This window comes from Cavia porcellus, unplaced genomic scaffold (assembly GCF_034190915.1).
Source record: "Cavia porcellus strain 051 isolate PalLab524CR breed Dunkin Hartley unplaced genomic scaffold, mCavPor4.1 scaffold_26, whole genome shotgun sequence".
Classification (NCBI taxonomy): domain Eukaryota; kingdom Metazoa; phylum Chordata; class Mammalia; order Rodentia; family Caviidae; genus Cavia; species Cavia porcellus.
This window is the reverse complement of record NW_026947509.1, coordinates 12021987-12265875: the sequence shown is the minus strand read 5'-3', so window position 1 is coordinate 12265875 and position 243889 is coordinate 12021987. Positions and strand designations below refer to the sequence as shown.

General features: G+C 41.9%; 1 protein-coding gene and 1 pseudogene across 5 annotated transcripts; both read left to right on the top strand.

Moving 5' to 3' along the window:
* Positions 1-19337: 19337 nt before the first annotated feature.
* On the top strand, positions 19338-179863 carry Rps6kc1 (ribosomal protein S6 kinase C1). Of its 5 annotated transcripts, XM_003474604.5 has the most exons (15): positions 19340-19602; positions 34947-34982; positions 41077-41197; positions 63738-63853; positions 70563-70656; positions 82318-82677; positions 109164-109279; positions 114235-114327; positions 140273-140320; positions 141479-141611; positions 150651-152249; positions 152521-152610; positions 169277-169359; positions 170345-170440; positions 178969-179863. In XM_003474604.5, the coding sequence occupies exons 1-15, from the start codon at positions 19498-19500 to the stop codon at positions 179077-179079; spliced, it is 3201 nt and encodes a 1066-aa protein (XP_003474652.1). In that variant the 5' UTR covers positions 19340-19497; the 3' UTR covers positions 179080-179863. The 5 variants fall into 5 exon arrangements, with proteins under 5 accessions (XP_013012958.1, XP_003474652.1, XP_023422813.1 ...); XM_013157504.3 differs by lacking the exon at positions 152521-152610 and having other exon boundaries at positions 19338-19602; XM_023567045.2 differs by lacking the exon at positions 82318-82677.
* On the top strand, positions 28975-29082 carry LOC111758202 (small nucleolar RNA SNORA70; annotated as a pseudogene).
* Positions 179864-243889: the final 64026 nt, after the last annotated feature.

Here is a 243889-nt window from a genome sequence, read left to right as displayed (position 1 = left end):
TTCTAGGGACTTTTATAGAGCAAAATCATTGAGTGAGATGGACTCAAGGTGGACGTAAGGTGGGACAGAACTGTGGTCAACCAATAAGATTAATTGCTCAGGTAAAATTGATTAAATTAGGAACAAATAGGAGAGCAAGTCACGTAGTAAAAGGGCAAACTTAACAGCAGAGACCCTTCCTGTAGTACGGGGGGATGCTGGCACCTGACTTCCTCACAGTGACAGAGACCTATTTGAACTGTTAATCCTTCGGATGTGGTTGTATTTGCTTTGCCTTTTGTCTTGAGATCTTGCTCGAATAGGAGGTGATTGTCTCTTCCAAGGCTGCAAGGTATCTGAACTTCTACACTGGCTCCTTTGAGGCAGCCCTGTCTGACTGCCTAGAATATTTCTAACTAGCTCAGCTTCCTGTAACAATTATTGAAGGGAAGAGTGAGAGAGAACACTGAAAGAGAATAAAGTGGAGAGGGGAGACAGGATTACTGATTTTCTGGGGTATTTGGTAGAAGACCGAAAGAGTTTTCTTGGAAACTTGTGAGTTTCCTTGTTTTGAGTTTGAAAATTACTTTTCCCTCATTGTATAGTTGTTCTCATTCTTCATAGTGTTTAGGCTCTATAAAGTTGCTGGGAACACTGAATTAATGACTACTTAGTCATAAAGGAAATACAGGGTTGCGTTCCTATGGGCCTCTAATCAGGTGATGATCCAATCAGTACATAATTTGTTTTTATGGGTATTGCTATTTAAAGTATTTAAAGATTTCTTATTTTATTGCTAATTAACACTGAACTGAGGGCTGACGCTGAGGGCACTACAATCCATAACTAAATAAATTTTATTTGGGGCTGGGATTTAGCTCAGTGATATAAGCACCTGCCTGGTTAGCAAGATATCGAGAGTTCGATCCCTGGTGGTGGGGAGGAATCTTATCTGGCAATTTAAGTTTCTGTCTAAATTACATCATTTGAATTAGGAACACTTACTTGTGAAATCAGCAGGGATGGGGGGCTCCAGGTGCCAGAGAGAAATTCCTTTATTTGTCTCTGAGGGTAAGCCCTAGGCATTTTATAGCAGCTTCTAAGGAGCTGGAACTGGCTTTTCAAGAACAAATTTGAACAGAAAAGCCAGCTTGTCATCACGGTCAACAACATCACCTCTACAGGACATAACTACTCCCTGTCACATAGACATAGATGCCTTCTTGTCATCCATCCAACAGCTTCTCCCCTTACCTTCCTGTGAATTCCTCCACTACCAAGACTGGTCAGGTAGGTAGATTTTGAATTTTTAGCTTCTGGCCTCCTTGCTGGCCCAGCTGCACAATAAAACTATTTTGTTTTGCAGACTGTCACAGCATTGACTTCTATGCTTATCAAGCAGCAGCAGGTCCTTCCTAGAGTTGTGCTAGAGACCATTCCAATTTTTAAACAATCAGTAAAAATGTGGAAAAGCTGGGCATTATGAGCCACACCTGTAATCTCTCATCATGCTGGAAGACTGAGGCAGAGGAATCAAAAGTTGGAGCCCAAACTGGGTGATTTGGTGGTTTAGGAAGACAGTTTCAAAATCCAAAGGGGCTGGATGAAGCTCAGTGTGAAGGCCCTGGCTGGATTCAATTCCCTGTATTCCTCTCCTCACAAAAGTGGGCAAGTGGCACTAATGAAGTCGTTTACAGCATGAGAGATGAAAGTGTGGTAGACAGCTAAGTTAGCTGGAAATTTTGCAGTCAGTCACATAGGGCTAGCCCCTCAGGGAAGTCAGTGCAGAAGATGAGAACACTTTCAACTGTGGGGGAGGCCCATTTGCTGGAGACCAGGCCTTAAGATAAAGATGAAACAATCAGGCCTTTATACTTTCCCAAAGAACAAGAACACTTGATCCAATAAAGTCTACTTAAACATCAGTTGCCCTGGTGAGTGACCAACACCTCCAGATCTATCCCTTCTTAAAAAAATCTTTATTCTTTCCACGAGCACTTACCATGTGACCTACTACCTAGTAGTTCAGTATAACTGCACTAGGGTTTTACTGGAGAAACAGATATAACACAAGATATACAAATTATAAGAAATTACAAGATGGGCTTATGATGGTCAGCCAGAGTAGGAGGAGGAAATGTGCTGAGGGTGTCTGCATGCTGGAGGCTGACATCACCAGGGAATGGTACCTTGGCACCCCTGGCTACAAATGGTTAATTGGTAAAGCCTTCAGAATAGAAAACAGACAACAGGAGGAAGTTATAACCTTGAAAGAGTCGTGTATGTCAACCCTATTAAAAACAGAGCTGCAAGATTAGGAAAAACCTCTGCAGAAAGCACTTCTAGCATGTGTAGCCGTTAGCTAGCTCCTGTTTTTAGCTTTTGTACTTGATTTCACAATTTTTACTGATATTCTTTTAAGTTCAAGCATCCGGCTTCCCTTTGCTTATGCTCCAGCTACCTTTCGTGGAACAGATGATGCACCAACCCAACACGAGCCAGCTAGCCAGCAGATGCGGTTCCTTAAGGCCCTCAAGACTGTGGGCTGGACTTGGGTGCAGTGTGAACTGTGGCCAGTGTGCCAAAATGAAACTTGAAGAGCTGGATTTTTTTTAGAAAAAAGTGGCTTTTCCAGGCTTCCTGAGGTGTGGGGCATGGATGGCCACCCCATCCTCAGCCCAGATAAAACAGAGACATGCATGTGCTCTCACCAGGAGGCCAGAGTCCGGCTTCATTTCCAAAGGCTAGGAAGGACCAGGTGAGAACCAGGAAGGGAAGAGACAAACTTGCTGTAATAAACCCTTTCACACCTGTACAGGGTAGGATGGTGATCTGAAATGAATGGACCCTTACATCTCCTTGGAGCTAGCTTTTTTTTTTTTTTTTGTCTTTTTCATTTTTGTCGGTACTGGGGATCGAACTCATGACCGCCTGCTTGCAAGGCAGGTGCTTATGCCTCTGAGCTAAATCCCCAGCCCCTGGAGCTAGCTTTGAATAAATTCTTTTTCCTTTTTACCAAAATAAATGGCCTCCTTTGTTTTCACCCGCAGCAAACACACCAATCTAAATATAGGAACCCGAATGGCCAGTAAGGGTCTTAAGTCACTAAACCTCTTCCTCTGTTCATCCTGGTGTGGGTGTACCCATCAAAGTCCCTTTCTGCTCATTACCCTTGCTCATCTCCTTAATTGCTCTGTTGGAGGGTGACAGAGCCTAGTGTGTTGGGACCTCTAGAGCAGGGGGTTTTGCCCTAAGATGGGTAACATTCTAGAACAGGGGGTTGCAAACATTGGCAGTTGATAATCTGCTGCATTTGATGTTCCAGCAAATGTTGAACTCCTAGCTTGGTGACTTTGGACACAAAGAGAGAGGTTGATCAGTTTTAGAGGAACACTTTTTTTTTTTTTTTTTAAAGGACTGGACAGTGCCCGCGGGTCTCGAACCACCGGACCAATGGGCCCGGGCGGTTGGGAAGCCAGACTCGAAGGAACTGCTGGGCTAAAGCCAGCCCTAGAGGAACACTCTTTAAATGACTAACACATCTGTGTGCAGAGTGGTGTAGGGATCTGACCCAAAGTTTAAAAGAGCAAAAAAGACGGATGCAAAATACAGGCAGAGATGCCAAACTTTAATCCTACTTTCCATTACTCCTCAGACATCTACAGGTCTAAGTGAAGAGTCAGTACTTTTAGTAAAAGCAGCCTGTCAGCCCCCAAACTGGTTAAGTTAATGTGCTACACAGCTCAAGGACAAACCTTTCTCACATTTATCATTCATGATGAGGGATACTGCTATGGAGCCAGGGCTTAGTGCCTGACATGCAGAGAAACTAACACTATGGAACCTTTTTTTTGGTCCAGGAAAGGAACTTTAGTCAGTAAAGAGGACAAGAGCAGAAAAAATGTCCAAATTTGCCTTCCCGATCAGTTGATATTGAGGGAATTTATATATCAGAAGAGAGACAGAAGAAGCTGCTTGTTGACAGGATGACAAGAAAGGCAAATTTTAAGGGTCTTCCATGCCATTATGGCTCTTCAAAGGTTGCATGTCTCTTTGAGGGGGCATCACCATGAATTTGAGCTTGTGACGTCAACAGGTAACTGGTCGGATGAGCTGGCCTCTTCTGTGTGTGTCCGTTCCTGAAAAGCTGGTTCACAACCACCCTTGAGTAGATTCTGGAGGCACAACCTGAAGGACAATTTACGAACGTGGTTATCTGTGGGATATACTTCCAAGCGGGTCCAGTTTCTCTATTACAAAAGATCAGCGAATCAGCCAGATGAAAGAGATGCACAGGGCAAAGTATGTAGGAAGGGGCGTGCCTTCCTCTCCTGCCTTCCACCCTTCGGAACCTTCCCTGTGATCAGTAACCTGAAAGCTCTCTGAGCTCTGTCTTTTAGGTTTTTTAAATAAAGGCTCTGTTATATTGGTATGATATTTGCATCACTGGTTACTGATACAATCAACTGAAGGTTGAGTTCCGCTCAGCCTTCAAAGCTTCTCCTGCCACCGAGATTTGGGAATGGGACTGAAAGTTCTCATCATCTAATCGTATATTCCTCTAGCAACTGGACCCCACCCCGATGCTCTGCAGAGGTCCCCAGCTGCAAGTCACCTCATTAGTATCACTAAAGACATTCTAAGGGTTTTAGCAGTGTCAGGAAACAGCTACCAAGACCAAATCCATATTTCTCATGATAGATCACAATGTATACCAGCAAGTAGGGACAAAGATCAAATATATAAATAGATGTGGGCATTAACACAGACTGTGTACTTCTCAGCGATGATAGTGGCATATACATCAACTCTTTGGTCACAGTGATCTATAAAATGGGTATAATAATAGTTAAGTGATGAAACATTGAGAATAAAATGATAGATGTAGGGGCTGGGGATTTAGCTCAGTGGCATAAGCACTTGCCTTGCAAGCAGGCAGTCGTGAGTTCGATCCCTGGTACCAGTAAAAAGGAAAAAGACACACACACACACACACACACAATGATAGATGTAAAAAGGCTAAGATTTTCATCAATGTAGTATGAAAAATTTTGAACATATAAAAGTAAGTGGGCATATATTGAATAGATAATACACGGGTAACAAAGCTTTGTGTAAACTTTTTGGCAAAGAGTAGAGTAAAATTTAAAGACAAAAATTGCATAAAATGGTACTAGAGCTAATATAGCATAATTTCAGTACAGAAAGGAAGCTCAGTGGTGCTTTGGTTTATGAACTTAATTTGTTCTATGATTTGGTTTTGTTTTATTTTTTGTCTTTTTTGAGATAGGGTCTTGCTACACAGTTCAGGCTGGACTTGAACTCACTTTGTAGTCCAGGGTGGTCTCGAACTTGCAACAAGCCTCTTGCCTCAGCCTCTCAAGTGCTGAGACTGCAGTTGTGCGCCACCATGCCCAGCATTGTTCTATGATTTTGAAAAAGATGACCATGGTTGTGTCTGTCATCCGATGCAGAGTTTGCAAACAACAACAAAATTTTGCCAAACCCCTCTGTTTCCAAACCAAATTGTTTGCAAGCAAAAGTGTTTGTGAGCTGAGTCACTATATATTCACCTGATATTTTCAGGTTTTCTAGCCAAGGAAGTATGCACTACTATGCAATAATCTATTTTGAACTAGTGATATAAACTTCTGCTGTTCAACAAACCAAATATCCTTTGTGAAAATCTCCCAAATTTGCAAAGTTACACAGGTGTACATATATATTTATTTACAACATCCATGTGTAATTGTAGGGTCTAAAACTATTTTGACCTTTTGCTCTTATAAAACAGGATTTAGAGGTATGTAGGTTGCAAGGAAAAGCTAAAAAATAAGGATGAAAATAAAATTTGAAGTGTCTCAACTCCCACACATGTTCTTTATTTTCTGGAAATTCTGGAAAATGCTTTACCAACTCTCAATAAAAATATCTCAGGTTGTCATGGTGACATAGGTCTTTCCCCTGTAGGACCATGTAGTAGTTTCCCACTTCTTAACGGTGGAGAATCCTTCTTTTCTTTCTTTTTTCCCATTACTTCTGGGTATGGTGGCATATGCCTGCAACCCCAGCACTCTGGGAGCATTGCAGCCCGGGAAGTTCAGTAATTTAGTACAATCTTGTCTCAGAATAAAAATAAAAAGAGTTCAGTGCACAAGCCTTGGGTTTAATCTCCAGTTTACAGAAAAACAAACAAACAAACAAAACAAAAACACTTTATCTGATTGCCTGATTATCCACTTGAGGGTACTGTGTTGGTTAAAAAAAATGACTAAATGACCAATGATGCCTTCTCCATGTATTGACTCTGCTTATGCTAAAACTAGAACATGAAAATCAGTCATGACAGCTAACATCAAGGTGTAAGTGATTATGTTAGTCAGCTGTCCATTACTATAACAAAATACCTATGATAATTGTCTTAAAAAGACATAAGGTGTACTTTGGCTCACAGTTTAGGGGCTTCATTGCTTTGGGGTGTGTGGTGAGTACACTGAGGTGGAGAGTACATAACGCAGCGAGCTGTCACCTCATGACAGTGGGGAAGAGGAGAGAGGGGTAGAGACAAGCATGAGACAGTCCTCAAGTGCACACCCCAATGGCCTAGACCTTCTTCCCAGTCTCCATCTTCTCGACTTGAAGGCTGCCTTCTCCTCCCAGCATTCCTGTAGGAATAAGCCTTGGAGAGACATTCAAAAAATTAGCACATGTGCATCTATTTATTCTGCTTAATGACTCTTTTGTTCTTTGATATCTAACCTGGGCTGTCAGGGATATTGGGGATTAAAAAAGATGTAAGGGAATCTTTGAGTTATTGTAATATTTTAAAGGTATGCTAAAACCTTTGAAGTCCACCAGAAAGCAAAAGCTCACCAAAAATTTGAGCACCTTTGTTTTTGATTGGGATTGTATGAATTTTTTAATAGGCTTATATTTGTTACTTGATTCTGGTCAGACTCTCAGATCAGGAGTTATGTGCTGATGAATTTAATTATCAAAAAAGGAAGCAAATTGCTTCAAATATTTAATTGACTTAGGAGGGAAAAAATCTTTAAAGTCTCATTTTTTCTATTTAACTTGATCATATCCTTTGCAAACAAAGACAAACTTATTTCTTCCTTTCCAATAAGCTAATTTTTCTTTACTGTTCAGATCCTCCAGTTCAGTTTTGAACAGAATTGATAGGAGTAGACAATTTTCATCTCTCTCTTTTTTTGGTACCAGGAATCTAACTTACAACCGTGCACTTGCCAGGCAGACACTGTGCCGCTGAGCTGTATCCCCAGCCCTCATTTTTAATCTTAGCAGGAAAGTGTTTAGTCTCTTACCACTAAGTGATGTTAATGTGAGACAATATACCATATGGGTTAAATGTATTTTGTACCGGGGATCAAATTCATGACCTTGTACTTGCCAAGCAAGCACTGTGCTACTGAGCTATATACCCCTGGCCCTTGATTGATTTTTAATGTTGATCCGATCTTGAATTCCTGTGGTAAAACCTCCTACTTGCTAATAAGGTGTTATGCTTTTATATATCATATGGAATATTACATTGATTTGTTTTCTTATGTTGAAGCAACTGCAATTTTTGGTTACTGATAGAGTTATTTCCAAAAGATGAAAAATATTAACAAAAGATGAGAAATATAAAATAAAAAGCGGCCTTTATTCTGAGAACACGGAGAGAGATGACCGGCAACCCCACCGCTGGCGTCCAGCAATCTCTCCGGCGGACACGCGGCGTGGGGGCCTGTAAATAGCCTCGGTTTGGGGTGGAACCTAAGGCGGGCATTAGGGATACACAGGTAGCCCATTGGTCCTAGGTTTGGCGCCATATGTAAATTCCCAGGGGCGGGAAGATGGCATCACAGGTAACTTCCTAGGGGCAGGGCAAGATGGGGCTTCCTGCTTCCGGTTGTGGCTTTCCTGGCTACAGTGTCCTGTCTGGGCCAAAACCTTTCATATCCCGTCTTATGATTATTATTATGAAAAGGGGCGAAGATTTCTCTCTTTAACTACTTCCTGCTGGCAAAGGGCGCTGTACTGGAGCCTAGGGGAGTCGACAGGATGAAGGTTGATGCCCAGGTAGACGCTGGTACCAGGTGTTTTGGCCAGGACAGCTTCACTGGTGAATATACGTATGTCAGACTGGAAAAACAAAGAGACAAGATGTTATGAGGAGACATGGCACTGTCATATTTAAGGACCCAGGTGAGGTAGAAGGAAAGGTGCCTTTGATTTAGACATATCATTCTATCAGGACCATGTTGAGGTAGAAACATTTCCACGGTGAGGCAGAATTCTGAAAATTAAACGTGGGGTTAGGAGGAGTGGAGTTATGAGAGGTGATTACTCCCCCATCTGAAAGCATAGAAGTTAAGACGGTAGGTTGGTGAGGCTTGTCTCTGGTATGCATGATGTTGGAGTCTGTAGGCAATACTGTTAAAGAGTCCTGCTGTAAAAATGATCATTAATAGAATGTAAGAAATTAGGAACCAAAGTGGATAACAAAACATGACTTAGCCTGTTAACTGTGGCTGCGCGGCCTTTGTGAGACGGAGACGGTTAGGCGACAGAAGATGAGATGACCACTCAGAATGATCAGATTTAGGGCTGGGAGGGCATCTCTTAGCCTGAGTGATGTGAAACCAGGATGGCAGTCTAGCAACTTTGATTTAGGCATGGGTCACTGTAACCTGGTTGTAGTCCTTGGAATGATTTGCTGTAACAGAACTTTAGCAAGTATGAGAAAGGCTTTTATGTATCCTGAAAAAGTATAAACCAAGTGAGAAGACTGGGACCTGCATAAAATAGGCCCTGTTTGTAAATGGCATAGGTTGACCATCAATACCCCCAGAGATTGAGGACTTAATATAGCAGCCTGAATACTCAGGAAGACCTCTGTATATATGGCCTCTATGTCCACAAATATAGAGAATGTCTTACCTGAGACTTTAGTGCGACTTGGAATCTGAGACGGACACCTTAAAGGGGGCTGTTGTTGCCCTGAACCCCCTCAGCCTCCAGCAGCGATTTTATGTCGGTGACGAATCTGGCAGTGTCGACATTTTTTGTAAGGGCTATTACTTAGGATGACTTACCCACTCTCTGGTGGCTAGGACAGTCCAGTAGCCCTGGAGTAAGGTCTCAAAGAATGCCAGGAAGGGGCATTTTGGTGCCCAATGTCTTCTGCTGCATTTGAGCGTGGTCCATGGGGAGGCCAGGCAGCTCCACCTTGTGTAGGTTTACCTGTCTCAGAACTCCAAGTGTCACAAGTGTTAAAAATATGAAAAACCATATTAAGATCTCTCTAAGGTTTGAAGGTCAAGGTTTGCCTTTTTGTTTGGGATTTGGACTATAGTAGAATTAAGTAAGTATGCAGGAATTTAATATTGGCATTTTGGATTAGAGAGCAGGCTTTATCTGGATGGCATACCGCTTTTTTTATAGGGTGACACGTAGAATTAACAAAAAAGCTTTAGTCTGCCAAACAAGGCTTTAATGGAAACATTTTGCAGTAAAGGTTTAGCAATCTTATGAATAAGTCAATCAAAACTGATCTAATACTGTCAAATTCTGAACACATTTACTTTTAAAGTTGTTATTTGCAGTAGTATGAACCAAGACAAATAAAATAAAACTTTGAAGAAAACCCTTGTCTTGAAATAGAGCTAGTGGTTCCCAGCAAAAAGGAATTTATAACCTTAGTTGTTAAACAGAAGATTGATGAAGGCTTTGATTGATAAACAAAGCTGGTAAAATTATCAGGTGGCCAATAACCTTGATTAAATGGTTTGAGAATTGTAATAAAAAAGCATCTTTTGAGCGGAGCCACATTGTAAAAAAAAGCATGCCTGAGCAGAGCCGCTGAGCTGCTGTTTCGTGGCGCTCCGGCAGAGCACGCCCAGTGGGTGGGGCAAGCCTTGGGATGTAGCGCGCAGGGGCGGGCTCAGACTGCCCCCGGAAACGTGTAAGGTGGCAGCGGCGGCGATGACGGCGCACAGGGGAGGGAGGGGCTGGGACAGCGCATGGGGGAGGGGCTGGGAGGCGGCCCGACACAGTGCGCGAAGCTGGAACTGCTTGCAGGGCGCGAGGATTAGAAAGCCAATTTAGGAACACAGCTGGGTTTTGATTAGCTTCCTGGACCTGTTTTAAAAGTTTGTTATAGTTAGTATGCTTGTCCTGCTCTGGCACAGCTATAGGCCTAGAGTCATTATAAACGTCCTTAAAATGTAAATCATAACAATTAGTAATAAATTTAAATTGCCTGATATAATTCTGTGGGTCAACAGAGAGGCTACCTAATTTAAGGGTAATCTGAGATAGATCAGAAAGGGAAAAAGGCACATGGATGTTAACAAGCTCCTTGGGGCCAGCTTGCTCCCGAAGTGGAAGCAGAGCCTGAGGAGATTCCAGAGCAGAGGGCCACTGAGCAGCCATCCTTCCGGTAGGCGCATGTGAGCAATCATCTGTAGAGCGGCTACAGAGCTGCTGCCGGTCACCCTGGGAAACACGAGCAGATGGCGTCTCACTGTGTGCCTTGCAGTGAGAGGACTGCTGTCGGCAGCACAATGAAGCATCATGTGCACTGCAACAGGGCGGCTGTTGTGGTTCACAAGAGGAGCCACAAGGAGACGCCTGTTGACAGTGAAGGCCCTGGAAACATGGCGGCGCCCTGTCACATGACCCAAAACATGGCGGCGCCTGGGAACATGGCGGCGCCTGGGAACATGGCGGCGCCTTGTCACGTGGCAGAGGGTTGCAACATGGCGACTGTTCCCCGTGCAAGCTGAAACAATCACGCGACCTGCTGGAAGGACATAGCGAGCGAGACCTAGTATGGTGGGCGGGCAGTGAGAATGCTGTAGGGGATACAGAATTCTCAGGAGAGGAAGTCGGAGACTGCGAGGAAGCGCTAACAGAGGGATTAAAGCTGCTGGGAGAGTTATGGGTCCCGGAAGGCAGAGAGGGAGACGATCGCACAGCGGGAGGTATCTGCGACGGAGAGGGATTAGAGCTGCTGGGAGAATCAGGCATAGAGGGAGGGGAGAGTGGCCCGGTGGGAGGTAACGAGTTTGGTGGTAGGCAGGCGGCGGCCGGGAAAACACCGGAGGAACGTCCTCAAGCTAATCCTGAGGGCAGGGTGGAAAAGTTTGTGGCGCGGTAGAGTTAGCTAAAAGTATCTCAGCGGGAGCACAAGACTTAATGAGAGATGGGCATGTTCTCAGAATAAGAAAGGCTTGGACATAAGGGAGTTCTAATAACTTGTTGCCAGCTTGACAAAAATCATACAAGTTCCTGAGAATGCAGGGGTCAAATGTTCCTTGCTGAGGCCAAGGCTTGCCGATAAGCGGGTAGGTTGGCCAGACCTCCTGGCAGTAAAAAGTTAGTTGTTTAGTTTTTATGGTACCTTTAATTTTTAGAGTACGTAAATTGGAAATTAGGCATTGTAAAGGCGTCTTTTGGGAGTTAGAAAATACGTTCCCCAGGCAAGAAAAAAAACCGGAGGTCCAGAAAAAGTCGTCACTTATTTGTGGTACCACGCGGCGGCTACGGTTCCAAACCGTAAACTCCAGTCGTCACTGAGAGATTTACGAATGGAGTCTACGTGGGGTCAGTAACAGTTTTGCCCGTGAAAGCGCAAGGCTTTAAGGGAAGTGAGGCATTCTTTCAGTGTGGGCGGTCCCAAAAATCTCTGCTTTGGGCTATCCGAACCCAAAGAATGTGAGAGATTTTGTGGGCGCAGGTTTGCCCAGAAAGAACCCTGCCCTGGGCGGTCCTAAGGACGTGAAAATGCACAGACCCACGCAGACGGGGAGAACATTCCACTGGGGCTGCCCAGTGCGAAAAGTTCCCCGGGGAGTGCTCACCTGAAATCAGTCTGGCCGATGCGGAGTGCAGGCGGCTGGCGACAGGAACGTCTCGGGAGAGGAAAAAGCTCGGGATTAATCCAGGATGTTATCTGGTTATCGGCTAGGAAACTCTGGGTATGTGGCCCAAGAGTCAGTTGCCTGCCGATCCGAGTCACGGCACCAAATGATAGAGTTATTTCCAAAAGATGAAAAATATTAACAAAAGATGAGAAATATAAAATAAAAAGCGGCCTTTATTCTGAGAACACGGAGAGAGATGACCGGCAACCCCACCGCTGGCGTCCAGCAATCTCTCCAGCGGACACACGGTGTGGGGGCCTGTAATAGCCTCGGTTTGGGGTGGAACCTAAGGCAGGCATTAGGGATACACAGGTAGCCCATTGGTCCTAGGTTTGGCGCCATATGTAAATTCCCAGGGGCGGGAAGATGGCATCACAGGTAACTTCCTAGGGGCAGGGCAAGATGGGGCTTCCTGCTTCCGGTTGTGGCTTTCCTGGCTACAGTGTCCTGTCTGGGCCAAAACCTTTCAGTTACATTCCATAGGATCATGGTATCTATTTTAATGTGTTTCTAGATTCTGTTGAGTAGTATATTTTTAAATTGTTGATCTATTTGTGTAATATATAAAAATTGTATTCATCTTCAGGAATTGGTAGATATGCATGTTGCCTTGATTATTTTTGCTTCCCCTCTGTCTTAGTTACTTTTTACTCATTGCTAAGACAAAATATCTGATACCAGGGAAAGGTAAGGTTTATTTCTTACAGTTTGTGGAGGTTTCAGTCCATACTCAGTTGGCTCCAAGGCAGGCTGACATGGAGGGGCCTCAGTTCAAGGTGGCTGCAAACAGCAAGGCAGAAACCGGCAAATTAGTGAGACACACCTTCTTCCTGCCATTACGTCACATCCTGGCTCCACCCCGATGTGGGTGTAGCACTGACACCATCAATCCAAGCACTTAGACAATGAACCAATCACAAATGCACAATGCAAATGTCTGAGGCCCGGGGGGCCACAGACATAAACTGTGGCACTCTCCCCCTTCCCTCTCTTCTACTTTTCCTTCAGATCCTTTCATAGCTGCATAATCCATTTGTTAGTTTTTAGTTGAAGATTTCTGTATATCTTTTTTTATAATGACTTTTTTTGGTATTTGGTGTCTAGATAATACTGGCGTTACAAAATCAATTAGAGTTTCTTCATCTTTTATTTTTTTTAAAAGGATTTTGACAAAGATTGGTATTAATTTTGTAAATATTTGGTAGAATTTACCAGGGAAACCATCAGAACCCGGCTTTTTAGTGTTGACATTTTTTGATTACTAAATATTACTCCTGGTAATAAAAGGAAGTTCTCAGGATAATTTAAGTTTAAAAGCAAGGACCACCAAATGGAGGTTGGACGAGATTAGGGAAGTTAATCAGTTAACCACTATGGACAGAACTAACAAAAAGACTGTTTCACATCTTTGAATATATACTGACACCTTGACATAAATCCTTTCATGGCTGAGCATCAGGGCCACGTGTCCCATTTACATATAAACTTTCTGGACTGTTAACCCCAATCTATTTAAATGTAATGGTTACCAATTCTCTTTAGGAGCTGCCCTTCCATCTCAAAGCTTTCTGCCCTTTGTGTAATACAACAGCTAATGTTTTCCTTTCTCAAAATTTCTGTTATTAAAGGTTGGAAAATATTTTTAGCACTGATAGTTGTAGAATCCTGTCCCAGAAAGTGATCTTTTTTCTGACTGATATCTGCAACAGTTCGATAAATCTTTATATTTCAGAATCTCAATAATTTTGATTTAACACATTGTAGGTTGTTGGGAGCCTGCCATGTTATTCATGAGAGCATATTCATAAGATGGCACCTGCCCGCCGCCTCCGCTGCTCCCCCGCCCATCGTGTGCCCAAGATGGCACACACATGCTGCTTCCTGGTTCTTGCTCGGCTTACTGTCCCCACCATATATGGTAATGATTGATTGCTTCCTTGTTGCCGCCCAATCGCCTGTCCCCACGTGTAATCCCATGATTGGATAACATTAGCTATATAAGCCCAAGTATAGGAAGTGCCCTACGCACAACACGGAAGAAGCCGTCGAGGATGGACATGTATTGAGGTTGTTGCCCAGTCAATAAAGGTGCTTGCAGAGGCTGAGTGTTCGTGTGCTCCATTCCGCGGGACGGAAGCGGCTCCGGACAGTAGGTCTATTTAGGTTTTGTTTCTTGAGTGAGTTTTGGTTTTGGTTAGTTTACACATGGTTTTCTTTAGCTACAGTATGGCTCTTTCTTTTTTTCTTTTTTCTTTTTTTTTTTTTTTTGTCTTTTTGAGACAAGGTCTCTCTATGCAGTTCAGGCTGGACTTGGGCTCTCTTGGTAGCCCAGACTGGTCTCAAACTCACAACGATCCTCCTGCCTCAGCCTCCCTAGTGCTGGGATTACAGATGTGAGCCACCACACCCAGCTTATAGTATGGCTCTTATGTAGAGGTCCTCCTAAAGCCTCATGGGCTCATATATGGGTGGAGCTTTTAGAAGGCAGGTGGGTCTGGGGTATGTGATAAATAAATTGGGTGTGGATAATGGATGCCCCAACCTGGAAGTGGGTGTTACCTATAGAGCTATAGCCTGGATGGAATATAATGGGAGAGAGAAGACAGGCTTGCTTTTTGCTTCACAGCCTCCTGCCTGCTATGCCATGGAATGTTTTTTCTTTGTGGTGCCACTCTGCCATGCCACCCTGCCTTGGAGCCAGCCAACTATGGACTGAAAGTTCTACAAACTGTAAGCTGAAATTAACCTTTTTTCCTTTAACTTGTGGGTGTTGGGTATTTTGTCCCAGCAATGTGAAAAGTAAGCCAAGCTATTTGAACGTATTTGAAATAGCTGATTGAAAATCTTTGTCTTTGTCAAGTATAAAATCTTTGCCTCTTGTGCTTTTCTTTTCTTTCTTTTTTTTTAAAATTATTTTGAAGGTAGTAAAATACAATGGAACAAGACAGAACAAAGCCAATCAAGGCAATGCAGTGAAATTGTTACAGAACTTCACAGCAGGTTACCGGGATAACAGTAATAGGTACCATAGTATATCTTGTTATCTTCACACCAGTTGTCCTTTCAATCAGGTATAGCAAAATCAAACCAAATATAGAACATCATAAAATCTATCAAAACAGAGTACTGAATAGAGCAATACAATTAATCAAAATTAATCAAAACAAAGCAAAACAGTGATAATAATATTTGCCTTCAAAGAGATGATAGAAGGAAATCCCCCATATTTGCTATATTGCATACAATCACCCTCCAAAGAGATGCTCGGACCTCTGGCCCCCATTTGCTAATGAGGGGTAGGGGTGGGGGGCAGTGATATTTGATTCTCAGCCCGCATGCTGGTAGGCTCACAACTGCCTACCAGGGAGGTGAGTAGGTTGCTTTGTTGTCCAGCATCCTAAGTTCCAACGTAGAGTGGATTTCAGGAGACGCTGGCTCCTGGTTCTCTCCCTAGGTCGCTCACCGCTTGCTTGAGCCACAGCTGCTTACCAGCTTCTCATGAGTATGGTTTTTGATCATTTCTTTCTTTCTTGTATATGGAAATTTACTTTCCCCCTTCCTTCCTGCCTTATATGTTGTTGTTGGAAAATGGACATTCTGAGTTTTATAATGTGAAAAATCTGAAAATTAGATTTCCTCTCTTCCTCAGGGCTCACTGTACAAACTAGTGTAGTGATTAGAGAGTTTTGAGAAAAATAAAAGGAAAATTGCAATGAAAGTCACAGTGAAACATTCTCAAAATTGAGTCATAGGGTATGATGGAGCCAGAATTTATGCATATCCAACTGCTGCCTGGAATATGAACTTTGATCATCTCTATCACAGGCACCTAGAATGATCTAAGTGAACAGTTACTTTGTGCCCAGAAGCTCAAGATGTATATCAAGAGGTAATTGAACTCTTGTTTTATGGCCAGGTCCATTTTGCTTGTATACAGAGCTTTCTTCGTCTTCTCAGCTCACAGTCCTTGTTTCTTTCCAACATACAATAGCCCATCCATGCATAAACTCCTACTTTTCCTGTCTTCCTCAGAAAATGATTTAGAGACATCTATGTGTCTCATTGCTTAGGCAAAATACCTAATACCCAAGTTACAGGTGAAAAGGCTTATTTAGCTCATGGTTTCATTTTTTTTTTTCATTACCAGGGATCAAACTCATGACCTCATACTTGCCAGGCAGGCATTTACATCATTGAGCTAGACCCTCAGCCTCTTAGCTCACAGTTTGTAGAGATTTGGTCCATACTGGCTGACTCCAAGGCAGGGTGGCACATGGAAGAGAGCAACAGTTCATGGGAGCAGCAGACAGCAAAAGCAACAAGTGAGCACAAGGCAAGCCTTTTTCTGTCCCTTATATTGTATGCAGGTTACTTCCCCAGGAGGATTAGCATTCACACTTTTAATCTCATTGGATCATGAATCAATCACAATCTCTAGATTCAGCCACCTCTGAAAAGCCCACTCCCCAGCCAATGACTGCAAGAGGTTTTGGGGGGGCATCTAGACATAAATCTCAACATCGTGTTCATGTTTCTCAAGTTGCTATTCCTAAGCACCCCCCCCCCCAATTATTCTAGCCAGGTACGGTTGCATAGATCTGTAATCTCAGCTACTGGGGATGTGGAAGCAGAAGGATTGTAAGTATAAGGCCAGTTTTGGTAGGCTAGTGAGATCCTGTCCCAAAATATAGTATATAAACAAAGAAAAGTCTAAAATGAAGGGTACCTCTGGTGCAGTTGCTACCACTGAGAGAAAAGTCCTTTTACTTTTGTAGTTTCTGAGTTTGAAATGATTGACAGTTTCTTCTGTTTTTTTTTTTTTTCTTTTCTTTTTTGAGATGGTCTCACTACGTAGTCGAGGCTGTCCTTGGAGTTACTATGTAACTTTGACTAACTTCAAACTTGCATGGATCCTCTTGCCTCAGTGTCTCAAGTGCTGGGATTATAGATGTGTTATTACCATGTCCAGTATATGATTGGGAATTTCCAAATAAATTTTCTAATCTGTTTTGTGTAGACAAAGACAGAGATTTTCTTAGATGCTTGGAACAAGAACAATAAAAACTCTCTTGGTCTTTGTAGAAGGGTTCTATTTGCATGTTGGGGATTGCCTTTTATACTCGGTGAGATAATTTACAACTTTGCCTTGTGTCCTCTTTTTGCTTATGCCTCAAGGTTAGCTAGGTAAGACCATTTAAAGGCCTTCTCAGGGCTTGCTGGAGCATGTGCACAGCCCTGTTCATGCGCATAGTCTTCTAGATTCTCAGGAATATGGTGGATCTTTGCTTCTAATTCTCCAGTCTTTCCTATTAGGCTTCTTGGGCAGCCTACCCTTTGCTGAATTATCTACTCCCCCAGGCAGCAGTAAGTAAAATACTTACCTGTACATACAGTATTTTTGAAAAATGCCTTCTGGTTAGAAGCTTTAATACTGGGGTTAGGTTACACAAAATCTGAACTTTGGAGATACTAGAGGGGTAAAAACAATTGATACTCTGTGAGGTCTCTTATGCAACCTCTGGTCCTGGTACCAGGAATGTAGGATATTTTCAAGCATTATACTCAAGCTGAGGAGTATGGAATGAGACTACAGTGACTTAGAAACACCACAAAGCTTGCTGTTCTTAAACATCTAGCACATTTTCTTGAGTAAGTGCTTCTGAGCTGCTACCAGCCTTTGGTTAATTTCCAGAGAGCTGAGAGAGTAGAATCTGAGTTCTGGCCAGTTTTTAAAATTGCATATAGCGAATAGTGGAACTCTGGAGCTCCTTCATCATTTTCCCTTATTGTAATTTTAATACTTACTTAAGGATCAAAGTTACAGGAAATGAGTACCCATCGTCATTTTGGCCTGCCTGGACTGCACTGAGTGAAGAACAACCGCCATGGGCCACGTAAAATATATAACTCGTTAATGCATATAAGAACTAAATTTTCCTTTTTTATATTTTAACTTAATTATTTTATGAAACTACAACACAAACCCCAATTTGTTTTCAAATCTATTTTATTTCAAGGAGAAAAACAAAAAAAAAAGCAAAAAAACTAAGACAAAATTTCAAACCATGTCAATCAGGGGGCAATGGTATATAAATTGTGCATTGTCATTCCCAAATCATTCACCCAGAGCACAAGACACCTGCTTACAATTGTCCAAACAATACCAGCACAAATCCTTCTCTGCACTGAACTGAGAAATCAGTAGTATAACTATCTTCTTTTTAAATATACATATACATACACATATACGTATGTTTTTTCAGCTTCTCACACTAATGAGGCAATATGATGTTTACACGTGTCTTAGTCTAATGAGTATGGTCTCAAGTTGCATCCATTTATCTATAAAAATCTCCAATTTACTCTTCTTTATGGCTGAGTAGTACAAAAATACCAGATTGTTTTGATTCATTCTTCAGTCAATGGGCATTTAGGTTGTTTCCAAGATCTGGCTATTACAAATTGTGCTGCTATAAACATGGGTGCACATATATCACTGTAGTATGATGGTTTTGTTTTGGGAAGATACCCAGAAAAACAGCTGAGTCAAATGGGACTTCTAGACCTGGCCTTTTGAGGAATCTCCACACTGATTTCCACAGTGGTTACACCAGTCTGCATTCCCACCAACAGTAGAGAAGTGTTCCTTTTTCCCCACAGCTCCTCTAGCATTTGTTATTGCTTGATTTCTTGATACTAGCTATACTTTCTTGGGTGAGGTGTTGTTTTAATTAACAAGCCCCAACTCAAAAAGTAAGAAAACTTACACGTCTGATTAATAATCCCTGCCTTGAATGTGGGCAAGTTCAAACAGTATCATCAGTAATCTCCGTTTACTCTCCCAAGCAGGCAAGAGCATGTCAAAAAGGAATTGTCAAGCCGTGGACAGAGACCTGCTGAGACTGCAAACTGTTGTGAATTTGGAGTGGCATCCTTCCCACACCCCCACCGATGCAGGTTCCAGATCTCAGACTCTGGGATATGTGTGTGTGTGTGTGTGTGTGCGTGTGCGTGTGCGTGTGCGTGTGTGTGTGTGTGTGTGTGTGTGTAAGTTAGGGATGGAAGATTCGTCTTATGAAGAAGGAAGGGACGTGTCCACCGGGGCCGAGGCTGCGCTGGATACCTGAAATGACAGATCCTGGGGAGGCAAAGAAAGAGGGTGCCAGGCCGGGTAACCTCCATCCTTGGGCCCTGCGGGTGCAGGGATGGAGGGGTACCAGGCGCGACCACAGCAGCTCCCAGCAAATCTAGAAGGTGACGGAGCGAGCGAACAAGGAGACATGTGGGGACGTCTCAGACCTCAGCGACCACGGAGGTGCAGACGCGACTCCCTCCTCGCCACAATCCCAGGCCGAGCCCCGCCGGAAGCTGGCGCGGGGTCTGCTCCGCCTCGACGCGGGACCCGGAACCGCTCCTCCCGACCCGGAAGCAGAACAGCGCGGCCGAGGCGCCGCCGTGGAGCCACCGCCCCCTTGTCGCTCGGCGGCCCAGTGGGTGCCCGGACCGCGGTGGCACTGGGTCGCCCCGATGATTCCAGGCTGGCGGCGGCGGCGGCAGCGGCAGCGGCAGAGACGGAGGGACGATGACAGCTCCCCGGGAGCGCAGTGCCGACCTGGCTCGTTTCTACACTGTCACCGAGCCCCGGCGACATCCTAGGGGCTACACTGTGTATAAGGTCACCGCCCGGGTGAGTGGTGGTGTCGGGGTCGGGCTGGGGACGAAGCCGGGGTCGGGGCTAGAGGCGCGGGGCTTAGGACGCTGAGGTTCGGGGACTCTGCTCCGAGCCGGGAGTGGGGATTGAGTGCGCCTCGCGGCGGGACGCGCGTGGGGAACGGGCAGGGCGGTGGCAGTAGCCGCGCGCGGGGTGCCTAACTCTGCTGGAGCAGGTCGCGGTGCAGCTCCGCATTCTGGTTTTCAATTGATGACTCAGTTCGCTCTCCCAATTGGACTTTCTCTTGCTAGGAAATTTGCAGAAGTAGTTTTGCTTGCACTGCAGGAATGCAGGAATAAGGCACACTTTAAAAAACTGACTTATTTATTTCAGCGTCCGGTTTGCTTGGAGGCTCATTACATTCTTGGGAAAAATATCTGTGCTAGGCCATAGACCTGTGTATGTGGGCGGTGTGTCTGCCTAGGGCTTTTCCCAGGGCTTTGCAGTAGGAGAGCCATAAGATGTTCTGAGCGGACAGTATGTGAGGGGACATTTAAAAGTTGTGAGGCTGCTTTGCGTGAACGGATCCAAATTTTAGTACTACTTTTTGGTTTATCTTTGCTCATCTTGAGTTGTAAAGTCTGTATTTTTCTAACAGAAGAGGAAAAATAGTAACATCAAATAAGTGCTTATGTATGTAATGAATAATACTGAGCTTTTTATACACATCGTCCAATTTAATTCTCATTTTATTGATGAGGAAGTTGAGTTTCAAGGACATTTAGTAATTTGCCAACTTTGCATCACACACAATAGCGGGTGTGAGGTTTAGAACCATCTCCACCTAACTGCAGGATACAGAATATGTCACAAATTAATTTTAATATTACTCATTTTTAAGGGAGAGAGATACAATTAAGTAATAACACTCCCACGTGTCTTTTTGAAAAATGTCGCTATTCCTGCTTAATAGAGAGCTCAGGAAATAGACTTTGAGAAAAACCTTAAAGCTTAAGCAGATATGGGTAAGGAAGGTCTGGACCCTGGGGATGGTACGTGGTATATGGAAATGATGCACAGACAGATGAGATGGTATGATGAGCGAACTTGTTTAAAGATAAGGCGACCTGGCAGGTCGCTTCACTGAGAATACAGAGAATTTTGCTGCTTCCTGTTTGCAAGTAAGGTGACCACATAGGTGGCGTGTTAGTTGCAAGTTGTGTATGAAATTGTATGATATTATGGGATGCTTATTAAACCGTCTTGAAACCTTTTTGAGTCAATGAGACCTTCATAAATAAGCGTCATAGCAGATTTATGGGATCAGAAGAAAGTTCAGCAGACATGATGTTCCTCTTAGCATCATTCTGTTCCTTAGTGTAACACTTAGCAGAATCCTGTTCGTCTACTTGCATGTTGGTGTCTCTTAGTAGATTTCAAGTAGATCTCTATCACTGGGGCAGTTTTTCTTATTCACTGAGGCAAGCCCATGGGGGTGCCTAAGAGCATGGTTGAATGTTAGCCCTTCCATTGTAGACAGGGTACCCACTGAGTATTTAGTTTAACCAGGCACTAAGCACTCTGAAGGATACAAGCTGACAGAGATGGAACTGCCTTTCCGGGTTACTCAGGGCAGAACGGAATTTCCAGCACTTGAAGAAGTATAATAGTACAGGAAAGTGTTAAGTGTTACCACACAATGCAGAGGAGAGCTGTGGAAATTCAGCAGGCAGATTGCTTCTGGCTCCGGGAGTCAGGGAATATGTACCAGATAAGAGAAGTAGTGAAAGATGGAAAGACTCCAGAGAGAGAGACACACAGAAGGTAGAAGCCCTGAAGTTAGATTCATACTCTGTAGGGAGCACTGAGTATGATAATTGTTTGTATTTTGCTTTACAAAAGTAAAAGCTAACCAAATTCAGCTCTTAAATATCTTAAGCTGTGAACTATTTTTTGAATTGATTTTTATGACAAGATAAATTAGAATATGGAAACAGTGCATTGCCCTAGAAGTAACCAAATGCATATGAAATGGATGCTACATATTGTGTGGCTATTTGAACTTGAAAATGGCTCACACTGCCTTTTTCTCCCCTGTAAATGTTTATGTCGTCATTTATTGCTTAAGTTACAGATTTAAAAAAAAATTAAGTAAAGCTTGAGGGTCAACATGGAGATCTACTTCAAAAATAACTGTGCTTATTTTTATAAAACAAGTAAAATACTTATTATGTTTTAAGATTTAAGGAGAAAAACATGTTTGCTCAGGAGAATTAATCTGGTAAGCATTACTCCCCTGAGAACTTCAAGAGATAAAAATGAGGAGGGTTTTCTGTATGTTTCCTACTACTGATTTAATTCTAGCTTTAAGGAACAATTTTTGTGCTGTTACTCATGACCTTTGCAGTGTTATCTCTATAGGACTAGAATTAGAATCATTGGACGTACCAATGTGAAATATTAGGTAGCGTAAAAACTTATCTTTTTAAATCACTTTTGTACTTTTTTTGGTAATTTTCTGGAACTGGAGGCTTAGATAACTTTGTGGCTAGTTACAAGCATGTTAATAGTTTCTTGGTTGCTTCTTAATTTTTACCTAGAATAAGTAATCTTACTCAGAACTGGAAACTTCTTACATAAATATTCTTTGATATTAGTTAAAGGAGACACAGATGTAAAATAGCCGTGTTTGTGGTTGTTTCGTCATGGTAAGTTTGCAAAATTCACAGATTGTAATGAACCTTTCTCAAGAATGTTACGTGAATGGTTAATTCTTGCATGTGTCCTTTTCATGAGTGTGGAAAGCACAAGGTATGCTTTGGTTCTTAAAAGACAGTGCTTGCTGCCTTAGGGCTTATGTATATTGGAACATAATTTATACAGTGAAATTCACTGATTTTAAATACACGATTTGAGGAGTTTTAACAAGTATGTGCTGTTGTGTTTTAACAAGTACATGCCGCTACCATGGCATCACTGCTCCGGGAGTCAGGGAATAAGGCTTCTCGTGCTCCTTTGTCATCAGTCTCCGCTCCTCACCTGGTTTCTCTGTAACACTGGTTTGCTGTCACTGTAGAGTAGGTTGCATTTTCTAGAATTCTGTAGGAAAGGAATGATGCAGTATGCACTTTTTGGTTTGGTTCGTCCATTTGGCAGAATTATTTGAGAGTCATCCATCTTACGTGTTTTCAGCTAGTATTCATTGCATGGTTATCTTACGTGTTTCCCGTTGATGGACACCATGGTTGGTGATTATGGACACAGTTATTATGAACATTTATATTCAGGTCTTCATAGAGATATTTGATTTCCTTTTTCTTGCTACCTCTTTATCTTGTGTACTGTAGCTTCATAATAAATCTTGAAATCAGTACAAATAATCTTTTCAAAATTTGTATTTTGGCTATTGAGAATAAGCTAGTCGGATCCTAAAAAAAAGATTCTGCCCTGATTTTGATTGGGATGATCTAAGAAATGTGGATTAATTACAAAAGAATTGACATCTTAACAGTGTTAAATCTCTTGGTCTGTGAACGCATAAATCCCCATTTGTACAGCTCATCTTCAGTGTCAGCAGTGGTCTGAGTTTTTTAGCAGAAAGTCTTGCATATATTTAATGAAATTTTCAGACTGTGAGAATGTATATATCCTTATTTTGCATAGCTAACATTTATTAGGTAATAGCAAAAATTTGGATGGTGTGAAGAGTGGATGATGAATTAACACCTTTGTCCTAGCAGCCCACAGTGACTACCATTATTTTTCTCAGGTCACTAAGGTGGCAGTTGAGGTATAGGGAAGGTAAGTAACTTGCTTAAGGACACATAACAAGTAAGTGGGGTCCTCTACATATGAACCTGGATCGACTGGTCTCAGTCACAGAACTTCTCATCCTAGTGCTGTGCTGCTGTATACCTGTTTCATAAAACACATTTAGTTAGGTGCTTTGCATGTACATGAGGATCCCTGTGTGTCTCCATAAGGGCCTTCCTGTGGTTTTTCCTGAGTGGTGGCTGTATGGGTAATGTAATGACTATGATGATTTGCACAGAGGTGGGCAAGGAAATGCTTGGTAGAAGTATATTGAGTTTGACTTGAAAATCCTTGAAAACTGCCATCACTAAACTTCACGTGGAAACACTGTGTGTTGAGTCGATGGTACCTGCTTTCAACTCTTGACTGTATTCTTGAGCAGTCTGCTTGTGCTCGAGAAAGAATTGTTTGTAGTGCTTCCCCCATTTGTCATTGTAAGTCTTGCCCATTTCAAGCGTTAGCTCTGCTTTGTGTTCCCCCGGAAGCCTTCTGAAGCATAGCTGTGTGTCTTACGAGCTCCTCTGTCCAAGCCTTTATCCTAGTGTACTTGCTGTTGGGAGACTGTATTCTTGGTGCCTAGCAGGGGTCCTGCATACACTAGAGATTTGAGAGGAGCTAGGAAGAGACACACGTTTACTTTTAAATGTTATTTTAAAAAAATGATATACAGTAATTCCTAGCATCACAAAAAATTAACATATAGTAAAATTGAATTTTTGTATAATTCCATGAATCTTAACACCTGTATAGTCTCCATCACCATAATCTCCCAAATATCTTCTCTATGTATCCCATTTTCCACATGATTTTCCTTACCCCTTACCTTTTGAGTCTGTCTTTTGTCCTTTATTTATTTATTTTTTTCTGTTCAGGTTTTTTTTCTATCAAGTTTTGAGAGTTCTTTATGTTCTGGATATAACTTTTTATTTGATCCGTCCTTCAGAAATATTTTTTCTTACCTTTTTATTCTTGTAACTGTGTCCTTTTGCAAAGTAAAAATTTTTTAATTTTGGTAAAGACCAGTTAATCAGTTTTTTCCTTTATGGAGCATACTTTTTTTTTTTTTTTTTTGTCTTTTTCATTTTTATTGGTACCAGGGATCGAATTCACTACCGCCTGCTTTCAAGGCAGGTGCTTATGCCGCTGAGCTAAATCGCCAGCCCCTATGGAGCATACTTTTAGGATAATGCCTAAAGACCTTATGCTTAGCCCTAGGTTGCACGTACTTTCTCTAAAGTTTTCTTCCAGTAGTCTTATTGTTTTACATTTTATATTTAGCTCTATGATCTTTTGTGAATTTACTTTTGTTAAGGAAGTGAGGTTTATAAATTTCATTTTTTGCATGTGGATATCCAGTTGTAAGAAAACACCATTTGTTTCCTTTCTTTATTGAATTAGTTTTGTACCTTGTAAAAATCAGTTGTCCTTGTATATATATATATATATATATATATATATGTATGTGTGTATATGTATATATGTGTGTATATATATATATATATATATATGTATCTGTTTCTGGGAGTTTCTATTTTGTTCCATACCACACTGTCTTGATGAGTAGTTTTATACTGTTTTAAAATTATGTAGTATGATTTCTCCAACTTTATCCTTTTTTTAAAATTGGCTTGATGATTCTAGTTGTTTTTCCATATAAATTTTAGAATTAGTTCCAATGTTTAAACAAATTCTGATAGGATTTTGTGTAGGAGTGTGTTGTTTATAGATTAAATTTGGGGAAAAGTGACATGTTCACTGTGTTAAATCTTTAAATTGATGAATACAGTGTTTGTTGATACTTATTAGATGTTCTTTGATTTTCTTCCATCTGCATTTTGTAATTTTCAGCATATAGATCTTACACATGTTTTATCAAAATTATTCCTTAGTATTTAATCTTTTTGTAATTGTTGTAAATACTGGTTTTTCTTTGCTAGCATGTAGAAAATAACTCATTTTTGTGTTGACTGTGTATCTTCAGATGTTTCCAAACTGCCTTATTAATCCCAGCAGTTTTTGGTAGAGTTATTTTTTTCCACATAGATAATCTATGTTGTTTGCCAAATGGCATAGCTATGTTTCTTCCTTCAAGTATGTTTGTCTTTTTTCCTGGTCTTTTTGAGAAATGATTTCACTAAGTGGTTCAGGCTGGCCTTGACTGCACTTTGTAGCCCAGGCTGACCTCAAACTTGGCAGCATTCCTCCTGCCTCGGCCTTCCAAGTGCTGGGATTATGGGCATGTGCCACTATGCCAGTCCTTTTCTTGCTTGATTGCACTGGCTAGAACATCTAGCATGGTGTTTAACGGAGTGTTGAGCGTGGGTATATTCTTGTTTTGTTCCTGATCTTAGGAGTAAATGCATTCAGTCTTTTATAAGTTGTTCTGATGACCTCTGTAGAGTTCTTATGTGAGAGGACACATGTTTAAAATTTTAGCTTTCTTAGCTCTTAATTTTGAATGTAATACATATTCATATACATTTCAGTAATTGTTATTTTATTTTATTTATTTATTTATTTAGTTAATTTTTTGTCTTTTTCATTTTTATCGGTACCGGGGATCGAACTAACAACCACCTGCTTGCAAGGCAGGTGCTTATGCCGCTGAGCTAAATCCCCAGCCCCGTAATTGTTATTTTGAAGGAAATAGAAGAAAGTGCTAAATTTTAAATTATTAATCTCTTTCATTATTGCAAATGTACAGTGTCAAAGAACTGGAATAATTTTTTTTTTTTTTTGTCTTTTTCGTTTTTATCGGTACCAGGGATCGAACTCACGACTGCCTGCTTGCAAGGCAGGCGCTTATGCCGCTGAGCTAAATCCCCAGCCCCTGGAATAATTTTTAACTGTTAAGTCTTTGAAGATTTCTTGAAGAGATATTGGTTTTGGCTTAGTTTGGAGATAATAGAATAACTGTGAGGATAGGGAGGGTGATTAGTGTGGTATAAAGTGTATCTGTACTTAAAAAGTTTGAAAAATGGCTCTCACGTTTTTTCCCCTAGAATCTATCTAGTTTTATTTTGCTCTTCTTTCATTTTGGACTCTTAAAATTGCTTAGTATAAAAGTACAAAAGTTAAAAAATATAAAAGTATAAAAGTAAAAAGTATAAAAGTATATTGCTAAGTATAAAAGTCACATACCAAATAGTCACATACCACTTGTAAATGGATTTTATTTTATTTTTTAAAAATTCATTTATCTTTGTTTTTAAATTTTATTTTGAATGTAGTAAAAATACAACAGAATGAGACAGAACAAAGCCAATTGAGATGATGCAGTGAAATCGGTACAGAACTTCAGAGCAGGATACCAGGAAAACAATAATAGGTTCCAGAGTATACTTGTTGTCTTCACAATAGTTATCCATTCCATCAGGTATGGCAAAATCAAACCAAAAACAGAACACTGTAAAACCAATCAAAACAGAATATTGAATTGAGCAAGACAATTAATCATAACAAAACAAAACAAAACAGTGAAAACAATATTTGCCTTCAAAGAGAAGACAGAAGGAAATCTCCCATATTTGCTATATTGCATATAGTCAGCCTCCCAAGAGATGCTCAGACCTCTGTCCCCAGTTGCTAATGGGGGATGGGAGAAGGAGGATGGGATGTTTGATTCTCAGCCATGTGCTGGTAGGCTCACGGGAGTTGCTGACTGGTTTTCTTCCTGGCTCACGCCAGGGGTGCCTACCAAAAGGGCAAGGGAATTGCTTTCTTGTTCCGCCACCTGAGTTCCACCCTGTAAATGGATTTTATTTTATTTTATTTTACTTTGCTTTATTTTTTTGTACCAGGGATTGAACTCATGACCACATGCTTGCAAGCCAGGCGCTTATGCCATTGAGCTAAATCTCTGGCCCTGTAAATGGATTTTAAAATGTAAACAGTTCTTGGTTTTATCTTGTGTATTGATGTTTTGTATATGAAGATACTAAGATTTAATTTATTTTAAAGTGAAAAAATAAAATTTCAAAAGAGGATAATAGAGTAATAATAGTTAATACATTGCATTTTGTTATCTTTAAATTAGTTACTCAGAGTAAAGATATAGGCATTTAATTGTCCAAACCATATTAGCACAAATCTTTCTTTATGATGAACTACGAGAAATTAGTAGTACAACTATTGTAGTAATAGTACAACTATCTTGTGTGTATATGTGTGTATACACACACACACACACATATACCTATATATGTATCTTTTTGCTTTTCCCCCTCTTTATTTTAAACTGCCAACTTTCTTTACATTTAGGATTTTACTTTTTTGAAGCTTGATTGGAAAATAGTTTAGAATGATGCTGCAGTTGGTAAAATTTATTGTGGAAAGAATTATTACCTATAGGCAAGGTGCTTTTTTTAAAAATTCATTCTTAAGATTTTTCATGATGCAGAGAGTTGGAATCCTTTCTTGTCTTAATCAGTTTGGGTGGGTACAGTGTGGCACCATAAATGAGGTAGCGTTAACAACAACCATTTATTGATCATAGTTCGGGGATGGAAAGTCCAAGATGCGGTGGCAGCAGGTGGAGTTTCAGGTGAGGGTCCACTGCTTGATTTGTAGATGGCCGCCTTCTTGCTTTACCTTCTCATGACGGAGAAATCATTTGTCTTTTTCTTACAAGGATACTAATCTCTACTTTCAAAAGTCTCTAATTCCAGATACTGAGACACTAGGGAGTAGAGCTTCAACACAGTAGCTTTTGGGGGACACAAACATTCAATTGATAGTACTTACTTTCTACCTGTTGTTTTCATTAAAATGCATTAGAAAGTTGCATATATAAAATTTGTCCTATTAACCTTTTTATTGCACATAGGGCTTCTTATACTTTAGAGAACTAAAAGGTCTTTAAAAAGTGTAGATTTGGGGCTGGGAATTTAGCTCAGTTGGTACAGTGCCTGCTTGGCACAAGGTCCTGAGTTTGATTCCTGGTCCTGCCCCCCCCCCCAAAGTGTAGGTGTGGTCTGTATGGACTGGATGGCAGGTAAAAACCAGCCCAAATATTCCCACCAACTAGTGACACCTGCAGCTCTGAGTAGCCCAGGGGGAGAGAGGAGCAGGTGATGGGGTGAGAGCAAGGTTGAGGTTAGTAGGAAGACCATTGCCTTTGTGAGCTGGGTGCTTTGAGGGACCTGTTCTTCCTGCTGGAGTTGTGATTTTTTTGTTAATGTGTGTTTGTGTATGAGAAATGCAATTGAAGTAGTCAGTTTCAGTAGTCACTATGAAATTATGGGTTTTCCAAAAATGAAGGTCTGAATGTCAGGACTGCATGTATTCATGTTGATGAGTGTGCTACTCAGTGGACCTGGTCGCCCTGATGAGAAACGTTTAGTGTAGGGTTAAAGGTAGCCTTACATTTTTGTATATCCTGTTCTTCCTGCCCTACATGTGAAAAATGAAGAGTTGGTATGGCCCTCTTTTTTCATACTTGTTTGTACCTTGACATATTAAAATATTAATAATAAATGTATTGATATTTAAATATGTATTACTTCATGACTTTGTCTTTTTTGCTTTGTTAGAACCCTTACCTAGCAGCCATCAAAAAATTTGGAGCACCATAAATTATTTCCTGTGCACCTGTGAAGCCAGCTGGGCTGCTTTTGTCTGGGAAGGCGGACAGCAGTGTCATTGGTAGCAGACACAGCCTGTTTGTTGCTGCGTGGGTTGCCCTGAGGGACCTTGGGAACAGCAGCCAGCTGTTTCCAAGGGATGTTCGTGTCTCTGACCTTGAGTCTAGGCTCCACACAAATATATGGGGTGCCTTCAGAGAGTCCAGGGCCTGGCGGCCAAGGGTCACATTGGCCAATCACTGTGCATCCGTACCAGGCTATAGAACAGAGAGCTTGTGTTTCAGACCTTCTACAGGACCAAGTTCAAGTTCCCTGAAAGCCAGAAGATCTAGATGTCAAAGCCTGGATTATTACCAAGGGTTACATGGAAGAATTTGAGGACTTGGTAGCTCAAAAACAGCTTGTTCCTAATTGCTATGGGGTAATATACATCCCTAGTCTTGGTCCCCTACTTATATAGCAGGCCCAGGCACTACTGAGGGTTTACACTGTGCTGCCTCTTTAATCATAGCCACCGATAAATCCTGCTCCCCACCCCCTGCCAATAAAGCTCATAAACATAGCTCCTTCAAATGAATACCTGTGAGTCCATAACTGGTTTCTGAAAGGGGCTTATTTTGTAATCAGTATAATAATGAGGGTTGAATATTGGTAGTTTTGTTTTCAGAACTAGTGGCTGTTCTCTAGAGAGAAGCAGTTCTTGTATGTGTCTAAGAGGGTGATTTTAAGGCATTGTGAGAGTAATTAGGTAAAAGAGTTCTCTTCTTTTTCCCCAGCATTACTGATTGAATTTAAGGTCTCAGACCTGTCAGGCAAAGTGCTGTACCACTGAGCTACATCCCCAGCCCCCGAAAGGAGTGTAGTTTACTTGATTTTTAAAGAAAGTAATATTTATTAAGAAATAGACAAAGTAAGTTGGCATTAATATAGAGGACCTGATAACATTGTGATCTATTGATTATTATTGGCCTGAGTGAGGCTCAGCCACCACCGGAATAGGCAAGAGGATTGACTTGGACTCACTTCAAGGTTGCTGTGCGTTTGGGTTAGTACTGAACTGGCAAAAACAAAGCAAACGAAGCTTCCTCCAAATGGCTCACGGGTGGTGCCCTCGGGGAGCCGCTGTTCAAACCCGCTGCTGTGCACATTGTTCTTCCGGCCCAGCCAAGGTACTTCTCCAGGTTCTCCTGTTTGATTAGTGTATTTGTATGTAAAAGACAAAATAGATACACCTAGAGGCATTAGGAAGGTTACCTGGATACTAACATTTTAGTCTCTAGAAGGGCTGATGCGGCTGTGTCTTAAAAAGACCGCTCTGGATCACGGAATTGTGAGATCCAGTCCTGCCACGGTTACTGCCTGACTATGTTTATGGGCTTGGTCATCTCATTTTAGCACTCTGGAGAGCTGTGCAATATTGTTTAAATTTCCTTCGTACAGTAAGAGATAGGCACCCTCATTTTGAGTCTTCACTTGTTTTGTTAAATTCAGAACTTAATGATGTGAACAAAGACAGATGGGCTGCAAAAAAACTGTCGCATTTCCAACTGGGTTCTAAATTTTAATAGAAATTTCATTTAATAAGCAGTGATGATGGTATCGAATGGTTAGATGACTCTGAGAAATACCGCACAGACAGTATGTCTTCCTTGTAGAGATTTGCTAGGCGTATTTATGCGTTAAAGTCTTTGAGGAAGTGTGCTGTATAAATGTTTCTTTCTTAGATAAAGGTAAACCAAAATGGATTATCAAGCCCCTCACTTGAGAGCATGGATTTTAACAAATGCTGATAGTTTACGAGACATGGGTAGTGAAGCTGTACCTAGGAAGATGCTTTTCAAGGTGACTTTGTGGTGAAATTCTAGATACCATGAGGCTGTTTCAGAAAAGTACAGTGGTTTACTGAGCCAGGGGGGATTAATGCATGCAGTGGAAATGTATGAAGTTTAAAGGAAATACCGCTTTAAATTCCAGCTTTTATGGAATTTGTTGGGTGAACTTTATGATTATTGAAGCTTATCCAAAGATAAATTATGAAGTACTCACAAGCTAGTAAACGTACAACATTTTTGTTACAGAATTGTTACTTATTTTGGTAATTACTAATATTTTAAAAGTTACACAGATTTAATTTGAGGGTTCAAAATAATCATTTTCAGTAAGGTTGTATTCTTCCCTTGGATTTCTGATTGTTATTTTTCGTAAAGTTTTCAGTGACTCCGAGAGAATTACAGATAGAAAGAGTTGTTACTAATAGGCACTCATTACTAGTAGACACTTTCTGTTTTTGGTTTCCATTGTAGAGACTATATGCTGAGAGAGTTTCTGAGAGATTACATGTGGTGGCGTACTGAATCCCTTACAGTGAGGTTCCAGCTGGTAGAACGTGGTAGTGTGTTTGGGGGAGTCTTGTATTTTTGTATGTATGGCATAGGGAAAGTGATTATGTTTTTATACACATGGCAGAAATGAAAGAATAAGTGAAATCTAATGGTGGTAGTGTTTTGTGGAAGTAACCTTATTTATTATTGAAAATATCCAAGATAAATAGACTGTATTGTACAGAGGAGAGAACACTAGACCAGGAGTCAGAAAATTGAGGTTCAAATCCTAAATCCGAAGACAGATAACGTAAGACAGGTCTCTTTATTACCTTTTTTCCCTGGCTGTAAAAGGTCTTCTCACAGTAACTGTTCCTACCCAACTCAGGTTGTTGAGGAATAAAATGAGCCATTCACGCCAAAGCTTTGCGAATGTGAATGCACACAGTTACCCTTCCCGCATGGTGTTTTGCATAGAGTTAGGTAGCACAGGTACAGATTACGGTATGATAAAACAGGGGCTAAAAATGCAGTCGACAGCTGGGGTGCTCACAGAGCGGTGAGGGAAAGAAGGAGAAAGAAAAATGTGAAAGAGAGAAGCAGGAGCTCCCAGAGGGAAGAGGAGAATCCTTAAAGTGCAACTTTCCAGCCGTGACTTCCTCTGGGCGTTGTTTGTTTTGCTGGGAAAAGAGACCATTAATACCTAACACATAGCTTTTGATAAAATATTCTAAGTATATTTCCCTTTTCATCTGGGATATATTTGGAGAGCTAAGAGTAGTAATTCTACTGTACCTAAAATTAGAGTGCAGAGCTTCATCTAAGTAGTTTTAGAATGTTACAGCTTTGACTTTCTGTATTTTTTTGGAAATAATGATCAGTTACTTTTATTAGGAAAACTTGAAAAGTCCCACAGCACTCAACAGTGAAGAGTTGATGTCACGGTCAGAGTCTAGATAAAATGCTTTTTAAGCTACTGCTTAAGAGATTGGAAAATAACTTTGGGAAACTCACCCTACTCCCCGGGTCATTGTGTACAGTGGACCGTGAGTTCCATGAGCCAGGGGTCTCCATGTAACTGCGCAGATCAGAGGTATTCAGAAGGTGGCTGGGATGTCGCCAGCAGATTGGCTATTTTTGATAAGCCAGTTGAGGATATTGTGATAATTTGGTACCATTTGTGTATATTGGTAGGGGATGATGAATGAATTTTGCATGTGTAGAACATATATGGTTGATTTCCAAGTGTGGTGTATATGAAGAAAATTCACAATGTGATCCTTCTAGTATGGATACCAAAGAAATATTTTTCTGTCACAAAAAGATATGTGCATATGTTATCCTGCATATGTTAAGGAAGAGTATTTAAAATAGGAAGATACTTTAGTACATTTTTAAATGCAAGTTATCTAATATAAATTAGGAAATGTCAGATACATCTGCCTAAGCCTTACTGTGAATGATCTTGTGTTGATTACTTTTGGTTGATTGTTGGAGGATTGATTGTCCGTGACTTCTCTTCTGATTAGTACATTTTGAAAACGTATAAAAAATTTATATGAGGGAAAACTAAGTCATCTAATTGTGTGACATACTAATTAACTAAAATATTGTCCGTTTAGTTATGTGAAGAGGTGCACGTGTGCGAAGAGCGTGCTGGTATTTGTCTTTTTAAAAATTTTTTTTTAAATTTTATCGGTACCGGGGATCGAACTCACAACTGCCTGCTTGCAAGGCAGGTGCTTGTGCCGTTGAGCTACATCCTTAGTCCTGCACGCTGGTATTTGAAAGTCACAGTTAAAATGAAATACCTGAATAATGCACAGCTCTTACTCTATATCTATGTTGTCTAACGTGGTAGTCAATAGCCACATGGAGGTACTGAGCCAAAAGGTCTCCATTTACCATTCAGTCCCTTAGCTGGGTAGCTGTGTCACGGGCTCAGTAGCCACACACACGCGGCAATGGTTGCTGTGCTGAATGGTCCAGATTGGATCATTTCTTTGCATCATTCCAGAAAGTTCTGCTGGATTGCCCTGTTCTAAATTAATGAAAATTGCTAAGAGAGTGTACCAAATTTGTATACCCTGGAAATTGGAGAACAAGGGGACTGGGGATTTAGCTCAGTGGCATAAGCGTCTGCCTTGCAAGCAGGCAGTCGTGAGTTCGATCCCCGGTACTGGTAAAAAGGAAAAAGAGCAAAAAGAAAAAGAAAATTGGAGAACAAAATGACAGGAAATTGTTAGGTGAGTTAAACTCTCACACAGTTCTCTATGTTACTATATTGGTGTTCAGGACAGCCAGGTGAGGAAGGTGGTATAGTCCCATTTTATAGATGGGATCAAGCCTTAACTTCAGGAACATAATTTGAACCAAAGATTGCCTGAATTTAAATCGGTTATATTTTGTCATCATTTTGGACTTCAAGAATAACATAGACTTGCTCTTGCCCCAGTGGTAGTATTGTATATTGTTCTTGGCTGTCATAGACAACTTGGACATAGGGCATATACACATAGGCAGTCATGTTAATGGGTTTATCTGTTGGCCTAGGTTAGCAGGATACAGCATTGTAGCCTCAGGTTCATTAGTTTTACACTTATATAGATGATATTATATAATATAGATTTGTATCATATACTAATTTTTTTTTTTGTCTTTTTCATTTTTATCGGTACCCGGGATCGAACTCACGACCGCCTGCTTGCAAGGCAGGTGCTTATGCCACTGAGCTAAACCTCCAGTCCCCTCATATACTAATCTAATATGATGTTTTCCCACTTTATAATGTTATTTTTTTCTTTCCTGAAGTCTTTTAATCAGTCTTTCCATGTGATGTTGGACTTTTTGGCCTTTGTACTTTTGAAAGTTTGAAAGAATCATCTCTTCTAGATGGATGCACACACACACACACACACACACACACACATATTTTTGGTGCTGGGTGTTGAACTGGGAACTTGTGTGTGGTAAGCACATACTCGACTACTGAGCTATACCCCCAGCCTTTGCTCAAGAGTATTGCTAGAATTGTTTGTTTCTGAATGTTTGTATTTAATTTTTTTGTTATTTATTTTATTTCTGCATTATTAGATGGCCAGCAATCACCTGTCACGGATATTGGTGTGTTGAGCATTGTGGCTACCTTTTCTTAAATTGAGATTTTTATAGACCTAATTGCAGATTCACATACAGTTATCAGAAATAATATATTGAGATCTCTTGTATATTTTGCCTAAATGCAGCTGTTCTTTTTTTTTTTTTTTGTCTTTTTCCTTTTTATCAGTACCGGGGTTCGAACCCACGACTGCCTGCTTGCAAGGCAGGCGTTTATGCCGCTGAGCTAAATCCCCAGCCCCTCTTTGTGCTTCTGATTTATACTTAAGCCAGGAAGGAGGGTAGGTAGCCTGTTAGAATTACAATTAGAATGAAGGCGGGGAGATTCTCTTATGAATATAATGCATGTGTACTTAATTTTACCTGTTTTTTTTCTTTAAATTTAGTATTTCAGGTAGTGAAGCTATCGTATGACTGAATTTTTTAGTGATAAATATTTTTTAAGCAAATTAAAATTTTTATGTTGAATAACTATACAAATATGAAGTATTTATCAAATATTAAATTTTGATAATGATTAGATGTTTCTGTGTGTGTTTTGTTGTAGGTTGTTTCACGGAGAAACCCAGAGGATGTCCAGGAGGTAACATGTTTAACTATATGAAAATTTCACTTTCTGTTTTTGACAAAAATTTAAATACTTTATTGAGGAAACTGCCTAAATTATTTGTCAGTCTTTTTATAAAGATTGTCTTCAGCTTCCTAAAATAGTAGTTAAATCCCCTATTTCAGACCTACTAAGTAGGTATTAAATTATATAAATAAGAATTTGATGAATTATAGTGCTTTTTAATTCTGATAATTGTTCAGGTAAGTAATACTGTTAAGAGTTTCTATTAATTGAGGACCTTTATTTCAAGTTCATGATGCTTGTTTAATACAGTAGAAGTATTTGGTAACTACTATTAATTTTAAAGATTATAGTGGTAAATTATGGGTCTCTACCTACTTCCAGTTATATGTTGGAATTGATATATTGACATCTTGAGAATCTGTTTTAGATGTAGGTTTTTCTTTTTTAACTTTTTCAAGTAATTCTTTTTGCATACTCTTTGCAGTTTTTCCTTTCCATCTCTTTGAAGTGGTGGTGCCAGCCTGTTACGTTGTTGCTTAAAACTGTGGCATTCTCTATTTGTAATTACTTTGTGCTTGTCACACAGTTTTAGGAGTCCTGACTTCCTTTAATGTTTCTTGATTTACTTTCATTTGACCCCTGCTCATCCTCACTAAGACCAGAAGGACACACACACTGGGGATTTATTGCTTGCTGAGCAGTTACTTTCAGTGCTGATTCTGCAACCTGTTACCATTCTTCCCCAATTGATTTGAGTGTCCCTGAGGGTATGAGCTTTTCTCTGCTAAGCCAGACCCCACTCTCCTTTACATACCTGGCTCCATTCATGCATTTGAGTTGATTATTTGGTCCCAGTTGATTTGAGTGTGTGATCCTCTGGTTTAGAAAATATTTAAATGTTTTACCTTATAATTCCTTAAGGTATTGTGTCTGATCTGATATTTGTTTTTGTCTTGTGATTAAAAGATTTAGTAAGAGACACATTTAAAGAAGATTTCATATTACTTTCCTCATGAGTTTTAAGATCTCTTCCTTTCCCCCACAATAGGGAGAATATTGTTATTTTGGAAGAAAAGGTTCTATATGTCTGTGTTATTTGCATTGTTTAATGAAAGTAACTTTTGCTTAAGTATCAATTGATTATTTTGAACTATTCTTTAGATTTCTGTTAATTTTGTTGAATTAGTCAATACCAGGGTATTCTGCTTTTGAGAATTTCTGTTAGAATTGAAAATGGATTCTGTTGCCTTTGCATGCACTGTCTGATTGCTGTGCTGTGGTTTGTAGCTTGATGTTCCGCTTTTCCAGGGGGAATCCTGAAACAGCCCATCCATGAACATGCTCTCTACCATTTCCTTAATCCTTTCTTGGGGAAAGCTCTTTTATAATAACAACAGTTGGGAACCATTCATCACAAAACTCTTGTAAGTGTCCTTTAGGTAGATGATTGCATGGTCCTTTGTTAGAAATAGTGTAAAAGTTTTAAAAGGTCTCCTGTCCAGTTGGCTTCCTAAATTATGGAATAATTTTAAAATTACCTATATCTATACTTTTTAAATTTCTCACTTATCCCATTTAAACAGTGGAATTTTCACTTAGGAAGGGAATTGGCTACTTAGACTTTATTTCCATTTCCTTTCCTTTCCTTTTTGCTCTCCATTATCTAGTTTACTTACTGCTTTAGAATATAGTTAAGCTTTGTAAGAACCATTGAGCAGTAGTAGATGTACTGTCCTTCTAACTAAATATAGGACCAATAATTTGGTATTCTTTCTAAAACTGGAGAAATTGTGGTCTTTTTGTTTTATTACATCTTGGCACGAATCAGATACCAATGTTTTTTTTTTTTTAAGAATGCTAAAAAGTATCAATATGGAGTAAATAAATTAAAATTACCCAGGTTAGCCTTCTCCATAAAAAGATTTTAAAATCTCTAAATTTTTATTAAAAAAAACACGAGTAACTGTGCAGCGGTACAGCTGGCTTCATTCCCTTGATGGTCTGGAGCAGTGGTGGCAGAACTATGGCTCGTGTGTTACTTGTTTTTAAGACAAAAGATGTTAATGTATGAGTTGTTTTTTCCTAAACGAAAGCCTCAGTGTTCAGGTTTAATTGCAGTGTTTTCACTTTGTGGTGAGTACGTGAGTTTCGGGTTGCGTTCGGGCACTCATCTTTAGATTTGCCCTCGCTGGTCTGGAGCATGGGCCGCTTGTGGATGGCAGGAAGAGCTGTGTTCCATCCTCCCCCAGCTTCCTCATGGTGACCGCCGGACTTTGGGAGAGGTAGCATATCTCACTGGTGAAACTGGGGATGGAAAAGACCCAAGCTGAGCTTTCTATGTATGTATCATACCAGAAATCTCCAAATTTTGTCTTTTCATAAATAGGTTTCTGAAAATAAGTGCACACTTAGAGAAATGTATTAAAGGAGTGAAGGGGGTTTTGAAAAGAGGGGAAACAATAAAAAGCAAGTAGGATGGTAGTGGCATGTTTTAGAAAAGATGGTCCAGCAAGTTTTAAATGCTCTATGAGGATAGGATCTAAAAATTTTTGATGTCATTATTTATAATCTGAAAAGGAGGTAGTTATTGTATGTGAAAATATTTAAGAGAATATTTCTAATGAGAAATTAAAGTCTTATTGTTTGTAGTCTATCTATGGTTATCATTAAATTAACATTTCCTTGATAAATTTTCTTCAGAGTGACTTTACTTATTTTATGTGTTTTTGAGATAGGGTCTTACTGTGCGGTTCATGCTGGCCGTTAGCTCACTTTGTAGCCCAGGCTGGTCTTTTTTTGGCAGGGGTGGGGTGGGGTGGGTAACTGGGAATTGAACTCAGGACCTCAGGCTTGTCACTGCTGTGCTATTGAACTAAATCCACAGCCCTGGCCCGGCTGTTTCTGAATTTGCAATGAGCGATCCTCTTGCCTTAGCCTCCCGAGTGCTAGGATTATGGCCATGTGCCACCACGCCTGGCTCAGAGAGACTTTATTTGCATTTTTTTTTTTTTTTTGTCTTTTTCTTTTTTTTTTCAGTACATGGGATTGAACTGATGACTGCCTGCTTGCAAGGCAGGTGCTTATGCCACTGAGCTAAATCCCCAGCCCCCTCAGAGAGACTTTAATGAATAAGAAGTCTATGCAGGTTTGGTTCAATAAAGTAATAGATAGTACATGTTTTTTTTTTTTTTTTTTCCTAATAGGAAAATATCAGGCATTTTGCGAACAGTTTTTCCGTCTGTCTTTGGAACTTTGTGTAGTCCACATATAAGCATCAGTGCTTGCTGATGGACTGGCATTGTACTTTTCCTCAGCTTTCCGCCTGAAGGTTTCGGAGGAGTGCGGATTTGATAATGGGGGCAGAGCTCCAGGCGTGTCAGGGCTGCAGCCTGGGCTGGATGAAGGGTGTGTGGGGAGTAAGTAAAGGCCCGGCCAAGACACGCAGGCCCGTGTGTCTGCGGTTCGGTTCTTGCTCTGACTGATCGTACTCTGGCATTTTAATCATTGTCGTGGTTAAATTGCTAAATTTTGCCTCTCGAGTCATCCTCTATTTGAAAATGATCTTAACCAGAATATAAACTTTATCAGCAAACTTGTTTCCACGCTCTGAAAGTCTCAGGAATGCTCTCCTGTGCACGTCCTGATGGCCTTCACCTGTGTGACCCCAGTTCTGGGCTGTTCTCCTTGTGTAAGATCACTTTCATTTGTTGCCCGGTTCCTCCCTTCCCCGAACAGTGCAGTGCTACTGCAGTTCGATGTATTTTAAAGTATGTAAAATACTTCTTTTCTCATGGCAGGCTTATGTTCATGCATCAAAATTAGAAACTGCTGAGAAGCCAAACATGTGATGGCTGTCGTCCCTCTCCGGGCCTCCCGTCGGCTCCCCAGCGCTGGCCGGCCGGCCGGCATTCGGCTCTTCCCTTCTGCGGGGCACCAGGCTGCTGCTTCGCTGTCAGCCGTGTCTCGCCCCCTCATTCTCAAGGAGAGTGTCCTTTTCTCAGTGGTCGCCTGTAGCGTGGCCAGGCACTGTGCGCCTAGTAATCTCCTGCTCCTCCTGCCTGGTCTCTGGTGTCAGCATTTCTGTCTGGCCATTTCCACTCCTCCTCTCCTCGCCTGTGCCCTGCTGTCCACTCCTCAGCCCCGTGTCCAGTGAGGTGCCTGCCAAGTGCCTCCGAACCAGCTGAATTCTCTTCCCCGGCCGCGTTGGCCAGGAGCGAGAGCCGAGTGTCTAGTGACACCTCCGGCACCTTCCTTTGTCGACGCTTCATCCCGGGCTCCCTGTATTTTCTTTCTCTGCTGACTCCTTCCTTCCCTTCAGCGGCGTGTTCCGCAGAGGGGGTCTCGGGCGTCGCCGGCCTCAGCACTGTGCGCCCTGCTTGGTGTTGCTGACCTGTTGGGTGTGCAGGGAGGCCCCGTGCGTGTCATTCCTTCAGCCTCTGCGACAGGCTGGGGCCCTGCCCTGAGGAGGGCCGCGAGTGCTGGCTTTGTGTTGTTTAGTTAACATCAAGGGAAGCCTCAGGAGGAGGCAGCTGCTTTAAATCTGCTATTCTCCCAGGGTTATAACTCAATAAAAAGCAAGGAAGACCAAGGTAGACTTCTCAGTGGCATGACAAATGTGGGTACGGAGTTTCATGTAACACGGTGGGTTTTGGCAAGAATCTCTTAAATCACTTAGCTGCCCTGCCATATTTAATTGTTAGCATCATACTGTGTATGTGAAAACACTGCGAATTCTTTTTTCAAAATTTATTTTTATTTAATTTTAAAGGGAATAAACAACAATAAAACAAATCAGAACAGTGATACTACAACAGTCACTGTGCAGTACTTACTATATTACATGTCATTGTCCTCTAAATAGCTGCCGAGACTATGGGCTTTAGACCTCAGAGTCAGCCAGACCGTAGGCGCCTCCGAGTCAGCTGGTTGCCCCGGGGTGGGAGATGGAGTGGGGAGTGAGGGCAGGGGCTGCTGTGGTTCCTTTCCTAGCCCTGTGCTGGCTGGCTCACCGGCAGGGGCTTAGCTTCTTTCTTGGTTCTCCCGGTCCACAGTCCAGCTGGCTCACCACTGTGAATTCTTTAGAAGGGAAATGAGTAAGCTTTTCACAAGGAAAGTAGCAGTTTGTTTTTATTTTTTTTGGTTCCGGGGATCAGACTTACAACCTAGCACTTGCCAGACAGGCTGAGCTAAAAATCCCCAGCCTCTAAAGTAGCAGTTCAAAACTCAGTTTTATCCTACTTTTGTTTTTTGGGTTCCCCGAATTGAACTCATGGCCTCATGCTTGCAGGCAGGTGCTGCGCTGCTGAGCTATGTCCCGGCCTGAGTTTCATCCTGTTTTGTGGGGACTGAAGGGCTGGCTCAGTGATATTAAAGCTGTGTGTTAAATGCTTTCTCTTTGCAAAGTTTTCTTTTGTCCAATTGAATCTGAGTAAGATTAAATAATTCAGACTAATGAAGGCAAACTCACTTTCACATGTTACCTAAAGTATTGTTTTGGTTTTTGGCACTACACTAGTTTTAATGATATTGTGATCAGCATTCCTTATCCCCAGAGATCTTATTTCTTAGAGATTTAAGAAAAAACTGTGAAATAGGACGGTTCCTGTTAATGACTTGCTACACAGCCATTGCTTCTTCAGTATTACTCAATTTATCATTTTAGGCCAATGTTGAGTATGTCCTTTGTGTTTAAAAATTACTCAAATTAGTTATTTTGTTTTTATAAGCATGCTATTTTTGAGAAAGAATACATGTTGGAAATTGAATTAATTTCCTACGACAAGGGCAGTTGGCTTTTAGATTGACAGTTTATGTAGTATAGAAGTTCTTTGTACCAGGCTGAATATTTTCCCAGGAAGCATAAAACTGTACTTACTTAAAATAAAATTTAAAAGTCAAAACAGAATGGAATGAGGAAAAATTCATGCTTTCTGGTTTTAAAGCAAGTATTAGTGAATTTCAGATGGTTAACCCTATTGGTTGAACATAGGTTGGCACCGCTTGACATTTTGAACACTTTAATGAGAAGATAACTTCTTGTCATTTATCAGAACCTAAATGACTCTGCTCTGAAGCATACTGTTAATCTTTTGTCTCTTTTTAGATAATTGTATGGAAGAGATACAGTGATTTTAAGAAATTGCACAAAGAGCTATGGCAAATTCACAAACACTTATTCCGTCATTCCGAACTGTTTCCTCCCTTTGCTAAAGGAATAGTATTTGGTAAGTGATTATTTTGAAATTGTTACTGAAAAATGTGATGATTAGCTAATTATGCTTGTGAATGTGGGCTAAAACCTGACATACCACTCTGCGAAGCTCAAAGCCTCTTTACCTGTTATGATTAGATCATATTATTCAGTAAGCACTTGCAGTTGTGTTTCCTTACTCTTGGAATGATTTTGTTCATTCGGAAGACATTACCTTTCCTTCCATAAAACAGCAACTCCACCTGCAGCCAAACAAATGAGAGATCTTTAGGAACCTAATAAAAGATACTCACTTGGTTCTTAGGTGGGCTTGATACCACATGCCTGCAATCCCAGCCTTGGAAAGCAGAAGCAGGAGAGTTATGAGTTTGAGGACAACCTGAACTATATAATGAGACCCTGACTCATAAAAAAAGAAGAAAAATTGAGTTATTCTTGCATATTCTTAATTCTTTGGCATGGTACTCTGAATATGTTATTGGTTTGCAATTGTTAAGTTTCTGCTATGTTTTAAGGCCAGTTAAATGAGATAATATACTTGATGAGATTCAGTTATATATTTAATATAGAAAAAGTAGAAAATATGGGAAAAACATACAGAGAGTATGATAATAGCAACAATCAAAAAGCACCCAAGGACAAAAACGGTACTGTTTTGGATGATGTCTTAGCAGACTTTACTTAGTGTGGTTCATTTGTATGCATGTTAATTAAAAACTTGTATTTACTGTCTTTTTTAAACATTTCACTTTTGGGAAATATTTTCCTATGTGAATAAAATCTGCTTTTTAGTGGTAAATGTAGGGATTTATCATGATTTACTTACCCCTCAATCCTTTGGATGGGCCTTTGGCTTGGTTTTAATGGGTTAGGACTACAGATTTTGGAATCACTGGACCTAGAATCGAATTCTACTTTTGTTACTTACTGTGTGTTTAGTCTTCATCAAGGGAATGATCTTTTCTAGCCCATATTTTCTGTCTTTAAAGTGGGCCTACAATATACGGACTAAATAGGTAATGTGTATAAGTATTTAGCAGTGGTTGATACTTACTTAGGGTTCACAAACTGGTCATTGTTTGTCATTTTTACTGTTTTTTACTGATGAATGGATCTGTTGTGTCCTAGGTTAAACTTCTGCTGTGATCCCTCTTCTGTAATCCTGGTCTCTTCTGTGCAGTGGTTTTCTGTTAGTGTCTGGCAGGGTGACATGCAGGGGAGGCTGGGACACAGGATGATGAGACTTGCTTGTTTTGTGTTTACTTCTTGGCCCTGTCAGCACGGACCTAGCGCATGGCTTCTCCCTGACACTGCCCTTACTCAGGAGCAGCGGTGGTTTCCGGTACCTCCAAGAGTCTCACTGTGGGACAGCCTCCCCCATGTCGCCCTTGTGGCAGACCCCTCCGAGCCCTGGGTTCTGCCTATAAGCTGCTCAGGGTCCTTTGGTTAGTTTTGCAGTTCTGGGGATGAGCCTAGGGCCTTCCACATGGGAAACAAGTGTTCTACTGCTGAACTATACCTGAGCCTGTTTCTTACTTTTAAAAATTTATTTATTATTTTATTGGTACATTTTAGATATGCATAGTAGCATTCATCATAGGGAATTTGTACCTGTACGTGATACAATTTGCTTCTTCCGGTTATTCCCCTTTTTCCTCTCCTCCCTTTTTAATTCCTCTTCCTCTCATTTACAAGTTTTGTGTCCATTTATTTCCTTCTATTCATTTTTTTCTCTTGGTCCTCCCTTCTTTCTCTCTCCTCCCTCCTTTGTTCCTCTCTCCACTTGAACATTTTCTTCCCATTTCCCAGTAGCATACATTTTGGTCCTTATTTACACGTTCCATTTCTCACACTAGAAAAATAATGCAGTATTGCAACATGTGTGTCTGTTATATTTTACTTAAAAACAGGGTCTTACCTAGAAATGTCTCAAGCCTGTCCTTCTGTATGACAGAGTAGTACTCCACTGTAGGCACAGCCGACATCTTTTTCCATTCATTGGTTGATAGGCATTTAGGTTGTTTCCAAGATTTAGCTAATGCAAACTGTACTGCTATAAACATGGCTGTATATGTGTCACTGTAGTATTGTAATTCTTTTAGGAAGATATTAAGAAGGAGAATAGCTCAGTCAAATGAAACCTTTAGTCCTAGCTTTTTGAGGAGTCTCCACATTGATTTCCACCATGACTGCATTAGTCTGCACTCCCACCAACAGTGGAAAATGGTTCGTTTTTCTCCATAGACCCGCAAATATTTGTTACTGGTTGATTTCTTGGTAAAATTTTTTCTGGGATGAGATGGAATCTCAGCATTGTTTTAATTTGCGTCTCTCAAATGATCAGTAATGTTGGACATTTGTAATGTATTTACTTGCCATTTCTACTTCATCTTTTCATTTAAAAAATTTTTTTTTTGTATTGGGGATCGAACTCACGACCTCACACTTGCCAGGCAGGCACTTTTTATATATGCTAGAGTTTTTATATATGCTAAATAGTAATCCTTTATCTAAGGAAGAGCTGGCAAAAAAGTCTTTGCCTGCACCAATGTCTTCAAGAGTTGTACCATTTCTGTCTTCAGCAGGTTTCGTGCTTCTGTTTTAATATTTAGGTGTTTGACCCATTTCAGTTTTACTTTAGTGCAGGGTGAAATATGGGTCTAGTTTTAATTTTTGACATGTGGAAAGCCTGCTGTTCCAGAACATTTATTAAAGAGACTTATCTTTTTTTCCAGTGAAGGTGATTGGCTCTTTTGTCAAAGATAATGTGGCTGAGTATGTCTGGAGTTGTTTCTGTGTCTTCTAATCTGTTCCATAGATCCTTGGGTCTATTTTTTTTTTTTTTGCCAGTACCATGCTGCTTTTATGACAGTAGCTTTGTACTACAGTCTCAAAGTCAGAGATTGTGATGCCCTCTGCCTTGGCTTTTAGCCTCAGAATTGCCTTTGCCAGTCTAAGTCTCTTTTGGTTCCAAATGAATTGTAGGAATTTTAAAAATCTACTTCTGTGAGATATGATATTGGAATTTTAATCAGTACTGCATTAAATCTGTATAATGATTTTGGCAGTCTGACCATTTTCACTATATTAGTTCTTCGTACTCAGGAATAAGGGATATTTGTCTATTTTCTGATAATCTCTTCAATCTCTTTTATAGAGTTTTCAATGGAGAAGTCTCTTACTTTCTTTATTAGATTGAGTCCTAAGTATTTCATTTTTTGGATGCTATTTTGAAAGGTGTTATTTTCCTGATTTCTCTCTCAGTGAGTTTGTTGTTTGTGTACAAGATGGCAATTGATTTTTAAGTGTTGACTTTGTATTCAGGTGTGCTACTGAATTTCCTTAGTAAATCTACCAGTTTTTTGGTGGATTTTTTTTGGATCTTCTCCTATCATATCACCCGCACATAATAATAACTTAACTTCTTCCTTTCCTGTCTTTATTCCTTTTATTTCTTTCCCTTGTGTAATTGTCCTGGATAATGTTTCTAGAACTCTATTGATTATGAGTGAGGAGAGTGGACATCTTTGTCTTGTTCCTGGTTTTAGATGGAAACCTTTCAGTTTTTGTCCAGTTAGTGTGTGATGTTGGTTGTTAGTTTGTCATAGATGGGGTTTTTTTTTATCAGATTAAAATGAAGACCATCTATTCTAATTCTCTGCAGAGTGTTTATTTTTTATTTCTTATTTTTATGCCGCTGAGCTAAATCCCCAGAACCCCTCTGTTGAGTTTTTGTTATGAATAGGTGTTGGACTTTGTCAGATGCTTTTTGTACATCTATTGAGAAGTTCATATGTTTTTTTGTCATTGACTCTGTTAATATGGTATATTGCATTATTTTTTCTTAGTTTAATTTAATAGAGAATAAAACCAAACAATGAAACACGATAAAACCAATCAAAACAAAACAATGAAGGGGCTAGGATATGGCTCCGTGGTAGAGTGATTGCCTGGTATGTATGAGGCCCTGAGTTCAATCCCTAGCACTACCAAAAAACTAAAACCAAAACCAAAACAAAACAACAACAAACATGAAAGTGAAACAGGACTTCAAAACAAAATAATAGGAAGTCAACAATGGTTGTATTCCATTTACTGATTTGAATATGTTGAACCATCCCTGCATCCCTGGGATGAATCACTTTGTCCTGGTATATAATCTTCTTGATGATTTGTTGCATTCTGTATGCTAGTGTGTTATTGAGGATTTTTGCATCTATGTCCATTAGGAATTTTGGCCTGTAGTTCTCTTTCTTGGTTGGGCCTTCTCTGGTTTTGCTATCAGGATAATACTTGCTTCTAGGAATCAATTTGGGAGTATTGTTTCCTTTTCAGTTTCATTAGAGTCTGAGGGGTAGTGGCATTAGGTCTTTTCAATCTTTCTTTTTTCTTTCTTTTCTTTTCTTTTTTTCTGTTCTGTAAATTTCTTGTAGGATTCAGCAGTAAATCCACGTCACAGCCTGGGCTTTTCTTTGTTGGTTGGCATTTAATTACATCTTCAATTTCTTTGATATTGTTTTATTTAGAGTTTTTATATCTTCTTGATTCAGCTTTGGTAATTCATATGTATCTAGGAATCTGTCAGTTTCTTCTGTGTTGTCTATCTTATTAGAGTATTAGAGTTGTCTATCTTATTAGAGTTCTTGGGTGAGGTATTGATGATCTGCATTTCTGCAGCATTGGTGTGACTACATCCTTTTCATTTCTAATTGCATAAATTTGAGTCTTGTGTTTTTTTTGGTAAATTTGGCTACGGGTTTGTTAATTTTATTTCATGTTTCAAAGAACCAATTCTTTGGTCCATTGATTCTTTGAATTGTTTTCTTAGTCTTAGTTATGTTAGTTTCTGCTCTGATCTTTATAATTTCCTCCCTTGTATGAGGTTTGGCCTTGACTTGCTCTTCTTTTTATAGAAGCTTGAGACTCAGCATTAGGTTCAATGTTAGGCTCACTGTTTTTCTGAAACAGGAATTCACTGCTGTAAATTTCACAGGACAGCTTTCATTGTGTCCCATGTGTTCTGGTATTTAGTATTGTCATTATTGTTTAATGGTAGAAACTAATTTCATCTGTGACCCATTGCTTGTGGAGCATGGTGTATTTAATTTCCATTTGTATACGATGTTTTGTTATTGATTTCCAATTTCATTGTACTATGGTCTGATAGCATGTTCCGTGAATTCATATGTGGTTTATTTTGGAGAATGTCCCATTTGTAACTGAGAAGAATGTGTATTCTGATGTTGTGGAGTGAAACATTGTATAGACATCTACTAAGTCCATTTGTTCAGAAGTTTATTTCAATTCTAATGTTCCTTTGTTGATTTTTTTGTCTTCTTGATCTATCTGATTGTGACAGTGGTGTATTGAGGTTCCCCATTACAATTATGTTAGTACTTACTTGATTTTTCCTGTGTTAATATTTGTTTTCTATAGTTGGATGTGCTGGTATTTGGTGCATATAATTTGTGATTCTTATCTCTTCCTCTTGGATTGTTCCTTTATGAGGATGTACTGACCTTCTTTATCTCTCTTAATCAGTCTTGATTTGAAGTTCACTTTGTCTGCAAATAGAATTGCTATCCTTTCTTTTTTCTGGGTTCCTGTCATGTGGAGTATTGTTTTCCATCCTTTGACTTTCAGTCTGTGAATTTCTTTTTTTGAATTAAATGTATTTCTTGTATGTAGCTTATTGTTGGATCTTTTTTATCCATTCTGCTGTCTGTTTCTTTTGTTTGGTGAATTGAGATCATGTAAATTGATGGTTTTAACTGGCATATATTGACTTTTCCTTGTCATGTTATATTCGTGTTGTAGATTCCCCTTTTTTCCCCCTCATTATTTAATTACTTGCCTTGCCTCGTTGGTTTATTCAGTTGAGTTTCATGAAATTGTCGTCTTTGTTATCTCATTCTTGAATGTGCTTCAGAACATTTTGGAGTGGTGATTTGGTGGTCATGAATTTCTTCAGGTGTTCTTTCTCATGGAGAGATTTTATTTGTCCATCAGTTTTTTTTTTTTCTTTTGTACTGGGAATTGAACTCAGGACCTTGCACTTGCCAGGTAGGCTCTTGTACTACTGAGCTATATCCCCAGCTCTGTACATCAATTTAGAAAGATAGTCTTTTTTTTTTTTAAAAGACAATGTTTTGCTATGTAGTTTAGGTTGGCCTTGAACTCACTGTGTAGCCCAGACTGGCTTCAAACTCAGCAATCCTCGTGCTTCAGCTTTCAGCGTGCTGGGATTACAGGTATGCATCACCATGCATTGCCAAAAGATAGTTTTTCAGGGTACATCAGTCTGACTTGGAGGTTGTTTTCTTTTAGGAGTTGAGCTCCAAACGCTCTTAGACTTGAGGATTTGTGTTGAGAAGTCTGCCATGGTTCTGATAGATTTTTCTTTATAGGTAATTTGTTTCTTTTCTCTAAAAGGTTTTAATATTCTTTTCTTGTTCTTAATTTCTGGAATCTTGACTATTATATGCCTTGGTATAGATTTTTATTTATTTATTTTTTGATCATGGCTTATTAGAGTTCTGTATGCCTGACTTATATGTATAATCAAATTCTTTTTCCCTGCTTGGAAAGTTTTCTCCCATTATTTCTCTGAACAGGTTTATTTTATTTTTATTTCATTTCATTTTGTCTTTTGAGACAGGGTCTCATTATGCAGTTTAGGATGACCTTGTGCTCACTTTGTAGCCTAGGCTGGTCTCGAACTTGCAATGATACTTCTGTCTCAGCCCTCTGGTGCTGGCATTACAGGTGTGCATCACCATGCCTGGCTGACCAGGTTTTTAAAAAATGTCATTTGTGCTATCTCCTGCTTTTTTATTGACTCTGAGCAATCTTATATTATTCTTCTTTGTATCATCTAGCAGCTGCTGAGTTGATTTCTCATGGTTGTTTGCTATTTTTAAGGAATCTTTCTTTTAATGATCACTAACCACAATCTTGTTTTCTATATCTGAATTATGTCATCACATGGGCTCATTCTGGAGTTTTTAATCTCCTGCATACCTTTGAATTTGTTTCATGGATGCCAATTTCTTTCTGTGTTGGGCATTCATGATTTTCATCAGTTTCTTAAGCATCTCAATTTTTTTTATCTGTATTTACTCTCGTGTCACTAACCATGTCTGTCATTGTGGTTACCATCTCTGTAGTTATCTGAGAAAATATTTCTGAGTTGAATTTTCCTAGAGTCTCATCCATTTGCAGTGTACTACTTTAGAGAGTCCAGCTGGGTGGTTTTTGAATTGTTCTACCTTGTTTCCCTCTGGATTTGCCTTTGGTGATCTGGAAGTCTGGAGTTGCATCTTGCTTAAGTGTCTTATCTGTTTATTTATTTAAATTTCTGGGTTGATGATTATAAATTGCTTATGGAGAGTAGCTTTATTGCTATTATTTAGATCCCTTAGAAAATGACTACTTCTCAGAAGTGTCTCCCAGGTATAGCTGGCTTTTGGGTTTTGAGTTTGTTGTGAGATTCTACCTCTTCAACTTATTGGGGATGAGAAGTTGCTGCCTATTTGGCCCTGCCCCTTATTCTTTGGCATTGGCCTATAGTATTGTTTATGATCCTTGGGCAGTCTCAGTCTTAGTACACCAGCAAGAAAATTATGTACCTAAGGGAGGCATTATTCAACTTAGAGAGCTGGGAGTGGGTTTCTGTCCCAGCTGGACTTCAGACTATAAGGTATAAAGTATTATTTTTTTTCTTTCTCTATAACTCTACCATGAATATTCTTATGTGGACAGAAATTTCATCTTTTTTGAAATTTCTGCATGTGAAATTGCAAAGTATATACACATTTTTAAGGTAGATAATTGTTTTAGATTATAGAAGTGGCAAATGCAAATAAATGATACAGAAAAATACTTAAAAAGCAAATGAAAATTCAACCTTAATCCTGGGTAGTATACTATTTCAGTGTATTATTCTACACTGAGTGTGCATGGTACTTTTTTTCATGTGGGTATGTGTATATCTCCTTCCCCATATTTAAAGCCTCAAAAATGGATTGCTAGGTATGATTTTATAACCTCTTTATATAAAAGAATGTTATTATGGGTTTTTTTGTGTCAATAAAAGGATTTGCATTGTTAATTTTAAAAGATTGATAGGGTTCCAGTTTTTATACTACTGTTTTTATTTTATAGTCAATGCCACAGTTAATATCTTTTATATATTCTTATGTGATATAAAGCTCCTTAATTAGAATAAATTATTGGGAACAGAATTGTGTATTTAAAGGGTATGCATGTTTTTATAATACTTGTCTCATTGTTTTTAACTGTTCTAACACTAACATCCTTTTTATTAATTATTAATAATAGTTAATGTAATGCAGGAATATCACTAAGAAAAATAAAACCAAAACCCACAGCAAAGGTAGTATAAAATGTGCAATAAAAATGTTTCCCCACATTGCCTAGCCTCTCATTCAGTTTTGCTTGTTGAAATAACTGAATTTTAATTGTTTCTTTTTTTGTTTTTGACCTGCTTATTTCCATATTTGTAAAGTTAAGTTTATATTATTCTTTCTTCATGTAATGACTTTTTGTTTGTTTATTTGGTACTCTGATGTTTGTGGATTTCTTTCTTACCTTGTTCTGCAGTATTTATTGCATAATATTTTTAGTTTCTGTATTGACTACATTGCTATTTTTCATTCCATAGTTAAAGGTACTATTTTTTTTTTCTGTAGTTGAGGATAATATCATTGGGTTTTGTAAGAAGATTCTGATGGCCTTTTTGTCCTTCCTTCAAACTGTTCGGCCTTCTTTTTTTGTTTTTTAATCGGTACCAGGGATCGAACTCACAACTGCCTCCTTGCAAGGCAGGCGCTTATGCCGCTGAGCTAAATCCCCAGCCCTCGGCCTTCTTTTAACACATAGATTTTGAAATCTGTACTCATTTTAATATTTATCAATATGTTCAGTAATTATAATGAAACTTTATAGGGGTTCTAAAAGCTGGAATTTAATAAACATCATTTACATTATTATGGTTATGCAAATGAAGTGTTCATTACAAAGTTGGATGGTGTACCATAATTACATATTGTTCTCTAGGGCTTAATTATGACAACTACTGTGCCAAAATAAGAAAAATGTTTAAATGAAATATTCTTCCTTATATTACATCATTAAGTCAAATTAGTTTATTGAGTTGATTTAATGAATGTTAGTTCACTGACTTTTCAGGTTGTGGCTTCATGGTAGCAAGCCTCCAGGGTGGTTTTATTTGGGACTCTTGTCTTCTGGCATCTGCATCTTTTTGTCTTCCTGTCCCAGATGGTACCAGGGTGGACAGTGTGACCCACAGCAAAAGCCATGGTCTGTCATTTGGAAGATTTGCTCCCTAATGCCTGTGACTTCTCTGCTGAGGGTGTTTTTCTCTCTCTCACCTTGCCCCAAGGGATGCCAGCTTCCTGTTTGTAGGGGCACTGGCAGCCTGTGAACAGGTCCACAGGGGGACAACACAGATGCCTCCAGCTAGCAGCCACTGCATGTGCACCCTGCCTCATCCTGCGGCCACCGTCCAGGCTGGCAGATATTTGCAGCCACCTGAGGTGCCCTGAGCTAGAGCCACCAGTGAAGGCATCTGCGGCTTCCTGACCCTCGAGTAAAACCTGCTATCACAGGTGACTGTTCTGGCCAGTGGTTGAACAGCAATAACTACTCAATAGACTCCTCTTTTCACCTGGAATCGAGGTGCTTCCTTAGTGAAACCCACGGATGTAGGGTGTTTTGGAAAGAGCTATGGGCTTGGTGCCGTGTGTGTGAGCACCTGAAGTGTGAAGAGAGGGATCAAGACTCTAAGTGAGGATTTGCATCAAAGTTAGGTAGATGTTACTGGAAACCAGCAAAACGGAGTATCCTTGTATAGATGCAGAAAGCTTAGCAACACTGTTGCCTACAGTTCTGTGGGAAGCACAAAATGTACCAGATGAATTGGGTCACCTAGCCAAGAAAATTTCCAACCAGTGTTGTTAAAATGTGGTGTGATTCCTTCTTGTTGCTTGTGGTAAAATGTGAGAGGAGAGAGAAAAACTAGAGGTGGATTATTAAACAGAAAAGGTCTAAGACTTATTTTGAAAAGGCTGTTTTCCCAGGTAACAAGCAGCAGTAGAAAAAAAAAATGATTTCTGCACAAATAACAAATCCAGGACACCACCAGGCAAACATACTCTTAACAGTGAAGCCCACTGTGAACAAAAGTCTTTTTAGAGCTTGGAAAGATTTCTTTAGGCAAAATATGCTCTAAGGAGATGAAGGCTATGTCTTACAGAGCCTCCCAATAACAGGGATCGTGGATGTGTACAGCTGCTCAGCCGTGAACCCCGCCCCCTTTCTTTGGAAAGGAGTTGTGACTCTGAGGGCAGAATCCATTGCCCAGAAGACAGAGCCAGGGCCTTGTGGAGTTTTCCCACGCTTAATCTCAGAGCTTGTAACATGTGCCTTGCTGGGTCGTGAAATCCCGATAGACCATCTGGATCATCCTGTCTCCTGTTTCCCCTGCCTTTGCCTAGGAAGGTCTGTATCAGTTTTCCTTTGCCTGTCCCACTGTTGCATACTGAGTGTAGAAAGCGCAGTTTTTTGGGAGGAAGGCTTAGGAACTATCTTTAAAGAGTACAGCTGAGCAGCCTCCTTCAGTACTGGACCTGATGCAGATGGTGAGATTCTGGATTTCAGGCTGTTGGCTGTGATGGAACGAGACTTCAAGAACTCTAGGAGGAGGGTGAGTGTATCTTGCACCTGTGAATCCACAGAGAGGCCTTTGGTGTCCAGGTTCCAAGATGTCCCCAAATGTCCCTGCCTCCTGGTATCACATCCTTAGTGAATTTAACCTCACGGTGAGCCATGGCGAGATGTATGACTAGTTGCATGTGGCAGGAGGGATAGCATGTTGTGTTCAGGGTTGGGTTGTGAACACCTGAAACTTGTATCTAGCATGCTGGTCCCTCTCCCCTTAAAACGTGCCTCTTTTTCTCATCACATGTTTTGTGAGAAACCAGTTGTAATGTTATGATAACACCAAGATAGGCTGAGGATGTGAGCGTATTTCAGACTTACAGAAAGTTGCTAGAATAAGAGTAGTGTATGGCTGAGTGTTGTGGCACACATCTGTAATCTAGCTGCTCAAGAGACTGAGGCAGGAGTATCGTGAGTTTTAGGCCAGCCTAAGCTGTGTAGCAAGACCCTGTTTCAAATTAGAAACAAAGGGCTGGGGATGTAGCTCTGTGGTAGAGTAGATGCTTGGCACTCCTGGGGCCCTGGGTTAAATGCCACTATATAGGGAAGCAAACATACTGAAGAATAGTCCAAGGACACCAGTGTCTGCATAAACGAATTTACCTGTTACTGAGTTTTCATCCCTTTGGCTTTGTCACTTGCTGCTGTCTCTTTTCACACACACATACATAAAATGCATGCACATAATTTTCCCTGAGCCACAGGAAAGTGGCCTTTTCCTTCTAACCATTTCATGTGAATTTTCAATAATGGCAACAGAATTTAGTTGTTAATTTGAGTGAGTGTAACATTGGTACAATACCGTGATCCAGTCGGCCCTCTCTATTACAGTGTTGTTGCTTGCCCTGATAATGTGCTTTCCCCCTCTGTGCCATGCAGCATCTCCATTCTAGAGTTGGTATTTCATTTGGTTGTTGCATCTTTTTAATCCCCTTTAATCTGGAGCCTTTGTGTGTGTGTGTGTGTTTCATAATGTCATCATTTTGGAAGAATACATTCTCCTGTTTCCCTGTCCATCATTTGTGGAGGGAGTTAAGTTGCTCTTTGTGGGAAGTGAGGCTAGAGGTGATACCAGCTACTAATTTATTGTATTTTAGCACCAGATCTGCCCTCCATTTCTTGATTTTCACGTTAGGTTCTCTGATGCTCCCTCGAGGTCAGTTTCAGGTTGTGAATTCTTCCTAGAACTACTAGCGGGTCCTCAGGTTATCACAGCTGAAAAGCACATGACATCCTTCTGCCCTTCAGGGAGAGAGGAATTTGTGTCAGTGGTTTAAGACACTGTGTAGCTCTTCCCCTGTGCATTGGTTTGCTGTGGCTGTTGCGACAAATTATCACATACTTGGTAGCTTGAAACTAAAGATGATCAGAAACTCATTTTCTTACCTTTCTTGAGGCCAGAGATCAGAAATCTGCCTCATTGGGCTGATATCAGCTTGTTAGCAGAGCCGTGATCCTGTGGTCCTGTGGTCTAGTGGCAGCCCTCATTTCTTGGCTTGTAGTGGCATCACCCCAGCCTTCAAAGCCCTCCTTTTCAGGTACCCTTCTGCTCTGTCTGCATGTTCCCTCCCCTGTATTGTCTCCACCCTTCTTAGTGGGATGTGTGTGGTGGTATTCAATGCCTGCCATGGTAATCCAGGATCGTTGCCCATATTAAGCTCTTTAATCATATTTGTGAAGACTTTTTCCATATAAATAGGTTCTGGAGATTGGAATCTGAGAGCTTTGGTGAAGCATTTTTTAGACTGCCCCACACCTCTTAATGCAAGCATGTGTGTGCACCTGTGCACGTGTGTGTGTGTGTGTGTGTGTGTGTGTGTGTGTGTGTACCTTTGTAGTTTGCTGGGAAATAGCCCCTGAACAGCAACTTCCAAGATAGGAAAATGTCATGCTCTTTTACAAAATTGCCCCCGAAATTGGGCCTCCGTTGAGGATACTTGTGTGAGGTAGTGTTTATGTGAAGGTTATAAAGTAACGACTTTCCAGTGGTTACCCCGAACCCTTCCAAAGCTGCGGGGAGCCTCCCTTCTCCCGTGTCTGTGTATCTTTGTTGCTCTCATCTTTGTGCACCTGTTTGCTCGTCTCAGTGTCTGTGTGTATCAGTGCCTGTGTGCATCTGTGTCTATTTGTCAGCGTCCTTGAATTTGTCTATCTGTTCCTTAGTGATTGGGACTCATAAGTCCATTTATATCCCTGTTAGCGTAGAATTCATTCATTTTGGTGCTCAAATTGTTTCATTTGACCTACTTTTTAAAGCTGACTTTTGTGTCTGGTAACTTGATCCTGTATTCTTCTTTCTTTTTGCTTTGGTGTTATTTTGAGACATAACCAGATGTTCAGGGCTCATCTTGAATTCATTCTCCTTGATCCCTGCAATCTTCCATTTCTTTAAGGAGCCCAGTTGCCTCTTGTGGGGGGCGAAGTTAGAGGCTGTGCCAGTTACTGATTTATTTTAGTGCCAGGTCTTCCCTGCATTGCTTGGTGGCCTTCCTCTCGTGGTCAGTCGGCGTGGTGAGTTTAGTGAGGAGAGGGTGATGGAGGAGTCTGCAGGGAGTCGGATTTGGATGCGCTGCCTGGGGGTGTGGGTGGTGTTCACTTCTACCAGACTTTGTGGTTGATTCATGTCTGTGGCTTACTGTCTTCCAGCCTGGGCCTGCAGGCACCCAGCTGAGAGTTCCCCCTTGCCAGTCCCAGTCGGGGTTCCTTGTTCTCTGAGTTTTGCCTTGTGTAGACAGCTGTGGTTGGGGAACCCCAGTTAGCTTCTCTTGCCCTGTGGGCTGCAGCCACCCGGTCCTTGTTGAGAGCTCAGATCCACCTGGGAGAGGAGGCACTTGCTTCACGTACTTGCCTGCTCTGCCCTCTCCATCCCCAGCTCCTTAAGTTCTCTCCCTTGGAAGTCGATCCTGTGTGGTAGTTAGTAAGTCTCCTGAGTTGCTCCCTGTGCATTGCTGTGTGGACCCTTCTCCCTGGCTGACGCTGGCCTACTTATCTCTGTATCCTTCCTCTCCTAAGGAGTACAGGCGAGTCCATGACTTTGCATTGGTCTTTGTGCTGCGGGGCTGTGGCCCTTCGCCTGCCTGTTGTCTTCTGTTCACAGTGACTGTCCTTTGCGTCTTTCTCAGTGCCTTTCCTGTTTAACGTTGTAGCTACTCTTTCCAGTACAACTGCTGGCACTGCTGTGACGCTCTTCTGCCTAGCAAGTGTGGCTCCATGCCAGAAATCTCATTAAAGGTGTTGTCTTTGATGAGTTTAAGTCCAGCTGTTAAATGTGTAGAAATTTATATAGGATGTTTAATTCAAAAAGCATTTAAAAACCTGGCACTGGGGATTTGATGACTTAGCCCGTGTTCTTTAAGAAACTTTGAGTCTGTGGTTGAAGAAGTGAGGGCCAGGACCCAGCATTAATACAGGAACGCGCCCTGGGATGTGACTTCCTTCCTGTGGGGTCACAGTACAGTTGTTGCTTCGGTGCTAGGATTAAACCCAGAGCCTCATGCATGCTATGTGTGTGTTCCAGTGCACCCCAGTCCCACTGTCAGATTTTTTAAGGCTGTGGAGCATCTAATTATGAAGGGGTGGATAGTTCTGAGAAGTCACCAGTTTGAATCATGCCTCTAAATTTACAACAAAAAAATAAAAATAAGAATTCTCCCCCATGCTATATTTAACTCTTTTTTGCTGCCTTTCTTTCTGGTTCCTTGACAAACTGTGATTTAGAGACTGCTTCAGTATGCATATTTTTAGCGTGTAAGACCATGCCTGACATATATAGGCTTAATAAGTAAACTGAACAGGCCATATCGTGGTGGTGCACACTTGTAATCCCAGCACTCTGGGAGACTGAGGCCAGAGAGTTGCAAATTTGAGCCCAGCCTTGACAAGCAAGTGATTTAGCAAGGCTGTCTCAAAAAAATTTTAAGAAAGGGGGGCAGTGCTGGGCATGTAGCTCAGTACAGAGACCCTGGGTTCAATCTCTAGGCTCAGAAAAACAAAACAAAACTGAATAAAATGAATGAATGAATGAATGAATAAGATTTAAGAGATAGAGTAATTATAGACGATCATATCATCTGAAAGATAATTCTAAGGTCAATATTAAAATGATTACACCTAGTATAGGCAAGTAGTATGCAACAAAAAGGGTACAGATTTACACTTTTTGAAGAGTAACCTGAAATACTTGTTTTCTTAGCAGTTTTGTTTTCAGTAAATTTTTTATATAGTACATCTTATATCTACATAAGGGAAATATATCAATGATTATTAGATATTTTGGTCCTAGAAATCCTCTTTTTTTTCTTAAAAATTATTGAAGACTTCAGACAACTTTTCCTTATGTGAGTTATAGCTATCAATATTTACTATACCAGAAATTTTTAGAAAGTTACTATATTACATTGAAAATAAGTACAGTTATCATAAAATAACATTTTTATGAAAAACAATTCTAAATCAAAAGGAAGCCTGAGAAGAGTAGTGCTCCTTTATATATTAATGCCTGACTTGAAACAGGACAGGGGTGTGTGCTGTAGTCCCAGCAGCTCTGGAGGCCGGAGGAAGACAGCTCAAGCCTGGGGGTTTGGGGCCAGCTGTCTTGCACCGGATATCTGAAAAACGTGGGTTCCCTGAATTGTGCAGACTTTGACTCAGAAATGTTTGGTGGTTATAGATCTCTAAAGGAAAAAGTAAAGTATTGGAAACTGCTGTCAAGCTTGCAGGTGACTTGGCAGCTGAATTTTATTGCTAACTATGATACCCCTGGAGTTTTTCGTGAAGCATTAAACTCGTTCTCTCTCTCTCTTTCTCTCTCTCCCTCTCTTTTATGTTTTTGAGAAAATAGCTGCCAGATATTCAAGTCTGAATAAATTTGTTTTTTGGACTTTTAAGACATATTCCCAGGGGTTGATATTAGTACATCTAATGCTTTTTACTGCTTCATTAAGGGTGTTCTTTTTTGTTTGTTTGTTTTGAGACAGAGTCTCACTGTGTAGTTCAGGCTGACCTTGAACTTGTGGTGAGCCTACTGCCTCAGCGTCCTGCATGCTGGGATTAATGAATCTGGCATTGATTTTTTTTTTTTTTAATAGGAGTGACTGTCAGTAAGAGATTTAATGATTATTGGCAAGTGTAGTGGTGCTGCTGCTCTGATTCCTGCAAATAGGTCGGTGGTTTTCCTGACACTGTTTTTAGACTATCAGCGCAAATGTCATGGGGCTGAAAAACGCAATCACTATCTTAATATTATTGTGAGAATGAGTTTGACCTTTGTCTTAGTCACTTTTTTCAGATCTGGGGTAAAATACCCAACATGCACAACTTCCAAGGAAGAGAGATTTATTCTGGCTCGTGGTTGAGAAGTTTTGGCTCTTGTAGAGTTGGTGGCCTGGTGGAAAGACCTGGTGGAGAAAAGGTGTGCACGTCATGGAAGGCAGGAAGCAGAGAGCAAAGGGAGGGTCCTGGGAGCTCCCCAGATGATCCTCGGTGACCCATCGGTCTCTGTAGCCAAACCTACCTCTTAGCAGCAGCCCACAGTAACATCCCACAGTCCAGTCAGCTCCCCAAAGACCAGTGAGCTCATGGGTCTTTTGGGTGACATCTGTTTCTAAACTATAACAGTTTTGTTCACCTACTAATCTGAGAATGGATACACATATTTTGAGAATGGATACACATACCACGGACCCAAGTGTACACACGGATGTTTCATCGGTAGAAGAAACCTCTTGAGTGATCTGAATTTTTTGGTATGTAACCATACAGGTGTGCTATAGTTTAGCCATTAATAGAATTCTGCAGCTATTCGAGATAACATTGGAAGGATGCATAAGATACTGTTTAAATTAACGGAAACACCTGTTGTACAGCAATATGTTTGATCAGATCCCATTTATGTGTAAGGAGACAAGCATGTTTGTGTAAAGACACACCTGCATGTATTCGTGTAGTGTTTGTAACTTCTGGGATAGATAGGAGGAGAGATGGTTTTAACTTTTGTCTGGTACTTTCTTAAACAGTAGACTTGACACTGGGTAAAAGGGCGTGGTTTCTGGTTTGGTTTATGTTCTTAGCTTCTTTTGTCTGTTGCTAATCTTCAGTTTGTTTCTGCATGTTTCCATTTCATAAATTGGAAGTTTCTTGTTAATCTTAACCAAGTCATTCTCTCTCTCAATAGATGGTGCAGTTCATTTGTAATACTTCATAACTATAGCGAACCCTGCAGGCAGCAGTTGTGTGGAGGGAGACACCGGTTAATCATCCATCTTTGTAGCTCTGCTCGGTTTTAGTAAGCAGCCTCAGCAGTCAAGAAGTCTTGTAATTCCAGAATCATCAGAGATGTATTCCTGTTCTAGTGCTAGGACATGCAGTACTGTTTGTCCCCAGATAAATGAAAACCCAAATCTGAGTCTGTAATTACTAGCAATGTGATCTTGTGCAAATTAACGTCTGCGTCCTGTTTTCTTCTTAGTGAGAGTGTGTAGTGGTTGTATCTGTGGTGTGTCTGGCTCCTGCTTGGTACGTGCTGGCTGGCATTCATTACTGTGTGTCGCTCAGTTGGTTTACTGCCCCTTCACTGTTCACATTCTCTTTCATCTCTCTCTGGTTCTGTGCTGTTCCACTGTGAAGTTTTTGGTTAGCCTTTTAGACATCTAGAGGTTTCCTCTTCCCTCGAGTTCTCCACATTGGCTGAGTTACACTTTCCTGCTCAGTTGTGCAGCTCGTCAATGTGCCACTTACCTCGTTTTATTTTTCGTTGCTCTTTTTAATTTGCAAAATTCTCAAATTTACAGTAAAGAACCTAAAATGATATTGTAGTGAACACCTTCATAACCTTTTCTCCAAGTTCACTGTAGACATTTGCCACCTTTTGTCTTTTTCTGTGTATTTTCCTAAGTTTTTCTTCTGAATTACTTAAGAATAAAAAGGGACCGTGACATTTCCCCTCTCCGTTGTTTCCTGTATGACTACAATATCGTGTCACACCCATGAGATTTAACATCGATGCGATAATATTATCAAATAGGCAGTTCACATTCATGTGTTCCCGCTTGCCTGCAAATCTTTTTGTTCTGTTTCCTTGAGACTTACTTTTATCACAGGCTGGCCTTAAACTTGTGCTCCTCTGTCTTGACTTCCTGAGTGTTGAGTTTATGTTGTTTGACAGTTTCTCTTCTTTTCTTTTCTGTTCTATTCTCTTCTTTTCTTTCTTTCTTTCTGTGTTCTGGCAATTAAAGTCAGACTTTATGCAAGCTAGGCAAGTGTTTTTATACTAGCTAGGCCCCAAGTCCTTTAGACAATGACTTTTTTTTTCCTTTGAGACAGGATTTCCCTAGGCAGTTCAGGCTGGCCTTGAACTCACTTTGTAGTCCAGGCTGGCCTCAAACTCATAGTGATCCTCCTGCTTCAACCTCCCAACGTACTGACATTAAGGAGTACAGAGCAGTTGTTCTGTAAAACGTTCCACGATGAAGCCATCTGATTGTTTTCTCGGTTACCAGATGGTAATTTCATGTGAGAAAGAGACCAGTAGCTCCTGACAGCTCAGTGAGGACTTGGACGCCAGTGCGGCCTTGGTGTTTCTTAGAGCTGGCCCGCCCTGCACACCTGCGCTGTGATGTACTCTCCTATGGAGCATAGACTGCTTCCCAGAATGTGGTAAAATCACTCCAGGCGCTTGGATCAAGAAAAAGCAAGACCACCCTGCAGCCATACCTGAATGAGGAAAACATGAATAGTTAAAGTCTCCCAAATCATCAAACCTACGCAGGTCCTGCCTACCTTGAGGACCTTCTGCTTCTTTATAAATGACAGTCTTCGCCTCGGTTTATTCTTCTTGAGTCAAGACTCACAGAATTACATAGATTTCGAAGATTCCTAGATTTCCCTTCACTTCCTAAACAGCATCCGGCTGGGGTAAAACTTCGTTCCCTTGAAGCCTTGAAGTTGTCGTCAGAACACCTGATGTAAACCCCAGTCCTGTAAGGCCTTTCCGGGGCCTTCCTGGTGCAGCGCTTCCCGCTCCGCAGAGTGAGCATTTCCTCTGCTGCAGTGGGAAGTGGGTCCACCTCCTTAACCACAGCAGTGCCCTTGGTATTCTGGGCTGGAGAGAATGCACGCTGAGCACCTTGGCCCCTTGTTTTCTGTTCCCCCAGTGAATGAATTTTTGACGTAGTCAATCATCAGCGTCCGCTGTCTGGGGTGGCTTCGTGTTGGTCAAGGCTGAGTGGTTCCATGTAACTGAGAGGTTTTTTAATCATTGACATTTGAATATTTAAGAAGTTGTAAACTCTGCTATATAGGAGTTGTTCTAAATAGTTAAAAATAAAACTCAAAGAAAATAGCAAAGGCAACTGATCGATCAGATGCGGAGGCTTTATTTCCAGTGATTAACCAGTTTAGTTAGGATATTTGAATTTAATTTTTCTTTCACAGGTTTTAATAAACAAATCATTGTGGGGTGATTTGTAGTGAAGAAAGAAATGACTTCCATTTATTATGTGGACCTTAGGATACAGGATATATATCATCTTGCACAGGAAGAATTTGTTTTGTGTTACCTGGCTCTGCCTGTAATTTTTTACTCAGGTCACAGGAAAATAAGCACTGGCACTATTAGTGGAAATAGAAAGTATCAGTGAGAAAAACACCTGCCTGATTTCTCATGCTGTTGCTGCCTTTCAGGAGAGATTTTGAAACTGGCTACAGGTGTATTGTCTGCGATTAGGATGACAGGGGCTATTGCTTCCTTTTCACGACAATTAAAAGACTAAGCGGTATCATTCTATGTGTACATACAGGCCAGTAGTTATTACATTAAAATCATCTGTATCCCTTTGTTTATGATACTACTTTTCTTCTGTTATTCTGAAATCTTTAATAAGGTACAGGACAAAAAAGAACACATGTTCTTTTATCTGTTGTTCTGATGATAGGATTTGATATAATTGAAGCATTTTATGCGTAAGCTGCTATTTTTGGTTGTATTCCACTTTGAAAAAAATTCTAATTCATCTCTGCTTGTCCAAATTTACTGAAATAGAAGTGCATAGATCAATAGAATTATAACAAAGACGAGCTTTTGACTTATATATTCCATTGCTTAAGCATTTAGTCTAGGTGAATGAAGAGGTGAGATGAATCATACTGGGATTAAAGCCTCAAATTTTTTTATCTATTTGTTTCAAACAGAAATAAAATCTTTTTAGCCATCATTGATTATGAAGAAGTGTTCCATTAAAATGTCTCAGCAAGTAGTTAATGTGTTTAAAGATAATATGGGATAGTCTCGTGGGTTGAAGTGTAAAAAAAGTTTGCATTTTTCTGGGTTTCTGTTCCAAGATTATAGATGTTTACAGAATTACTGATAGTAATCCACCGGCACTGGAATTGACTGTTTTGTACAAGTCTAATTACACTGGACTGTAATCATAAACACGGATCCCTCTTTCTTTAGACAACAGGAGGAGTAGTGAGCACTTCACCTCTTTGACTGGCAGATTTTTCCCAAGAGTGAATAATTTAGATTGTTTTCAGGCCAGAGAATTCGCTCCAGTTCCTGGAATTCTTTGGAAGTTTGTTTCCAGATAATATTAGGTAGGTAACATTAGGAAGCTACGAGTGTCAATTTAAATTTGATATTGGGAGAGTGGAGTTTAGTTGGTGCATATGAATGGAGAACTAATAGGAAAGCTGAGTTAGCAGAATGGATTATGCTAGGCTCGGTTTCTTGGGCAGATCTCACCACAAGATGTTTTGGTTTCAAAGGTCTGGGTGGTGATCAGGAATCCCTGCTCCTGCTGTGTGGCTGTGCCCTTCTCAGCCATCTAGTTCCGGTCCTTCCTGGAAAGAGGAGGGGACAGTGGCAGGGGTGGGGTGGAGGGTCTGTATCAATTGTCTTTAAGCAGATTTCTGGGAAGCTGTCCTTGAATCTTTGTTTGTATGCTGTTGACATGAACTTGGCCCAGATCTGCATGAAACTCCAAGGCAGTCTGACCACTCTTTTTTTTTTTTTTAATGGAGTACAGTGTATCCGGTTAAAATTGAGGCAAATCTTGCTCAGGGTCAAAGCAAGAACAGGAATTTGAATAGCAGCTGGCAGCCTGTTCCATAGTTGAAGCAGAGCCCTGCGTGTTCGGGGTCCACTCTGGAACTGGCTGCCACTTTGCTGATGCCCCTAGGGGCCCTGGGCTCCTCGCAGATGTTGAGAAAAGCCATGGTGCCTCTCTAGACAGGTGACCCTGCGCTTGCCCATGTAGGATTCTGCAGTAGGATTCTGTCTCTGAAGTCTGGCTGAGTGTCCTTGCCTAGGGTTTGCATTTGTGTGTGTGTGTGTTTTGGGGGGGGGGGGTTCTTAAAGCTTTTTATTATAAGAATAAGTTGATAATAATTTTACAAATTAATGGGTTTCACTGTGATTTCACCAAACATGTATATATCATTCTGCACCCCACTTTGTTTCTTTTTTTCACACTTTATTTTTAAAAATGTATTAGTTCCTGTTAATTTTTTACAATGTTGGGTTCCAGTGTGGTATTTTCATACATGCATGGGACATATTTTGATCAGGTCCATTTGTCTCTTCTTCCTCCCAGACTTAACCCTTCCTCTTTCCTAGCAATAGCCGCCTTTTTACTTTCATGCCAAGCCTTGGGAATGTTTTTGTGGACCCACTTTTAAGATTTCCCTTTAGAAAGCTTCACCGTGATACAGATTTTTGGAAGTTTTCGTTATTTATTCTCACAGTCAGCAAATGTCTTCTAGCAAGCTCTGTCTGTTAGTTGCTATGTCAGCTCTTGGAGATTCAGGGTCCCCAGAATCATCAGTTAAGCACTGGCCCTGGGGCTGACGCGGACTAGGGATTGTTAAGTTGTTCATTTTCTCTGTTGTGCAGTGAGGAAGTCGTCTGCCTGAGGTTTCGTAGCCAGTGCACAGTGGAGCTCCTGTTTGAACCTGGGTCCAAGCCCAGGGCCTTTTTAACATCTGAGGAAATAAGCGTTCTGTAGCCCATGGGCACCTGCAACAGAGGGGTTTAGCTGTTCAGTTTCATTGCCTTGGTTTATGTAACAGGAAGCTGTCTGTGCCTTAGTTTTTTTTAATTCTTTGCAAGGCCAATTAAAATATTTGAGGATGTGATGATGCCGCCCTTTGCTTCTGTACTTTTAAAATTTACACTGCAGCCAGCGTGTGACAGACGCAGACCAGTGATCTCACCTGAGTTGCACAGGATGTTCATGTTTGACAGAATCTTACCAGCACTCAGACTCTCTGCCTTCCTGTCACCTCACAGCGTGGAACTTGTGGGCTCAGTGTCCCCTCTCTTCTCACAAGCAGCTGTCACCCTCAGAAGTTGGCAGAAAAGCTGTTTGGAGCTGAGGTCTTTGCTGATCTGAAATATAGATATTCTCATAATTTCCTCTCTTCAGTCACTTTATACATCATAAAGAAGAGAAAGAAAAAATATGCGTAATTGCAACATTAAATTACTAGAGCAAATCATTTGAATTCTTTAAAATTATCTTTCCAGCTTAGTTTTGAATCACCAGAGCCTCCGACAGTCAGTATCTTACACTGACTGAATGCACTGTTCTTTCATCAGTGGTAACTTCTGCCTCTTGTTTCTCAGAAACATTATTTTTCTTTCTTGCTGCTTCTAATTGTGATAGAGCAAACTTCAGAAGTTTGCACAAGCACAGCGCATACCCGGTGGTCGGCTGTGCTTTATGTCTCTGAGTGTAGATGTCGCGAAGTGGCATTTGATTCTTCTCTGCCTAAGTGTTGATTCGATTAAATTCCAGGACGATTCGATGACAGCGTCATAGAGGAGAGAAGACAGTGTGCTGAGGACCTGCTGCAGTTCTCTGCCAACATTCCTGCCCTTTACAACAGCAAACAGCTCGAAGATTTCTTCAAGGTTTGTTTCTCTTACTGGAATGTTTTGTATCTTATTAAATACTTTTGTTTTCTAATTTTTAGTAAATACAAGCAAAAACCCTCCCCGTTATCCACTAAGAAAATAGGAGTTAGTAGCTAACTGAGCAAGGTCGTAGCTGATAAGCATAAGTGGTATATGCTATATATGTTGGGGTAGAAATACGTATGATTTTTGATGCTTAGGCTTTAAAAAATTGATGATTGCAACAGCCTGGAAGGCCAAGAGAGGGGATGGCAAGGTTGAGCCCGCCCTGCACAACTTAGAGAGTTAGTGAGACTCTGTCTCAAAAAGAAAGAAGGGCTTGGGATTATCATAGCTCAGTGCAGAGGCCCTGAGTTCAATTCCCACTACTACTCCCCTCCCCGAAAAGGGCAGAGGCTGTAGGGATTATCTAATTCTCCCCTCATAATAGAAATATTAGGCATTATGAACCTTCTCTAGTTATTTTCACTTTTGAGTTTTCTTTCAGTGGAAGACTTTGGAATTTAAAGCACTACAAGTCCATACATATTACATTTGTTGTAATTATGTTGATTTGTGTAAAGATATAACAAAAATGGTCACTGAACAGTTTTACAGCAGTAAGTCAATGCAAATTATACTATCTGCCATCATTGCCTATTAGTGTTTTAAAATTCTTGGCATATAGTGCTTTAATTCTAAGTTCTTTATCATTTTATTTATTTATTTGGTATCAGAAATTGAACTCAGGACCTTGTGCTTGTCAGGCAGGTACTTGTGCCACTGATCTGTATCCCCAGCTCTTAATTTACTTTAAATTGGAGCCTGTACAAACTGTTAGTAGCCTTCAATTTTAAATCATCACATTTTCCCAGTTACATACAGTTAGCCTTCTAGGAAAAGGGAGGGTGATTGTGTCATAGTTGTCTCTTTTCTTCTTTACTTGAAAATATGCCCATTTATATAAATTTAGTTTCTTAGACTTTTTAAGCAGCAAGATATATGAGTAGCAAGAAATTTAATTTTCCTGATGTTAGTGGATTTACACAGAAAATTCATTTTCTATGACCTCATTTAGTTTACTAGAGAAAGCTGATCTTTGGAAAGACATTGTGACTTAGAGTAATGGAAATAGAAGTTGTGAAAATAAAGTTTGTAGTGACAGTGTTATCCATTATTGCCTTAGTTACTTTTCCCACCACTGAGACAAAATATGTAACACTCAGAGTTAAAAGAGGTAAGGTTTATTTAGTTGATAGTTTGTAGAGGCTTCACTCCATAATTGGCTGGCTGCAAGGCAGGGTGACATCACAGGAGAAACACTCGTAGCAGCAGAAGGTAGCAAAGCATGCAACAAGTCACAAGCAGTGAGCTGTGACTACAGCTCTGCCATCCCTTGTATCCTACCCAGGCCACCCACCCTCAGGGCAGGTAGCATTCACACCCCTGCTCTTAACTTTGCCCCACCCAGCAGCACGTATTTGATTCCAGAAGCACAAACCCTACATCCAGCCACTCTGGAAAAGCCCCAGCTATGACTACATGAGGTCCTGGGGCGACACCCAGACACAAGCAGTAACAATTATCATTGACCTTATTGCTTACTTTTCATTACTTTATAAGCTAGGCTGACATAAATGTGGCTGCTGCTTACGGCCCAGAGGGGATCTTCTGCATCAAGGCTGAGGTGACACGGTGTCCAGCTTGTCTTGTTCTTGGTCACAGTGTTTCTGTCTGACAGGAGGTCTAGGCTTGCAGGGGGAAGGCATTATTATTCAGCAAGAGAAATTTTGCTTTGTAGAAATTGTAAAAGGCAAATTAACTCACATTTTAGGGCTAAGGAAACCAATCTGAGGATTAAGGTAGATCATAGACTTCAAATAATGGAAATGAGAGTTACATGTTCGCTATAGTATTTGTTTTAGATGCCTGAGTTCCTCATTGGAATTGCTATTAGAAGACATCCACTTTTAGACTTTCAAAGGAGAATGAGACACTTGCTTGTAGAACTTGTGAAAGATTGGGTAGCTTTTTTTTTTTTTTTGGAGTCAAGGTTTTGCTATGTATTTCAGGCTGGCTTGAACTCACTGTGTAGCCCAGACTGGCCTCAAACTTGTGGCAATCCTCCTGCTTCAGCCTTCCCAGTGCTGGTGTTTGCCACCACACCTGGCGAGACTGGACAGTTTAGGAGTGAAGCTGATTGTAGAAATATCCTGTCACTGCTTCATGCAGTTTGCTGAGCAGGAGCCGGATATTGATTTGGGAATATTGCAACAGTGGTGTTTAGTCTTTTTAAATAGAGAAAAAAGACATAGTCTTGAGAGCTGTTTTTCTGCAAGCAAAACAAAACAGAACACCTCAAACCAAAACGTGCCATCTGAATGTCAGAAAGGGCTTTATTTGACCACCCCCTGCTTAGGCAAGGGAGATTGTCTGGAGCTGGTGCAGAGCTTAGTGGCCAACTGAGGATCTAGATGGCGGGGCTGGTATAAGAGGAAGGGGTCAGAGAAGTGAGCCAGTTTTGAAATGCTTCCCAGGCAGCCTGGGGAGGTGGTCCTCACATGTGACTCAGCAGAGTGGGGTCAGAGGGCCTTGCTGTGGGGTGCATGGCGAGGGGCTCCGAGCTTCCTAGTTCTCATCGTGGGTAGAGACGAGAGGGTGGGACTTTGAGTAGCCAGTTCATAGGGTATGCGCAGTGTCGTTTTCCCCTGCAGACATAGTGCTGATACCACAGTCAGTCGGTCAGCCTGACTTTCCCTTGAGCATTCCTGTCATCAGTCCTTCTCCTTCATGTGTGCAGTGCACTGCCGTCACATGTGGTACTTTCCCATCACAGATATATATATGGTTATATATTTATTAACGATAGCCTTATCGACACTTTAAAATTAGCAGTCATAGGAGCGATTTCACTGATCATCAGTGCACTGACAGAGTCAAGGAGCTATCCCCACTGAACATTTATACGTCACTCCCATGACCTCAGACAGGCCCCCTGTGCCCTCTGCCTGGTGATCACCTCCCCCATTCCCAGTCCTGGGCAGGCACCTGCTTCTGTCTGTGGCTTTTGTCAGCATTTCAGATGCACAGATTTAGATAGTAAGCAGTCTTTTGTTCTTGTCTCTTTAACTTCCTGTAATGTTTTTGAGTTCATCCATATTATATCACATACCATATGATACACCATATATCATATACTTTCATATTCCTGATTAACACTGCATTCAGGTGCCTCTCACCCTTAGTGGGGAGGTGTGTTTCAAAAATGGTATCCTAGATCTGAAATGATCTATAATAACCAAACCCTCTATATGCTGTTCTTTTTCTATTCACAGTTAAAATAAAGCTCAGTTTATAATTCAGGCAGTAAGAGGTTAGCAGCAATAAGTAAGAAAATAGAGCAGTGATCACAGTATACTGTGGTGAAAGTTATTTCAGCTGGGCATGGTGGTGTATGCCTGTAATTCAGCGTTATGGGAGGCTGAGGCAAAACGGATTAGACGTTTGAGCTCAGCCTGGGCAATTTAGTGAGACTCTGTCCCAGAATCAAAAGTAATAAAGGGGCCAGGTGTGTAACTGAGAAGGCCCTGGATCACTGAACACAATTACTGATTTCACTTTCATAGTGGCTAAAAATACTAAACATATTTTCCTGCACTTATTCATGTGTCTTGTTTGGTGAAAGGCCTCTTGAAATCTATTTTTTTAGCCAGATGTGGTTGTGTACGCCTGTAATCCCAGCACTCGGGATCCTGAGGCAGGAGGACTGCTGTGAATTGGAGGCCAGCTTGAACTGCATAGTGAGGTCAGGATCAGCCTGAACTACATAATGAGACCCTGTTTCAAAAAACCAACAAAACAAAACACCCCCCTAAAAAAAACCTCAAAGCAAGCAAGCAACAAAACAACCCCCAAACCCTGCTGCTTTGATTGGTTAATTTGAATTATTCAGTTGTAAGACTTTTCAATCTATTATGGATAAAAGTATTTTTTCAGACATGTGATTTGTAATATTTTCTTCCAGTCTGTAGCATGTCTTCGTTGTACTGGTGGTGTGATTTGAAGCACAAAAGCTTTTGTTTTGATGTCATATAAAAATTAGTTTTTTTCTTTTGTTGGATCATGTTATTGTTGTCATGTCTAGTTTTTGAGTAGTACAGTGCATGACGATTTTCTTGTATGTTTTTTTCTAGAAGTTTGTATTTAGGTGTGTGATCCACTATCAGTTAATTTTTGTGTGTGGGAAAAGAAATGATCTAAATCCACCTTTTGGCACATGAATAAGCACCATTTGTCAAAAAGACTGAATTGTGTTGGCTTTTTTGTTGAAAGTAAATTAACTGTAAATGTAATGGCTTATTTTTGGCCTGTTGTTGTTCTCTGTTAATTCATGTGCCTGTTCTTACACCAGTACTATACTGTCTTGATTACTGTAGTGTGATTAGTTTTGAAATCAGACAGTTTAAGTTTGTCCTGTTTATTTTTACTTTCCCAAAATTCTTAAGGTAATTTTGAGTCCTTTAAATTTATATAAAAACTTTTTTTATCAGTTTGTTTATAATGAAAGACAACTGGGTGTGGTGACACATGACTGCAATCCTAGTATTCCAGAGGCCGAGGCAGGAGGATTGTTGCAAGTTCAAGACTAGCCTGGTCTACAAAGTGAGCTCAAGGCCACCCTGAACTGCATAGTGACACCTTGTCTCAAAAAGACAAAAACAAAACAAAATAAAACAAAAAAGTCCCAAACCCCCCAAAACCAAAAAACAACCAAAACCCCCCACATTGTTAGCTAACTTTTTTTGTGTTTTGAGGTAGGGTCTCACTATGCGGTTTAGACTGACTTTGAATTCACTTTGTAGCCCAGGCTGACCTTGAACTCTCAGTGACCCTCCTGCATCAGCCTCCCTTGGGCTGGGGTTACAGGTGTGAGACAACACGCCTGGCTTTTCTCGTGGAACTTTTAATTCTACTTCATTTTGAAAATTAACATCTTGATAATACTATGTCCTAATCAGTGAACACGAAATGACTGCATTTATTTAGATATCCTTTCATTTCTCTTAGTAATGTTTTATAATCTTCGGGGTATAATTTTTGTGCTTCTTGTGTTAATTTTTTTGTTGAAAATTTTAATCTTGTGATGCTCATAGTGAACAGAATTAGGACCTTTTATTTATGACATGTTAAAGGCTCATCCGTGTTGTAGCCTGCTTTAGAACTCCAATCCTTTTTATGGCTGTATAATACGTTCTGTGGCTTTGACTGTGCTGTAGTTTGTTTTACCATTTATTGGTTGGTACACATTTGGGTTGTTCTCCTTCGGCTGTTATGACGATGCTGTTAAGAATATTGGCAGATAGTTCTTACAGGAACATGTGTTTTCATTTCTCTTTTGAGAGAATTGACATAGGAAGATTTTTAATTCTAATTCAACTTAGTGTAACAGGTCTGTTGTAATTTTCTGCTTTCTTTTTGGTAACTTAGGTCTTTTTAGGAATTTTCACCTAAATTATGTACTTTGTTGTTATAAAGCTGTTCACAGTACTCCTTTATGATACACTTAGCTTTTTTTTTTGAATTTGATCTTATTTGTTTATTACTCTTAAAAAGCCTTATTTTGGACTGGACTCAAGTTTAGAAATAGAAGCTGTCGGACAGAACCGTTGGTCTCCTGACAATCTGTTGGGACATATTTCCTTAGTATTCAGGGCATAGAACTGTTGGTAGAGGGCAGGATGAATGATAATAAAGAGTGGAAGCTTTATTATTCTAAATATTGATAATTGCTCCAGGGCTGCAAGCTCCTTTGAGCTAACTGTTGTATTCAGTCAGGGAAGCCATGGCACAGAGACGCCAGCTGCTTGTGTGACCACAGTGTTCTCTAGTTGCAGGTAGAGAGTAGCAGAAGATGCCATTGAGGCCCAGACTTGCAAACCTAGTATCATTCAAGCGATGGTCACCTGGAGGCATCAGTTTCACATTTATTTTTGTATCTTTAAAGAAGTTTCTTTACTGAAGACGTCTTAGATTGTATTAATTTCCCCAATGCTGTGTGATTCTGACTTCAGTGGCTGCTCAGATCGCTGGGCTGTTATTATGTGATTTTGCTGTTTATGACTTGTTGGAGCTCAGTGACTCCCTGTGGGCTCCATCAGGTACCACTGAACAGCCAGTCCCTGAGGACGCTGAATAAGACTCTAGCTGCTGGCTTTTTCCTTGTGGGGCTTCTGTATGAGTGCTTTTGACAGATTTAAAATAACACACTTTAGGGGATATAGCAAAGCAGCACAAGCGCCTGCCTGGCAATCACGAGGTCACAAGTTCGATCCCTGGTACCAACAACAACAAAAGCTCTACCTAAAATAACACACTTTCGTTAAAAGCCACATTCACATGATAACACTTTTTCTGAATTTTAAATATAGACTCTTTTTTAGCATAGCCTAGGTTTAATAAAAAAAAAAAAACAGAAAATAAGTGTTTCCCCTTGTCCCCCTCGCGACTCACACCCTACTTTTCTCTTACTAATGTCACACAGTGGTGTGGTGCATTTGTTACAATTGCTGAACCATTGCTGAGATTTTTTAAAGCAACTGTAATGTACTTTAATAGATTAGCAGTTTCTGTAATCTGTATACTGTACTCATGTGAGTTAACGAATAGTTATTTGATTCTTTTCATGCTCCCAATGACAAGGAAACGCAATGGCTCTGATCTTTTGTAGGGTGGAATAGTGAACGATGGTTCTGAATTAATTGGCCCTGCCGAAGCTTGCTCGGACTCCCTCGCTGATTCCATTCCAGAGTGTAACACCGAAGGTAAGAAGAGGCTTACGGTGTTGTGTTTCAAAGATTTGATTGCAGAAGACTCTCAATCATATCTGCACTGCAAAGAAAACAAAACCAAAAACCCCAAAAAACTGAAAACCAAAAACCAGCAACGACAAGAACCATGTCTATAGGAATTTGAAGATGTTTCACTGATTTTAGGCCCTCTCCTCCCCATTTTAACAGCATGGATTTGGGGGCACTGATACCGGGCTCATGTGTAATTGTCAGCTTCTTTTCTCTCTTAGAAGTGTATAAATTAGCAGTTTACCCTATAGTTAATGGTGTCTTAGATTTGGTGACATGGTATAGTGAGCAGATTAGAATTGAGTAAAGCATTCCCTTGTGCTAGGCAGTACAGTTTGGCTCTAAGCCTGCCGTGATAGTTTGTTTAGCAGAACTTGACTTTTACACTCAGTTTCAAGACTGGCTTTGAAAATTTTGTCATTTACCCAAGGAGAATAAGCTGAGGCTGGGGATTTAGCTCAGTGGCATGAAGGCCTGACTGGCAAGCCTGAGGTTGTGAGTCTGATCCCTGGTGCCAAAAAAAAAAAAAAAAAAAAAGAAAATAGCCAGGTGTGGTGGTGCATTCCTGTAATCCCAGCACTTGGAAGGTTGAGGCAAGAGGAGTGTTGCAAGTTTGAGACCAGCCTGGGCTACAAAGTGAGCCCAAGGCCAGCCTGAACTGTATAGTGAGACCCTGTCTCAGAAAGACCAAAACAAAAACAAAAACAAAAAAAAACCCTAAGGCAGTTTTAGTATTTTTGATATATCTTGTAATAACTAAAAAGCAATTTTTGTGCTTTTAATCAGCTTAATTCAAGAATACTTAATATTGTTTTATTCCTTGAATTCATGTACTTGAATTTACATGAAGATTTTAATATGTGCCTTTTAACCTTTGGAGTTTTGTAACTAATTTTCTTTTTGAGAAAATTACGGAATTTTAAAAGAGAGAGAGATTGGAGGATAAGGGTGGATCTTTAAAGAGAAAATAGATTTATTCAAAGAAGATTAGGTTTGATCTGTTAAAGGTAAGACAGCAGACTAGGTGATATTTGCTGATCTCTTTCATGACTGAGAGTTGCTGGTGGAGGACGATGCTTTATGACTGATGGAGGAGCTCGCCGGTCTCACTGCGGTGCCATCTCGGAGAGTGTGTGTGTGTGTGTGTGTGTGTGTGTGTGTGTGTGTGTGTGATAGCCACGCTGATACAGGTCTGCAGAACATTTATACCTGGATTTGGTAAAGGTAGCGAGTCCTACGTGCTGGATGATACACTTAGTCTTTTCCTCTCCTCTTTTCGGTGCTGCCATATTGAGAATTGTTAGTTTAGCTTTTTTCCCCTTGTGCCTCTCCTTGACTGACAAGCAAAGTCCATTTGGTTAAGTCTAGAGTTCTGTTTAATGTAAGGAGGTCATATGTCTCAGGGCCTCCTGTGAGCCCCCGGTACCATTTGCTCCGTCCCGATTCTGCAGGATCATAGAAAAACATTGTTGATAATAATTTTATAATCTGTCATGCTTTTTGGGAGATAACATCTATTCTCCATGATCTGTTTTATTCAGAGACCTCTGCTAGGGCTTTGCAAAATGTAGACGAGCTTTCTTTCTCTTTTGATCTTTATGATAGAAGAGGTGAAGATTGCGTGATGAGGGAGTGGCGATGTTCTGGTCTGCAGTGAGTCTTTATCATTAGGTGGGAGCTCACCGGATGAGCATCCAGAGCGGAGCCTGTTTTGAGTTAAGGAATCACCAATGGGAGCAGTGTGAATTCAGATCATTTGTCTGCTGTGGGAGTTCATGAAAGAAGGGGAGGAGCACAGTCACTAGGGATGGTTTTGTTAGCGTGGTTCCTGAAAGACTGAAGGCTGTGCAGGGGGAACAGGTGGTTGTTTCAGTGTTGAAAGAGGTCCAGTGAGGGTAGACCTGTCGTTTGTCATGTATTGATGTACTTTGGGAAAGCACAATTAATGCTGTGTTAATAATGTCTGCAAACCACAAGCATGATGTAGGGAAGCTGAGTGATCCCTGTAGAGCTTGTTGCTTTTTTTTTAATCTCTCAAATTTCTTTTATGAGCAAAATCAGCACAAACAGTTTGCTAAAAAGACAGAATAGGATTCATGACATTTAAAACTAACAATTACTTTTTTTTTTTTTTGTCTTTTTGAGACAGGGCTGCACTTTGCAGTTCAGGCTGGCTTTGAGCTCACATTGTTGTCCAGGCTGGCCTTGAACTTGAAGTGAGCCTCCTGCCTCAGCCTCTGGAGTGCTGGGATTACAGACCTGCACCATCATGATGACTTCTTACCTGTCAGTTTAATTTTTAAGCTCGAAGCTATCTAACCACACTGGGGATGTCCATAAGGAGTGAACAGCATGGAAATGGAAAAGCTGTTAATGCTGTGGCCCCTCCCAGACTTTATGCCTGGGTAATGAAGCCTACTGAATGACACCTCACTGACAAATATGGGTAGATGAACATGTCAGACAGCTTGCACATTGGTTGGTATTTGAGAGGAACAAACAGTAGCTTGAGTATTATGAGATTGTCTGGCATAGTGGGAAAGCGGAAGGTGTACTTAGTATCAGAAGGTATGGAAACCACAGCGGTGACCCAGGGAGAGAGAGCGGAAGGGTAGGAGCACCGGCAGTGACCCAAACCCCACAGGCATGCAGTGAAATGGAGGTTGTTGAGAGACTGTGCTGATAAATGCATGTGGTTTGAGTTTAAAGCTGAAATGTGAAGTAATTCATTCTGTAACGGTGCCTCCGAGGGCAGTATTGTGACTGATGTTGTGAAGGCAGATTCCATGTTTCGTACTTGTGAATTAGTAGAAAGAGCCAGAGGGACAAATCTTAATGCATACTCTCTTCTAGTTACAGCTAGAATGACATGATGTATTGGTCTGTTTTCTGTTACTGTAACAAAATACCCATGACCAAGGACTTCATAAAGGAAAGAGGTGTATTTAGTTCATGGTTTTGGAGGCTGTGAGAGTGGCTCATCTCTTTGGCCTCTGTTGAGGGGCCTCTTGGCTACATCACAGCATGATAGATAAGCAGAAAGCACGGGAAATAGCTGTGTGCAAAAGGGATCACGGGGTGAGACAGGAGGATGGCATTGGTTTTCAAGAGTGCTGTCCCCAGTGACCTAGTTTTATCTCAGTAGGTCGCATGTCTTGCTGCTCCTGTAGCCTTGTCACCGCCGCGCCTCCGCCACCTCTGTGGGGCCTGGCCACCTCCAGGCTGAAGTGCCACCTCCAGGCTGGAGTGGAGGCAGCTTTGCCACTGCTCTGAGAACAGATGCACAGGCTGGGCCATTGTCATTTTCATTAGTTCCTTAAAGACGCAGTCAGCACTTCCTACTTTACATTGAAATGAAGGCTCTGATGAAAATGTGACATCTGTGATTTTTATTTTTGTTTTGAAATGAAAATTACTTTATAGTTTAGTGGAATTGAGAAACCCCTTTGGGATTTCTTAAAGATGGTAATTTGGTGGTTAATTTTTTTTTTGTCTTTTGCTTTTTTTATCGGCACCAGGGATTGAACTCACGACCACACACTTGCAAGGCAGGTGCTTATGTCGCTGAGCTAAATCTCCAGCCCCTTGGTGGTTAATTTTTAAGGAACTAAATTTTTTTTTTTTAGTATGCAACTGGAAATTACAAATTTTAATCAGGGTACTTAGATAGAAGGTTACCATTGTTTTATGTTTTTAAAGTAAAATGCTTGTTACTCTTTATCTCCTTTGTCCAAAACATGAAGCTGTGTTTCTCTCTCTCTTTTTTTTTATCCGTATCGGGATCGAACTCATGATCGCCTGCTTGCAAGGCAGGTGCTTATGCCTCTGAGCTAAATTCCTGAAGCTATGTTTTTCTTAGAGATGAAAGGAGGTCTCTCATTGGTTGTTAATATCTTCCATATGAAGTTTCAGTCTTTATTTGGGTTTGAACTTAGCCCTGAAGTTATGGTGACATTTGCGGGAACCTTCCTGGAGTGGCATGTGGGGACAGGGCCTCTCACATGTTTCTTTCACCTGTGGGCCCGTTTGAAGGATGTGCCTTGCTCTACTGCCATCCAATGTTGGTGCCTTTGATGTTGGGCCTATCTCATCTGGCAACCTGTGTCATTTTCTCTTCCTAATACATTGCTGACTTCCACTGCAGCTTCAGGAGGAATGTTTTCCAGGCTCACACAGCAAATAAACTAATTTGGTAGTCATAACCACAGATATAGACAGAGAGATCACCTTCTAATATGTAGCCATTCATAAGGGTGAGTATTCATCCTGCTGGCTAAATTAGTAACACCGACTGGCTTTAGGGGGTGGGCATGTAGGATATAGATGAAGAGCTCCCCAAGCGCACACTGTAATAACTGTGGAGACCAGGAAGCTGTCTTGAATTACCACTTTAGGGGTAAATGAGGTATACATTTGAGAATAGCGTGCATTGATGGTTTTCTTAAGGGATTGCTTAAAACGACAGCCCAAATTCATATGTTTATTTAATGGCAAGGTAATAATACATATAGACAGGCACCGAGATGGTAGGTAGACTGCTGAATTGAATAGTGTTGATTATATTTAAAACATTGGGGGACTAATCAGGAAGGTATATGGGTATTTAAGTTTGATAAAAGCCTGTTACCAATATATGATTCATTTTCTATTATTTTTTTTCATTTAGTGGATTGCATATCTTGGAGGTAGTGTCATTTTGAACAGAAACTTTCTGTGGTTGTTTGATTTATTAATACCCTAAATCTATATTTAAGATTAACTTAAAGCCTATGTAACACAGGTTGTAATAACGTAGAAAATCTAAAAGTACTTTAAAGTAAAATTTTTACTCTATGAATGTCCGCTAGATGGCACCACGAGAGCTCTAAATCTCCAGACTGAGATGATTCTAAACCTTCCTGTGTTAGAGTTAAGAGTATCTATTACTTTCTCAGATTGAAGAAACTTTTTTTCCTGTTAAGCGCTTATTTACTCAACTTTATTAGCTGCCTCTTGTTAGTTAAATTTGCCTCAGTAAGGGAGCTTAACATAAATAGAAAATACGAACACAAATGAGAGTGCGAGTATTGTGTGTGTGTGCATGTGGATGTACATGAAACAGGTGATACACACTATACTCAGGGACTTGGAAACTCCAGGTCTTTTGAGGATAATCCTGGACAGTAGGAGTTTAAAGGTCAGGTGGGGCAAATAAAACATGTATGATATGTCGTAGGGATCAGGGCTGTAGGTATAAGGAACGGTAAAAATGATGTAAATGCCTTATTTGATAGGTAAAAACACCGGTGCTTCAGAGGGGCAGGCCTTGTATCTAGAACACTGCAGGTAACATTCACAGGAATACACAGGAGTATTCTGCAGTGGAGAGATTTACATTTTGGAGGGGGCAGGGGACTCATGTTTGGCATAGAAAGCTCAGTGTGAGCTCCTGGCACTCTGGTAGCAGGATTGAAGCCCCAGAGCATGGAGGTTACGGAGAGCTGCAGGGAGAATCGCAGGAATCCAGCTCAGTGGGGAGGAGAGAAGCCAAGCGATAGACCCTTATTGTTCACAGTCACAGTTTTGAGTGTAATTATGACCAACATGTTCTTTTTGGAACTTGCTGTATTTCTCACCAAATATACAGCGGACCTTCCGATCCTCTCTTCATAACTGTGCAAGTGTGAGGCACAAGTGTATCCCAAGGACATCACTATAAGACGAAGCATCGGAAGAGCAGCTTTTCATCGTGACAGTCGTGGGTCCTGAGTGATGACCAGGGCGTCAGGTAGAGGAGTCCTAAGTGGTGTTGGGCTTTACACTGGGCTTGCTTCTTAATGGAAACTGATTCGTGTTCGTTCTGCCTCGGAGTAGCCTTTGTTCTGCTGGATAGGTGTCTTGCTTTGTGCACGAAGTGTGAGTCCCTGCTACTAGGACAAGTAGACACTTCCTCGGTTGACTATGGCAATGTTTGAACCTCTGAGTTCACTGACGCCTATCCGCTAATAGTAATGAGGCAATGGATTTTATATATAGTCACCATGAGAGCCCGCCTGTTGTTCTAAAGGAAACTGATCTCTTTTTACAGATGGTCTTCAAATACAGATTTCTGATAGCTTTTGGTATAAAGATTTTTTTCTGTGGCAGCTCAACCTTTTCCTTTGGGGCCTTTCAGGCACGGTGTCCTAGACAGATTCTGCTATACTGCCCTACTCCAAGCAGTTCAAAGCGCAGAGGTGAGGGTAGGTAGGTGAACCGGGATGCTAAATAAACCCCTCGTGTCTGTGGCGGCTTTCTAACAAGTCACCTGGGGCCCTCTCATATCCCGAGACTAGAATCTCTGTGATATGAACCTGGAGGCAGAGTGCTTTCATAGAACCTCTGACTTCCCCCTTGTATCACTTCCAAAAAGCTGTAGGTGTTTGACTTGATGGTGCTGGTGGAGGCTGCACCTTTTACTCTGTGACAGCCTCGGGGCTTCTGGAAGGAGGCATTGACTTCAGGTTGGCTTAACTTTGGGCAGAGAGTCTCTGTCTTATGTCAGGTAGCAGAAGGGTCCTGCCTGCCCTGTCCACTTTACTCTGCCTGCTTCCCTGAACTGAGAACCTGCGGCTTCCTTGTCTCTCAGAACTTTTTTTCTGGGGTTGAGTGTCCACCTCATGTAATATTTATATGTAATTCTGTATAAAACAAGTCGAATTTCAGGATCATTATTTCTAGGACCACTGTATTAAGCAAGTGTATTCAGGATATAAGATAAATACATTAGGTCTGGGTATTTGGCTAATAAATGGGACTCATTGCTATAACGGTGAAAGCAGTTTTAAAATATGAGTTATCTTTGTGGCTCACGATTTCAGAGGTTAAAGTACATGGTCCAGTGACTTTGAGTTTTGGGCCTGCAGTGAGGCAGAATATCATGGTGGGAGCAGGTGGCAGAGGAAAGCACTTACCTCATGACAGCTAGGAGCACGGAAGGAGGGAAAGGGGCGAAGGCCTCATGTTTCCTTCAGAGTAGGCCCCCTTCGACTTAATCTCTTCCACCTCTTTCCAGAGGCACCACAGATGGGGACCAAGCGTCTAGCACATGGGCCTCTGGGGACATTTCATTCCCAGGCATAGCAGGATGTCGTCTTGAGGTTGTGGGTTAGCTGAGCCCAGTTGCAGAGTGCATGCCTAGCATGTGTGAGGCACTGTGTTTGATCCCCAGCACCAAAAGGAAAAAACAAAACAAACCAAAACCCTTCATGAGGACTCTGGGGAACACTCCAGTTAGGAATTGAGAAATTAAAAGATGGAAAAAATGGTATTAGCTTGTACTGGAAAACAGTTAGTTGTGGTGTATGGCTAAGGAGATGTTTTTAGTAATATTTTTAACTTTAGTCCCAAGCAAATTCTCAGTTTTAGTCATCGTATCATTTCCTTTGATATTTTTCAGATACAGAGCTTAAGGGCTTACTGCATACAAAGAATGTTGTGAAATTCTTGTTACAGAGTCACCTACAATCTTACCAAACAAGAGATTACTATTAACAGTGTATACTTTTAGTTTCTTTCCCCATGTGTGTTTGTGTTTTAAAATTACAGTGATGGTGTACATACTGTTTTGCATTGTGACATTTTTATATGATATATCATGAATACTGTAGTATTAAGTGTTCTTCCATAGTACGATTTTTAATGTCTGTATAACTTTTAATCATAGGGAGGTGCTGTAGTTATTTGCCTATTGTTAGAAATTGGTTATCTCAAAAATTTTATCTCCAAATTTTCTCATTTTTTGATAAGCATTCTTGTACATAGATCTTTTTGCATATTTATGATTGATTTTGGTGTAAATGCTGAATTTCCAGGTTAGAGATAAAAGTAGTATTCCTGCTTTTGATATATATTGCCAAGTTGTCCTCCAAAAAGATTAATCAGAAGTCTTTTTTCCTTTTGTTTCTCACTGTTTGGCAAAAATGTGTCTCTTCCTGACCTTCTTGCATTTTTTTGTTGTTTGCTTGCTTGTAAAGAGGTCTTCATTTAGAAATCAGGTAGAATTTGAAAAGGAAATATTTTGTATAGAACATTTATTTACTTAAATTCACATTCTTTCTCCCTAGATGATTTGGTGGTCATACTTTTCTCGTATAATTTCGTTTAACTAATGATTCTCTTTGTTAATAAAATAAGGCTACAAAGGTAAAAGAAAGTGTGATTCCTAGATGTTTGTGGTCAAAAGCCAAGAAACGGAGTCCACATAACTACCCTTTGCCCTTTGCTAGTATTGTTCTTGTTCAAAATGAAAATCAGGCACAGCGTGAAATAGAACAATGTGATAGATGATGTGCAGGTTACAGTGCAAGACACGGAGAACAGACAATAGGTCTGTAATGCGGCGTTTCCTTTGTGATTAGCTGTATAAACCAGAACTTCTTTCCAATTAAATGGTGTATTAATTTCAGTGTGTTACATTATATGATCGCACCATTGTCAAAACCAAATTTGCATTGAAACACCTACAACATTTTAAAAATCTCTTCAAGTTTTTCATAGTTCTCACAGTAGTGGATGAGTAACTTTTGATGTTGCTGTAACAGGTTCTGAGTATGAAGTTCTGCCTGCAGGCTGGAATACAGACAACAAAATGATTTCCCCTAGGTCTTGTGAATCCCATTCGAGGTGGTGGGCTAATGAAATCTGTTGGTTTTGGGGAAGAGAATCAGTTCTTTATGGGGATTCTAAGGATTTGAAAAAAGGTGAAAATAAGGGTATATTGACAGGGTGCCAAAGTGGTGTCTAAAACTGACTGGAAAATTGAGCTTAGCTGCTGGTTACAGGTTTTGGCCCTAAGTTACTCTGTTCATATGAAGTGAGCAGTTTGGGTCTGTAATAGAGGGAGGCAAACCAGGGCCCAGGGGCCACTCCGGCAGCTACCTGTTCCAGGTGACCTGTGCACTGAGTAGTTTTCACGTTCTTTCAGTGGTTAAACCTTCCCCCTGCAAGAATATTGTATTATGACGTGAAAATGACATGGAATTAAAATCTTAGCGTGCTAAATAAAGTCTTACTGAGACACACCCTGCGTTTCCGCCTGGTTCTGTCTCATGGCTGTGACAGACACCATGTGGTGATGGATTTGGGCACACTTATGCTCAGGCTCTTCATGGACAAGCGTTAGCTGATCCCTGATCTTAGAGCGGTGGAATCGTGTAGTCTAATCCACTGTCAGCTTTGAGTCAGTGTCTAGCCCCGAGGAAATCATTTTCTTTTCTGAGAAACCCTGCAGTTAATAGTCGGGGTGACGGGGTCTCATATCGGTAGTTGCTCCCCAGCTATTTTTGTACATAACTTGAATTGTAAATCTAAGCGTATGCGAGTGTGGTGCTCAGACCTCTGGGTGCTGCTGAGGTCTTTCTGGGGAGCAGAGGGCAGACACTGTTTGGATAATGATACCAGGGCATTCCATGCCTTCTCACCCTGTTGACCTTTGCACTTATCATCAGAAACCCTGGGAGTAAAACTGCTGTCCCTGGGGGTCAGGACAGTGACCCCAAATGGTAGCAGTTAGGCACTGCCGTGCTTTTAGCAAAACCAGTGCTAATTTCTCCTCAGAACGGTCGCAAGCAGTAAAGACTTTTATTTAAGCTTGTCCTTTGGATGCATGTCTGTTTAATATTCTGTGTGAAGAATTGGAAGTATACATAAAATGCTACTGTTTCGTGGGACACCGTTTTGCTGGGAACAGTTGACACTACTGTTACTGAAACTTGGGTATTTGGCGGTTCATTCTTCCTGAAAGTGACTGAAGGTAGTGGAGACTTTCAGGAAAACAGTTTAATAGTGTTTGCTGCTAATGAGTTTTCAGCCTCACAGGAGGAATTTTGTGTGACTTCTACAACTTTGAGTTCAAGAATTGCTTAGTATTTAAATAATTTTCTGATGAGATTGGTGGTATTTTCAATAAATGTGATTTTCGGGGATATTGTAGTAATGAAATGTTGTGTCAGCTTTTGGAAGATCTGTGTTGTAACTCAGGGAAGCGCTATTTCTAAAATGACCCCTGTGCTACAAACTCCAACTTGGGTGATAGATCCATCTTGTGTACAAGACGGACCAGTGGATTCCGCTGTAACAGAAATAGGAATTTCATTAATAGGATTTTGTATTCCATATTTCAATTAGCTTTAAGAAGTTATTTCTTGTGAATTTTAGTGTAGAATCAAACAAGAATATCCACAGTTATCTGCCAAGGCTATAGAAATGCTTGTTCTCATATCCATGTGATATTTTCTTCGTATCTTTTGACCAAAATAACATACGATGATGGATGTTGCCCAGTCAGATAATGCGAATCTAGTCATATTCTTTTTTTTTTTTTTTTTTTTTGTCTTTTTCATTTTTATCGGTACCGGGGATCAAACTCACGACCACCTGCTTGCAAGGCAGGTGCTTATGCCGCTGAGCTAAATCCCCAGACCTGTAGTCATATTGTTAAGCCTGACATTAGCATGATTTACAAAAATGTGAAAGAATGCTACTTCTCTCAGTATTTTTTTGTTTTAGCAAATAGTTATTTTTCATGAAATTTATGTTAATATGTAATGCTCCTTAATGTTTTAGTCCCACTTTCTTAAATCAGTATAATTTTGGCAAATATTTACAGGTATAATCCACATAGACAGAACCTGTTTGCGGTCCTAAATAATTTTTAAGAATGTAAAGAGAAGTCCTGAGACCACATGATTTGCCATCTGTTGTTACAAATTGTGTTTATCCACCATGAAGTCACATGAAATAGAAGTAATTTTCACTGCTAAATAGTTCTTTGATACCTACTATTCATTTTCTGTCTGAAAACTGAAGAGTAAGTCTAATCTGAAGTTCTCTCCAAAAGCCTGTGGAAGAGGCCGAAACAAAAATTCTAAAATTCAATCCTTAAAAAAAAAATTGTAAATAGCGTACATTTTCCAGATAAGGATGGTGAACTGAAGGCTCAATTCTGGGGATGCATTACATTTAATTATTAAATAACTGGCATAAACAGTTATAATTTCATGACAGTCTATTATGCTTTAAATGCATTAGCTTTATTCCTCATATTAAGAAATTACTACTGTGGGCCATACTGTAAGTTTTAAGAGCTGAGATTAAAATTGTTTCTTTAGTCTTACTCTGAAGCTTTTGTTCTTTTCCCTTTAATGGAGTGGTATTTACGCAGCTGTGTGTTCAGGAAGTTGTTTTTTGTAAACAGTCTTCAAGATTTTGTGCTAAGAGTTCTTTTTTGTTTTTTTGAGACAGTCTCTCTGTGTAGCTCACTGTGGCCTGGAACTCCTGGTAATCCTCCTGTCCCCAGCCCCTAAGTGCAGGAATTACGGGTGGGCATCACCACGCCTGACTGAAAGACTCTTTTTGACTGTGGGGCTGGGTGGAGACTTGTCTTCAGTTTTAGTTAGGTGCTTAAGGCGAGATTATTGCTCAGCTATAAAGAGACGATATGAAAGTTAGTGCACTAGATTAAAGCAAGTTGCTGGCCACAGACTCCCATCAGTAGGTTACAGTCTTCCTAATTGACTTGGACAGTGTGAGAAAATGAACAGTGTGATTTGTATTCTTTTGGCTGATGCGAATTTAATATGTTTGCTGTTGTGGTCCTATTTCTAGGCTTCTCCAGTGACAGTGATCTGTTATCTCTCACTGTTGATGTGGATTCTCTTGCCGAGTTAGATGATGGAATGGCTTCCAATCGCAATTCTCCCGTTAGAACTTTTGGCCTCAGTCTTTCTTCGGATTCTTCAGCACTAGGGGCCGTTGCTTCTGACAGTGAACAGAACAAAACAGAAGAACGGGAGAGTCGCAGCCTCTTTCCTGGCAGTTTAAAACCTAAACTTGGCAAGAAAGATTATTTGGAGAAAGCTGGAGAACTAATAAAACTGGCCTTGAAAAAGGAAGAGGAAGATGACTATGAAGCTGCTTCTGATTTTTACAGGAAGGGAGTCGACCTACTCCTGGAAGGTGTTCAAGGTACAGCTCACCCATGTCGCTATGCTGTGACATGCTCTTATGTCGGTGTCTGCAGAAAAGCATGAGTCTGTAACTATGTCTTCTTCCTAATCCTGTGTTGACACAACACTGAACATGAGAAATTAGTAAATCTAGGTGACGTTATCAGAGGTGTTGAACTTAATACTTTGATCAGTTGATCTACAAAAGTGAGGTTCGTTGAAAAACGAACACATCTCCAACTCCTTTGCATGGATGAATAACTGTCTTTCCTGATGTGACCATGTTGTTCGGCAGCAGGACGGACAGAGAATCTCTAGCGCTTTTGCTCTCAACAGCTGAAAGAAAGTGAAATGGGCTTTTAAAACTAAGAGTATAAAATGTCTTTGAGTTTATATACCACTGAGTTCTTTATTAGTTGCAGTAAATTCACATCTGATTAATTTAGATTATAATAATAATAATGAATTAAATGTAACTCAGTGTCAAAAAGTAGAACTTTTTTTTTAAAGCATGGTCTTTTGTTTTTGTTTTTTGACTGAAGCATGCTGCAGTTAGGTAAGTGACTTTTTGGACACAGGAATTAGAGGTTGATAGGACTTTCTTCCAGTGCTTTTCTTTCCAGAAAGAGCATCCTTTTCATTGTTCAGTGGTCTTTGATTTGTCATTGCTGTTCAGATAACCACAGTCTCCTGTTTTATTAACTCGTGTTACTGCAGGATGCCCTGCCTGTCAGCTTCTATTTAGCCTTCTGCTTTATTCTTCCTAAGCGTGAACTTCAGTTCCTTATGCCATCCATGGCATAAGGATGCACACCAGGCTGTGGAACAGGGTGTGCGCATGCGTGTGTGAATTGTGAACTGCTTCTTAAGCAGTCTATTGATCAAATCTCCTACTTCTAGCTCTCTCTGCTGCGTTCATAGCTACTACTGTGCCGTATAAGTCAGTCAGTGTCTTGGCTCTGCTGTTAGTTACCGCTTGTTCATGTATTTTCTAGCTTCTAGAATTTCCCTGCTGCTGTCTTCTCCCTCATTCTTTGTGCTCTTGTGGGGTTTGCCTTAAACACATTCTATGTTCCCATATTAGTAGGGTTTCAGGTGGGACACAGCTAGATGAATGTATTCAAGTTGCCATCGTTAGCTGGAAATTCAGATTCACAATTGCTGTCTACAGGTATTTCAGTGGGCCTGGGGACTAAAAAGCTTTGAATGCTTTGTAATAGATCTTGTTATTTGTTTCTTTGTTCGTGATTATTGTCTTACTGAAGGTACTGATATATAATCATTTATAATCTATTAACACATAATTTCAAATAATTGATTGTAATACTCATTTCCTGTTAAGTTTTATGTAATTGTAGCTATAAATGGTAAGGTTTCTAATTGGAAATCTAATACTGCAGCTAGTTGTTCTCCTGATTCTGTTTTAGAAATGGCTCATAGTCTGTTGTGTTTGTTTGCTAGTGGAGCGTTCTGGTCTCAAACTTCCACTTACTTTTATTCTTTGCCTTATCTCTGATCTTGGCTTGGGGTTTTAAATGAGGCGTAGTTGCAAAAAATCTGCTCTGATTCCCCCTTTCCAGATAATTATGTGCTAAATTTTCCCTGCTATTTAATTGACACAGGCAAAACACATTGGTCTGACATCTTTCTGTCTAACATTAATCTTAGAACATTTCATAATGTTACCACTTGATGGCACCAAAAAAATAAAAATCGTTTCACAATGAAGATTATACACGCATATCAGCAAATAACAAGCAATACCTCATTTAGTTCTTTTGCTGATTTGTATTTGGTGAATTATTTTTCCACTGGAACTTGATACTAAACCTACTAGACTTCTGTCTTAAGGAGTGTTAGTCATTTAAACATGTTCTCCTATTTATGTTCATCTGTCTTCCTAAAACTGCAGCCTTTTTTTCTTTTTGGGACTGGGGATTGAACTCAGGACTGAGAACTTGCAAGGCAGGCGCTTGGGCCGCCGAGCTAAATCCCCAGCACAGTACCCATTCTTGCTATGGATTAGGTTTTTTTGTTAATGTGCCATCAAATCCAGAAAGTTAATAATTGATTTATTGTTTTTAGTCTTTTATTGTTTGTTCATAATGTGGTCAGTTTTATTTAGACAGAGTATGTGAATCACAGTCACAAAATTCTAATTTTTTTCTTTCTGATTTTTAAAACACTTATCTCCTGTCTTCAGATTTAATTTTTTGTCAACATATAAAAGAATCTGTTTCAGTCCTGATGGTGATATGCTGTACTGTGTGAAAAGAGTGCAGTTGGAGCAGTGTTTGCAGTCTGGATTCTACTTGAGAGTACTCTATCACTGCCTAGTGGACATATGACATCGTCCTCTAATTTGTGGGAGAGTTGGGGATTCTGGCCTGTGAGCTTGATTTGACAGTTATGCTCAGCAAAGATGCTTCCTTGGGGAAAGTTCATTCTAGTGTGACATCATTAGAATTGATAATATGCATAAATGGTTTTAATTTAACTCTCTTAATGGTGGTTCTTGTGACGTTGGGTTGAGTTGGCACACTTTATAATAAATAGTTATTTCTGGATGTCTGATAATCTAGAAAAGAAATCTTTTGCAGTTAAGTAGGAACACTTTATATAGAGATTGCCGTGTTATTTTGTTGCTGGACTGTTCTTGAAAAAGGAGCTATGTGGCTGTTAGGAGGTCTGTAAGGGTGGCTTGGTGTTTTCCCGCTTCCCGTTGGTGCAGCTGAGCCTCGGTGCGAAGCACAAAGGCAGCAGTTCTCTGTGCCCGCCTGGTCAGAGAAGCACGCCTTGGTCGGGGTAACTTTGGATTCTTTTTGAACTTGGCAATTCATTTCTTCTCTTAGTCTAGAAATGCTTCTTGGAATGAAGGTGCTCTTCTAAATTCTCAGGTCTTTGTGGATTTAAGAGAGAAGACCCAGAGGTCAAGGTCGGAGAAATCTACATGAATCTTTAAGGGAATGTTACAGCACTTACCCTTTTATTCCTGTCATGTTTATATATTATTGGAAGCGGCCGATAGAATTAGCTTTATCGCAGGGTAGTCTTATTGGAATAGTTTTTTTATAGAGAGTGGCAAAGGGGTTAAATAGTAACGACTTGGTGTCTGTCATGTTCCTGTCACTGCACAAAATGTGATTCTTACCTTATTTTGAATAATGTATTCTTCAGAATAAACCTTAAGAACTCAACTATGACTGGTCGTACTGGGCTTTGTCTAAGAATACCAAAATTTAGAGGGTGCAAACACTTAATATAATGATTCTAAAAGTTGGCACCTACTTAGCAAGAATAATTATTTAAAACAGGAAGCTACCAGATGGTGAGCATTGTTAGTAACACCCATCTGCATGTGCCACATTATGAATTACAGAATTGATTTGAGAGCTGGTTTTGTATAGTTTGTTCCAGGTGCCAAAATCATTGGTTTGCTATATCTATAAGGTGGATATTGCAGTCCCCATTTCACAGATGGAGGAAACTAAGACTTACGTAGATTAAGTGATGTTTTTGAGGACAAAGCCACTAAGAGTAAAGCCAGGATTTTAATATTGAGTCTGTCCAAATCCAAGTCTTGTCTTTCACTCTGCCATGTTACTTTTCACACATTAACCCTCATTTTAAAATGGAGAAGCAGCAGGTCTGTAGTATCAGATACTGGAGATTTATTTTGAATATTCATTCTTTTTCCATTTCCCATTTATTTCCAGTAATCAACCACTTACTAACTGATCCTCAAGTGCTTGTTACTCATATATACCAAGCACTGTGACAGGGAGTATAAAATGTTCTTGGTGAAAATATAAAAAATATCTAGATCTTTTAAAATGAACTATTTTTGCCAACTCTAGCACAATGATATGTTCCTTCATTATGTAGTTTTATCTTGTTTAAAGTATTTGGTGGATTTGCTACATTAGCCAAACCCGCGGCTTTTCATTTAGCTTGTTGCTTATGCCACAATTTTCTAATCCTCCCGTCTTCTCTACCCTCCCCTAGTTGCCCCTTGTCCTCCTCTTCCCACTCGTCTTTTTTTTTAAAATTTTATGTAAAGAAAGACAAAACAAAACAGAAAATGGGTAGAAATAATGCATATGTTCCACTCCTCTTTTCTTACTTGATTGAAATCTCTAGCACATTATGAACTAAATGTATAATGAAAAGACCTCCAGTGTGTTGTTGATATCTAATTTTTCTTTGAAAGTTTTGTTGATATTTTTGAGTGGTGAGACTGTTTGTAATGTTAGTACTGTTTACAGATGCAAACTGTCTCCCACCATTTTCATTCTGGTAAATGGTATAATGAGCAGTTCCACGCTCCTTCTCTTAGTTTACCCTGACCCTGAGCACATGTGTCCCAGGCCTTTAGAGATGTCCGAGCATTTTTCAAAAACTGTAACCTTGAGTGTTCAGGTGCTGCCACACACATCAAACAGAGACTGTAGTTGGATTTTGACGTCTCCTCCAGTTGATATCACAAACCCATGTGTACTTCTTGGTTTCTGTTGTCACTTTGACTCCAGATGGGAGGGTTCCTTCAGATAGAGGGGCTATGACTTACATAAATTAAGGGATTTGCTCTGTGACACAGCCGGTGGGAGTTCAGCCATTCCTGTAGGGTTGACTTTAGAACGTCTAGGCTCTGTAAATATGACTTGTCTCCATGTACATTACATAAACTTGAGTGCTGTGAAAGCACCTGGGGTCATTGATTTATTGCTTTGATCGAGAGTTACATGAATATTTGGAAACCTAGAGGGTAATACTTTCGAATGGACAGATACCTGAGAAAGACAGCCAGATAGTGTCCTATTGTTGGATTTCAGGTGTGAAATTTTTCTTTACCATCACAGTGTTTGATTTGAGTTATTTACAGTCTTTGTTAACTAATAAGGTATTATGGAACATTTTCTATTTCACTTTAAAGTGTCATTCTGATTAGTGTAAAGTGCAGGTGGTTAGTGCAAGGCTACTGAAATCCCAAGCTGTGTTTTCAGTGCGCAGTGGAGATAAGACCTTTTTGATTTCTAATGCACTGACTCTCAGCTTTTTAAAATTTGTGGGCCCCTCTGACAATTTTTTTCTTTTTTGATGTTATTTTAATAATAATGTAGGGGCCCCTTGCAATTCTATCTAAATTTGAGAATTAGCCTTTCCATTTTTGAAAAAAAAAGAGGGCAGTTGGAAGTTCGATCAGAATTGTATTAAAGCAGTATAAGTTTTAAGTCTTCTCATCTGTGAAACAGGATTTCTTTTTATTTATATCCATCATCTTTGATTTCTTTTAGCAATGTTTTATAGTTTTCAGTGCATGAGTCTTCTTCTTGTGGGGTTAAATTTATTTCTAGGCATTCTATTCTGTTGAATGCTATTGTAAGGTAAGTTTAAATAAATATTTTCTTTTCACAGTGTTCATTCCCATTGTGTATAGATTCAACTGTTTTTTGTGTGTTGATCTTTACCCTACATCTTGTTGAATTTGCTTATTAGCTTTAGTTGTTTTTATGGTGGATTCTTTGGGATTTCTATATATAGAATAATGTTATCCATGAAGATAGTTTTATTTTTTCCTTTTCAATTCAAATACCTTTTATTTATTTTTCTGGCCTAATGCCCTGGCTTCAGTACAGTGGAGACTATTTCAAAGGCAGGTATCTTTGTCTCATTCCTGATGACAAGAGCAAAGCTTTTAATCTTTTACCATTGTGTATAATGTTAATTACTGACTCTCATAGATGCTCTTGATCATGTCAAAGATGTTCTCTTGTATTTCTGGGTTGTAGATGTTTTCATCATGAAAAGCTGTTGGATTTTATCAAGTGCATTTTTTTGTATCGACTGAAATGACCATCTTTTTCCTTTGCCTATTAATGTGAGTGCTGTATAGATTTTCTTACATTGGGCCATTCTTGTATGAGGCGTTTGACGTCTGAAGTTCCTATCTATCTTAACTTGGAGATGAGCTCTTTCTAAAGGAAAGTACTATTAAAAATTCAGAATATATTATGAACATTTTCTACAGTCTTTTCTGATTTAAAATAGAATCTGAATTCTTTACTGTGGTTCAGAAAATTGCCCTTGTTGAAAACATCTTCTTCCTTTTAGTAGAAAGCAGGTTAATGTCGTAGAATTGGGTTTTGAAAAGAGATTTGAAGGGATTTAAATATGTCGCTTACTCTTCCATGCTTCCTTCTCCACCAGCTTCGTGGTTTTCCCTTTCTTTAGTTTCTCCAACAGGAGAAAGCAATTACTAATGCAGTGAACTCGGAAGGAACTGTCTGGTGGGTTCAGAGAGAACACTTCAGCTTCTCTGTTCCCGATGATCACAAATGAAAAGGTTTGCCTTTTAAGTTACCCTGGACTCAGGTCAGCCCTTCTTTCAGGTTTTGTGTTAGACTAGACTCTTTCAGTTACAGGTAACAAAAACCTAAGCAACTCAAAGCAGCCCACACAGAAGAGGATGTTTTAGCTCTCACAAAACTGAGTGTGGTTCACGGTTACATATAGCTGAATTCAATGTTCAGGAAACATCACCTGGTCTTGGACTTCGAATTCCCCTGTCACCATACACTCTCAGAACTTGCTGTCTCCTTTCCCTGATTTGATTTGCCGGATCTGGAGGCAGAGGGTATTTTTCCCTGTTGCTGCAATGAATGTTTGAGATAGGATGGGCCCGGCGTGGGTCATGTGTTTTTGCCTTGGGCTCCCAACCTGGGTGTCATAGTTATTTGATACTCTGTGGGAAGGAGGGTGGATGAGCCAAGGTCCCTTATGAACCATGTGAACTGAACAGCATAACTGTAGTGTGTAAAAGGAGTAAACCATAACGAGGCACAAACAAAGCCAATCAAAATGTCACCCTTTCCTTCCTGACTCAATAATGTCATTTATTATACCCCTCTCCCCCATCTTTAAAAAACATAAGATTGCTTTGATTGTTTGTAAATTTTCTTTTATATGTTTTCCAGGCTATAATTCTCTAGACATCCTGCATTGTATCTATTTTGAAAGGCTTTCAAATTGAAGTATAGTTACTTATATAGAAAAGGCGATACCACAAGTGTATGGCTGAATATATTTTCACACTTGGAAAACTCCTCTGGGTCAAGAGGTAGAATTTGATCAGCACCTTGGATACTTCCTTATCTCCTTTTCCTGTTGCCTTCCTGTGGCCTGGGGGAGGCCGGCTTCTTGGTCTTTGTATTCTTTTCCTGCAGGGCGACCGGATTCCTTCCTGTTGGCTTGGCCCTCTTCTGTGCAATGTCTTTTAGGGATGTGACAGAGATGGGCAGGTGTCTTATTTCTCTTGCATTTCTGTAGATTCCCTATCTTTCTCTCATGGCCTTTGCCTTTTTCTGCCACATCTTCCAGAGGGATCACCCCTTTGCCCAATGTCTGACTCTTTCCCAGGAAGCAAGTTTTACTGAGCTTCTGATTTTTGATTCCATTCACTTGCAAGCCCTTCTTTATGACGAAGCTTTGAACTACCAACTCCCTGTCCGTTCTGAGTTTTAGCATTCAGTTGGGCTTTTTCTTAGGAACAGTTTCCCCCTGTGCTCTGGATTCTCCTGTGCCCCTCCTTCTAAATTTTACTTTTCAAGATTATTCACTTAAGCTTCTTTTTCCTGGTCTCCAAATCTACCAGGATGTGCTATGGGGGCTCAGGGAGCCATTTGATTTCTTCCCTATTTATAGGTAATTTGGACGTCATGGTTCTTTGTTTCCCGATAGCACTGAAAATATGGGTCACATGGATTTATTCACTGTCTTGAGTTTTGTGAAGTCACATGGGAGATTTGAATGTGAGTGGCCACCATTGTTCTCCAGGCCTAGCAGTCCACGGGTATTGTTTTCAAATTGCTTAAAAACTTTGTTCAGTTGTAACATATATTATTATTTTATGCATTATTAAATTTGATGACTAATCTGTGCATAATTTTATATATGTGTATTTTTCAAGTGTATTTATATTCTTTGAATTTAAAAGTAAATTATGGACATCATTACCTTTATCTCATAGTTTATTGTGCCAGAAAAATAGGATTATTTTTCTAAACAGTCACAGAGCGGCAATTATTACACTTGACAAATTTGAGAAGATTGTATGGGAAGCATTATAATTGTGGGTTCACTTTTTATTATTAGAAGACCAACTGGTAAAATTGGATATATGTTAAAAAGATATATTTCTTTTTGTCAGTGTTGCTACATTGTATCCTTTAAGGAATTTGGTTCACACAAATGGTTACATTTAATTGTAGCATGATTTTTAATATTCTATATCTTTGACTTCTGTAGGGTCTTTTTTTGAAATTGGTAATTTGTTGTATTTTTCTTTTATTTTTAATCATATGAGGGATTGGACAGCTTTATTAATCTTAAACGAATCAACTCTTGGCTTCTTTTTGACTATTGTATGTTTCCTATTTTATGATCTTTTCCTTTGTTTCTTTCTTTAAGGCTGGGCGTTTTATTTTTGAGCTAGAAGCTTACCCAGCTCAGCTTTGGCCTTTTTTTCTATATACGTTTAGGATTGTAGAGTTCTTACTAACTGCTTCTTTAGCTACATTCTATAGGCTTTGATATATTTTATGAGAAGTTCAAATATTTTCTCCTTTCTATTTTGAGTCTTTTTAAAAAAATCTCATTCTATTAGTTTTCTGCCACAGCTATAAAACTTATCATAAATTTGCAACACAAATTTATTACTTTATGGTTAGAGGTTAGAAATTTGACACATCTCACTAGGCTAAAAGTCAGGGTGTGAGCAGGAACATCTTTTCTGGAGACTCCCAAAGAGTCTGTTTCCTGGGCTTCTGCAGCTTCTGGAGGCCTTTCCTTGCTGTCTCGCCTCTGGCTTTGGCGAGTTTGCTTCTTCCTCTTCAGAGCTGGCAGGCTTTCATCCCTGTGACTGCTCTTTCATAGTTACGTCTCACTCTAACCTTCATCCAGGAAAGGTTGTCTGATTTTAAGGGTATGATTTGGTTGGGCCCATATGAGTAATCCAGAATTACTGCCCTAACCCAAGATCTTAATCTTGGTCACATTTGTAAAATTTCTTTAACCAAGTAATGCAGTATATTTTATAGACTGTAGGCATAGACGGTTGGCGTCTTTAAGGATCCATTCATTATCCTATGTGTTGCGCCTGTGAATTACTTACAAGACTTCATAAATGTATTGTTTAATTTTTTGGCAGTTGTAGCTTTTCTCATTATCTTTTTGTTACTGATTTTTAGGCTTAATGGCTTACTGTTTAAAGAATTTATTCTGAATTATTTTAGTTTTTGAAATTTGTTGAGGTTTTATAGCTAAACTACTCAGACTTTTTGATCATTTTGTTAAAGAACTTTGAAATAGGGTGCTTGATACTAATAGTGGTCTATAGCATCACTGCTTTTTTCATGTTAGGAAATTTTCTCACTTTGTAGTAGTTTCAACTTTAGTTTTGGTCATTTCTTGAAGCTGATTTTGCATTATATTTGGTGTGATTAAATTATTCTCTGGTTAATTCATTTATTTGATTTGTATGGGAAAAACCATCAAACCTAATAAAGCCCTGCCAAAAAATAGTTAATCTTTATTGAGTCTAGGCCAGTGATAACACTTTCCTCTACAAAAGTACCATGGAGAGCAATGGCCAACATGTGTTGAATACACAGGCGAAGCAAAAGGAAGAGGTTACAAACAAAGATTCCTCCACTGGAGTTTATTGTAGTTGCTTGGTTTGGTAGTTGGAGATGAGTAATGCCCTGATCTATTGCTGATTAAAGGCCTATCATTACTCAGGCAATAGGAAGTAAGATTAGAAGGAATAAGTAATCAGAAGGAATGAATAATCAGGAGGCAGATATGTGATATAGGTATTAACAATTCTTTCACATGAGATGATCGGGTGATATAGGAAATAGATAAGCTTTGTAATTGGGCAAGCCAGGTCAGTTGGGTTCCATACCCTGGCAGACATTTGAACTGGTGTGTTTCGAGAAGCCAGCTATGGTGACCATCATGGGTTCACTGGTACTAGGCCTTCAGTCTTTTTTTTTTTTTTTTTTTTTTTTTAATCAGTACTGGAGATCAAACTCATGTCTGTGCGCTTGTAAGGCAGGTGCTTATGCCGCTGAGCTAAATCCCCAGCCCCCAAGGCCTTCAGTCTTGACTCACAGGTCCACAAACCGTAAGGACTATTTTATACAGACTCTGCTTCCCATATCACTAGTTACTTTAGTGACTCCATACTTTCTTGGTCTTCTAATTCTTAGGTTGACATTTCTGAGTTTGCTTTGCCATCTTTCTCCCCTTGATCTTGAAGCACTGAAGCTCATTGAGACTTTTGTTTTCAGCCTTTTTAGTCTCTTTGGTTACTTCAGAGTTAGATGACTTCAGTAGCTAGCCAAAATAGCGCTGTACAGACACATACATCATGAGACAAGTATGGAATCTTAACTTTTCTAGTAGCTACTTTACAAATAGGGTTTCTCCCACTGGCCAGATGGGAAACAGACTGTCTTAACCATACTTCAGGAAGAAACTAAAATTACATGACCAGATCCTTTCAACAAGAGTTTTCAAGGCATGACACAGGGTAACAAAAGACAGTGGTTTCTGGGAGAAATCAGACAAACTGAGTGATGCTAATAATGGCTGTGGCCTGCTGTCTTGACTTTCTATGTGGTGGTGCAGGGAGACATAAGCCATATGGGTCCCCACAGAACCCCAAGTTAAAGAGATGAAGTTGAGAGGCTAGGAAGACCAGTGCTGGAGTTCGCAAGCAGAGCTTGCACAACAGAGACACAGAACCACTGTCTGATGTGAGGTGTCTTACTCGTGTCTGGAGAGGAGACCACGCACAGAGATGGCAGAGCAGCCCTGCAGTGTGCAGCAGCACAGTGATGGGGAAACTGGCCCCGGCCAGCAAATCCAGCACTGAAGGGACACGGCACACGGTTCTGGATTGTGATGCAGTGCTTGGAATAGTATCTACTTCTGAGAGGTACGCTGAAAAAATGCAGTCATGGGAATCAGGCTGAATACTGAGAAGAAATAATGGTTAGTTCTAGGCCCACTGTACCAAATCATATAAGCAGAACCCCAGAGGGTCAAACTGTTTTCAAGAAACCTAACTAGCCAGAGTTATAGCTCAGCAGCATAAGGGTCTGCCTGGCAAGTGCAAAGTCCTGAGTTCGATCCCTGGTACAACAACAACAAACAAACAAACAAAACCCCTAACTGTATCCTATAGTAAAGCTCAAGAATACCAATAGGAATTAGAAAAATGCCATCCTCGCCAACAATGTAAAATTTGGCTGTAATTCAATAAAAATTACTGTTTATGCAAAGAAATAGAAAAAAGTGTAACCGTAAATGAGAAGAAAAAGAAATCAATCAAACCCAATCAAGAGTGATATTGATGTTAGGATTATCAGACAGGGATGTTAAAAGTTATAACTTCATTTGTTATGTTGAAAAGGTTACCATAGGTAGAAATATGGGAGAATTACAAAAGACCCATATTAAACTTTTAGGGAGGAAAGCTATTGTATCAGAAATGAAAAATAAAGGGTAGGATTGGTGGCAGATTAACTGTTACAGAAGGAATCGTGAACTTCAGCACACAGCAACAGGAACTATCCAAAATGATACACAGAAAAAGAATAGAAGGAAAATTAGTTCGATATCAATGAATGATAGAACAATTTTTGGGTGTATAGTTGGAGCTCTTGAAAAGGGAGGGAGAAACAAAATATTTGAGGAAGTAATGCCTGAAAACTAAGTTTGAAAAAAACAACCCACAAGTCCGAGGAGCTCTTTGAACTCAAAGCACAAAACAAAAACTACACAAAGCACATTAAATCTTAAAGGTGGCAGAAGATAAAATGGTCATTACAGAACAAAGGTAAGAATGACATCAAGGTTTCATAGGTATGTTCTAGTGTACATGAAAATAAGAGGAATCATTTCAGGAGGAATATGAAGTCCATGTACTGCAAACAAGAAAAGACAAAGTTAAATTAAAAAAATAAGAATTTCTGAAAGAAGAATGATTAATGCAGGGGAAGGAGAAATGCCTTTTGAGGATTCTATACTAGTGAAAAAAAACCTTTCAAAAATGAAGGCAAAATAAACAATTGCTAATTGAAATTTGTACTCTCTCATTGCACTGACTGTGCTGTCTTCTGTTTCCCTGGGTCAGTCTAGTTAACGGCTTGTTGTTTTTGTTATATTTTCAAAGAACTTAGTTTTTATTTCATTTGTCTTTTGTGTATTTGTCTACTTTTTTGTTTCAATGGTTTCTTTTCTTTCCTATTTTCTTTCTGTATAGTTCATTCTTTATTGTTTAAACTTCACTTGAATAGACAGAAACTTAGTTTATTGATTGAGATCATTTTTCTTTTTTTTTTTTGTCTTTTTCCTTTTTATCGGTACCGGGGAGATCATTTTTCAATGTAGATGCTTAGAGCTATAATTAGTGTTCCTCCGAGCACTGCTTTTGCATCTCATATATTTTGATATGTTGCTTTCATTTTCATTCAGCTTGAAATAATTTTCACTTTCTTTTGTAGTTTATTCTGTGACCCATATATTAATGTGTTCTTTAATTTTCAAAAATTTGTGGATTTTTTCCAAAGTTTCTTTTGTTATTGATTTCTGGCTTAATTGTTAGATTATTGGATATAATTTGTGTAACTTTGATTCATTTATACTTATTAGAACTTGTTTTGGACTTACTTTGTGGCCTAGCACATATTACCTGTTATTGGGTAGAGTATTCTTGACATGTCAGCTCAGGTTGCTTGATTATAGTGTGCAATTCTTTGACACAATTGCCAATTTTCTCTAGTTCTAGCAATTATTGAGACATCTAATTAATATTGTTGACTTGTCTATTTCTTTATTTCTGTATTTTTTTGTCATTTGTTTTGGGACTCTGTTATTAGATGCATACACGTAGATGATTGTTATATCTTCTTGATTGACCTTTTTGCATTAAGATTTTTTTGTGCCCAATAACGTTTTTTCTTAAAAATATATTTGCTGCATAATAGCATAGTTACTCTACGTAGCTTATAATTACTTTCTGGTATATCTTTTTCTACTTTTTTTTACTTTCAACTTGCTTATTTCTTTGAATCATGGTGTGTCTTGTATAGACAGGGTATAGTTGTATCTTGTGGTTGTTCGTGTTTTATAATCCTGTCTTAGAAATAGTCTTTGCTTTTGATTTGAGTATTTAATCAGCATACATTTAATATACATTTTAATATGGTTAGAGTTATTTCTGCCATCTTGTTATTGTCTTTGTGTCTCATCTTTTATGTCTTTTATTTTCTTGTGGTAAATAGGTATGTACTAGTCTACTGTTTGGTCTGCTAGGTTTTTTTTTTTTTTTTTTTTAACAATTTGAGTAATAGTAAGCTCTTAACTTAAAATTTTTGGCTTCACAGCGGAATTATCCTAACTCCAGGGATACTCCAGTGGGGCACCTTTCCATTCCCTTACATAATCCATGTATCCTTGTATAACCCTTACGGTATAGTTTTATAACCCACTTTTTTTTTTTTCTAAATTTGGATAAGAATTAAGGGAAATTGTATTTGTCATGAATTTACATTTACATCTCGCCTCCATTTTCTGACTTTCTGAGACATCTCCCCTCCATTTTCTGACTTTCTGTACCATGCTGGTCTTGAAGTCAGGATCGTTTTGTTTTAGCCTCCTCAATGCTGGAATTACAGGTGTGTGCAGCATGTCTGGCTTCTCTGTTTTCTCCTTTTCAAAGTATCTTTTGATTGATGGATCTGCTAGTGACAGATTATTTTCATCTGGGAATGCATTTTTTGTTCTTATTGTTGAACGATAATTTTGCTGGATATTGGATTCTTGGTTGACCTGCACCCCTGTAGCATTTAAGTATGCTATTCCTTTGTGTTCTTGATTTTTCCATTTTCTTTTCTTTTTTTAAATTTTATTTTGAAGGTAGTAAAAATACAACAGAACAAGACAGAACAAAGCCAATCGAGACAATGCAGTGAAACTGGTATAGAACTTCACAGCAGGATACCGGGATGGTAGTAATAGGTGCTATGGTATATCTCATTATCTTCACAATAGTTGTCCAGTCAACTAGGTATAGCGAAATCAAACCAAAACCAGAACATTATAAAACCAATTGAAAGAGAATATTGAATAGAGCAAAACAATAACAAAATAAAACAGTGAAAACAACCTTTGCCTTCAAACAGAAGATAGAAGGAAATGCCCCATATTTGTTATATTGCATACTGTCATCCTCCCAAGAGATGCTCAGACCTCTGTCCCCAATTGCTAACGGGTTAAGGCATGTTTGATTTTCAGCCCGCGTCCTGTAGGTAGGCCCACGGGAGCGTCTGGCTGGTTCTCCTCCTGGCTCACGCCACGGCGCTTACCAACCAAGAGGACGGGCGAATTGCTTTCTTATGCAGCCGCCTAAGTTCCACTATGGCCGGATCTCAGAAGCCGCTCGACTTTTCCATTTTCTGACATTCATTTAATCTTTCTGACCCTTCTTAGTTTGTGACGGGTGATGTGTTCCTTTTGGTTCCTCTTAAGATTTTGTCCTTGTTTTTGCTTCAGTAGTTTGAATGCTTTGTTGGTAGCTGCAGGTCTCTTTGAGCGGTTCTTCTTGGCATTTGTTGTGTCCTCAGTGCGTGTTAACCTTCTTACATGTACAGATCAGTGTTCGTCACATTCAGGGAGTTTTTATCCATTATTTCTTCAAGTATTTGTTTATTTCCCACTCTCCTCTATTTGTTAGGCTGAATTCTGTCTAAGTGTACTTGATGGTTTCCCAGATGTTTGAGCCGCTGTTGTTTTTCTATTTCCTGTTCTTTTATTGTTTACTGTTGTCTGGAGTAGGTAACGTCTACTTACCTGTCTTCAAGTTTGCTGTTTTTTTTTTTTTTTTTGGCAGCTCAATGTGTGATAGTATAATTTTTAACTACAGAATTTGATTTGGCTCCTTTTTTTGGAATAAATAATTTCTGTATATTGTTGATCTGTGCTCATTGTCTTTGTACTTTCTTTTACCATGTCTTTTTTTTTAAACTTCTTTAAACATTTTTAATAGTTGTTTTGAGATTTGTATCTGTGTTCACTCAGAGGTAACTTTTATTGACTGTGTATTTATTTTTCTGGGAATGGTCCAGATGTTTTCTGTTTTTTGCATACTTCATTTTGTTTGTTCAAAATGTAACATTTTAGGTAATACAGCAACTCTAGATTCTGCCTCCCTGCTATTCCTGAGTGTCCTTTGATTCAGAGGATGTGCTTAAGCAGTTGAGCTCTTGAGCTACCTGTGTGTGTTCAGGGATCAGGCAGTTTCCAAGTCTTCTCTGACCTTATTCCCTGCTTGTAAAAGGCCTCCATTCACCAGGGACCTCTGTGTGTGTGTGTGTGTGTGTGTGTGTGTGTGTGTGCGCGCGCGTGCGCGCCCATACAACTTTTCAGGGCTCCAGGAGAAAGGCTGAGAGAGCTTAGCAGAACACACTTGGTCTATCTGGGTTCTCAGAAAGTGCTCTACTTGCATTGATTGCCCCCCCACTCCCCTCCAGCTTTCGGTGAGGGTCCAAATCTGATGAGCTGCTTCAGCAGCCTCGGCCTCCTACTGTGCTGGGGCGGGGGGGGGGGGGATATATGTGAGCACAGCAGATGGCCCAAGCCCTGGATTAAGACACCACTGACTCCTGTTTGGTTTTTGCATGTTTCTCAGTTTTTAAAGTCAATTTCCAGTTTATGTTATTGCTAATTTTGTTTGCTTTTATTGGGGAGACATTTAGACATCTGAAAGTCCCGTCCATTATGTCTTTCATAACAACTTCATAATTGGTTTTACTCTTCTAGTCTTACTTTTATCCATTTTTTTCTCTTCCTAATGCCTGGCTGATATTTTAAGAATGCAATCTAACCTGTCATTCCCTTGCATAAAGCCCCATTGGTTTTAGAAGAAAATCTGTAGTTACCAGTTACCGTGGCCTCCTCTGGCTCCCCTCTGCCCGCCCTCTTCTTTAGTCACACCCCTGCTTTACCTTGGGAAAGGACCTTGGCCTTTTCCCTGCGGCCACTGCCCTGTGAGCTGTGCTGTACTGTGCTTCTCCAGCCCATGAACCCCATCATCATCACATCTCAGTTTCCATGGCGTTTCTTCTAGAGCCTCTCCTCACCTCTCCTTGGGAGGAGAATGGTCCTCCTGACCTTTGTTCTGTCTTCAAGTTCGTGTATTCACAGCACATTGAGTATTTGTGCTGGTACTGAATGAACTCACTTTGTTTACTCGTGGTGTCCTTGGAGGCAAGGCCTTGGCTTGTTCCTCATGGCGTCTTCTACACAGTGCCTGGTACATGGGGCACTCTCTGTAGATGGTTTTAAGCAGGAATGCGAGTCTGTAGTACATACAGATGGGTGCCTGGTCCAGGGCAAGGAGAAGGCCTGGAGGGAAGCTTCGTGCATGAGCTGAACACAGCGGTTGCACAGCAGAGGGCCAGTAAGTCAGTAAGGTAATTTCCAAAAATCAAAATAGGTTTAAAATCTTCCTGTGTGGTTTATCCTAGTTCTCTACACAGACACTTGTATGTTTGTTAATAAAATTTGACAATATGTAGAATTCAGCTCTTGAACTAGCATTAATGATAGGCGTTATTACACTTCTATCCATAGCTGTGTAATTAGTAGAGCTCAGAATTTGAGATCTCTTGATAATCTGACCTTGATTTTGTCTTTTACTTTTTGATAGTACTGGGAATTTAACTGAGGATCTCATACATAAGTGCTCTACCACTTACGTGTGTCCATTTTAAACTTTATTTTTGGACAGGGACTTGCTAAGTTACCTGGGTTGGCCTGACACTTGACGCTCCCGCCTTAGCCTCCTGAGAAGCGGGGTTGCAGACCGGGGTCACCACACCCAGCTTGATTTTTTACTTTAATAAGCCCTGGCTTGTTCTCATTCGTCATCTTGGTCACCCGTTCCTCTGTTGTCTTTTGGTTTGATGCCATCTTTAAGTTCCCCTAAAACATTTGACCTGAAGTCCAGGGTTGGAGCTGGGAAACTGCCATTTGATTTCGTACTTTCTTAATATTTGTGGGAGCAGAGTGAAAACAGATCCCTGCGGAGTATCACAGTAGCTAATAGGGCAAATGTTATTAAAACACTTTTAATGTGGTTTCTTTAAGAACAGAGTAGCTCAGTTGAGGAAGACTTGTGTCAAAATAAAAGAGCTGAACTGGAGCCTGTAATGCTTGATTTTTCAGCAGCTCTAAACATTTGAGTGTAATAACAAGCACAGGGAAAATAGATCTTTTGCAGATGGGAACGGGACCAAGAGATGGAGCACAGAGGGAAAGGGGAAGAAGAAAAATTGAGATGTGTCATACACGTGCCCCTCGAGGAGTGTGATCATTATATATTGCAAACATGGAAAAATTGAAAAACAAAACCAAGTAAACCAGAAAATTTTGTTCTCTGAGAGGTTTTTATTACCTACATTTTTCTGTGTACTATATTTAGTCATCACATATATTTTTTTAAATGCCTTTTATACTTATATGTTTGTTTTAAATAGAAAATGAGCCTTTGAAAAATAGTATAGGACTCTGCTTCTTTCTTAACGTTAGCTGTTGTTAGCTCTGGAAATACTGTCTTAGAAATCACAGGCCTTGAGCCACCAGGAGTGCCCATCAGGATGATGAATGACATAAATAAAATACTAGTCAACTTAGAACGATAGCAGAAGTGGTTAGTAAGTGTGATGGTTGATCTCTCCTGTGATCGAGATTCAAGCAGTGTAGATTAACTGGAAAACAGTATGTTTGGGGAGGGGCTTGCCCTTCATTGGCTGTGCTACAGGTATTTGTATTTGGCACATCTAGATGGAATGGACGCTATCATTAAAACTTACACGAACCTTTGATTCTTGGCGATTTTTGAGGCCTACAGTGCCATGGTTTAATGTGCCTGTTTTTCTCAGTGTTACACCTGAAGAAAGTTTGGATGAGGAGTTGATAGGTTCTTGAATTGTTGGCTACTTTTTGATGTCAACATTTTTTGCTGAGACTCTCATGTTTTAATGACAAAAATGTTTACTTCAAATTATAGCTTGGGAAAGAGAACCACTTTCCTGCAGCAAAATGCTAGGTAAAGCATTGATGTGGGGTAAAGTAGCTGTGGAGTTTTATATTCAGATTATATGAACAGTAAACAGAGCGTCCAAAATAACCACTTGCACATTGCAACAAACACATCATCATTTGCTTAAAAAAGAGTTATAATTACAGTTGACGAAGCATGGGCACCATAAAAATGCATTAGTTTGGCTTGACACATTAATTACCTGTTTTTGCAGATGTTTTTATGTATTGTTGTGCGAACAGTTTACAAAATAATTACAGGAAAGTCATATGGAAAATAAACTAAGTGGGTGGTTTCTCGGCTAAATATTTTTATTCATGTGAATCTGTGTGAGGCACAGCTGCTCTGTGGCAAAAGCGGAGAGAGAGATGAGGATTCTCGAAGGGTTTTTATTAGACAATCTCTGTCATCTGTATCAGCACATTTTTATATCTTTAGCAACACAGCTTAAAAACACTAAATTGAGAGGCTGATTTTAGCCCTGTGATTATTGAAAATTCCTTGATTCTGATTAGAAATGTAGATGTCTTATGAGCAAAGTAAACCAAATGAAATTTTAAAAAAATCCGTAAGTGGGTTATTTTAGTGCTAACAGGTTATTAGGTACTTTGAGAAAGACTTACACATTATTTTGTAATTGCTTGAGTTACACAGTAATATGTAATTCATAGCTTGTTACATCTTTATAATTTATACCTTGTTATATCTATAATAATATTAATAATCTTTATAATAATAATAACCATGCCACGTATAAATTGCACAGTAGTTCACCTTATCTATTCTTCCTTCTGAAATACTGAAAATGGAAATCTGCTTTCTCTCAGAAGCTTACTGCATTGGCATTCTTTGTCATTTGAAAAATTACCAGGTCACTGTGTGGAGGTATTGTACTTACAAACTGTTAAGAAACATCTCTTCTAAAATTTTAACTGTCTGTCAAACAGGGAAAAGGATAGTTTGTAGACTTCATTCTGCTTACACAGTGGTTTATATTACTCAGAATATCTGTTCTGTCTTCCCCTCATTGATATTATGACAGTTTTTCGTAAATCTGCATCATAACTAGACTCTTTTAGCCCAATCATGGCAGTTTTGGATTGTGTTCCTTTCGTATGCATTTTGGCTACATAGATGACTAAGACAGTTTGTAGATCTTCTCTGGCATGCATCGTATGTCACTATTGTTAGAAAAAGGTGCTAGTTACAGATAGAGGTCATCGAAACATCCATAGGTGTGGAGGGATACTCGTCTCCCTTTTTTGATCTCACTTTCAATGGTTTCAGTTGCCTGTGGTCAAGCCTGGTCTGAAAATATTAAGTGGAAAATTCGGGGAATTAACAATTCAGAGGTTTTAAATTGCATACCATTCTGGTAGCATGATGAAATCTGGTGTCCCTTGCTGTCTCACCCATCCCACAGGGACGCAGTTGTTCCTTTGTCCAGCATGTTCATGGTACACCATTGGTCTCTTGGTAGCTATCTTGGTTATCCCATTGACTGTCACAGTATTGCAGTACTATTCGTGGGACTCATTGTATCCAAGGTCTCAGGCATCTGTGGACACCTTGGATCTGATACCCTTGTACACTGGGGGTGGGGTAGGACTACCGTAATGTTAGTCAGACCTTGCAGGTGTGGTGAGAAGTAATGAATTTACTTCTTACTCACTTGTTTAACAAAATGTTATGAAGACTCTTCTATACGTCCTGGTCTGTGGCAGTGCTGGGGTGACAGCGTGCCTGCAACATGCTAGCTACAGAGCTCACATTGGGCATCTCTTCTGGAGGGGCAGGAGGCGCAGAAATAAATGGTGTGGGAGAGCTTCTTCACTGAGTGAAGAAAGGTAACTACTCGGAAGGAAATTCCTGTTTTCCTAAGATTGGCTTCAAGTGTTAGTCGACACATTCTTTAAACTCTTTAAATGTGGAGGGGTCTACCTTCATGTTAAAGTAGACTGAAGAAAGATAGAATGGAGCCAATCAATTTAATTTTTAAGGTAGGAGATGCAATAAAAGAACTTAGAAGCCAGATTCTAGAACCTGTTAGTAGTTTGTTGATCACTGTGCATCATCTAAGAGGAAAATATATCTCAGTATAATGACATCAATAAAACAGGTATTGGATTCTGGCTTCTTTCATAGCTTTGCTGCTTCTCTTAAGATGCTATGTTCTTCAGATGTCTCATGTAGATGTGAAAGAGAGCAGGAGTCTTTCTGGAGGTGGGAAGAGGTTCCATGTTTACCAGAGTGGCAGATGAAATCTCTAAATTTGTATAGACTTTCATTCCCAGATTGTCCCTGGTTTTTAATTCATTTCATAAGGCAAAATTTTAGCTTTTTTGTTTTGATTCTTTATGCTTCTTAATTTCAGCGTTTCCTATTAGCTCTTTTGAATCCTTTTTCCCCCTTGAGGGCAGTTTATTTATTTAAATTTATTTTTATCAGTACACGTTTGTAGTACATAACTGATCATGGGAAGCTGGTACATGTGTTACCAGGTTTTGGGTACTACAGTCTTTTTCTAGAGGCAGTAGTGTGTGTGTGTGTCCCAAAGACTTGGTGGTAACAAGTATAAATGGTGGCAAAGTCTTAAATGTATTAAAGGTATGGGGAAAAAATAGGCTCTGCAGAGTGGGCCAAATAGAAGTTGGAAAAACAGGTTCACCAGAATGCAGCTGATTTACATCCCTTTCCCCTCCTTGCCTGATCTTTTTATCTTAATTTTTTAGAACTTTAGATCAATAGGGGAAACTTAGCAGACTGTAGTTACTGTTATTCGTTGGACAGGAGTTTATTATCAGTAAGAGACTGGCTTAGTGGTGTTTTGAGAGGAGTAGATGATAGTCTTTTGAGTACTTTCTTTGAAAATTGCAAAACAAAGAAAAATAGGTTACAGAGCAGAAAGAAATTGTGGAATCTAAAGGAGGCTCTCTGTAGGCGTTTAACCCTGTGAACTAATGGTGTAAATTTTCATTCAGCATTACCTAAAGTTGAAAAACTGCTAAATAACATTGCAAGCAATCAATTGAGGCCACGCCTGCACATGAATATTATCACGGCTCTTGCTTTTAGTCTTCTTTGTTGACTTTTTGAACACCTAGCAGTCATACAACAACTGGTTTTGAAAGAACATTAATAGGGGGTTGGCCGAATGCAAATAGAAAGCAGATTTCCTAACTGACTGGTTAATGTCACACACAGAAAAGCTGGGGGCTTCAGTGTTGTGCTAGACATGTAGAACCAGGGATCATTGTTCTCCTCAAGGTTGCCTTTTGTTGTTAGAACACTTAGCATAAGGCAGAGATGGAAGGCCATAGGTGAAAAGAACAAAGTACCATTAAATATACTAAATCAGCACTTAAAAAAACTATAACTACCAAGGCCATCTCAAACAGGAGAATCTTTTATGAGACTAAAGTTAAAAAAAAAAAAAAAGCAACAACAAACAAAACTTCATTCCAGCAAGTCCAGGTTGAGTTCGATGTTCTTTCTAAAGTGACAAATGCGTAAAAAAATCAAACTTGCTTGAACCAAGCACAGCAGCACAGATCCTATTGAAAAGCTACTTGTAGAGGAGAGAAATAGAAGAAAGAATACAAGATTTGACTAGTAAGCTTTATGTGTGGATTAAGTTGTGTGCATGTGGTGAAAATATTGTCAAAATAACCTTTAGAGTCACATACAGTTTCCCGTGAAATATGGATATAAACACGCTATTTTTCAAGAAGTCGCAATGAATTGGCCAGTTCTTTGTCCAGCATTCCTCTGTGCCTTTTTTCCCCCCAAATAAATAATGAGGGTATTTGCTATGTTGTTTTCAGTGACTCAGGGTAGAAGACCAGAATTAGAAGAACTGCTTTTTATTTTGGGTTGTGAAACCAGTTTTTATTAGTTCCATGAGTAAAAATGTGTCTTTGTTCTTTTATAGGTAAATGAGAGAGTATCTTTGTTTTTCAAATCCTTGAGTTACAAAGAAATGTGAAAGATTAGTTTTTGTGCAGAAAGCTCTATCTTTCCCTCACTGGTCTGGCTATGGGTTTTCTTTTCAGTCTCATAGTGACACGTTGGTACTGTGTTCCTCTGAATTGCTTTTGTATTTCTTGTTACATACTGAGCAGCACATCTCTCTGTAGCTCTGATTTTCCCGTGTGTTGGTATTGTGTGTGTGCACGCCTGCATACGCACACATGTGCACCTGTCATTTCGGGTGTCTCTCTGTGTTCAGATTCTCCTGTGTTGTCTCATGGTTCCCTGTCTTGGATTTTTTTTGTCTTTTGTCTTTTTATCGGTACCGGGGATCGAACTCACGACTGCCTGCTTGCAAGGCAGGCGCTTATGCCGCTGAGCTAAATCCCCAGCCCCTGCCTTGGATTTTTATGTTTATTTTCTCTTCATCTTTGTCATAGAACTGACCTTTATTTTCCTGTGTTCTGAATTTTTCTTGTTTCAGTCAAATAGGCTAATAATTGAATTCTGATACAGTTACTGTTATTTTTATTAGAGGCTGGTTTAGTACAATGGCAAATACCCCAGAGAGTGATGGAAGACCAGGTTTAGAATCAGGCCCATGTATTTATTGTATAACTGACAAAGACATCTCAATTCCTGAATTTTGCTTTTCTTGATTATAAAAGAGGAAAAATACATAAGATATAATGATATGCCAAATGGTGATGGCTGTTTGGACAAGGTAGAATTTTCATGTTTTTGTTACATGTAGACTGTGTCTTCTATAAAAGTTCTCTTAGTGACTGACATTTCAGGGACAGCTTGGTAATTCCTTCTCACCTTTATCAAGTGTGCCTGATTGTTTCACAGCCTGTGTCCTCCTTCCCAATCACCTCCTGATCAGGCATCTGGAAGGGGAAGCGAGGTTGTCACAGTCCACTTAGAACTTTTTGACAGAAAGGCATTGAATAATGGGAGTGGTTTTTGTCTTTTCAGTGCCCAGCCTTGTGGCAGTTCTTCCCCTATCTGAAGCGTGGAGAAATTCAGTGAGGGTATTGATTTGTGTTTAGATGGAATGTAAACTGTGCATCCATTTTGTGAAGCATTTAAGTGTCTGTCTGGCCACATTATTGAAGAAGTAGTAGTGAGATGACTTAATGTGCAGTTGATGGTGGAATTTTAGGTCCTTAGTTTTGTTGACTACTAGTCCTTATGGTTCCGTGTGTGTGTGTGTGTGTGTGTGTGTGTGTGTTGTGTGGCTGTGCACTTAAGCGCTTACCACTGAGCCACAGTCCCAGCCCATTTTATTTTTTATTTTGAGGCAGAGTTTGCTAAGGTTAGACTCCAACTTACAGTTCTTCTGAGTAGTTGGGATTATAGGTGCCTGTACATGTTTTTAAGTTATGAACAAAGAATAAGAAATCAAGGAGAACAGAGGGAATAAAGCATTTTAAAATTCATTAAAATCAGTTTGAAGTGACGTTGGTCAATCATTTGGTGAGTTACAACTCTCCTGGGTACCTGTAGATACCTTTCTGCTCTGGAACCTCCAAATCTCAGGAAGCATCCAGCAGCAGGTGTCTACAAGAGGTGGTTTCCCCCTTGGCTGCTGTTGTTTATCAATAGTGATTTCTCGCTCCTTTAAGGGACTGATAAAGAAGACTGTGGCAGGAGGGAGGGAGAGAGAAAGAGGGAGCGAGAGAAAGGGCACAAGAGAGGGAGAGCTATATATACATGTATGTATTTATGTGTGTGTGTTTGTATGTGAAGACATTTCCAAAGCCTTCCAGTGTTTCTGTGATATGATTGTAGTTTCCATGGAAGTGGACGCAGCATCCCTGCAGGAGTCCATTTCTGCTGCTGGCTTCTGGTTCTTGTTTGTTTGTTACCATGGAGACTGCCTAGAAAGTGGCAGGAAAGCCAAAAGTTTAAAAACCTGTAAGTTAATTATGAAGTATCGGTACAGTCATATTTAACCATAGCTAGGTGTTGCATAACTGGATTTTTGAACCTGAAGGTATTTTGTGAGGCAAGTTTATTTTTTTGATACAGCAGATTTTAAAGCTTTATTACATAGTTTAAATACTCAGAATTAAAACAAACAAACAAAAAAAGAAACCACAGTTTCTGAACCACTAGTTTTAAATGGGAATTTAAGTTGGGAGTTGAAAGTGTAGACTGAAACGGGGGTGGGGGGGGCTAACGACCAGGAGTAACAGAGCCCAGAAGAGCAAATAGGGATGGGAAGGACCTGGTGTGGAGGCTGGTGAGTGGCTTTCACTGATGCGGTGGTGTGGCTAGTGAGGTGATTTCACATGTTATTTATGCCTGTTTTCCAACTGGGTGGAAAATCTCCCACTCTCTCAATCATCCCAATCTCCCAATCATCCCTCTCTTGGATTAAGAAAATGAGGAATGAAGAAGAGGAGGAAGAGGAAGAAGAAAAAGAAGAAGAAAAAGTAGCAGCAGACTTACATTTTCATTGGGGCTTGAGGAGTTGGAGAATTAATAAATCTAGAGGGTGCCATAATTGAAAAGCAATAGAGCCCCTTCTTCCCCTTCTTCCTTCTTCTTCTATAGGCAAAACCAGTTGTCTGTATGGGCTACTCATGGAAGGACAGAAAAGATGGACCCGTAACGTGAAAGCTGGCTAAGTTATTTAGCAAAATTGCAGTCTCAGCTCTGCCGCAGTTTACCGTGAGGTCTGTATTCGGTCAGGATTGCTGGGTTTATATGCGTCGAAACCTAAATTTGAACTACTTTAGGTAAACAAGGGCAAGCGTGTAGATTGACCTGAAATCAGGAAACCCAGGAAGACCAGGGTTTCTGGTTTTTAGTTTCTCACGTCTGCTTATTCTAATTGGTCTGCTGTACCTGGCACCCCTCTGGGTCCAGTCTCTTCTCTTTGCATTGGCAGAAACCCGTGGCTGGCCCTTTCCGCTCCACCTTCCGGCTTCAGTAGCAGGCAGCATCACATCCAGTTTTGTCTTGCGTGGATTCCTTCCCTTTTGGGATTGGCCCGGTGTAGGCAGGGAAGCCCACCCCGGGCTCAGTGACCTTAGTGACAGGAGGCTGAGCCCTGCAGCTTTCCTTCCAGCAGGAGGGTCTGAAGGGGCGGAGAGCTGGTTCTGGGAGCCAGGGAGACGATGCTGTGCAGGCGGAAATGAATAAGACAGCTTTTCCACTGGTGGTCTTTTGAGAAAAAATGCCAAGTTAATTATCATTCAGTTCCCTTCAGTTCGGCAATCCAGGAGACATCATTTTGTAGGGTTTAGTTTTGGAGAAATGCAGAGATTTAAAAACTTCACAATTTAGAGCTTCCTTTATGTCTATAGAACCTTTTAAATATGTTGTCTCTTTTAGTTGCAGTATCATTAGAGGTGTGTATTTCCACCTGGGGAGGGAGGACGAGGTCTGGAGAGCTGAGATGATTATGTGACTAGTGAGAGGCAGACCCCAAATTCAGTTTACTAACCAGTTTCCCAGTGTGGTGCTGGGCACTTGCCCACCATATGATACTTGCTGTTTGGTAAGCGTCATTCAGAGGAGGCAAGAGTGAATTATAAGTGTAACATTTCTGTAAGTGCTTTGGTAAATGAGTCATGAATCACATGGAATATTATATACTAATAGTATTTATAGAGGGAAACAGATTATATGGTACTTGAGTTTTCAGGCTTTTTGAGTTTCTACCATGGAATCCTTTCTTCAGATGAAATGCTGTCTTAATCATATAAAATGTGTAAAATCACACCATTCTGGAAAGGGGAGAACCCATGAGCATAACTACTTGTTTCTTGAGTTCTTGAGAATTTCTTAGAGGCTATTTTGAATACCTTTGTCTATGAAAACCAAGACCCAAACAGGATAAATGACTTCTCTTTCACATCATTTTATAGTACTGGGATTTCTATCACATTCCCTTTTCACTTATAAGATGAGCAGTAGTTTGTTGCTAATGAAAAAACCATGACGCTTATGAATCAATTAGTATAAATTCAGAATTACCCAAATAGTCTTATTCTCCAGTGCTGTTGGTGCCTTCACATGAGCCGCCCTTGCCAGTTCCCCGTCCAGCTTTTCCGCATCTGTGGCATCTTGCTCTGTGTTTTGAGGCAGACGCTGTGTGCTGTCTGGACTAGGCTGGCCTTTGCCTGTAGCGCTTTCTGCTAAGTTCTGAACACCTGCTTAAACAGGACAGTAGCAGAATTGGGATAAATGAAGCTCTTGGGGTGGGATGATATTTAGATCTCATTGAAATGCATGGTTTTCGTGCCTCCCAATTGTAGGGATCTCTTTTTTACGGCTAGCAGTTTATAAAGGAGCAGGCCGCTGCATGAACGTGAACGGATGCTAACCTTGAGACTGCCTCTTTATCCTCCCAGGAGAATCCAGCCCCACCCGCCGCGAGGCCGTGAAGCGGAGGACGGCGGAGTACCTGCTGCGCGTGGAGAGCATCTCGGGCCTCTCCCGGAGCCTGCAGCCTGAGCGTGGATCTCAGGTGTGGCTTGTGCTTTGCTCTGCATTTCCTTTAGCGAGTTCTTGCTGGCTTGTCTCTCAGCTTTATTTCCAATGAAAGTGTTTAAGAATTTTAGTTTCTGGATTTTTATCAGTAAGTTTCTTAAGTTACTGTGGAAGGAAGAGCAATCTTAGCCAACCAGCTGATGCAGAATAACATGGGGTTTGCTTTCTCTTTTTCTTGGTTCTTTTCTAGACCCTTTCTGTACCCAACCTCCCCCAGCTATAAAATGACACTAATTCAGACCTTCAGTCAGCCTGTATTTGGGAGCCTAGGTATTGGGGCTCGTAGGCACAGAGTGAAAAACCTATGCAAGAAGCTAAGTTGAGCTGAGCAATTCTGGTGTATTGGGACGTCAGGGTCTGAGTTCAAGTTTTTTGGTACTTTATTATTGTGTTTTCCTTTTGGGCTTCATGACTTATTTTCCCTGCTCATGACGATTGTCCTGTGTGCCAAAGAGGAGTCTTGCCCAGATAGGGCTGTGAACCAGAAACAGCAAGATGGGGCATCTTTGGAAAATGCAGGATCCTGGGCCCCACCAGTCCTTGGGCCCAAAGCTCTGTCTTCCCAAGGCCCTCAAGTGACGCTGGTGCACAACAGCTTGGGATGCATGGCACAGGCAGATGGGTAAAAGAGAAATGGTGCTCAATGAGAACAGGACACTATGCGAAAGAGGCTGAGGCAGGCTACATGGCAGCTCCAAAAATGAAACCCAAACCCAAAAAACCAAAGAAAGCTCAATCCAGAAACAACAGGTAGGCTTCACCTAGCCTATTAAGTAGGCCCGCATTGGTGCGCTGAACTTCAGTGCTGCTACAGACAACAGAAAGCACTCTGGGTGGGGGGGGAAGGTGGGGTGACAGAGATGTCCTCTACCTGGAGAGTGGTGTGGGTCACCCCTCACCCTCCCTGCCCGCACCCCCCCAGCCCTGCTCCTGCCCCCCACTCCTGACTACTGTCAAGGTGGTTGGGTCCTGGGACTCACAACTTGTGCTTACCACTGTTTTTAGTTTGAGTGTAGCTAAATGCAACCCTCTTTCTTCTCTGCATCGTCTGGCACAAAGGCCAATAAATATAACTGGAAAGCCTTACTCTTTTCATTAAGGAACTCAGCCATGTTGGCCCCTCCTCTTCTGAAACATTGGGTTTGAGTTACCCTGAGGACTGTAGTTCATGAGTCAGATTTGTCAGATTTAATTCCCTTGTCACTGTCCTTTTTAGATTGCTTAATTTGCTGCTTCTCCGTTTTCTCATCTGGGAAAAAGAAATGAAAGAAAAAAAAAGTCCCCTCCTCCCCCATGTTTGGCTTGATCTCTAAATTCCCTTTCTGTTCTCAAAAGTCTGTGGATTTCACCATCGGAAGAGGAAGAATACATCTATAGGATTCTACGCAATTTAAATGCTACATATAATAAATACACGATTTTTTTTATTGATGACTTTATTTCATGATCTTTCTTTCTTTATTAGTCTGATCTTAAACTTACAGAAGTTTAAAGAAGTTTGATAATCACTTGGCCTTTGGTCTTTTCTTACAACATGCTGTTGTTTGTGCCAGTCCTGTCTTTGCTAGTGTAGTCTCCTGAGTCATCCTTGGGTTCTTTCTCAAACTTAATGGCTTTTCTTCTTGGCATTCAAGGCTTCTTTTAGCATTCAAGACCTATAGTGGTAGACCCTAAATATATTTTTTATTTCATGCAGTTCTCCAGTTTCAATATTTATTCTCCACAAGGCAATACCTTTTTCAATCTTATATGCAGTGCCTTTTCTTCACTTATTTTTCACATAGATTTTATTTTATTGGAAATAGGGCCTTGCTGTGTATTCGAGCTGACTTTGGCTCACTGTATAGCCCAGGCTCAAAGCAATCCACCTGTCTCAGCCTCCAAAGTGCTGGGATTATAGGCATGTGTCACCATGCTTGGCTCCACATAGCATTAATTAATTAATTAATTAATTTTATTTAGAGAAAAAAAACAAAGCAGAAAAAAGGATAGAAATAATACAGAATTTCAAAAAAAGGTAAGAAATCACTTTGCTTAAGTCACAAAATCAAAGCACAAAAAGTGGACAATCAGACAATGACAGTACAAACCATTCTGTTTGATGAACAAAAACTGAGTATGGTTAACTGTGTTAAACACTAAAATCCACATTGCATTTGAAAGTCATGTTTAGTGCCACTTAATTCTGACACCAGCTTCTTATATCCTAACTAATAACTTATCTCTGTAGTCTTGTATTTTAGGAGAATATTTTGTTTTTGTTTATCCTTTCATGTAGCTGGCTTGTCTCTTCAAATAAGTGTGAACTTCTAGAAGTTTGGGATCATTCATGCTGTTTGATGATTTATATCCTGTGCAGCTACAATTCACATAGTAGGTGTGGAGGAATTGTTTGTTAAAAAGAATGGTAGAGATTTTTGTAGTTTGCTTTTATTACCTCTAGAGTTGCTGAAGTACATACATTTCATTGGAAACTGAAAGATTGATGGTCTCAGGGAATATCAAGGTTTAAATAGGAGTGAGGTATGTTAGAGGCATTTGGCCATGATTCAAAGACAAGCCTCAAGGATGAAATATGAGGTGTTCTTTGTGCTTCGTAAGTTCCCCCAGACATTGCTTTTGCCAAAATCCCAAGCCATTTTCACTCCTTTTTAATGAGGCGTAGCAGCAGCAGTGGCAGCAGTAGCATCTTTAGCTCTCTGAATATGCTGTGTGATAGAAGACTGTGAGCACCGGGAGGAGGAGTTGGATTTTGCCCAGCACTGTTCTGAGCTTCCCTTTGTTTATCTATAAGATGGGAACTGTCTTAGTTTCTTTTCTCTAGTTGCTGAGACAAATACCTAACAGCCAGAGTTAAGGGAGGGAAGGTTTTATTTAGTTCATGGTTTGTGGAGGTTTCAGTTCATAATTGCTGGCTCCAGGGCAGGGAGGCACAAGGTGGACAGGCAGTACTTCGTGGCAGTGGAAGACAGCAAAAGCAACAAGAGAGGGGTGAGACAAGCCTCTCTTCCTTATATTGATTGTATCCAGTCTATTGGGATTAGGGCGGTACCAGTTCAGTCAGAGAACTGGTCCAGCCGTCACCCACCCTTAATCCCAGCACTCCAGATCAGTCACACATTCTAGATTCAGCCACCTCTGAAAAAATTCTATGACTGAGTGAGGAGGGGGCATCTAGACACAGACCGTAACAGGGACCATAACAGACATTTCCTGTATGCACCCCAGCAGGGTGGGCAAGGGGTAAAGGTGAAATAATACAGTGTAAATTAAGATAGAGAAAATATTTCTGCTCTATGTCTGTTTGCATGTACAGTATTAAAATACCTTGATAAATGCTTTTATATCCTCAAATATTCCTCTTAGATTTAAGCTTTTTAGTACCTTGTGAAAGGAGACATTAAATAAATAAGTTGTTGGAAATATCCAAAAAGTCTCAATTGAGTTAGTTTCAAAGATTGTTAGCACATGATTCAGTAGCTATTATTACCAGTGTTCTTAAGTGTCTTTAAAAACATGGAGTGCCTTTTTTTTGAATATCATCATTTTATGTACAGTGCAATTACAATTTGCTTGCTAAATCTAAAAACAAACAAAAACCCCAGAAAGCAATTAGGATTGCCACGTGTAGCAAATTTCACAGGTGGTAGTTTTCCCAGGTGTAAACGCTAATTTATGCCCCAGCCTTCCTCTTCCTCCTGCTCCTCCCTGTCCTCCCTCACTCCGTCCAGCTGACCAGACCCTCGTAGCATGCCAGGCACCATGCGTGAGTCTTCAGTGTGAAAGGGGAGAGTGCGCTTCCTGCCAGGAGGTGGGGTGGGGTGGGGTGGGGGGGGATCCCTCTGTGGCTCACTGGTCTGTACAGGGACTCGAAGTAATAATCTGAAATGGTGTCTTAGTAGTTCTGTCCTCATGGAATTGATCAATCAAGATATTTTGTCTTCCACTCATGGGGCCAAAATGTTTCCTTTGTATACTAATAGTTTTTTGATAATAAGTTCTGCTCTAAGGAGCTAATGATGTTTTATATCCCTTCTTTGTCCTTTGCAGTCTCGTAGTTTTAGTATAAGGGGTTATATAGCAGGACTGTCAGGTGGCAAATGCCAAATGGAGGTGTCCTTAGAGAAAGTTTTTCTTTTTTTAAATTTAATAGCTTACTTTGCCCAAAGGGAGAAACTAAAGCTGTAAATGGAAGTTAGGATTATTTGTAGCTGTGAGAGTCACTCAACTACCCCTGCCTGTATTTATGGATCTTATTTTGGTGTCTTTTGTAGTAACAGACTTTTCCTTATCATAGTTATTCAAAGAAAAATTTCTTTCCCCTGTAAAGCATCTCTTACATATCGTAATTTTAGTAATTGTTGGTTACATGATGGAGTTTCTTAATGGTGATTTTTCAGATTGAACTTGAATCTGCCAATTCGTCTGAAGACAATATGGCATGAATTTATAAAGTGACCTTAAACGACTCTAGTTTCATGAAGAGAGAGGATGGCTCGTGTTCTTCCTTTTTCAGATCTACCCATTCATTCTCTGTTAGTTTCCCCCTCCTGTTGCTGAGCCATCTGGGGTTAAATTGTAGTTTGTAATTGATTATTAGCCCAGTGTTCCATTACTGACAGAGTTTCCTGATCGCTGCATGGCCTTAAATGGAAGCATTGCAGTCAGCTCACTAGTGTTTCTTTTAAAGTTTTTGTTTTCCATGTTATGATTTATTTACTCGCAACTTTTTTCTTGCTTTTTCTTTTTGATTTTCTTTACTTTTGATTTTTTTATTTTGCATTACAGACAAATAGAAACTTCCTTCTTTTATCTTTCCATTCTCTGATTTATGATAAATTGAGTTTCCTTTGGCCTGGCATTTGCTTCAGCAGGCAGTCTTCCTTCAAGTACCTCCCTGATTGATGTGTAATCTTTGATATCTTCCATTAGCCTCCAGGATCACTAAGTTCAAGGCCCCCTTGGAACCTAAGGAGCCCTGCCGAGGAGCTGAAGGCCTTCAGAGTCCTTGGGGTGATTGACAAGGTAATTCTTCAGTGTCTCTTCAAGAGTCCAGTCATAAACCCGACTGCATGCTGACATTCTGTCTTTGAAGCTTTGGATCTTAAGGATATGAAACAAAAGGAGAAAATGACTCAGATGCATCTGCACTTTAAAATAACAAAAGCATAAGAGAAAAAGCTTTTATCTAAGCAATTCGTGTAAGGTCATGCAAAATATATTTGAGCAGAAGGAGAAGGTGCATATTTGTTGGCATTCAGTTGAATTAGGGGTTTTATTTTATAAAAATGGTACAGCAGGAAGACATTTTGTGTTAAACTTGTGAGTCAGTGTTGTTCAATATTAATTGGTATCATCATTCAAATGGTCAGAAAGCGAAAGTAGTGTTGGATATCTCTTATTGACTACCTTTGTGGACCAGATCTTATATTAGGCATTGCATATAAAACAGTTTACTTAATTCTTTTCAAAATCCAACTACAGTATTTGCATCTTTGTGAGAAAGTGTTAAACACACTAAGCAATTGTCCCAAAGTCACACAGCTCATTTAGGGAAATTCTGAGATTTAAACTGTAATATTTGTTGAAGCCCCAAACTGTGATTTTTTTCCAGGGTTCAAACAACCATGCAAGCATATACATACTCTTATACTTGCAATAAATGATACTAAGCAACTGAGGTCTGCCATTAAGTACATGCATGTTTGGGGACATCTCAGGTATGCCCAAAAGTAGCAATTCTATGCCTTTTGATAGTTGATGATTATAACTTAATATCCAGAAGTAGTAAGTATATTTTAAATGTATTTGATCATCTACCACTTTACCATCATGGTAAAAGAAATGCCTTATTTAATACTAAGTTGTAAATTAATTTATTTAGATGTTTTTCATCATTAAACATCTTTTCTGAAGCATCTTGTTGATTTGTAACACTTCTTGTGTTGTTAAACATACATATGATTCTTCTTTAAAATCAGAACTGTGTAGTACATTTCGAGTAATTTGGATGATAAATAATGGTTTGTGGTGTTCTAAAGGAACTGTTAGGTAGCATATTTCATGAAGCATTGTTTTATTCTCACAAGCATCACTTTTTTTTCTAATTTATATAGTGAACATTTGAATTTAAGAATTCTAAGCAGTGTAGTTGGACTTTTTGTTGGTGTTAAAGAGTCTGAAATGTTCCCTTAACCATTTTTTCTGCAGCCTTTTCATTGTGAAAACATCCTGCTTGACAGTGTACGGAGACAAAATAGTAAAGGAGTAGTTGCTAGTGCTTGGATATCTATGCAGATAGCTCTGCTTCCTTGCTACGCAGCTTCTGCCTTCTCTCTGAGGTTTGTCTTTAACATGATGTGACCTTTCATTGCTATGCTGTAAGCGTCAAATCACCTGAAGTCCGGCTAATGGGCATGAAGGTTTGTCTAAAGGCTTTTGGCGGTGGAGGCTTTCCTGAATTCCATACTGCTGCCTAATTCCTTACTCATTATTCTGTTAATCTAGGAAATGTGGTTGGTGGTTAGCAGATGACATTTTTTTAAGTAGAACTAAGGAAATATGTGTCTTGGAAATTAATAAGGTTTGCATATAATCTTTCAGAATTTATAATACAATGTCTATAAAAACAGGGGTGGGTAGATTTTTAAAAATTGGAATTGTTCAGAATGAATCCCTTTCTGTTATACTGAGGAATATCTGACATAATGTGTACCGATAAATACATCTTGAATAAATGAGTTGAAATAATTTAAAATATATCATATATAGAGTGACACCTACTGGTGTAACATGAGACTGCTACCTAGTACCGTACAAGCTGACTGACTACTCAGTAGGTTTCTTTACCCAGAGGGGCAGTAATTCCATAGCTGTGTGTTGGTTTAGTATTCAAAGAGAAATAAATAGCTTCCTACTCTTTAACTAGGATTATAAAATCCTTCATTAATGTAGTTATACAACAAGAGATTTAAGCATTAAGACTCTTGGAAAATAAGGAAACTTGTGTGCATTCAGTTATAAAAATGATCAGGCCAGTGAAGGTCCTCAAAATCATATCATAGGAGGAGTAGCTAAAAAACAAAATGTTCAACCTGATAATTCCAAGTGGGGCTTCAAATATTTGGAGGCTGTCTTGGATAGAGGGACTGCATCATGTTTTTAAACTGCAGGGTGAGAGGATTTATTAACTATGCTGGCTGGAGCAGTAAGTGGCCACTAGGATCATCTCAGACAAATTAGGATGCCAGATTTCATTGGGAGGAAGGCAGTAGTGGAAGTTGACTGTTAAAATCATCAGCAGGATGCAGCTAAGGAGTACAAGCTCAAGAACAGTGAATTCTGCTTACGATTAGAAAGACTTTTTGGGCTGGGCATGATAGCACGTGCCTGTACTTCCAGCACTGGGGAGGCTTAGGTAAGAGGATCACTGTGAGTTCGAGACCAGCCTGGGATACATTAAATGAGTTCAAGGCCTGAACTATATAAGGAGACCCTGTCTCAAAAAGAAAGGAAAAGAAAGTAAAACAAACAAACAAACAAACAAAAACTTCATCCCTGTCCCCCAAAAGAAAAGAAAGATACTGTTGAAGAATTACTGTCTTGAGTCTGAAAATACAGAACAGTGGTAGAATGCTTGCCTAGGATATATGAGGCCCTGTATTCCACCCCCCCCACCCCAACTAGTACTTTGGTCAAAAAGGCAGGCTGAATTTCTTTAGCTCTTATAAGCTTCTTGTCAGTAGAGATAATTCAAGTGAAGGTTGCAGGTCAGTGGTGGGAATTCAAACATTGGTGTATTTTTACATTAGATAACTTTTTTTTACAACTTTCTTTAAGCCCTCAGACTCATTTATACGTGGTTTTCATGTTCAAAAGCAGGGGAAAGAAGAAATTAGTGCTAGAACAATGTTGAAGTGAGGAGGATGCATTACTTTTTTAATACAGGTTTTTGTGTATCTAGTTGCAATCTTTTGTGTTGTGTATGTGATATGAATATTTGGATTGTGTTTATGGATTTATATATAAGGATTGTTTATGTTTAGGTTAATTTGTAATTGGACTGGAAGTCTAGATTGGTCATTTGACCAGTAGTAGGACACTCAAAAGCCAGTGAGAAAGTTCACTATTGTGTAAAATAACTTACCTGTGAAAGCATAAAGGAACCTATAGTGCAGTTAACAGTGATGCACCAATTATCAGTTGCCTGGTTTTTATATTGTGTCATAGCTATAGAAGATGTCTCTCTTGGGGGAAGCTGAACAAAGGGTAAATGGGACTCTTTGTACTATTGTTGCAACTTCCTGTCAGTTAAAAGGAGCTTTAAAGAAAAATTGAAGGGAACACTGTCTTGAACGCCACAGCAATTATGCCAAGATTTGTGCCTTCACTGCCAGTTAACGCTTTTGGTTTAAGTGTTACTGGAGTGTCGTCCTGTGTATGAGTGTTCATGTGGAAGAGTGGTGAAGATGTGGCTGCGTTGTGAGAAATAACTTAAGTAGGTTGCTTTGCAAATGAGGGACACAGGAAGCCCCTGCTGCTTACTGCGTCCAGGGCCTCTAACTATCTGAGGTCTTATCTGATGAGGCAGTTTTTAGGTTAGCATGTCATTGGGCATATACTGGTGCTTCCATTTTGTAACTAAAAAATGAGTGAGAAAATTTGTGGAGCTTTTTAAAATTGAGTAGCTCTTGAAAGATTGGCACTTGCTTTCCTTAAGGTACCCAAGCAGTATCCTCTATGGAAATAATGCATCAGTATTTGGCTATTTTCTCATTTAAGGGTCATTAGGTTAAACTAGTCAACTTGAAAGGATCCTTGCTTCATCTAAATAGTGTGGCCAGAAGGTTACCTAGTGACTTTAATGGTATCATGTGACAATAAAATGTGCTTTTCCTTCTGGGAAAATAGAGTAGAGGTCCTTTGCCCTATTTCTTCTGCTGAATAGGACAAACTCTGAATATTACATAGAAAACAAAGATAAGGCTACTGAGAAGTGGGGAGGAAAAGGAAGCCTGGCTGCTGAGCTAAAGCACTACAAGGTGCTTTCTATTTCTCAGATGGGATGTTGGAGAAATAGGCAACTTGGATAAGCCAAGAGGTACAGACCAAAACAGGACAAAACCCTCTAAACAAAAGCCTGTGCTTTGTAGCCAAAGCTTAGTAAGACAAAAAACCTTAACCAAAACAATGCACAGTCGCTGCTGTGTTCCAGGCCAGCACCACAGAGAGACTGAGCCTGTTTCCATTCCCTCTAACAGTGGCCAAGTGGGGCTTCTGTTCCTCTGTCCTTGTCAGGATGGAGCCAGGTGCCCCAGAGTCCCTGCTGCTGCAGGGTCAGAGGAAGCTCCGGGAGATTCAGGACCTTGACATGGTAGTGTTTTTACCCAGGGGTGAAGACAATTGAGGAGAAGCCCCTTGTTTGTGGCTGCGCTGTATCACTGAAGGGCTGAGCCTCTCCCTTTGTGGAGCAGTAACTGAGAGTTCCTGTTTCTTTCCTCAGACAGCAATGAAGACCGAATGGGAAACCCGAACTCCAGTAGCAGAGGCCCCGGTCGCTCCCCATACTGGGGCTCAAACCTACGACCTTGCGCTTGCCAGGCAGGCGCTTGTCCGCTAGCAGAGTGATTATCCCCTGCCCCATCAGCGTGATGGCAGAGGCAGCGGCCTCTGAGATAAACACTTAAATAAGATCTCCAGTCTAATCACATGATGCCAAGAAGTCCAGCTTTCTGTGGAAAGTCAGCTGTCATACAGGGACTAGGAAGATCTTACCTTGAACCAGAAAAGAAAACCCATAGTACAAACCCTGAAATGACACAGGTGTTGGCAGGGTCTGAGGACTCCAGCAGTAGCCATTGTGAAAGTGGTTCAGTGAGCAGGTACACACACGAAACAATGAAAAAATAGTCTTAGTAAGGAATAGGAAGTATATATGAGGATATATATAGCTCCAAATGTAAATTTATATATATGTGTAAATTCATGTATGTGTAAATATATATATCTCCAAATGTAAATCTTTATGTATCTCCAAATTTATAATATATATTAAATTTACAATATATAAAAATATATATGTCTCCAAATGTAAATTTTAGACCTGAAGAATAAAGTAAGAAAAAAAATACTCAATGAATTCTACAGCAAAGTGGCTAAGACGGGGAAGTTTTTAACCTTGAAAACAGGCCATGAGAACTTGGTCTGTTTAAGTAGAGTGGAAAGAGTGAGCAGAGCCGGAGGCGCATGGCGTGACTGTCATCAGGCTTAGAGAAGAAGGAAAGGACCGTGGGACTGAAAAGTGCTGGAGGGAGTGCTGCGTGCATGTGAACCTACAAGTTTAGGAAACTGAGTGAACCCCAAGCTGGAATACAAAGAAATTCATGGCAAGGCCCATCAGAATCTCACGTGAAAAAACTAAAGGTAAGGAAAATGTGTTTCAGAGCAATATGAGAGAAATACCGCTTTACCTATAAGCAAAGCAAACGAACAAATGAACAAAAGAACCCAGTTCCAATGACAGCGAGTTCCTTTTTTAGGGACCACAGAGGCTAGAAACACATGGTACAATATTTTCAAGTGCAGAAAGAAGAGAACTGTAACCCAGATTTTATAGCCTGCAAAAGTACAAAAGGTAACAGAAACTATGACAAATTTTAAAATTAAATTTGTTACAGTAGGACATGTTGCCATTAATCTCTTTCAAAATACTCATGCTTCCAGGATGTGTATCATTCTTGCCACTTTGTGCAGCAGTTGTGAAAGTCTTCTTTCCTGGGTAGTTTTTCGAGGTGTGTTAAAAACTACAGTGAATTCGCTGCTAAGTGCCACCTGACAGAAAAGCAGACTTGTGAAAACGTGACATTGTGTCTTCATCACCTTACTTAACGGATCCGCCACTATGTGTCTCTGGCTCAGAATGACCATGCAAGGTAGATGTGACTCCATGCGGGACATTGAGGAGCCACAGCAGTGCAGCTGAAGACACTCATTAGACAAGATTTGCGCAGCTGCTTCAGAAGTGGCGAGGAGGTTGGGATAAGTGAATTCAGAGCAAGGAACCACTTTTTGGAGCACGTTAGTGTCAGTGTGTCTTTTACTGTAATAAATTTTAAAAATTTGAACACATACTATATTTTTCTATCGCATCTCATATCTTTCAGGAATGAAGGGGAAATCAGAGTATCCTTAGATAAAGAAACAAAACAGAACTTGCTACTAACAAACTTTTAAAAAGAGTAAAGCCTGTCCTCTAAGTAGAAAAGAAAAGATGAAAGCAGGAATCTTGGAGCATTAGGAAGAAAAAAGGACAATGGACAGGGTACAATATTGGTAAATAAAATAGACTTTCTTTCTCTTCTCTAAATTATATTTTATTATAGTTCAAGCAAAAGTAGTAATATCTGATGTAGTTCTGCATGTAGAGAAAATGTAAATGAGAGTAAAGAGATATCTTCATAAGGGAGAAAAAGTTTCCATATTTAGCTTGAGTGATAAAATGATAACTGATAGATTGTGATTGTTTATATAATCACAATTTGTATTTATATACATTTTATAAATATTTATATATTAACCAGAGAAGCCACTAAATAAAGCTTTGTAAAGAGATACACTAAAAACACTACAGATAATTAATGTGGAATTCTAACATTCTAAAATGTTCAAATAATTCATAAGGCAAGAGTAGAAAACAAATGAAAACAACAAATGAAAAAGACACAAATTTCACACATAATTACATTACATATAAATGAGAAAAATATACCAATTAAAACAGATTAGTAGAGTATTCAAAAAATATGACTCTATGGTGCCTATAAGAATCTCATTCAAATATAATATAGAAAGATTGAAACTAGAAGGGTATAAAATAACACCATGCAAACATTATTTATTTTTGGTACCAGGATCAAACTCAGGACCTTCCACTTGCAAGGCAGGCGCTTATGCTGCAGCCCCCATGTAAACATTAATAAAGAAAATAGGAGTGACTAAATTAATATTAGATGGAGAAGGATACAGAGCAAGGAAAGTGGTCGGAAACTGAGGAACATTGTATGGTGAAAGGGTCTACCCACCAAGAAGACACAGGAGTTTACAAATACACCAAATGTTTGAGCTATAAAATAATATGAAGCAAACCTTACGGAATTGAAAGGAGAAACAGGTAAATCCGTACGAATAATTGGAGATGTTACATTCTCTCTCGACCACTCATAGGACAACCTGATACAAAACCAGCAAGGATCTAGAAGAACCTAATGGTAACAGCAAACAAGATGGCACAGTTGGCATTTATATAGCCCCCACCCTCCCCTCAGCAACAGAATACTGTTCTTTTTAAGTGCCTTTGGAAGGTGTACAAAGACAGTTCCTAGGACCCAAACCCAACCTGAACAAACCTGAAAGAATTGAAATTACAGAGTGTATGCTTTGACTGCACCTGAATTAGACTGTTATTACCAGAAAGATAATAGGAAACTCCAAGAACTTAGGAACTGAAGGCTACATTTCTAAATAATTCATGGATCAAAGAGGAATCCTCAAAGGGAATTTTTAAAATGCATATAATTGAGTGAAAATAAAAGCAGAACATACCAAAATTTATGGAACAAAGATAAAGCAGTGCTGGGAGAGATTTATAGTAGCAAATGCTCATGTCAATAAAGAAGAAAAGTCTGAAATCAGTAGTCTAAGATTTTAACTTAAGAAACTAGAAAAAGAAGAAAATAGACCTGAATTAAGCACAAGGAATAAAATAAAGGTCAGAACAGACATCAGTAAAAATTGTAAATAAAAACCATAGAGAAAAATCAGTGGAACACTAAGCTTGTTCTTTGTGAATATCAGTAAAATTGACAAACTTCTGGCAAAACTGACAAACAGTAAAAGACAAAAAGAGAAAAAGAAAGACCCAAGTTGACATCATTGTGAATGAGACAGGGAAAGATCATGCAGAGATCAAAAATCTAACAAGGGACTGTTAAAAACTAGCCTACACATGTAAATTTGATAATTTAGATGAAACAGTAATTCATAGAAAAATACAGACTGCCAGGCAGCATGAAATAGAAAATTTGAATAGCTCTAGAACTGTTAAGGGAATAGAACGTACAATTAAAACATTCCTAAAATGAAATTTTGAGGCTCAACTAGTTCACCAGAGAATTCTACCAAACCTTCAAAGACAAATTAAAAACAATTCTGCACGTTTTCTTCTTGAAAGTGGAAGATGTGGGAACAATTTCCAATTCATTTAACAGACCAGTTTTACTCTGATAACAAGATAAAAACTGCACAACAGAGAACTACAGACCAATACACTATTATTAATAGATGTAGATAAAACATTTCCATCAAAATATTAGAAAGCAGAAATCAGCAATATGTAAAAGGACTAAATACTATGATCAAGTGAAGTTGGTTCCTGCATACAAAGCTGTTTCAGTATCTGAAAACCTGTCTACTTAATCAAATTGTATTAACAGTATCAAGAAGGAAAGTCACATGATCACATCGATAAAGCAACTATTTGAAAATTCAAAGCCAGTTCATGAAAAAAAAATCCTCCCCCAAAACTGGAAATGGAGAAAAACTTCCCTAACCTGGTAAAGAGAGCTCCAAAATACTTAATGATGAATGTCTGAATGCTTTATCTCTAAGCTAATACTGTTATTCAACATAGGACCCAAAGTTCCAGACAGTGGTATAAAAGAGGAAAGCAAAAGACATTGAGATTGAAAAAGGATCACTGCTAGTTTAAGACCAGCTTGGGCTACATCGTGAATTCAAAGCCTGTCTGAACTACATAGTAAGACCTTGTATCAAAAAACAAAACAAGGGGCTGGGGATTTAGCTCAGTGGCTTAAGCACCTGCCTGGCAAGCACGAGGTCATGAGTTTGATCCCTGGCACCAAAACCAAACCAAACCAAACCAAAATAAAACAAAACAAAACAGCCAAAGATCTACAGAAAGTAAATTTAGCAAACTTTCAAAATACAAGATAGGCACTAAAAACCTGCTTATTTCTGCATACTGGCAGCCCATGAAAATTGGAATTAAGCATATTGAATTACTTGACATAAATCTAACAAGATATGTACACCTGTGTTGTGTAAATTTCATAATATGAATGAAAGAAATGAAAGCTCTAAATAATTGAGGAAACATGTTCATAATCAAAATAGTGCCTGGGTGAATTCTCCTCAAACTGATACATGGTTTTAACACAGTTCTTCAAGTTCACAAGGTGTTTTGTAGGAATAGATCATGTTATTCTAAGATTTACATGGGAAATTACAGAAACTAGACTAGCTATAAGCAGTCCTGAAGAAAAAAAGTGGCTGTAGTCACTGAACTTCATTTTACGTCTTACAGCTCAATAAGCAAGACTGTACATGGAGAGATAGCCAGGTCAGTGACACAGGACAGAGGATGCAGAAGCTGTCCCATGGGATGGCCAGCTGATTTTGACAAAGGTGCAGGGCAGTTTACCATAGCAGTGGGAGTCTTTTCAACAAGTTGCTATAGTGGTTGGGTATCCTCTGATTCCAAAATGAACCTTGATCTGATTCTTACTTCTTATACAGAAGTTAGCTCAAAATGAATGAAAGATTTAAATGTCAAGCTGTAAAATCTACAAGAAAAACAAACAAAAAACAAACAAACAAACATGCCAGGGCATAGACCTTGGTTTATAATAGTTGAGGTCTTCCTATTGGAAGCGTGATCCATAAAAAGAGAAATTGGTAGGTTGGACTTCATCGATACAGATTCAAAACTTGTGATTTGCTAAAGATTCATTATAAGGATAAAAGGACAAGCAACAGATTGTGAGATCTTTTTGCAAATCAGATAAATGACAAAAATTCATCTAGAATATTGTAAAGAACTCTGAAACCTAACAATAAAATCAATGCAAATTAGAAAATGGCCAGAAGATGTGACAAAGCATTTGACTAAATGAAGTAATAGCAAAGCAGCACATGGAAAGGTCCACAGCGTCATTAGTCATTTAAAAAATGCAAAAGAAGACCACAGCATCCCTACCCATCTTTTAGAAAACTTTATTGGTAATAGCTCCAAGCCAGAAACAACCAAAATATCGTATGGGAGGTAAATAGTTAAAATTATGGCTTACTAATAACAGTATTATTTAGCAATAAAAAGCAACTAACTATTGGTGCACTCATTAGCTGGAATGGAGCATACTGAATGAGAAACTAATGTTACATTGGCACAATTCCACTTATTTAGCTTCTGATAATAGCAAATTTGAGGAAAGAACAGAGTAAGGGGTGCCAGTGTTCGCGGATGGGGGAGGAGGGGGGTGGGTCTGACCATAAGTGTTGAGGTGATGGAATAGTTCTGTATCTTTATTTCCTGGTGGCTACAGGAAAGTGCACATGTGATTGAGGATGGCAGAGGACTGTGTATTGACGCTGCGCTGATGTGGTTTTGGGTATAGTAGTGTGCTGTAGGTACGTAAGATATTACTATTGGGGCGAACAGTGCGGAGTACATGGGATTTTACTGTACAACCTTTGCAGCTTCTTTTTAATTCAAAATTATTTTAAAGTAACTTTAAAAAAATGATGTTTGGTTTATGTTGTTTGTGCTGCCGTGTGTTCCTTGGTTTTAATTTCAACTATTTCTGTTTTTCTTCCATAGTTAGTGCTAGAAGAATTAAAGTAGTATGAAACAAAGACATAGAAATGAAACTAATGATAAGCTGGATGAAGATTAATAATTCTTTCTGTACCATATTGATAATATATTACAACAAAATAGAGTTAGTCTAATATTGCCCCATATTTTCTGGTAAATATAGCATTATTCTATTGTAATCTTTAAAAAAATCATCACCATGACTATTACAATAAATATGTAGAAACTTGTAATATACATACACTATCAGCAAACAAAGAGTAGAAGAGGACTTCCTCTACTTGATAAAAAACATCTATAAGAATGTTTTGTGCTAACATTGCTTAGGCAAGATATCATGCCTCTATTCTGTACTCTGAATAACTACCAGGAAGATGACAATACACATTGTTAACTGTCCTACTAACCTGTTTTATAACTTGGTTTCATTGTTTGTTTATTTTTTCTTCTCCTTAAAACAACAACAACAACAGCAACAACAAACTTAGAGCTAGCATCACACTTAATGTAGGGAAATTACAAACTTTCGTGCTAAGAGCAACACCAGGCAAGGATGTCCCCCCTTTCATCGTAGTCTGGAAGGCTGCTAATGCTGTTGGGCCAGAAAGGGGACTAGGTGGTGGACACCTTGGGGAGAGAGGTTCCTGTCTTATTCACAGGCGGTAAATAAGCCTCTCTGGGTTCTGCGTGAGTCCTGGCTGGCTTTTTGTTAGCTTTCCCGTCTACAGACACTAAAACGTTTTGTTTTCTGTCTTACAAAATAATCATCAACTTTTTTGTCTCTTCTGTTTTCTTCGTTTTCATTGTGACTCCATGTCTTGGGTTTCCAGAGGTCTAGGTAAAGGAATATTAAATTTAACATATTATATTGCCATCTCGGTTTCATGCTGTTCATAATTTTGGTCAACAGTGTCTTTGCTGACCTTTTGTAAATCCTTAATGAACTGACTTTTAAAAACGTGGCGTGGCTGAGTCCTGTTGGTGACTGCAGCTAATGTAACCACTTCAGACCCAGCCCCTGCCTTCGGGTTACTCGCGGTTATATTCAACCCATTTTGCTTTACCTGTGGTTTTTTTTTTTTTTTTTTTTTAAATTTTATTTTGAAAGTAGTAAAAATGCAACAGCACAAGACAAACAAAGCCAATCGAGACAATGCAGTGAAATTGGTACAGAACTTCACAGTAGGATATTGGAATGGTAGTAATAGGTACTATGGTATATCTCTTACTTTACAATAGTTGTCCAGCCAATTAGGTATAGCAAAATCAAACCAAAAATAGAACATTATAAAATCAATTGAGAGTACTGAATAGAGCAAAAGAAACAACAAAACAGTGAAAACAACCTTTGCCTTCAAACAGAAGATAGAAGGAAATCCCCCATATTTGCTATACTGCATATGGTCATCCTCCCAAGAGATGCTGAGACATCCATCCCCAGTAGCTATGTTGGGGGGGGGGATGCTTGATTTTCAGCCTGTGTGGCAGTAGGCTCACAGGTAATGGTTCTCTTCCTGGCCCCTGCCATGGATGCTTACCAAGAGGGCGGGTGAATAAGCTGCTTGAGTCCCATCATGGCCGGATCTCGGGAGCCATTTTTTTTATTTTTAAAAAATTGTAATTTACTCCACAGCTTTGGAAGGCTGAGGCAGGAGGCTTGTTGCAAGTTTGAGACCAGCCTGGGCTAATGCTTTACCTGTGTTTAAAGCTCAGGCATCTCGAATCTTTTGTAAGATTAACCTTTATACTCTTTTCCTATATTTCCTATTACTTTCCTCCAGTCTGACTTTTCTGTTTAACTGTGCTGCCACAACCATGTATGAAACTGATGGTTTATAAAATGAGACTGATGACTGTCTTGCTTAACATCTTACAGCACCTTCACGTGGGTTTTAGGACAGAGGTCAGCTTCCTAAGCAAGCCTGTGCAGCCCTTCCTGACGGCTCTGTTATTTCTGTTGATGCTCCGCTGGGCCCCTCCGCCCTAAGCCGCCCCCACCCCACACCATGCAGTGGAACGCAGCCTTGTTGAGCCGCGGTTTTGAAGGCCTGCACGCGCAGGTGTTTTACGCCTCTTCCCAGGTGCGTCTTCTCGCTGCTTCCTCCTCACTTAGCATCTTCTCTCTCCTCCTTCATCGTTGTCTTCTCTTAGAAGCCTCACTTGCTTTTCTTTGCTCTGTTCTAAATTACCTTTTGCTTCTGTCCTTTTAGTTACTCTGACTCACCTGTCATACCGTTTATCCAACTGGGCAGTAGTTTTCAGTGATACACCTGTGCCTCCTTCAGCAGCCTTCAGATTCCTTAAATGCCCAAACATACGAGGGGTGATCAAAAACCATGGTGTGTGCATAAGTAAAAGAAAAAATATTGATTACCTTAAAAGAGGGAGTGTCTTTAATCCTCCTCAAAATACCCTCCTCACGTCAAGCACACTCCATTCGTCTTGGCCCTTTTTAAGAAAGGTATTCATGCTGGTTTATTTAGGGGTGCTGTTTTCCCTCCTCGGTGCACTTTTTGCATTCCTCATACATTTCTTTGCCCATGAGTCCGTCTGTTTCTGAAGGGTCAGTGTCATCGTTACCAGCCAGCTTCTCCAGAAACAGAGTCACTGATGCACGCTGGATCTTCTGCCAGGGCTGCTTACTTTCAGTTACTCCTGATGAGGGAGAATAGGGCCTGCTGGCCGAGGTCACACCTCCCGAAGGGCCAGACTTGTCTTGCTGTTTTCAGATTTGTCCCAACTTCAGGCAGATGACAGCAAACATCTCCCAAAGCTTTCGGTGCAAGGTTGCGGGTTCCCACTGTCTCAATACATGACTTGTTGCTGTCCATTCACGTTTCTCTGAAGTTAGGCGCTAGATGCCAAGCGTGTCCTGTGCAAAGCCTGCCCTCAGCTGCTGGGCAGCACACTCCCGGCCACTCACAGTGCCGTGTTCCCAGGGGTACCGAGGGATGCTGTGCTGCGCTTCCACCACCAGGCCAGCAGGGTTGGGCCATTCTCGTCAATTTCTGAAGCGGTTCTGTGAGTCTGCTTTCCAAGTATCTTCATACAGTGTGAAATACCGTGAGTACTGTTGCTGAGTCCCATCCGGCTGAACAGGCCAGCGCCTGATACCATTATGATAAGTTCTCTTCTACCTTATTCACCGGATCTGGTGCTGTGTGACTTCTGGCTCTTATGCAAAGTCAAAATGACCATGAATGTTTTGAACTGATTCGGGATATTGAGGCAGCCACAGTGGTGCAAGTAAAGACACTTGCAAACCAGGACTTCCAGAACTGCTTCAGAAAGTAGCAAAAATGATAGGAAAAGTGTGTGTTCAAAGCCACTGTATTCTGAAGGAAATTAATGACAATGTGTCTTTCACAGTAATACATTTTTTAAAAGACTTAACATTCACTGTATTTTTTTTTTTAAAGTCACGTGTGTACTTACTTACTTTTATTTGGTGATACTGGAGATGAAACCCAGGACCTTGAACGCTCCAGTCAAGCCCTCTACCCTGAGCTACGTCCCTGGTCCCTAAGCAGACTGGCTGTGCGTCATGTAGAAGGGAACAGAAGGAGACAGAGTACAGGATGTGCCTTGAGACTGTGAGTCATCTGTGAATCAGTGCTGCACTTTCAGAGTCAGAGAACGGTGCACTGTGGCTCTAAAACTGGCAGAGCCTTCCACTCCCCTCGGTGGCACAGCTCTCCCAGGAGCACACCTGCTTATCATGAGCAGGTGCTTTGCAGCCAGCGAGATCATCAGATTGGGGTGTTATACCTTTGTGTTTCCTGTGTTCTTTGAAATATTTGAGAATTTTTCAAAAACATGAACACATTTCTTAGGTCGTATTAAAATACTGTTAAAATTTAATCAATACCAGACATTTAGCTCCATCTGCTATGAAATACAAACTCATTAAAAACATTTTAAAATAATAGTGTTGAAAACTTCCTTGCCCTGGAGGCATTTTCTTCTGTTTTGGAATCGCGCTACCTTTGACTTGGGCAGCTTTGGTGGCGGTTACTGTACTGATTGCCCTGTGATCCTTGCCTCTGTGTCCATGGTCATCAGAAGTGGGCATCTGTTAATTATCTATTTTCACAGTGCCCTTACAACACTATGTAAAAGAGAATCGTTTGGGTATATTTGCTGCTCTTTAAGGACTTATTTTCATTTTCAGTTCCTCTAACTGATACAAACATTTTTAGAGCACCTGTACCATGAGAATAAAAATATTAAACCAGGCTACAAATGGACAGTGAGATAGTTTTACAGCAGCAGTAGAGTATTAGTTTTTTCTAACAGATGCAAATAAGAACTTAAACCTAAGTGCAATGGATGATACTTTTAATTGAATTATTTTTCATCTAAATATGTGTCAAGTTTTCATCTCAAGTGGATTTAAGAATCTAAGCCAGAGAAATAGAATAAATGGATTCACTATGGAATTGAATGGCATGAGTTGAACTTGGGCCTACAAACCTAGAACTTTATAGAGTTTTAACCTCTAACATAATCTCTTTGTGGCCTTGGGCAAGTTCTTCACAAAAACAGAAAACAGACAATCAAAATGAAAATGACAAAGGTGTAGAGATCTAGCTTTTAAAGCATTTGGATCTGAGAAGAGCCTAAGTGGTTGTTTTTCCTAGCTCTTTAGCAATTCTGCTTTAAACCCAAGTTCTCTGTCTTTTATATTCTGTCTTTTGCTGCATTTATATCCAGTTTCTTTACAAAGATAACAACATGTCCTTTGGAAGCAGGTTTATGAAGCAGTAGATGTATAGGGCTAGGATTTGAAAAAATACACAAAGTAAAACTCCTTTTTCATATCTATAAAAGACATTTCCATGATAGATTTATTGTTCACTAAGTCATTAACCTCACTTCCTAGTAAGAGGCCTCAGGGAGGAACGGCTCCCGTTCATTGACACTTGACTCACATGAATGTAAGAGATTTCCATTCGTGTTTGTGGTTGAAATAATTACTCCAAAAAAAAAAAAAAAAAAAAGAAAAGAAAAAAAAAAAAAAGAAAAAAAGAAATAATTACTCCCTGGATTACTTACTAGAGAATAACCCATATTTTGCATAAGTTTAGGGGAGAAGTTGGGTTAATTATTTGCCCCGTAATCTAGGGGTTTGATTCACAGTTTTTAGATGGGAAGTAGATAGAAATTTTTTATTTAAAGCAGTTTTAGGTTTACAGAAAAATTGAGAGAAAGGTACAGAGATAGCCCCATCATTTCCGCTCCTGCACGTGCATAGCTCCCCCCATTCTCAAAGTTCCCCACCAGAGCGATGCCTTTGTTAAAACTGCACGCCCAGGTTGGTTTTGGTGTATCATTGTCACACAAAGTCTCATTAAGTTTGGCCTGAGGATGCCTCTGTTCCTGAGTCTTTATACAAGGAACTGCAGCCTGATAGAACAGAAAGAGACTGAAAGAGTAACTTATTAGTAAACTTTGTTAATGTTTTGTCACTGTGACAGAATACCTGAGGTAATCAATTTAAAAACAAGAAAGATTGATTTAGATTCACAGTTTCAGAGATTTCTGTCCTTGGTCAGTTGGCCCCAAAGCTTTGGGCCAGTATGTAGCCCAGTACATCATGGCAGATCAGTGGTGGAGGGGGTGTCTTCAACTCAAGGTAGTTGGGAAGCAGAAAGGAAAATAGAAAGAAGCAAGGTCCTGGCGACCCGAGCATGAGACGCTCCCATTATCTTAGCCCCCTCCACCTGTTGGGAATCTCACCCCACCCCACCCCCACAACCACACCTGGGCTGGGGATGAAGTTCTAACACTTAGGCTTTGCAGGAGGGATTCAAGAACTAAACTACATTCAACGTGCATCTTCTGTGATGCAAAGCTGAGTCCCAGCCAGTCGCAGCAGTTGGACTTCAGCCAGTTGCTGAAGGCCAGGTGAGGAGACTGTGCTGGGCTGGAACCACTCTGGTTGCCTCGGAACCTCACTTGCTTGTTCGCTGTGTGTGCTGCTTGGCACGAGCTGTGTGCAGTTCTGTTGACCTCTTCTGGTTCTGCAGGCTGCCTGCTTCTTGAATCATTCCTTGTATCATTCAGCTCTGTTGAATTTAATTTGCCTAAGGGTTCAAATTTGAGCAGTCTGTAGTTTACATTGGTTTCATTTTTGGTGATGTACACATTCTATATGTTTGTGCAAGTGTGTGATGATTCTGCACTCACCGTATAGTATCTGTCATTCAAAATATTTTCCCCGCCCTCACAAGTCTCTCTCTACTCATTACCCTCATTCTTCCTCAGCTTCTGATCTTTTTACCATCTCCACAGTTTTACTTTTTCCAGAATGTCATGGAGCTGGAATCACACAGTGTGTAACCTTTTCAGATTGACTTCCTTCGCTCAGTAATTGGCATGTAAAGTTTCTCTGTGTCTTTTTGTGGCTTGATAGCTCTTGATTTTTAGTGCTCTGTGGTCTTCTGTTACTTGAATGCACCACAGTTTATTTATTCATGTACCCACTGAAAGACATCTTGGCTGCTTCTGAGTTTTGGTGATATTGAATAAACCAGCCATGTGCAGATTTTCAAATAGATGTGCCAGTTCCTTAGGTAGACACCAGGGAACACACTTGCTGCATCATGTTTAGTTTTGTAAGAAACTGCCAAACTGTTTCCCCAGTGGCTGTACCGTGATGATCCCTCCAATGAATGGGAGCTTCTGTGGCTCTGTGTGCTCCTCAGCGTTCAGCGTTAGTCTCCCAGAGTCTGGTCATTCTGTGTAGAGGTTTAATCCACACTTCTCTGGTGATGTATAATGTCGAGCATCTTTTCTGATGCGTATTTGCCACCTTTATACTTTCTTTGGTGAGGCGTCTGTTAGTCTGTGCCACATTTTAAAAGTTACATTTAAAAATTATAATTAATGCATGACAATTATGTATTTATGGAGTACCACTCAGGGCCTCATGCATCTAAGACAAGTGCTCTACCACTGAGCTACACCCCCGGCTATTTGTCTGTTCTTTAGCAAGTACCACACCATCTTAATTGCTTAGGCTTTGTCCTGGTCATGGAGCTAGACAGTGTCAGTCCTCTTGTTTTTGCTGTTCCCTTGATACTGTGTTAGTTGTCCTAGGCCTCTCACATCTCCATGTGTCCTTAGAATCAGAAACATTAAACATTTCTCTTTATTTTTTTGACTCTAATATTAGAGACAAACTTTGTGAATATATTTTAGTGCCCTTTGGGGTAATGAAACAATGTGTGAATGACTAGCTTTTGAATTTTGAGTAAATTATATTTGCAAATCTGTTTCAACAGTATTAAAATATACTTATTTTCTTTTTCTAATATTATGACTCATAATATATTCATTCCATCCAGGAAGCTAAGTTATTCTGGTAGCATTTACACTATTTTTAGCCATTATCCCAGTGACACACTGTGATCTTTAAAAAACATTGTGATTATTATTCTGGTTACCAAGCATTCACAGGTACCAGCTGAGTTCACATGGGGCATTCACACACAATCCAGTATTGTGTTAGATTATGGAAAGCATGTATGGTTGCACTCGGCGGGTTACACTTACATTACTGAAGTTTAAAAAGCTGATAGGACAAATGGGCTTTATTATGATAGTTGTTATGGTACACGAATGTTTTAATAATGCCCTGGTTTTAAATTAATTTATAACTAATTCCCTTCGGAAGTTTTGAAGGGAAAAATCTGGATTAAGATTGGAATTAACTCAAGCTAAACACATCTGTTGTTTCAAGATCAAGAGTTAAAAGACATTTTTTATATAATTTAAAAAAATATTTTGTATATGGATATTCCTCTAGCTGCATTTAAAATACTTTTTTAAAAGGCAGAGGGCAAAGTTGAAATGTAAGAAAATTTAATATTAGTTAATTTCTTTTAAGATGACTATTTCAGTTATTCATTACTAATAATTAAATAGTTAGATTCATGAGAGTCTGTATTTATAAACCACAGTAGTATTTTGTTTTATAGAAGGTATCGTGGCAAATGTGATCATTACCTTAAGTAGAAAACATCCTGAGTATTTAGATACTAAGTTTTTAAAATTATATTTTGATAACCTAAGGAAACAAGTCTTTTGAGGAATGCACCCTATTTGTGATTGCATGGACAATATATACCTTTATTATTACCCATAGATTAAATAAATGCCTTATGTATATTTTAGACGTCTTATATTTCATTGTACCCAGCTTATGTTTGTTTTGAGTAAAACTGATTTGAAATCTGACTTGTCTTTATTTTTAAAAAGAAACATCATCACTGAGTGACCTCCCTGTGCTGCGTCCATACCGGTATTCCCCTTGCCCGTCTGTTCAGCTGTTGGAGTCCCTGTGACCTTGGGTGCCTTTTCTGGGGGCGACTGTGCTGGCTCCTGATGCGCTGCATTTTCTGGTCGCTTGCCTGTTGCCTGCCTCTGGGCTCATCGTCCCCCTTATGCTGACTTAGGCAGGATTTCTTCAGTCTCTTATCTCGGGGCTTTGATGCATATGTTCTGAAGGTGGCCACAGTGACTTTGGGTAGCAGCAGATGGTAAACCTTCAGGCCGCCACCGGCTATACTGGTGTTAAGTTGGAAAGTTGACGTTTGATGAAGAATCGGTAGTGCATATGAAAGCACTTTCACTGCTGAAATATCTTTTAATTAAAAAATTAGCATACCCAAACCTTTTGCAAATGTCTGGGCATTTAAGGAAAATTAAAATGAGTTGTTTTCTTATAAAGTAGTTATTTACCAACTTACATTTATGTTCCTTATTCTTCCTAAACTGGATTTTTCCTGTGGCCCTGCCCCACTTTGGCAGTAGTTAAGAAATTAAGGTAGCTAGATAAACTGAAATAGGGGATATTTTTAGAAGCTTGGATAAATATTTAAAGTATACCTTATGTTATTTGGGGGTTTTTAATTACTAAAAAGAATCATAGATTTGGGATGCTGTCTCCATACAGTCTTGATAGATTTGGTCTGTTATCTTCGACCTTTGAAGATATTTCTGAGTTAAATAGAAGCCTGAAAAACTCAACCTACCTGTGAGAAACATTTCACTTTGTTATGAGTTCCCTGGTGAGTCTTGGCTTTCCCATCCACTGTCAAGGCAATACCTGTTTAGAGTCTTTACTTCCTGATAATGTGCTATGTTGGGAGCTCCAGCACACATAAAGCGCTGGCAAGATTCCCAGGGTGCTTACTTTTGGTTTTTGTGGTTGTTCACCTTAAACCCTAGAGGTTCCCCTTATGCTTTTTGGTACTGAAAACAGATTGCTGAGGATGGCAGGTGACAGTAACCTTTAGGCTAGCATTATAAGTGCCCATGTCAGGTTTCACCCTCCAGACGTCACTTATCATCAGGGAAACAACTTCCGTGAAACCAAGAATACATTGGCTTCGTGGCGTAACGCAGGAGAAGCGTGGGCACAGTCTATCATGCTGGTGCTCTCGCCTCTGCGCCTCCTGATGGACCAGATCTGTGGGCACAGCGTCCTTTGCTTTCAGAGTCACTGTGCGGTGGTACGGTGGTATGAGGAACACATTGGTCTCCTGAAGCCCTGCAGTGAGCGAGACCCTGTGGGGAGGGTCGTTGGTACTGAAGGTCACATAACACTGATCTTTCCTGGTGGCCACATGTTTATAAGGGATGCCTTGTGAGAATAAGATGTGGAGTTAAAAACACATTTTGATTCTCATAAGAATGAAAAATGGATTTTTTAAAGAGCAGAAAACATGAATAACATTTGATATCACCACATGGTACCAGGGGTGGAAAGCATAGTGTTAGTAGTCTCATGTGTTGTTAACCATTTCTGCAGAAGGGTGACATTACCAGCTCTTACAATGCCAACATGAGGTTAGTTAGAGCTCATCAAACAATAGTTAAGTTGAGTATGGGCTGATTTTCAAAGAGAGTTCAGTAAGTGCCATCTTACTCCTCTGAAACTCTGTTAAGAAAACCTGTCTTCTGTGCAGAATTGAGCTTGTACATTCCTTGTGGCTTGTGTATCATGTTTACTCATCCTTTCCAGGATGCTGATTTAGATGTAAATTCCCAGCTGTGGAACTTACACAGCCGAAGTCCCATTCCGATTATATCCAGCAAACACGAACAGTGTCCTGACACCAAGAAGGGACAGACCTTGTTTGTCAAGTGCAGTCATCCTCCAGACTTTTCTTAAACATTCTTTCAAACTTTTATTAATTATACAGTGAACGGCCTTCAAAACAGAGACAGATGTTCCCTCATATTGACCAGGTCCAGGTTTATATTCTCTGATGTGCCTCTGTGCTGCGGAGGTTTATGGCAAGTGTAGCTCACAGGGCAGATAGAGAATAAGCCTGTCCTGTCCTCTCTTTTGCTCTCTCTCTCTTTCTCTCTCTCTCATTCTCTCTTTTGCTCTCGCTCTTGCACTTCAGAACTTTCAGGCTTCCAGTGTCAACATTTAAATGAACTATCTATAAAGCTTCAAGAATGAAGGGGTAGAAGTCCGTTCCCAGCTGCGGGAGACTCCTCCTACCTCCTCACCATATTCACTGTGTATCCATGTGGTAGCTATTGCTTTCCTTTTCTTGGATTTTTTTCTGTTTTACAGGCCTAAAAAAAAAAAAAAAATCATTTGATGCTTTTTGTGTACTTTCTGCACCCTGTCTTTGCAGGGTGGTATCTGGTTTCATATTAGGTCTTTTTTATTCTGGTTAACAAAAATGATTCAGCCCTCCCAATGTGTTGGAACTTTTCCTGCTACGTTAGGAAAGGCAGTTAGTTTCACTGTCAGGGCAGAACTGAGGATCAAATGAAGCTGGTCCTTAAGAGTAAGCTGTCTGCCCTTTTCCCCGTTGGGAGCAGTCCCTCTCTGTCTCGGCATGGGCAAAGATAGAGTAAGCTCTTCTGTTGGACCATATGCTAATACGGTGCTGATAAATAAGTGTGGAAAATGAGAGGAAGAAATGCATTAATTATACCCGTTCAATAAGGTATACTGTGCAAGGTAATTATTTCATGACAGTTTTAGTTGTAGTACTTGTTTTATTGTGAAATGAAAGATGGTTTTAGGAGCCTTTTATTGGAAAGACAATTGTATCAAATTAGTACAAATTAGATTTTTGTCTTTACAAAGGTGAGCAAACCCATGAGCAGTTTTTAAATTGATGTGTTCTAGTCTACAAATGAACAAATTCTGTTTGAGGGTTAAAGAAGCTATCATTTTGTCCTTTATGCTGACAGCTTCATTACAGATTGGCCTACTGTTGGCATTTAAAAAAATGTTTGGCTCCTTACGATCTTTGTGCATGCAAGTACAATATTATGCAGCGCCATCGCACTGTTCATTAAGAAATGACTTTAAATGAGGTTGAAGCGTGTAAATTTAGAAAGATACAGATGTTAAATGCAGTCGTTTCTCTTTGTGTACAGCTGCATGGCTAATAATTTCCAAGTGGCTAAAGCTCTTGTTAGCAGGAGTGCTGGTGTGTTAAGAATGGCTCTATAAATAACTTTAAGAACTGAAGTTGAAGGTGCTTCTTTTAAAGACTATTGTTAACTAAACATTATTGCCAAACAGATGGAAAGCATTCACCAGCCTGATGTTTTTAGGTCTAATTATATTATCGCCAGCCCTGTACGGCTCAGTTGAAGAGGTGTATCCAGAGGCCAATTTATAATCATTTAGCCAACACCTGTTTGGGAGAAATTGACAGTCAAAGGGCACATTTTAAAAAATCACATATGTTCTTGTGTTTATTGCCTCAATGTGAATGGCATCTCGTTGCAAACAAACTTGGTAGGAGAAGAAAGTAAATGTAAATAACCCAGCACTTTCCAGCCCCGTTTATCCATCTTAATTTGGCCTTTTTATCTAATCTGCTTCATGCTTCATGGCTAAGTGAGGCCAGCAAAGAGATATCACTCCTGATTTATGCTGGGATGTTCTGTTCAGTCAGCTGAGATGCTTCGATTCATCGTATGGCTCCAGTGCCTTGTGCCCAGTGAGATGCTTCCTATTTCATACAGCAGTGTCTTAGTCAGGTATCATTGGCTTTCTGGTGAGTGGCCTCACAGAGTTACAACTTGATGTCAAAATAAGTGAGATCGAAGGAGCACTAATATCGTCCCAGATTCAACAGGTGTTCTCGAGCCTGCCTCTGCAGAGAGCAGGCAAGGCGCCTCCGCTTGCACTCATGCTGTAGTAACTTCACGTTCAAGGTTTATATTCTCTGATGTGCCTCTGTGCTGCGGAGGTTTAAGCTTTATGGTGAGTGTAGCTCACAGGGGAGATAGAGAATAAGCCTGCCCTCTCTGACAATAATAAGAATCCAGACCTTTCTTTGGACAGACGATCTCACTAATACTTTAGTTATAGCATTTGTTCCTTCTTCTGTCTTGCCTTCACAATGCAAAGATTTTTATGTAGAACTGCATTCACTCCTTACTGACTCAGCAGTCCCCTGTGTAAAGCAGTGCCGACTGGGGCTTCCTCCCCACGTCAGTCCGGGGGTGTCTCTTGGGGCTTTAAAGGACAGGTGACGACTCAGTGAAGTGTTTTCTTTCCCTGAAGTCGGACTTGCTGTGTTTTCATGCTTTTCTTTGCATTTTTCTGACTACACTTTAGGGGGTTCTTGGATCCACCCACAATATTCCAACTATGTGTGATTTGCAGTCTTTAGAGGTAGTACTTTTTTCACGAATCGTAGCTTAGCAGCTAAAGAGGAAGGCGTCTGGGGCCGGACTGCCTTGTTTAAATTTTACCTTGTCCACTTCTTAGTGTTGAGAGCAGGGTAAGTCAACTTTTATATTTGTTTCCTCCTTTTTAAAATTGGAGTAAAAGATACTTGGTTATTGAGAGCATTGTGCGGTTTTGTTCTGTAAGGCCCAGCACAGTGTCTTGGAATAAAGGAATGGTGCCCGTGGGTCAATCTCATGCCTTCAACTTTTGTCCCGTGGAAAATGCCCAGATACAGAAATTTAGCTCTGCCTTATTCTCTAAGCTTCATACCTATAGTGCCATCTGACTTTTAAACTTTCAGAACTGTACTCCTAGCTACGTATTTTTGAATGTTAACTATGTCTGCACAAAGCATCATGTGATAGAAGAAATAGTCCTTTTGCTCCACTGCTCTCTTAACAAATCACTGCCAAGTTAGCTGCCTAAGACAGCGTAGTGTGTTATCTGAAAGTTCTGGACACCACAAATGTGAGATGGTTTCACTGGTCTGCAAATCAAAGTGTTGCATGGCTTACTGGAGTCTCTGGAGAGAACCTGCTTCCCAGCTCCTTTGAGGTCCTGGCTGAATTCTGTTTCTCTAGTTGTAGGTCTGAACTCAGCTTCCTTACTGGCTGTCAGCTGAGGGCTGACCTTTCCTCCTGGAAGTTCCCTGGGTTCCTTCTCACGCTTGTACTGGGTTCCCACATGCCTCCCTGTGGGTTCTTGCTCGTGGGTCTCTAGATTTCAGAGCGAGCAACCACGCACTCATCTCATACTCTGATCTCTCTGATTTACCTACCTGCCTTTCTTCTGGCAGGAGATACTTTTCTGCTTGTAGGGGTTTAGATAGTTCTATGGAATCCGTCAAGATAATCCAGGGTAATTTATTCTGAGTATATCTGCAGAGTCTTTGACCCATATCTGCATAGAGCTTGAAGTCTGGCTGGGTGATAGACATGTGAGCAAATAAAACCAATTTAAAGGACTAGAGATGCCACAAGGAAGTCAGTACTGTGTTAAGTAGGAGAATAAAGGAAGGAAGCTGCCAGTGTTATAGAGAGACAGAGGGATATTTGCACAGAATGTGGAGAGATGAGTACTTACCTGCTAAGTGGGTAGGAGGGCATTCCAGAGAGAGACAGCAGTAACAGGGATAATAATAATCACTGGCTGTGGTTTTATACGATCACCTTACTGAATCCTCACAAATGGTACATGATATTAGCTGCTATTATAGCTTCTACGCTTTATAAAGCTACAGTGTCACCAAGTGTAGAACAGGAGTGGTGAAATTATCAAATTGTGTTGTGGTGGGTGAAAGTGTAGAGAGTGGTGAAGAGAGGTGCTTGGGAGAATTGACTCAGTCACTGTCTGTGAGTGTAGGAGATGGGGACCTCAGGTGGCACCTCAGGTGGACCTCCTTAGTTTAGGACTTGTGTGGAGGGTGGCATTATTCAGTACCTTGGAGGAGGAGCAGGGTTTCATGGCTCCCTTTGTGCTACAAAGGGCAGATCTGAAAAGCAGCAGCTGGGACTGCATGGACCCATGAAACCTCCAGTGTTTCCCATCTGGCCCTTTGCTGAAAAGTTTGCCAGCCTTTGCCATGGCATGTAGAAATAATAATTAAAAAGATATGTGGTAGGGTAATTTCTAAGCTCTGTTCTGTCTTGGCCATCAGGCTGGGGGTGTGTGACAGTTTGGGGTGGGGGCAGAATGTGAGTTTGTGAAAGGTCTCGAAGCTGGTTTACAGTTTACGGAGTTAGAGTCTTCCGCTCAGTGAGAAGTGAGGAGCTGTGTGATCTAAGCTACGTGTGAAAAAGACCTCGGCTGCTATTTTGAGATGAGACTGTGAGGCGACAAAGACAGGAGCCGGGAGATCAGGTGGGAGGCCAGTGCTCCCAGCGAGGGGAGCCTTGGGCTGTACTTGTATCTGGGTGTTAGTGGAAGTGGGGCGCTGAGTGCACTCTGAGTGCGTTTTGGGGATAGAGCCGATGGGATTTGCCAATGGTGAGAAGAGGAGTTAGGGATGTTTAGGCAGAGCCGAGACCTTAGTTGCTGAGCCCACAGGACGGCAAGTGCCTACATAGGAGATTTCAAGATGAAAGTTGGGGCTTAAACAGTTTTTAAAAACTGCTTCCTTTTCATCTTTTCAGTTCCATGCAGAAAAAATTCTTTAACATGTTCCGACCTGCTTGAGCCACTGGAGGTACATCCACAATTGTCCCACCAGGCAGCCACTTGTACCACCGGATGGGCCTGTCCATGCTTCCCTGTGGGACCATCATGCTTGTGCCGCTGTGGCTCAGAGCCGCCTGGCAGTCAGGCATCTGAATTACGGCCGTGTCGTGAACAAGTTATATTCCCTTTACTTTCAAGAAATGCATTTTTAACACAGCAAAAGCATGGCACCTTTAGAGAAAGACATCATAATAAAGTATTTTGGGTGAGACTTTTGAGCCTGTGATTTTTGACTTTAAAAAAAATTATTCAGAAATGAATAATATGGGGGTATTCAATTCTATCCCCCGACTCTTCATTTCCAAAAGTTATTATTTTCTTATGTTATGATTAAATTATCACTCATATCATTTATATAGGTTTTACTTGTAATGGATACAAGGACAAACCAGACGTTCATCTTAAAAGTAAGTAGGATTTGTATGTTTAATGAATTTTAAAATTTATGTTCAAATTGTGCTTTGAAACAAAAGATATTGAATATTTTTTGCATGGATGGTTGACTGTTGTTTATGATGAGCTCTGTTTTTTAGTACTTTTATCGCAGTTGATATATGTGCTGTAGAATACATTTAAAAATAGTTTTATGCCACAGAATATGGAGGAAATAATTTGGATAAGTGGAAGATCACTTTTTGTAGTTTACATCTCAAATGCATTTCATATAGTTTGTGATGATCACATATACTCTTACTTTTGAGATGATCACATGACTGCATTTCTTAAGAACTGAAATTTTATTGGTGTTTAGGAAAACATTATCTATATCTCTGATCTAAATTCAATTTGATTCAGTATATAGAATAGTTTATAAATAAATGAGAAGATAAAAACTCAATTTTATAATTTTGAAATTGTTTTTGGAATCGATTGTGATAGTACATATTCTAAAATATCCTAACTTAAACATCTCCGTAGTATCCAGAAGGTGACTTGATTAATTTTGTGTTTCATTTTCTGAGGATTTTTTTTCTTTTTTTTGCTGAGAAGGCTTGACAGTGGGTCACATTGACATGTACCAAAACACTTTTCCTATTAAGAATATACTCTATCATTGACGTTTCCCAGTTTTTTAAAAACCAGAGTGACCCCACCAAATGTACACACCTGTTCTTTTGGAGGAGACTGTCATAATCTTGGTTCTGTTTTGAAATAGAACTTTATATTTGCTGGCTTAATCTAGGAATACCTTTTGTGTCTCTGGCATGTGAATTGATCTCACAACATCTCCTGCTTTGAAAGATGTACATAAGTAAAATAAAACTTAAAAGGTCATAGAGAAATAACTGCGTGTCATCCTGATGACTTAGTTTGAGAGCATCTCTAATAAAAACACTGACCCACGTAATTGATTTTAATGGCAGCTTTGTGGCATCTTTCGTTCTCTGGATTCATGCCAGATGCCATCAGCGGAGCCTCCAGGGACCGAGGGGCATAGAGCAGCAGATGAGTGGTTTCTCTGAAGCCCGGAGTAACTCGGATAGATTAGTTTGGTTGATAAACACAGAGCACAGCAGGCTCCAAAGGCAGCTGAGGGTACAACTGACCTTTTTGTTCTCTGTCAGGGTCTGAGGAAAAGCAGCGAGTCCAGCAGGAACAGAAAGACCATCATCCCCCGCTGTGTGCCCAACATGGTGTGTCTGCACAAGTACATCGTCTCGGAGGAGTCGGTGTTCCTGGTGCTGCAGCATGCTGAAGGTCGGTGGCCCGTCGTCTCTGCCCGGAGTGCGCACCTGCCGCCTTCCGGTTTCTGTAGACAAAATATGTGAACCCCCTAGGAGACCATTGATCACCCCTCTGCCTGCTCCCTTGTTTTGGGTTGTGAGGGAAATGACAAACGCAACGAAGGACAGATTCCACTTAGACCGCATCCACTCCCTTCCTTACCCGGGTCGTGGGATCTGTGTATGTGACGAGGACCTGTGGGTGACTGCATGCTAAGAAAGTGGGATTTTAAGGATTTTATTTTGTTCTCTCATCTCTACTAAAAAGATACATTTGTGTTAGGTGATGCAAAGAAAAACATCCCCCGAAGAGTTAATTAATTATCTGCTTTTTATAGAAGGCAAGATGTTTGCTTAACATCTGACATTACCTGGCTCTGCGGATCCGAGTCTTTGTGAACACAGCCACTGGCATCACAGATGGGTACAAAGCAGAGGCACAGGGCCCTCCTCTGCCTTCCGACCATGAAACTGCAGCTCTGGGTAGAGGGAACAGGTGGCAAAAAATTATTATGTTTTGATTTGGCTTTGCTTGTTAACACACGAATTTAGTCTTTTATTTAGAATGACTAAATATAGCTCATAAATAGAAATTCACAATATATATATATATAGCAATATATAGATACTGCTTTTTGGTCCTTGAAAATGGTATTCTTAAAATAGTATGAAAAATTATTTGGTGTGTTTCATGATTGTGTTATTATCACTGAGAATTATTACCACTGAGAATAAAGAAATCTGCTTTCCCAATAGACATAATATCTGAATTTAATGCATTTTCTTGGGAAAAGAAGTCATTGCTTTCTGGAATAAGGTCTCTTATGACAACTAATGCAAGATTTTTGATGGGGACAATAAACTATTAATATTGTTTATTATGAAGTACAGCACAAGATAACTACAGATGGAGGGAAAATCTCCATATGCAGTATTTAATAGGAAATTCAGAAGGGGCTCCGTGGTCTCACAGGTATTAAGAGAGTTAATTGCGTGTGTGAATTGGATAACTAATTCACCTTTGTTCAGACATTATAGACAGCTTTTATCTGAGGATACCAGTGCATTACAGACATTATTGAATTAGAGGTCATGTCATCTGATAGCGAAATACAGCCACCTCTGGTGTGGAACAAAATAACTTGCGTAGTAATAATCCATAATAATTTAGAACAAGGTCAGTAGGATGAATGTAATTATAGTCAATAGTCTATTACCCAAGGTGGATTATTCATGTTGGAGATTATCTGGCAATTTTCAATCCTAGCCTGTCTCTGTTATTTGTGGCTCTACCTTCCTCTTCTTCCTCTTCCTTCCAAACCACACTTCTGCTTCTCTTCTGCCATCTGCTCGCCTTGCCTGACACCTCCGAGGGCTGATTCTCCAGTTGGCTTTAATGCGGTTGAACTGTGTTATGTCTTCATGTCATAGACATAGCACATTCAAGTTTGTCACTGTTTTAGATCATCTTTACCAAGACTCTTTGCTGTTACCGTTTCTGACTTGGAGTGACCATAGTTTGAATTTGGGAGGGATACTTCTTTTGATTTTCTTCAGGTGAGGTGTCTATTATTTAATTTAAGAAGTTTTATAAAGATTGTAGCTTAGAGTGCAAATAGAAACTCCCAATACATTTATCATTCAACAAGTTTATTGAGCATGTACTCTTTTTTAGGTGAATAAGCCAGGAATCACCATGTTGAAATCGAAATTCTTTTTCCAGAGGTCAAACAGAAAAATAAAACAGATTCTAAAGGGATGGTCCTCGTCTGTAACCCGGGGCGATGTAACAGAGAACAGCGGAGGGGCCACCGTAGACCATGTCATCCAGGGTCTGTCTGAGGAGGAGATAGTTCATAGAAGTTCTGAGTGGCAGGAGAAACAGCCATTCAAGTCCAGTGCAGGAGAAGAGTGGAAACAAACTCGCAGTGTTTGCTGAGCGAGAAAGGAGACAATTTGGCTGAAGTGCGAGAGAGGAAGGCACCAGTGGTTGGGAGCGACTGGGAAGCCAGCAGAGCCCTGGACAGCAGGTTGAGCCCGGGGGCAGGGCTTTGTCCAGGGACATTGGGAAACCACCAGATAGGATCTGATGTAGTGTTTAAGGTTGTGCTAGTGTTATGCGGGGACTGAGCTGGAGGACTGTGAGTGGCCCGTGGATGGTGATACGTGGCCTTCTGGGGTCCTAGTGCAGAGGCCTTGGGGTAGCTCCAGTGAGCCCTGTGATGGTCAGGATCCGGGAGAGAAGAATCTGTGCTCATTTCCCTGACCTGGTGTGAACACTGGAAGGAACTGGATGATAAATAGGGTGTTATCTTTATTAGATCAGTGGCATTTGATTGGGAGGATCATGGGCTAGGACTGTCGTGTAGCTCATAAAAAGCCACTTTCATATGTGTAAATATTTATTACTGAAAGAGTAAACCTCGAACAATTGTTCCTCCATAATACAGATGGCTGAATATTTATGATTTGTAGCTTTGGTTCCTACTGCTTACAGAAATATTTTTGATTTACTGGAATCTCATAGACTCGTTTTCTTTCTATTTTTGACTCATTCATTTGGACATTTGTTGGGTGCTTACTGGGGGACAGGCATAGTTATAACAAGGTATGCATGAAGGAGGAGGACTCACTTGCACGGAACTTAAACTGAACGATCGAGAAGGAACAGCCAGTAGGCAGACAAGACTCCATGCAAGTGTGATGCAGAAGAATAAAGGAAGGGGGAAGGAAACGCCAGAGGGCAGTCTGTGTAGAGTGGTGGCCTTACTCACAGGTTCATGGCAGGGGTTTACAGGCCGCTGTCAGAACTGGCCTTCCACTCTGCGAGGTAGGAAGCACCTGGCAAGTGCCGAGCAGTGGAGTGACAGTATGGGGCTGTCACGTGGAAAACAGGAGCCAGGCAGCCGAAGGCAGCAGCAGGGAGGCCAGCGTGGAAGTGCAGTGAAGCAAGTGAAAGTGATGGCGTTTGGACATCCAGTTTGTTCATTTTCTAGTAGTATGACAAAGTACCAGAGGCTGGGTAAAGAAAAGAGATTTATTCAGCTTACAGTTGTGGAGGTTCCGGGCCCTAGTGTGAGAATCTGCTCAGTTCTGATGAGGGCCTCGTGCTGAGTGGTGTCCTGGCCGTGGGAGTGTGTAAGAGAGGAAGGGATCACACGGCTGGACAGGAGGTCAGAGCCACCTGGATCCCCCGAGAGCTACAGAATCCCTTCCGCTCTGAGAGCATGACCCATGACCTGATACCTCCTGCAGGCTCCATTTTGAAAGCCACACTGGGGACCAAGCTTCCAAAACATGAGCATTTGGGGGACACACTTAGACCGCAGTAGCGTTAGTAGTGGTGGTGGAGAGGAATGGTTGTTAGAGTTTGTGGTGAGCGCTTTTTGGGGGTCTAAAAAAATTTTGAAGGTAGAACTGATGTGATTCTGCCGTGCATGACTCCAGGGTACTTGCTCTCTCTAGCTCTGTCTTTCTCTATGTTTTGGTGATACTGAGTATTGAACCCATGGCCTTTGCTCTGAGCTACGTCCCAGCCCTGTGTGTGTGTGTGTGTGTGTGTGTGTGTGTGTGTGTGTGTGTGTGTGTCCGCATGGTCTTGGCACAGATTCTGAGTCACTAAATTGCAACTCTTTAGGCTCTTCTCAAACTTGCCACCCTCCTGCTTCAGCCATCCAGTGTGCTGGGATTACAGGGGATCACCACCATGTCTGGCTTGGCCCAAATATTGAAAGAACAGAGTTTCCATTTACTAAGCTGAGGAAACGTAGATTTAGAAGGAAAATCAGAATCTGCATTGGAGATGGAGTTGGAGATCCTTGTTAAAAAACCAAGTGGTGGAGCAGGAAGTGGGAGGTAACAGACAAGATTTCAGGAGAGAGGTTTATGGTTCCTTTTAAGGAGTCTCTTACTGTGAGTCTGTTTGAAGGAAAAGGGAGAGGGACCAACATATTCGGACAGACGTGAGCATTTGAGCATCTAGAATGAGGGCCTAGGTTGTAACCTTCAGCCAGCACTGCAGAAGGGGCCAGTGTGCAGGGGGCGGGTCTGGCTCCAGCTGGAGAGGGGCCAAAGGACCAGGGTGGGGAGACTGGGCTTGGGGAAGCCAGCATGTGGGCACCAGAAGGGAGCGGGGAAGGAGTTTCCTCCTAGACACACAGACTAAAGTGGCAAAATAATCCCCTTTTTATTAGCTACTTTATAAAATTATAGAGCTAATCTGTAAACAAATAAATTCAAACTCTGTAGAAGTATATAAAATTCTCCTCTCTGTTCGCCTTCATGCCCAGAAACAAACACTTTTTAAACACTTGTACTGGGTTTGTCTTTTAACAGTTTTTTGTGTGTAAACATGCACCCCTACCTGTTTCTGTGTTGTTTTTAATGATAAGTGGCTCTTCATGCGGCTTTTTGTAGTAGCTGGTCCAAGCAGGGGCGTCCCACGGCTTGGTGTTCAGGGAGGCAGCCTGGTGAGCCGGGTCGTGGGGTGCGAATGCTGGCTTGCTGATACTAGTAGGGAGACCTTGGGCAAGTTACTCACTCTTTCCTCCTTGTAAAGTAGGACGTAAAAATTAGCTACCCTGTCAGGTCAATGTGGGATTTCAACCGCCAATATGTATCCAGTATTTAGACTCATACGTGGAGTGTGGTGAATGCTATGCATTTGCAAATATTGCTATGATTTTCTTGAGTAGATACAAAGTGTTTTATCATAATTTACTCCTCTACTAATTGATATTTAAACTGTTTCCACTACTTATACATAAATATCTTTGTGCTTATTTATTTGTTTTGTACAGAGACATCTTTTATTTTGGTAACATGTCCCAAAACAACACCATTAGTGAAATAGATTCCAGAGAATGAGGCCTCTGCGTAGCTTTCCCTTCCCCAGAATAACAGGGCTGGGCATTTCCTTCCTGCTGGGTTCATCAGGTATGAAAGGGTTTGGTAGTTCTGGGCTTCCCATCAGGCATGAGGCGCTGTGGCTGTGTCCCTCCCTTTCCCAGGGTGTAGCAGCAGAGGGGGTTGCAGCTCTCCCCACCGACAGCCCAGCTGAAATTTTGCCCCAAGCACAATATAGAACCAGAACAAAGAACACATAGTTCCCCCCATTGAGGTGTAGATAGGGCCCTCTGCTTTTTAATTTTTTTGTGGAACAGATTGTTGAAATGGAATTTCTGGGTCAAAAGATGATTGTTCGCATTGCTATACCAGTATTTTATTATATGCATTGAATTTTTTTTTTTGCATTGAATTTTTTTAAGTCTTAATTCTGATCAAGCAAATTAACACAGTTACTGTGTAATCTTGTAGAAAATCAGTAAATTAAAATATGAGAGACAAAAGAGTTTTAATTAAACCTCACACATTACTGTTTTTTGAAGCTTAGGGTGATTCAATAATTGCGATTTTGAATGCTTCAAAGGGGCTTAGAAAAATTAAAACTACAAATATTTCAGGTGTTTCCTATTTGTATTTTGTGATTTGGCAATAGCAGAATTTGTAAGGCTAGCATTGGTATTGTTATAGTAATAATGCTGATATGTAAGTTTGTTAGCTGGATGTTAACTCTGTAGACAGTAAAAGCCTGTCTAGCTCTCATGGTTGAGAAATTTTAAAGTGAGTAATGCATCCCTGTAGATTTGGATTTTCATGATTTTACAACTGAGAAAAGATGGGGTGTGACCAAAATTTTGTTTCTTCAGTTCCGTATTGAGCATTAAGTTTCACTGGGCATCAACAGAGAATGAGAAAGAGCTAAAACAGTCTGTTTTTCCCTCTTGAAAACAGTTTTTATAATTTATGCTAGGGTACTTACATAGGTTGGGAGCAGATTCCATAAAGAAAATGCCAGTGATCAAATTTAAAATTTTTATCTAGTAATGAAAGCTTTGGAAATTAGATAGGTTGCCATTCTGATTAATCCAGTTACTAGACCACGTATGATGCGGGCAGCTTGCTGTAAAGATGGGACTGCTATGAATCACTTACAGGAGCCGATTTTGCTAAAGCATTTTAGCAACATATAGCAAACACATTAAAAATATTCATGCGTCTTGGTTTAGTACTTTCATTTCTGGGATTCTGTCCCAATGAAATAATCAGGGATGCCAAATATTTGTGTGTAAAAATATTTATTATTGTAATTCTAATAGTAGAAGACTGGAAGCAACTTAAATGTCCAACAGAGGAACATTTAAATACATTGTGGATATGCAGTGCAGCCACCGAAGCTCACTTTTTAATGAAAATTAGAAAATGTTTACGAGCGGATGTTAATTGTGAATGAGGAACTGAAAATAAATATAGTAAGGGTTTAATAATGTTTATCATTAGGTGGTGGGATTATGGATGATTTTTATTTTTGTCTTTTAGTTTTCTGTATTTTCTGAAAATGTTGCAATACGACTGTTAGTTTTAAAATTGAATGAAAATTTGACCTCTCCTAAAATGACATTATTAGTACTTACAGCTTTTCTTCATTGAAAGGTTTAAAATTTTTTTGTAAAGTTGGCATCCTTTTATATAAATATTCATTTAATATCTATTTTAGTGTAGTAGACAGAATCCCCTGCTTGCAGTTGTTAAGACCTTGCAGTCTGGTAAAGGAGATAAGAGAAACATGGAAGTCATATTCATGTGAAATAGAATGTTGTAAATGTCATAGGAGGGATGAAGCAATATAAAGGACTCGGAGAAGACAGAAATTGTCTGCAGCGAGAGGAAACAAAGAAGCTGGTCTAAGAGAACAAATTCTGAAGCACCTTCAAGAATGGGTAGGATTTTGACAAGTACGCGTTGGAGAAATTAGTAGGGAAAAAATTCTCTGCTCAGTGTAGTATAAGGAAAGCCCAGCCTGAGTCTGTGGGGAAACCCCGTTCAGAATGATGTAATAAGGGCAGGATCCAGGCGTGAGGTAATACTGTGTCCTGAAAGGTCTGAGAGCCAGTGTGGAGCTGGCGCATGGTTCAGTGGGTAGAGGGGATTGCGTTCCTGAGTGGAGAGATGGTATAGTCAAATCGATGCCAAAGCGGAAGATGAGGTGAGCAGCAGTGCATGTGATAGAAAGCAGGCACCTCAGGCAGGGTCTAGCTGGACCTCCAGGTTCTCCCAAGAAGCACAGCGTGTTCAGAGAATTTGGAGAACAGGAAGTCTGCAAGAGGCATTGAAAGTAGGTCCTACAGGACTTGGAGACTTGTCAAACAGGAAGAGCAGAGAAGAGAAGCGATCCAAGTCTGATCCAGTTTGAGGGACAGTAATAATTTAAGTGCACTGAACTTCAGATTTCAGCAGCTCCAGGTGGAGGTGGCCTAAGAGCAAATGAAACTCGCCTTTGAACTTTCTTAGGTAGTGTTTCTTGCCGACTACTGAAAGCAGGTGGTGTCTGCGTGGGATGGCGTGTCTCCTGAGGTGTCGTCATTTGATGTGACAGCTTTGGGCAGGCGCCTGCCATGCCCTGCACCCTGAATAGTAATTAGGCAAAGAACTTGGTCCTTTCCTTCATGTTGTCCTCATCTAAGAGAAACCACCAGTGCTGTTGTTTGGATTGCATAAGAATTTCAGTTTCAGGTTCAGGCATTTTTTTTTTTTTAATTAGAATGCCACAGTGTAGGCATTTGTGATGAGAAGAATGTGGTTTTGTTGTCAGAAGACAAAAAATTAGGGAGTAAATCCCTAGCTGTTTTTTGTGAGTGAGCCTGAAAATTTAATGTCAGTTGTTAATCATTAGCTTCAACACAGGGATTTGTAAAACGTTCTAAAGAGGACAGAATGCAATCCTCTAAGAAACAATGAGAGGGAAAAGTTGTATCTGTACCATTATTACCGAGGGGAAAGACTGCTAACTAGATCACTGGCCGAAAGAGATGTGGGAATGAAAATCCTGGGATTGGTATTGTGACAGTTACCTTTTATAGAGCATTTATTCTATGTTAAACATTGGCTGAGGTGCTTTATTATAGTTGCATCTGTTGTTTTGTTGTTGTTTTTGTTTCTTGAGACAGGGTCTCACTATGTATTTCAGGCTGGCCTTGAATTCTACATAGCCTAGACTGGCCTCCAACCCACAGTGGTCTTCCTCCCTCAGCCTCCTAAGTGCGAGGATCACAGATGTGTGCCATCACACTTGCCTTTTGCATTTATTGTTTTTGAGATTTCTGGATCAAATGTACTTTTTTCTTTTTATACTTTTTTGATATATTTAACTTGAAAATTTACAAAGGAGAACAGTTCTTTATTGCTGCCTTTTGGTAAATCAGTTGACTGATGTAAACAAATGCCTGTGTACACTTACTCTGGATCTTAGAGAGCACTGATTTCTTCTGTATCTGTTTTATGATGTTTTTAATGAGTACAGTTTTCAGTGTCCAGTTCTTATTAGTTTAGTTTAGTAGCTGCATATCGTGGTATAGGATCGTAACAGCTTATCCCATTCATGGCTGCCCCATTAGTCCTCCCTGGTTTATGGTACTTGACATGTCTCACGGGGCATGAGATAGGGAAATACGTCATTTATAAAAACACAGCATGTACACATTTCCCCTCTAATTCTCTAGTGGGCCTTTTCAAAGTGGAATAATATTGTTAGCTTTTTTAAAAGCTGTACTCCACAATTTTAAACCACCTTATATATTGCTGCTTGCTCAATTATTACATTAGCAGACCAGAACATAATTATCTGTTTCTAAGATGAAGTAATAGTGAAAGCAAGATTTTAGCTGTGACATTTCATATTAGTATTGGTTATAACTGATTTCCCTTCAGAAGAAATAGGTTGTTATTTTAAAAATAGTTGATATCAGAAGATATATTTGAAATCATACTTTACAGATATTAACAAAATTTTAAAATTATATCACATTTTACTAAACGTTCTGTCTTACAGCACGATTGATATTAATGAACATCACTGATGTGTTTGATTATTAGAAAATACCTGTTTTTTAGAATGGCTTAAATAAATGCCAGTTTGAAGGTCTTAATGTTTTTTGTTTGTTGTACTTGTTCACAGGTGGCAAGCTCTGGTCGTATATCAGTAGATTTCTGAACAGAAGTCCCGAGGAGAGCTTTGACACTAAGGAAGTGAAACAGTGCGGGCTCTCCAAAGCTCGCCTGCAGCAGCCCGCCGCCAGCCCTCAGGACAGCGGCAGCTTGGAGTCCAGAGAGAGCGATGGGGGAGGCTTGCTCCGAGTTCTGCCTCTGAAGACTAGTCTCACTCCCAGTTCTCAAGAGGACAGCAACCAGGAAGACGATGGCCAAGACAGCTCTCCAAAGTGGCCTGATTCTGGCTCAAGTTCCGAAGAAGAATGCACTACTAGTTACTTAACGTTATGCAATGAGTATGGTCAGGAAAAGATCGAACCAGGAACTTTGAACGAGGAGCCCTTCATGAAGACAGAAGGGAGGGATGTTGATGCCAAAGCCCTCCATAGCTTCCCGGCTCGCCCTGCCGCCGAAGGTGATGGCTCCAGCACCCGGCCAGGAACTCATGTGCTCAAGTTCTTCCCTGGAAATGAGGACCCAGAGACGGTTCCTTCTCCAGGAACATCCAGTTCCCTTAGCAGATCAAAGAACAGTCCCATGGAGTTTTTCAGGATAGATAGCAAGGACAGCACAAGTGAGTTTCTGGGACTTGATTTTGGTGAAAAACTGTACAGTCTGAAATCAGAACCCTTAAAGCCTTTCTTTGGTCTTCCTGATGGAGACTGCGCTTCTAAGAATTTTATTGCCGGTGAAAGCAGAGTCGAGTTTACAGCCCTGGACACCATTAGCAGGGGCTCAGATGACTCAGTCCCAGTTATTTCATTTAAAGATGCAGCGTCTGATGATATCGCTGGTACTGATGAAGGAAGGCCCGATCTGCTTGTAAATTTGCCTGGTGAATTGGAGCCACCGAACGAAGCTGCAGCCATGGGACCTACTAAGTTTACACAGACTTCCTTAGGCAGAGCAGAAAACAAGCTGCTGGAGGCCCCAGATGTACTAGGCCTCAGGCTCAGCACTGAGCAGTGCCACACCCCTGAAGAAGAAGGCTCGGGGAACCTGCGTGGTCCCTCTAGGCCCAGGTCCTGGAGCGTATCTGAGACACGCGATGCCCAGGAGGATCTGGGGGTGTTATTTGTAGCAGCTGTTAACCGCAGCCATTCTGAAGACCCGTCTTTATCACACAGCTCAGATCCTAAGTTTGGACTATTTGGAGTAGCTGAGTCAGCATTAACCGCAAACAGCGCGGAAGGAAGCTTCTCCCGTGTTTCTAACCCACTCCCAGGTGCTAACGAATACAGTGCCAACGCAGACACTTTCAGAACACAAGAAGTATTGCTGTTCACAGATCACATCGATGACTTGGCTAAAGAGGAACCTGCTTCTTTATTCCAAAGAAACTCAGAGTCTGAGGGCGAGCGTGGGCTAGCACTGGAAGAGGACAAGGAAATCCATCAGATTTTTGAGGACCTTGATAAAAAATTAGCACTAAACTCCAGGCTTTATATCCCAGAGGGCTGCATTCAAAGATGGGCAGCTGAAATGGTGGTAGCCCTTGATGCTTTACATAGAGAGGGAATTGTGTGCCGCGATTTGAACCCAAACAACATCTTATTGAATGATAGAGGTCAGGAACTTCTGCAAATGCATTTCTTTTTATTCGCTGTTGCTTCCAATTAACTGAGTAGGCGTTTTATCTTGTAATTAGTATCTTCATTTCCTGTCTAGAGCTTCATTATCAGTGCGGCAAATTCACCCCCAGTAATAGCTTCTAGTACTTAATGATGCCATTATTCTTAATGATACTGTTTTTAGCTACAAAAGGAGTAATTACAGTTCACTTCTGCAGAAAATGGAAGAGAAAAATGTTTTGATTTCTCCTGTCGTTTTGTTTTTAGGACACATTCAGCTAACGTATTTTAGCAGGTGGAGTGAGGTTGAAGATTCCTGTGACAGCGATGCCATAGAGAGAATGTACTGTGCCCCAGGTTAGAGCAATCTCCTAAAATGTTTCACTTGAAAAAGTGGCTCGGCAGCTCTCGTTTCTTTATAGGAGTTATATATTTCACTAGCCGTCCACATGTGTGTTGGATTTGGTTGTCTCTTTTCTTATCTTGCAAAAAAGAAAATTACGGGATAAACCATTACATAATCCACAGATACATATTTATATGTATATATGGGTATATATATATCTGCCGTTCTTGCTAAGAGTTCATACTTCCCTTGCGGTGGGCTGTTAAAAATGTCTTAACCTAGTGTTTCAAAGAACCGTTTAATATCTTGAACATTTTTACATGGATTTTTTTTTTTAACATGGATGGTTTTTATAAGAGGCAAGAAGTAGCAGACGAGCAAAATTCATAAGGTTAAAAATGAGTAAAAGTGAAGCATGTTGGAAATGCATGTGATTTCAGTGATGGGTCAGCCTGGCATTTCAGAACCTATTTTAAAGAGTTCTTTCCATATTCAGGTAACTAGGAAGTAGGTCCTTGTTTTAAAAAGTACCCTGTGTAGCCGCTATATGGCACAGCAGGTTTCTCCTGTCGTTACTATCGTGTGTGTATATATATATATATATATATATAAATTTTTTTTTAATCGGTACCAGGGATTGAACTCACAACCGCCTGCTTACAAGGCAGGTGCTTATGCTGCTGAGCTAAATCCCCAGCCCTGTGTTTATATTCTTAAAATTAGCGATTTTTTGCTGTGCACGTTTGATCCTACGTTGACAGTTTTAAGCAGCTTAAATATATAAACTGGGTTTGAGTTACTTTCCATTATGAGTGCAGATTGTGATCTGTTTGAATCGAAAGTTTGTTCACTTTTTGCCCAGCGCTTAGCCTCTTTGGACGACCAGAGTCATCACCCCAGACCTTTAAAGGAGTCTTAAGTTAATCATGTTCAGGCGATCTTGGCTTTTGATCTGTGTTGTTGGGCAGAGTGCTGGGGACTGAACTCAGAGTGCTGTAGTGCTTAGCAACAGCGCTGCTGCTTTCACCTTTGGAGCAAGGGTCTTGCTTAGTGGCCCAGGCTGACCTTGAACTTGCAGTGGCCAGCCGCTGAGACTGCAGACTTGCGTCACCACACCTGGCTTCAGTACAGTATCGAATGGCTGTGAGCCGGCCAGTAAGTGGTCACCAGCTAATCTTGTTCAGTTCTGGTATTAGGCAATTATTATAATTAGGATTCTTTTTAGCTATAATCGTCATTGTTAAGAATTACTTCTGTACTGAGGAATGGCAAAAATTTTCAACTTACAGAGCAAATATCCTAAAACTTTCCCCAAACGATCATTTGGGAACTGTCACTCCCTTGAGTTCTTTGCATGTTTTTTTCTTTATCCTTTTCTCAAAGTAGAACTCTTTGATTTTAATTTTTCCTAGAGAAAACAAAACACTCCTATAATTTTTTCTCAAATAAATAACATGATGCCATGTCTTGAAACCTTATTAGTAAGATGCAGTTAATGTGAGAACAAAAAACTTTGAAGTGAAATCACTTTATTATAGTTTTCTGACTCTTGTTTTACAACTCCCCCAACTTTCTAATTTGTTAAGAAATAATGTTTTAGGTATTGGTCAACATACATAAAAATACTTGTTAATTACAAAAATTTGGAGGTTTTAAGATCCAAATTAAATTTTAGGGTTCTTTTGTGAGGAGCCTATTGCATGCTGAAGTGAGTGTAAAATGTAGAACAAAACCAAGCATCTGTGGGATATTATATTTATAACTGACCCCTTATTTCCTGTTCTTGTTACTTTTATATTGAAAATCGTAATGTATTTTGACATCCTAGCAGATTATTTTTCTCTAGTATTAAGCAGAGTTTGGTTAATATTCAGAGTACTTTGGCGTCCTGAGAGCTGTAATATGTGTGGGGTGACACAGTACTGCATTCATCAGTGGATACACACTCAGTTTTGTCTACTGAAACAGAGTTTAAGTTCCAAATCATGCTTCTCATGGTGTACCAGCAGGTGGCAGTGTGCCATTAATGGATTTTTTTTTTTTTTCCTTTTCTGTCCTCTTCCAGGTTGTCCTTCAGTAGCAGTTAGGAATGAAAGAAAAACAAAAACCAAAAACCTGGAGTCTAAAGAGGGGCTTTGTTACACTTGTTTGCATAAAAGAATTGTCCTTTGTGCTTTGTGAGTTTCACAAGTGTTCTAGTATTATGGCATGCACTGAATCATATGGAAAGTTTTGTCTGTCTATGGGTCTCTTAACTTAGCAACAAAGTGAACTCAAACCGGTGATGGCCTTAACAGAAAAGTAATACCAGTATGCTAATTTAGGTGATCACAACTCTAGAGATTCAGTCCACTTTTCCGTTGCTTAAAATACTAGGAGATTTGGACCGGAAATTTATTTATTTAGTGCATTGTCATCCCCAAATCATTCACCCAGAGCACAAGACATCTGCCTTCAATTGTCTGAACAATATGAGTACAAATCTTTCTCTTCAGTGAACTAAGAGAAATCAGCAGTATAACTATCTTTAACTATCTTTTATACATATACATACATATATAAATGTTTTTTCTTTCAGCCTGTCACACTAATGAAACAATATGATGTTTATTTATTTCACTAATAAGTATATTCTCAAGGTGCATCCATTTACCTATAAAAGTTGGACTGAAAATTTGTAACTGACCAAATAGCAATTGACAAACACTGTAAGTAGGCCTTCTTCTCTTTTCTTAAGTGGTGGCAGTAATGACAGTATTTCAGTGTTTAAATGTCACCTCAGCCCTCTGGGAGGTCAAGGCAGAAGGGTCGAAGTTTGAGCCCAACCTGGGCAATTTAAGTGACTTCATGAGACCCTGTTTCAAAATAAAATTTTTTTAAAATGACTGGGGATGTTCCTCAGTGTGAAGGCCCTGTGTTCAATTCCCAGTACTACAAATGTAGATAAGTAAAAATTATAAAAATTAGTAAGTAGTGGGATACTTAACTCTCTTTTGATATATCCTTAGAAACAGCAGGGGGTGACCTAATTTCCTCTCCCAGGCCTCCCCCACCCACCCTAACGTTAGTATTTTGTGAAAGTAAGCGGCTCCTGTTTGGTAGGAAAGTAAAGTTGTCACAAGATTCTGATGAGAAGCCCGGCTTCTGTTTAAACAGCATGCAGCCTCTCCCCTCCAGCCCTCCCTCCTGGGAACCCTTATCACATATTTGCCCTAAAAACATTACCCACCTGCCTTGTGCTTTATAATGGCAGCTGCATATCTCTTTATCTTGTGGGTGATGTGCCTTTATATTTTGAGAAAAATTTCCAGTAACAGATTCGATTTACATGGACAGAAACTTGAGCAAATGCCAGACTAGCAGGGGGGCCATTATTCTGCTCTATAAATAAGTTTAAAACAGAAAAAACCACACACAGAAACCTGTGAATCAACATGTTTTGGTCTAATTGAGGGGAAAAGCAAGACAGATAAATTTTGAAATGCAAATGATCACCTTCTGTTGTTTAAGAACAGTTTCTGCCAACTTTGTGTTCTTAGCTGTTAAAACGTCCTGAGCAGTTCAGCACCGCGTATGGCCAACAAAGTCCAGTGTTCGCAAGTTTCTGCAACAAACCTGAGACCTTTTCACAAAGTTGCCTCTTTAAATATTAAAACAAATCCAAACAGAAAAAAGACAAAAGCCATGGCACTGTCTGCGTCTACATCTGTGGAAAAGCCAGGACCTAAACGCTGCAGCTGCAGACCTATCCAGTGGGCCTCGAGAATACGAATTCAATGATCAAACTCAGCCCTGATTTCAAAGGCGAACCCATTGCTTTTAGGTCCACTTTGTATGCTTAGATGATGCAGGATGGTTCTGTAGGAAGGCTTTATTTTAAATAAACATCACTAGTGGTAAATGGTTCCTCTTGTACTGCAGAATGGAGTTCAAGAAGAGAGGAAGCAAAGAAATGGTCCACAAAGCAGGGGCAAATTAGGTGGCGTGGCAGTGTAAACACATACGGGCTAGTTGCTGTGTTAGGAGGCTCTTAGATACTTTATTAGGAGACTTAAACAGGTTCTTTTTTATTGTGAGAGCACAGGAAAAAAAGCTGGGCCACATTATATATTATTTTCCTAAGAACTTGCTTATAATTATTCTAATTTTATTTCTGTTTGAGCACACACACACACACACACAGGCATGTCTTAACCAAAGGATCTTATATGCTTTATCATTTGATACTATAAATCTTTGCTACGATACTTAAGTATAAAGGAAAAATAAAAGAAGATGTCAAGGGAATACTTAATTTTTTTTTGGTTACCCCTATTTTTTTTCTGACCAGTATTAACTCTCATTTTTAAAAAAGCAGCCAGAAAAATAAGTTTCACACTATTAACCATATAAAGCACAAAAGACTATATTTGAAAGTTTAATATAAGCCCTAACACAAGTGAGTAAAATTATGTTATTTTGCTAATACTTTATAATCATTTGTTTCCCATTTTGGTCTTCAGCAAGTTGATATGGTGCCTATTAGCGTCTTCAATTTTATTTTCTACCCAATTATGAACCTTTTAATTTAAATGCTTGAAATTTACAATATTATTTTTCCCTGAATGCTTTTCAGACTGCAGAATTTCTGGGTGAATATGTGTGTAAATTGAAGACGTCCATAATGCTTTTCACTGCAGCCCAATCTCCACGCTCCCAGATGTCAAATGACAGCTTTGCTTCCTCTGTTAGGTGATTTCACACTTGAAAACAGCTCACAGCTGATGGGGAAAAGTGAAACATAGAAAAACCATGCGGAAGAGTATCTGCAAAATTCAGTTTCAGAGCATGACTTTGTTTACTACCGTCTTTTGCTCAAATACCCATGAATATATTTTTCGAGGCTAGTCTCTTCTGCCCTTCTCCATAAACATGCTTTCTGCTTGATTTCTTTCTTGTTAAGCATGGTATTCTGTGTGATGTTAGGTATTTTATAATTAAAAGTAGAACTCAGAGCATGGGTGGTTTAAAATGTCTTGAGACATTCAGAAGTTTAAGGGTTAGACTATTTAAATGGCATTCGGAGTTATCAAATTGGCTATTTGTCCCACAGCAAGCATTAACTTGTATGATGTTAAAGTTACTAAAGATTTTATGGGCCTTAGTTTAACAGTAGTAAAGTAAATTTTTGTTGAGTATAAATAAAATCACCAGTATGAAACCATCTGATAACCCTTTTTGTACAAAATGTAATCAAAATTCAACTTTGTCTTAGTAAAGCAAAATATTTTCCCCCAAGGATAAGTATTGATTTTTCAATGAACATTAGTAAGGTTAAAAGAATTATTTTGTTTGAAGAACCTTTTAAATGTATGTTTTTATTTATTTGTGGAGTTTGTACATAATTTATGGAAAATATTTTCACGTAGAAGAAGAATCTTAGCTTTTTGAATAAAGTGAAAATTGAATGCCAATATTCTCAACAGACAAAATTGTTTACAGAAGGAAGGATTATTTAGGTATAAGAATTTGTGAGTCCTGGATAGTTTAACAAAGCAACAATCTAATTTCAGGAAGGTGAAATTGATAGAGAAAGCAAATAAATAATACAGATTTATATTTTTAAATAATTTTGTAACTAAGAGATATGTCTTTATTCCTAGTTTGTTTTTTTTCTCTAAAGGAGAAAGAAAAAGGTGAGAAGGAGTTATATAATTGTAAAAGAATACAATAGTTGTGAGTAATAATGACATACTATGTTTCAAACTTTTTTTTTTTTTTTTTGGTCTTTTTCGTTTTTATCGGTACCAGGGATCGAACTCACGACTGCCTGCTTGCAAGGCAGGCGCTTATGCCACTGAGCTAAATCCCCAGCCCCTATGTTTCAAACTTTTATCTCTTTGATTTAAGCAGACTTTATTGATTGATTTATATATTTGATTTATTTGATTTAAGCAGTAGCTGTTGTATACATAGTAGACATTTTAGTGTTTTTTGTTGAATGATTAGCAAGTATATTTAATCATTTGCTTTTGGTTCTTATCATCATTAAAATTCTGTTTCATTTAGAGGAGAACCATTATGTTGTCAGGTTTGCTATAGAGTAGTGGAAATTTTATCCTGAGGAAATTCCCTGATGTATTTCCCCTCTTAGGCTGACAAAGCCTGTGATGAGTGTAGAGTATAAGCAAAAAAGGCTCCAAATCTACAGAAGTGTGACCTCAACCCGGCAAGGCCACTCTGACGCAAAGAAAATGAGAGTGTGTCTAGGAGAATTTGAGCATCTGCATCCCCAGGCCGTGCTCCATCCCTAGATAGGATGTATTCTAGACCCTCCCAGATCCTGGCTGTTGTCTGTTCACTTTGCGTCTGGGTTAGGATCGTTTTGTATTGAAATGGACCAATTCTGTATTCATACTTCTTGTGTCAGGTTAGCATGTGATTTGTCACCGGTGGTGAGAAAGACAGGATAATGGCACAGAGCTCACTCCCGGTTATTTATGCATTAGCCCACCCCAAGAAGAAATTCTTCAGCTGTTAGAACCAGAACATTCCCAAGGTTGGTGAATTGATAATGCTTTTATACAGACGGGTGAAATACAACGTCTTCGTCATTTCCTGATGATTCCTGATAGTATTGGTGGAGGAAGGCTGTGGTGGTCAGCTTTTCATAACAGAGGCCTGCGGCGTTTATTTGGACTCCATCTTGGAGCTGCTGATACACAATGATTCCTTGGCCCTGTTGCTTTGTGTAGTGGCAAGCAGCACATCCTGGTGGGGTGGGGTATAGTAGAGCAGATCCACTCTGCTCTGGACAGGGAAACAAGGGAAAGGAAGGGGCCCAAGGTCCCACAGACCCCTTTGAGGCCACGCCCCCACTGACCTAGAGACCTCCCACTGGGCTCCACCTCTTAAAGGTGCCATCACATCTCAATATTGCCATGCTGAGAACTGAGTCATTGGGGCACCTCTTAGATCCAAACTATAGCAGGGGATTATATCAACACTTAAATTATCAAAGGGAGGTTAATTTTAACCTTTTATTTCTCCAACCCTTTTTCTTTATGATCTGCAAATTCTATGTTCAGAAGAATATGAGAGTGAACTTATAGTTTAAAGCAATCGCTACAGAGTAAGGCTTCTTATTTTTGATATCTAAATTGATTTTTGGCAACTCATTTAATTTGCCTCACCACTGAGTTATTTTACAGAAGAAAGTGGACTCTTTTTGCCCCTTATATTTAGCAAAGGTGATGTAGTGCTGAGTCTTAAACATTATTTCCTGTTGCAGTAGGGTTGCCACTTTGATCAAATTATCTGCTCCTGTACCCCCTAAAATCTTGTCGGTTTTAGTCTCTGTGATGTAACCAGGATTACTCCTTCTGAGCAATTCTTCACAAGTATTTTCTTGCTATAAATGTTTGAAAATGCTAAGGTTTTAAAAACTGAATGATGATAAAGCAAATAGGGTTCTTGAAGCTCCTTTAATAACCGTGCGTGCTGCTGCCTGCCTGCCGAGCATAGCTGCAGAGCAGCAGAGAAAGCGGTGCCTGTCGCTCTCACAATTTTCAGTTAGCCTTTTTCTCATCAGTCAGCTTTAATGGCTTTGGTTGGGTAACACGGTGACACCCGATGGCTATTCAGAATGGAGTTGTTGTGATATGATCAATGGAAAATGGAGCCTGCTGTTGGTTTTTTTCTCCTGGAAATGCAGGCTGAGGGAGTAAGCAAGACTGTATGGAGCTCAGAATTATAATCAGTCAACCATAAGTCTTGTGGTAGTTATCTGTTTCTTATTTTATCTCACAAGAAAACAGTATTGTAATGGTACCTTGAGTAAATAGTTCTTGGCCCTGGAGTGCTGAATCAAGTGAAATCAAGGAGTTTTGACCCAAGTTGTACAGATTAATTACAGGAAAGCTAGGAACATGGTTGCCAGGTCACCACGACAACAAGAAATTTGGAGCCGGTGGTGGGTGGGGGAAAAGCAGAACAAGGTACTTTGCCAACCTCATCTGAACTAGCTCGTGGCGGCGTCGGAGCTCACATCCAGTTCCCCACAATACGGAGGCCCCAGGGGTGCAGGTAATTGAATTACCTGAAAACCAGCTGAATTAATAACGAGGAGGTGGCAGGCAGCGAGGTTGGATGAGCCGCAGAAGCAGAGCATAGAGGTGGAGCTGGAGGGGAGCGGAAGTGTGGAAAGCACCAGTCTCTGCCGCCCAGTTGGTCAGTTTCTCTGGACGTCCAATGACCAGTTAGAGAGATGGGATTCAGCGAACTTTCTAATGGTTCTCCCACTGCGCATGAATAAGCAGTTGCATAGGTGTTGGAGGGCTTTGTCAAGCAGAGAATGGGTTTGGACAGCTCACGTTTTCTGAAATAATGTAAGAAAAAAGGGGCCGACTTCTCATTGCAAAGGGCAGGCTGGGAAGTGGAGATTCTAGACTCCAGTTAGTCTTCATGCTAAGAATTAAGATGTGGCTTAGTGAAGTCCTGATACCTTAGGTGAGTAAGTTCTGTTCTGTTCATACTAACTCATTCCCAGTGTGGGCTCGCCGTGAATGGCTGTACATCATCAGACTTAGAAACTGCTAAGCATTGACTGTTTATTTCATAGGCATCAGAGGGGCAATGCAGACCTGAAGTTAAAGTAAAATTTCAGGAGCTGGGAGTGTGGCTCAGTGGTGGAGCACTTCTCTACAAAAACAAAGCCAAAACCAAAACAGCAAAAACCAAAAGAAATTTTATTCTCATAGATGATAGGGCTTTTAGTTTAGTACCATTTTTTGTTTATGGAAATTTGAAAAATAGATCTTTATAACAGTACCCTAGGGAAAGTGAGGTAGTGTAGCTGTCCCATAATGCAGGTATGTGAATTTATTTTGGATTACTTTAAAATATATTTCTAACTGATGCTAAAGATCTCACCAGAAAACCAGCCAGGTATTATAGCTGGTGTCGTAGCACATTTTGGGGAATTAGAGTCCTTATGCTGAACTGGGACATGGGAAACTTTGGGTTATCTCTGATCCTGTCGTCTTCTTGCCCTCAGCCTCCCATCTCTGTCCCTGGAGGTAGCAGCAAAGGCAGTCACTACGCAGAGGGGACACTGGTGTCCCCTCCTCTGCACTCCTGGAGCTCATGGCTTGCCTGGGATCCTGCAGTCAGCATCCAGCTGACCTCTGCTCTGGCTTTCCCCTATCTATGCTTAGATAACATTTTGAACGTGTGTAAAAGTGCAGAGGCCTTGATGTTGATCCATATGCTCAGTGAGACTTAAAGAAGACAAACAGGAGGCCTGTGTAGGTCCTTTGAACGCCTTGGAACAGTGCTATAAAATACAAGATTGGGGTGTTTATTCAACAAACATTTATTAAATGCCTCCTGTGTCCCAGGAGCCTAAAACAAAAGACATAATTGGTATAATATTGACAGTTACTTTTGAAGTTTTATATCAAAAAGAGACTACTCAAACAGAAGACATTTCCGTTAACTAGGGTATTAATACACTTTTATAAGTGAATAGTTACATTTATAGAATGATATTTTGCTGAGCTAATAAAAGACGTGCTTAACTGTCCACCCCACAGTTCAGTTCCATATATTGTTGGACACAAAACATGCTTTCTTCAGTGTTTCTTTCTCTTTGCTTTCTAGTCGTCAGCTGTGGTGGAAGACTAATGGTCAGCCCCTGCATAGACAATCTTTACACACAGCAAGAGCTGGTGCGAGAAATTGACTAGGATTTTGTAATTCTAGTCCCTTTCAATTAGCAGCAGATGCTGCGGGGAAAGATTGTCTGTGTAGGAGCGCAGCACTAATGTTTCCGAGCTCCGGCTGACGTGGGATGCTCGTGGCAGAAGAAAGATGTTCCTTTCCTTGGTCCAGGTGTGTGGCTAATGACCGATTAGGTTTTTTAAAAGCTTGCCTTTTTCTGCTCCTAAGTCCATTAGTGAAGTTTGGTTCCCTTGGCAGAAAGTTAACTTCTTGACCAATTGTAATGGCATCTTAAGTGCTCTTGAACACTTAAAGAATTTATGGAACATTCAGAGACCGCAGCTTCCTTTTGATGAAAGTATACACAGTGATTGGTTTTAAGGCTGTAAAAAATTCACTTTTATTTGCATATCTTTTTACTTACCATCCTAAAAGGTAATATTTTTCTTTACTTCTGTATCTTTTCCAAAACAGTTTTAAAATCCTTAAGATTTCCTTTGCGAGGTGATGGGAATCAAACTTGGGACCTCTCACTTACCAGGCAGGTGCTGCACTGCTGAGCTGCATCCCTAGCCAAATTCAGACATTTAAAGTCTAATTTTTTATTGTTACACAAGAAAAACTTCCATGACATCACAAAACTGTATTTTTCTTTCTGTCTTGGAAAGTATATTTACTGTTAATTATCACTTGAATGCATAGGTCTGTCACTTTACAGTTAATTATCATTTTGATGTCTGGATAAGATGTTTTATGCTATTTATGTGATAAATTGTTCCTGTGTGTAAACATTGGCCTAGTTGGAGTGTTACTTAAGCACATTATTTGTGGTAGTTGCTGCTTCTTCATTGAGTTTTATTGTAACTTGAAAGTGGAAAAAAATAAGACTTCTAAGACTCAGTTTGTTTAAAAAAGTATAGTTAAGCAAAACAGTTTAAGAGAAATATTTCATTCTTCTAAGTTAGAATTTTGTCCTTGTGGAATTCTCCGGAAAGAGTTCCGAGCCTTGCTGTGCTTCCCATCCTGGAAGGAGGATGGCAGCGCTGTGGGGGAGGGGATGGGTCATCTCGGAAAAGCATTTTAACAGCAGCATCTTCGAAAGGAAAAGGACATGCTGAATTTGGGGTGTCTCAAGACCATATTGCTTAAGGTCATCTTTATAAAACTTTATAAGAAGACTGGTTTGCATTTACAGCTTGGGTTTAACTTGCATTTTCCAGTTTTCTCCATGTTTGAATACAGTTACCAACAGATTTTTAGCTGTATTTTGGCTTTTATTTTTGAGCCACATCTTTGCTAAACCCATGCAGCTGACGCCACGTAGTCTTACAAGGCTGGGCTTGCCTCTGGGACTCAGGGTTCCATTCACACCTCTTCCTGTGCGCATTTAGCTGCTTCTGCTCCCGGGTGCAGAGATGAGCTCTGGTTCGAGTTCATGTCTCTGTGCATCCCTCCTTACTTTCTAGGTGCCGGCTTATTGTTATTGATCCCTTTGGGAGTCAGGTTAAATGCTGTCAGCCCTTACTCTCAGAGGGAAGCTGAGAAGACAAGATGCATGGCTGTCTTATGGCCTGAAAGATACTCTTGTGCTGTGTTTTAGGGAGCCCGTGGGCAGTGTGGGTGACCAAGCCTGAGTGATTTTCCTGAAACATACCCTGCCTGGCTTGGGAAAGAGCGTTCTGTGAGGTGTTGAATCTGAGTCAGTCCAAGTGAGGCAAGGCCCACCTCATGCTTGATATCTTTATTGTTACTTTTAAACGTATTTATTCACTTATGAGATGTGACAGTTTGAATCGTTTGTAGGAATCAGTAAGATTCTATAGCGTAGTTAGGGAGTATCAGAGTGGATTGCACTACAGTGAAACTCTGTTAATTTTACTAAACTATTTGCACATATTCGATGACCCCAGAATTTATTGGATGAGTTAAAATCTGTCCTGGAGCTGCTTCTGTGTCCCCGTTACATTAAAAGATGGAGACAGTGAGATTTGGTGACACTGCTGCATTTCATTTGCCAGCAGTGCTCATTCTGGGTTCTCAGGGAAGGGCTGGGCGGCAGACGGGAAGGAGAAAGAAGATTCACGCATGCTGGCTGCTCGGCTTAGCATAATTTCACTCTTCGGGCGCCTTAAATTAATGGACAGAGGAGAAGTTGTGAGAAAGACTCATGAGTGCTTTTGAAAGCACTTTTCAGGATGATAAAATGAAGGTTCCAAGCGGTGGAAAGACGGCTGGCTGCCCTCATTTCAGGAAGGCTAGGCGATGTCCCCAGCCGAGCGAGCTCTTATAGCAGTCACCCTGCCATTGTGCTCTGGGACATGGAGAGGGTGAAGATCAGGCACTGTTGGATATCACCAGCTCCTTCGGGTTTTGGCAGGGTAACCTGAGAAATTGTTTTCAGAGGCAGTAGTTAATTTTTCCCCAAATCACTTTGCTTAATGCTTACAAGACCACCGCCCCTGTGGGGAGTAAAGATACTACCCAATTCAACCTGGAAACTGCAAGTGTAGGATATTGGTGGGGGCTGTGTTGCACAGATATTAACACCTTCTGTTGTCTGGGAAAAATATTTTGAGCATTGATAAAGCAGTAGTGGAGCATATCCTTTAAACTAATAGCCTCACAGAGGTATTTGGTATTTCTGTACTTTGGATGTTAGGCTTGGATGTTATACTTGGGTGGTGTAGAACTTCATTGTAGCTTTATATATGAGTCAGTGCTCTTAGTGCGTGCTTGAGTTTTTAAATTGATTTTGGGAATGAAGCAGGCTTAGAGCAGAACCAGACTCTCTCAGGTTTCATTTCAGCAGTGTGACTGCAGTGCATGTCTTAACATTTTTAAAATTGGAATTATTGCTCCTTAAGGCTGTTAAAAGGACAGCTGAAGTCATTTGTTGTGAGAATCTAAAAAATTTTTTTTCTCTTTTAAAACCTAGAAGAAATTCTGTAAGGGCTTTACTTTTTTCTGATGTTCAGGCTGCCTGGCTGTTAGTAGGTTCTTCTTTATATCTTCCTTAAGTACAGAACCCTCAATTATAGCTTTGAGTCATCTATGAAAATCAGGGACCGCAGTTATGATGTCACATTAATTAGTGAGTCTCTGCTTAATATAAAGTCATTCTGAAGAGTTTCAGGCTATGTTGTTAAGGGGATACCTTGAAGATGCATTTAGTGTATTTTATGTCCCAGTGAAAAACAGTTACCTTCTTATAGCTGTGGTCCCGTGACTGGCTCCCAGCCTAGCTGTCTTCAGGCTTTGGGAAGCAGTTTTTCTTGGATGGGACCAACAAGCTCCTTAGGCCTGGGAGTCATTAGAAAGCTGAGCTCATTGCATCCAAGAGGAAGGAAGGAAGAGAAAATGAGGAGAGAGGAAAGAAGCCCAGCAGCTGGGGGAAGAAAAGGTGGGGACCGAGGGAGGGCGGCAGCTTGCAGCTGACCAAGCTGAAGGAGAACAGTGGGCCCTGGGTGGGCTCAGCCCGCACTGGAAGCTACTGTGAAGCAGCATGAGGGTCACTGCCTGCTTGGTGAGGAGCCCAGTTGAAAGTTACCAAGGACTTAAAAGCAGCAGAAGCCAGTGAAGCTAGATGAGCTGAGCAGGTCTGCAGAAAACAATAAAGAATCCACCTTGCTCTTCTCCTGAGGAACCTCTCACATTTTTCCACCCAGCTGCTTCTGACTGCAGAGGTGATATGAAATGGGCATCTCAGGGGACCAGTGAACAGGCTCCGAGGTTTCTTTGAAGTCCTTTTATCTTGCAAATCCATGCAAATTTTACATTGTGTTCCATAAATGGTCTGTGTTTCTTTTTAATAATAAAACAATATCTCACTTCCTCCCGTACATACGAATACCTCTGAAGCTCAGGAAGGCACACTGTGTTTGCAGAGTGGCTTCAGGACACCCCTCACACCCTGTACACTGATGCCCTGTGCTGGGGTACACAGCTTTGGGAGGGGTGTGGAGGAAGCACTGTGTAACATCACTCTCCATGATGGAAGCTACAGTGGTGATGACACTGGGGCTTTTGCTGAATTTGAAAGGCATGTTTACGAATTGTGTTAATTACACAGACCCATCTCAGCCACGCTTTGCTCACTTCTAACGAGGAGCTTCATTATGAATAGAGACTTGGGGTAAGGTTCCAGGACTCCTCGGGGGTGTGTTTGATCCCAAAAGCCACTTTCTATTTCCCATTGGTCTGGATCAGATAGCTCTCACCTCCCTGGATGCATAAATACAGTATTCTCTTTCCCAAAGTCACTCTGCTCACATGTGTTTTTTGTAAACTTGCTTGGACATTTTAAATAATTCATGAAAAGCATTTAACACGATTCCTTATGTCATTATAAAGCATTTGTGCTAAATGAAGCTTCTTGGTGGTACCAAAGTGCTGATCCATTCACTTTGGATCTTGAGTTGTTAACTATTAGACTAAGAAGTACACATGACTTGCTGGGTGATTAAAGAAAATGGAATACTGAAATTCTTGAGCAAAAAGATCAATCATTGACAATGCTAGTGGGAAAACTGACTGTAAAAAGCACAGAGTCCATGGAGGCACAGCGCCGGGACCTAGTTCATGCTGTTTGCTGTTTTGGGTTGGGTGAATCCCATAGCTTGAGACTTCACGATGGAGAATGGCTCTCTGTGCATGCCAGACATTTGAATGTTAGCTGATGGCCGTTAGAAGGCATGAAAGAATTTTATTTCAGTAAAATCTATTGCTTGGTTTCGACTGCGAGGAAATGTGCAAACCATCCTGTTTGTTGACAGGAATGTGGTACATTTCCTTTTTACTTTTCTAAAGTTTCTGAGAACATAAACCCTTTCTCAGCTTTCTGAGCACACATTTCTAGGTGCTCTGGGGGGGGTAGGGTGAGGAAGGGGGCTTTGAATCTGGATCTGGGAGGGGTGGCATGCACACCTCACAAGGGAGACCTCAGGAAGTTGCCCTTCTCAACTGCCATGGTAGGGAATCCTTAAATATCAAAAATCATAGGATGCAGAGCTCAGTGTAAGCTAGGATGTAACATATCTACAGTGTAACGGGATAGGAGCAAACGGGTGAGATCAGGTGATTTTGGTAAGACTCAACCCAGAATTCCTGGTTCCTACTTCCTTGTTCTTCTAATATGAAAGACTTTAAATTTGTGAAGAAAATTGTATAGCCGAACACTCTTAGGGCAGATGTTGCCTGCACATCTCTGGCTTCCCTGTGTCAAAGGAAACCCTTCACCTGTCGAAGTTACAAAGTCTTGCCACACTTTAATTGTACCACTTAGATGTTTATGTAGACTAATAAGTATAAATCATCCCAGAAGCAAATCACTACATATTTTCTTACCAGTCTTCTTTTAAACAATAGAAAGCTATTGTTTTATAGCTTTTCCTTTTTTTGTATGTGTGTGGTGCTGGGGATTGAACCTAGGACTTTGCACGTACTAGGCAAGCCCTCTACCACAGAACTGCATCCTCCACTCTGTTTATAGGTTTTTAAAAATAATGCATACAAAAATGCGCTGATATACTTTAGTTGTATATGAAGGTGTCGTTTAAAATGATACAGTAGCATTCCACCACATAGGTACCCTAGAGCATACAGGATTGAACTTTACATAGGTACCCTACAGCATATAGGACTGAACCCCTCTTACTGGATTGGTGGTTAGCAGTTATCTAAACAAGCGCCTGTTTAATTAGTGCAGATGGTTCTAGGAAGGTTGGAGTCTTTCAGTTAACCAAACTGAATAGTTTGAATCAGTTAACGTTGCTTATCTTTTTACTACCTAGCTGAGGGCAGCTAGTTAGAAAATGAAGGCTGTGATTATTTGGGTTGAAACTCTGGAGGAGGACGGCTGTGAGGCCAGAGGAAGGTGTGTGGAAAGGGCTGCCGAAATGAGTGATTTCAGTATTTTACATAAGAGGACCTTTATGTCTCTTTCCCTACCCCTTTGCTGTCTACAACCTTTGCTTCAAGCCTTAAGATGCTCAGGGCATCTGAAGAACTGCGGCTCTCAGTACGATGCAGTTACATTACATTAAGCACTGGTGGAAAGGGCTGGCACCTGGGCACCCTGGCCATGTACTGTTTTCCAAGTTAGGGTTCCCTGCAGTCAGGAAATAGGGTCTGTTTGCTTAGTTGAGGCGAAAGGGCCAAGATTGGCACACCTAGTGACTGATAGGATGCCTTTAGGAAAGGACAAGAAAGCAAACATGGCTTACGGGCCACAGGCCTCAAAAATGGGGCAATGAGTTGGTGGTGGTTTGTGGAAGAAGCTAAAAGATGGCACCTAAAAACTGATACTATGTTCAGGAACTTGTGCTGGAGATAGGGTAACAACAGGTAATTTCTAAACAGTATTCTGAAGATCCTTATTTTAGCCAGTAGGTTGAGTGGTGACTGAGCGCGGTGTCTCTGGCTGTTTCTCAATCACAACTTGTTTAGTTGAAAAGCGATCACTTCTATAGGGAAGGGCAGGTGAAATTGAAAACCAGGTCTTCGTGTGCCATGTGACACTGAGGGAATTTCACTCCTCTGGTTTCTAACCTGCAAGTAAAAGGATGATGAACATTGACTTAGATGTGTTTTGAAGCTTCTCTTGAACTTAAAAGAGTTTTTATTTCTAACATATGCCTTTAGCGTTTGGAAGATAGAATCAGCTGCAGTGCTTCGAATGTGAAAGTTGAAGCAAAGCGCTGACCTCGTAGTTCATGTAACTTTTAAGAGTAGCATCTTGAAGGTGTCCCTCTATCAACTAAAGAACAAATGTCTCCATTTAATATATGACTGCGTCAGAGAAAAAAATGCAGCCACAGTAGGTGACCAGAGGGATAAGTAACTTGCAGGAATTTTGAAAGCCCAGTAGTATTTAGTATCTGCTCGCTCAGCATTAACAAGGTCACCTTGCTAATACATGTTAATTTTGAAAGTTTAATTGACCTTTGGAATTTTAATATCAACCTTTTTTGGTATGTTTAGAGGTTGGAGCAATCACAGAGGAAACGGAAGCCTGTGACTGGTGGAGCCTGGGTGCTGTCCTCTTTGAACTTCTCACTGGCAAGGTAAGCAGCGACCTGGATGTTTAATAAATGTGTCCAACTGCCACCTTGACTTCCAGTTGGGAGCGTTAGCTTTTGCCTTTAGTTTTTAGGTCAGAGACTAAGTAAGAAAAGGCTTTGACACAAAGAAAAATGAAAAGAGAAATGCAGACTTACCAAGACTCTGGATTTAAAAAAAAATAGGGTCGTATTTGGTTGAATAAATCAATGGTAAAATTCTGTTATGTCACAGTGTTTCATAGTGTATTTTTCTCCTTTGTTTTCCTGATTCAACTGTAAGAGGGTCAGATCTGTAAAGTTTATAATAAGGATGTATTAGATTTTTTCTAGATGGCTTTAACGTCTTAGCTGAAGCAGAGAGGGAATTCTAATTTTTAGAAAATTAGTGTAGCTATTAAAGGTAACATCTTTTTTCTTAGGACTAAATTTTTCTATCTGTTCTAGCTTAAGGACAAGGATTTATAGTCTCTCTGATCAATAACTTTTAAGTATGTTTGATTTTAATAGACTTTAGTTAGGCAGATTGCCTCCTGGGAAGAAAACAGAGGGAACGAAGTTACATTTTTGCAGATGTCTGCCTTAACTATGTAAATACGGACCGAAGATTGTTGTGAAGTTCACAAAGCACTTTTCATGTGTTTAAACTATAAAGTGTTACATAGACGTGAAGTGTTATCTCTAACAGATTCCACACTTTGAAGGTGGTTTTTAAGAACATTAAAATGTGTCAACGGTTTCAAGTCTCTCTTTGGCTTTTGTGTGTAATTGAAGCTTTTTCATTAGGAGCCCTTATTTTCTAAGGGAGGGAGGGGAGAGACAGGGCCTGTCCTATGATCTGTGGTCGTGGTATGGGCTGCCTTGGTGTCAGTTAGTTTTGTAGGTGCATGGCCTGAACTGCGTAGGTGGCCCTGACCCGCCTGCACCCCACCCAGATCCCTGTGCTGCAGCAGAGTGTGCTGTAAGATGTGTACCTGATTGATCGTTTCAGACTTTGGTTGAGTGCCACCCGGCGGGGATAAATACCCACACCACCCTGAACATGCCGGAAAGCGTCTCGGAGGAGGCTCGCTCCCTCATTCAGCAGGTAACTGAACTGACCTTTATTGGCTGAGCGTTTACAGCCTGCAGCCCCAGAGCCTTAGAGAAATTAGTGCTGAGCAAGAAAGATCCATTTATCATTACACATTCAGAATGAATGCTGTGTATTTTTAGATTTCTGCTACTGTCAAGAGTTTTGGTGGGGTTAGAAAAGGTAGGTAAAACTTGCTGGGATTAAAAAATAATTTTTTTCAAAAAATTGAAGTTAATATTTGTCAGCCCCACGCATTTGTATAGATGGAAAATTTGAGTGTTGCATTTAGCTTTCTGGGACTGCTCTGCTTTTGCTGTTGTGTTTTATAACCATGTAGCGAGGACTATTTTCACTTTTTTTATATTTTCTGCGCAGTTCAGGCTGGTCTTGAGCTCACTTTGTAGCCCTGGCTGGTCTTGAACTTGTTTGCACTGGTGCTCCTGCCTCAGCCTCCCGAGTGCTGGGATTATAGGCATGTGCCACCATGCCTAACTTCATTCTTTATTTTTTGCTTAAATAACAGACAACATATTTCTCACCTCTTTAATTCTTATTTATAAATAATAATGGACACTTCAGGCTGTGGAGCAGAGAAGAATTGTCAGAAAATTTCGTCAAGTTGAATCCCTTGAATCCCTGATCAGTTGACGGAATTTGCAGTGATATCAATTAGTATGTTCGAGTGGCTTTGAAGAAAGACACTATTGGTAATTAAGGTTTGTTACCCCAGGGACAGTCTTAGAACCCTAGCGCATGTTTTAAGATGATTTCTATGTTTAAAATATGGGTTTAGTACTTCTTATCTGGAATATTTGAAACCAGAAGTGTTTTTCTAGTTTTGAAATATTTCCAAAGACTTTCCTGAGTGAGCAGCCCTAATCTGAATTTGAAATGTTCCAAAACTTGAAACTTTCTGAAACTTTCTGATTATCCTGTTGAGTTCTGAGTTGAGGGTTTCAGATTTTTGGGTTACGAATGCCCCGCCTATGCTCCTGGCATGCTGAGTGGTGTTCCTGGGTGCGATGGGGCACTGAAGCTCTGCAAGAATCGTCAGGCCTGGGTCCCTGTATGTCCATGAAAAACAGTATGGAAGCTGGGTGTGGTGATGCACACTCATAATCTAAGCACTCAGATGGCTGAGACAGGAGGATCCCGTGAGTTCGAAGCCAGCCTAAACTACACAGAGAGACACTGTTTTGAGAAATGAAACAAATAAAAAATATGGAGGAGAAGTTTACCTGGAAAAGATCAAGAGCCAAAATTATTTAATGAATTGTAGATTTTTTTTAATAGGAAAAACAAAAATGAAGACAGTATAGGGGAAGGAAATATATATTAAGAAGAGAATGGCCTTGTATTCTCTGAAAGAATGGTTTTGGTTTCATTCAACAAATATTACATGCAGGGCACAATGTTCTCAGCCCTCAACAGTGAGAGTCCAATAGCTGTGCCGCAAGGTGGACTTAATAAAGGAGCCAAAGAGGCTTAGAAAACATGTTTTCAGGTTGGCAGCAGTGCAGGGTTCCAGTCAGTGCAGTGACATTACAGTGGCACTTCAGTTCACCAACTGAATTCTTCCCATGATTCTGGTCGCCAGTGGGTTGAATGAGAACAAATTCAATAGTTAGGTTCAGTGTTGGCCTTATAGGGAATTTTGATTTGGTTCTGGTCTGATCTGGTGTATGACCAGAATCATGAAAAGAATTCAGTTCGTGAACCGAAGGTACTGCTGTGTTAGGAAAAGTTTTGTGTGTGGATATTATTTTGCTGGGTCTTAGAGAGCATTTTAGCGGGGCAGGGTTGGATGTGGGAGCCAGTGAACGGTTTGAACAAAGGCAAGAAGCAACTGGAAAGACCCAGTGGGAAATGAAAAGTCTGGTTTATCCGGAGGGGGATGAATATAGGGTAGTAGTGGCAGGGGGTAAAGAAAGGTGAGTTGGGGTTTTCTTACAGGGTCTCACCCAAGGTGAAGGGACATGATTCACTGAAAATTGGACATGTGGAGCCATGCAGAAAAGAGACAGGGTCAGAGTCAGCCTTAGGAAGGTTCATTTGCCCTGAGTTGTGAAATGTAAAGAAACACAATCAGGTTAGGAGAACTGAGAGCAGACTCAGCGCTCTGTGGACTAACACGTCAAAATTTAATTCTAGCGGGGTGGTGGAAGAGCAGCTTCCTATTTGCATGGCACAAAATACTTTTGAAGTAATTGAGTAGGTGAATAGTTTAGAGAAGGTACAAATGCTGCTTTATTTCTTTTCCCTTAAAGTTGTCACATTGCATAATGGCGAGTCGCTTCCCTGGGCCGTTTGCCGAGCTCTGCCTCGGCCTGGCTGTGAGGTGCGTAGGACCGAAGAGCAGGCCAGGCTGCTGCATCCTGGTGCCCTGAGCCTCACGGTAAATCAGCCCCGCGCCGGCCTGCGAGGAAGCTGCCACTCACGCTGAGGAAACGGCATCAGGAAAGGGAAAGGGGTCTCTTGGCGTGATTAGCAATGTGTCATTTTGACTTTCCTCTTCCACTACCTCACAGGTCACCGGGGTCATTTTAAAAAAATCTTAAAATGATTTATATGGCAATAATTATTCTGCTTTGGGCAAATTTTCTCCACTTTGGTCTTTCAACTCCTTGCTTTGTTCCTAGGTTTTGTAATCTCCTGAACTCAGGGTTCAGCCATCTGCCCCTGACAAGCGAATGATGCTAAAGTAAACACAGTTACTTTTTTTTTTTTTGCATTTAGCAGTTAAAAAAAATCTTCCCTGCACACTTGTCTTTACAGTGTACATTTAGCTTCCTGTGACACAGGTGCTCGCCAGGTGAAAGATACTGGGCAGCGAGCAGACCTTCAACACAGGCTCCCGGGCCTTCTTGCTCAGCTCTGCGCCTGTTCCTCCTGAGCAGGGAGGGTGCCAGTGGCCATCTGGGGTTCATAATTCTTTTTGGCAGGGAGGGTTTGAGGCAGGGTCCTATTAGGTAGCCTAGGCTGACGTCAGACTCACGACAGTCCTCCTGCCTCAGCCTCTCGGGAATGCTGGGATCAGGCGCGTGCCACCATGCCCAGCCTTGGGATTCATGGCCTTGAATGTGACGCTGGCTGTCATTGTCTTTGGAACAGTAGAATCTTTGTGTGATCTCTGGAGGCCTCGAGCGGAAAGTCATAGATAAAACAGACTTTTACCTGTAGATTTGTACTTAGGAATCAACGGAGGGAGGAGCCCGGGAACTAAGTAAAGGGACTCATCAAAATGCAAATTTTGTATTTGAAATCATGTTTTCAAGATTTGGAAGGAGTTGAGTAAAAAGGCCAATTGAAACGGAAAGAAAGGGAGGAAGAGAAAGAAAAAGAAAAGATACATATTTATTTCTTCAAATAGTTATGTGTATTCCTGAAATAATGGGATGTGGTTAATTCTTAGCAATATTTGATATTAAATTTATATTAAAATACCTGATGCTTTTCACATTGCAATCAGGCATGGAATGTCCATAGGAAATGAGTTTAATGCACTTAAGGTATTCCCATGAAGTTTGTTTTATAATAAGAGCTTTTTGACACGTCTTAGCAAGTTCTGATATATATAACAGTTCTTTGAGCAGCTAGTTTTAATAAACAGGACGTGGGTCATTTTGAGTGCGAGACATAATAATTTCAAGTGGAAAGACCGTTAGCGTAGGCCTTTGAAGTAGCTGCTTCTCTCCCCTTGTGGACCGGGAATATCAAAGTGAAGTAATAGATTCTTGGTGTTTGCCAGTCTCAGATCGATGAGGTAGTGCAGTGGAATGAAGGGTTTGGAGTCAGAAAGCCTGAATTCAGATCCTTTCTTTGCTGTTTGCTGCCTTTGTGATCTTCAACAGATTTCCTGGAGCCTCTCTCTCTCTCTCTCCTCATCTGTAGAAAAACCATAGCAGCTATTTGTAGAGGAACAGTGAGTTAAATGAATTAACCTGTGCACACAGAGTAATGCCTGGCCCACCGTAAGTGTTATAGAAGTGTTGTCATTATTGATAGGATGTTGTGGAAGCTTCGTGATACAGTTTGTGGTGAAACAAATACTTGAATTCCAGGGCTGCTAATGGAAGAGGGAAACAACTGCTGGTATTATGAATAAAAAAATTTAAAGTACTAGATTGACACATAGCAGGCAATCTGTTGTGCATTCTACACATAATTGGATTAATGAATCATGAATGCCAGTAGAAATAAAAAAGAGAAGAAACAGAAAGTTTGGTTGAATTTGGTCCTGTATCTGTAAGACCAGTAATGGTGCAAAGAAACCATTGAAATATTCCAGGTGCACTTTGGGTGTGGTTTGAGGAAAAATGATCTATTTTGGCATCAAATTTGAGTGGCCATGATTGCATAAGGAAGTTGATGAAGTTGACATTCAGAAGTATGTAAGTGAGACAGAAAAAAAAAAAAGCAGTCACTAGAGCGCTCTGGAAATGGATCAGAGGCTACAGTAATCTGAAAAGTGTTTGTGAGTGAGAAACAGCCAGACTTTGAGGAAAAACAGGGAGACTCGGACATTCCTGACTCAATCTGCTCCGGGCCTCCTCTCCACGCTGGATCAGGTGTAAAGGTTCGTCAGGTGGGCAGGTGTGGGGACCAAGCCTGAGGCTGCTCACATGGGCACAGGGACAGGGCGTGTCCTGCTACCCATGGGCAGGGCATAAGAGCGTGAGTGGCCTAGGAATCCGGACGTAACCTCAGTTCACTCACTAGTTGACACAAAGGGGCACAGACACCGGGGTCTTTGAGGAAGTCACACTTTAGAACACAAGCCTTTTGAGAAAGAAGATGACACGAACATAAAGAAACTCTGGGCAAATTCATTGCTGCGTGCCCGCATTATGCTGTACAACAGGAATTCTGTCAGGCCAAAAGGAAACACCACTAAGCAGTAATTCAGACCCAAAGAGGAAATGAACACTGGGAATGGTGGCTGTGCATTAATAGAAAAGATTATACATGTATTTTCCCAGCTTCTTTAAAAAGTCATAAAATGGGGTTTAGCAACGATTATAAAACCATGTTTTGGGGCTTATAATGCACAGATGCAGTGTGTAAATACAGTCAGCTTCTGCTGACTGTAATCAGATTGAACTAATTACAGGTCAAAACTATTTGGAGAAAAATTGCTCTGTAGTGAACACATATAGATTTACCCTTTGTTATTCTCTAAACAATGCAGTATAGCAAATATTTACATAGCATCTGGCATCATAAGTAATCTAGAGATGATTTAAGGGTTATGACTTAAAGGGTAAGCGTGTAGTTTATTTCCAAGTACCATACCATTTTATATAAGAGACTTGGGTTTTGGTGCCCATGGTGGGTCATACAGTCAATCCTTGTGGATACTGAGGAAAGACAACAGTAGACAAAAGAAGGGTGAAAGAAATGGACTTTATGGTACAAAGACTCCACCTTTTACTGAAATTAAGATAGTATTATCCAGAAGTGGATTGCTGCAAATTAATATACATGTGTGATCCTTATAGCGACCAGTAAAAAAATCCAAACCAAAGCAAACAAAAACTCCTAGAAACAGAACAGTAAAAGAAAATTAGCAAAGAAACAAAATGGTACAGTAAAAAGTATTTAATACAAGAGAGTCGATAAAGGGAGGCAAAAAACGACAGCAGATCTACAAAGCAAAATGGCAAATGTAGGTCTGTGCCTGTAATTACAAAGCGGTGTCTACACAAGCCAAACAAAAGGCAGATATTGTTAAAATGATTTTAAAAGTGAGAGTCAGCTCTTTTTTGTGTACGAGAGGCACACTTTAAATTCAGAGACACAAGTAGGTTGAAAGAAAAAGGATAGAAAAGGATGAACCATGCAAACAGTAACCATAGAGCCGGAGTGGCTGTATTAAACAGAAACAAAATTGGCTCTAAAACAAGGGACTTTATAGTGGAGCCTGACAGGTGTTTCATAACAATAAAAGGATCAACACATAGGAAACCGTAGCGGTTACAGATGTATGCGCACTCATAATCGCCCCAGAATTTATCAAACAACACCTGGATTCAAAGGAAGAATGAGCAGTTCGGTAATAATAAAGAAAGACATCAGTACTCCATCCTTGGTCACTGAGAGAAAATCACACAGACAGAGAGGACTCCAGTCTTATTAAACACCTATAGCTGACGTACATGGGGCACCCACTCAGTGACTGCAGAAGGCACATGTGAAGCAAGCCCTCCCCCAGGTAGACCAGGGAGTAGGTCACACAACAAGCTTCAGTGTTTAAAAAGATTGCAGTCATACATTGTGCTCTGACCATCACAGAGTTGTTAGAAATCATCAGCAAAGAGAGAGCTGCTGAATGCACAAATATTTGAAAATTATACCACATACCTCTAAAGAATTTATGGATCAAAGAAATTCTAAGAAAAAATACAAAATGGTATTAACTGCATGAAAATGAAAACAGTGTATTTATGGAGCTAAATCAGTTACTAAGGAAAGTTTATGTCTTTAACTGTATGCTAAGAAAAAAGAAAAAATCTCAAAAGTTTAAGCCTGCATAAGAAACTATAGAAACAAAGCATAAAAAGCAAGGTTCCCTAAGCAGGCAGAAGAAAGCAGAAATCAGTAAGACAGGAAAGAAATACCACTGAAATCACAAAGTCTTTGAAAAGATCAGCAAAACTGGGAAACATCAGCTGACTCCTAAGTGTTCTAAAAGCCAGAGGACCTGGAATATCCAAAAACAATTGTCAAAGGACGAGGCGAAGGTGGAGGGCTAATACTAATTCCACGTGACGGCAATTAAGACGAGTGTGTTTTTCACAAATGGTGGCAGGAAGTCAAATATTCATTCACAATGCTAAAAACAGGATGTATTAAGACCCCTCATACCATAGGGGGAAAATAGTAACTTGGGGTGATCAACAGAGCTGCACATAAGACCTAGGAGTGTAAAAATTGTAAAAGCAAACAGAAGAAAGTCTCCCTGACCTGGGGTTAAGCAAAGAACTAATTAGGCATGACACCAACTCTTCACTCATAAAAGGACATATTGATAAAGTAGACTTCATTAGAATTAAAAACTTGAGCACTTAAAAAGACAGCATTAAGAAAATCAAAAGACAAGCCACAAACTGAGAGAAAATGTATTGACTTGAATTCAGAATGTACAAAGAATTCTGATGAGTATCACAGCTAACTTCAGTTTACAGTGGGCAAAACATTATTTCCCCATGGAAGCTATGTGAATGACAATAAGAGCATGAAAATATGCTTAATGTCAAATTAAGAGAATAATAAGGTATCACTAGTGTGCACTAGAAGGGCTGTTACCAAAAAGACCGAGTGCTGAGACGCTGGGGGAACTGGAGCCCTCTCCCACGCCTACGGGCACTGCATCAAAGCCTGGTAATTTCTTCAAAAATTACACACAACTTCCCATGTGGTCCAGCAGTTCTGCTGCTAGGAATGTACCCCAAAGAAATGAAAAAATGTGTCCAAATGTTAACTGCAGTATTATCCATTGTCAGCTCAAACTGGAAATCCAGAGCTTCTGTAATCGGTGATGGGATTAACAAAATGTGGCGTATCAAACAGTGGGATCGATTCACAAAACGCTGGTACTGCCAGAGTGGTGAATCTGAAAGGCATTGTGCTGAATGAGGAAAAGAAGCTACAAAGATAATGTGTTCTTTGGTTAGATTTACATGGAGAGTTCAGAAAAGGCAAATTCATAGAGACAGGAAGCAGACTGGCGGTGCCGTGGTGGGGTTGGCAGGTGGGAATGAACTGCAGAAGACCAGGAGGAGGAAGCTTCAGGCCATCGGTGTGTTAGCACTGGATTGTGATGGGGCTTACACATCTCTGCGTTTACTACAAAACCAAAAAAATCGCCCAACTGTATCTGTTGATGGTGGTTGAATTTCATAGCGTATGAATTTGAGGATGCATGACTTATCTCAAGACAAGATTCCTTCAGTACGCCCAGGGCCCTGAGATAATTGTATAAGATTACTTCTGTTTTCCACTACTAACAATCCTGCTCATATAACAATTCTTTTACATGTGATTTATGTTTCTGAAGAAATCAAAACCTGTTTCATTCATTGAATCAAATTATTTCATTTGAGCCAGCAGTCCCTAAAAAAAGATTTAGGGATACAGATTAGCTTGTGTAGACTCTAGGTAAAGTTTAGTTCAAACCACTGTAGTAGTTAGTTACCAATTAAAACATACTGTGCCCCCAAACATATGAATTACGAATTTAATGCAACATCTAATTATGTCCTATTGCACCTTGGGAATAGGAAATTAATCTTTGTGTACTGTGTGGTGAGGTTGAGGGAAATTAAGTAAATCACCCAAGGTCATCTTTCAGAACAGTTGAAAACCATAAATTCAGTGAGATGCACCCTGTACCCCACGGCTGGAGTGATGTTGGACACTGCTGTCTTTCGTGAAAACACTGTCGGTGATAAAGTCAATTTGTCTGTTGAGAGTCTCTTCCCTTGGTTTTCCTTTGATTCCCTGGTTGGATTCCTGTGGCTCACTAAATCCTTTTCCTTTAGCTCTTGCAGTTCAACCCCCTGGAGCGTCTGGGTGCTGGAGTGGCCGGTGTGGAAGACATCAAATCTCACCCGTTTTTCACCCCTGTGGATTGGACAGAACTGATGAGCTGAGCACCGCCCAGGGCTGCCTGCGCACATTCTGAGCTCTGTGACATGGTGATCTCCCTGATCACAGTGATTACGGGGCAGCAAGCATTGGATGGAGGCCTGGCAGTGACCGAGGGGAGGAGCTAAAAGAGCGTTCACATACACTTAGCGTCTGGGCAAGACACCAGCTGACTGTGCCAGGAGCGGTTGTGTACATACCTGTAACCAAGGTGGCACTGCAGGCGAGGTTTGTTGTGTGCTATCGGCTGGAACAGGAAGGTTCCTCTGGCAGTCCCTCTGCCTCACAGCTTGAGTGTGAAGCTGTCTCACTTGAAAGAAGGAACCTGCCGTGGCAGCTGATGACCGTCTGCTAACCAAGCTTGGTTTGCACAGTCAGATTATTTGCGAATAATGCATGGAAAGTGCTTGATGAACAGTGTCATCGATGGGGCTCAAGAAGTAACAGAAAAGACACACGTGACGTCTAGGAGGAAACCCTCTCCGAGACGCTGCATAGTGAGGGATTTCAAATGAGGCTCTGCATGGTTTTAGAGGGAGAAATCACTGTCGTCGGCGTGGGACTTTGGGCTCAGTAGTGCTTTAGGGGAAGAACTGTAAACTCTTCTCGCAGTTCAGCCTCCTCTTTCTTTCCTCCTCTTTCTGTTTTTTGCACCCTTTGCTCATTCTGTTCTTTCTGCTCTTGTCAGCACGTGTGCAGCAAAAAAGGGAACAGAGTATTTATTTCACAAATTGTATCACCTTAGTGGGGACTAAGAAATCATGACAGAAAATAAATGTGCTAACCAGGTAGATGTCTCCTTCTTTACTGGCTGACAGCTTTAAATATTTAAAACATTTTCCAAAGAATTTATTATTGTTCCTTTTCAGAATATTGTCAACTTTTGCTGCTGCTGTGTATATTTAACTTCATTTTACTTTTTGGTAAGTGGACCAAAAGGCGCCAGAGGATCTGGTCTAAATGGAATGGAATGGCAGGCATTTTATTTCAGCGATAACGGTTTCAGACTCGAGCTCCTTGTCTACTTGATATTATGTAGAAGGCTGCGAGCATCTCCAGACGTTTGTATTTGTTTTTTCTTTATGTTACCAAGATAACTCTTGTCATGCGTTGTTCAGAAAGATCTACAAACGTTTAAAAAGTGTTGTCAATTTTTAACTTTTTTCAAGGAAAAATAAGACACTATCCAAGTTAGTGGCCACACCACTCAAAATAGTAAAAGTTTCTCTCTCTCTCTCTCTTTCCAACCCTGTCTTGTTTTTTTTTCTTTCTTTTCTTTCTTGTGTGTGGTGCTAAGGATCAAACCCAGAGCCATATGCATGCTGGGCAGGCTCTCTGTCACTGACCTATATCCCCAGTCCTTGAAATTTTTCTCCTGCGTTTTTGAGATACACATCGGAGCCCACCCCTGCTCCGTAAGCTTCTGTACAGATCCATCTGCCATCAGCCAGGTCCTCCCAGCAAGTTCCATGGAAGCAGAAAGCGCTTTAGTGAAACAAAGGAAATGTGCAAGCAGTTTTCCTTTCTCTATTATTCTACTCCCCTTTTTCCTTTCTGGTCCCCTTATAACCTGAACCCCAGCTGAAGGGCTGCAACAACACCAGGTTGGGGAGCAGGTCACCAGGATCATGTCTCAGTCCTGATGACATCACTCCCTGGATCTGAGTTCAGCTCACCAGCCTGGCCTCATAACAGGAACTCGCGCAGGTGAGACACGAGAGTGACATCCTGTAGGACTGGTAGGAAATCTGCAAGTCCCCCGAGCTGGCCGTCACAGAACTTCCTTCCAGAAGTGCCCTGTGACACGAAAGTAGGACTTCACAGCCAAGGTGAAGATCCCTGCCCTGCCGCATGGTCAGGCCCCTGGATTCAAAGGATTGTTGGGTCAACAGATGTTGCTATGTCAGGCTGCTGACAGAGTCCCATGGCTTTGGCTTCCCCTTGTGTTTTCTCTCTGCGTGTCTGACTGCAGTGAGGGCTTAGTGTTTCGTATGTCACTCAGCCACGCTGGCCCTGAGTTATTTTAGCGATAAACACCAGGAGAAATGACTGTGGGGTGAAACCCAGACTGTTTTTCTTTGATTGTGTATATAAAGTGGTATGAGTGACACTGGCTTCTGGGTGTTTTGCTTTTGTTTTTTTCATATTTTATTTGCTTGAACAAAGGAGCCTTGAGTCATAATCATCTCACCATTGAGTGGCAGTTTCCTTTGATTTTTTTTATTATGGTAAAATATATAATATATTTTTGACTTTTTAAATGTACAGTTCAGTAGTGGCATGGAGCATGTTGACATTTTTGGGCAATCGTCACAACCTTCCAGAGCTGCTTTGTATCGCCCCATCCGTTCTACTTTGCATAAGTAGAACGTGTAATATTTGTTTTTTGCGTATGGCTCACTTCATACTGAAGGTTCCCCAGGTTCACCCGTGCTGTGGCAGGTATCAGAATTCCTCCTGCAAGCTCAGTAGCATTCCATTGTATATAGCATATACCACGTGCTGTGTGGTCACTCATCGGCAGAGGACGGCAGGTCGTTTCTGCCGTTAGCCCCTGTGAACACCCTTCAGGGAACGTGGACGTCTGCCTGTGTGTCTGCTCCCTTGTTTACTTCTGTAAAGTCTCCACTGTGGCTGATGATTATTTTGCCATGCTCCTTACAGACAGCATCTTCAGACTGGTTGCAGTACCATCATGGCACAGTGCTACTTAAGGTGTGACAGAAATCATCCATTGCTACTTCACGGGTGGTGGGGTCACAGTAGCTTCGCAGGTAGCTTCCCTAGAGTGAAGAGAAGGCCTTCATCTCTGCAGCTTTCTTTAACCATGACAGGAGTTGAATGCTATTTGAGATATAAATTTTTTGTTGGCTTATTTAGTAATGGAACTCTTTCATTTTTTAAAAAGAGTTTTGTTTTATTTTTAGTTGAGAACATGAGTATGCGTATTTAGGGAGTACAGTACTGTGCTGCAGTACATGGACACCGAGGGATTATCAGGTCAAGGTGGTTAGCACATCCCTCATCTCAGCTCATTTATCTGTGGTGAGAACATTTCCACCCTCTCTCTGGAATCTCTGAAGTACGCGTTAACTGCAGTCCCAGTGCTGTGTGGCGAAGTACCAGAGCCTACATCTGGTGTCACCAGCCTCTCCCCTGCCCTGTCCCTCTCCCTCTCCTGGTCACTGACATTTCTACTCTCTACTTCTGTGAATTATCTGAACTCTTTGATAATATACTTAAACCTGTCTTTAAACAGCTACAATGCCTATTGTGTGTTGACTCTCAAGATTTTCTTATTTTACTTCACACTCTGTGTGAACCAAGATTGAATTTTGCTTTCATGCGGTGAACTGAGGAGTGGAATGTGTAAGGTCATACTCTCATGCTGCAGGTGAGGCCACACGCTTCATGTGCCTTGGTTGAAGTCCCTCACCTGTGAGTTTGGAATCCAAACAGGAGGACTATAGCACTGATAGGCTCTTTGCCTCCTGTGGGCTCCTTAACAGCATCTTCATGAGACTCCCTTCGGGCTAACTTCATAGTAAAGGCCAAAGCCTAAGCTTGGGCAGCTTTCTTCAGAAGAGGAGGAGGAGGAGGAGGTAGAGGAGGAAGAGGAGGCAGAGGAGGAGGAGGAAGAGGAGTTGATGTAACTTCTGGCCCATCAGATGCTCTGGGTAATGGAGCCTGGTATTTCAAATTCTTTCTTGGAGTCTGGCAGTGTGGTGGAAAGCCCTGTTCTGCTGTTCTGGGTGGGGCTCTGTCCCTAACCAGCATGCAGCCTGAGCCCAGGAGCACCATGCTGTGTCTCTTCTTACCTGTGGACTAACAGGCTAGGGGACTTCTAAGCTCCACGAGTATATGATGGCTTTTCTGTTTGTCTGAGTGAACTAATATGAGAAGACAAGGCTATAGAAGACAAGGCTGATGAAACTCTTAAATGGGCTCTGTATTGTTTTCTTCTCAGTAACTGATTAGTAATCCCCAAGGCCTGGGTCACTGCATTTTACCTGCTCAGGAGCGTAGTCCTTGGTCGTTAGGTGGTTATTTGAATTAGAAACAGATTCTTTTAGATCTGTGCTGGGAAAGGAGAGAAGACAGTCCGGACAGAAGTCCAGCGCGGGGAAGGAGGATGGAGGAGCAGCCCTGCGCTGGCAGCTCCAGCCCTTCTCTGGGGCTGCTGTAGTATCCCATCCCGTTACCCCCCTGCCATCATCATTTATGGGTTTATTTGACTCAGTCACTTGCAGATGGAATCAGAAGGCCAAATGGGTACTTTCTCTTCTTGCTTAGCACAGGACATTAACCTCTATCAGTGTGAGTCATTTGCAGTTCTGAGTGTTTGACATCTACTCAACTGATTTTAAGGATTCACGTTAAGCCCTTGTGTTGAAGGGTTACCAAGTGGCAGAAGCTGTGAAGTCCACCTCTCTAAATAAAATTGTAAACATAATGTGAAGCAAAGTGCTCCAGGCCCTTGTGAAGTGGCCTCACGTACTCTCTCAAGGACAGGTAATAGGAAACCAGACAGCAGCCTGCCTTTGGGTGGCATTTGTGGTCACAGCGCTGTGTAAGGAGCTTTGCTTTTTAGGTCTCTGTCAGGTGACTCCTTCCCTGGAGCCACGGAGCAGAGGTGGTTTGTGAAGGGTGAGTGAGACAGTAACCCCAGTGTGGTGGGCTGGTGTAGCCGGGCAGAGTGCTTGCCAGAGGTCGACCCTGGAGTCTGGAGCAAGAGGCAGCTTCGCTGAGCTGGATCCAGAGTGCAGGGCTCTGCTCTTCCCTGGGGAAGAGTCGGGCGCTGGAACTGTTGCTGCTGTCCTGGGAAAGGCAGTGGATGGCCTTCTCTGGAAAGGACGAAGTGACCTGCAGACGCACTCAGTTCTCTCCGTGCGTCCTTCCTAAAGGTAGATGACCTGGAATGAAGGGAGAGGCCAGTGTCCAGGGAGGGCTTTGCAGCAGGATACCTCTTGGTGAATATGCTGAGGAAGAATGACGAGAGAACCTACTTTGGACCTGAGGATCACTGGCATCCTGTTTTGGTAAACCTCAAAATTTCATATAAAAAGGTTAACTCTTCTAATGTGAGTAATACAGAAGGCAGAAGCATGTGCCCTCTACCAAAAGCAGCTCATCTGGAGGGAACTTAGAGGAAATTGATCACACTTCAGGGCCCAGTAATGACCAAAATGCAGTGCTATCCTGGTCACGCAGGATATATATATATATGTATCAAGTGACTGAGCCGAGACAAAAAGATGAGGGAGAAAGGAAGTCTAATGTTGGCCAAAAAAATTTGAAGATGTTGTGTAACGCTTCAGTTTCTTGGAGTTGTTCCAGAAAGAAGATGTATTAGGTATTTGAAGGATCTGCTTTTAGCAAAAAGATTCTACAAAAGCTTCTTTAAAACTGGACTTTCCCCGTTAGTTCCTTTTGTTTCTCATTGCTGCATCTTCCTCCCTCCATCTCCTCTTCATCTGCCCCCATGATCATGGATCAGAAGATGTGTTCCCTGCCTTCACGGACCTCATAAAACCCCGGGAGAAGAAAGCAGGGCAGAAACAAGTAGGGCAGAGCGTGGCGAGCCTTGCGAGGTCTGCTCTAAGGGTGGTGAGCACAGCAAGCAGAGATGTGAGGAGCTGCGGGCAGCCCTCCTGTGCTGAGCAGGACCTTGCTGTGGAAATAGGAGTTTTAAACATAAGGACCTTTGCTGTGTTTTGTTTGAGGAGAAGGAAAGATTGCAGGGCATCATGAAGCAAAAACCAAAGCCCCTCAGTGGTGTGCACAGGTGGGAAGAAGCTGGGTGGGTTGTATGCGGGGCTGGGTTGTGGGTGTGTTCGTGCCTGGTCTGGAGGTCCACAGACATGGAAGGTAGCTCGGGCCACATGAGACGCCTTGCTAAGATGTTGGGGCTTCATTCACTAGATCGTGGGAAACTGGTGAAGTTTCTTAGACAGTGTGCTGTTAAGATAATTTTAGGGTTAGAGTGGAGAATAAATTGGAGCGACTGAGATTAGAGGCAAGGAGAGCATGTAGGAGTTTTTGCAGAAATTCAGGTAAGAGATAAAGTCCTGAATGAAGTGGGAGAATATAAAGGAAGGACCTATAATCGCCCTTTTGCCTGTCTCTCTCCAGTATACAGAGCAGAATTTCCCTATCAAATAATTGCTTTCCTTTCTCCTCCTGAAGCCAGTGTGCACGGAGAGATCATGGATTGTTTGTAGACTCCCCCCAGGAGCCCCCAAGGAGCAGGCCCAGCGGCGCTCCTCCACCGCTGCCCCCCAGGGGACAGTGATACCTGGAGCTGCAGCCCCCAGGCAGCTCACCTGCTTGTCATTTTGTGATTCTTCTTCCCACGTTTTGCTGTTAAAGGGTTGGTTTTCCTTATGTTGGGTTGCGTTCTGATCTTTGCTCTTAGAAGACTTTACCTCCTGCTGGGTCACTTTGCTCTTTGTATCAGACTTTTGACACAATTTGACTTAGCTCAGTAATTTTCCAAAAGTGGTCCCCAATCTGGGTCAAGAGAATCAGTGGTTTTCACTCATCTTGCTGCTTTTCCTTAAGTTTGAAATTGCTTGACAGTGAAAGATTTAGGATAACACAGACAAGGGCTTCCCCGGACCACCGACGTGGTGCGTTTCCTGGACGCTGTGAGAGATGCGAGGTCTCCTCCTTGTCCTAGTTGTGTCCCGGACTCAGCTCTGTGTGTAGACGAGGTCTTCCCATGGGTGCTGATGCCCGCCTGGGTCTGAGAACCACTGGCTTGGCTTCACTGAGCTCATCACTTCCATCCACTACATGGTGCAAGCAAAAACTACACCAAGTGTTTAAATCAGTTTATTAGGGTAGAAGACACAGGGCCATTGACCCCCTCAGAATCTCCTCCTCGCTTGGAGCACGCTTAGCCCATCATACTTGCTACTTTGCAAAATTCCGGAAATCCTCTTTTGGGAGTAGTTTTAGTTGTGCTCTCATGGCTGCTCCAGTGTCTCGATGGTTTCAAGATGTTATCCTTTGTGGTCATTTTGCATTTTGACATTGGAGAAGAGCCAGAAGTGGCACGGTAGTTGATCTGGTGAATCCAGCTGGGTGTATGAGCTGGCTGGGAACACACCAGAATGTTTTAATGAGACAGAAATTGCTGTAGCTATTTCAGATTGACTGAGGACATTGAGGCAGCCATGGAGACGTGACAGAGGCCCGCCAGAGAGCTGCTCCAGAAGGTGGCAAGAACAGTGGGTAACCTGTTCAAAGCCAGGGGGAACCTTCTGGAGGTGGTCAGCTGTAATGTATCATTTATTGCAATGAATTTTAAAAGAAAACATTCACTGTATCTTCTGATCACACCGTGTTCATGTTGTGTGTTTCCGGGGGCATCTGGATATTTGAGTCTGCAGACATTCATTCCTACAGTGGGTTTCCCAGGAGCTGGCTCTGGGAGGGCCCGTGTCAATGAGAAAAGGCGCTGGATAGAAGGTGGGTGGTGAAGAAGGAACCGGCAGGCAGCTGAAGAGAAAATCAGCGGGGCCAAAGAGGAGCTGGGGTGGGGAGTGGATGGGTTCCCGCAGAGATTGGCCCCACTCTTAGTTATCTTTTATTCACAGCTTCTGTTATCTTTGGTCCATTTTGCAAGAGATGGCATAAACATCAAATTAAAATTATAATTCTTTTGGTTACTTGTGTATTGTTGGGCTCCTTCTCAAGCAGAGCTGCAGCTGAAATTCAGTATTTAGTCCCTGCATTGTTCGAAATCAGAACGCGGAGACTCGCGGCCAAGTTTGGGAAGGCTACCAGAATGTTCTCATCGGATTCTGACTGCATAGTGTTGCTGCTGTGTTCTCCTTAGAACTGGAGAGCTCAGCCAGGCGTGCTTTCTGGGTAGGCTTGGTTTTTAACTGTCAAACAGGCCTCGAGCTCATGGTAGCGAAGTCAAACTAGATGATCCTGAAGGTTAACTGTGGGGGGCGAGGGGTATGTGCATGATCTGGGATTTTTTCCACTTCCAGACTCTCTTGTTTATTTGGCACCAAGAGTATCAGCTGAGATTGGTAATAAAATATCATTTGGTCAAATGTATATTTGACTTTGGAAAAGCACCTGCAAAATTTTGTTTTCACTAGATGGGATTTGGTATCCATAGTTGCTCTGTGTGCCTCGGCTTTGCCAAGACTCACCTGTAGTAATGCACTGTCCTTTTAAAGAAGGACACTGTTGCCTAAATTACCTCAGATAGGACAGGCTTTGCACTGCTTTTCCAAGCACTGGGCAAAGGATCCTCCTCAGGTCCCCTGCCATGCACGCGCATGTGTCCACCCACAGAGAAACACACAATTACGACCGGGGCACCTGGGGTAGGGTGTCAGGCGAACAGAGAAGCCAGTGTGACCCACAGGGAATCGCAGTGCTGGGGCTGTTCCCCCTCAGAGCTACCTCTCCCTTGCACTTGCTTGTGCCCTTCAAGGGCAAGGCCCTGCGCAGCACTGGACAGCCGTATGATCTGAAGTAAAGAAGAACCAGGTAGAGTCTGCTGTTTTGAGAAAGAGCTGTGCCTTGCTTCTTCTCTTGTGTCCTATGTCGAGCCCTAAGTGAAGCTCCAGGCTACAGCTGCTGGCCCCGCTGTACCTGCTGTGACAGTAACAGGAGTCACTGTCAGGAGATGGCACCACTGAACCCCTTCCCCAGGATCAGAGCACCCCTGATTGTAGCATCCCCCATCTGGAGCCTGGACCTCGGTCTTACTGTTTGGTTGGCTTTGCTCTTCTCTGGTAAATCTTGGCATCCAGAAAGTGGGGGTGACAGCCATCCTGGTGTTGCCCCGCTGTCCCCGAGCTGCAAATTGAAGCTGTAGCCCGTAGCTTAGCTCCACTGTGGGCTATCATGGATGGGGGAGAGGAGGGAGAGCAGTTGCTGCCTGCTGCAGCTGTCTCCTTTTGAATCAGCTGCCCCCATTTCCCAGGTGCCAAAACAACTCGCAGGGCTTAGGACGCTCCCCATCTCTACCTCTTCTGCCCGTTGCAGCGGGTCGCAGCTTTCCAACGGGTCTTTTGTTGTGGGAGCTCTAAATCCGTGGTAGGGAAATTACCAAGAGACTCTCCTCCAGCCCCCCCCCACCCCGCTCCGTCTCTTTCTTTCCTTCCTTTGTCTCCTTCCGTAGCTGGGGTCAGAATCCCTAGCCAGACTGAGAACATGGTTGCTATTCCAGGACCCAGATGCCAATATGTGGCAGCATCTGGCTTATTGGCAAGCATTGTCCGCAGTTGTGCTGGCTGCTACTAGGCCTGTCATGTGGCTGAGCCTGCTGACGGGGGCCTTGTGACAAAACGGAGTGTCTTTGAGAATCTGATCTCAACCAAGGAGTCCATCAGCAAACAAGGAGCTGCGAGGAGAGGATTCGCGTTAGTGGCCAGGTGACTGCAGACCACTGCTTTGATGCCACCCTCGACCTGTTTTGCAGACATGCCTGTTTCGTGTTTGGGAGCCGGCTCGTCGTGTCACCTTACCTTCTTGTGCTGTTCGTGTTTCAGGTGCCTTAAGGCATGGAGCTCCTTGAAAGAGAAACACAAATCACTAAAAAATGTTGAGATAAAATCCTGCTCCTCAGAGGCGCCTGTTTGGCACGGGGAGCGCATGATAACAGCTTGCTTTAGAAAGGTGACATTTCTGCTGAAGGCTGAATAATGAAAAATGCATTTTAAAAACTCAACCCTTGCTCGTCTTCTGATGGCTGACTTTTGAAGTGAAGGCCACTTCTTCAGTGTGAAGGGTCCTTTCGGAAGCCGACCCTCAACCATGGGCACATTAACTTTTGTCATCGTTGATGAGGCTGAGGAGCCTTTTAAGTTAATTGTCACATAATAGGGTTTTAACGGCTTTCCTCAAGGTGCAAATCCTGGGTGTTCAGACTGTGTCGAGTTCTTATTGTCCACAGCATGGAGGAGCAGAGACAAGATGAAGAATAAAAATATAGGTCATTGGTGACCAGAGCACAAATGCTTCCATTATTTTATTCTTCCTCACAGGCTGTGATTGATCAGGGCAAGTGATATGCTCCAGGTTTTGCAGATGGAGACATGAAGGTCCCAAGAAGGTGACTCACCCCAGTTGGCATAGCAAGCTAGAGAGGGCTGGCACCGGGATCATGGTGAAATAATTCTATCTTACTGAGCACAGGTGCGTGGGATTCTTTGTTATAAATTCCTAAGAGCAGGGAAGGTGTCTTCGACTTTTTTCAACTCTGCCCCCAATTAGCAACCTCTCCACATCCATGGCCAGCTGTCCACACATTTCTCTTCCCAAACACACACAGACCATATAATAGAGGGCTTCTTTGCAAAACAGACACCCACGATTCACAAAAGGGAAGAATCAAGAGGAAGCAAAAATTAACTTGAATTAAAAGATGATGGTCCTGGAAAGAGAGAGAGGATGGTAACAGTGTCCTGCCCACGTCTCTAGTCCTACATATTGATGCACACAGAACCTAAGTAACAGGATCAGAAGCTCATAGACAGCGTCTGCAAAAAAAAACAAATCCTCCCTCCCCCCAAGTAACAGAAAACAAAATAGAGTAGTTGGAGATGAAAAAGCACCAGCCAAAGATTGCATGGTATATAAGGGACAGAAAGAAGCGCGTGTGGATTCAGACTGGCCCTGAGAGCAGAGCCCCCGGTCACTGACTGGCCTTCACTGGGAAGCTGCTAGCAAAAGACACTTGGTCTCCTGCCCTGACTCCTGGTGAGGGCAGAGAGCTCAGGAGAAGAGGGCCGCAAGGGCTGTGGCTTTGAGGTTCTTGACAGTGACATGGTGGGACTGTTGTCTTGGACAGGGCCCTCCATTAAAGGAAGGAGAAACTGCTGGGAACAAAATCAAAAGTGAGCAGGACAGGGACAAGAAGACGCAAGCCCAGTGCAAATGAAGGGAAGAGTAGTCAGAAGCCTCAGGAAGCAAAATATCATTCTTTTCTTTTTAAAACACTTCACAAAAACAACAGAAGAGGGAGCTCTGTGAAGTTAGAAACTTAAAAAATTAATTCTCATAGTTTAGAAAAACCAATTTCACATAAAAATGTGCAGCAAAAATGTCAATGTCAAGTCCCATGCAAAGATAATAAAAAATTAAGAATGAATAATGTCCTTGCACACACTAAAAGCATTCCAGAGGATGTGCTTACAAAAACATCAAAACTAATTCACTGTTTCAAAATGGGCCGAAAAGCATTAGGAAAATCATATAAGACATGAAACATTGTAACTAGATTAGTCAGAAATGAGATGACAATTTAAGAAAGATCAGAAATAAAGAAAAAATTAGGAAATGAAGAGTAAACTGGAGGGGCTCAAAAAGTGAAGAAAAACAACAGAATCTTAATAGAAATAAGGAATCGATTAGGAAAATTTAAAGGGGAAGAGGGCTCCAGAAAAAGTGCCAGATATTGAGGTCGGTAAAATCATGAAGCCTGTGGTTAGCAAGATCACAGAGACACCAAAGCAAGGGAACTGAACTAATAAAAATTCAAGAAAACAATCCTGAGATTAAAATAAAACCATGAAACTACTTATGGAAAGAACACGCTGCATGCGTGAATGTCTCAACAGTGTGGCATTGAAAGAAAAGAGAGAGATTTGCGATTCTAGAAGAAAAATGGAGCATGATTTATAAGGGGTTTCTAAGGGGCAAAGACTTTCACTAAACTGTCAATGGCAGCATTTATTGAGGGTAAAAGAAATGCAACAAAGTTTCAAACACTCAAGGAAAGTGAGCAGGATTTTCTATCCAGCAAAACAAGCTTCCAATTAGAAAGAGCACAGAGGGGGGAAGTAAATTCTTCCATGAGTCTACAAGGGCACTAATCCCACTCATGGAGGATGCACCCTTAGGACCTCATCAAATCCAAGTCACCTCCCCAGAGCTCCATCTTTTAATGCCATCACGCTGGAGGGAGTTCAATACAAGCAGGGGGAGATCACAGACATTTAACAGTCCACAGGAGCTCTGACCCAGAAGTCTGGTAAAGAATGTATCACAGATTACTGAAGGTGAGGAGGAAGACTTCAACGTAAAAACTGAAGAATTACTTCCCTACACAGCTGTGAGTAGCAGAGGACTGAAAGGAGAGGGTACTGAATGGTGTGTAATGCTTGCATGCTGTCAGTGTGGGTGCAGGAGAACTACATTCCAAAATGCAGGAAGGGAGAGAACCTGCAGAACGTTTGGAATGCTTAGGTGGTGGTGTTGGTGATAACGTATGGCTGCTGAGACCGTTGTGTGGTGTACGGTGTTATGGTCTGAATGCTGGTGCTCCCATAAAACCCGTGAATTGGAGCTAATGCCTGATGTGATACGGGTACAAGGGAAGGTTCCTTGCAGAAGTGACTAGGTGACTAGTGGCATTAGTGTCTTTATAAAAGACATTGAGAGAAAATTGCCTGCCCCTTCCACCCTGTAAGGAAGTAGCAAGAAGGTGCCATCTTCAAAGCAGAGAACATCTTTACTGCGTACTGAGCCTGCTGGTGCCTTGGGCTGGAACTTCCTGAGGTCCCAGCCTCGGGAACTGTGAGCAGCGTAGTTCTGTTGTTTATAAATTACCCAGTGAAAGGTATGCTGTTCTACCAGGGGAGCCAGGACAGGGTAAGAGGTGTGGGCTAGAGCAAGTAATACTGGGAAATTATAATTGTACCATTTCCTCTGCTTTTAAGAGTTCTTTTTTTTTTGGTACCAGGGATTGAACTCATGACCTTGCACTTGCCAGGCAGGCGCTTACACCGCTGAGCTAAATCCCCAGCTAGAACTAGGATTCTTGCTGGATAAAATGGTGCATGCCTATAATCCAGCTACCTGCAAGCCTGAGGCAGGAAGATTGCCAATTTAAGGCCACCCCTGGGCAACTTCATGAGACCCTGTCTCAAAATAAAAAATAAAACAAGGGCTGGAGATGTAGCTCAGTGCAAAAGTCCTGGGTTCAATCCATGAAAAAAGTACTACAAAAGGTACCACACTAAAAAGGATCAGTAGTCTCAGAAAGCAAGAAAGGAGATCCCAGTGTTGTAAAGAAGTGGTTAAATAAGAACTCTGTATTGTTGAATTTCAATAGAAATTCTCAGTATAAATTTATGTGTTGCTCTTAATCTTAGCCTTTTAATTTAAATGTATTTTTTTTTATCAGTACCAGGGATCAAACTCATGACTCTGTGCTTGCAAGGCAGGTGCTTATGCCGCTGAGCTAAATCCCCAGCCCCAATTTAAATGTATTTTAACTATTACATAAAAATATAAAAATGATGACTTTGAATTAATGTTTCCTAGTTTGTTCCACTGAAAATCCCAGGGGAAAATGTCCAGAAAGTATCTCTAGTGCCAGATTATGGTTTTAAAAGTATTATTTATCTCTAAAAGAAATTAGAACTTCTTAGAGAAATAAGTCTTGTATGTAAAGTTGGCCAAACCAAGCTGTAGCAGTTTCTATCTGGTGATGAAAAGACTTGTAGGTTTTCTGGTCTTCTGGAAAAACTTCTAAGGGCATCTCAAAAAAGTTTAGAGCCTTCTAGTGGATAAAGATGAGAGAGTTTGACCTTTGAAACTGATAAGTATTAAAACTTAATTGCCAGATGTTTAAGTCCATGACTTGATAATGGACATTAAATAATTGATTACCTCTGGAGAATTATAGAGATCAATTATGTTATCTTGAATAAAGGGAAATAAAGAGAAAGAATTAAACATTTTATCCTTATTTTCATAGGGTCCCAAATATTCAGTGAGGGACAGAGCATTTTTATCAAACTCTTCCAGCTACAGAATGAGAACCACATACAGTGTCACCCTTTTGCTTTGCCCAGTGTTTGGAGTCCGGCATTGCTAATCATCAGTAACTGCTAGGCTCACGACATGAAACGAACAAGATGAACGCACCCTGGGTATGGCCAGCCACCGCCTTAGTCTTGCTCAAGGCCCCCATCTGGGATGAAGCTGAAAGGGTGAGTGAGGACCATGCTGGACTCCTCCATGACCACACAGCTGGAAACATCCAGACGCTGCAGGAACTGTGTGGCCTGCAGCCCGGCCCTTCAGCAGGGGATTCAGGATCAAGACATAAACCTGTAGGATTACAAGATGTCAAAAATTTTTAAGAAGGCCGAGCGTAGCGCTTATACATGTATATTTAGGTGATCAAGTTATTTTTAAAATTCAAAGAAGTGATAATTGTAACAGGATGGCTGTTACTTTGGGGGAGGGTGGCTATAACTGAGAGGTTTAGCGGAACTTGCCGGGATAGGTGTGTAGATACATGTGTATGTGTATAAATGCATGTGCATGTACACAGACATACACGTGTCTGAGGTGTGCTCAGGAAGTGTGGTGAAAGTCTAAGTTTTAAAAATTCAAAGGACGCATTGCCGTCAATTCCCCTCAAATACTCCTCCTTTCTTTAGACACACTTACACTTCTTACTGTTTTCTGAAGCAGTTCTGCAAGTCTCCCTTCATGAGTGTCTTTGCTTACACCATCATGGCTACTTTGATGTCCTGAATCAACTGAAAATGTTTACCTTTCGTGGCCATTTTGATTTAGCAGTGAAAAGTTGCAGGGCGCTGGCTCCCGTTAGCAGTGGCTGGGGGCAGTGTCCTGCTTTACCCGCCTGCCTTTCTCTCCCTGATCCCTGGCAGCTGTGTTCACTGCATTTCATATCACACCTTATAAAGAGGGTTCCCTGCACTACTCTCAAAGTGGCAAGAATGATGCAGTAAGCATGTTTGGAGTAAGGGGAGTTTTGATCGAGCCTAATGGTGATGTGTTTTTTACTGTAATAGATTTAAGAAACTTACACACTCACCATATATTTTGATCATAAACTGAACATTTATGTACAGAGATACACACACGTGATAGATGCAGGCTGCCTTGTCTCTACCAGATGTTATCTACAGGATGGCCACTACCCTTTACTTGTGCATTTATGCGATTTAGAAAAAGGCCACCTTTCTTCAAGATACTTAACCACTATTCGCTAGTAGACAGGAAATTCTGCAGTGCCTGTGCTGTGAAGGATGCCTCCTGGATGGTGCCCTCGTGCAGTGTGCATGTGGCACAGCCACATGAAATGGCCTCGTTGGTCCAAGCTCCTCTCCACTGAGTGCTATTAAGGAGGGGGATGTTTTTCAAACACCATTTTGTTCTTTGAGGAATGTTACTTCAGTGCCATTGTACAATCCAGTGGGATAGGGAAAGTGCTATTCTAGCTGATATTTCTCTTGCTTGTTTTAGCGTGCAGTGTCCCGGAGGTGGAATTAAGCACTTCCTGAGATGTTATGCGGTATGAGGAATGTTTCACAGAGCTGGCAGGCAGCTGAGGCAGGAAGTTCCATAGTGTTGGAGCCTTGGTGCAGCTCGCACAGTTTGGGCTCTGGATTCTTTTTGGCCAGGTACAGAACTTGAGTCCTTAATTCATCTGGTTCTGGGAATAGATCCGTATTAGCACAAGTTCAAGGGACTGTGATATAAATCAGGATGGCAGTTTATTAATTTTTCATAATAATAGTAACTGCTAAATGAAGCAGAGTAGTACTTACGTTAGCTCTGTTCTCTCCCTCCTAGGCAAGTACCTTTGAAGCCAGAAGGGAGATGGATGATCCTAATAGCTGGTGACACTCTCATCACATCCTGATCCACCCATCTCCACTCTGGGGAGATACCTGCCAGCTGGACCAAAGCACTTGTGTCAACCATGTCAACATCGTGCTGTACACACTTACCAATTCTTGCTTGCAAGCTTGTCTTCCCAGGCTCCACACAGAGGGAAGAAGAGCTCCTTCTTTGTCAGTGTGCACATTGGGTCAACCCTTGTCATCGGTGGCATGATGGTGGAAGCAGCCAGCTCACCTTGCAGACAGTTTCATTACAAACAAGGATGCCTTCCAGGGACTGGGCGCCTTCCATAGACTGACACCCGGAGGAGCCAACCATGAGTCCTGATCTTAAGCAGCTGTCAGTCTACAGCCTTCAGTGTTTACCTCCATTTCTGCTAGGTTCCTGCTCTTAAGCACCGTTAGCCTGGCAGGGCCAGATGTAAGTATTTGTTTCACACTTCTGCTAGCTGAGATAGACAGATAGATGGAAAGATAGATAGGCAGATAGATAGATAGATGGATAGATGGAAAGATGGGAAGATACAGAGGAGGGAAAAGATGTAACTGAATCAGAGAAAACACAAAATAAATTTCAGCTTGGTCTATGTCTTGGCCTTCACAAATTTCAGATACCTGAGTTTCTGTCTAGGTAGTTTTTGATTGAGTTTTGTCCTGGGATTGTTGTGTGATGGGCTGAACTATGCCTGAACCCAGTTCACAAACCCCATGAGACTGGATGGGATCTGTGGAATCCTACTGGGTGCAGCCTTATCAGGCAGAAGCCTGCTGTTCTGTTCTGTATTTAGAGAATCAGTGGAAACTTCCTGTGAGGGGTGGATACCCAGCAATAGGGCCACTCCTCTCCACCCTTCCTTTAGAGGTGAGGTCTGGGTGGCTGGTCTGGCTGGTTCGGGGCTTGTGTGTTTGCCCATGTTCTAATCTGCTGTAGAACATGGAGCTCGGTCCACTGCTCAAGTGTTTCCCAGGCTCCTGCTGCTCTCAGCGTCAATGGCCAGGTGCTGACCCCTTCTGCTCCCAGACCCGGTGGCTACACTGCCCCTGTGCTGTCTCTTCATGGGTCTGGCACCAGGTCTGGAAACAGGGTCTAAAATTAAAAGTTTTTTCCATCCTGGAATTTTCAACTGACATGAAGGCTTGGTGGTGACAGGGAAAAAATGGATCTGGGGAGTTGGGTACTCAAAAAGAAAACTTTAAGGCCCCATCCTTTAAATATACTGGACCTGGAATGGAGATGATTTATGTATACTTTGAATTTAAAAGAGTTTTGTAAAGAAAAAAAATTTCTTCCCTGAGTTTTTGGTTTAATTGCCTGGCAGGGTGGGAAATCCCAATACAACAGCGTGGAACTGGGGCATGAAAAGCAGCAAGTGAAACGGATTTATGAAGCCCATAAATAAAAATGAAACTCATTTCATTGTCCAAATTGAGTGGAAAGGCACCATCTATCCCCGTTCGGATAAATGGCAGAATGTAACGCACATCGGCGAAGTTCTTTCCATTTTAATAAAGTAAGACAATGGGCACGATATAACTGAGGGGTTCCAAAAAAAAGGACACTTCATTTTGCCAGCCTTGACCAGGAAGGCATGCCACCCGCAGCTACTCCATGGGGAAATGCAGAACGCCCATCTCTGCAGGTTCCCTGGTGCCCAAAGCAGCACCTTCCAGGAAGGCTGCGGCCGTGAGAGGCGTGAGAAGCCAAGGCCAGGTGACAGCACATTTGGCAACTTGCACTGTTCTCCCTAAGATGCACAAACTGTTCTTGAAAGACAGTTTCTTCCTGTACCTAGGGATCAGCTAAAATGGCAGTGATACCAACAGCGAACACCTTCATTCAAAATGGGCGCCTTGCAGCTACCAGGGCGGAATCTCCCCATCCTCCCACACCACGCTGCCTCCTGGTGTGGTTTTGTGCCTGCAACTCAGCTTCTAACCACACTGCTATTAGAAAGATCTCCTGGGTGAGGCACCTGAGACTTGCAAACCCTAGAAGAGAAATAACTGCACCCTTCCATTTTGATCGGGAGATTCACATACTGATTATTGATCAACAAGATTAGAAAGAGATCATCACTTACAGAATCCAGTATCCAGCTAGAGGATCATCCTAGCACTCTGCGAGGCTGAGGTAGCAGGATCACAAGTTTGAGGCCAGCCTGGGCAGCTGAGTGGCTTACCATGACCTTGTTTCAAAACAGACATTTCACAAAGGGCTGGGAATGTAGTCCAGTGCACAAGTCCAACATCTGATTTGTGAGGTTGAGGACCAGTCTGGAACCTGTTGCTCTGAGGTGCCCTTTTCTGCCTTACCCATAAGGCATCTCCATAAGTGCCCCCAAAATTCCAGCATGTCCCCCACTGCTTTTCACACAAAGACCAACCGTCAGACTGAATGTTAGTTCAGAGGCTTTAAAGATTGTGTATCTTTCCCCTCCTTAGAGTAGGATTTCCTAAAAGGATGCTCTGTCGTGGGGGTTAGATGATGGAATTAACATAATCATGAAGAAACCAAAGAAGAATCACCAGCCCTCTGAAATCACAGCTGGGTCATTGTCATGATCCACAGTAGTGGACATGGATGGCGCCTCTCCTAGCAGTGAGGGCTCCCACCGTGTTCCTTGTGAGGGAGCAGAAGAAGGACACTCGCCCTGACCAGCAGGCCAAACTCCTCTCTGAGTAACTCTGACAGGGATGAGGGAAAAACCCAGAAAGAAAAAAATCTGAAAAGTTTACTTCAGGTTGAGAATTTCTCTTCCCAGCACTTTTGTGTGTATGTGGTTGTTTGACAACCGTGACAGCTTTTCCTCATTATTATGGAAAATATAGGGTTGGTGGTAATTACTATCTGAGTATGAATGGGAGCATGAGTGGGCACAGCCTGCACTGGCCTTTCTTTGACAAGGTATAACTTTCTTCTGAATTTCTGTGTTAATTAATGCTTATTTAAAAACCACTTTAATTGGTAGTAAACACCTCAACTTTTTGTACTCATTAAAATGCAGCCATTGATGTGTGATGGATTTTTTTAAAGCTTAATTAACTTTCCTTCCGTATATATAACCTATAATAATGACAAACATATTGGGAAAAAATTACCCCTGCTTTTCCCCCTCTCTCCCTACCTCCGTTTTAAAGACATTTTTAGCTGTGGATGCCTTCCTTGGTTGGGATCAGACGTGTTAGTTTGGCATTTTGGAGACATGGAGGTGGCAGTAATCAAAGCCTTGTGAGTGATTGGTCATCTCTACACCAAATACTGACATGTCTGTCGAAGAAATGGGCATATATATATAAATTTTTTTTTTAAGTAGAGAAAAAGCTTAAAGAAACCAATACCCCGGATGACTCACAACTCATCTCAAGTATCTTCCTGGAAGATATTGAGAGTTTAAAGGTGTTCTTAGAAATCTCTTTCTGAAGTTGATTATATATGTGGAGGAACTGAGAAATGCACCCTTGCCTTTACCTCAGGAGATATAAATGCTGTTAAGAAAATCTCTGTACTTTAGAGACTTTGTGAAAGAGGAAGCAATTCTTAGTAATCTCACTACCATAACACAATGGTGGTTTTTAATTTTTAACAAGCCTCTTGCATTCTTTGTCTAAATTGGGCACAAAATTGCTAGCCACTGAAACCACAGCTGGTGTAGAAGGAAACCAACCAGAATACCAGTAAGCACATTTTACTCGGAATGCTAAGCATGAGGAGACCTGGAGAGAGGGCTCTGCCTTGAGGAAGGGCAAAGTTTTTGTGTACTTTTACTGAGAGAAGTCAGCCAAAGCCCAGTTAATTTTGGTAATAGTTGGCCAAAGATAGTTCTTGAAACAGGGGGCATTATTCTGTGGCCTACTATTCATTAGACGGGAAATGCGGGTTTTATCTAGAGGGGTGGGGGAGCAGCTGTAGAAGCCGTCACAAGGGCCGTGTTCAATCCCTTAGAGTCTTACTTCCTGGTCAAGAGGGAGATCAATCTCGTGGGGTCGGATTTTGATTTGTTCACTCAGAATTACATAACTCGGGTCAGTTGCAGTCTTGGACTGGCTGGGAAGCAGTTTCCTGTGAGTTTTGCCTTTGTAGTTGAATTCTAGTCATTTTTGAGTGAGTAGATGATCATTTTGAGTGAGTAGCATTTATGACTTTAGAGAGAACACAGAGAACAAAGACAGCACATGTTAACAGAATTCTCAGAAGACCATGGGCAAGACCCTGCCCCTCCGAGGAGCAGCCCAGAAGACCCCCAGCTTCAGCCCAGGGGGAAGAGAAGTTTGGCAGAAGTAGATTTGCCCAACACTTTGTTCATCGTCTTGATTTGCCAAGGGTTAATTTCTGACATCTGGAATAACACGATCAGAGGAAGAAATTTTAAGAATTTCATTTTCACAAAGTGTCAGACCAATTGGGATGGGAAAGGGATAGTTATGAGGGAAAAGACAAGATACAACTGAGAATGTGGCCATCTGTGGCTCCTCGTGCCCGGGCGCTAGGTCTAGCGGTCATGGGTAAAAGCAGCTAGCTGTCCTTGCCAAACTTATCTGTGGCCTGATTTGACATTCACAGAAAAAGTGTCTCCAGTGTAATCCAGGGGTGTGATTTTGAAGGATCCATGTGGCTTTAGTTGTAGACCTCCTGTCAGTGTGGAGAACCAGGATGTGGGTGTGAGTGTGATACCTTGGGAATCATGAATCCATAGGGTGATATCTTAAATTTTCACTGCTGTTTTTATATTTAATGATACCACATAAAGTCCTTCTAAGAGATGCACCCTGGTAGAAGACAACAGACAGTAAGGCAATAGTGATACTGTCACATGGAAATCAAAGTAACCCTGGCACGGTGTTTGTACAGGTAAGGAGAGAGAGACTTGGAGTCCCTTGAATGACTGGCAATTAATTACCTGATTACCCTCAGAATCGCAGCACTGTGTGTACATCTTGATGAGAGCCTGGAGTTGGGAAGCTAATCCAGTAAAGTATTTGCTTCAGGGAGATATGGAGGAAGACCAAAGCTTAGGTGGTGCTTCAGCGAAGACAGCAAAGTCTAGGTTAGGGGTCAGGGTGACCCTCCTGTCCAGTCCTTGGCATTTCCAGATAAGATTCAAGGACTCCCCTGCCTTATCTCTCCTCATCAGAGTGGCCTGCTGAGCAGCAGAGGGTCCAGGAAGTGTTCAGAGTCTTGGCATCAAGCATGGTGGAAGATAATTAACCAGAGCACCATTAACATGAGACTTTCTTGGGGCCGCTGCGGCTGTGGACCCCGCGGCGTGTTCTGCCTGGGGAAGAAGGGAGGGAGTAAGAAGAAAGCAGTAGCTCAGCTAACCTTGGGAACAGCTGGGCAGAGAGAGTTCCTGGAGGTGGCAGGTGTCATCCTTGTGTTTACCAGTTCACGAGCGGGCAATTCGGGCTTAGCACAAGGGACAGGAAGAGTTACAGGCCAAGCTTAAGAGGATCACAGTGAAAATCTTTCAGTTCTATAGAGTCTTTATATAAGAGTGCTTAACACAGACACACAATTTTGGTATGTAATTAATCGTATTAGAATTCACAAGTTACTCATAGACAGCAGTCGACAGTCAACCAGTCCATAAATATTTACTGGGTTAAGTAGGTCCATGCCGAACATTGCTGTGGCTCTAAAGATGCAGAAGTGAGCAAGGCAGGCAGAGAAGCAGGTTGCCAGCACTTCCTAGGATTTGTGTACGTGCCTCACCTGGGATTTATTAACAGTGAAAATTCTGTTTCATGTGCTGCAGTCAGGCTCACGCATGTCCCCCTAGTTATGTGTCGAAGGTTTGGTCCCTAGGTTGGTGCTACTGGGAGGTGGTGTACCCTTTAGGAGGTGGGGCCTAGTGGGAGGAAGTTAGGTGATTGGGGAGGTGCTGAAGGGAACACTAAGGTCCTGGCTCCTTTCTTTATCTCTTCCACTTCCTGGTGGCAGTGATGTGAGTGGTTTCGCTCCATCACGTGCTCCCATCCATGATACTTTGTGCGATCACAACCCTAAAGCAACAGAGCCAATAATCCATGCATTGAAACCTCTGAAACCATGAGCCATGATAAGCCTTTCCTCCTTATAAGTTGTTAGTCTCAGGTATTTTGTCACACTTTGTATGCTGACTAATATGTAGTCGATCTGGGTTAGGGCTTGAGAGTCTATGAACAAATAACCTTTACTTTTCTTCCACACAGAGTTCTCTTGGGTGCTTTATTCTCACTGCAAACAGGAGAAACTTTCTAACATGAAATACGAATTTCTTTACAAACCCTGGATAAGAGCAATGCCATCTGCTTGTCTGTGCTTTTCCAGTCTCTACTTGGCCAGTAGATGGCTAGGTGCTGTTTGTAGGTGTCTAGATCTGTGATGTTCACTGGCCTCTACTCAGGCTTGCAAGAGGACCAAAGAAGTGAGTAATCCTGGGGGGTTAAGCATCGCCTTGCTCCAGTTCGCCGAGGGGGTGAGTATCTTCGCTCTGAGATCCCAAGGGTGGGGTAGCCTTGCAGCAGGACAGCAATGTGTCTGCTGGTCTAACTGATGCATCCGCATGTGGGCACAGAGCTGACCATAGCATCAACTATCTGCCCAAGAGGCTTCAGTGTTCTTCCAGACCCTTGTTGGCTCAGATCATTTTAGGAAAAATCCGGGGACAAAGCTCATGGACAGTGCTTCTCATGCTTGGCCTTTGGTAGCAGTAACTTCTTTTTTGCACGTATTTTGTCCACTGGTTCTTTGACACTTAAAATATTGTTCATGTCCTGGAAGTGTCAATATCACCAGGAAGCTCTTCAGTCTTAGGCCCGATGCAGACTACTGAAACAGGATTTGAACTTTTAACAAGATCCCCAGGTTTGAGGAACCCTGCACTGTTTGTCTCTTCAGCTCTTTACTGCTAAACTTTGTCTGTGCCATGGCAGGGCTTGGTACAGGCTGGCTTCCTGGTAAATATGTGCTTACTGCTGACTGCTGGTCACCTTAGATGTTCAGCAAGCCAGGCTGCAGCCACCTAGAGGGGTCTCCATGCAGCGAGCTCCTCCTAACCAGTTCCATGGTGGCAGATGGGTTTGGTGTGGGGAGGAGAAGCTGAATCCTTGCTTTTGCCTGGCAGATTTAGTGTATTTGAAAACCATTAGTGATATCTCATGTTTCTGACAAGATGCATTTTAAGATTTTGAAGACTGAAATCAACATTTGAGATCTCTCTATTCCTTAAGCAAGCCTAGAAACTTGACACCTCCTCCTCTCCTCCTAGCTCTGAGGTCACCTGGGTTGTAGAGTAGATTTCATGCCTGTGTGGCCACCTGGTCCCCACTGAGCCAGGGACATCTCTGAGGGCTGGTGTGTTGCTGTGTTTCCCCTGATGAAGATGAGTGGAGGATGTGCCCAAATCCTGGGAATCCAGAACCTTCTCCCCAGTCACGCGAGATCATTTTAAGAATCTCTGAGGACTTCTCTTTAGGATTTCAAATGAGCTAACTGGGGACAGCTTCATATTACCAAGAGGTTTGATAGATAATTTAAAAACAAGGATCTGAATAGTGTTACAATACTATTTTATTTAATTAATAATATACCAACTGAGAAATTTAAGAAATCCCCTCATTAGAGCCATTATACGAAGCATTAATGACTTTTGTTTAGGATTGAGTTTAGAGGTCACAAATGGTTGAACCAAAGGATAATTAAACTTACTGAAGTCCTTATGTAAATTTATTTTTCTTAGAATAAAAAAATCATTCCCTAATTTCAAGTAATATGTATTCACTAAAAAGAATTTGAAAACTGTAGAAACTCAAAATAGAAATAAAACTGGCCATAATCTATCATTAACCTATGATAATCTTGACATTTTGGGGCAAATTTTCTTTTAGTTCTTTTTTATTAGTGGTATAAAAATTGAGATTCTTACATACAGAAATTTTTGCATCTTTATGTTTGTTTAGCATGATGTAAGCATATCTATATGCCTCTTAACATTCTTCGAAAGTACTGTCTTGCTCTACTGTTTTGTTATATGGATGTCCTCTGTCTGGGGTGTTATTGTTTGTTTGTTTATTTATTTATTTAATGATTCCTCTTTTGCTGACCACTCAGGCCATTTCCAATTTCTGCTGTTACAGGTGATGTTAATGTCACAATCACTTTTCTGGAACCCTTCCCCAGCCTGAAATTCATGTAAAATCATGTTAGAATTTCAGATGAAGACTCTTCTTGTTTATTTCCAAACTAGGACCTCAAGAAAAGTTCTACTTGGCTCTGGCTTTTGAGGACCAGTTAATTCTTTGAAAAGATGTAGGGTTAAAATTCCCTACTCATCTCAGCATTCTGGGATGCTCATTTTAACTCAGTAGAACGTTAGTGGTGGCAATGACTGAACAGGAAGGAGGCATCTGAACTGGGCCAGGGGGTGGGAGTGAGGGCTGTGGTCCAATGAGACGGCTTCTGGTCTTTTAGATGGATCTCACTGGCCAAATGTAGTCCTGTAAGTTTCTAATTATGGATTTTACCATCAGTCTTTCTTTGTCTTCTCCCCTGAGTTGTTGTCTTTTCTCTGTCCACCTACTCTGTGCAGCTAACTTGCACTTCCATTAACCGTCTTAACCGTGTATTTTGGAAATGTAGTCTCCACTACCAAATTACACTGCGCTAAGGTCAGGGTCAGGCATCCATCCCAACTGAGGTACCTAGTTTATCACTGCATTCATAAGGATAGGCTGGGTACTGCTATGGTAACAACCCCAACATCTTAGTTCCTTTACATAATCAAGTGTATTTCACATCCGTCTAGCTGGCCTCTACTAGAGGAGGCTCAGTGATGGAGTCTGATTGGGTTTGTGGCACTTTGATCTTAAGGCAGGATTTGGGGATTACCATGTGTGTTGTCTTTGCATCGCTGGGACAGCATACTAGAGGTAATTCACTTTTTAGGGAGGAAACAGTCATCTCAGCTCATGGCTTCAGAGGTTTCAGTCCCTGGTTCCTTGGCCCCATTACTCTGGCCTGTGGTGGCACAGTGTTTCATGGCAGGGAACAAGGCAGGGGAGGCTGCTTACCTCATGATGATGGAGAAGCAAAAGGGTAAGAGAGGAAGGGCTAGTGTATTAGTAACCTCTTCAAGGGTACACCCCGAGTAACCAAACTTTCTTGCACCAAGTCCCCCTCCTGAGGGTTCCACCACCTCCCAATAGTGCCAGGCTAAGGATAAAGCCATCAGCACATCACCCTTTGGGGGACAGATCCAAATTATAGCACCACACTAGGTGACGGGTGCATTGTCTTTTGAGTGCTTCTGTCAGAAGTGACCCACAGCTAACAGCCTTGTCATCAAGCTTGTGTCCTTCGTCCTGGCTAATTGCCAGAGGTCAGGAAAGTGTGATTCTCTGTACATCCAGAAAGGAAAGATATGTGAATGCTTCAGGAGGCATTTTGACTACCTGAATTATTAAAAATAAGAACAAATTCAAATAAACTTGAAACATAGCAATTAGAGAGAAAGCATAATTATTAAATCTGCACAAGCAGTATTGATAAATGCAGACTTATAAGAGCATCCATTATATAAGCTTATGTCTCAGATGGAGTCTGTTGTTTACAGATCTGTGAAATTGTCTGCCTCCTCCTGAAAACAACTGTGTCAGATTAACTTGGATTTCATGGTGGAGCTCAAAGGGACGCTGGATTGACCGCCTACGGTCTAGACACAAACCATATCATGTAAAGGAAGGGGTTCTGATTGAGCTATTGTGAAGGGGTGGTGGGTAGGTTTTCCATCTGTGTCCCCTTCCAGGTGATCAACAGCACACAGCTTGGAAGTAACTCTGCTGCTGTGTGAGGAGAATGCTTCCAGAGCCTTTGGGCTGAATGGGGAGGAACACAGTGATCCATTCACTCAACAAACGTTTATAAGCATCAACTACAGAGTGAGCACGATACCAACCACTGATACTTGCAGCCCACGCGGTACTCTGGGTGTCGAGATAGTGTAGCAGCACCTGCTGTGGGGTGTGTGCACAGGTGTGCATACGTGTGCATAGGTGTGGGATGTGCAGGCGGGTGGTTTTCTTCACCCTGTTATCCCTGAGCTGCTGTGACCCTGCAGTGGCCAGGCAGTGCAGACCTAAGTGGTGTCACTCCTGTGTGCTCCCAGGGGAGGCATCTTCCTCTTGTGGGATGGTCCCACAGCACTGACCGTGTGCTCCTCCCCATGACTGTGCTTTGGAGGACACTGAGGGTGCAATAAGGGCCTCTTTTATGTTTCTCCCTCCCTCGCTCATTCCTTGGTGTCCATATCAAACTCTGCTCTCTCTTAATCACTAGCTCCTAGCTTCCATTTCCTTCCCCAGAATTTTCTGTTTCCTTAAAAATCTTATTGTAGCAAATTAGGATGATATCAGTTTTCTCTCCTCTGAATGCTGCCTGGTTTCTTCATGCTGCACAGTGGCACAGTCAGGTGCTATCTCCAAGGGGCTCATCCTCGGGCCAGGGCTTAGGCTGGCTTCTGCATGGCAGGGTCTGTGCTGTGGGTCCTGAGGGCAGTGACGGACAGCACCAGGGACCTGGCAGCACTGCATGGAGCAGAGCGCTCATCACCTCTTCGTGCCCCTCTTGGTGTCCCCACCATTCCAGAGCTCAGGACTTGCTGGAAAGCATCTCACAGTCTGCAGTGGGTGGCAAAGCAAGGGCGGTGGCAGCTTTGAGTATGAACAGGGCTGGATAATGATGTCGGACTCTTGCAGTGTTAAAAAGGAAGAAGAAAATGAATTCATCCCTGAAGAAAAATAAGGAATATATTTTTACACTTCTTTCTTCCTCCTATTGATCTCTGAGACTGTATAATAAGTATGCTAAGTCTAGGAGTCGGTTGTACAAAACAGTTTTTCTATGGGGACCCAGTGAAGTCTAGTATTCATAATTACAATAATAAATACAATCAGATTTGGCACTAGATGTTACACATCATGCCTATCTGCTAAAAGACATTTCAGGCCCATTATGAGAAACTGCGAAGCCAACTGTTCCATTGGTTTGAGGGTCCTTTTGTTCTCAAAGTACTCATTATCTGAGTCTCCAGTTGCATATGGAAGGAAAAGTCATTCTAACAAGGAAAGTCAGCAATAATGCAACCACTTACAAAAATCAGTCTCTACTCAAACATCCCTGGCGCCTCACACTGCCTAGCTCTACCCATCGGCCAGTGTTTTTGAAACCTTTAGTTCTCAGTCTCTCATTTAGCTAATATTTAGGGGACAGGAAACATTTGAAAACTTTAATGCAAAATAAAGTATAAATGGGTTGCAAAATGGTATGGTCTGGATCAGAAAGGTGTCATGGGGTCAGGGGTGAGACTTTGGGAGTTGATTAAATCATGGGGACACTATACTTATCAATGGGTTAACCCATTGATTAGTTCATAGCTGAGCAGACTGTGAGAAGGTGGGGCTGAGTTTGGGAAGGCGGGGCATTAGGGGCGTGCCTTTTGAAGATGTGTCTCTGACTCTGACGGTGCTTTCTGCTTCTGGACACCATGAAGTGAGCAGTTTTCCTCTGCCAGGCCTCTCCCGCCACCATGATGTTTTTTGCCTTAGAGATAAATGACCATGGACTGGAACCTCTGAAACCATAAGCTAAAATAAACCCCCCCACCTTAAATTTCAGATGTCAGGTATATTGTCCTAGCAACAGAATGCTGACTAATACACAAAATCACAAATCCTTAGAAGACCCAGATTTTTACAACATTGTTTGTAGTGATTGGATAATGGCTCCTTTATTGCCAAAGACTTTGACAACTGGAGATCTGGCAGATCCTGGTTAATTAAAAATCATAGAAGAAAAAGAAATGGATGATGATTCCACAGGTGGAATTTGCATCAAAGAATGCTAAGGTAATAGGTGAGTGTTTATCATCTCACTTCGTGTAAAAAGTGACAGGAGAGATGTCTGAGTTCATAGGAGCTTTAGAAATCTTTACTCCAGCTGTGTCATTTTGGAGACGCGGTCCCAGAGGGGACAGAAATGCTGCATGAGCTCCCACTGTCCTTGCTAATGTGTGTGGCCATTTACAGTTGTGGCTGACTCCTCCCCTCTTAGGGAATTCTGGTGGCTTGGCTTGTGAAGGATTCTGGGACTCTGACCACATTGCACCTTGGCCCTTCCTGCAGCCAGCCTCCTCTTCTGCCCCATGGATGGTAGCGGTGACTTGGGAGTATTCTCTTCACTCTATTCCTCTCCCTCTCCTCTATTTTCTGTCCTCCACCTGGGGTCACTGAGATCCTTTGCAAAGGTCTGGCCCCATTCCTCCTCTGCTCGAATCTCTCATGGTTTCTTCTGTACCCCAAAGTAGCATCCCGAGTCCTCCTTGAAGTTAGAAGGCCGAGGCAAGTCTTCTCCTGCCAGCTGTTTGGTCTCACCTGGGTGCAGGCTTGGGCCTCTGTGCTGTCCCCTTCCTGCCCTCAGTCAGCCCCTTTGTGTCCTCCTCCCTTTGCAGAAGGTGCTTCCCCAGGAACCTCACCTTCTTTGCTTCTTGTCACAGGGCCCCAAGCACTTATTTTTTTGCTCTATTATGCTGAACCTTTCTGCATAGGACAGATGATGTGTTTTTGTGTAATCTGCCTCCTCCTTATTCTTCAGACATCTGTGTCTCTTTTGTTTGTAGCCTCTGTTCAAACACTGTCGCAGTGACTCCAAACTAATTCTTGAATTAATGAAGAAATAAGTAACATTAGTATAGAAATGTGTTGAAATATCCTGTAAGAATTTGTTTTAACATTTCCACCTACCCCTTCACCAGTTAAGTTCAGGCCTTTAAACAAAAATAAAAACAAGTGGCTATTTCTCTAAAAGACAAAAAATATCAGAACAGTTTGTCGAGTGCCCCAAACCCTGGCTGGGGATCCTGGAATCTCCCCAGCAGCACCTGCACAGTGTGAACCCCAGTCACCTCCTATACCAAGCTTCACTTAGGGCACCAGGGCACATCACAGGGTGGTGATCTGAGGGGTAAAGTGGCTCATGGGAACCACAGGGGCTCAGAATTCCAAGGATGCTGAGCGGCCAGCTATCCCAGAGCCTTCAGGCGGGGAGATGCAGCTTGCATGGGGGGACAATTTCACTTTTTCTTCTGTTTAGAGTTTGCTTGATGATCTTTGATCAGTGTTTACTGGCATGAATTCTGGACCTTTGGCTCCTTATTCCCATATTGTGGCCAGAAAGGAAGTGGGAAATTTCACCTACATTCATGCTGGCTGTGGGAAGAGTTTGCAGTCCTTGGTCACACCCAGCTCTCTTGAATTTTCATTGCCAGTGCGTGGCAGGGTGAGGGTGTACGATGCGGGGTGTGTATTTGATCTGTAATGGAGACTTAGGTAGGGGAGAGATGCTTGAGGTAGATATGTGTGTGCTTTCTGTGGACATTTGTTTTGAAAGTTTGGGGTCCATGGAAGGAATGAAGATTTAAAAAATTCTCATCAACTAGTATGGGAGTAGGGGGACTTCACTTGGCTTGAAGGGAGTCAGCCCAAAGGGAGCAGTGGTCACAGCTGAAGAAAGCCAGGCCGTGCCCCAGGAGAGCAGAGTGTGTACCCCAAGAGAGGCTGGGTGGGATCTCTCTTCCCAGGGGAGCACTGATGTTGGGGTACAGAAGATGCCTCCTGGTTGATTTTTTTTTTCTTTTTCCTTTTTATCGGTACCAGGGATCGAACTCATGATTGCCTGCTTGCAAGGCAGGTGCTTATGCCGCTGAGCTAAATCCCCAGCCCCCTCCTGGTTGATTTTTGATTCTGTTTCCTCCTTTGGTTTCAGAGCCAGCAAGACTTACTCATTTGGTGGCAGTGGATCGGGGAGCTGGTGTCTAACAGGAGATGCTCGGGGTAGAGAGATTCTGTCCTGGCCGGGTTGGTGGTGGGGGCTGAAATCCGTCTCCTGCCCTCTGCTTTGCCTGGTCAACACTTGCTGATGCTGTTGTGCTGGGCAGAATCTGCACCACAGAACACAAGGGAGCCCAACCCCTTCCTCAAGCCTTGTCCTGATTGAAAGACGGGGAGCCCACCGACAGTCTAGCGAGCTGCTTCCTTGCTGGCGACGTGAGTATGGGGTAATAATGTCCAATTTTGCACACTTCAGATCCATTAGTAGCAATTACCTTTGCTGAGGTGTTTGGAGTTAGTTTTAACATAGCATTCTTACAGTTGGTGGGTAATGACAGTAATAATGTACACAACATTTTCAAGTCTCGGTTTTAGCTGCAATAACACCATTAGGAGGTCTATTTAACAGATGTATTTCATGCTAAAAGTTAGGGCGCTCCTGATTCCCTTCCCTTCCCCCACATAAACCCTTAACTGCTCTTTCAGTCCGCGGAGATTTTTACTCCAAAGTTTTTGAAGTCATTGTTCTATTCTGAGTCTTCCTATTGAACCAGGACTATATGCAGTAACAGGTTTGATTTAGAATTATTAATTATTAGCGGTTGTTTTTTAGAGGTTCCTTTCATGATGCGTAAACTGACCCAGAAATCCAAAGATGACAGAAATGGAAATAATGTGTATTTTCCAAGACTATTTTGGGGTGTCTCTGATGGACTGCTGGGTTTACTGATGCTTTCTGGGCTGAGAGGTGGGCCAGGGGCAGAAGGCTCCAGAAAGGTATGCGCCAGTCTCTTCTGGTCACTCAGCTGACTTGTCTCTGGGTGTTTAATTCTCCTCATGGTGTTTACTCTTCCTCTCTTCCTGCTTTCTTATTGAGCCATCCCTGACCACCCTGGGGGCCAGCGAGTCATCCTCACGCCCACCTCCGCCTTTGGACACTTCTGTATGTCCAGCGTCCTCCCCCTTGCCTGTCCCTTGGGCTGTTCAGGGCACAACTGTAATGTGCTGTGTCCTTTCTGCTTCTCAGTCCCTGTGGGAGGTCACTAATGCCATCCTAACCAAATCCTACCCAGGTGACTTCACATAATAGAATTAACTCTAAGCTGTACCTGTTAATGGAAGAACAGGATGCTTGGATACGTGTATATGTTGCATGATGTTTATGTTAGATGAACGTATCTGCCTCCTCATTTGTCATTTCTTTATGATGAAAACTTTCACATAGCTTTTTGAAATGTGTATCACATTGTCACTGTTGCCATACTGTGCATCTTAAATGCCTCTAAAAGGCCATGTGCTAAAAGGGTGGCCCCCAGTTTGTGGCACTGTTTGGAAGTGGAGCCTTTTAGAGGCGGTGCCTAGCGGGAGGAAGTTAGGTAACTGGAGGTGTGGCCTTAAAGGGGATATGGAGTCATTGGCCCTTCCCTTCTCTGTCTCCTTCCTGGCCACCGTCAGGTAAGTGGCTTTGCTTTACCACAGTGTGCTCCCCACGGTGATTTTCTGTCTCTCCACAGGGCCAGAGCCAAGCAAGCATGGGCAAAACCTTTGAGTCAGTGTTTTAAGTCAGTGATCTCAGGTATTTTGTTACAGAGATGGAAAGCTAACAGTTATCCGTAGTCTTGCTCCTAACTTAGTGTCTCTTGGTCATCTTTTCTCCATTTCCCGGCTTCCCTCCAGGACAGTGACGAACCTTTCAGAGCTCTCAGTGATAGCAAACAACTGGCTGCAGCATGCGTGCCAGGTTCACCACCACTGTTGGGGCGGTGAAAGGCCCGAGGAATCTTGCTATGAAGACATTTGACTGAGTCAGACTTTTTTTTTTGGAACACAGGAACTTTTTTTTCTTTCCTTTACTCCAAGTTTCTTCCATTAACAGCAGTGAAAATAATCTGGGAGAACGTGGGTCCATTGAATGCCGTTCCTGTCCTATGAATTGCGCCAAATGAGGTAAGCAAAATAATACGACATTCAGTTAATTTTTATTTTGTACAGCATGAAACGGGTGCTGCAGAATACAAGGGACTTTTCAAAGCCATGATTCTGGGTGATACGTTCAGTGGAGAGGTGGCTGGAGAGCTGCAGGGCCTGTACTCCTCGGCCCTGCCAGCCCCGGGCTGATGTGTCTTCTCTTTTGAAATGGGACAAGCGTGTATCTTACAAACGCACAGAACCTAATTACTCTTTGAGTTCAGCAATTCAGCCGGGAGCCTCAGTGCCGTCCACGAGCCCTTGTGCTATTCTGTGCTTTCAGTCACAAGGATGCTAAGTGCTGCGGTAAAACGCTCAGCTGCCTGAGCGAGGCTGGATTGTGTGCTTATTTTTAAAGAAGCAAAATGATGATAATTTTCTGACCACAACAAAAGTCTTCATGTTGACCCTTTGGACCCTGATGGAGGGCTTTATGTGTCTTTTCTGGCACTGGTTCAATTCCAGATGGGATTTTTAGCAAGCGTGTAAAGGCCATCCCATTCCCTCTGCTCATGGGGTGACCGGGCTGGGTGGGTCCATTTGGTACCAGCTAGAGCAGAGTCTCCTCAGGCAGGTCAGCTTCCTGGTAAAGATGTCGCACGATTTATCATGAAGGGAAATGAGAATGGTGTTTGAAACATGGCATGTCTTGGTGTAATGAAGCTGACTTCCTGGTGACAGGTGGGTACTTCAGAGGGCGATTTGCTGAAGAGCTCTTGGTGTCCTAGGATATCCAAGTTGGAATTCATTTGAATAGCAAATATTCCCGGTATCTTTCAGATCAGCATCAGTCTGCACATAGACAGTTAAGAACAGTCTGGGTCAGGCTACCTGTGATCAAATCCTGTGGACTCCACTCCCTGCCACCCCGTGGGCTGGGATGGATGGCTTGTTCCTTGAGCCTTAGCCTTCCTACCTGCAAAATGGGAATAATAACACCTACCCCAAGTGGTTCTTGTGAGAGCTGAGTAAGATCATGTACTTCAAGTTCTGGTCTTGGTGTGTAAGCGATTACATTAAGGGCAAGTCTACATACTAATAATGCATGCAAAAGCTTAGTTGTTCTCTCTGCTGCTGACATTGCCTGCCACGGCTCACCATGGCTTTTAGTCATCTAAGAGGTCACTACTTGGTGTGTGTTGTGAGCCAGCTGAGTGAAACTGCTGCGATATGAGGAGAGCAAAGAAGTTTCTGTCTTTGTGAAACTTTTGTTTTAAGGAGAAGCAGACAGTGAACAAATTAGTGAGCAAGTAGTGTGGTAGGGACTGAGAATGACTACGGAGAAAAACAAGGTAGGGTGAGGTATAGAGGGCATTCAGTGTGTGTGTGTGTGTGTGTGTGTGTGTGTGTGTGTGTGTTGCAGGGTTTGTGAGTTGCTTCTACAGAATGGTTAGGGTAGGCTTCCCAGTAATGTGGTAATGGAATAGAGACAGATAGGGAATGAAGAACAGGAGCCTTAGGCATAAATAGCAGTGATGCAAAGGTCCTGAGGCAGGTGTGTTTGGTGACATCTGAGAAGCTATAGGAGGCCAGTGTGGCTGGGGTAAGGGGCACTAAGGAGAGGATAATTGGGAATGAGGTCAGAGAGTGTGTGGAGAGTGTGTGGGGACATGGTGTGCCTTTGAGGTTTTATTGTGAGGTGTATGGAGCTGCTGAGTGGAGCAGTGACTTCCATATCCAGAGGACAACCTGGACCAACCTGCCTACTGGGTAGAGAATGTATTCGATTGAACCATGAATGTAACTTCATGTCCTTGCTTATTAAGATCATCACTGCTTAGCTTCCTTCTCCTTCCCTGAGCCCTACGACGCACTCTCCTTCTCCCAGGGCTGCTGAGCACCCCATGCCCAGGGAGTGCCTTGGTTACCTTCTCTGCCAGCAGTTGAGCCCGGTTCTGCAGGCTGGAGGGCCACGGTCCAGGCACCACTCCCTGAGCTGGGGCCTTTGTGTGAGTGTGCAGCTGGCCATCTCCTCGTGTTCCCTCGCAGCACAGAGAGACAGAGGACGTTTTCTCCTGTTGCTTCTGAACACACTGCGCGTTGGGTCAAGGTGCACCCTCATTCTTTCTCATGTGACCTCAACTGCCTCCCTAAAGCTCCAGTCCCCAAGTAGTTACACTGGAGCAGGAAGTGACATAATAAAAGAGGTGCTATTCCTTTTGCCCGAGTGGAGAATAGACTCTTTTTCTTACGGTAAGTGCCGAGAAGCGCAGTGTCTTCCGTCCTTTGTCATCCTGAAGTGTAACACAGTGGTGGGGTTGTTGGCCTCTGGAGTTGGTGCCAGTAGGTGGGGCAGCAGCTCCCGGGCACTGAGAGCTGGGACCGTGGAACGCCTCACATGGGTCCCTGTGCGGGTGATTTGGCTGTGTTTTCTTTTAGCTTGAGGGGTTTTATGAAGGAAGCCCTTGCTTGCATCTTCTCCGCAGGGCAGCCTGGGGACCCGTGTGTGACACAGATGAGTGCTTAGTGCTAATTCCAGCCCAGGCTCCTCCACTCGGCTGTGACCCCATGGGACTGTGCGGGCTTGGAGGCAGCACCCCACTAATTTGCAGGGATGCGCCACTGGCGGAGGCCTCTTTCGGGCCAAGCTTGTATGGCTGGACGCAGAACAGCATCTTCCTGAGAATCAGAAATCCTCTGGAGCCTTTTGGAGCCCTGCGCTTTGCTCTTCATGTCTGGAGGCCTAGAATCAGGTTGGCGCTGCGGGGTTCCCAACCGTACCTTGTTGATCCATTAACTTGAGGACGTGTTCAGCAGCTGCCTGGCCTGAGCCTCGGGCCGCACTTCAGTCCTCCCATGTTGGGGGTTTTAAAGTTCAGATTCGCTCCACAGATTTGACTGAGGATGCAGCTTGTGCCAGGTGAAGGGCTCGGGCTTCCTGCTCAGGAGCTCATGTGAGGATTAGGGAGCAGGCGCTGCCATCTCCCAGATGGGCAGCTAAGCAAGGTGACTGCAGGTTGGACAAGTGCCGGCTTAGGTGCAAGCTGGGACTGTCTTAGAGTCCAGGTGCGGTGTGCTGGGCACGAGGCTCTTCAGGCAGAGTGCACAGGGCAGACAGCGAAGAAGAGACTTAGTTTACACGGTGCAAGTGAAGTCTTTATCTTGGTGCCCGGTACATGATGAACTCAGAACTCACGGAAACTACTCTGGCTGTGCCTGGGATGGTCGTCTCTCCCTTCTGTGTGCTCTCGGTGGCTGAAGGTGGGAGGAATACATTAGCAGCAGTTCCAGGAGATGAGAAGGACTCTGCAGATGCCCAGCAGGGGAGGGGTGGACAGCTCCAACTCAGGACCCTAAGGGATTTTCTCACTTCTCCTCGGGTAGTTCTTAGGAGCTGTGTGGCACATCTTAGGGGCTCTCTGTCCAGACCTAGCACCTCCAAGCCTTCGTTTGCTGCAACTACCCAAGGTTTTGGAATCTACATTTTCCTGGTTGCTGTTGTGGCGCAAATAACAATCCCTTTGCAGGCAAGTCCTGACTTCAGGGTGGGACAGTGACCTTCCTTGCGGAGATAATACACCGCCTTAAATGACTGACATATAGCCCATCTGATGTTATGCGTTAATGTTATGCGTGCTCTCTTGGCTTCTAGAACAGTCTACTTGTGTAGTGGAAGAGGAGGGAAGGCTTTGAGCCCGAGACTGGGACTTTGGGAGAAGGTGATGGGTTCACTTCCGGCCTTCCAGGGAGCACCGAGAGGCGTGTAAGAGCATCTGAGCTCACCTGGTTGAAGAAGGCGAAAGAGCAGAGGGCTTCCGTCCTGCACACAACTCCAGCCTTGGTTACCCGAGGGAATCCGCTTCCGACTCCATTACCCAGTGAATTAGGAGAGCATTCAGTCAGGTGTATTTATCATGAAGAGAACTAAAGATAATTAATACACTGCATTGAATGCAAATTGCACCCCCAGCACTTATCTCATTTCAATTAGCACAAATGTTACAGCGCCACGGGCTTGTTATGGTTCTACCATGGGCTGGGTAATTAATTTCCGTGAGCCACATATCAGGCACCTGGTAATGCCGTTTATTAATAAATGTCACCCCAGGTATCGGTTTGTTAGAGGACGTAAATAAATGCGATGTGCACTTGTCTGCCCTGTGCAAATCTATTTTTACACCTCGCTGACTCTTTTCTCTTGTTTGTTTATTGACTGGAGCAACCACTGCGATTACAATTGCAAACAAAGGAGAATCCCCACCCGGAATGTGGGCTCCTGGGGATTCCTTTTCGTCCCCTCAGGGATGGCCACATGTGTGAGTGAAGTGGCTTCAGAAAGAGGTCTTCCTTCTGGGGAGTCTGACCCACCTGACTGTAGAGTCATGCGGTGCACTTCTCCATCTGTGAGCCTTTGGGGAGCAAGGGGTTGGGCACCCCCATGTTGGTGGCCTTGATTCCCTCTCCTCCTCAGTGACCATTCACAATCTTGCTGTCAACCCAAGCACTTGGGTCTGGCAGAAGCTGGGTTGAACCCAAGGCTCTCACAGGGTGGGCTTTGAGCAGAAGTGTGATACTTTCGTGAGTTTCTCCACATTCCCGGACATGTATCCCACCTCTCTCCGTGTTAGCAGGTGGGGCTGGATTAAAAATAAAATTCTGGCTGCTTCCTTTTCAGAACGTAACAGAAGGTGATGGAGTCAAAGCTTTCATCAAAGCTTTTGGGGGTGGCATCAGCATTGTCTGGTAAACAGTGTGTTCTTCTTGCCCTCAACAAGCTGGGAACTTAAGAAATTAGAAGCTCCTACCCTATGAGGTGTGACTGAAATATGGGGTGTAAAAAAATAACAGCAAAGATCCATTACCATTAATCCCCTAAAAATCCTCCCCCTTGCTCCCAACTCATGAATCTCATCATCTTGGCCACTTTCTGAAGCAGTCCTGGAAGGCATCTTCCCTGATTTGTGAAATGTGATAGAAAATCAGGTTAAGTCAGTCAAGGAAAAGGCAAGATCCTAAAAACTTCACGCTGTGCCTTCCTCCACCTTCTCAGATCCAGCACTGCGAGACTTCTGGCTCTTCCTCAAAGTCCAAATGACCCTGAAAGGAGGACACTTTGAATTGATTCAAGGCATCAAGGCAGCCACTGCAGGGCAGCTCCAGACACTCAGGAAAGAAGACTTTCAGAACTGCTTTGGAGAGTGGTAAGAACAGGGGGAGAAGTGCGTTTGTGGTGGTGCGGGGGAGGATTCTGAGGGAGGTTAATGGCAATGTGGCTTTTACTAAAGTAGTTTTTAAGAAAAGAAATTTAATCACACCGTATTTTTGGATCATGCCGCATATGGTTTGAAGTTTGCTAACCCTTGAAGGGGTTCTTTGAGGGTCGGATGCCCCCAAAGCCTCATGTGCTCATAGATGAGGATTTCGGAGGTGGCTGGATCTAGGGTGTGTGAGTATGGATTAAGAGTTTGATAACTAAGTTAGCGCAGTGATTGGTGATGGTTTACCACAGTTCTGTGTGTGGCTAAGGGATGGAGCGTCATCATGGAGGACCCCAAAGCCTTGGGACCTGGACGGGATAAAGGGAACAGCAGGGCTGTAGTTGCCACTGGCTTCTGCCTACCCTGCTGTGGACTGTGCCTCCTGTGTGATGCCCCTGCCTGGCAACCAGCCGACTATGGACTGAAACCTCTACAAAATGTGAGCTGAAACAAACTTTGCTGACTTCACCTCGTAAGGGTCAGGTATTTGTCTCAGCAGTGAGAAGAGTAACTAAGACACTGAGTTAATGAATGTAATGTGCTTGCCACTGTGCTTGGCCCTTAGTGCCCTATTAGCTTCTGTGATATAACTGATGTTATTAATCGAGGTCCCATGGGAGCCAGGAGTAACATCACTGTAACGCTGTGAGAAGAGCCTGGCAGAGTGATCATCCATTAGCAGATATGCACCGAGGACCTACGATGAGCGTTCACTGGGCATCTGTTGAACGCACTGCTCTGTTCCATCTAAAAGTAGAAACAGAAGTTGGAAGTCACAGTCTTGGGAGTGGTGGCGGTCCCTGGCTCCTTCCTGCATACCTGAGGTCCTGGGTTCGATTCCCAGCTCTGGAAAGAAGACCTGGTCCTCTTCCCTGTGAGTTTGTAATGTATTTGAAAAGAATCAGAAGACAATTATAGGGCTCAAAACAAAGGGAGGGAAAAATCAAATGTGAGATTTCTGCATTGGTGCCAAAGTGCTGGGAGACATGGAGAAGCTTCTTGGAGGAACTAATGGATCCTGTGTTTTTATTTTCTAATTGGAGCCAAAGGGTCACCGGCTTCTTGTTTCGCTAAGAATGGACATTAGAGAAATTCTTTCCATCTCTAGTGCCATTGTTTCATTCTTGGTAGGACATGCAAGCGTCCGAGACAGGAAAAGGAGCAGATCTAGAAGGAAAGGGGGGCCTCGATTTTAAGTCTGTAGGTGCCAGAGCTGTGAGAAAATGAACATCTGCATTGAAGCCACACAGGCTGTGGCGCTTTGTGGTGGTGACCCTAACAAACTGGGATAGACACCAAGAAACCCAGGATAATGCCTGCTGGCCTTAAAAAAACATCTTAGCTAACTCAGGCATGGTGGGAGATGGAGTCTAAGATGGATTTTTCTAAGATAGTGGATTTCCAGAAGGCTGTGTCCTACCTGTATCCTTTGTTCCCTTGGCTCTGTCCTGGCTGGGAGGAGCTGGGCACATACACAGACACCCTGCCTGGGCAAATGGTGGGTGCACCACATGGAGAGTTCTCTCTAGAACCGGACTCAGTGGATGTGTGTCCACTTAGGAGCAGAAAGACAAGAAGCAGGTTGTGGCCCCCAGGGTGGGTGCTGTTTACACCCCCATTTTCTTCCTCCTGGCCTCATTATCCCTCTCGGAGGACCTCGGGATCACCCAGGCCAGCCCTGCCCCCTTTCTGCACCCAGTAAACACCAGCGGCCTGCTTGCTCATGAATATGGATCTCCATCATCCTGCACTGTAGGGATGGATGTTGGGGGCAGAGCTGTTGATTACATTTCCAGCCAATCATTGCCCATTAGCAGGGAAGAGCGGTGGGCATTATGCCTCTTCAGTGAGGAGCCATTTGCATTTGGTTGGGTCCTGCTTTCTTTCTGAGCATGTATGGACTCTCAGCACTCAATTACTCCTGCATCCGGCTCTTCCTCTGTGGTGCTCTTTCCCTTTCTGAGTGTCTTGATTGAATTCGCCAAATAGCTTTGTGCTAACTCCAGCTGCTCAGCATGTCCCCGGGTGGAGGGTGATAAGGACATCAGGGCTTGGGGTGGCTATAGCTAGCAGGAAACAGACACCTTGCCTTTTCCTTTTTTGCTCACACCTTCCCGGTGGTCCCATCATGCGTCCCAAAAAAGAATCGCCAATAGTTTGAGGATTGTGTGTGTGGGGGGCAACAGATCGTGGGGGGCCTGCTTCGACATTCCTGTCTTCAGGAAGTCCTCCCTCCCTCCCTCCCTTCTTCCCTTCTTCCCTCCTTCCTTTTTTCTTTCTTCTTTCTTCCCTTCCTTCTTTCCAGAGCTCTTTGTCCAGTGCCTTTGCCCTGGGATGCTGGTTTTTTGATGCTTCGGCTGAGGAGAGGTTTCTGGAGTCTGGTGGGTCCTTCACTTCTTATGCTTCTAGAAGGAGGGGCTCGGTGGGTCTGAGGAGCCCCTTGGGAAGCAGCTTGCCCTTCTTGCCCAGACATCCAGCAGAGCTATGGGGCCACATGGGAGCTGTGGAGAGCTGGCCAGGGAGACAGGCACAAATACCCCATCCATAAACCCTCAGTATGCATAGTGCACGTGAGGACAACTGGGAATGACAGAGGGACTCCTTCTCATGGATTCAGGTTGCCTTTCACCCCCTTCTGGTGCTTGTGTTCCGCTGGAAAGCCCTTCTGCAGCATCACAAAGGTTTCTTTGCTCATGTGAGGGCTGGAGCCGGCTGCCCACACCTCTCCACCTCGAAGCCTGAGCGCCTGTGCCTGGATGCTGTCTGGGTTTTCTGCTCTGCTTTTGTTTTGCCCCTTCAAGGAGACGCCAGTGCGCACCTGAGGAGGGGGAGAGCAGTGAGGGCGGCCGAGGGGAGAGGCGTGGGCACCGAATGTTCCCAGTGTGAGAAAGGGAGGTTACCTGTGTGTTTGTCAACAAGACGGAATAAATAAGAACAAAAAGAGAGAGAGAGAGAGAGAGAGAGAGAGAGAGAGAGAGAGAGAGAGAAAAGGGGGAAAAAGGACAGCAGGCAAAGGCAATCAAATATGTATTTAATTAAAGCAAACATAAAAATAAAAGTTACATGTTGAATCAATAAACAGCACTTTTTTCTACATGCATTTTGAACAAGACAGATCAGAATCTTGCATGATGAAGACATAATGTGTCATAATAATTAGGAACACAGACAAAAGAACAGCTAATCAGCATGCAAATGTATGCAGTTCTGGTGATTCAGATGAGGCAGATTTCTACCTCTTTTTTGCTTGATTCATCTTCATTGCTAATCATCTGAAGGCTGCCAAATGTTCACTGACACTAATGTATTATAGGTCAAGAGAGGCAGGTCTTCACCTATTACCCCCCCAAACAATATGCTTCCCGTCCCCGTTTCCTCTTCAGGATTTCCAGCAATCACTGCCAGATGCAATCAGACTCCTTGAATAGGAGCAACTGAGGCTTGTTTGTGGCTCAGATTCATTAGAATCAGGAGGCTGAAGAAAGGAATAAATTACTTAATTGCACAAAAAAGTTGCAGCCAAAGTGATGGTGAGAGAAACTGATTGTGTAGCTACGCATTAGGCCACTCTTGGAATGGGGCGTCTTAGAATAGCTGGTAGTTTGGCCTCACAGATTCAGACAGATTTGGGTGTCCTCCAAAACAGATGGCTCCACATACCATCTATTCTTCTCTTTGTCAGGTTTTACCATTTATTTGATCTTGGTCCCTCTCTGATGCTGGTTGTATGAGTTGTAACACAAATATGCATTCAGATCATATCCATTTAGTCTGGCCTCTCCCAACTTCTGTTCTTCTTTTTTTTTTTTTCATCCTTTAAATTTTTTTCTTTTTCAGAAGATGATCAAGTTGAATTAAAGCCATATTGTGCAACATTTGAATGCTCCTTCCCATGAAAGGCGAAAGGCAGCGAGGGAAGATGGTACAGAAACTTTGGGCGGAGCTGCGAGCCCTAGGCCAGATGGAGGAGGGGAAGGATTGGTTCAAAGGGGAAGAGAAAGAAAGATAAAGTTGCTCTCATTTCCAAACACCGCAAAACCTCTCTTGCCTCGGACTAACTCAATCTATTGGAACATACGCACGCGCACACACACACACACACACACACACACACACACACACACACAGAGCCACACACGCAGTCCTATCTAGTGTTGCTCATATAGAACCAAAGAAGAGGAAGCAAAACCTGCTGTCTCCATCCCACAAACGCATCCCTCTCTTCCCTCTGAGTCGCACATTCTGCTCAGGTTTTTGGTCATGTGCCTCGCTCATGGGTGGTCTCAGGTCTTGAGGAAGGAACTTCATTTTCTCTGTGGAGCTCTCCTGCCTGTGTGTGTGTTGGGGGAGGAGGGGAGAGGCAGGAAGCGGTCAGTGCAGGACAAGAGGCCCGGCTGGGAAGAAATGAGGAAAGGAATTATGGCGGATTCGGATCTGGAGTAGGGACAAAGCGCTCAGCCTTAAAGCAGACTGTTGGGGTTCCCTTGGCCACTCCTGGGCTGAGTGGGTTTCCAGTCAGTGCACACACATCCCCCCTCAAACTTCTCAAGTTCTTGTGGCACTCTCTGCCTGGGATTTCTTCTCTACGTCTTTCCAAACCTTGTCACCCCCATACTCGGGTCTCGGCATCAGTCCCAGGTCCCCAGAGGAGTCGGCTTTGCCCCCAAAGGTCAGAGATCGGTCCCCTTCCACCCCACCTTCTTTTGCTACCCCATAGTTATTGCCTGTAGAGCTCTTACCATTGGCTGCCATTTCTGCCTGCAAGTGTTACTGATGGGTTCTTTCCTCCACACGCACCAGCCACTGTCCCCGTTAGCAAGGTGGGCTCACAAGGGCAGGGCAGAGACGTTGTCCCTCATCCCCAGTGTGTAGACCTGCATCTGACCTTCATAGTTATACAACAAATCTTTCTTATTTAAATAAGTTAGTTTTGAAGCTATTGCTATCTAGAGGTCCAGTCACACTAACGATTAACCCAGGAAAATCGCTCAACTTCTTTTACTGCGCTGTGAAGCCTTAACAAAATTTGCTGAAAGCTAACACTGATATCCACTAGGTACAGGGACATCCCGCCCTGTTCACTGTTTTAAGTTTGGTGATCACTGGGGGAGTCAGCAAGGTAGAGACTTCTTAGAAAGAACAGACGTTTCTGCCTTTTGAAGTCACTGTCTTGTGCCAATTTAGCGGGAGCAGGGAGTCCGGCATCTTTACAGGTCGGTGTAGTTCTGCTGAGGTGGGGCTCCGGGGAGGTCTCAGCAGTGTGTGGAGCCTGGGGTGAGGGAAGGAGAGGAGGGTAGAAGACAACAGGAGAAAGGAAAAGCATTCCTGCCAGGCAGGGTCAGATGGCACCTGTGTCCTGTGCTGCCTGTTGGTACCACTGAAGCAGCTGAGAATGAACCCCACAGTGGCTGAAATGGAGGTGAGAGGCCAGGTTGGTCCTAATTAAACACGTGGCCATGGATCAACTGCTTATTTCAGGAGCTGGATAAGCCCAGAGGGCCACACAGGTCAGTGTCCCTCCCTCTGGTTTGATCATGCCCTTTCAAGCTAATGTGGAGATACAGACCAAGGTTCCAGCTGCCCCAAGACCCCCTGTTCTGTCCCTGGGACCCCAGTGGTGTCTTGAAGCTTTCTTCAGGGAGCAGAAGAAGTCCTCTTTGCTGACCTGATGTCACCTGGGCCATTGAAAGCAAAACAAGTTTCTCTTTTTCTGCAACTTACCAAGACTATTTTAGAAATTAAGTTTGTCTTGAGCTTATTTTTTTCTCCCTGGTCTTTGAGGCGATTTCTCCCAGGAACCTCAGGGAGCCCTGTCCCCATGGACTCAATCTCATCTCCAGCATTGGGAGCCCCCTGGAGCCACGGTAGGGGATGGCATGGGGATGGGTCCCCTGGGCAGCTTGGCTCTGGGCATTTTAATTCCATGGGGAGCTGGCAGGGGAAGGCCGAGCAGGCCCCAGACTACCTAATCCCTGCTCCTGAGGGCCCCACTCCATGCCAAGAACCCGACTTGGGGAGAAAGGAAGCCGTCTTGGGGAGCCTCTCATCTCTACGGGGAGCCGGCAGGCAGAATGGACTCCACCAGATAGAGGCTTCTGTAGCCGGTCCAGAGGCATCTGATTATTCAGTTGATGTTTTGTTTTTTCTTTTCTGGTCCAAATAAGCCTCCTATCCCTCCAGCAGAACAAAGCTCAGCTTTCTCACCCCCGGCTGGCGGAGATGGCTGTCTTAGGCTCCTTGGTAAAAGCTCCATGGTTACCTTTCTTTCCCTTTTCCTTAGATCTTTTTGTTTGTTTGTTTGTTTTCTTTCTCCTCAAGTAAGAAAGACGTGCTTCTGTGCCTTGGCAGACAGCTGTCCGAGGTCCTTGCTCTACCGGGGTCTCACCGTTGGACCCCAGCCCCTCCCAGTCGCCCAAGCAACAAAATCTCCTCCTGTCTCCCGGTTCTCACAGGAAGGAGCTGCTCTCCGAGCCAGCCAGCGAAGCCCTGGCATCCTCTCAAAGGAGCCTGAAGTGAGACGGGTTCAAGAGGGAGGTCGCTTTGTGCCCAAGCTCCCGCCCGCCACAGACCTGTCCGCCAGCTGGGCCCAGGGCCTCCCGTGGGGCACCGAGAGGTGGCAGCCCTGCACGCTGGGCATTGTGTCCACGCTGCTCCTTGGACCTTGCTGGCACAGCCCGCAGGAGAGATTCCCGTGGGATGCGGATGCAGGGGAAACCTCTTCCTGCCTCCCCCTCACGCATTTGAGCTTTAGAGGGAGATTTTAGTCTCAAAAACGCACCACTTCCCCTCATGGCCGGTTAGCTCTGCTTGTGCTGCATGCAGGGCTTCTTTAGCATGCAGCCACACTTACTGCTGCACGCTGGGAAAATCAGGAAATTAAATCACTGTCCAGCTGGGGTCCAGTAGGGCAGAAAGACACACGGACAGCGAGTGTACAGTGTCCAGATGAGGTGGCCGGATGTCTGAGGCTTGCATCCGAGTTCCCAGAAGGAAGCTGTCCCGGAGAGGGCCCAGGCTGCGCCATGGGCAATCAAAGGTTGCCAATCCACATGACCGATGGCAAGCGATGGCCTTGCCCTTCTTGGGTTCAAAGGTAAGGGTGGCGATGGTGGTAAAATTAAGCTGGTGTGACCCTGGAGCTATGGAGGAAGGTCCTCCCTTAGTCCCTAGCCAACTAACTAACCCAACGTGGCGAGCAGCTGGAGGGTCCAGAAGGAAATTCCTGTGGACTTGTAGGAACAGGGTGCTGTCTGCTTCCCTTTCCATGAGCCCTGCTTGTCCTGAGAAAGGGACAGTTGAGGGTGTGACAGTGTTCATGTCCTGCTCTTGTGTCTGCCTGTGCTCCCTGGTTCCCAGGGGATACTTGTCACGGCATTGGTAGCTGCTCTCAGAAGAGGTGATGTCCATGTGTGTCCAAAGCACAAGGAGATCAGATCTTTGTCAAGTAAAGGAAATGGCTGGAAAAGCAGGATGAAAAAGTGGCGTTTTTTGTTCTGTCACATGGAAGACAGAAGAAAAAAGAAGCAGTGGTGGCTGGTATATTTTTATTTAGGTGGACAGGTGTCTCTTTCTGGCTGCTCCGGCTCTGGGGTCTTGTGAGCTGAAGTTTCTCTCTGTTACTTAATGAAGAGTGAAGGATTGTGTCCAGGAAGAAGGCGAACTTCAACTTCAGGTCCCCAGTCAACCCTGAAAGCCCTCGCACCACCCAGGAAAGGCCCCTGAGGTCGCCTCTCTGAGCAGTGGGGAGGCGTTTTTCTCTTGTTGGACCTAAAAACCTGGGCCATGAAATGAGATGCCTGTTGCAGGAGTAGTGGGCCACGAGGCAAACCTATTTTTAATTTAGATTATTCAATTATCAATTGAGCTCCTAGATATTACAGGCCTGGCCCAGTGCAGATGCAGGGATCCAGGGGTGCAGGAGACGAGGGAGGGCATCGGGGGCCTCTGGGATGAGGCTGGGTGCAGGGGAGACGAGGTCCCTCACCTGTGTGCTCGCTGCACACCTGCTCAGGTCTGGGGCTGGCGGCCTGGACAGGAAGTTGGTGGCGGTTCTACAGCGTTACTGGCTTTTTTTGTTTTTTGTTTTGGCATGGAACAGAGGTGAAAAGCCTACATGAACCCAGGCCATTCTCTGCAGACTCCTGAGGGACTGAACTCGTGGCCTCTCTTGCTGGCCTCCTCCCTTGGTGCCTGCCCACCCTCCCTTTGTTTTGACATCGTTTTTACTGTCCTCTCCACGTTTCCTGTTTTCATGGATCTTCCCCTTCTGCTGTATTTTTCCTGTGTTTGTTTGGGTTCCCAGATGTTGCAGCCAGTGGTTATTTTGGTAACTCTCTGGGCATCACAAGATCTTGAAAAAAGAAAAAAAAGAAAGAAAGACAATGGAAAAAACATATATTGGGAAAAAAATTCCATAAGCATGTCCCAGGCTGGATAACAGACCATCCTGATGTTTAGGGGGGTCAGCTGGGTGTTGTCACAAGGACACCGACTGCATGTGGTCGGTCCTGTTAGCACAGGCACAACTCCTTCCTCTCGTGCCAGACTGAGCGGCACATCTGTACTTCCCTGGCTCTTAGGAGATGGAGGTTCAGTTTAGCGCTGTGAGCTCAGGACCTTCTCTGGAGACTCAGTTTTAGGTGTGAGAGTTCGTAGTTCTTTTTTTTTTTTTCTTGGAAGATGTTTGCAATGCACGGTGTTTGCATTCCTTGTGTGGAGCTGGCACATGTAGATAACATATCTTGTTTCCATTTTTACCTCCTTTCTCTTCCTCTCCCTCCATCTCTTGACCCCCTTCCCATCTGGGAAATCTCTATCTCCCTACTTCCTAGTAGCTGTTTTCTTTCACTTTTTATCTGCAGCTCTCATATAAATGAGACTATATAATATTTCAGCTTGCGTGTCTAATTTATTTCACTTAACAGTGAGTTCTCAGGGTGCATCCATTTACCTATGCATGCCTCGAGTTCCTTATGGCAGAGTAGTCCTCTATTGTGTGTAAACTCCACACTTTCTCCATCCATTTATCTGTTGATGGGCACACAGGCTGCTTCCAAGATTCAGCTGTGGGTAAACATGGGTGTGCGCGGATCACTATAATGTGCCATCTCTAACTCTTTTGGGAAGATACATAGAAGGGGAATAACAGGGCCAAATGAAACTTCTAGTTTTAGTTTTTTGAGCAATCTGCATATTAACTTCCATGGTAGTTGTACATATTTTATACTATTTCAACAATGTAGAAGAGCTCCTTCCCCCCACAGCCTCACTGGCATTTGTTTTTATTTGATCTCTTCCTGATGGCCATTCTTTCTGGAGTAAGATAGAATCTGGGTGTTATTTTAAATTTGTATCTCTCACACCTTTTCTCTCCTACCTGTCATTTTGAAAACGGCCAACAACGAAAGCAACGACGACGACCAAACTCCAACGCGGCAGTCTCATCCAATGGCAGCGGCAGCCATGCCTGTCTGTATAAGCAAAAGAAGACATATGTTGCTCCGATGGGACTCTAATAGATCTCTGGCACCACGACGGCCAGCAGTGCCCGGGAATTTGGCCTGAGTGAAGCTATAGGAAGAGTCTCATTAGTTACTTCGGCATGGGCCAGACCCTGCGGGTAGGGAAATGCTTTCCTTCGAAACTATTTAGTCACGCCTCTGCTGGTGGCCATGGCGGTGCAGAGCTAGGCTGTGCAGAGGGGGTGCTTTTCTTGGCTCTGATGCTAGGCCACCTCCTTTCAGAAGGCTGACCTCAGGACAGCTGACCCTTTCACACTACTGCATGGCACCTGTCACTGTAAGGATGCAGGTATCACTGCTGATGGATAACAACTGACCAAAAGGAGACTGGCTCTGGTGGCTGCTGCTGTGTGACCAGGCACAGGAGGCACTGTGACCAGGTGAAGGAGACGCCGTGTGGTTAGAAGGACACTTGGGGATCCTGGGGCCAAGCAGCCAGCTGAAGGGGCCGTGGGTGGAAATCAGGGTGTGGACACCTAACCAGGGCTCTTCCTGCTCCTGTCCCGTGTACCCCGTCCCCAGCCATTCAAGTGACTGAATCCACTGCCCTAGCCATTCTCAGGTGCACATCTTCTGCTCCACACTGTGCGCTGACTCTCCAGCCAGCAATCACATATGTGAGGAGAACAGGCATCCCCAGCCCTTCCCTTGTGCTGGGTACAGACCACTGTAACAGGAAGGCAGCAGTCAAGCACTCCTGCACGCTTCTTCTTGTGATTGTGCCCACCGTTCCCTGTGTGTCTTTTACTCCACAGACATCTACATTTTAAAAACTGAAAGCTGAATTCGATAGAGGCTGTGAGTGAGTGAGGGGAAACCGAGGGGTATCTTCTGTGTTTGTATCCAAGATTTTCCAACGGTGATTATTTTGTGTCTAGTGGACACTTCTGTGTCCATTACTGTCCTTAAACACACGAGGCCTGGGTGATCCACAAGATCATCGCATCCAGTGGTGGAAGGAGCCATGCTGAGTTCCCCTGTGCTCTGCTGAGGGTGCAGGTCAGGGTGTGTGTGTGTGTTTGGTTAGTTGCTTGGTTTTCTGCAGTGTGGGTGCAGAAACATGCGAACCCCTTCCTATGTCCCTCTTGCAGGTCAGTAAAAAGAAGAGTCTTTCTGGCACATGTGCACAGCACATCTTAATTCTGAAGTCCTCTTCTCCTTCATCCCTGCACCCTTTTATCTTTTGGTTCCCTTCCTATATGTGAAAGATCCATCTTTTCATAGTAACTTGGAGACACTCTTGGGGGAACACCAGGAGCCGGGGGGGGGGCTCCTCTTGGGGAAGCTGCTAGAAAGCTCTTCCAGTTTCTGGATAAAAGCAGTAATGGTGGCATTTGCTGCGGTCAGGCTCCCATTCATCATGCTTCCTATGAATAAGTTTTTTTTTTTTTAAATGTGTGGCACGGGGAGTGAACCCAGAGCCATCACACTGAGCTACCCTCTCCTTATCTATTTGAGTCAGGATCTCATTAAATTGTTAAGTTCAGCAGGTTGGGCTTGAAATTATGATCCTCTTGTCTCAGCCTCCCAGAGTGCTGGGATTACATGCATGTGCCACCCTGTCTGTCTGAATTAACTGTTAATCTTCACAACCACTCATGAGGGAGACAACAATCTTCATTTTGTGGATAAAGTAACCAAGACATAGGTTGATCAGCTTGTGTAAGGGCATGTAAGTGGTTCTAAATTTTGTCAATTTTGGAAACACCTCTATTAAGTTTTTCTCATATATAATTCTTAACTATTCTGTGAATTGGTAGTACCAGAAATATTATTGGTAGCCATTGTTAATTAGGGCCAACAATAGCAAGTATACAAGGATCTGTGGCCCAATCACATACGTGCTATAAACCCCAAATTAAATGTACCAGCAGCTCAATTTTGCCTTAGCTGCATCTGCAACTACCTACAACAGGACAGTGGGAGGAGAAGTCAACGTCAGAGAGGAAGCCAGCGATCTTAACCAGCCAAGGCCAAAGAGCTCAAGTTTGCAACTTTTACAAAACATTCTCACATGAACACGTGGTAAGGGCCACTCTCAGGGCCCTTGGAGGCTGTTCATGAGGGAGTGGCCAGAAGTTTCTGCTCCTTAGCTTTACAAAGAATTTGCTCCCGGTCATGAGGCATTTACACACACACATGCACACACACACACACACACACACACACACACACACACACACACGGTGTTGAAGTTTAGATATGAAAGCTTTACCAAAATCTCATGTATCATTGGATACTGAGGGTTCCGTGTGAATGGATTAATCTGTTTGTGTGTTCATGGCTTGGTGGCTTTGGGGAAGAGTACCATTATACAGGTCAGCTTTCCTTGGTCACATACTCCCTGTGCTGGTGTTTCTGCTTCACCACAGGTCTGAAAGCCATAGATCTGGCTGACCATGGACTGAAACCTCTGAAACCATGCGCCAAAGTCAATCTTGCCTCCTTTAGTTGATTTTCTCAGGCAATTTGTCACATCTGTGGAAAGCTAGCAAACACACATACGAAGGATATGGTAGCAGGATGTTTTCCCCATGCCACCGTTCCCTACAGCGATCATATTAAATAGGAATTAAATTCCCATTTTGCACACATGGAAACTGAGTCTAAAAGACATGCATAGGGGAGGATTTGCTCTGACAGTCATTTGTCATTCACGTGGGCTGATGACAGCCCGTGCCTATCGCATTTCATGACCACGAGAGGATGAGATGGCAGAAAGCTTGCAGCTCCTCAGGGAACGTAAGCACGTGAATGGTAGCCTGCTGCATTAATTAAGATTAGTTTTGTGGTGAGTGAAAGAAATTCCTGCATAACAGTGATTTAAATCAGATGACTATTTCTGATTTGTGTGGAAGTACAGGCAAGGTGGGCCACTATGATCTGGGCCAAATTCCCTCAGTTTTATTGCTTTTCTAACCTGTAACTTCTCACTCATGGTTCAAAGTGGCTGCTATAGCTCCAGCTTATGAGGTCTGGCATTCAACTAGTGGAAAGTGAAGAGGAAAGGAAAACAGATTTAAGTACACTTACTGAGAACTCTGTGTGTGTGTGTGTGTGTGTGTGTGTGTGTTTGTGTGTTCCTATCTGTAATCTCATTTGGCCAGAACTCAATCCTGTGGCCATATCAAGAAGCCAGGGACATTGGTAGGAAACATAGACTTTAATTCTAGGCCACCACTTATGCAGGTGACACTGAAAAAAGGGCAGAAATGATATCAAGGGACAGCTTATACAATGGTGCTGTATTTGATTCGGTTTTGCTTCTTCTCAGGAAGATTGCATTCTCTTTGAAAGCAGGATTTGGTGCACCCACAGAAGTAAAGATATTTCAGAGGCTGCAGAGGCCACAAGCCTTGTCCAGCATAGTGATTTGCAAAGTTCTTTTTATTATTATATTTCATTTTCCAAAAGAAATACGTAAGACATAAAAGTACCATAACATTAAAATTGATTTCTTCAGTTTGAACTTACCACGCAGCACTGTCTTACGATCACCAAGAACTCAAGTTCAGATATGAAAGTCTCTAATTACTGATATTTGATGCACAATATTTTTAATTGTGTGTTTTTCATTTGTTTATAAGTAGCTTTCAGTGCTGAAATTCAACACAGTGTTTTCAGACCCTCTTCCAACTTGGGATGGAAAATGACTGACGTGGCCCCAGCTTCTCACGGTACAGTGAGACTCCTGAGGCTGAATCTACCACCAGAAGTGGTGAGTTGATTTGGTCAGCACCCTGGTGTTAAACAGTGGTAAAGAGGGACTAAAACAAACTTAAGAGTGAATAGATATGGGCTGTAGTTTCCAATATTCACCAGATGTGAGTCCCTCTGGGTTCATTCCTGGATGTCTTCAGGCACTGAGATGTACTAGCACTTACTTGTGATAAATGAAAGACCTTTCTGGATGATGAGTGGTGTCTAATTCAGGCCAATACAGACCCTGATATTCAGAGAGTCTGTTCTTTGGTGTAGACAAATAGCAATACCTAACATTTGCTTGACAGTTTCTGTTTGCAAAGGGCTTTCACATACCTTGTCTAATTTATGCTTCCAACAACCTTCCCAACAATTACAGCAGATATTTGTATTCCCAGTTTATAGATGGAGAAACTGAGGTCCAGGGACCTGGATGACTTGCTCAAGGACACATGCGAGTGATCGAGCCAGCAGTTAGATTCATGGTGTTTTCTTTTTTGTTTCCAAATCCATATTGCTATTCTTTGCTATCATCTTGCTTATTGAGTTTTCCTTATGCCTACTCTTTTCCTCTCTTTGCAATTCTAGAATCTTCCATCTGCTCTATACTCTGTAGAATTACCTTTCAGTCTTTTAATATAAACTATCATTTGGAGAAGTTTTTAATGCCTTAGACTGGGTAACTATTTTGGGGATAACAATACACAATATATTAACTATTGTTATTGTCCCATTACTAAGTGTTGAAATTTTGTTTTATTTTTTTCCCATTAAAAAACATAAACTGCAATGTAAATGGGGTGCTTGGCATCATGGAGAGGGTGGTGGTCTCTCTCCCACTGGAAATTCTTTGAGGGAAAAGTACGCTAGTTTATTTATCTTTGTACCTTAGGCACTTAGACAGGAAATGAAATGATTTTGCTGAATGAATTGCATTGCATCCTACAGACTATAGGGGGTTCCCCAGTAGAGTCACGTGTATTGTTTTTGTCTCCCCAATCAGACCATAGGCTCAGGAAGTGGGGGGAACCTGAATACCACTTAGATCTCAGTTCTCACTCCCGGCCTGTACATTGGAGAAGGAAAAGTGCCGGGGGCTAACTTTTGACCTAAAGCCAGAGACGTGAGTTTGAGCATGACCTTCATCACCAACAAGTCATGTGGTGTTAGAAAAGTCCCTTTATGTCTTTGGCCCTTGCTTCTCTCCTCTGTGAAGGATACAGATGCTCCGTCACTATTGATGGCTGTGCTCATAGATGTGTGCATCTGATTCCGTGTCCCTGGACAGCATGAACTACATGCTCCATGTGCCTGCTCCATCAGCTTCTGGAGGACGTGGGGACTGGTCAGCAGGTGGCTGGCTGGCCTCGTTCAGTGTACTCTGGGAGTGGCAGTTCTTCCGGTAGTTCGTGATCACTCCAGCTATGGGTTTTGATGCTCTTCTTGGTGTTGCTTGGTCCCAGCTGGTTGGTTCCTGGCATACAGTGTATGTGTGCTCATTTGTCCATCCAGTAGACATTTATTAGAGGTCTGCTGTGTACCAGAGATATTGGGGTTATGGATGATACAGGTCCACATAACATGGGCCATGTCCTTGTTCTCATGCAGCTTACCATCCCATTGGGTAAGGGAAGCCAGAAAGACAAGCACAAAGAAGCACAAAACTGTGCACTGCTGCATACGCTCATGACAGTTTCTCTGAAGACAATGAGGCTGGTTAAGGGGGCGCTGACGGGTAAGGCTGTGTGTATGCATGAGTGTGCATGTGAGAGGTGTGTGTAAGTCACATGGATGGGGCCACTGGGAAGACCTCCCTGAATTCCTGCATTCTTGGAGAGAGCCCAGCAAGAACAGTTGATCCTGAATCCGACCAGAAAGATGGCCCAGCTGAGCCTGCCTGATCCTAAGTTCATTCACACCACAATGCGCTACACAACATGGGGAGAGTTCTAAGCCTTTGACTTCAACCAATACACACTGGAAGACCATGTTGGTAGAAAGGCAAAATATTTCTAGAACGAATCCCGTTCACCCCTTCACTGCATTTATTATGTACTTCAAATCTCTTTCATGTCTAGTATCTCCTTTAATTCTTACAGAATTTCTTGAGGAGACAGGCAGTTTTCACCATGGCCATTTCATATGTTAGAAAATTGAGGTTCAGAGAGGTAACCCAAATGTACCAGTTGGAAGAGGATGCAGGATTCAGCCCACTGCCATGCAAAGATCCCAGGACACATGATGACCTTTCCTGGGCAGTAGTCAGAGCTGGACGAGGAAAGTTGAGACCGAGGGCCTGCCTCTGAGGCTGCCTGTGCTAATGAGCTCTGTCACTGCGGGCCTCTCTCACCTCCACGGGGAAGGCTGGATAAGGAGAAACACATAATGAGGCTTAGCAAGTCCCTGCTTTTTTCCTGAGTTGCTCTGAGCCTCCGCTTTGCTGCAGGATTAGGCTGCTTGTGAAGGTTTCTAATTCGAGGTCTTAATTTTTGTAAAGCGTGAATTACAAGAAGTCAGAAGAATGATGCAAAGAGCATTTAATAATGCACATTCACAAAAGAAGTGGTGTAACTACATTAATTAGGCAAGTCTTGCGTAAAGATGCAATGTAATTATATATTTGAGACAGTTAATTAGGGAGCTACTTGGAAATTTCAGTGAATATTAAGGTAATTATACATAAATACTATAACCATTAAGACTGCACCCATAATGAAAGCAATAACTAATTACATAAATAACAGCATACTTATGTTTTTACATTACCAACACCTAACAATGCTTCCTCTCCCCCGCCTCCCTTCACCATGCAAATGACAAATCTTCCATTTTTAACTCAGATATTCTTGCAAATGGTTGGGAACAGTGACCTTTCCTCTATTTTGACAAATCTGGGCCTGGTGTGGGAGCTCGCAGTGAATGGACAGAAGTGCGGGATGTGAGGTCCACGGGCCCCACCTGGCTCTATCTGTGTGGGTGTGGGCACAAGAAAACCAGGGCCAGACACTGCCAGGGCTGGGGACGAGCAAGGAGCGCCCTGGGCACAGCAAGGTGTGGGCTTGGGAGACCTGGGCTCCAGTCTCGGACTTGTCCCTTATCAGTCAACCCACCTCTTGGTAACTCTAAGCCTCTGATTCCTCATCATAGCAAGTAGGGATGGCAGTGATCTCTGCCGCAGGAGCTGTAAGGAGCGACAAATACAGGGCTGAGCGCCGTCCTGTGTCACTGGCCAAAGTTTGTCTTTGAAGTGCCAGGTCCTGGACCTCTGTGCCTTCTGCTCCTTTCAGCTTCCTGTCTGTCTTCGCCTCTCTCAGATGCTCATCAAGCCTCCCCCACACCTTCCCAGTTCTGGATGGTTTTGTGCAAAGATCTGGAGCTCACTCAGACCAAGCATGACTGACACGACTCCAAGTACTGGAGAGGGTGGATGAGGGAGTTACTTACATTTTAACAGCAAGTAAAGTTTTCACTTCCTGCTTTACCTTGAAATGTCCAGTCAGTGGGTAGTTAGTGAAATGCTGAGGCTCCAGAACCATGTCTGGGCCCTCCTGGTCTCTTACCGTGTAACCACCAGTGCAGAGAGGTGGGCAAGAGTGTGGCCCTGGAGTCTGAGACACCTGGGGTTAATGTCTTAGCTCTACTACTAAGCTCTTCTAACAGTAAAGGTATAAGCATTTATTGACCAGCTACTACACTGGAGGCGCTGTTTAAAGATGGCCTGCATTAATTTAATCTTGTGACAATCTTACAAGGTGCATGCTATTATTGCCTTGTCTGATGCAGGAGAATATTGAGGCACGGTGATGTTAAGTAACTTTTCTCAGGCCCCATAACAGTTGGCTCTCAGGCCTGTACATCACTACTAGGATAAACCTTTGTTCTTTAAATGCAAGATGGGGTAACCATGTACCCCCTTCATGTGGCAGCCATCGGTATTGCGTGAGATAGTGTAGGCAGAGAGCTTCGCTCAGTGCCGACGCACGCAAGGGCTTCTTCTGTCAGTGCTTCCTCTTGCCCCCAGTGGCAGTGCTCGCTCATTTCTCTGTTGGATTCATCTCCTGCCTGCGCTCGCTCCTCACTTCTGCTCCCTGCCGTTGTCTGCAGTGTGCTCATGTGCACCAGGTGGCCCTCTCTGCCATCTGAATGTGGTGCAGGGCATGGGGTTGATGCCACCCAGTCCACGGACGGATGGTGCCTCTGCAGAGGATTCTAGAGGGAAGCCACCCCCTTGAGCTGGCTGTGCTGCTATTGGCCATCCTCTGCTGTTTCCTTAGAATTTGGCTACCAATGGTTACTAGAGGAGTTTCTCGTCTCATATGTTACCAGATTTGTATATGGATTGTTTTGAACTTTTTAAAGAAATTTAAATGCATGTTCTCCTGAGTGATGAGCGGTAGTACTACTGGATCCACGGATACCAGTTCTCTTCGGACTCTTGAGTGACTGGCTGGACAGGCTTTTATGTGGCTCTTCATGTTTCAGAACACAGCTTTTCCTAACGTGGCCTGTACTGGGGACTGGTCTGTTTCTATGCTCCCAACTCATGTGTCCTACAATAGAGTCGGCTGATTGCTGAACTCCGCAAATATTCATGGTATTTTCTTCATGAAGTGCTGTGTTAGGCAGCACTTCATTCTTGTGACAAAATATCCGAGATACTCAATTTTTAAAAAGGAAAGGTTTATTTTGGCTCCCAGTTCTGGAGGTCAGTGCACGGCTGGTTGGTGCCTTTGTGTTAGCCTGTGGTGAGGCAGCCATCATGGTGGAACTGCATGACAAGGAATTCCATTCACCTCATGGCCAACATGCAAATGTGAAAGAGGAGACCGTGGCCCCGTGGTGTCCTTTGAAAACAAGACCCATGACTCAAAAGACCACACTAGGCCTGACCTCCTAAAGATGCCACCCTCCCAGCAGTAAGCACACAGGCTGGTGACCAAGCCTTTAACACCCAGACCTTTGGAAACACTCTGGTTCCAAATACAGAAGGCACTAAACTGAATACTGGATATTTCATATTATAAAGGTAACCATTAGAACAATAAAAATACAACCAGTGAAGCTCTAGGGTAGATGTGAGATAGGGGAATTAAATTCTACAATTTTTAATTTTAATTAATCAATTAATTTTTGAAGGCAGTGTCTCACCGTGTAGTTTAGGTTGGCCTTGAACTCTCTTATGTAGCCCAGGTTGGTCTCAAAGTCACAGTGATCCTCCTGCCTCAGCCTCCTCACTGCTGGGATTGCAAGCCTGTGCCACCACTCCCATCTGTTAAAGAATAAAGGGATCAATCGATGTTGTTAAGTTCAAAGCAAGATACAGCAATATCAGGAGCACAGAATTCATTTTCTGATGCAACTGATCAGAAAAAGTAGAAAGCTAAAAGTAGTCATCTATGATAAACTGCTAGAAGGTGGTGAGGGTATTAGTATGTTACTTTTTAAATTAAAGCTGACTTAATTTTTTTAAAACTGCATGGAACAGCATCTCTGTATATTGATATAGTGTAATGCTTGTAGCACATATGAACAAGAAAAGGGGTCCCACCAAAATATATTCGGTGATATTATTTACATGAGAAATGTGTGTGCATTTGTAAATATGCAGTATGATTTTGCAAACCTAGCTGAACTCTTGTGTTTCTTGCAGTCTTGTGAAGAGAATATGCCCTTGATTTTTGAGGTTCACCTCTAGTTTGGGTAGAGAGGAGAGAGGACGTTACAGAACTGCCCCACAAACTTTTTTCAGGCCACTGGGCCTGAACCGGAAGCACCTAGACCCCTTCTTTGTACTGGAGGCGGAAGTCAGGAGTGACAAATGCAGGGAGGATGTGTTTCCTGTAACATCAAATACCAGAAAACTGGAATATCTTCAGTGGGAGTGACAGTCGTCATTCACCCCAATTCCATAGCTAAAAAACTCATAATGTTTGAGGTTGAGATAATACACAGGCCTTTTCTCATGTACAAAATCCCAGAAATTTGGCCTGCTCAGACCTTTGAAGAATAGCTTAGTAAGTGTACTAGAGAGAAGAAAAGCGACCCTGGAGAGAAGGAATTGAATGGGATACAGATGGTGGAAAATAAAATTAATATTGACTTCTAATAAGATTAATTATTGTAAAAGGTTTTTAAATATTTCACAGGAGACGTGACGAGAAAAATTATGTTTTCAAAAAATAAAGTTTGTCAAAATACAAATAATTTAAAGAGCAAAATAAAAGGAATGATAAGAAACAGGGAGGCAGACTGTAGAGATGAGAAGAGGGCTCTAGGAAGGAGGTGGAGGAGAGGCCGGCAGGGAGGAAGGGCGTGAACATGATCAGGATGAGACACGTGTAAGGGCCAGTCTCCAAGCCGGATGCAATAGTATGTAAGTAATTGCTATGTAACTAGTATATATTGCAAACATGCACCAATAAAAAAGAGGTAAACAGCTCATGCTTTAATTCAAATAAAATTGAAGACATTAACTTGGAAACAAGGAAAATAGTGTTGTTAATGTATATTTAAGCATATAGGTAATTATAATAATATGAATAAAATTCCAGCTTTCCAATTAATAGAAGAAAAATGAAGGCATAAACAAAACTCTATCCATCTTGTAGAGGATAGGAAATGGGAAAGGGAAAAAAAAGTAGATGTAGCTTAATCCCTTCTGCAAAGTCCTCATCCCCATGAAAAGTCACCGTTATTGCTGCTGGCTTAGGATGGGCCAGCTCAGAGGAGCTTGTTAATTGGTAGCCCGGGAATGTCAGTGCGGAGGCTGCAGTGGGAATGTGGTTGGTGTGTTCTAGGCATCAGTGTGGCTGCAAGGAGGGAGAGACAGACAAGAGGGAAGGTGGGAGCCCCTCAGCAGAGCTGGGAATTGAGCTGCTTATTTACTGGAGCTGATGGAATAGGTTAATATTCTTAGCTGGGCATGGTAGTGCATGCTTGTAATCCCAGCACTGAGGCAGGAAGACCACAGTGAGCTTGAGGCTACCATCAGCTACAAAGTGAGTTCAAGGCTACTGTCAGCTATGTAGTGAGTTCAAGGTCAGCCTGAACTGCATAGTAAGAACCTGTCTCAAAACCAAACCAAACCAAACCCAACCCAACCCAACCCCAACCCAACCCCACACACAAATAACAAACAACTCAGTCCTTGCACATAGAAATAATTGGGGTGGGGTTTTTTGCAGTGTAGATTTTTGGATCCAAAATATTTTGAGTCAGTATGTTTGAGGGTTTCTTGGGCTTCTCAGTTGATCTCACTGATGGCTCCAGAGTCAGTCTCCAGTCCCTGCCTGCTGGCCCGGGTGAGAATGACGCAGAGGACTGAGATAATAAACACAGGAAGACGGCCTGATTCTCTATCCTTGTGCCCATCAGTTTTGGGTAGGGCCAGGGACTGAATCTGGCCAATGAGACACGCAAAGGAACCTTCCAAGGGTGCCTCCATGAAAGTCTCCTTGCTCTTACAAATGAAAACCCTAAGTGCTTGTCTGGGTACAGCAGCTGTTGTACCCCCGTCCTGCGGAGGCTGCCAGCACCGAGGAGGGCCGAGAGGAGGTGGAATGAGATGGACTTGGTGCCCACCCACTCCGAGCTCACCCATCCCCGCTAGGGCAGTGATGAATTCCTGCAGGCCCTTGGGGTTGGTATTTCTGGAACTTGTGACTGAAGTCTGTGGGTGTGGCAGAAACAGACCATAGTTTTCCAAATCCATCCTTGGTCTCCTTCCGGTGAGACGGCAGAGCGCTGTGCCTTGGACTTTCCTCCCCATGTACAATAAGCCCGGTGGAGCGGACTTGTGAAGATTGAGGGATCACCCCCGTGTCTGCACAGACTAAGTGCTTCTTGTGTGTGATGCGGTTGGATTAGTTGAGAGACTGTGAAGCAACTCAGTAATCCTCATTCCTGGGGGTTCTTTTTCTCAAATTCGGATTGCAACTCACCTCAGCTCTTTTGGGCATCTATCTGGCTGTTACTTGTTACTTTAAAAAAAAAAAATTCTACTAACTCGGGAAAGGAGTACTTATTTATTTATACTATTTTTTTTGGTCTTTTGAGACAGGGTCTCACTATGCAGTTCAGGGTGGCTTTGAGCTCACTTTACAGCTCAGGCTGGTCTTGAACTTGCAGTGATTCTCCTCCCTCAGCCTCCCCAGTGTTGAGGTCACAGGTGTGCACCACGTCAGGCTTATTTGTGCATTTTAAATTTTGCCTTTATGTCTGGTTTATTTCACTTAAGATGGTGTTGTCCATATGGGCGAATGTTTTCTTTTTTAATTTTTATTTTTATGAGCCCGTGTTTGCAGTCGTAATGATTACATTCATTCTAGGGACTTGCTACATGTACACAGCACATATTAACTCTTTCTGTGTCCCTTCTCCCCCATGCCTTCCCTCTCCCTCCATCTCTCGGTCTTCCTCTTGCAAAAGATACATCTTCTTTTTTCTTATTATCTACCTTTTATTTTTCTCTTTAATTTATTGACACTTTGGTTGACCATATAAGAGAAATCAAGCATTATTTAAGTTTGTTTGTCTGATTTATTTTACCTAACATTGTATTTGTAAGGTGTATGCATTTTCTTACAAATGATGCGGCTGTATTTTTCTTTATGGCAGAGTTGTATTCCACTGTGTATAAATACCACATTTTCTGTTTGGCCCAGCTATTCTCCCTCTAGGTATCTAGAAGAGTGAAAGACATCATAGTACAGTCAGTGATCCATGCATCCTCACACATAGAGCAATGCAATTCACAACAACTAAACCTTAGAAGTGGCCTCTCTGTCCATTGACAGATGAATAGAAAAAGAAAGTGTGGTATTTATACATGTTTTTAAAACCACGTCTTTTGGATATTTTCTTTTCTTTAAATAAAGAGAAGAATCAATTATTTTACCCTTTTAAAAACACAGTTTGTGCAGTTTGAACATAACCTAAAAAAATTCGGGCTGGACATTGAAAAGTACTCTTTCTTTCTCTCTGTCTGTTTATACCCTTCCCACTGGCACTTCCAGAGGTGACCTGGGTGTGGGTAACACATCACCAGCCTGGGTGGCAGGGAGAAGGAGGATGGAATTGGGGTCCATGGTACTCAGGTGGGGGGCATTGTCTTGATGCGTATGTCACATCCACATTTCTGGACACTCTGCAGTGGACACTGCTTGCAGTGGGCAGAACTCAGCCTGCATCATTGGCTGATGTTCCCAAGACCCTCAGAAAGAGCAGAGATTGGCAAACTGGCCCTGAAGATCCCTGATGGTCCGTTCTCATCTCTCCTTTGAACCCAAATGTGTAAAACCTGCAAACCTTCTCAGACACAGAAGAAAAGGGGCAGTGCTCTGTACCAAAGGAAAGCTGGAAAGCCCCCCTGCCCTTTGTAGCAAGGTTTCCTAGGGATCACTGTGCTAGTGGCCAGGGAGTGATCACTAGCAGCTCTGTTCCGAGTCAGAGAACCTCAAGGAGGCAAATGCACACATCTGGGCTGTGTGCTAGACGATGTCAGGCTGAAGGCTGAGGCTGTATATCCTGCCCTTCCCGGGCTCCGTACTGCCCCTCCTGGAAAACCTGTGGGTTTGGATTTAGACTCCAGGGGAAAGGTCAAGGGGTAGGATTTTACTTCCTTTTGCTGACGCCCTGATCCTGAGTTCTCTTCCCTTGCAGCAGCACCGAGACCTGCTAGTTCTCCCCACTCTCTGTCTCTTATTTCTTACGTGAAGCCCCGCATCTCACCTCTGGGGTCACATGGGGATGAAGATCCAGCCAGAGATTAATCGTGCAGCCTGGTGATGGGAACCGACTTGTTCTTTCTTTTCCTCATAGGCAGGGGCTGCCAGATGACATCAGGAGGGCTTCACCTGGGGCACCACCAGAAGCCTCTGCCCTACTCAAAGGGAGGGAAGGGGCTCCAGGAAACAGGACTCATGCTTCCAAGGTACGCGTGGCAGAGAGGGAGAGGGGACAGGTAGGCGCACTGCTCCCGAGAAGGCAGAAATCAGATTTCCCCAGAGTAAACACCTGGGCAGCCCTATACCCCCTGCAGTGTGGACAGCTGGGAAGTCCTGTACCCACTGGATACTGCTTAAAGATGACACAGGGACCCGGAGGAGAGCCAGGGCAGTCCAGCTGAGTTAATTATAGCATTGGAATGGGCTTTAAATATATATTTACTCTCAGATTATAGAAGTAATACATAATTAGCTATAGGAAATTTGGAAAATATTCAAAGGAACAATATAAGCATCTTATCCAACCACCCAGAAACACCTGGGTCTAACATTTTGTTGTATTTTCTTTCAGTTTTTTTCTTTTTCTTTTTTTAATCTGTACCGGGGATTGAACTCACGACTGCTTGCTTACAAAGCAGGTGCTTATGCTGCTGAGCTAAATCCCCAGCCCTTCAGTCTTTTTTCTATGTACACAAACATATATAACAAAATCAATGATATATATGTTCATATAATGTATGTATTTGTACACGGGTGCATGTCCCGTATAACATTTTGCCTCCTGTCTGGTGTATGTTTTGTGTCTAACTGGATGTATGTTTTCTTGTTGTCAGGATTTTTGTAACATTTAATGACTATATGGTATAGCAGTTGATAGGGCTGCAAAAATGGACTTGCAGCTGGGGGTTGTGGGGTGCACTTGCAAGCCCAGCCCTCTGGGGGCCTGAGGTTAGAGTAGGAGGATAATTTTGAACCCCAATATGGGTAAATTAGTGGCTCAGCAAACTTTGTCCTGCAAAACAAAACAAAACAAAACAAAACAGCCCCCAAGCCATTTGACTACTCCTATATTATTTTATATTTAATTAAGTAGATATTTACTTATATAATGAATATTACAGTGATATATTTTCTACCCAAATCTGCCTGGACAACTCCAGTCATTTCTTTTTGATCAAGTCTTAGAAGGAGAATTACAGAGCCAAGTTTTTGACTGTGTTTTGATGTTCTCGCCAGATTGTGGTGGAGACATATGAAGTGAATTTAGAAGCGAAGATTTGTCAGAATAAAAGCTAAATGCTGAAGGAAGGCTGACTGGAAGCACAAATGTACTGTTTGGTCACGTGGAACTGTGTTAACCCAAACCCGTGATCCCAAAAAGACACAAGAAGTTTTGGGATTCAGGGAGCACAGCTATGGAGCTGAGACAGAGGTCTAAGTTGTCCAGCAGAGAGGGGACCTTGCGGTTTTGTTTTTGTCCTGGAAGTGACAACTGGCTAAAAATGTAGACCGTGTAGGATTTTAGCAAATGAGTGTGTGAATGAGAGGTGTTCTTTGGGTTTCGTCATTTTAGAGTGGTCTTCGTGTCTAGCATTAGGTGGCAAAGTCATGGCGCATAGACACGTCTGCCCATTTTGACAGCGTCACTTGTTGAGCAAAGGGACCCTGACCTCTGGAGCCCGGGTACCTGGAGACTGAGGCAGGCTCAAGGGAGCTGGCTTGAAGCCCCGAGGACACCGATTTCCTTCTCCTTCCTCTCTCCCTCCCTCGCTTTCATCCTTCTTTTCTCCCCATCTGCCTCCCTTGCTTTCCCTCTGTTAGCCCTGCAGGAGCAAGAAGAATTCCCCCTGTAACAAAGAAGGTGTTCATTGATGAAAAAGCAATGTGTGCGGAAGTTAGGTTTCCTCCAACATTCTCTGTTAGTATTTGAACTAAGAGGATTCTTTTAAAAAATAAAAACATCATAAAAGCTGCCTATTGGGTAATAAGTACAAATTATTAGTTGAAATATGCAAATGATAAAAAATTAAATATGTTTGTTTGACATATTAAATTTTATGCTATTGCGTTGTATGTGGTGGGGGGTGATCCGTGGAGGCCAGGGAAGGGGAGGTGCGGAGTGATTAATGCATGTCATGTGCACATACAGATCTGCCAAAAGGAAGCCCATTAGTCTGCATAACCCAATGTGATAATACAAATGTGAGAAAAATAAATTAAACAAGGTAATCACAGGAGTGAAAGGAAAGGCACCCCACAAAGAAGGCTCTTAGAAGCATCTCCAGTTTCTGCACGGGAATGGGAGGAAACAGTTCCAGAAGGTAACTGTTGCCTTGGTTTAGTTCACTTGAGTTTGACTGTCAGGTGTCCCTGGGATGACATAAATTCTTTGCTGCTTAAAAGCTCACCAAACTTGAGACTCATCCTTAGCTCTGTTCTTTGTGTCATGGTCAGAAAGAGAAAGCCAACTTGAGGAATTAAGGAGGCTTGGATCATTACCATCACTGCCACCATCACATCATCACTACCACCACCATTACCATTGCCACCATCACATCACCATCACCACCATCACATCACCATCACCACCACCATAATCACTACCACAACTACAACCATCACCACCACCGCTCCTACAACCACCAGTGTCACTACCACCATTTCCAACACCAATACCAACACCAAACCCAATATCACCACGATCACCACCACCACCATAATCACCACCAAGACCAGGGCAAAAATCACCCCCATCACTACATCCACCACCATCACCATCATCATCACTGAGCAGGTCTCAGTGCCCAGGTGGGCACTGCTATATGCAGTTGTGAACCTTGTTGCTTTCCTCTAAGATTAGCATCATGGCACTGACCCCTAAGGTGTGCAAGGTACATAGTGTTAGGAAAATGTATTTAAAATCCATCAATCAGCCTCCCCTTGAGCATCCTTAGGACTCCAGGTGAGTGCTTGGGAGGAAATAAGCATGAAGTGAGAGGGGAGAGCTGTCCACAGGCACTCAAAAGATGACAACTGTTGGAACTTCTATAATGGCTCTGCCCTCTTGTACTGTAGAAGTTACTAATTTATTATGTTTGCTGGCTGCCTCCACCGCTACAGTGTAAGCTCTGCAGGCTGACGATCATGATCTTGTTACCCTGAGTGTCTCGAGCAATGGTTGGCCCAGAATGACGTTAAAGGCCTCCATCCATGGCTGAACACAAACACAATAGCATGCTTCTCCAGCTCCTTCACTCACAGCAATTGCAGCATGAATGTCTCACACCAAAGGTGCCAGCCCTAAACAGCTCATCTGATGAATCCTGTGATCCTCTTGTTTTGTAGATGAGGTGACTGAGGTGGAGAGAAGTAAGAGACTTGTTAGGGTCTCCTGGAGGCTGACTGGCCCCTGCACCAAGCTCACTGCCATGCCACCTGCCCAGGCCAAGGTGTCAGATCGGCATGAAAGCTACACGTGCTGGCTGAGGACAGAAGTGAAGCAACTTGGCCAAGTCACTTTTCCTACTCAAGAGCTTCTTTGAACATTCCTTTCAGCCCATTGAATCATTATGATCTCTCAGGAGTGAGCTTTCCAACTTGTGGGGGAGACCAGACACAAACACAAGCAATGTTTTTGTACTACGTAGACAGGGGAGTCATTACTTTAAAAAAGGACAGAAAAAAAATTTCATGGAGATTCATTAGAGGTGCTGCTGGTTCCATAGAGTGGTGGGAAGGAGATGGAGAGGGACAGAGGGGGCAGCAGTTGCAGAGGCCCCGGGGTAAATAGGATGACCCATTATAATTGCTGTCCGGGCTTCCTACAACCACAATCCTTTCTCCCTTAGATGAACCAGTATCTGAGTTTTTCCAAGTCTGCTTTTTTAGTAACATACAAATACAGTCTGCCAGACAGGTTTAAAACACCCCTCCCTTGGTTCTACTCCTACTGTAGGCTCCTTGCTAAGATACTTTGAATCTCAGTTTCCTCATCTGCAGAGCAGAAGGTAATGAGACTGGCCCTGAGTGTGTTGCAAGATCTAAGGTCCTGTGTGCAGTGCTCTGAGTTTCACCTGGTTCATGGCTGCTCAGTGACCTTGCTGTTGTCACCTACTCTGGTTGTGGAGCTGCTGGCCAATTATGGCAGTAACAAGTGACAGTGACATGAGTGATGACTTATACAGTGCTTCCAGTATGCATGAGGCTCTCTCATGTGGACAAACCACTGGGAACTCCTGTTTGCCCACTTTCCCTGCTGGAAACTTACCTTGTCTCTGTGGTGTAATGGATATTTTTATTTGCTGACTCACTGTTGGTCAGTTTTCCATCACTGTGTCAAAATACCCAACTTTGAGAACAACTTTGAGGAGGAAAGGTTTGTTTTGACTTTTGTGGTTTCGGAGGTTTCAGTCCATGGTTGGCTGGCCCCAGGCAGAGCATTATGGCAGAACGGCATAGTGGAGTGAGGCTGTTTGGTGCATGGTGGCCAGGAAGAAGAGAGAGAGGGAAAAGAACCAGAGAGGAAGGGGTTCAGGTCATATATGGCCCCCAATTTCTTACTCCTGTGGCCCACTCCCTCCTCCTGTTTCCATTGCCTCCCAGTGACACCATCAAACTGTGATCTTGCCAGTGGTTTCACTTACTGATAGCACCCTCGCAATTCAATCACTTCTCAGAGATGTGGGTGCAGACATCCCTGAGGAGGATGCTGGGAAGAAGGTGGTGTGATGATTTTCTGGACCCAGGCTCAGTCCTGAGGCTGGCAGTTTTCTTGGAGAGGGAGCGCTCTTCTGTGTCACTCACTGCCCACCCCTTCCCAAGTCACCAGTCCATCACGGATGACCCAGGGAACTCCTGCTGGGGCACAGAGTTGAGAATTCTGTAACCGAAAGTCTGAGGACAGATGGGCACCTGAGGATCGCTGAGCACTGTAAATGTCTGCTTCCATATTCTTAGTTCATTGGTACTCAGAGCAAAGGAATGACAGATGTGTGCGGTGGGGGTTGCAGATAGCTTCTCTCGTGTCTTAGCCTGACAAAATTTCAAATCTGTAGCTGGCTGCACCTTTGCTACAGTAGAACCAGCATCAAGACAGTGTGCACTGTATAATCTCCTGTCAGACCTTTGTGTTTATCATTAACGATATGGCGGCATCATTGCAGTGATAAACAGTTACCAAGGAAACCAGTTTATCATAATTAAC

Coding starts and splice junctions, on each gene's coding strand:
- Rps6kc1 (XM_003474604.5), top strand. CDS start 19,498: ATGACAGCTCCCCGGGAGCGCAGTGCCGACCTGGCTCGTTTCTACACT. Junction 82,678..109,163: donor ACTCCTGGAAGGTGTTCAAG/GTACAGCTCACC, acceptor TTATCCTCCCAG/GAGAATCCAGCCCCACCCGC. Junction 169,360..170,344: donor TTGAACTTCTCACTGGCAAG/GTAAGCAGCGAC, acceptor TGATCGTTTCAG/ACTTTGGTTGAGTGCCACCC.